This window comes from Prorops nasuta, unplaced genomic scaffold (assembly GCF_024137725.1).
Source record: "Prorops nasuta isolate Cenicafe-Biocafe unplaced genomic scaffold, Cenicafe_Pnas_1.2 PNAS00013, whole genome shotgun sequence".
Classification (NCBI taxonomy): Eukaryota; Metazoa; Arthropoda; class Insecta; order Hymenoptera; family Bethylidae; genus Prorops; species Prorops nasuta.
Window position 1 is genome coordinate 5,968,546 of NW_027116810.1, and position 239,772 is coordinate 6,208,317.

At 39.5% G+C, this 239,772-nt stretch overlaps 10 protein-coding genes and 2 long non-coding RNA genes across 21 annotated transcripts; 5 read left to right on the forward strand and 7 right to left on the reverse strand.

Annotated features, from left to right (window-relative positions):
* Positions 1-7,518: 7,518 nt before the first annotated feature.
* Positions 7,519-8,901, reverse strand: LOC136778150 (putative nuclease HARBI1). The gene is made up of 4 exons (XM_066734763.1): positions 8,746-8,901; positions 8,511-8,656; positions 8,248-8,425; positions 7,519-8,172 (listed from the first exon to the last, which is right to left on the reverse strand). The coding sequence occupies exons 1-4, from the start codon at positions 8,899-8,901 to the stop codon at positions 7,519-7,521; spliced, it is 1,134 nt and encodes a 377-aa protein (XP_066590860.1).
* A 274-nt stretch (positions 8,902-9,175) lies between these two features.
* On the reverse strand, positions 9,176-11,588 carry LOC136778151 (uncharacterized). The gene is made up of 4 exons (XM_066734764.1): positions 11,219-11,588; positions 10,923-11,130; positions 10,409-10,550; positions 9,176-10,210 (listed from the first exon to the last, which is right to left on the reverse strand). Exons 1-4 carry the CDS (start codon positions 11,586-11,588, stop codon positions 9,176-9,178), a joined length of 1,755 nt encoding a protein of 584 aa, XP_066590861.1.
* Positions 11,589-21,593: 10,005 nt separating this feature from the next.
* On the forward strand, positions 21,594-22,924 carry LOC136778022 (uncharacterized). Of its 4 annotated transcripts, none has more exons than XR_010823351.1 (4): positions 21,594-21,714; positions 21,818-21,975; positions 22,042-22,471; positions 22,541-22,924. It is a non-coding gene; the product is annotated as an uncharacterized lncRNA (long non-coding RNA). The 4 variants fall into 4 exon arrangements; XR_010823352.1 differs by having other exon boundaries at positions 21,632-21,714; positions 21,805-21,975; XR_010823353.1 differs by having other exon boundaries at positions 21,634-21,741.
* A 3,972-nt stretch (positions 22,925-26,896) lies between these two features.
* LOC136778021 (uncharacterized) lies at positions 26,897-28,265 on the reverse strand. Of its 4 annotated transcripts, none has more exons than XR_010823347.1 (4): positions 28,107-28,265; positions 27,846-28,003; positions 27,350-27,779; positions 26,897-27,280 (listed from the first exon to the last, which is right to left on the reverse strand). It is a non-coding gene; the product is annotated as an uncharacterized lncRNA (long non-coding RNA). The 4 variants fall into 4 exon arrangements; XR_010823350.1 differs by having other exon boundaries at positions 28,144-28,251; XR_010823349.1 differs by having other exon boundaries at positions 28,080-28,205.
* Positions 28,266-31,544: 3,279 nt separating this feature from the next.
* Positions 31,545-33,105, reverse strand: TORIP (Torsin interacting protein). Its single transcript, XM_066734623.1, has 2 exons — positions 32,337-33,105; positions 31,545-31,926 (listed from the first exon to the last, which is right to left on the reverse strand). Exons 1-2 carry the CDS (start codon positions 33,042-33,044, stop codon positions 31,624-31,626), a joined length of 1,011 nt encoding a protein of 336 aa, XP_066590720.1. The 5' UTR covers positions 33,045-33,105; the 3' UTR covers positions 31,545-31,623.
* An 8,332-nt stretch (positions 33,106-41,437) lies between these two features.
* On the forward strand, positions 41,438-44,276 carry LOC136777998 (E3 SUMO-protein ligase ZBED1-like). Of its 2 annotated transcripts, XM_066734591.1 has the most exons (6): positions 41,438-41,674; positions 41,766-41,855; positions 42,007-42,209; positions 42,290-42,443; positions 42,553-44,037; positions 44,174-44,276. In XM_066734591.1, coding segments are annotated over exons 2-6 (1,881 nt in total). In that variant the 5' UTR covers positions 41,438-41,674; positions 41,766-41,854; the 3' UTR covers positions 44,212-44,276. The 2 variants fall into 2 exon arrangements, with proteins under 2 accessions (XP_066590688.1, XP_066590689.1); XM_066734592.1 differs by lacking the exon at positions 41,766-41,855.
* Positions 44,277-45,151: 875 nt separating this feature from the next.
* LOC136777980 (eukaryotic initiation factor 4A-III) lies at positions 45,152-47,303 on the forward strand. Its single transcript, XM_066734563.1, has 5 exons — positions 45,152-45,434; positions 45,552-45,887; positions 45,963-46,185; positions 46,277-46,531; positions 46,606-47,303. The coding sequence occupies exons 1-5, from the start codon at positions 45,290-45,292 to the stop codon at positions 46,856-46,858; spliced, it is 1,212 nt and encodes a 403-aa protein (XP_066590660.1). The 5' UTR covers positions 45,152-45,289; the 3' UTR covers positions 46,859-47,303.
* A 197-nt stretch (positions 47,304-47,500) lies between these two features.
* On the forward strand, positions 47,501-49,825 carry Bili (FERM domain-containing protein 8 Bili). Of its 3 annotated transcripts, none has more exons than XM_066734595.1 (6): positions 47,501-47,844; positions 47,930-48,360; positions 48,487-48,941; positions 49,151-49,309; positions 49,383-49,557; positions 49,651-49,825. In XM_066734595.1, exons 1-6 carry the CDS (start codon positions 47,720-47,722, stop codon positions 49,689-49,691), a joined length of 1,386 nt encoding a protein of 461 aa, XP_066590692.1. In that variant the 5' UTR covers positions 47,501-47,719; the 3' UTR covers positions 49,692-49,825. The 3 variants fall into 3 exon arrangements, with proteins under 3 accessions (XP_066590692.1, XP_066590693.1, XP_066590694.1); XM_066734596.1 differs by having other exon boundaries at positions 47,917-48,360; positions 49,651-49,824; XM_066734597.1 differs by having other exon boundaries at positions 47,710-47,844; positions 47,934-48,360; positions 49,651-49,823.
* Positions 49,826-49,863: 38 nt separating this feature from the next.
* lobo (lost boys) lies at positions 49,864-234,797 on the reverse strand. Its single transcript, XM_066734593.1, has 10 exons — positions 234,446-234,797; positions 232,842-232,967; positions 57,529-57,885; positions 51,902-52,316; positions 51,385-51,796; positions 51,239-51,305; positions 50,953-51,165; positions 50,470-50,685; positions 50,149-50,376; positions 49,864-50,062 (listed from the first exon to the last, which is right to left on the reverse strand). Exons 1-10 carry the CDS (start codon positions 234,761-234,763, stop codon positions 49,883-49,885), a joined length of 2,532 nt encoding a protein of 843 aa, XP_066590690.1. The 5' UTR covers positions 234,764-234,797; the 3' UTR covers positions 49,864-49,882.
* Positions 60,513-61,518, reverse strand: LOC136777933 (uncharacterized). Its single transcript, XM_066734504.1, has 4 exons — positions 61,494-61,518; positions 61,288-61,446; positions 60,793-61,217; positions 60,513-60,621 (listed from the first exon to the last, which is right to left on the reverse strand). Exons 1-4 carry the CDS (start codon positions 61,516-61,518, stop codon positions 60,556-60,558), a joined length of 675 nt encoding a protein of 224 aa, XP_066590601.1. The 3' UTR covers positions 60,513-60,555.
* LOC136777935 (uncharacterized) lies at positions 123,169-123,822 on the reverse strand. The gene has a single exon (XM_066734505.1). The coding sequence runs from the start codon at positions 123,820-123,822 to the stop codon at positions 123,169-123,171; it is 654 nt and encodes a 217-aa protein (XP_066590602.1).
* LOC136778001 (protein distal antenna-like) lies at positions 227,643-232,756 on the forward strand. Its single transcript, XM_066734594.1, has one exon. The coding sequence runs from the start codon at positions 230,038-230,040 to the stop codon at positions 231,463-231,465; it is 1,428 nt and encodes a 475-aa protein (XP_066590691.1). The 5' UTR covers positions 227,643-230,037; the 3' UTR covers positions 231,466-232,756.
* Positions 234,798-239,772: the final 4,975 nt, after the last annotated feature.

Sequence of the window (239,772 nt, forward strand, 5' to 3'; positions counted from 1 at the left end):
AGAATCTTAGCATTTTTGGCCTTATAATGTGACCAAAACAATCATCCTCTTTAAGTAAGGCTACTGCATCGATAATCTTTAATTGCAAATAACTTTTTAACCAAAGGTGCTAGCAAAAAAGTTTTTACAACTTTTTTACTTAGATTTTTGTCCCCTATCCGATTGTATTGACCTAACCATCGTTCATGGGACACCTTATATTGTGAAAGGTTTTCACTATACGCAGTGGTAGAAAGAATTACGGAACATATTAATTGTACTAAAGAATTGATCAATTTTATATACAGTGATCAGTAATAATGTTTTACTTTACTTCATACTTAAAACTCTATTTCATTTTATTCCATTAGATTGAGAAATAAAGACTTGAAAAATCTTGCAAAAAAAATTATCGAAGTTTTCCCTTCCGAAGATTTAAACATTTACTACGTACCTCTTGTAAAGAAAGCATGCTCAAGGATAAATAAGTCCATTTTAGCGAAGGGCAAAATAATTAACAAATATAAAAACTATCTCCATAACTTAAAATACTTTAATGTAACTACTAAAGTGGATGAGGTATCTGAATTGGAGACAGAAATCAGTTTTATAGAAGGTAAATATTATTTTGCCTGCATAATACTTAAATTTTTGTTAAAAACTATTTAAACATCCTTTAAAATTAAAATTTTCATAGAAGCATTTTTGACAAAAACTGTCAGAATTTATAATATTGCTGTAATTTAAGTCTTAATGATTTTTAATGCAAACAGAAAATTATTATAATACATATTGGAAATTAATATTGAATAATTATAATTTATTTCAGATGATAATTATGATGAAAGCAAACGTTGGATAGAGAGACATATTATGCCTTGGGATTTGGTAGTTAAACATTGGAAAGATACTTTTGGCAAAAGGCAAAAAGAAATTAAATCCAAGAAACATTTAACTGTTTGCGAAATTATTGAAAGCTGGCCTATTTTGAGGCAACCAGACAGCTATAAATTAATTTCAATGGAATTTGAGAAGTTAAATTTAACAAATTTCTGCAGTATGACATTTGAAAAGTGTATCCACTTCTTTTCTGATATAAAATCTGTACGACAATGTTCCAAAAGAGATCACAATTATGAGTGTTTGGCGGTCCTTCTAAAACTACCAGATATAAATGAAGGTATGCATTCATATTGCAATAACTGAACAATAATTTCGGACTAAAAATATGTAGGTTTAATTTGAGCATTTACTTACACTTAATTTAAAGTTAAATATCTATTTACGCAGATGATGAAATTTTTGTTAATTTACTACAATTACCGCACTTATTATCACCTAGAGGAAGAAAAGTTATTGAGAGAAGAAACAGTGGAAACCAACGATTAGTGAGTGCAAGGACAGTATAATTATGCACGTAACTGTAAGTTTATTATAACTGCAATATAGAAAGCTAAATATTAAAAAACTCTTAACGATTACAAGGAATAATAAAATTTTTTAAAATAATATGCCTCCGATCGTCTAATCTGCCATTTAGAAAAAAAGAAATTTATTGCTAAACTGTTTTATTGCAATATATTTAAAAGTATTAGAGCATCAACGATTTTCGGCGAGTTAAAGTAAATATAATATATAAATAGATCTAATAACCGCCGAATTAATTAAAACTGTTTATAAAGAATATACAATAAAAACGCTGCACCTATAGAGGTCCAAGACAGCAATTATTTAATGAAATTGAAGACAGAATCAAAAATTGACAGCATTATTTTGAAATATTCAATTATTAACGCAGATTAATTCAATAGTAGAAATACCCACACACACACACTGATTCTCCCTTATAATTTAGCAAATGAACTTCAACTTTTAGTTCCTAATTAAATCGTATTTATTCTACCAATTTCTATCATTACACAAACTTTTCAGATACCGGGAAAAATAGAAAAGACTAAGGAGGAACGACGAGAGTCAATGAAGAGATTAGGATTAACATTGCAGCCCTTCATGATTGCAGTAGGACCTACAATAACTGAAATACAATCTACATTTATTTGTCTTGATGATATTTTGTACAAGACCAAGAATATGCTAGAAGCATTCGATACATGTTTTAAAATATTTCATGTTTTTAACATTCAATATCTGTTTGAAAGTAATCATATATGGGAACTAATTCAAAATGCATTATATGGCATTAAAACTGCAATTTGATAGACATACCACATTTACTACAGAAATTATAAATGATATTAAACATGCTAGTATCCGTTAATTTCTGATGTTTCCATTAAGAAAAAATACATAATTACTTCTGCGTCTGAAATGTTGTCATTAGTACGATTTTTAGGACTTCTTATTGGCGATGTAGTTCCTGTTAATAACAAAAAGTGGAAATTATATTTGTTATTATCAGAAATTATTTCTATAATTGTTTCCCCAACAATTAATATTGAAACTTGTAATTTCTTGCAGACTCTTATAACTGAGCATCATGAACTATATATAATTCTTTTTAATGAGAATTTAAAACCGAAGCATCATTTTATGCTTCACTATCCTCGAATAATACGATTGTACGGTCTTTTAAAATTTATATCATGTTTTCGATTTGAGGGTAAACATAAACAATTAAAAGAGATATGTGCTTCAGTCACATCACCAGTAAACCCACCACACACCATGGCCATAAAACATCAATTGTACATGAATGCCAGATTCTTTTGTAATGAATGGTTTTCTTACCGTCTTGAATTTGGATCTGTAACAAAAATATGTTTAAACCCATTGTCTTACTATGACACCTTTATTCATGAAACTACTCTAAATGTAGAAGATGGAATTTGTAATTCAGTAAATTGGACATCGTGTTTTAGTACGAAATATAAACTCGAAATGCTTATAGTAATCGACGAAACAGATATTTATTTAACATATGGAAAAATTAAGTATATCATTATAGACGAAAACAAGGAAATTTATTTTATAGTATTAAGAATGAATACCGTTTCTTTTAATTACCATATATGTGGTTATGAAGTTGAGAACTCGGCAGCTTAGAAATTCATCAATCAAAAAGATTTACTTGATTATTCTCCTTATAATAATTATACTACTGTAAATGGTAAAACATATGTTAGTTGTTTTTAAAGTTTATTTTTATGCTAAGTGCTGTATAATCATTAATTACTTGCTTATATCTATTAATTAAATGTAAAATGTATGTACACCCCTGTCTAGTCAAAAAGATGTTGAAATAAGAATAAAATTACTTAAGGACGTTCACCGAAAAATCGATTTTCTATAGATTTTGTTAATACTTTACACAGGAGTTAATAATAGTATTATCTATCTATAGTTAAAATTTTAGAGTTCTCAGTGGTTTAGTAATTAAGATATTTAGCTTCAAAGTTAAGTTATTTAACATATAAAGGATAGGCGAGGCATAAATTTCAAAGATTCTTCAAACGATTGCAAAGCAGCTTTTCTATATATCTTGCTGAAAAACTAATATTTGACGCGTGACTATACTAGAAATGACATATTGAAAGATTAGGTTGACTAGCAGTACAGTTATTTTATAAAATTAATCCAAATATGGCATGTAGTATTACGGCAAAACGTATCGCAGGGTGGAAGGTACAGACGTGGCAACGCTGTAAGTTATAAAACAAGAAATCAGCGAAGTGCCCTGTTTATATCACGTTTGAATATTTAGCGTATATAATTGATGACTTTTAGCATATAATGTTTGGTGTTTTAGATCACTATATTAAGAGCTATAAACATGATTATTTATTTATTGTTATAAATTAATATTACATCAAGATTTCTTGAAAAAAAGTTTTATTTCCAACAGCAATAATTTGAAAATATGTGCATTTTAAATAACGGGCATCATCTACACAGCAAATACATACTAATAGAAAATACAAAATTAAATAAACAATAATAAGATTTGTTTAATTTATTATTGATACAAAAATATCTTTATAAGATAATCGAATAAATATTCTCGCAGAACAAATCAACATTTTCACAACAAAAAAGTAATACCACAATCTTAGATTCTTAATGATTTTTATAAAACAAATATAATTTTAAAGCAGACTAATTTTTCAGTGATATTTGTAAATTATCAGCAAGGCATTTATTTATTTTATTTAAAACACTGCGGTTGTTACTGACACGAGGTTTTCCATTGATAATCTCAGAAAATAATTTAACTATTTGCGCCTCGCCTTCAGTTTCATATATTTCTATGAGTTTCTCACTTGTCATATCAGCTTTAGCCATTTTCGCAATGATGCCCGAAGAAACTATGGTTTTGAAGAGTCTTAATTTTTGCGAAGAAGCTTTAATTTTACACGATTCGTTTATTTTTATTACGCATTCTTGTAGCGTTTTCGATGTAGAAATAAGATCATTTTCAATATCAAAATGAAGTACAATCTCCTGTAAAACGGTCACGTCGAATTCCGCATCGTGAAAATGGCTATCGTCATCTTCGTATATGTCACATTTTATGAATTCTTCGTACAATGACGAAAGTCTAAATTTACCTGGTCCTTTGCGATGAGGTAATATTTTTCTCAAAATAAGTAAAGAGTCAGCAAATCCTGCGATAAATTTGTATTCATTGTACATTTTACAACTAGAAATAAGTCTAAGAAGACGAGGTATATCAAAAGAAGCGTTATGGGCCACTAACAAGCAATCTTTCTTCCAATAACTTAAAAATTGATGAATTGACACTATTGCTTCTTTTTGAGAACATGTTTGTAATAATTTATCATGCAAATATAAATTATAATTCATAACGTGCAATCCATTAATTTTAGTTGCTTCTAATAGTGAATTCGGCGAGAAAGCATTCGCGCTGTATGAGAGCTGCACTGCTTTACATCCGTTCCATCTAGAATAGCGTGAGTGCAAACAAATCTCAGTGCAGCACTGGACAAATTTGTTCTGAGTTGGTGCTTGTGCTACAGCTTTGTTTCACTGTTCGTTCAGGTCTCAGGATAGTTCAAGAAGTATGTACATATTACACATGCGCAGATGGTATATACAGTACATACACTGCAGGCCAAAAGTTTAGGACCACTTGGTAAAATTGTGAAAACGACAGGCTCTCCTTTAAGTGCGAGTAGTTTGGCAACCCTAAGAGGTAGAAAAAATTTAAGGATATCGTCGTGAAGCTTATTAAATTCCGCATCCTACTGCATTAATTTGACCTAAGAAAATCTAATGGGTGTCTGTATTCAAGGAGAGGAACATGACAACATTTTCGACGTCTCTTTAATTATTGATATCAATTTTCAATTCTTTGCACCGCTCATAATAATTGTCTGAGGCATTTGAAATTCAAGTAGGTGAAAGCTTGAATCTTTAGCTTTCATGCAAGTCCAAAAACGTTTATAAATTATTATGAGGTCCGCAATTATTACATCATTAATGAAGCAGTGTTCGGCCAGCATTTTTCCCGTAAAACATCTGCTCGCTGAGCTCTTGAAGTAAATTCAGGTCTGTATAAATTATGGGTGCAAAAAGGGGGAACCACGTTTAACTTTTCTTTCATTTGATTAACAACTATTCTACGGTTTCAAATAAATCAATGAAAGTTTAAATACAATTAACATATTTATACTTTTATTGATTGAATTGGAACACGTAGTATTGTTAATAATAAAAATAAAAAAATTAAAAGTGGTACCCATTTGGCACCCATAACTTATACCGACCTGCATTTGTTCTTAGAGCTTAGCGAGCAGATGTTTTCCGGACAAAATGCTGGTCGCACACTGCTCGACTAATTGTCAAATAACTGCGGACCAAATAACAATTTATATATGTTTTTGGTCTTAAATGAAAGCTTAAGTTTCAAGCTTTCACATACTTAAGTTTCAACTTCGTAAGACTATTACTATACCTGGTGCAAGTCATTGAAATTGAGTATCCATATATAAAGAGACATCAAAAATTGTATGATATCTCTATTCTATAATATGGGCATCTACTGGATTTTTTTAGATCAAATCGTTATGGTTGGATGCGGAATTTTATAAGCTTTCCAACGGTATTCTTAAATTTCTTTTAACTCCTAGGGCTGCTAAATCACTCGCACATAAAGAAGAGCATGTCATTCTGACAATTTTGTCAGGTGGTCCTAAACTTTTGGCCTGCAGTGTATATGTAGGTTAGATAAAATGGCATTTGCAGTCTGCAGAGTACAAAGCTTGCTCAATTCATCAATTATAACTGAAACAAACGAAAGAGTGTGCAGAACTTCACAAAATATGGATTTAAGCGAATTAACTAAAGATTCAGTTATTATTAATAAGTTCATATTTGATGAAAATAATCATTTAATAGAAGATGGTGACAGCATTTTATGTGAGGTTACAAAAGAAACAGGTATATTATTATTTATAATGCTATACATTCAATGTTTAGAATAACCATGCATCATTTTACAATATAAATTTGAAAAAATTAATTCAAATATTAAGATTATGCTTACATTAATATTAATGTATAATGTAATATTTTTACAGGTTCTATTAGTACCACTATGGTAGAAAAAACATCAATACTAGAAGCTGGTTATGAGATTCCTGTCCGAAGTACACCGAGAATATGTGTAAATGAAGATAAAGAATGGTCTGAAGATGCTACGAGGCTCCTATTAAACAAATATACAATATATTTAGAGGACGTTGGACCTATGAAGAAATTTAGAAACAAAAAGGCTATGTGGCTACAAATAGCAAATGACCTGGAAGAATCGCTAGGTATAAAGAAGACATTCATACAGTGTGAGAATCGATATAAGACTGTTTTGAAAAGGAAACGTACATATGACAAAAACAATTCTTCCTCGGGTTCAAAGAGAATAAAAGTTTGTTTTGAAAATGAACTTAGAAACATAGCAGCAATTGATGATAGTTTACAACCTGAAGTTTTGCAGTCATCAAATAAAATTATTATAAACAATAAAGAACAGGAATCTTCCATAAAAGACTCAACTGATCCAAAACGTAATAAGTCTGGTATAGCAAAAACTTTATTGTTGATTCATCAAGAAAAAGAAAAAAACAAACAGAAAAGACACGAGGAGAAGATGAATTTACTACAAAAGTACTTGGAAAATGGAAATATTGTTTAAAACTAAAATGCCAAATATATTTTCATATACTATTTTTTCAATACATAATTTCCTAAGTTTATAAAAGTGATACAAATTTTTTTTTTGTTATTATAAAAAAAGCTTATATAGTATTTAATATACTTAGAAAACAGTGAAGTACACGTTTATTTGAGAGTGTAATAAGACTTGGTTTTTAAAGTATCTATGAATCTGTTGTTACAACCAAAATATATATTTTTATGTGAAGAAACATATTTATGTTTTATAATAAAATTGTTTTAATATTGAAATGTCTAATAAATAAATATTTTCAAAAATATGTTATTTTTATGCAAACTTATCAGTTATACAATTTACATATATTTATATTACGATAAATGTTTGTAAGTTTAGACCAACAAGTGACACAAAATATCCCTTTTTTCTTCGCCTGCAATTCTTTCGCTATTATTATTTCTTGCTTCTTCATTATTAATAATCCTGTTATCTTCAACAAAATTTTCTATATTTACTTCATCAATGTAATCTAATAGATCATTATTATATATACAAAGATTATGCAAACAACAACAAGCTACTATGAATTTAGAAGCACGTTGAACTGTGCTAAAATCTAACCTTATCAACTGCCTAAATCTTCCCTTTAACAAGCCAAAGGCATTTTCTATTTTCACTCTGCAAGCTGAAAACTTGTAGTTAAATTGTTTCTGTTCTATTGTTAGATTACCATAATCTCTGTATGGCGTAATAAGATATTTTCGTAATGGGTATGCTGCATCTCCCAGTAAATGGAATTGGTCCTCACAAACATTTGGTAATATTTTACTTATAAAAGATAATTTAAATATGCGTGCATCATGTACTTTGCTAGGCGGCCCTGTAAATACATCTAAAAATATTTTATTGGCATCACATATTCCTTGTAACGTTAATGATGTCATATCATGTCTATTAATATATGTTGATTTTATTTTATGAGCAGGTGTTCTTATTGGAATGTAGGTACCATCCACACATCCTATTATTCCTGGAAAGCCATTTATCTGCAAAAGAAATAAGATTATGACTACGATTCCTACATATTTTTCAGATTACAATTTTTTTATTTTAGTACTAACACTTTGAAATTCTCTTGCAACATTTGTTTTTTCAGTTAAAGTTTGTGGAAATGTTATAACAGAACGTGCTATACTATTGAGAAAATCCATAATATTATTACTATAGAAATGAAATGTAGATTCTGCCATATCAAATCTAGCAGCCACATCTCTGATGCAAACTTTGTTACCTGCAAACCTAATAAAAAATAAAGAAGCTAAAATTTCTATAAAAAGCATATTAATACAATTAAATCAGTGTACTCTATATAACAATGAAGGACCATAAAAATGATAACAATTTCTGGTCGCATGATATTGATGTACTACTATCATTGTCCTTCACAATATAAGAACAAAATGATGATCTTTCATAACGTTCTTTCAGTTGTAAATAAGTAGAACGAAGAATCCGAAAGTTTCTCTGGAACTATCATATAATAATACAATAATTTATTAATATATCCAAATGTTATGCTATTATATAGGAAAAATACTAGAAAGAAGAATAAACATTACCTCCTTGTTTGAATACTGATTTATTATACTGATATAATTTTTAATTTTTGGTCTTTCAATTTTATCGCTTACATTATACAAATCAAACTCATCATCATCACTACTAGACGATTCTAATAATTCATTTAAAATGATTGATTTTCTCTGATTTGCCATTTTTTAAATTACTATAAATCTCTTCGAGTGATCGCGAAACTGCCAGAATTTTTGTGATATGCACTGACCTGCACTGTCATAAAAATCAGTGCAAATTGTTTGCCCTATTTTAACTCCATTTTTCAACGCCGAATACTAATTTAGCATTTTCGCTATGCTAAAATTTTGTCACCGAATGCGGAAACTTCGCGAACTGACACATTATTGCTTCTCCGAATGCGCGACACTGTAAAATCTCGCACCCAGTGCGCAATAGTGCGAGTTCTCGAATTCACTATAAGTCAATTTCTTGCTGAGGCAGAATGTATACGTTAAAAGTTCTTTCCCCTGAAATAGCAGATATTTGTAAAATGTCACAATCGATCCGCAGACTAGATGTTTCTAAATCGAAATATACTATTATACTATTATCTGCTGAAATTTTATTTACTACTTTCTCCTTCTCGAGAGTATGATTGATACCACAATTTGAAAGATATTGAACTCCTTCTAACTTTTCAGCACTTTTTCGCAGCGCTTCTCTTTTAACTTTTAATTCAATTCTTCGCAGTTTCTTTAATCTAGTGGAATCAAGAAATGCCCTTAGCTTTCTCTTTCTATCAATTCCATTCATATAGGTGGCTGTATGTGGCCCGCCTAATAAATTCATTTTTTCTCTAATATTAATAATACTTTTATCTCCATCATTTTTGGTACAAACCGCGCTTACTACTCGATAATCGCACGCAGCACTTCTGCTTAAACAAATATTTTTAGGGGCCTTATGGGCAATCATATTATTAATACTTTCATTGCCTTGACTCGACGCTGCCACAGAAAATTTTTGCGCATTATTCGCATACATATCGAATAAAACTTTCAAATCATTATACAATGCTTCATCGGTGAGTTTTACCATCTGCTTCGATAAATTATTTCGACGATTACACCACTCTGTACAGTTTTCATGTTGACCGTATAAATGACCTGGTATCATTCTTAAAACGCTAGCCAATTGAGAACTGTTCCCTTTATTTTGTGCAATAGCGTAATTAAAACACTTCTTTATATGAGGTATAACACCTTTTCGCATAATCTCTTTACGGGTTTTATCAATAATGTACAATTCATTTGAAAAGTTTTTTGATAGATGATTCTTGTCCGCTAATTTATGAAAAGTTGCATCTTTGTTTGTTTTTCGAACGGATGCTATCATAGAGCTGTCCTCATCTCCTATAATGACTTTAACATTTAAATGATTTTCTTTTAAAATAAGACTGTTTGTTATAAGAGCGACGCCAGCATCGGCTTTCATTGATTTTGCGCTTCCCTTAAAATTTAAGCGACAATCGTGATCTTTTTTTTCAATACCAGCGTCGCATTTAGAACATTTACGATTTCGCGTGGTAAAGTCTAGGATCTTCTTAGACAAAAATCCGATAATCGTCGCGTAGCCATTCAAGCTGTCGTAGCTCTATCCATTACCACGCTTACTTCAACCCATGTCATACGACACTATAATATTTACGATATTTCCCAATGCAGTATCAAAACCTTCATTTGGAGCATTTTCATCGATTGGTTGATGAGCGTTCAAGGGACTTTGAGGAATATGAAGGGTTCGGAGTCTATCAAGGTAAGGATATATATCGACTACAACATCAGGTGGCCTAGAATAAAAGAATAAGAATGCTGTCAAACCATATTACAGTAAAAAACTTTTGTCTTTTCATTTATAAAAATCAAATTTCTAAAATATATTTCATTATCTTAATATAACTTAAAATTACTATCATTATATCGTCGGATACATTTCGAATCTGAAAATACACAAGTGCTGAAATATTATTCTTAAATTTTAACTGATTTCTGTGTTAAAATATAGTCATATGTAAAACAATATATCGTATAGATAATTACAAACTTATGATCATGTTAAAAAAAATAATCACATATTTTACATATTCTGTAGTAACCTGATATTTATGCTATACGGTAATCCATTTATGAATGCATAAAGAATGTTAAAAACAAATATTTACATTTCCTTGCATATTTTCTCTACGTTGTTCAAAACTAAATGTCTCTCTTCTGCAGCAGCTCGTCTACAACTATCTTTTGCTTCTTCATCAATAAATTTTCCAATAACCTTTTCATATCGTTTATACAAATCTGATGACATAATTGGAGTATTTGCACACGCAAGTATTTTTTGCAATCCTGTGCTACCAGTGCCACTATGGATAGAACCTGTAATAAAAGTATCAACATGTATACACTCGACAAAATGGATATAGTTTTTCTATCATTTATGTTACTTATTAACAACAATTCTTACCCATAATAAAACCTAGGTTATGTTCTGCGTAGCTTCTTCCGTCAATCTTAACAGTTTTACCTGTAGGTACTTTTACTTCTATTTGACAATCTTTACAAACAATAGTTAACACCGAATAAAGTCCAGCTCTTTCTTCAGAGATTATATTGTTCAAATCAAGGATATTTTTACATTTGCTACACTTCAAGTTCTTGGCAAGCTCTGTAATTGTGACGACACGTTGTCCTTGGCAAACTGCTGGACGAACCGAAGAATCGGGCTCAATTATATTTTTCGCTTCATTCATTAAATTAACACATTTAGTCTCCTTATCCACCACCTTTCTTTTCGCAAATCTCCCATTTCGTCGACGAAATTGTTGATCTGACATTCTTACCGTTGTTTTGCATAAGCTCATATCAGGAGGTTATGCTCACACACGTCGCAATGCAATGCAACTCACTTCAACTCGCCTGACTCAACCGTTCGAAGAGCAGCGATGCCAAATCACATATGTTTTGAATCGGAACGTGTAATTGGTCAAACGAGGTAAAGTAACTGTAAAAATTTTTTAGCAGGTAGGGGGGTACTATGTACAAAAATACTATGACGTGCGAGAAAAACTTTTGACTACGACCTTACCCGGTGAACGCCCTTAATTTATAAAGTTTGTTCCTTACATACCTTGTTATACAGGGTGGAACGTTAACGCTGCACTTCCTTTAAACGGGTTATTCCTGAGACTTTTCTAAGGAAAACACCGTTGGCCGTTTTAAAATCTAGCCACGGGTTAAGGAGATATTAAAGATTAAATTTTGTATGCAACTATTGATTATACATATGATTGCAGTAGTATTGGTATGTACGTGTGTCAAGTGCAAGTATAAGAGAGAAGTTACTGCTATGACGTTTCACTCTCTTCTTTTATTGATTTTTTCGGAATCGTTGAGAAGTTGCTGCCGGTTAGCTGTTTTGCTTTTTTATTGATTAGCTAAAAATTTTGAGATTTAATTCGCGTTCTCGCGCAGAAACTAACGCGTACGCACAATTTACCTACGGAGAATCTTGGTTAACTCTTATTGTGTGCGTCCCCATACCATTTAATTTCCGATGGCAAATAATTAATGGGCAAATCGAGATAATGTAAATTAAATTCTATGAGGATTGAACACTTTAAACCAAGACTATGCTCCAGTGAATGAGCGCTCAGTTGTGCATATCTGTCGATCATTGACTGTAAGCGAGAGAAAGAAGCTATAGCCGAATTGTCGCGTCGTTGACGGTTAGCTTAATAAATGAAAAGATTGCGTAATCAAATGTTTTTTACCTGATTTTATGGAGCAACTTCAAGGATGGACAGCATTGTAAATGTGCTCCATATGGCCACCTTCAGCATCGATGCACAACCTTGCTCGTCGGAGAAGATTTGCTTGGACAGTGGCTACCATCTCAGGTGTGATCTCCATGATAGCCACATCCAATCGCGCTGCTAGATCTTCCTGATCCCGCATTAAATATCTTCCCGCGTAGACCTTTTCATTCAAGGCCCCCTAAAAGAAGAAATCTAATGGATTCAGATCAGGAGAGATCTAGCAGGCCAAGGGATGGGACCACCACGGCTGATCCATTTGCCGGGAAACTTGCGGTGCAGCACGCCTTTCGCAGTGGCCACGTTATGCGGAGCTGCTCCGTCATACTGGAACCACATTTTTTGCCGAATAACTGTCCAAGCAAATCTTCTCCGACGAGCAAGGGCGTGCATCGATGCTGAAGGTGGCCATATGGAGCACATTTACAATGCTGCCCATCCTTGAAGTTGCTCCATAAAATCAGGTAAATAAACATTTGATTACGCAATCTTTTCATTTATTAGGCTAACCGTCAACGACGCGACAATTCGGCTATAGCTTCTTTCTCTCGCTTACAGTCAATGATCGACAGATATGCACAACTGAGCGCTCATTCACTGGAGCATAGTCTTGGTTTAAAGTGTTCAATCCTCATAGAATTTAATTTACATTATCTCGATTTGCCCATTAATTATTTGCCATCGGAAATTAAATGGTATGGGGACGCACACAATAAGAGTTAACCAAGATTCTCCGTAGGTAAATTGCGCTTACGCGTTAGTTTCTGCGCGAGAACGCGAATTAAATCTCAAAATTTCCAGCTAATCAATAAAAAAGCAAAACTGCTAACCAGCAGCAACTTCTCAACGATTCCGAAAAAATCAATAAAAGGGGAGAGTGAAACGTCATAGCAGCAACTTCTCTCTTATACTTGCACTTGCCACACGTACACTGTTCAAAACTGAATCATGTACAGGTATAGTTTCTGCTTCCCTATACTATCTTGTAGCAAAAATGCTTCTCGCAAAATTGATTCATGTCCATCTCAACTCCTCTATACTATCTTATAGCAAAAATTTAAAGACAACAGCAGACGAAACGCGACATCGACAAATATGGAGATAACGTTTTGGACTTAGTAAAAACATTATCCAAAAAGCATATTATTTATGTTGGAAATGTAGGGATGCCGAAAAATGGAATGGAAAATAATGCAAATATGGTGCATATATATAATATTATTTATCAAGTATAAAAGGGAAGAGATTGGATGAAATTATCAGCCTATAAAGAGGAAAAAACATCAGATAAGTATTGGGAGCAGTAAGTCAGAAGAAAGATGAATTTAACAAAGCAAAATATTCTTTAATCTTTCTTTTGATTTACTGCTCCCGATACTTATCTGATGCTTTTCCTTCTTTATAGGCTGAAAATTACATCCGATCTCTTCCCTTTTATACTTGATAAATAATATTATATATATGCACCATATTTGCAATATTTTCCATTCCATTTTTCGACAACCCTACTTTTCTAACATAAATAATATGCTTTTTGGATAATGCTTTTACTAAGTCCAAAACGTCATCTTCATATTTGTCGATGTCGCGTTTCGCTGCTGTTGTCTTTAAATTTTTGCTATAAGATAGTATAGAGGAGTTGAAATGGACATGAATCAATTTTGCGAGAAGCATTTTTGCTACAAGATAGTATAGGGAAGCAGAAACTATACCTGTACATGATTCAGTTTTGAACAGTGTACATACCAATACTACTGCAATCATATGTAAAATCAATAATTGCATACAAAATTTAATCTTTAATATCTCCTTAACCAGTGGCTAGATTTTAAAACGGCTAACGGCGTTCTCCTTAGAAAAGTCTCAGGAATCACCCGTTTAAAGGAAGTCCGGCGTTAACGTTCCACCCTGTATATAGCGTACTCCTGGTAAATGTCGATTTTCTCAAATAAACCACATTGACTTTATAAAGTAGGTCCTTTCGCTTGTCTCGTATAGGATTTATTAAATCTATATGTATATATTAAATCGATATCTATTATGAAAGCTTAAATTTAATGTAAATGTAGAGTAAAAAAAAATTGTATTCGAACATTATTTCTGATAGTTTCAGAGTCCCTTCAGTTTTAAAAGAAATATTTCTAATTCATCGGTCAAAAAATAAAATAATAAGGATAACTCTGATATATCTAAACAGGTTCTGTAGCTAAGTCCATTTCTAAGTTTCGAAATTAATTGTTTTCATGAGGAAAATATATATTGTTTTGAAGCCTACATTTGTTTGATTTAAATTTATATTTATTCGGAAACACAAAATTGATTTTGCAGCCGATAGGTGGACCATAACTTCTCGTATTTCTTGCTAGTTACATACGACAGCATATTTTCTATATAAAGAAAATTATTTTGTATCCACTAGGTGTCATGGTAGATAAGTGAACTGCGTAGGTATCAAATTATACTATTTCTTAACTGTGTAAAAAGTTCTATATGGTATCGCGTAACATATATATCGTTTCATGCAAATAACTGTAAGCTTCATTCCAGCTGATAAAATTAAGAGTAAAAATGGTCGAAAGGACTTAAATACTAGCATCGAATTTACACGTAAATAGTTAAATCGAGTTGAAATCTAATTGCGAAATTTCAAAATATATTTAAACTAAATATTTTATAAAATAACCGTAAGGCGTATTATTTTGAAATGTTTGAATTCTTTGAAGTAAGGATGTTATAAGCTTGAAAATCATTAAATTTCAACTAATATTCGTTTGCTTCATACAAACATTTTATCAAATTTTAAATTTCGTATGACGTGTAGTATTTCTATACGTATATAATCATACGTCATTAATGTATATTATTTTCTTTTACTTTAAACGAAGAGATAACGTATGGAAGAAAATATTCATTTCATTGGAATGAATATTACATTCAAATAAAATATATATATTTCTTTAATTTTACGAACAAGTAACATAACCGTGACATAATGGTCAATATGTCAAACATAGTCACGCATAGGGGCTTAATTAATAATCCTTTAATATCCGCTAAATATTGATTTAAAGGAGACACATATCTAATCTACACAAGTACAAATTCGTTAAATTGTAATGAATATACGTATGCCTCTAAAAAATATGCACTTGATTCGAGGCTTACGTTGCTATTTCACAGCAAATGTACCTTTTAAAGAAATGTACGTTTAATAGAGACAATTGTATATTCATTAAATTGCAACGAATATACGTATGCCCCTACAAAATATGCACTTGATTCAAGGCTTACGGTGTTATTACACAGCAAATGTACCTTTAAAATAAATGCACGTCTAATAGAGTCAATTGTATATTCGTTAAATTGTAATGAATGCACGTATGCCTCGAAAAAATATACACTTGATACCAGGCTTACGGTGTTATTACACAGCAAATGTACCTTTAAAAGAAATGTAGGTCTAATAGAGACAATTGTATATTCGTTAAATTGTAATGAATATACGCATGTCTCTAATGAATATACAATTTCGGCAAAGAAGACGAAGCTAAGGTATATCGGCTATAATTTTCAATGGAAAAATATTTGTTTGATCTATATTAAAATAACCTAAAATTAAATGAATATTCATTTCGTTCAAAAAAATATGTTTTTAATTCAATTGAAATACATTAGATTTTATTAAATATTTGTTTCGGCTAATTCGTTAGATTCGAACATATTCATTAATATCAAATGTATCAGTCCGTTGACCACAATTCAATAGCTATTGTAATGCGTTTTATTGGCGAGGTTAGTCGCCGTAAAACCGTCCGGTTCTATTGACCGAAAGAGATTAAAATAATATTGACAAGCTCAATGTTCGGTTATATATACAGTTTATTATATACTAATAACTATGTACACGGTATATTACAAAGCTTATACAATTACTTAACCTAATTGTGTGTGTGTAGTCTGCCGCTGCAGGTGTGTATGTACTTATATACTATGGTCCGGGTCTTATATATTCGCCCGCGGGTGGCGCGTCGGTCGGTAGCCTCGCGAAAGGGCTACGGTAGGCGGCGCAGCGGTCGGTGGCCACACGGAGGGGCCAAGGAATACGGCGGTAGGCGTCGCAGCGGTCTATGGCCACACGGAAGGGCCCTCGGTAGACGGCAAGATGGCAATTTATGCCACAACCTGAAAATAAATGCCGGCGGTCCGGACAACTCCTGGACACGGCGTTAGTACGGTGGGGCGGTGTTCGGATGGTGCGGAGAACTCCTGCACCAGTAGTGGGATTCTGTAACTCTTAGCGACAACTTTCGGTATCGTTAAGTCCAGTTACCGACAGAAATCGCTAAGTGCGATTCTGTAACTCAGAGTCAGCGATGATTGTCGCTTGTAATGTCGGTACTGTCGGTAACCTACCGAATCCTACCGAATAAACGTACCTTTCCTTTTTAAGAAAACTCTCAGTTCAATCTTAGTTAAGCGACGGAGTTACGAACAATTGAAGTTAATATAAATTGTACTAAACCGAATCATTTAGCTGAGAATTGATATTTCATTGAGTTTTTTATTGAAAGGAAAACTAATAATATCGTTGTAACTTAACAACGACCGAGATAGATATCGCTAGAGGTTCAGCGGTACTAATATAAAATTTATCCGACGAATAACTTTAATAAACCTTTGCTTTTCCTTGCACGCATTCCACCAAAAACTCACAATGCTCGTAATAAATAATATATACCACATCAACTATTATATTGTGAGTGTTTTTGGCCTCAAGTGAGTCAAACCCCTTAACGACAGCTGTCGGTATCGCTAACTACCGACAGTTCTCGCTTGCGTTAACGAATGAGCGATTCTGTAACTTTAGCTTTACGACAATAGTCGGTGCAACTCATATTTGTACGATAACGATAAAATTCGTTAAGGTTCTAGGGAAGCTGGTAATATTGGTGTATTAATACCAACCGAAATAGGAATTTTTGTGTTACTTGACTATATCATTTTTGACTATAGCAATTCTTACTATAGCAAAATTATCATATTTTATTTAAAAGAAGTATTAAAACGTAAGTATATTTTAATTAAAATAAGTATTAAAAATTAATGTTTTAACATTTTTTTGAGTTAGACAATGTACAGTTAGTGCCTGTGTGCTATAGTTAAATAATACAATTAATTCTATATTTTAGAGAAAACCTCTGCATATATATATATATTTATTTTTAAATATAAAAATTGGAAAAATATTAAATTTTATTTCCTACGATTTTTACTGTAAGCCTTAATTTATAAAGAAAATTTATTGTAAGTACTTTTTTGTGATTTCTAAATATTAATTTAAGAAATATTTGTGACATTTATTATATTTACTTTCTCGGTAAACATCTACCGACGCCTATCACGGTCGTCGTTAAGTTAACGATAGAATTCGGTAGCGACCGCCATTTTTAACACCAATTATCGAAAACTTTGTGTTACAGAATCGCTCTTAGCGAAATCTCTCGGTAACTCGATTCAATTACCGAAAGTTGTCGATAACTAGTTACTGAATCCATATAGACGGAAGTTACAGAATCGCTCTTTTCGTTACTGCAAGCGACAACTATCGGCAGTTAGCGATACCGACAATCATCGCTAGGAAGTTACAGAAATCCCAGCACATTTGCCAAGTATGTATATTATAGTTGCTTTCCTTTTACTCCTAAAATGAGTCTGATCGACTCATTTGTATACAATTTAAGTAACATAAACTGTACTCAACTGAGTCACATAACTGAGATTTAACTGAATTTTGGTGTAAAAGGAAAGCACCTTATGTTACATATGTACAATGACCGGCAGAAATGGCGTCCCTTGATGCGTTTAGGAACCGCATTTTAGGATCCTTCACTGTTTACTCTATTCTGCTAGGCGGAGATAGGGGAATGGAACGCGATAACTATAGTAGTTAATTTATCTCGCTCTAAATGCGTGAGTGCGAGAGAGAGAGCTTTATACGGCATAGCAGGGCAAGCCAGGCGTCCCGAGGCTTATTTCTATCTGTGCCATTGCCTATGGCTATCTCTCTCGCTCGGTAAGAATCATTCGTCCGTCCTTGTTTAGGTCAGTTCTACGCCAATGGATACTCTCTAAAAAAGATTTTCTCAGGCGACACCATTGAAGACTGCGATTACAGCGGGGATTTTAAAATACTGTGCACCTGTCACTGTCAAACGTCAGTATGAAAGATTATTGTCGCTTACAGCGTTTGGTGCAATTAACATTATAAGTCTGGATTATTATGTGATATTCTGTAATGCACATATATATATACATATGTTAATTTACTTTTAATTTTTTAAACCAATAAGTTATTGGCATTATAGAAGAAACTCATTTAAATATAAGAATATACTGGTTTCCACTTATGTAACTTTTCTTGTAAATATAACATAATTTTAATTAATAAAATTCACTCGTTTATTAATCAGACTAAGAAGAGTTATTTCTTTTAAATTTTAACATGTCTAGAATAATATCCTAAACGCGCACACTTAACTAATTATTATTAGAGAAATATTTTTATAATCGTTACACATTGATAATAATATATCTCAATATCCTTCAGTTTAAAATATCATTTACATTGAAGAAATCTTGATCAATGGTCATGAAGAGTTCGTGGCTCAATGGCTAGGTCGCTTGCCTCGAAGATTAGTTAAAGCGCTTTTGTCGGTGGTTCGAGTCCCGCGGGAGATATTTTTTTTTTCGTTTTAAAAGCATTATTATCTTTTCTTTTTGTTAATTATTTGGAAGCATTGCTACTGCCTCCAAAAATATTTTTGCAAACCTTAAAATATACAATGTTATATTTATGCTTTTTTTATAATCTAATCCATATGAGCAGGAGCTCGCTTCTTCGGCATTTGTTTTTGTGCATTACAGAATATCACATAATAATCCAGACTTATAATGTTAATTGCACCAAACGCTGTAAGCGACAATAATCTTTCATACTGACGTTTGACAGTGACAGGTGCACAGTATTTTAAAATCCCCGCTGTAATCGCAGTCTTCAATGATGTCGCCTGAGAAAATCTTCTTTAGAGAGTATCCATTGGCGTAGAACTGACCTAAACAAGGACGGACGAATGATTCTTACCGAGCGAGAGAGATAGCCATAGGCAATGGCACAGATAGAAATAAGCCTCGGGACGCCTGGCTTGCCCTGCTATGCCGTATAAAGCTCTCTCTCTCGCACTCACGCATTTAGAGCGAGATAAATTAACTACTATAGTTATCGCGTTCCATTCCCCTATCTCCGCCTAGCAGAATAGAGTATACAGTGAAGGATCCTAAAATGCGGTTCCTAAACGCATCAAGGGACGCCATTTCTGCCGGGTCATTGTACATACATACATACATAGGGTGCGTTCGTTTTTGTGCTGGCAGTACTGGCAGTACTACGTCATCACAGTGTATTGCAATCAACGTTCGTTTTTTAATAAGCGTACTGCATTGCGTACTGCATACTGTATTTTCGAACGGTTGACAGCAGTTTAGTGCCAGTTACCGTGGGGTGGGAAATAGCAGCTTATCACATCGAGTATTTACGTGAGCTATCAGAAAGGAAGAAGGGGAGAGGTCTATAGTAATTCGGATTGATCATTAGAATAGATCTTTTTTTTTACTTTGCTTGAAAAAAAAACTGATAACATTTTTTGTATTCAGTGTGGTTAAAGTAATACTGAAAAAATCTGAAAAATTTGGGAAATTAATAAGTTAACGGGATTCCTCACGCCTACTTTATCGACAGTTCAAGTCAATAAACAATTAGTTTAATAAAATTCAAATGCAAAGCGTATTGAACAATCGTGGGTTTGTAGGACAATGTGCCAGTCCTAACGAGTCAAACGAACTTAAAAACACTCAAATTAGTTGAAAAATAACCCTGTACCATTGTGCCACGTTCTTGAAGAGAGGTTACTTTTGGTTATTTCCACTTCAAGAACGCGGGACAGTGGTACAGCGTTATTCTTCATCCGATTTGAGTTTTTTTAAGCTCGATTGACTCGTTATAATTGGCACCTTGTCATAAAGAAGCCCGTTTTTGCAATTTGCATCGCATTTGACTTTTATTAAACGAATTGTTTATTGACTTGTACTGTCGGTAAAGCACGCGTGAGGGATCCCGTTAACTGAATATCTTGAATACTGATATTCTGATCGATTGGAAAAGACTTTACATTTGTTTAATGAAAATAGTTTGAAATAAACTGTATTCCACACCATCTTGCGAATAAATTTGTAAGCACAGTTTTTTTAAAATGCATGGTATTCTTGCCTAGATGGTATATAAGTAATCCATGGTAACCCATATCATTTAGCTTTTGGACAATTATCATACGTATTTTATTTATAACTTCGTATATTAATTGGTTATTTGAAGAGGTGTCAGTAGTACTACACAGTGAGAAATTGAATCGTGTGTGGTTCGGCTAGTTTCACTCTGTAATTTAAAATGGAAAATGATATACTACACTATAGTTAAAAGCACTGTATGTGTATACGTGATCGAACAAAATCAACTTAAGCGCCCTATGTCCATGCTCTATTTGCGTAAAATTATAGAATTTAATTAATCAAACTGTTCTAGTAAATTATGAGATGTATAAAAACCATATGAATATTTGTCCAATCAAAACCATTTTAGCTTAAGAGATTGTAAATTAAATAAGTTAACTTATACCAATTTTTCGCATTTTGATTTATAACTTTTTAAATAAAATTTTTAGATATTTTTTTGAGTAATATAAAAAATAAAAAACATATTTTTCAGTCAACAGAAGTCGAGATATAATTATTTACCCTTCTTTCATCCCACCGTCGTTCATATTAATGAAAAAAAGTAGTCAAAAGCAAATTTTACTTATACAGGGTTTTATCCTAACAGAGAAGCATAGGAGATTCGTGTTAGTTGACTATAGAGCCGTGGAGCATGGAATCCGAGAGCCCTCATTGGTCAATTTCGTGTAGTGCCAACATAAAATAGGTCGTTGCCAACAGATTTTGTCTCTAATGCTTCTCGTAAGTGGAAATAGCAGAAATGTCAAAAAAGTGAGGTTACTAAAGGTAAAAGTAAATATTAATGAAGGGATAATAATAAAGGGTATGTGACAGTAAAAATAAATATGATGTAAAGTCAACTTTAATGTTCAATGTATTAAATAATATTGATTAAGTGTTTTTTAATGTTCAGTTATCTGTTGTAGTGAAATTAAGAGGCTTCGCTTTAGATATGAATGGAGCGAGGAACCTGAAGAAGATGATTAAAGTAAAGTTTCAAGCGATGGAACTAAGAATTTTGAAGGATATGATATTGTTACGAGACCTCAATTCCTGAACAATTTTTCATTGGTGGTAGAAAACAGTAAGTTGAACCACATAATTTAATTTGTTATATTTTGTAAGTCATAATATAATAAAATGATTGCAGGTAGACTGTAGATTATAATTCCAAGTTTTGCTAATTGCGGCAAAGGTTTTTTGATAAATGTGCAGAAGGAAGAGTGATTTCGATTGCAGCTGCAACGATGCATTACAATAGTTGCAGGGATGTATACAATTTCTATTATCACAATTAATAGTATTTATTATGTAGTTTGTTTCAACCATTAAAGAGAGGCATATTGTATTTAAAGCTACGTAAACTAATTAAGATTATAATTTTGTACATTTACTAAAACACATATTCTTTTACAGAGCCATAGCTGGAAGGTACATGAGCTTTTTATCAAGATTCTATGGATTCAGCGGCTTATGATGATTCAGTATAAGAGGTTTATACTCTGGATGTGGGATGCAACAATTTTCATGTTTGGAATACATCAATTCCTGGCTGCAGTAAACTTTGTATTGGCAATTGTGTAAGTATAATAAATATTTTGAAAAATAATTAAATATAATATTACAAAATCTCTCACTTCTCTTTACAGTTATTTTTGAGTTTTCCCTGACTTGATGAAGCACACAGGATGAAGCTAAAGAAGCTATGGTACAAGCTAGGACAGAGCAATAACATTTGTACATACAATTTCTCAATAGACGTTCCATGAAGAAGCTCTGATTTTTAGATCTGTAGGATTATTTGCCAGTATAAACTTCTACCATAATTGATTATAATTTTCATATTACATTGTACACAAGCTTACAAGATGAAATTAATTAATGTAGTTGCTCACTATCTAACTAAGATAAATGTACTTAAGAATTATAATACTATTACTGAATCAATGATTTGTCATCTGTAATTTTGATTCATCAATTTAATTTGTAAAAGATATGTTTGTAACTATATAAATAAATAATAATTTCATGAATTTAATTAAAACATTCTTTATATTATAATAGCTGTAAAACAACCGATTCATTCATAGAGGGGGGGGGGGGGGGGGGGGGAGTTCTCTCAAACAAAAATCCTACAATTAATTATAATAATGGGTTTTTATTTTTAAATCTTACAAAATACACACGGATATTCACTCAGAATACAATAATTACTCTATGTTTTAATTACTCATATTCATACAAGTAAATTAAGCGCATATTCTTCGTCCACGCAAAATCTCATTCCTCTCATGATTTCCATTTGCGATTTATTTCCATTTGCTCTTTTCCAAAAGTTACAGACACTCTATTGACTCACATTCAAATCAAATGATACATTTTTTTTTTTTTTTTTTTTTTACGCTGGAGGGAATCCGTTGAGGACTGAGTGCAGGAGTCTTCTCTTTCCTGCTGTGCCGTCTTCGCTAGCATGTTTTCAGTCTATAAAACGAAGACTTGATCTAAGCAGAAAGAGACATACCTGCTAAACCACTCCAGCGGCATGCAAGCTCTACACAGCCATGTCGTATCACGATATTACCATGTAGGGCCGCGCCGGTCGCTATGAATCGCGCCTTCCTTTCTCAATTCTTATTCTAATCTCGATCAAAAATTTGCAATTAAAGATATTGCTCGAAGAGGCCTCCAGCAACTGCATAACAAAGCTCTATTCGCTTTTCAAAACAGTGTAATACATTCTGCAGTTCTGTGGGTGTAATACTCTCGCACAACGCAATGATGTTCTCCTTTAGCTGCTCTACGGTCTCCATCTCCATATTGTACAGCTGGTTTTTTATGATTCCCCATATTCCAAAATCTAGAGGTGCTAGATCAGGGGATCTAGGAGGCCATTCAATTGGACCATTTTTCCCAATCCATCTCCCAGGATATTTCTGGTTCAAATATTGGGTAACAACTCTAGCTGTGTGGGGTGGAGCTCCGTCTTGCTGGAATGTTATCAATTCCGCCTAAAATGTAAAATGAAGTAGCAGAATATTATTAGAAGCTTCATTCCTTAAAATAATGCGTATTTTAAGAATTTATAAAGAAAATTACATTGGTGGCCACGCTTTGGACTCTTACGTTAACTTCATCTGTTAGCATCTGCAAATACTTATTGGCGTTTAAGTTACCCTCGATGAATATCGGGCCGATTATTTTATCCCCTAAAATGCCCAGCCAAACATTAAGTTTCTGCTGGTATTGCGTATGGGATTCGATATATTCATGAGGGTTTTCTTTTGACCAGACTCTCGTATTTTGAATGTTTGGGGCGTGGACCAACACAAACGTGGATTCGTCCGAGAATAAGATATTCTTCGTAAAATTGCAGTCAAAGTCCGTTTTCTCCATTATAATTTTACAGAAAGTATGTCTCCTTTCGTAATCGGCCTCTTTCAATTCCTGGCATCGAAAAATTTTGTACGCACGAAACTTTTCTTTTTTAAGAGTCTTATGAACCGAAAAAATAGAGACTCCGGTTTCCCTACTGATGCTAGAGAGTGATTGACGGGGATTATTGGTGACCGAATCTTCTATACGGTTTTTAACACTATCAGACAATGCTCTTGCTGGTCGTTTATGCTTTACGTGGGTACGATCCAAGCAACCGGTCTCCTCAAATTTCTTAATCAATTTTATAACCATACTGCTGTTTGGTGCCGGACGGTTTGGAAATTCCCTCTGGAATAAATCTTTAATATCCCTTGAGGATCTACCACCGTAATACCACTTGACTATTTGTATTTTTTCATTTACATTCATTTTACACAACTGAAAGTTCCAATAATTTATTAATTTTATACAGAGATATAAAGAAATTCATTCATTTTTAGCTTGAACATATTGTAATCTTAATAGTGTAATACTTACATAGCAATTTTCCTAATTTTATTAATAACTATTTGACAACAATTCGGTATAACCACGAAAATGATCGAAGATAAACAAATGAAAAAACGAATCCTGCACCAAGCACACAAACACACAGAACACACACGTTTTTTCATTTGTTTATCTTCGATCATTTTCGTGGTTATACCGAATTGTTGTCAAATAGTTATTAATAAAATTAGGAAAATTGCTATGTAAGTATTACACTATTAAGATTACAATATGTTCAAGCTAAAAATGAATGAATTTCTTTATATCTCTGTATAAAATTAATAAATTATTGGAACTTTCAGTTGTGTAAAATGAATGTAAATGAAAAAATACAAATAGTCAAGTGGTATTACGGTGGTAGATCCTCAAGGGATATTAAAGATTTATTCCAGAGGGAATTTCCAAACCGTCCGGCACCAAACAGCAGTATGGTTATAAAATTGATTAAGAAATTTGAGGAGACCGGTTGCTTGGATCGTACCCACGTAAAGCATAAACGACCAGCAAGAGCATTGTCTGATAGTGTTAAAAACCGTATAGAAGATTCGGTCACCAATAATCCCCGTCAATCACTCTCTAGCATCAGTAGGGAAACCGGAGTCTCTATTTTTTCGGTTCATAAGACTCTTAAAAAAGAAAAGTTTCGTGCGTACAAAATTTTTCGATGCCAGGAATTGAAAGAGGCCGATTACGAAAGGAGACATACTTTCTGTAAAATTATAATGGAGAAAACGGACTTTGACTGCAATTTTACGAAGAATATCTTATTCTCGGACGAATCCACGTTTGTGTTGGTCCACGCCCCAAACATTCAAAATACGAGAGTCTGGTCAAAAGAAAACCCTCATGAATATATCGAATCCCATACGCAATACCAGCAGAAACTTAATGTTTGGCTGGGCATTTTAGGGGATAAAATAATCGGCCCGATATTCATCGAGGGTAACTTAAACGCCAATAAGTATTTGCAGATGCTAACAGATGAAGTTAACGTAAGAGTCCAAAGCGTGGCCACCAATGTAATTTTCTTTATAAATTCTTAAAATACGCATTATTTTAAGGAATGAAGCTTCTAATAATATTCTGCTACTTCATTTTACATTTTAGGCGGAATTGATAACATTCCAGCAAGACGGAGCTCCACCCCACACAGCTAGAGTTGTTACCCAATATTTGAACCAGAAATATCCTGGGAGATGGATTGGGAAAAATGGTCCAATTGAATGGCCTCCTAGATCCCCTGATCTAGCACCTCTAGATTTTGGAATATGGGGAATCATAAAAAACCAGCTGAACAATATGGAGATGGAGACCGTAGAGCAGCTAAAGGAGAACATCATTGCGTTGTGCGAGAGTATTACACCCACAGAACTGCAGAATGTATTACACTGTTTTGAAAAGCGAATAGAGCTTTGTTATGCAGTTGCTGGAGGCCTCTTCGAGCAATATCTTTAATTGCAAATTTTTGATCGAGATTAGAATAAGAATTGAGAAAGGAAGGCGCGATTCATAGCGACCGGCGCGGCCCTACATGGTAATATCGTGATACGACATGGCTGTGTAGAGCTTGCATGCCGCTGGAGTGGTTTAGCAGGTATGTCTCTTTCTGCTTAGATCAAGTCTTCGTTTTATAGACTGAAAACATGCTAGCGAAGACGGCACAGCAGGAAAGAGAAGACTCCTGCACTCAGTCCTCAACGGATTCCCTCCAGCGTAAAAAAAAAAAAAAAAAAAAAAAATGTATCATTTGATTTGAATGTGAGTCAATAGAGTGTCTGTAACTTTTGGAAAAGAGCAAATGGAAATAAATCGCAAATGGAAATCATGAGAGGAATGAGATTTTGCGTGGACGAAGAATATGCGCTTAATTTACTTGTATGAATATGAGTAATTAAAACATAGAGTAATTATTGTATTCTGAGTGAATATCCGTGTGTATTTTGTAAGATTTAAAAATAAAAACCCATTATTATAATTAATTGTAGGATTTTTGTTTGAGAGAACTCCCCCCCCCCCCCCCCCCTCTATGAATGAATCGGTTGTTTTACAGCTATTATAATATAAAGAATGTTTTAATTAAATTCATGAAATTATTATTTATTTATATAGTTACAAACATATCTTTTACAAATTAAATTGATGAATCAAAATTACAGATGACAAATCATTGATTCAGTAATAGTATTATAATTCTTAAGTACATTTATCTTAGTTAGATAGTGAGCAACTACATTAATTAATTTCATCTTGTAAGCTTGTGTACAATGTAATATGAAAATTATAATCAATTATGGTAGAAGTTTATACTGGCAAATAATCCTACAGATCTAAAAATCAGAGCTTCTTCATGGAACGTCTATTGAGAAATTGTATGTACAAATGTTATTGCTCTGTCCTAGCTTGTACCATAGCTTCTTTAGCTTCATCCTGTGTGCTTCATCAAGTCAGGGAAAACTCAAAAATAACTGTAAAGAGAAGTGAGAGATTTTGTAATATTATATTTAATTATTTTTCAAAATATTTATTATACTTACACAATTGCCAATACAAAGTTTACTGCAGCCAGGAATTGATGTATTCCAAACATGAAAATTGTTGCATCCCACATCCAGAGTATAAACCTCTTATACTGAATCATCATAAGCCGCTGAATCCATAGAATCTTGATAAAAAGCTCATGTACCTTCCAGCTATGGCTCTGTAAAAGAATATGTGTTTTAGTAAATGTACAAAATTATAATCTTAATTAGTTTACGTAGCTTTAAATACAATATGCCTCTCTTTAATGGTTGAAACAAACTACATAATAAATACTATTAATTGTGATAATAGAAATTGTATACATCCCTGCAACTATTGTAATGCATCGTTGCAGCTGCAATCGAAATCACTCTTCCTTCTGCACATTTATCAAAAAACCTTTGCCGCAATTAGCAAAACTTGGAATTATAATCTACAGTCTACCTGCAATCATTTTATTATATTATGACTTACAAAATATAACAAATTAAATTATGTGGTTCAACTTACTGTTTTCTACCACCAATGAAAAATTGTTCAGGAATTGAGGTCTCGTAACAATATCATATCCTTCAAAATTCTTAGTTCCATCGCTTGAAACTTTACTTTAATCATCTTCTTCAGGTTCCTCGCTCCATTCATATCTAAAGCGAAGCCTCTTAATTTCACTACAACAGATAACTGAACATTAAAAAACACTTAATCAATATTATTTAATACATTGAACATTAAAGTTGACTTTACATCATATTTATTTTTACTGTCACATACCCTTTATTATTATCCCTTCATTAATATTTACTTTTACCTTTAGTAACCTCACTTTTTTGACATTTCTGCTATTTCCACTTACGAGAAGCATTAGAGACAAAATCTGTTGGCAACGACCTATTTTATGTTGGCACTACACGGAATTGACCAATGAGGGCTCTCGGATTCCATGCTCCACGGCTCTATAGTCAACTAACACGAATCTCCTATGCTTCTCTGTTAGGATAAAACCCTGTATATCCCCCCTAAGCTCATACCCTAAGACTTCAAATTTTGCGAAATTTATTTTCTTAAGTAGACCGTCGTTAAACAAAAAATAAAGAAACGTAAACTTAAGTATTTTTATACATATATATTTGAGCATTTTAACCTTAATTTGACTGGAGTAGCCTACAACTAGAAATCAAAATGAGCGGTAACATACACATTAATAAGAAGGGCTGCGTCCCCTACCGATCACTGAACGTAAGCATCCTGTGAGACACTTGTACTAGTATATAATCTATAGTTTGCGCGACATTAAATACTACGTTTTGGCCATTAATCTTTCGTCTGGGCGAGGGGATTTCTAGGGAGTTTGTCCGTAGCTGTCAAATGGAGCGATTAACCCTCAATTTTATATCATCAACAAAAATAATATTTTCGGAAAACGATTGTGGAAAAGAAGGAAGGATTTTAATAAATAACAGAGAAGACAAAATATATCAGATGAGTATAAATTAATAAAGAAAATGAAAATTATTGTGAATTTTTAAGAAAATATACTTTGTGGTTATTTTTTTTTTGTTACAGTTGAAATCCGGTTATGATGACTTTCAATTAAGGAAAAAAGTAATTATAGACTAATAAATGAAAAAGTATTAAAACATGAAGCACTTCTCTGTATGGCCCAGTCATTTCAATAATTGTGACTTAATGTTATAATAGTGAATGTGTAAGCGATTAGTGCATATACAACAAACTCTTATTGTAAATTTAATAATCTTGTATGACAATGTTTTAATTGCTATTATTTTAAATTAAAGCTAGTTTAATTAACATATTTTTATTTCATCCCTTTCTCAAAATTCTAAACATATGGTAATTACCTATTCTTGTAGTAGTCATATATTCGTTAAATTACATACAAAATTACAACTGTTTTGTATTTGTAAAGCATAGCTGTTTGTTGCAATTATTTTTATTATTCAATGTGAGACAAATCGCATTTTGTTTAGGTAAATGTCTTATTTATCCGCCACATCCTTCCATATCTTATGCGACATTTATTTGGCTCTGTTGCACTATTTTCTTCTAGTCTATAACATATAACATTAATTTTTTAATCATTAATACATACACACAGATCTGATAATACTGCTGATCTGCAATTATTTTTGTAATAGTTGAAATGATTGTTAAACCATTATCTTGTTTAATTTGTAAAATGGACATTTGAACGATGCTTTTAAAAGATGGCATCTTTTCTGCGAGATATGTTCTCATAATACTTGGGAAGAAAAAAGTTCTTTAAAAGGTATATTTATACTGCTGAGTTCATCTTGTTTTCAGCTTCAAATAGTTTTCCAACTACACGCATGGATATCCATTTTGTATATAGAATACTTATTTCATTACATCTATTATGATGCTGTTAGGATTGATAGAAAGATATATCAATTCTTTGAAAATGATATAATATATATCTAGTAAAAGGATAAATTAAGATTTTAGAACAAATGAATTTAACAAACAAATAGGAGTAACAAAAATATATATCATATATTGAAAATGGATATCCAAATGTGAAGTTGGAAAATTATTTGAAGCTAAAAATAAGATGCATTCAGCAGTACATTTAAATGTATTGGAGAACAACATCCTCTCAAATGTAAAGAGAAGATATCCTATGGAAGAGGTGCCAAACATTGTAAGCACAATATAGTTCAAGTGTCCATTTTTCAAATTTAACAGGACAATGGTTTACCAATCATCTTAATATTTATAAAATCAGTTAGTCAATAGAATAGCCATATCTGAGTGTATTTAAAAATAATACAAAAATATTGGTATATGTTGAAAACTAGAAAAAGGAACTAACGAGGCAAATAAATGTCATACAAGATGTGGAAGGATGTGGTGGATCAATAAGATATTTGCAGAAACCCTATGCAATTTGTCTTACATTGAATAATAACAATCGTTGCAACAAACAGCTATACTTTACAAGAATAAAATAGTTGTAATTTTGTTAATAATTTAAAGAATATATGAATACTACAAGAATATGTAATTACACACTATGTGTGTATAGAATTTAAAGAAAGGGAAGAAATAAAGATAATATATTAATTGAACTAGCTTTAATTTATAAAAATAGCAATCAAAACATTATCGTACGGCATTACTAATTTACAATAAAACTTGGTTGTATATACACCGATCACTTACACATTCACTATTATAACATTAAGTCACAATTACTGAAATGACTGGGCCACACAGAAATGCTTCATATATTAAAGCTTTTTCATTTATTAATCTATAAGTACTTTTTTCCTTAATTGAAACTCATCAGAAACAGGATTTCACCTGTAACAAAAATAAAATAACCACAAAGTATATTTCCTTAAAAATTTATAATAATTTTCATGTTTTGTTATTAATTAATACTCATCTGATGTTTTTTTTCTGGTATTTACTAAAATCCTTCCTTCTTTTCCGCAATTGTTGTCCGAAAATATTATTCTTGTTTACGATTCAAAAATGAAGGTTAACCGCGCCATTTGACAGCTACGGACAAATTCCATTTTGCTAAAATTAAAATTCCCTAGAAAAGAAGTCCTTAATTAAAAGGTGCTCCTTAAGGACCGACTATGAATACAGCCGTTAAATCTTTCTTTTTTCTATGAATGCCAAGGCGTTTTATTTTTTTTTCTCTATAGAGGACCTTCCTCTCTGGTATGAGTGATATGTTTTTATAAATGTCAGAATATAACAAAACATTTGTTAACTCAAATGTTTATTTTAAATGGTAATAGTGTTAAGCATTTATAACAAAACATTATTTTTTATATTTTTCTAATAAAATCTGAATCTTCCTGAGTATATTATTTCTAGCTGGAGTCTTCTATCTTTATTCATATAAGAGATATGAATTTTCAAAGATTACGTGTTTTTACCAAGAACAGCAAAAGTGCAAACTTTGCCAGCTCCCATTTCACGAACAAAAAATGATTTCTCACTTTAACTGACGCCAAGTCTTGTATGTTCTTATATATATATTAACATCTATTTAAAGAAAATCGGTGTTGTACTCCAAAATCTGTCCGTTCTGACGTGGAAAATGGCCCCCCTATGATTAATATTAGCTCCCTCAGAGTTTATAGTTTTATATAACAGAACTTTTTTGCATACAATAATTTTTGAATATGCTAGTGAAAAATCATCCATATTAAGTAATTTTTAAAAACTTTATTAAAAATATTATTTTTGTATTACATTAACATAGAAGTTAATTTGATAAAACAATGCTTTGTTATCTTTTAATTTTAATACAAGGACATTTTTTCAAAGACATTTCTGATTCAATAAATATCACAGGTCCATCAGTTATCCGTGTTATAAGAGGAAGTAAAATATCTTCATTTATAACAGGAACAAATTTTTCAAATACCAATTTTTCTATATATGGTAATTCTTTTTCATAATTATTAAATCCATCTCTCGTTGACAATGTTATTATATAAAACGCTTGTTTTACTAATGGACTTTCCCTATCACACAAATTATGTAAAATTTGAAGTATTGTTGGATTGATTTCTAGCAGGTCCTGGATTACCTATAAAGAACAATACAATATAAGATATATTGGATTATGAATTTGTTGCCTACTTATTATACAAGTAGCTCCTCCTAATATAATTCCCAACAGAGAATTTGATTACCTATAATAAAATATCCTACCAGCTTCCTTTGAATTTAAACTAATTACAAAAAATATTAATCTAATACAAGCTGTGGCAAATTATTATCAAATTTTACTTAAGAAAATCCTAGTAAATTAAAAGTAAAAATGTGTAATTAAATATTGCTATATTGCATATCAGTTTAAAATGTTTTATTTTAATCAACAATGGTATAAATGTGGAAATAATTTACACAAATGATTTATTTAACTTATCTTTAAGCAAATTAAAAAATAAATGGAAAGCAAAAAATAATCTGTTTATTACACTATTAAATATTTACCACAGTTTTTAATTCTGCTATCTTCGGGTGGAGCTCATGAAAAAAGTTACCTAAATCTTGATTGATATCTTCTGCTGCCAATGTTAAAAAATCATTACTATTTAAAGCTTCACTAGCCAGTTTACCAAGACAACTAGCAAAACAATTTACTGTTTTCCTTTCATTTGCAAATAACATTAAAACTGCAGGTTTTCTAGCCCTTACAATAACATCTTCAATACTACAAATGATTTGATCCCAAATTTTATCATTTTGGTTATGAAAGTATATTTGCATCTGTTGCAGTGACCTGCTTAACATTTGTTGTAAACTGTATTGATTTACTTCTAATTTTTTATTTTCAGAATTTGAAGATATAATAAAATAACTGACAGTAGAAGAAATGCAAAAGATAAAAATTAGTAATATCACTATAATAATAATTAATAACCATATATTGTTAACAGTTTTTTTTTCAGTTTTGTAATTACTGTTGGGCTTATTTGATTGCTGTAATGTGCTGGTATTACATTTTGTACATGTATTCCCAAAAGGAAAGTTTTTATTGTGAGAGCTTTCATCTTTGGAATCTGATAAACTTTTACGTTTCGTATTTATACTTTTCGGCTGTATTTTTTCCCATCTATTATAAAATCCACTGTTTTCATTTTCAAAATATGTATCTTCATGTATAGGTTTTCTGCATTTAGGTGACGTAGAACTTGGCATTTTGAGATAGTACAATTACAGTTGCCAAGACCGACATTTTGAACTGGGAATTTATCATACCGTGTTTCTTTTCTGCGGATTGAATTGGCATCTAGTTACAGTCACGCAACTTACAACAAAAAATAACTAGAATCCCTATAATCCGGTGTGTCTATTTTTCTGGTCGGATAGAATCGGATCGGATTAACGGGATCCCTCAAGCCCTCTGTAGCCAACATTACGGAACGAAAAACGAGGGAGAATTGTCCAGCGCTATTTTTCAACCGATTTCAATGTTTTTGGGCTTGTTGGAATCGTTAGGTCTGGCACCTCGTCATAAAGAAGCTCGATTTTTCGATTTGTTTTGCGTTTAAATAATATTAATGCGAATTTTTAAATAATTTAATTTTTTCACGTTTTTTGGAAAATACGGCTTTATTTATGACAAAGTGCGAGTCCTAACGATTCCAACAAGCCCAAAAACATTGAAATCGGTTGAGAAATAGAGCCGTACCATTGTCCCGCGTTTTTCTTTCCGTAATATTGGCTACAGAGGGCTTGAGGGATCCCGTTAAGATGGCGGAGTCCATGGTCTGCTAAAGTGATGTGTCAAAATGACATTTAATATCAGTAGATGGAAGAACCGGAATATTAGCAATCAATCAATAATGAAGAGGTGCTTTCCAAGCGACAGAACTTATTTATGCTGTTATAATACACTTTGATGCAGTTATTAATTCAGATGAGTATAAATTTAACTATTATATATGTAAAATTTATTGGAGTACGAGATTCTTTGTGGTTTCTATGATTTTTACAGATAGTTTTCTTTATCACAATGTTTGAGATGTCTATCAAATCATGAAAATGTATTACCAAGGATATTTAGGATGGATAAGAAATTAGACGAAAAGACTGCAATTTGAAGAAAAATGCAGGAATTGTCCAACGTTTATTATTTGAAGTTTAAGTGCAGCCTATATTACATGAACTATATAATTATAGCTAATGGTTAATTTAAACTTGTTTAAATTAAACGATCCTAAAGACAAGAATCACTTTATTATTAAATTAGTTCATATGTCTTAACCGATTGAAGGAAAGCTAATACAATGGCAGTAAAAGAACGGGAAATATATGTATAGTGGGAAATATGGTGGAATTAAGTGGTGAGTAATATGTAGCTATATATTAAAAATTGGCAAATAGTTACTATAATAATATTCAATTTAAAGTTTTATCAAAGAAATAGATTTACCAAGAGGCTCACCGATAGGTGGAATAATTAGTTCTTAATCAATTACCTATATACTTCTTGGTTGCCAAATATCCATAGAGCAATTGCAATTGGTTTTGTAACTGATATGTGGAAACTTCCTTTTTCAACTAAGATTGGGCCAATGGTTGCAATTAATATTTCAAATGTTTCTCTATTGACACGAAAATGAGATTTAAAATCTAAAAAAAAGCATAGAATTTCAAAATAATTTATAATATTAAATAGCTGATAACATATATTTTTTTACCTCTTAAGGAGTAACGTAAAGCAACATTTGTAAAAAAACTTAGAATACGGAAATGGTTTTGCCTTGCTGTTCTAATGATAACTCATCTTCTTCATCGAATGTACCAAAAATGAAACTAATAACAGCAGATGGATCCATAATCCTCAGAATCTACAAATATTAAGACAAAATTTATTATATTTAGTTTATTAAGCACAAAAGAAAAATAGAATAAATACTTTATTATTTAATTTAAAAGATTTCTTGTATTTTAACTGCTACTGTATTAGCTTTCCTTCAATCGGTTAAGACATATGAACTAATTTAATAAGATAAAGTGATTCTTATCTTTAGGATCGTTTAATTTAAACAAGTTTAAATTAACCATCAGCTATAATTATATAGTTCATGTAATGGAGGCTGCACTTAAATTTCAAATAAACAAATGTTGGAAAATTCCTGCATTTTTCTTCAAATTGCAGTCTTTTCGTCTAATTTCTTATCCATCCTAAATATCCTTGGTAATCCATTTTCCTCATTTGATAAGCATCTCAAACATTGTGATAAAGAAAACTACCTGTAAAAATCATAGAAACCACAAAGAATCTTGTACTCCAATAAATTTTAAATATATAATAGTTAATTTATACTCATCTGAATTAATAACTGCATCAATGTGTATTACAACAGCATAAATAAATTCTGTTGCTTGGAGAGCACCTCTTCATTATTGATTGATTGCTAATATTCCGGTTCTTCCAGTTACTGATATTAAATGTCATTTTGACACATCACTTTAGCAGACCATGGGCGCCGCCATCTTAATCCGATCCGATCCAATCCGACCAGGAATAGACACGGAATAGACACACCGGATTATAGGGAATCTAGTTATTTTTTGTTGTAAGTTGCGTGACTGTGACTAGATGCCAATCCAATCCGCAGAAAAGAAACACTCTCAGGCTGCCTTCACATGCGGTGTAAAGCCTACGGCACACTATGCTGGATTTCGTGCTAGAATGCTTGCTAGAATTGTGAAGACCAATGATGATTCAGTTGTGAATTAAATATAATAATCTCATTGGTCCTCACAATTCTAGCAAGCATTCTAGCACAAAATCCAGCAGTGTGCCGTAGGCTTAAGATATGTACGGCGTATGTACTAGTATGTATGTACTACGCCAGCACCCAGCAGCGTGCTTGCGTATTATCGCGAAAATGATTTGATTGGTTAATACGTTTTAGCGTAAGTTATGTACACCCGCATGTGAAAGCAGCCTCATAAACGAATGTAGGCCCCGTTCCGCTATTGACTGCGAATTAGTATCCCGCAAGGACAGAAACTGTAGCGTAGGATCCAGGGGGAACAATCTCTTATGGGAAAAATTTAGCCACCGTTAGTGGCGCCCTCACTGTAAGCCCGTCAAGCGGAACTAAGTTATGAACGTGTACGCATGCGCGGGCAGCGTAGCTAAGTGACGCCGACGCTATATTTCCCGCCATGTATGTCTGTGCTCTTATTTCGGACTGAAAGCAGTTACTCCAATTGTTACAGATTTTTTTCACTGTTAAACAAAGTTTTTATTGTGACTATCAATTGTATATTTTAAATATATATATATATAATTATATATATATAATATACATACTTATATATTAAGATTTTTTGAATAATAATATATGTAAGTATTGTGCAGCTAAATTTAACCTAACTTTTTAGTGTGTTACTTAAAATATTTTCTGTGTTTATTTATACTTAAATGTATTTTTAGAAGAAAAGACTGAATTGAAGATGGTCAGGTCGTGCTGTGTGCCGCAATGTTTGTCATCACATGTGGCTCCTAGTCATGCATTTCCTAAGGACATAAATAGAAGAATGAAGTGGTTTGCCAGTTTAGGGATAGCTTCAATTCTGGATGACAATGAAGTAAAGAAGTTACGAGTTTGTCATAAGCACTTCACAGAAAGTGACTATAACTGCAGTGGTACAAGAAGAGTTTTGATACATGCAGCGATTCCCACTTCTTCTTTTCAAAATGTTAATGAAATGCCAGTGCCAGAAATGTCAGACCAAACAGAAATGTTACATCAATATGAAATAGAACAACAAGATCATAGCCCCATATTACAAGTTCATCAAAATGAAATAGATAATTTGAAGATCATTGTTGAACAGGAACAACATAACAAATTGCAGCAACATAGTGACATATTAGCAATCCATCAACAAGAAATAGAAAGATTGTAAACCATTGTTCAGCAACAATCAGCATATAGACCAGATTTGAAGGATATAACAAGAAAACAATTATTAAGTCCAACTGCTAAAGGATTGTACGACAAGGTGAAAAAGATGAAGAAAGAGAGAACAAGACTTAAGAGGCTTTTAAAAGACCAACGGTGTAATAAGAGAATCACTCTATTACCCAGAGCTGATAAGCATGGCAAGGTTGACAAAGCAAACCTTATAAGGCAGCAGTTTGTGGACATGATTGTGAGAAATAATGACCTGAAGCCTCAGGTAAAATATAAAACATTAGAAACAATTGTTCGAAAAGATAGGATGGAAAGTACAGCTTTTAACGAATACTATATTTTCATTTAGAATTTATGAACTTAAACTTTCAACGGAAACTAATATTCATTTAATATTTACTAAAATTATCATTATAATTTCTGGAATAAATGAAATTATAGTAATGTTATGTATATATACTTATGTTAAGCTGTCAATTGAAAATAAAACTTATTTTCTTACGTGCTGTATTTTTCTTATATATTGCTTGGAAAGTTAGCATTTCAACATTTCTTGATAATATTTGTTTTAATAATTCTGTGATTTAATTGAAAAATGATCAGAATTTGAAATAATGAGATACTAACTCAACATATAACCGGTTGTTATGTTTTCAAATTTCCTTTAAACTCAAAATTTAAATGGAAGAAAAATATTTTTTGATATTATTTTTTAAAGATTAGCTTTTCAATTTTAACAATTATATCAAGAATAATCGTAATGATAGATCCTTTTTGCTTTGTTTAAAATCGAAATTCATGGAAAGCGTTAGCTTATTGTAGAGTTAGGTATTGGAGTTCTTGTGGAAATTTCAATATATCATTTTTTAAGTCCCTCGTTTTATTAGTTAAATTAACACAATTATTAATACAAATTATCATAAACTAGTAAATTCGGTTACACAATTGAAGTATCTAATTGGTACATAGATTTTTTATTTTTTTTTTGTAGGCAAGACGTTTTACCTTAGAAGAGAAAATGTTTTGTATGGGTATTTATAAAAGATCTCGCTCATCTTATCAATACCTAGCGAAATATCTACTATGTCCTTCCATCAACACACTAAATATACAACTGCAATCTATACCATTTGAAACAGGATGCAATCAAGTTATTTATAATTACCTCAAATTAACAGCGAAAGAAATAGATAAAAAAGATTTAAATGTAGTGTTATTATGGGACGAAATGTCACTGCAACCTACATTAACATATGATGGAAAGAGAGACAAAATTATGGGATTTGAAGACTGGGGTCTAAGAAGAACTAGAAAAATAGCTGACCATGCAATCATGTTCTATCTAAAGTGCCTTTCTTCAGGAAACCATATGCCTCTTGGTTATGGCTTTTGTAGTGCTGCTACACACAGCTTTCATCTATGTAGATGCATAAAAGAATGGATAACTTTATTGTTGAAATGCGAATTTAAGCCAGTAGCAACTGTTTGCGATCAGGGAGGGCCAAACATCGCTGCTATCAATGCTTTAATACGAGATAGCAATGCTATACGTTATAAGAAGCATGGAAGTGCAAGTAAGAATACACAAATCAATTTTTTCTTCCTGTTTAATTTCCTTCGAAGGATGTAAGTATTTTTTTTTTCAGAAAATACATTTGTTATTGGAAACCAGGAAATCATACCACTTTATGATTATGTTCATCTACAAAAAGGAGTCCGAAATAACTTACTAACAAAGGACCTTAATTTGAACAAAAATGAAATAAAATGTAGAAAAAAAGTTGCTACTTGGAATGACATACAAATTGCCTATGACATGGACAAATATACTTTGTTGCGCCAAAGACAAATGCCAAAACTAACAGACAGACATATCATTATTGATTTAATCCCGAAAATGAAAGTTAAATATGCAACCCAGATAATAAGTCATACAGTAGCAAATTTCATTGATTTAGCTATAACTTGGAAAAATGGTAAATTTAAAATTGCATACTTGTTTTATATGAGATATAATATTGTCAATTTAAATTCCAGGTATTGTAAAAACAACAAAAGGGGATATTCAGTTACCTTTAAGTGCTGCAGCGACTTCAGAAGCTCTTTTGTTTTTCGATGAATTATTTGATTCTTTTAATGGAGAGAAACATAAAAAATTATCCAGCATCATTTCTTCCAGAACAAGTCATACAACTTTTTGGACTGGAGCAATTAAGAAATTAAAAGCTATGGAGTTTGTCGAAAAAGACACTCATGAAGCTGTTAAAAATAAAACCAAATGTTTGCATAATTGGATATGGACTATTACCGGTACACAACAACTATGGAAACTATTGCAAAAAGAAGGGTTTGCTTCATTAAACTTAAAGTTCTTAAATCAAGATCCAGTAGAGAACTGCTTCAGTCAAATTCGAGACCATGGGCATAGGAATAATAATCCATCCCCATATCAATTTTCAACAATATTTAAAACATTAATAGCAACAAACCTGACTTCAAAGCATTCAATTTCATCCAATTGTACAGAAGAAAACCAAGGCACTTCTTTATCATTGACAAAAATGTTTAAAACTGCAGAAAGTTGTGCAAACACTCAGAATAGAGAAGAAGATATAGATTGTACACAAGCATCATTACCAACAGCTACATCGCCTAAAAACTTCATTGATTCAGAAGCAGTTACAAATAATGTGATACATAAAATAAAGCATGAATGTATAGAATGTGCACAAAATTTAAGTGATGGTGAAACAAAAAAACTGATACAAAAGGCCTTAGATACAGCAGAAATAAAAATGCAGAATTTTTGTCACGAGATAAAAGTTAAAGATAAGGTGAAAAGCATTATATATTTGGAAAGTTTTTCAAAAATTGAAATCCATTGTGTTAATAAAACTGATGATATTATTGACCTTACTGCCAAATACTTCATACTTGAATGGTGCAAATATATCAATAAAATTTTAACTGGAAAACTGCAAACGGAAGATGATGAAATTTCAAGTGGAAAACTACAGAAGAACAACAATAAAAATTCAACCGAAAAACTACAGAAGAAGGACAATAAAAGATTATCTGGAAAGATGCAGAATAATAATCATTATAACTATATATATCACGAAGCACAAAAAATATCCTCGCGTTATAAAAAAAGAAAATAGAAAGGCTTACATAATACTGATTCTGATATGCATAATGTATGTACATTTTTTCTACATTTTTAATATTTCCTGTGCGTTTTTCTTACAGTTTTATATATTTTCAGATAAATGACGAAAGAGATAATATCATCCGGAGGAAATTTAACAAATCTAGTCGTAGAAGCTGATAACTTTGTTAATGTTTAAATATTTGTTTAATTTTATTCTTTTTATTGTGCAATAATTTAACCAATTTGATCTATAAGACTGCTGGCTTTAACCTAAATTTATAATTTAATACTTATGAATTATCAATAAGAGAGAATGTATTTTTATATTTGTATAATTAATAAAACATTTGTTTATTATATTGAAATTATTATCACTATTATTTCCTTCTTTAAAAACATACATATTTAATATAATTCATTTATTAGCTTACTATTACTTTCATTCATTAAATAAAATTTATAATTTTAATATCACATGTATAAGTCCACTTTTAATTTATCAAGAGGTATTGTAAAAAAAAGGAATTATTTCTGTTCAATATGATGATACGTTATTATATATATAAGTACTAAACCGACCAATCCTATATAATTACAGTCAATTTGAAACTATAGCTCCTATATATATTTGTTACGGGAATTATATTTGAAACCATGGTTAACTTCTATCAGATTTTATTGTCCTTAAAATTAATTTGATTGTAAAAAGTTTAACATACTTATTTTTGTTATAAAATTAAAATTATCTAATAAAGTTGAACTAAAATTCTATTCGTAATCATGAAATAGAAGATTTTATAAGCTGAGAAACAATTATAGGTTTAGCCGAGTGGATCAAAGCAATGAACTATTTAGGAGGGATACCCATCATCGCAGGTTCGAGCCCCGTCAAGGATAGGAAATTTTAATGATTTTAATTTGAATTTCACCTTAAATGTTACATTAATAATTAATTGTTATCACATCTATATAAGTAAAACCACTCGGAAAATTGTTTTTATTTTTGTTGAAATTTATTTCATTTATGCTAGGAATTAGCGGACAAATGTCTATGTCAGGAACATTGAGATTTTATTTTTCTGCTCTGGCTTACATTTAGATTGTAATACTTTCAAATAAGGTATATACATTTTAATGAATATCAGGGAAAGCTTTGATGAAAGATAAAATAATTGCATGTCTGTATTTTATTGAAAATCAAGCAATACACAGCAACTGTTTTAGTGGCTATAAGCACTATATATGTATAAATATATGTATATATTGTACAAGTTAGTTCCTTTCTAAGGCCTGTCTTAGAGCGAGGGCGCCACTAACGCTGGCGCAATTTAATACATGGGAGATTGTTCCCCCTGGTAGGATCCCGCAGTGAACAGAAACTATAGCGTAGGATCCCGCAGGGTAGTGATGCTGATACAATATCGATATTTATAAAATCGATATTTTTATGTTAATATATCGATATTTTGTATCGATTCTTTACTTGGTTGTATCAGTGAATATCAATATTATAATTTGAATATATCAAATTTTTAACGCTTAATCTTATAATTAGGAATCTTAGGTTATTTGTTCTCACACCAACTTTGGATGAATTCTTACTCTGTCGAACACTGAGTAAATTGGAAAATATAAAAAAATCTTAATTTATTAGCCTTATTGCCACTCGTGAATATATTACTACTAGATAAAGAATTAAGCAATTACATTCTAATAAAGGTCAAAGGTATACTGAAATGGTAAATATGGATAGAGGATTAATTATCTGTAATTACATTAATTAACTTAATATTTTTCATCTTGTAACATAAATTATTTTACATTTTTCAGCAGGATTAATAATATATTCCTAACACCAGCTTAATATTCCTTTCTTTAATCCTTAGCTGTCCTTAGCACAGCTGTTTAACTTATTAAGTAGTATGATTTAATCCATTTTATCTATTATACCCATTTTATATTTTATTATTATTTATACTGCTTATAATTACCTATAATTAGAAAAGTAAATTGGCAATGCTGTAATAAAATTATAATAAGTAACTCTTTGAATTTGAATATATTATTTTAGTGCCGCCAAGAAGTTCAATTTGGAAATTTTTCATTAAAAGTAGTACAGGGGGCAAGTGCAAAATATGTCAACAAAATGTAAAAGGGAACAACACTACTAATCTGAAAATTCATATTCAACGATATCATCAAAATATTAATATGGAGGAAATACAAACCTCATCTGCAAATAATAACCATACAAGTTTTAAGAGGAACATAATGGTAACATTCATGTTTCTTTTCCACTTATGGGACAAATATTAATATAGAAGTATCTAATTTCTATTTTTAACATATAATAGATGCTTGAGGATAATACATTGGAACTAGATGATCCAGATTGGGATAAAGCAAACATTACTAATACTACTAATATACAATCTTCATCGGGCTCAAATTTAGAAAGGAAACAGCCAAGGATCGATAATCAAATAATAAAGCAGAAATCATTTGAAGGTAATATAAAGTTTATAAAAAATGTCCCCCCCCCCCCCCCCCATTAGAATTAAAATGTGCTTTATTCAAATATTTATATAGTAATGGTATTACTGTTATTTGATTGTAGAAGGTGGTAAAAAAGCAATAGAAATAAATAATAACATTTTATTTATGATAACTAAAGACAACATGCCACTACAAACGGTGGAAAAAGAAGGATTTAAAGTTTTTGTAAATTCATTGGTTCCGTTATATAAAATTCCAAGTCGATGTACAATGACAAGGCTCATGGAAGAAAAATACAACATTTTATCAAATTTAATAAAAGTGCAACTCTCTAATGTTGATAACATATCTTTAACTACGGATATATGGACTGAACCTTTGAATACAAAATCTTTTCTTGGACTGACTGCTCATTTTATAAAAAAAGATAGACACAAATCAATAACAATTGGAGTAACAGAGTTAACCGAAAGACATAGCTCTGAATATATAGAAATGTGGTTGCTAAACGTTGTAAAAGAGTGGAAAATTAATATTACTAATATAGTAGTTATAGTATGTGATAATGGTGCAAATATAAAGAAAGCAGTTAAAGATGCTTTTGGCGTAGAAACGCAGTTATCTTGTTTCGCGCATACCTTAAATTTGATTCCTTCTAAAGTTATAGAAAGCGATAATATTAACTACATTTGTAGAAAAGTTAAAATTATCGTAGCATATTTTAAGAAGTCGGTGATTGCAATGGATAACCTGCGAGCTGTTTCAGACTTAAAATTGATACAATCTATAGATACTAGATGGAATTCAACACATGACATGTTAGTCAGATTTATTGAATTATCTGAGAAAATTGGTTCTGTGATTTTACGATTACCTGCAGCTCCATCAATGATAACAGCTACAGAGCTACAAACTTCAAAGGAGTTCGTAGAACTCCTGAAGCCGTTTAAGGATGCAACAATGATTATATGTGGAGAGTACTATATGACTGCCAGTAAAGCAATACCTATAGTGAACACATTAAAAGCAGCTATAAGCCAATCTGAGCCTAAAACAGTGGAAGGTAATAATATGAAGCAACTCTTGCTACAACAAATTGAATTAAGATTTCAAAACATAGAAGAAGACACTATTTTGGCTACTGCAACGATTTTAGATCCACGTTTTAAATCCATTCACTTCCATGACAAAACAGCTTGCTCTAAAGTGACAATGAATATAGCAGCGCTAATTAACAATAGTCCAATTTCAGATATAAAAGATGAAAATTATTCTGTCAGTGTGAATATAAATAATAATGTTAACAATTTTTGGTTACATCACCTAAATTTGGTACATAAATCAAAAGAGAAAGTTAGTGCACATTTGAATAAAATTCCTGATGACTTACAATTTTATTTAAGTCAACCTCCTATTGAGATGGATGCATGCCCTATAAAATTTTGGCAATCTAATAATTCTCCATTGAATAAATTGGGACAAAGGTACTTAGCAGCAATTGCATCATCAGTACCATGTGAAAGACTGTTTTCGAGAGCTGGAAGGATTATTACAGAAAGCAGGAATCGTTTAAGTAGCGAACACCTGCAACAATTATTATTTTTAGGTTCGTTACCAGTAGAAGATTGGATTTCATAAAAACATGTTAACTTCATTTATATATATATATAATATTTTATGTATTCTCTTTAAATTAACTGCTGCCTCTGTTGTATGAAAAGTAAAATATTCTATGATTGCAGATGGCTATCAGTGTCTCTTCTTCGGTATGCTTCTTTAAATGTAGATCAGAATCTCTAGGGTTTTAGAAAATGACATCTGTAATAAAATATAAACAACAAAGAATCTTGTTCTCTTTTATTTGATTTATATATAATAAATAAATAATACTTATCTATAAATGGTAGAAGTTTTATTCCAATAACCTCAATATGTTTACAGCTTTCACAGAAAAACGATTGTCGCGCTCTGCCGTGGACAAAATATTAATTATTGATGCACTAATATATCGAAGATCAATACATTGACTTCGATACATAACATATATCGATAGGTCTGTTCGTAATACGTAATGATATGAAATATCGATATAATTGGATGACTTGAGCATCACTACCGCAGGGAACAGAAACTATAGCGTAGGATCCCGCAGGGAACAGAAACTATAGCGTAGTATCCTGAGGAATAGGCGAGTTCGGAAATTGGCTCTACTCACTTGGTCGAAGCTTTCCCTAGAATTCCCTATTAGCTCGGTCTAGTAATTCTGTGTTCGGACCAACTAGGACCAAGCGAATAGAGGTGAGTGAGCTAAGAATCCTAATGCAAATTGCCTAACAGGGCAAATGTGCAGGCTATAATCCATTTCCTTGACTGATACCACTGATATTTTACCAATCTTTAGAGAATCGTAATAGGATGATTAACTTATAAATAAATTAGAAACGTTATTAATATTCAAAATTTTAAATGGTCCCTGTGCTTGTATTTCAAAATCCCACTTTGTCAAAATTCAGTAAAGGGGACAGGCTTTTGGAAGGGGTATGATAAAAAAGAGTAAGCTCACTCACCTCTATTCGCCTACGTAGTGTAATTACACTACACTTGGCAACGCTGCCCAGAATGATCACTGCTTTTTTGGCTTCGATTTCTTAGGTTTCCAGCATTGCATTTGCGAACGTTTCATCGACCCATAGTGTGCATCTGCGCGACAGTGCGCGTCGTATTTTTGGGCGCCCTCTTCGCAGTCTTGGCGTTCTTGTTGTTCAGTCATTTCACTTGAGTTAATTTGCTTTGGTTTGCTTACGGCGCTCACTGGCGCTCACTCTGCACTCATTCTGTTCAGTTGTAGTTGTAGTAAAATGGCCGAGGGAAAGTCACGCCGCGTCGCACAAACAGAAGATTTATCAAATGTTGAGTTTGAAACAAGCGAAGATGTTGAAGTTATACCAACATTTGATAATATGGGTCTACGAGATGAACTATTGCGAGGAATTTACGCATACGGTATGGTTTCTACGTTTCTTTTACATTAGATACAAACTTAACCTTACTCTGTCAATGCTGTAGAAGTTTTGTTTAATTAAGAGTAGTTAAGAGCCATAATATTCTCTTCATTTACAGGTTTCGAAAAACCTTCGGCTATTCAGCAGCGATCGATCAAACCTATCATGAAAGGAAGAGATGTGATAGCTCAAGCTCAATCCGGTACAGGAAAGACCGCTACATTCTCTATAGCGATATTGCAGTCATTAGATACTACCGTTCGTGAAACACAAGTCCTGGTCCTGTCTCCCACAAGAGAATTGGCCACACAAATTCAAAAAGTTGTTCTTGCATTGGGAGATTTTATGAATGTTCAATGTCACGCCTGTATCGGAGGTACAAATCTGGGCGAAGATATCAGGAAGTTAGATTATGGTCAACATGTTGTATCTGGTACTCCAGGAAGGGTGTTTGGTAATTATACAACAATCATTATATCAATTTGATTATAATTATACCTTTTATACATTCAACAAATCGATCTTTTAGATATGATTAAAAGGAGAGTGTTGCGTACCAGAGCTATTAAAATGTTGGTTCTTGATGAATCGGATGAGATGCTCAACAAGGGTTTCAAAGAGCAAATTTATGATGTATATCGATATTTACCACCTGCGACTCAAGTTGTGTTAGTTTCAGCTACTCTACCGCACGAAATTTTAGAAATGACCAGCAAATTCATGACTGACCCAATTCGTATTCTTGTTAAACGGTAATTGAAACAAACTTTTAATTTTTCGTTGTTAGCTTTATCTTTAATGAATTATTATTGAAATTAATATGACTCTTATTAATCTTTACAGTGATGAGTTGACACTGGAAGGTATTAAACAATTCTTTGTTGCTGTGGAAAGAGAGGAATGGAAGTTTGATACACTTTGCGATTTGTATGATACTCTTACCATAACGCAAGCAGTAATCTTCTGCAACACAAAACGTAAAGTAGACTGGTTAACAGAAAAGATGAGGGAGGCCAACTTCACGGTATGTTCGATGCACGGGGACATGCCGCAAAAGGAAAGAGATAATATAATGAGAGAATTTCGCTCTGGTGAAAGGTGATTTTATTGATTTAACTTTAAGGAGACATTTGAGAAGTTGTAACCATTAATCTATAAATAATCTATTTCAGTCGAGTTTTAATCACGACAGATGTATGGGCCCGTGGTATCGACGTTCAGCAAGTATCTCTCGTTATCAACTATGATTTACCAAACAATCGAGAATTATACATTCATAGAATAGGTCGTTCGGGTAGATTTGGTCGTAAAGGTGTCTCCATAAATTTCGTAAAAACAGACGATATTCGAATTCTTCGAGACATTGAACAATATTATTCGACGCAAATTGACGAAATGCCAATGAATGTAGCCGACTTGATATAACTGTTAGTGTTAAGCGATCTCTATTATTCTAACTATTTAATTTACTAAACAGATTATGACATTTCAAAAGGTACAAAAGGCATACTTAAATATCAGACAGCTACAATAACTAAAGGAAGCTACTTTCTTACCTGCGTTCAGTGATTGAACTCTCAGTATATATCTTTTACTTTTAATTGTCATAAAGATGGTTTAAAGAATCTTGTACAGTAAAAGAGTAAGTAGATACCTTGCGAAGTCGCACGATTAACATTTTCGTTTCAGGAAGAAATGTATTGCGTTTAAGACTTGGCTTTTTTTTTATTATTATTTAGAGATTATGTTATTACAACAATAATGATTGTACAGTAATTATTAATATTAGGGAATATCAGTGTAAAAACCTTGCAGCTTTGTTGTATTAAATAATTTAATAAACAAGGCAATAAAGTATTTACAAACTTTACTTACTTGGCGTTTATTGAATTAAATGTGTTATTAATTTTTTTTCTCCGTTAGTTTTTTAATTTGGATAAATTTCCTATGGTTTTTACTTTTCTATACATTAAATTTATTCAGACCTATCTAGAGAATAGCTATACCTAGGTTAAAATAATCAATAACTGGCTCCAGAATTCAGAGGGCAGTGCAGCAGTAATTTAACCAAAGAAACATCTTTGATATATTATCCAATTTTGTTTGTATTATTTACTATACTGTTGTCAATGTTAAATAATTGGCAATGCTGTTATGAATGTACGTAATTCGACCAAGCATGACAGCTCAGGAAATGGCAAAAACCAAAACGAAATTTTGGTCGGGACAGTGTTATTTGCCTGTGCTTTTGCACAATGTATTTAAGAACAACAATCAAAATGTGTAATGGTATATATTGAAAATAGTTTTTGGCATATAAATGGAGCAAGAAGACTGTGCATCTCATGGAGCACAATCAGGACGTCGTTATCAGAAGGACTTGAGAATAGAAGATTCTACAGGACTCAGTGGTATGTAATAATAAATAATAATAATAAGATGAACAATAATATTAATACGACACTCTGCTGTTGCTAATTAAGCTACAATGTCAAGCCAGCTACAATATCCGAATCCAGGAAGATCCACGATACGCATAGCCGTCTATTTGATGACCGGAGTGATTTTAACATTGGATATCGAGCAGAACTATACGTCCGAAGAAATATTGGCAATACTCGAGTCTGAAGCGGAATTGGGACTAGCCAGGTCTCCATCTGCCGTTGGTCAGCCAGTTTTTGCACTGTGGCTTTGCTCTTCTCAATTGGAGGTGCAACTTCGGCCTTCCCAGAGACCCGTGGAGCTTGCTCCGAAATGGAAACATTTGATAAAAAAGTACGGATGGTACCAGTACGGAGAATTGGACGAAGAGCCCATACTTTGTTTCCGAAGGAACGTCTTCCTCAGTAGGACAGAGGAGGAACAGATCAAAGAGGCTAAAATATTAGAGTTGCTGTATGCCGAGGCGAAGCACAACGTTTTGCAAGGTTATGTTGAATAAAAAGATGTTTTACGGGGGATCACCCCTATCCTAGCTTGTTTTATTCCTTTTATTTTCTATATACAATAGGGACTCGAGGGAGATTTATAAAAACGATAATATCTGTTGGCAGGAAGATACCCGTGCGAGAGTCAAGCACGTTACGCCAGTTTGGGAGCTCTGCAAGCACGTATCGAGTTGGGAGCTTACAATTCACAAACGCACACTTTGGTGTTCTTCAGAAAGCATCGTGGACGATTCTTACCGCGTCATTACACTTCACCGAGCTTTCTATTCAATTTAGGATTTGGTCTTGGTTTGGTAGGCGGCAAGGGAGCACCGGAAGCGCGTCTCTTAGAACAGTACAAAAGAATACCAAATCACAACGGTGCCAATACCAACGCTAGAAAACTCGTTAGAAAATATCTGGAATTTTGTTGGGGCTTGCCATGTTACGGTGCCGCATTTTTTTATGCCCAGATAGAACGCCCCGTGAGAGGTCTCGCATCATGGATTACAAACGGAGACAAGCAAGTCCTCGTTGCGATTAATGCTTCAGGGGTGTATATAATCGATGATTCACATTGCGCAAGTATCAAGCCTGAAATAATGGAATATGAGTGAGACGGATCAGTGTTACAAGAAATCGATATAATTTGGGATTTCCGGAGTCCTCCCACAAGTTTGTTCCTAGAGAGTGGGGGTCCCGATCTCCCCACAGCTTTCCTGCAACACTGACTCTAATAATTAAATATATATAATGGAAACACGAGTTGAATAATTCTCTTTATATTTAGAATTTATTGCTTGGATTAAAATACTCGGAGTTATGTTGGGAAATGGCAAAGCCTTCAGACGAAGAAAACCCCGATTGTTTACCTTGCCTCTTCCTTCAATTTCCTGTTCGAGAAAACGGTGCACGCGTCTACAAAATTCTACAAGTATTCTCGCGACAAGTGAGAGAGATTTTTCAAGCATGCCTTACTTTTTATAACGAACGATACTTTAAACTCTCCTAATAATTTCCAGGCAATAATGATGGATACTTTGATAAGCGCTTTCGTGGAGAAGAGTCGCCGTGACGAACTTACAGATAAAAATACAGTTGGCGTTCAGTGCGATGCTGCTTCGATGAATTGCAGCAGTATTGGTAGCTTTACGAATAAGCTCAGCAAATTAACGCTTGCTACTTTCGACGAGCAAGGTACGCGATTCAATAAATAGTCAAGATTCTACCTTTCGAGTAATTTCATTGAAACACTTTGCTTTATTGACACTCATGGTAACTAAATTTTAGGTCAGTGCATTGGTCAAATGGGATCATGGTCCTTTCAATAAAAATTTACCATGGTTGCTGCAAGTGATGATATTTCAGAGACATGGATGGGATAATGTGTGTACATAAAAGTTTTGATATCTCCTAGAAAGTATACTTGACCAATCGAAGCGTGTCAATGTGATTTGTATATAATATATATATATATATATATATTGCCAAATAAACCTTCTTTACTCTATAGGAAAATCCATTATTTGTCAAGTACCGACATAGCTGGGCTTCGAGGCAACAGTTCTTCCAATGCTCTGTAACGCAGTGGCATCGTTTCCTGATGTCGATTCAGTCGCACCTCCAACGTCTGCAGCTTCAAGTGCAACTCGTTTATCCTTTCACCAAGTTTTTCCCTTTCCTCCCTACTTAGATTTTGGTTCTACAAACAAGAAAGATAATACGTTTCTTATCCCTGAAGAGTTTCTCCTACTCTACGGTTAATTGTACTGATATCGATTTAGAAACCTCGATTAATTGCGTTTGAGTGTCTTCCAGTTCACGCTTGCACTCTTCAAATTTCCGTAGAATATTGTTGGCTCGATCAACGAACAATTTTTGAATGTCTCTTAAACATTCCTCTTGCAAATCTAATGCTTCTGCTCTACCGATGTAGCCCGGATTTCCAATACGTGCTAAATATGGTCTCAAGACATCAATCTCGTTGCTTATCAGTGAGCTTCTCTCGCGTTCTCTCTAAAGCAACAAAGGTATAATTTAGTTTACCTCCTGCAGGACATTCCAATGAAAAAATTGATTGCAAATTAATGAGAGAAAAGAAGAAATTACCCTCAGTTGTAGGGTCTCGATGGAGCTACGATATTTATCAAATACGGAAAACCTGAGCATTGGCGAAGCCTGATCGAAAGCTCTGGTCTTTAGTATCGTGGAAATTTCGGCCTCGGTTAGTCGAATAAAGGACATTGATCTCTCCTCTTCGTTTAGATGCGTCTTCAACTGCTCGTACAGCTCGGATTCTGTTTTTGGAGCAGCCATTGGATCCGGCTGGCATATAGAAACAGTATAACAGTGCTATATCAACTTGACTATTGACCCGAGTCGAAAAATTTGGTCTGTCTTTAACCTAAAATTTAGTTCAAAACCAGCTCTCTCTCTCTCTCTCTCTCTCAAACACTAAGATCTTAGATCTGGTTTTGCACCGATTAGAGGGAAATCAGCTCAAAAGCAGGTCTTATTTTTCGACTCGGGGCGCGCAATTTAACAAATGTACACATGATTGGCTCGAAGGGAAAGAAGGCAATCGAGTCTTACGTCATAGATCGTTGTCATCGAAGCATTGTAGACCAAACGATCACCTCTGTTCGCCATTAGAGGCCTCACAAAGGTATGGACAGCTCTGGATATGGCACCTTCCTCGTAATGAAACTTTAAACGTATTTCGTTTTCCCCAATAGCAAATTCTTGTATAGCAATATCTTTCGAAGCTGGCACTGCTTTGTTTCTATCATACTTCTGAGAAATCATCTGAAAATTAAAAATACAAACTCCTATAAGTGTGCAAACTTTGTACTTTTGAAAAAAAGGAGTAAAACTCTACCCAGATCTGTCGAGACCCCAGCTTTCCCGGAGACGATTTCCTGTTCTCAAATGAATACTGAACTTCCCTAAAAAACAACATTGTTAATTATCGTCCATAAGGAAATTATATTGAATTTTTAAGAAGATGCATAACTTGTAGTTTACCGATAATAGAGACGATCTGGTCTTCCTACAAAATGTTGTATTATACGCAAGGGTCCCGTTTGAATAGTTAGCAGTCCATCGGATCGTACGTTATAATATTGCAGGTGTCTTTTAGCTTGAAGAGTATCGCCATCATTTTCGTAATATTGGTGCTCCTTCAACTTGTCTGGTCTACCTCTGGCGTAACGTTCCTTAGCCAGTTTGGTACCGAGATCTCTCTCTACCTCCATTAAATTATCGCTTCTATTGCTATATTTCTCTCGAATCTCCAAAGGAATCAGATAGTCCAAATCTTCATAGATCGTTATCCTCTGCACCAGTCCATCTTCTTGCACATAAGGCGCGTACAGTTCGACTTTGGTTCGTTTGTAAAATATCGTTTTATTTCCATTGGGATAACGCTTTTGGTAATCTATATATATATATATATATGATTGTAAAGCATGAGAAGGAACAAATGTTATGCTACAATGTATTGTATATACATATATATAACTGTGTATATAGTAAAAAGTACCTAGTTCAGAAATACGTAGCCGTTGGACGTAGGAGAACTCCATATCAAAATTTTTCTCGGCTCTTATTGTAATATCCGGTTCCGTATAGAGATCGTCGCGGGTCTCCCAGGGTTCTCCAGGAAGCAGATGTTCCCAGAGGTGAATATTGGTCAGATCCCAAATAGTGGAGGCGCAAGCGTTGGCGCATTGTTGCATGTTGACCCAATAATTTCGGTCGTTCCAAATACTCTCGACGCCCAAATACAAAAGCTTCGCTTCCTCGCTGCTTGGATCGTAGGATAAACCGGAAGATGGCTCTATAAAAATTGGTCCCTTTATCTCCTCTGAGCGCGGACTGCGTTCTCCTGGCAAAATTAACACCCAGAAATGGATTCTGCGTCCGAACAGTGGGTCCAATGGAAGCCTCTCTTCTCTCTAAAATTTTAATCGATCGTTAAACACGAGATGAGTGTTCCTCGACATTTCCATAGATTATTCGGAACTCAAGGTCAATGTATACATGCACATGCAGGGCAAGTGCAGTGTAACAGTGACGTGACTATAGTTCAAATTTCAAGACGTAGTATGGTGCATGTAGAGCATCGCTCTCAATATTTTTTCCACAAATTTTTCTCCTCCTCCTTGGTCCCAACTTTCTCCAATTTAATTGTTTTATAACGTTAACAAAATTATTCTACGCTTTCTAAATTAAGTGAAAGTGACTGACGAAATTGATTCATTTTTTAAATAATTCCAGGAGAGGAAATACTTTTTCATTTTTTCATTCTTTCTTCGCTAAGTACTATAAAAGCCACATTGGAATAATTTTAAGAACTCGAGTATCTTTTGCAAATTTTCGTCAAGATTTTTCTTCACTCTCCTCGAAAAATTAATCTCAAAATACTTTGGCTGGCATAATTGCTATGTGGTTGTTGAAAGAAGGAAAAGAAACTAAAGTGTACTTGCTCCTATAGGGAACGTGCACATCAACACAATGATAGTGAGATAAGAATATGTATTGGTGTATATGCATACTATCGGCGCAAACTATCGGTCAATTTTCGCAGTTTTAGGGTGTAATTTATTTATACGTACACGGAGAGAATATTACAGTACAATTTAGTGAAAAACACAATCAATTTTACTGTATTTTAAAGTATGGTTGACATAAGTCTGCATTACAGTACATTTTAAAGTGTATACAGTAAAAACTCGAAACCAAGAATATCTATTGTGTATATCACTGATTTTTGCAAGAAAGCATGGGAAATTTTATTGTGGTCCCAACAGTAAAAGTTTTGCAAGAAAACATGGGAAATTTTACTCTGGTCCCAACAGTAAAAGCTGTAGTAAGAATTAATACTTGAATTTTTACTGTGTTAGCACTGCAAATCTTAAAAACGAAAGATATGCCCCCCACCATTAACACATTTTTCACTGACATGAAAGGCCCTATTATATCACAGTAGCATATATATATACGTATATTTTTTTTATCTGATTTATAAGTGTATATGTATGTATAGTCACAACTTACCTTCTGACCGAACTATACAATTTTTCCTTGTAAAAAAACCATATACCTTGACGGGACTCGAACCACGGATCCTGTGATTACTAGTCCAGCGTTTAACCCACTCGGCTATCTGCTCCTTAATAACGTATAGGCTTAGAATTGGACTTTCATTAAGCTCCACGTAAAAGCGGGCAGATTACCGATTTTGTTCAAAATAAAATATGTTAAAATATAAGAAAATACAAGAGTTTTGGCACAAGTTAAAGCGAAAATTCCTTTTTTATTCCGGGCATACAGGCGGTCAAATTTTATATTTTTACTGTTTTTAGTAAAACACATAATATTTGAAAATTCATATTTCCTAAACAAATTAAGATAGAAGGCTCTCGCTTAAACTAAAATACTTAGAAATATTAATATTTTAATAGAAAAATATAAAAAAAAATAATTTGTTATAAATTTTTAACACCGTTAATAAATGTAATAAACATTTAAATTAACAAATGTGTTGTCCTAGTCTGAAAATTATAAAAAAAAACAGATATGTTCCTTGAGATGTCCTCTACAGATAAAAAAATTATAATGTATATAATGTCTTATAGTGTTTATAATAAAATAGAAAACGGTTTTTTCACGATGCGATCTGCCGAAGCTTCTGACCGTGCGCGTCCTGACAAAATAATTTTTTTTTCACTATAAACACCAAGAGAGTATATACAATATCATTTTTTTATCTTTAAATAGCATCCTAAGGAAAATTCCTGATTTTTTTTATAATTGTCAGAGTATGACAACACATTTGTTAATTTAAATTTTTATTAAAATTGCTAATGGTGTTACAAATTTATAGCAACCTATTTTACTTATATTTTTCTAATAAAATATGAATCTTCCTAATTATTTTGGTTTCAGCCAGAATCTTTAATCTTAATTTGTTTAGAAGACATGGTTTTTAAATATTGTACTTTTGCCAAAAACATCAAAAATGCCAACTTTAACAGCTCGCATCCCGGAAAAGCAACATTTTCTTCACTCTAACTTGCGCCAAAACTCTTATATTTTCTTATATTTTAACATTTTATTTTGAAAAAAAAAGAAAGGATCGGTGCTGTAATCCGAAATCTGGTCGCTTTGACGTGAAATGGCCCAAAAGCAGCACGCTTATCCGTGTTAAAAATTTTAGGTCTGTAAAAAATATTTTGGGTTCGATACCAAATTTATTGAAAGATATACATTAAAAGTTTCACCCTATAAAGAAACATAAACTTTAATATTTTCAAAAATGACACACTTATGTAATAAAAAGTGTGTAATTTCTTCAAATGGTGTAAACCTATAATATGTGTGTCGTTCAATACATTTCATCTCGGAACTAAAATATTTTTACACACTTAAGATTTTCAACACGGATAAGCGTGTTACTTTCGTTATATTTAGTGTGCAAACTAACACCAACACATCTAATATAAAATACACATTAATGTGTATAGAATAACGGATTACATTCTGTCACATAACACACTTAGAGTTCACAGTGTAATGATTGTAACGTAGAATTTTGAAATTATGTCACAGGGCGATTTTAGTCATATCCTATTGGGGTCAAGATATACATATTAAGAATAGTACATTTATTATTTAATTTGACGAATTTTTACTTTAATACACAGTAAAAATTACTTTTAACTTTTTACTGTGTTAAAAAGGACTATTTTTACTGTACACTTCAGTAAACATTGAAATGTAAACATTAATTATCGATTGGGTTTACTGCAAAGTTTATGAACTTGATTTTTTCGAAGAAATTATACTAGAAATTACTGTGCGACATTGTAAGTGCTACTGAAATTAAAGCATTTTACATCGGAATGCAGGGTTATGTCAACAGTACTGTGGCTCCACCGTAAAATGTACTGTAATATTCTCTCCGTGTATATAGTTACACATTGACACTTCTCTATCATTGCGTTGATGTGCACGCTCTAAATAGAACCTAATTTTTGACTCGGGCGTTCACTATATGCGTTAACGGGATCCCTCAAGCCCTCTGTAGCCAACATTACGGAACAAAAAACGAAGGAGAAGTGTCCAGCGCTATTTTTCAACCGATTTCAATGTTTTTGGACTTGTTGGAGTCGTTAGGACTCGCACCGTGTCATAAATAAAGCCGTATTTTCCAAAAAACGTAAAAAAATAAAATTGATTAAAAAATCGCATTAATAATATTTAAACGCAAAACAAATCGAAAAATCGGGCTTCTTTATGACGAGGTGCCAGACCAAACGATTCCAACAAGCCCAAAAACATTGAAATCGGTTGAGAAATAGAGTCGTACCATTGTCCCGCGTTTTTGAGGTGGACGAAAACCAAAAATTTTTAGAAAGAAAGCTAGGCTTCCTCCCCTCTCGCGGCTCACGCTAACGTGTTCCCCCACTCCAGCATCGAAACTTACTGCAAAGCTTTCCTCATATTTACGCTATTCCCCTATCTGTAGCTATACACATATAAATACCGCTAAAATAATGTTGAGAACATTTCATTTCGCCGATATAATGAAATTGCTAAAAATGCAATTATCATTTTGAAATAAAATTGTAGAAAAGGAGATTTCGTAATGCTTGAAATATAAGGCATACGGCGAAACGCGGGACAATGGTACATGCGTATTTCTCAATAGAATTTCATGAGACTAGTCATAACTAAAGCCATTCTTCATGTAGATTGTCCTAAAGAGCTCGCATTTTCGATAAAGCTTATAGTTTTCCAGTTATGAGCGATTGAGGATGGACGTGCGCAACAGCTGATCTAAGCGGGAGAGGAAATATGTATTTGTGCGCCGTGCAACTTCAATCGTTCATAGCTGAAAAACTATAAGCTTTACCGAAAATGCGAGCTCTTTAGGACAATCTACATGAAGAATGGATTTAATTATTACTAGTTTCATCAAATTATGTTGAAAAATACGACTTTACCATTGTCCCGCGTTTCGCCGTATGCCCTATATTTCAAGCATTACGAAATCTCCTTTTCTACAATTTTATTTCAAATTGATAATTGCATTTTTAGCAATTTCATTATATCGGAAAGATGAAATGTTCTCAACATTATTTTAGCAGTATTTATATATGTATAGCTACAGATAGGAGAATAGCGTAAATATGAGGAAAGCTTTGCAGTAAGTTTCGATGCTGGAGTGGGGGAACACGTTAGCGTGAGCCGCGAGAGGGGAGGAAGCCTAGCTTCCTTCCTAAAAATTTTTGCTTTTCGTCCACCTCAGAAACGCGGGACAATGGTACGGCTCTATTTCTCAACCGATTTCAATGTTTTTGGGCTCGTTGGAATCGTTAGGTTTGGCACCTCGTCATAAAGAAGCTCGATTTTTCAATTTGTTTTGCGTTTAAATATTATTAATGCAAATTTTTAAACAATTTTATTTTTTTTACGTTTTTTGGAAAATACGGCTTTATTTATGACACGGTGCGAGTCCTAACAATTCCAACAAGCCAAAAAACATTGAAATCGGTCGAAAAATAGCGCTGGACAATTCTCTCTCGTTTTTCGTTCCGTAATGTTGGCTACAGAGGGCTTGAGGGATCCCGTTAATTTAAAATTTTAACAAACTTGCTCGCGCACCGGTCTTTTACATCTAGGTTAAGGCTTTTGCCGCCAATAGCGCCTTCAAGCGGCACAGGCGCTCGACTCTATATAATATATAAATTTAATTTTTTCTCTGATTGAACAATGCGGTGCCTTTAGGGTTTGGGCGCCGTCCGTTTCTTAACAACGACTCTACAATAATGGCCATTAAAACTCGTTTGTTTTCGACGAGCTAGCGTAGCAGCATATTCATCCTTTTTTCTACAGTTTTTTTCTTATAATTCAATTTATAAGTATCCTTAAGTTAGGGGAGGGGGATGATTTCATTTCTGAACTCCACGCAGCGAAAGAATTAACATCGTCGTTTTACTATTCTCAAAGTGGTCTTCCAGGAAGCTGGGATCAAAGAAGAGACGAAAACTTTATAAAGAGAAATGGTTCGCAGTGATGTGGCGAACAAAGTCCTAAAATTTATTGAATTTTGTTCATATGTACATGACTGTTACACCCTGTGAACATACTTGGTATACTTACGAGGATCGCCTCTTCTCGCTGTTTGTCTTTTTGTCGTTGCTCCGCCTCTTCTCTTTCTCTCTCCATTTGTTCCAATGATAATAAAAATTGACTCCTAAAATCTGGTGGAGGCTCCGGTAGGTACTTGACTACATCCTGTTGAGTCTCCACCGACTGGACAGACTGCTCGGATTTTTCGGTAAAAGGACAGGGGGTACGTGTAAAATTGCATTCGACTTGTTCGCGAGATGCATAACCATTCACAATGTACGCGTTGTACCCCTCGCCCAGCAGAAGACTCGTTAATAAAGTTGCAAGCTCGACGTTATTGCCTCGTTGAAAGTGCAGGACCCACGTTGGGGAACGTAAAAAACGTGGCTGAAAACATTATTAATCTGTTATAATGATACAATAATCCACTGAAAAACATGTGAAAGAATAACACGAGGAGAAACAAATGTGGTATTGATTGAAATAATTCATAGACTGAATATTCCCACTGTGAAACCCATTCATTTCATATTAATAAACTGCACTTTAACCCCTAATTGTTGCACATTTTGTGAAATAATTCAATCTTGGTCAGACGAAGTTGGGTGAACGGGGTGAACTCTGTACAAAATAAGCTTAAACATTGTTGTTCTTATGGAACTTAGATGTATCATTATTATTATTATGCAAAATTAGCGCCACGCGTGTTACGATTTAGGGTGATGACAGACGAGTCGGCGGAAGCAACGTAGTGGCCGTAAACGTAAACGTGACTCAAAGCAGACGAAAACGTAATGTAAGCGGATTGGTTTCAAACGGAAAATTTTTGTCCAACGCAGCAGTCGGAACTAGGGGCTGTGAAAATTTAATAATATTTGTTTGTTAAAAAGAAAACGAAAACTGTAAGTATATTTTTAATAAAATTAATTTAATAAAATAGTTAAGTTTTTATACTATTGTATATAATAAATTAAGTATACATTGTGGACAAATATTCGTTTTATTAGGTTAGAATTTTTCTACACCACATGATTTCAAAAGTAGAAAAGATAATGATTTAAATTTTCAAATTTTATTTTACTTTTCTAAAATTTTAGGCAATATGGATCACGTAGATTATTGTAGTGAATATTCTATAAACAGCTTTCCTGACGAAGAAATTGTGGATGATCCTACAAGTTTTAATTCAGACAAAATTAATACAAAAAATGGTGATGAACTTTTAATAGAATTATATAAAGAGAGACCATTTTTATACGATAAACAGGACAACAATTTTAAAGATATAATAATGAAAAACAATGCTTGGAGCGAAATCTCAAAAATTATGAATGATATATATAAATAAAGGTTTGGTGTAATCCAATTATTGTTATTATAATTTACACAAAAAGCTATTTAATTTTTATTGATATCTCCTTATACATTCAAATAATATTTATACCCAACTTTATTGCCAAAAGCGATGCAGTGTGTTAAGGAACAGGTACAATAAAGAGAAAAGAAGACTTCGAGAAGAATGTAAAAGCGGCAGTGGAGCAACAAAACTTTCTACATTTCCGTTTCTTTCTCAATTATCATTTTTAGATAAAGTAATAAAGAGAAGAAGGTAAGATTGTATAGTAAGTTTCTTTTCTTAATTTTATATATTTCATGATATATTATTCATTTTAGAAGCTATACTAACAGTCAGTATTGTGTTAGCAATGAAAGTGACTTCATCAGTGCAGAAGCTTCATTGCATTCTAAGAATACTGATGATAAGGATAATGAAACTTCCAACGAACCGAATAGGAGCTCCATCTTATTTAGCAAAGAAAATATTACAACAAATACAAAAAAGCGTAAAACTAATGAGACAAAATCATTAGAAACAGCAATATTAAGTATGAGCAGTTTTATATCTGCTTACATGGAGAAAAAAAAGGAAGAAACATATAATGCAGATGATGCTTTTCTAGATTATTTAAAAGTGCAATTCAATGCTTTCTCTGAAAATGAAAAGCTCATAAGGAAAAAGATGATTCTGGATGCAATTGTATTACCAATTGAGTAATTGTGATATCTTTATATTTTATAACATATTATGTTCACTTAAATTATAATTTCAGTCACTGTTTTTCTAAAAATACTTTATTTCTGTTGAAAATTTTGCTGCATGTCAGTACAAATGTTAAGAATTTTTATTTGTTTAATTGACTGAGAGAAAAGAATTTTTTATAGTATTTTATACTTAATATTTGCAAGAAAACATGTTATTTAAAACGTATGCAATTATTGCATGAGTATTGTATACATTTTCTTACTATTATAGCTCTTTGTAAGTAACTTAGATGTTTATATGAGTGGTTATATAACACTGAATCGAAAACAGATAATATATTGCTAAATAGTGTGTACAAGAAATGTATGCAATATATATGTTGCAGAAAAACTATTTATTTTGTTTATGGGCAATATTTGCTCTGTAATATTAGTAACTGATATTATTTGAAGATATAAGTTAAAAAGTATAATGGCTTATAATTTATTTTGTATGCAAATAGGTGTATAGAATTTTTTTATCCAAATATACAGTATGAACATATTTTAATCAGTTTCTACAAAATTTAGAACATTGCCATGTATATGCATGTTCGCCTTAAAACCTTTACTAATACAAAAATCTGAAAAACATTGTGATGAAATCTTTTATAAGAATATCCATGTCTTGTTGATAAGTTTAGATAATCCTTTCAATATCATGTGCTATTAGATATAGAACCTGCTTATGAATTAAAAAATTAGTCAATTTTAATTTCATAGATTTCTATTGCATTAGATGGGACGTATCTATAAACAGTTAAATAATTCAGAAGCTTTTACTACGCAAAAGAAAATGTTTAATATATATGTTTAATGGCTTTCATGGATACATATTTTTTTAATATTTAAGATGAGGTTCATGAAGAAAAAATACCTTAGTAAAATATAATTTTATTTACTTACAATATAAAAAACATTTGTCAATAAACATTATTAGTATGGTCTCAACGTTGATTCTTGTAACAATATTTTTTATTTATTATTGGTTTCCATAAGTACCCCTTTGCACATATTCATGTTGCCATTGCACACGACCTTCTGTTGATTTAAAAAAATTAGTTAAGGTGGTTCTCAATTTTTCACCTGCTATTACATTGTTAGTATGTTCACTATGAGTATTTTCATTGAGAAGTGTTAACCAAAGTGTTTTCTAAAATGAGTGAAAAAGATATAATTTGAATTTTTATATAATTGGTTTTTCTTATTTACCTGATTAGGAGGACAACTTGATTCTTTATTGTACATTTTAAATCCAATTTCCTGCTCCTCCTTTAAAACATAATTATGTAAGCAGACAGAAGCACTTGTTATCAGATCTGCTGTTTCTGGAAGTACAGTAAAGGTTGTATGAAAAATTCTCCATTTATTAGAGAAAATGCCGAAAGTGCTTTCCACTGTTCGTCGGGCTCTCGAAATTCTATAATTGAAAACTTTCTCGTCATAGGTTAGATTTCGTTTAGAGCAAGGCTTTACAATCCTATGTGATAATTGAAAAGCATCATCCGCTACAAAATAAGCGGAAGTTTTCAAATTGCTATTAGGAAAAGTCATTTCTTCTTTCGGCAAATGCAATTTTTCATTTTTTAGATTAATTCCTATGTTTGAATCTTTAAAAATACCTGCGTCATTCATTCCTATAAATAAAATACAACTTAAAACAAGTTTGAAATATGTCTAACACTAATTTTATTTACTATTGCTTACCACCGAATGCTCCAATATCCACTAAAGTGAACCTATATAGGTGATCGGAAATTGCCATTAAAACAATGCTATGATATTTTTTGTAGTTGAAAAATAAGCTGCCAGAATTTGGAGGTGCACGTATTCTAATATGTTTGCCATCAATGGCAGTAATGGCACCTACACAGTTTAGTAAGTTCCATTTATTTCAAAATCCAACAGCACACTTTTTCCATTGCTCTTCAGTAGCATCAGGAAAGTATTTTGCTTGTAAAACTTTTATTATTACATGACAAACTTCTTTCACCACATTTCTAATTGTAGATTCATGGCGCTGAAGCTGGCAGAAAGTTTGCCAGCAGAAAGCTTCGCATCGTGTAACATGGACTCGGGCGCCAACTTCAGAGGGAAGAAACATCAGATGCGTTTAATTATTTTGGCTGAAATTTATTGACAGACAAAAATAATTAGAGGCATTTTCAACTGCATATTCTTATGCAGAATTAAGTAACGAAAAGAATGATACTATTTTCATTAGGGAGCTCGACTCGTTTACTAGATTTTTTGGACTCAATATACCAAAATGAACAAGTAAAATTGATATTTCCGAACTTTCTGTCAAGACTTGCGCATAGCAGGAAATTTTTTAAATTTTTTCCAACTGCATATTCTTGTGCAGAATTAAATAACGAAGAAAATGGGACTACTTTCATCGGGGAGCTCGACTCGCGTAATAGTTTTTATTGACGAAGAATGTTGAAATGAAATAACCAAATCGTATTTTCATACTCTTTAGACTTTTCGCTATTGCTTTCCGTCATTTTTTGTTAAGAAAAACTATTATGCGAGTCGAGTTCCCCGATGAAAGTAGTACCATTCGCTTCGTTATTTAATTCTGCACAAGAATATGCAGTTGGAAAAAATTTAAAAAAATTCCTGCTATGTGCAACTTATGACCGAAAGTTGGAAAACGTCAATTTTCCGTGTTCATGTTGGCATAATTTGTCCAAAAAATCTATTAAAGGAATCGAGCTCCCCGATGAAATTAGTACCATTCTCTTCGTTATTTAATTCTGAATAATAATATGCAGTTGAAAAAAATTAAAAAAATTTCCTGCTATGTGCAACTCTTGACCGAAAGTTCGAAAATGTCAATTTTCCTTGTTCATTTTGGTATAATTTGTCCAAAAAATCTAGTAAACGAGTCGAGCTCCCTGATAAAAATAGTATCATTCTTTTCATTATTTAATTCTGCATAAGAATATGCAGTTGAAAAAAATTAAAAAAATGTCCTGCTATGTACAAGTCCTGACAGAAAATTGGAAAACGTCAATTTTCCATGTTCATGTTGACATAATTTGTGCAAAAAATCTATTACAGGAATCTACCTCCCCGATGAAATTAGTACCATTCTCTTCATGATTTAATTCTGCATAAGAATATGAAGTTGAAAAAAATTTCCTGCTACTTGCAAGTCTTGACAGAAAGTTGGAAAACGTCAATTTTCCATGGTTATGTTGACATACTTTGTCCAAAAAATCTATTACAGGAATCGAGCTCCCCGGTGAAATTAGTACCATTCTCTTCGTGATTTAATTCTGCATAAGAATATGCAGCTGAAAATGCCTATAATTATTTTTGTCTGTCAATAAATTTCAGCCAAAATAATTAAACGCACCTGATGTTTCTTCCCTCTGAAGTTGGCGCTCGAGTCCATGTTACACGATGCGAAGCTTTCTGCTGGCAAACTTTCTGCCAGCTTCAGCGCCATTGTAGATTCGCCAACTCTGAAAGACAAAGCTAAGGTATTTGGTGAGTTTCCATTAGCAAGGTACCTATAAAAATATATATTACTTTTTAAAACATACTATAATTTATACATTCATTTCATGAAATATGAAAGCAAATATATATACCGTATAGCAATTAATCATTTTAATTCTGGTTTAAGTGCTCGCCAATTTTTTTTATGCAAATATGGTTCACTCAATTTGAACAATTTTTGAAAATGTTCTATAGACATTCTTGTATACCGATAAAATTGTTCTGGATCATTTTTTATCTCAGGAAATAAATTATTGTAATCTCCTTTTGATTCTCTTAATTGATTTATAGGGCTGACAAGCCATCGTCAATTAACCCATCGTTTTTTTTTCAATAAGTAAAGAATACTTAATGCTAACACACAACTCACTCCAATTAAGACATCATCCTCCAAGTGGTTTTTATTATATTTAAAACTATAATCATCGCGATTCATATTGGCTAAAAATCACATTTAAAATATATGTAGAAAATGCGTATATAATAATGGAATCGAAGAGTAATATTACATAATTACTATATATCATTTACAATATTTTTTTAGCACTATAGCGTAGCCCTATCTTTTGAGCATAAAGTGTAGAAAAATTCTAACCTAATAAAACGAATATTTGTCCACAATGTATACTTCATTTAGTATATAAAATAGTATAAAAACTTAACTATTTTATTAAATTAATTTTATTAAAAATATACTTACAGTTTTCGTTTTCTTTTTAACAAACAAATATTATTAAATTTTCACAGCCCCTAGTTCCGACTGCTGCGTTGGACAAAAATTTTCCGTTTGAAACTAATCCGCTTACATTACGTTTTCGTCTGCTTTGAGTCACGTTTACGTTTACGGCCACTACGTTGCTTCCGCCGCGACTCGCCCGTCATCACCCTTAGGATACGCAAAAGTAGCGAAGGATCTTCTTGGTAGCTCATCGTGTGATCGGTAGTATCCCAAATGGCTGAAAAGTATTATAACCGAAAGGTATTATGGCCGAAAAGTATTTTGGCCGAAAAAGTACTATGTTCAGATGAATGAAAATCTGTCGTAAGCTTTTTACCAACAGTACGTAGTGATAGAATGATGCTTACGACAAATTTTCATTGATCTGAATATAGTGTTTTTTCAGCTTTTTCGGCCATATGAGATACTACCGATCGCTACGTGTTAAGGGCTTTCCACAACCAAGACGTATGACGCTGTCGGATGACGGGCGCATGCGCGTTTCGTATTTCTGATGTTTCAGACCAATCTGACCAGTCCAAAAATGGGTATTTCACCCGACCGGCATCCGACAGCGTCATACGACTTGGTTGTGAAAAGCCCTTTAACGGGATTCCTCACGCGTGCGTTACCAACAGTACAAGTCAATAAACAATTAGTATAATAAAATTCAAATGCGAAGCAAATTGAACAATCGGGCGTTTGTAGGACAATGTGCCAGTCCTAACGAGTCAAACGAACTTAAAAACACTCAAATTAGTTGAAAAATAACGCTGTACCATTGTGCTGCGTTTTTGAAGAGAGGTTACTTTAGGTTATTTCCACTTGAAGAATGCGGGACAGTGGTACAGCGTTATTCTTCATTCGATTTGAATTTTTTTAAGCTCGATTGACTCGTTAAAATTGGCACCTTGTCATAAAGAAGCCCATTTTTGCAATTTGCCTCGCATTTGACTTTTATTAAACGAATGGTTTATTCACTTGTACTGTCGGTAAAGCACGCGTGAGGTGAGGGATCCCGTGAAGGGTGGAATAAAAGTATAAGGTAAACGCTGGAACTACCCGTTGATTATAGGTGCTTTCCTTTTTCACGAAATCTCAGTTAAATCTCAGTTATGTGACTCAGTTGAGTACAGTTTATGTAACTTAAACTGTATGCAAATGAGTCGATCAGACTCACTTTCGGTGTAAAAGGAAAGCAATATATATACACGACGCATTTATTCTCAGATGGTAAGAAGATGGCGCTTTAAAGTAGGACGCAGCAGGTAAGGAAGAAACCAGGTTTACCGACCGAAGATTCTCTCTCAGAGTAGAGAGAGCAGCTGAGACTTTGAAAAGAGGTCGCTCCGTAAGAATTGCATTGGTTTCCGTGATAACGCAAAAGTAATAATAATAACAATGATAAAGAGGAAACATAACGCGAGAGTGAATGTAGCGCCGGTGCATGGATACACTGGCGTATAGTACACACACACATACACAGACAGTCTCGCATAGAGGCGCACACGAAGCAAGCGAGCACGTGGCTTTCCGTTTGTTTGTGTATCTTTCTCCGCTCCTGACCTACGCTATACTCCGTATTATGATCATCTACGCATAGAGTGTACATGTATTATACGTCTGTATAGATGGCAGAGAGGGCGCAGGTGCAGGCGCACACGCACACCTACTTACACACGGATATTTTATACCAGTGTACTGTGAAAAGTACGGAAAGTGAATTTATCACTCGGAAGGCCTCGACAACTACTTTCTCCGGAAACTTTTTATCCGCTAAATTCCGACTGGTGGTAAAACTATTAAACGTCGTTCGCACCTACAATTAAGAGGATTCAGGCGTGGCACTTGTCAAAATAGGCACACGGAAGCAATATAATCGAATAGTGGGAATCGAGTCGCTGCCGAACACACACACGATGCTCTTGAAAATGTCAGCTGGCGTCAGGAAGATAAATGGCCGACCTAATCTAGTTTGCTTTCGGCTTACTGCGATTTTCGTCCTTTACTTTTTTCTCTTTATTTTTCCATTCGGAGCGAGAGTGAGAGAGAAATGGAGGAAAGCGAGAAGAAAGGGATTTGTTAGAAAGGTTGAAAAGGTCGAAAAGAAGAGGAGGCTACGCCGGGGGATCGTGAATTGGATTTGGAGGCATCTTTGAAACGTCGTAGCGTGGAATAGCGTGGAATAGGGTAGGGTACGAAGACTACGAGGAGATGGTCAGTGGGTGGCGTGGCATGGCGTGGCGTGACGTGGTATGGTATGGCGCGGCTTGGTGCGATATCCTCCCGACCCCTTCGCCTACTTCCGTTCCCCTCGCGCCCAAAAACCCCCGGCGCAGAGATCCCCCCCTCCCTGCCCCTCGCCTTCCAGCCGTCTCCCCACCCCCCCCCCGTGGACCCCCCCGGCACGTTTCACCATTCTCGCCCCGCCCCACCCCGCACCTCCGCGCGTCACCCTCGTTCCGCGCGACCCCTTCGACCGGCACCCACGTGGGACGACGACGCAAGACGAGGGTGTGAGGCAACAGACAACGCGGAGATACCAACCGCCCGCCTCCCCCCACCACTCCTCTCCATGCCGCGCCGCGCCGCGGCAGCTGCGCTCAGTGTTTCTCAACCACCGCCTTCCTCCTCTATCCCTCATCCACTTCCACCCACCCTCCTCCACACTCGATAATTAACGCGATAAACTCGCATTCCTTCCTCCAATTTTCTCAACGCTCTCGAGATTTTCCTCAAAGCGAATGAAAAATACTCGCGAGTCTCCGGTAATTTTAACGAGTCGCCGTTTCACGGAGAAGGTTAGGTTAGCACAGAGAGTGTACTATATATTTATGTACGTACTGTGCATAGTATATATATATATATAATAATAGAAGAGAGGAAGCGCATTAATTTAGCATCGGAGGGAGGCTAGAGCATCGAGGAACGAAGAAGGTAGGAATGAAGGATCGCGAATGTGGTTGCGAGGCGAATGGTCGTGACGATCGAAGCGCGACGCTCGAGAACGCGGATCGAAGTGTACAGCACGAATGGTGGAGGGAGGGAGGGGGGGGGGGCACGGGCAGGGAGAGAGAGAGAGACTCGCAGCGACTAGCTTATAGCGACGAAGGTGAAGCCCGGATGACGGGGGGAAACGGGATGGGTCGTGGGGCTGGTGGCGGAGGGGAGGGGCGGGAGGGGGGGGGGGGCTTAGCAGGGTTCCGTTCCGCGAGATAGCGCTTTCCGGAACGCCTCGTCGATGCTGTGCAACTGTTCCTCGTATCGAGAACGTCGAAAGTATATCTTTCGAGCTAAGGTTACGTCGCGAGAATATTCCCGCGAGCCGCTCACGAATTTCGTAATCTATCCGGAACGCGTGATCCTCTACACATGTACGTACACAAACACACGTACGGGCAGCGCGCGCGCACGCGTTAAAGCTGATACACGCTGGAACAAAATTGGAGAGAACCTACGCCGTTCTCCGCGAAGCACGTCCAATTAGCGGACCGAGTCAAACTACCCGGCACTATAACTCTTAGCGTATTAAATACATATTTCATGAAACGAAGATTAAAAGGGAAACTTTGGCTCGATACTATTGATCGACGAGTCTCCATCGTAAGTGTGGGTGGAGGAACAAAGGGAACGCGATGCTTAGAAAATGATCCAGAGAAGACCCCCCCCCTCCCTTGCCCTTTTTTTCTTCTCTCCAGTCATGCCAAGGCGAGCGATAATAGCGGCACGTTATTCGAGTAACGTCGATGAGTTATGTGTGCTATTGGGGCAGTGCTAATGAGGGGGAGGAAGGGGGCGTGAGGTGGAGCGTGGAGGGGCGGGGGAAAGTACAGAATCTTTCGAAAGAATATAATATTGATATAGTGGCTTAGGAGAGTCGGCGGTGTTTGAGGGAGGAGGGAGGGGTGGGGGGGTAGAGGCGGCGGGATTTGGAACGACCGTGTTGCAAGGGTCGTCGGTAAGTTTTTACAGTGGAAAATGGACGTGACTGGCCATGAGTAGGAAGGGGGGAATGGAAGAAATTGGCGCGCGTTTTGGAGGTTAGGCGCGAGTATAGGCCGAAGGGAATTGAGAGGCGATCGGGGAAAGGGGTTAACGCGCGCGTGAGCGTTGTACACACTCGTGCATAGACGTGTGTGTACACTAGTCGGAAGGATGGGGAAGGGGTGGTGCGCGGTGCTTGGAGATAGCGCTTTTCGGAACGCTCGGATGTCGTGCTCGCAGCTCTCTCAACGGCGGCGTATCGAGGACGTTATCCGTGGACGCGACCAAGGGGGTTTGCGAGAGTGTGCGAGTGCGTTCGTGTTGGTCTGTGTCGTACGTACGGGGAGGTGGGAGGGGGGGGGGGGGGGGTTAGCGGGAAGATGGAGCGTCAGGGACAGCTGGGGCGGGGGGGGGGGAGGCGCAGTGTCGGGCGAGCGAAGCAACGAATGGTGTAGACGCGCGTGCTTGTGTGTGTGTGTGTGGTGCGATGGAACGTAGGAGAGGAGGTGGGGAGGGGGGGGGGGGCAAGGCCTAAATCAGGGGCGATCGCGGCATAGCAGCCGAGAGCAGCAACGTCGCTGGTCGCGCCGAGCTGCTATCTCTGAATATGCGAGGCGCTATTTGGCGTGGCCGCGCGCGTACCTAGTACCCGGTATTACTAGATACTAGATAGCGCGCGCGCCTAGTCCCTCCCGCCTATGTATATATATATATATATATATATATATATGTACCATCGACTCTACCTCCATATAGACTGACACGCGCGCACAAGTAAACAGATCCGCTCTATGTACACAAGGATCTAGCCTCGACGAGCCTCCACGTCCATGTGGCCGAGCGCGCGCTATCTCCCTTGTATATATGTGTGTGTGTGTACGTGTTGACGCGGCTTGGGCTTGTGTGCCAAAGGTGGCCAAGGGGAAAGCTCGGTCTGGCTGGGCATCCTCCTACACGCGCACACGTCCATGCAGAGTCGCGCGTTAATGCTACCATATTGGCATGCTATATATATATGTGTATGTGTGTGTATTGGTGCGCAGAATCGCGCGAGCGTCTTTACACCTACGCGCTTGGCACAACATTCACGCGCGCGTCCAAGGCCCTCTCCCCTCTCCTCTCTCCTCGCGCCATCGGAAACCGCGACGCTCTTCAGAAAACTAGCAGCATTGCTGGTGTGTGTGCTTTGAAGAGAGAGAGAGAGAGAGTTGGCTAAAGGGAAAAGGAGAAAAGCTCAAAGTCCAGCAGCGTGTTGTTGGCTTATCGCGGTGGACACGAGCAGAGGGCCGCGCGCACCAACGTATAAGCTCTATTTCGCGCTCTCCTAGCCAAAGGTCAGAGGTCACTCGCCAACGGACTTCCCCCTCCCCCCCTCCATCCTCTTTACTCTCCAGCGTTGCCATCCACCTTCCTCCACCCCCCACCACCACCACCCTTCATCCACAACCACCTTTGCTCGCTTAATTCGACGCCCTTTGAAATTCCGCGAAAAGCCCGTTTGATATCTGGCTTGCTCGTGCCCCCCCCCCCCCCCCCATCGGTCTACGCTCACAAGGCTGGCACTCGCGCCGCTTCACCGCGGAGCGCGCGACCTTGTTTTTATTTTGGATTTAGCCGCAGAGACGACACGAATGCTGTCGAAAGGTCGGAAGTACGTCGAAATTTCTTGCCTGCTGGAATGTTGAATCTAAATTTGTCCCTCGCGCCTTCGTGCTTGTATCAACGCGTAGACACGCGCGCACCAATGGTGCTCCAGTGTCAATTTTTCACTTGTACTTTTATTCGTCGCTCGAGATTCCAGCTCTCGCGGATCTTTCTTCTCCGTCTTTCCGTGAATTCCCGAGTTCTTGAATTTTTCCGCCAGAGTCGAGAGTCTCGTACCTAAACTGTTTACGTTTCTTAACTCGCGTGGTATTATCAAAATTGGCTGATAATTTGGCACTAGGGGGGAGCGTCATCTCTCATTCTCTCCCTCCCTCTCTCTCTCTCTGGTGTGGTATACCATAGGAGCACAAAATTCCACGCGGCTGCCCGTCGACTCGTGTCAAGGCAAAGCGTTTATGGAACAACAAAGTGCTTCGGAATCGTCGAGGAAAAACCAAAAATGGCGATAGGCGAGGGGGGAGGGGGGGTGATGAACGTTATCATAAATCTTTATGGCTATCACGGTAGTTGTTGGTTTATTAGGAAATAATGGCTGCGTAGACTCGTTATTCGTAAAACAGCGGAGCAACAAGAGCGAAACTTTGTCGAGCGACTGAATGGATTATAGCGTTGATTGTGGAGAATGAGAGGGGAAAGACCGGCACGAGACTAGGTTTAAACTTTATAGGGTCGGTATCTATTCACTTTCGTGGCATAGGCAGGAAACACGGTAGAAAGGGGAGATTGTTGATCTTTAGCTGGAAAATTTATGAAACTTTGCATTTCCAGCTGAGAGGGGGGGGGGGGGGGGGAGAGGGGAGCTGCGCCAATAACGAAGGATCGCTCGAGAAACTCGCGATTATTCGTCGATTATAAAACGTGGGATAAAAATCGAAAGGAAAATTGGTTCGAGGAATTTAGGAGGAATCGTGGAAAATCTGTCGCGAAATTAAATGTGTGCGGATAGAGAAGGATATATGTATATGTAAATAAGAATGGCGGTATAAGGGAATTTGTCAATGCACTGGTTACCTACGTGGTTAATGAAGATCGATGTAAACAGCTGAGTTTCATAACGAGGAGACACATCGCGAAGTAAGCACCTCGTTTAAAAAGGCAATAAATCAAAGTTCACTACCAACCATTCATATCTCATGAATACACCGTAGTCCTATCATTATCGTATCAACATACATTTTACGGTCAATCTCCTCCATTTACTCGCACCTTCAACGCTGCCATTAACAGCGTATTTTCTAGTGACAGGAATACCGTATAATAAAGAGAAACCCTTGTAATTACGCAATTACTCGAAATTTAGGGTGGAAAAAAGTTGCTTGGTGGGGGAAATGGAGAGTCTCTTGTGTCTACATGTTTAATGTGCATGGGAAGAAGCTGCGTTTATATGTGCGCTATTCCAAGGGAGAGAGAGAGAGAGAGAGATATGAAAGGCGAAAGTAAAAAATGGGTTCCGCAGGGAGGGTAGCGGTTTCTCGGAAGGGGGACAGGGGGTCCATCCTCCTATCGACCTTACAAGGTTCACGGCAACGGTATATCAACACACGCGCATACTCTGTAATATCTATATATATATATATATATTTACTACGCGTATGAACGCTCGGGTCTTTAGAGATACACGTGTTTCTGACATCGCGTCGACGTTACACAGAACACACGCGTGCGATTGTGCTACACACACACACACACACACATATATATCTCGAGGATAGTTGCACGCAGCACGGTGGATGGAAGGCTCGGAGCCGGTTTTCAATGAGCTAGAGAGACACTGCTGGATCTGGATGAGGACGGAGAGGAGAGGAGAGAGAGAGAGAGAGGAGGGGCCACACGAAAGGACCGAGGAGAAAGATGGAAGTAGGAACGAAGCGGACCGATAGAGAGAACGACCTTTGGTTGGGGTGGGACGGGGAGGAGGGGGGGGGGGGGGAGATGTATTGCGAAGATGTGCGCGGGCGCACTCCTCTCCGGCTGCGAGCGAGGCGATAGAGACGAGGAAAAGAGAGGAGCAAAACTGGCCGAACGGAGAAAGCTGTGTAAAGGGGCAGGGAGGGGGGGGGGAGGAATATAAACCCTTATCGAAATCGTGATTCACCCTACATTCTCCGGAGACCCCCTAACCTATTAACATCCATATCACAATAACAGATACACGTGTATTCGGTGTGCAGAGAGTTGCCGTATTCTCGCACGGTCTATATATATATATATATATGTGTGTGTACTCGTTCTCGCTTACCTTCCTAATTGCCACCAACTTGTTCGCTACGGCTACGCTGAAAAATTGCCTTCATTTCCCTCGGACTCTCCATCTCCCTCTCATTCTCTTCCAACCGCCCCCCCCCCCCCCCTGCGTCCCCCTTCACCCCATTCCTTCACTCTCTCTCTCTTTCGGTACGACGAGAGACTAATTGTTTCGTAGCAACGAACCGTCATGAATGAACAGGAATTCTACGTGCGATATTCTGTCGCGCGCGTTTATGACCACCGCACATATAGCGTATAGACCGGTGTGATCCAGTGTACATACACCCCTGTAACCACATTCGTGTAATATAAAGTTTGCGACTCTTTGATAATTAGATCTCTCTTATTGTGCGATTTGGACTATTTGTAGGAGAGTAATATATATATATATATATATATATACGTGTGTGGATTAAATGGATTCATGGTTAAAAGTTAATTGGTAAACAAAGACACTTGGCGTGTACGAAGAGATTGGATCTCGTCGAATCATTTACTCGCTACTTGGGATTGTCCTCTTAAAAACCAAGTTTTTTCGTTAGAGGAAACTTTTTAAGAGTTTTGGGGAACTGGTGTTAAACAAGCATGGCGTGAAACAATGAAGATATATATATATATATATATAGAGAGAGAGAGAGAGAGAGAGAGAGGAGTATATAAAGTAGGAATTTTGGTGGATGCTGATGTGGAAACGATTCGAAACGGTCGACTCAAATCTGGACCGATAATTACAGAATGAATAATCGATGGGTTGACAAAAGTAGATTTGGGTAGCCTGGAAAAGGATGGACGCAGAGGATCGCGCGCGCGCGAGAAAGAAAATATTCAGTGAAATCTTTTTAGCGAGCGCGATACAGTGGCATTTATCCGATTAGCAGTAGTATTCTCTTTCGCCATTATTTCGATATAGGTACGTGTCAAAATGGTTTTCCGTTTAAAAAGTGCATTAGCTATATTAAGGGGAATAAATTCGATCGGTGGGTCGATGCGCGCGAGTCTGACGTTTTTAGAACGCAAGTGCATATATAAGAGGAGCGACGGTTGGTAAAAAGTGGAAAAACTGAAAATATCCGGCGAGCACAGTGGAACGACGACGAGGTGCTCGTTGCAGACTGATAATTAATAAACATTAACCTATCTTTAGTAGCGGCTGCAGCCTTTCATCAGGCAACTAATTAATTTTCATGTTAGCGTCCAGTACCAGTACGAGCATCGATCCTGTACGGGAAAAATGAGTTTATTAAAAGCAGCGATAACAGGATCGCCGTATACAAAGATAATAATATATCCCAGAGCTCTTCTCTGCTCCGGGTATATAGTATACATGTACAAATATATGTGTGTGTGTGTGTGTGCATTCAAAGAACAAAGAAAGGAATGAGAAAGACGAGTGAAAAATCTCTCACCATGCACAAGGACGTGTGATATAGAGGTGAATCAATCTCTCCTATAATTAATACGTATATATATATATATATATATATATACTCTTCCTCTTGTATACACACATATATATATATATATATAGTAGGAGAAGGAGGAACGATCAGGAGGAGGGAAATTAGAAGAGAGCGATGAAGGTTTGGTAATTTAAGAGGGCAGGATATTAGAGGGTTTGGCGAGTCGTGGAAAATTTGGGGATTCGCGCGTAATTCGAGATTGTTCGCTTAGGAAAGGTGCATAGCACGGTATAGAGTGGAGTAAGAGAGAGAGAGCGAGGTTCTAGATGGGTTGGGATGGGATGGGATGGGATAGGGTGGAGGAGGGGAAGAAGCAGGGTCGTTAGGAGGTTCGGTGATGCGGTGTACGGCAACGGGGGTGCTTTGGGAGGAATGGAAGAGGGTTTTCGGACGGACACCCAGTGCATCGAGATAGATAGGTAGATAGACGTCCGGATAGATGCATGCCGCACGGTGCTGGTGGTGCTGGCGTAAGGGATGCCAAAAGGGTTGGATGGGGGGACGAGGGGGGGGGGGCAGGGATGGCTCGTCGGTGAAGCCGATGCCAACGAGCTGGGTTCTCCGAGAGAGAGCAAGGGGGGTAGTGGGCGGAGGGAGTTGGGTGGCGGGCGGTGGGCGGTGGTTCTCTCGCTGATTACGTCGCAGGATGGCCAGGAGAGAACGCCGAGAGGATGCTGCTCCGCCGTGGTGCGCGGAGGAGGCCGCTTTGCTAGATAGAGGCGAATATATCCGCAATGTCCTACCACCAACCCTATGCTAGTGCTCTACAGTCTCCCTCGTACCACCACCCGATCCAACCCAACTCAACCCAGGCCACCCCCACGTCCACCACCGCCCCCCGCCCCCACCTCCCTCGCGCGCGTTACCTTACCTCGGTGCTTCGCCTCACCCCAACCCCCACGTTCGTACACTGCTCTATAATACTGTATATAGTCCCTCTCTCTCCCTCGCGTACATTCCTCTTATACCTACACACACACACAAACACAGATGAGGAGACATAGGTGTGTTGCTGCTTTCCTTCCATCCTGGCTCATCGAGCCCCTCGACCCGCTCTGTCCCACTTTATCTCCGCGCCATCGAACGTCGTTCCTCCTTCTCGCACGCTAGTTTCCTACCCCCCTTTGCGCCGGATCTCACCCCACGATCCGCGCTCCACGCTCCCCGCTCGTCCGCCGTCCTACGTCCTCCTAGGTGGCAAGGCCCTAAGCTAAACTAAGCTACGCCTGGATAGGATAGCGTGGCAAGATAGGATGGCTCTGAAGGTGGCCGTTTCTACGAGCCTGTGTGTGTGTGTGTGTATGTTGGTTGCTGCCACTCTATATATATATATATATATATATATAGAGAGAGAGAGAGAGTGTCGAAGAGAAAGGGGTGGAGAGGATTCCAACGACGACGGCGATGTCTGTGGCGATCGCTACTATAGCGCAGGCAGGCAGGCAGCAGACCCTCGCCCTTCGTCCCTCCGAATGCCTCACCACTACTACAGACGCGACCCTCTTCCAACGCCAACACCCACGGACCCTCCGGGGGGTTAGTTAGGGGTGGTATATTGACGGCCGGCGTCGCGAGGACGCCTATACTTAGTGTGCCGGCGAACCGACGCTAGGCATCTCCCTCGAACAACCCCCCCCCCCCCTCCCCTCCTCCTCATCTCTCACTACCCACCATCCTCCTCCTTCAACCACCCGCCGCCACCATCACCACCACCCCCACCCAACCCAGCGGTCCATCCGAGTCCACCGAGCCAATCCCCCCGAACCCCGCGACACACCGTCAACGCCACTCCCCCCTCCCACTCCCCCTCCGAGGCCTCGGGGTCTTCCTAGTTATACGAGGGCTATGCTACCACCAGGACTAGATAACTGCCTGCCTGCCTGCCTGCCTAGCTTGGCCTGGCATGGACTATCCAGACCTCTCTCGGCTCTCTCTCTCTCTCTCTCTCCGCTAATCGACGAACACGCAAGCAGTAACACGCGACTTTTGCGACGTTGTCGATTTTACCTCCTTAAGCTAGCAGCTTTAATCCCTCTCCAAACGAAAAACTACAGACTCTTCTCCTATATCCAGCTTCTTTATATATTTCATAACGTTTGTTCTCTCGACACTCGCTCCTTCTAAAAATAGCAATAGCTATAAGCGTAATACACCGAAAAGCAATCTTCGTTACACTCAATTACATATACTGCTTTACATATATATATATATATATATATATAGAGAGAGAGAGAGAGGGAGTGACGTGTAATGTCCGAGTGACGCGATATAAAGTTTGATTTTTAGTCGTTTCCTCGAAGGAGCAGAAAGCGAGCGTGTATATAATCATTATCATTTCATTGTAGGTATATAGTTTGTTATGGTGTAGGAAAAAGGAAATGGGCACGATTTAGTCGTGGAAAAAAAGTCGAGGCCTTCCTAGAATAGAGGATATGGTAGGTGGGGGGAGCTAGGTAGCATAGTGTTGGTGCGAGATGAGATAAAAAAAATGAGAAAGCAGGATCCAAGGTGGGCCTGATTACGGCCCTGACACAGCCGCGCGGTTCGGAGAGGGGGGGGGGGGATACGACTGGTCGGTCGGACGATCGTAATTCGTAGCTCGCGATTCTCGAAAGGCCGAGCGAAGGAACGATGAGACTGCTGCGAGAGTCGTTGGTTCCATCAGGGGACGACGAGACTGGTCCACCCGAAATTATGTACACGTCGAACATGATAACGAGGATACACGCGATGGCTCCACGCTGCGAACAGGAACGCGTCTCCCCCTCTCTCTCTCTCTCTCACTCAGATCCCCAAGAAAACGCCATTTCCTCCGTTAAAGCACAACTCTCTCAACGTTCACCGTGATTATTTTTCGTATCCGATTACAACTTTTAGCCAACGGTCTTTATCTGGTCCAGCGAGGAAGTCGTTGGTTATGGAAGAGTGGTTGTAGAATATTGCGAGAACGAATATCCTTGTTACTCCTTGTGCTACGAGTTAGCTATTGTTAAATAGTCTATATTGTATGTGAGTGTGTGTGTGTGCACAGTATATAATTGATGGTTTAAATCTGTCGGAAAGAACGAGTGAAGAACTTGTTACCGAAACGTTTTATTTACCATTTCCTATGTTCATAATGTTTTTCTTATTCCACTATTCATATACCAATTTCACATTTTTCCCCATGTACGATACTGTTGAGGAAGATACGAATGCACGGAATATCGTCAAATTTGTTGGCCCGGACGTATTCTCTTTCAGAATCGTTGCTAGAAAAATGATCAATTTCCAATACTACGCAATTTCGGAAATAACCTCTTGAAATTCAATGGGTGGATTTATAAGGGAGACTGGAATCAATTGTAACACTCAAACTTGAAGCTGCGTCTGTTAATGAAGTTTAAAATCGTTTTCAGTAGCTTTATTCGATACTACAAGATGCTGTAGTTGCAATAGTTTAAAGCTGCCAATGCTAAGTAAGCCACTGTTTGTAGAAATGAGAAAATAAGTTTTCTGAGTTCTTTTCTATATATAAGTGTTTCATCTCTTCCTTAAGGAGATCCATTGCGCGTCGAGAAAGTACTTCCAAATTATCTTTTAGAATTTAAAAAATTTGAATATATTCATAGGGACCAAATTGGCTCGTATTGATCTGCTTAATTAACGTAAAGGCTTATTTTTTGGATTAAAAAAAAAAAATTTTTTTAAATTGGATATTAATAATAATATTTTACTTCCCATCAATAATTTTGAAAAAGGGAGCCTTTACGACGCTGCGCCAAACTTCAACGAGTAATTTAAGATCAAGAAGAAGCAAATATTCCCATAAATGTAGAAGATTTTTTGGAAATACTATTGTAGCGCAACAATGGCAAATTAGCAAATTTTTCCTTGTTGCGCTACAATAGTATTTCCAAAAAATCGTCTACATATATGGGAATATTTGCTTCTTGTTGGTCTTAAATTACTCGTTGAAGTTTGTCGCAACGTCGTAAAGGCTCCCTTTTTCGAAATTATTGATGGGAAATAAAATATTATTATTAATATCCAATTTAAAAAAATTTTTTTTTTTAATCCAAAAAATAAGCCTTTACGTTAATTAAGCAGATCAATACGAGCCAATTTGGTCCCTATGAATATATTCAAATTTTCAAAATTCTAAAAGATAATTTGGAAGTACTTTCTCGACGCGCAATGGATCCCCTTAACCTTGAATTACTCAGTTACTATTGCGTAAATGTTAAAATTTGAAGAATGACTGAAATTGTCATTTATTTGAGCAAATTGTTCAATGTTAAGTAATTTTTATTTAATTTAAAATCAGCCAGAATTTATATAGCATAAACTTTTTTTTTATCCAATGTAGTTCAAAAGTGGACCAAATTTGTAGTAAATGAATTTGTCGTGGCCTGTTTTTGATCTACAAAATATTGCGAATAGGTCAATATCAGGTCTCGTTAGATAAATTTAAAATCTTCGCTTTGTCGGCATTGCGAAAGATCAAAGAAATTAAACTATAAGCAAGACAATATTTTCGACTCCGTCTATGTTGACCAAGTTTTACTCCGCATTATTTTCGAACAATTATTTTCAATGGCATGAAGTAATCTGTTGTCGTTTGTAACGTGCTAATTGAATAGGAAAATGTTAGATGCTTCTATAAAATTCTGTCAACAATAACTCTTTGCATATTGCAATAATTATCCCTCTGATGGTGAATTAAATTTTCAAAAGTTTACAAGAAATACAATTATTTTTATACAAAAGTAAATAGTTGTTATTTTGTTAGTTTACCAAATAAATTTTATTTCTCGATGCACGTTAACCTTTAAATAACATACTTGGTATACCGAATAATCTTCACAATTACTTTTATATCCACGCACTATAGGAATTAGGTACAGGTATGTCACAATCGAAGCCCAGGTGTCCATTGCAACAAATTGCAGGTGATGTACCATATTGATCGTTGCGGCATATATGAATGAATTAAAATATCAATTCGATAAAAACTAAATTTGCATTCTAGACATATGTAGTAAGTATCATCATTTTTATATAGGATTCTTAACACTTGTAGTATCCTTGGACAAAAATTAGACTCGTTTTGTTAAAAAATACATACACATATACACGTGTATAAGGAAAGTTTGGAGAAAAGCGAGATTTTCGGATGTCGAGCTAATACTGGTCCCACCGAACCAATGCAAGAAAAAAGGTAACGGAGCACTCGTGCCCAAAAATTGATGGTTGCCCGGAGAGACTTCTCGGGTGGTCACGTCGGAGTCGAAATAACGCGCGGCGAAGGGACGCAACGTAACGCAACGCATCGAGTTTCTTCGTCGAATCGACCGATTGTTTTTCCGCGGGTCACATCGGGTTCTTTCCTTATCGGTCATTAGGAATGCGTGACTGCGAACGTTCGGCCGTCAGAAGGATTAAAGTCTGGTGAAGAAAGATTACGGGGATAAAGTCGGAAGGGCGAGCGAGAAACTCGATCAGAGCGGTAGTTCAGTGTCACGTTTTATGAGAATAACGTCACTGATGCCTCGTTAAAAGGCCGTAGTGACGTCATCCTCGATATATAGCCGCGTTCTCTCTCGGGTGCCCTAGCCAGCCAGCCCTAACAATGCGCGTGCATCTGTGCTTCCAACTCTTCGCCTCCAATTACACCGCGTACTATACTATATATATATATATATATATATGGACGGAGCAAAATTTCTGAGGAATTTGCGTACGTGTTTCCGGATTGCAAGAGAGACCGTGCTATCTATCTCCCATATTTATTCCTCGCGTATTTTTCCGTAGGCCGCGCACGCACCGACGAAAATTATCACTCTTAGATTATGGAGAGAGAGAGAGAGAGAGAGAGAGAGGGCTTACGGGACAGATAAGGCTGTATACTCTACTGGCTGCCACGTCAAAAGGACTCAGTTCGAGATAAGGTTGTACCGTGGCGAGTCTCGCGTCGTTCCAAAGTAATGAGAAGATTTTGCGACAGCGTATACTATATATATATATATATTATGCATCTTCTGTTATTATATGTATATATATATATCGCTTCAGAGGGCTCTCTCTCTCTCTCTCTCTCTCTCTCTCTCGCTCCGGTGCAAAAACTCGACGGATTAGCCCGAAATACCACGTCCGCGACTCTGGCACGCACTAGAACCATCATTTCGATGACTCAGCCTCCTCGTTATTATCATCTCGATGAGCTAGATCACGTTAAACAGTTGGGATATACTATTACGGAATACACAATCCTATCGAAATTCAATAGGATCGATTTGTGTGAAAATTGATTTCAATTACTTCTCTTTGGCCCGGTTGCCTTTTATAAATATATATATATAACGATCGTTGGTTTTTGCCAATGGACCAGCTACGAAACTTTCGAAAAATTTGCTAAATAATTCCAACGAGGCAAATAAATCCGAGTCGTTTGTATCGATTGCTCGCTCAACCGCGCTAATTAATGAGAGAAAAGGCTGTGCTTATATATATATACGTCTAGCTTCTCTCCTATATAGTATATAAGAGGGAGTTTTGTTTAGATATAGGAAGATGAGAGGGAACGGGCCAAAGTCATTAAACTCGTCTATATATATAGATATACAGTCTGCTGGTATGTACGTGCATGAGATAATGCTCCCAGCAGGAATTTGTCATAGCTGCGAGTTTAACGGTTTTACTTTCTCGTCGTCCGCGCGACCGAAGGAATAAACAAGGAGAGGAGGGGGGTGGATAAAGTCACTCGTGATGTGGGACTGCAGGTCTTTCCCCAGCCTCTCTCGCGTCGTGGTGCTTGCACGGAGGATTCACCTGCTTCTCAATACAAATATATATCTCGTGGATGGACAATTTTTTCGTCATTATCGTACGAAACATGACAAAGGATCCGTTTGAATATCGATGAGACAACTCGGCATCCCCGGAACGCGAATCAATCCTTCCGACGAATTTCCACTCTGGCAGAAGAAGTCGCTGCGTACTTTCACTCCTGCCATTCTCATTTTCGTCGCGAGACCGCGATATTTCACTCGGTCGTTCAAGCGGCGCACCGCCAACTGCCATAACTCCCGTGGAACGATGGAATTCTTCTGGAAGAAGTCTTCATCGTTGCATCGTATACGAGAGCTGCGAAAGAACGACCAGCAATGGCCCTCTTCTGACTTTCGATATTCGTTGAACAGATTTATGCTAATTCCTCTTAAATATTGATTCTGCCCCCCCCCCCCCTATCCTGATGTGTGATCCTTACATAATAACGGAAAGGTTCGGCTCGCTAACGCCCGTTCCTGAGAATCCAGTGAATCTCGACGGTTCTCCACGCGGTTTTCTCTCATTCCCACTAAAACCTTGCGATAATCGATGTAATATATATATATATATATGGTACGCGAGGGATAGCTGTTCCATCTCGATCGAGCGTAAATGTAAATAAAGTTCGACAAACACGCTCTTCCTCGACGCTCGTCCAAGAAATATCGGATCGTCCTAGCGAAGCCTGAAAAATTCCGCTTCATCTCTTCTTTTTTCGTTTCTCTCATGAGGCTAGTAATCGAGGCTGCAAGAAGAGGAAGAAAAAGTGGAGGATGATGAGGAATTTCAGGACGAAGGATGGTGCAGGGGCCGTCTGGACGGGACACGCGAGCACGCGTGCCTCGTTCCGGACGGGAACGATATTTTATGTACGATTTATCCCAGATACTGGCTGATCGGTCGGAGGAAAGGCGCAAACTTGTCGAGCGAGTGGAGTTGGTATGGAGGAGAGGAGCGCGAGAGGGAGGGGGGGGGGGGGGGGTCGAAAAGGAGTTTCGGTAGGTCGAACCCGTTGAACGCGAAGGAATTGGGGGGAGAGGGGGGGGGGGGGTGATCGCGAAGAGACGTCGTCAAGTTACCGCGGCTGAAATTATCGGTTGGCTGGCGACAGCAGCAGCGCCTCGTCGCTGAGTTTGCCGAAACCAGGAGCGTATGTATATATATATATATATGTCACGATCGAACGAGACTCTGCTCCACTCTACGTATATATATATATATATATATATATACGCGACTACACTGACCACTCTCTCTACATATATTGTATATACTCTGTTAATTAATCCTACTGGTCTCAAAGTGTCACACAACCCTCGAAACTTCAAATACCGAGAAAAAGCCTTGAATCTGGCACCCGTAATCCTATATAGGCTAAACTCGTGCATATTCTTAGCGGAACACGTGTATCTACGCATTGCGGCAGTGCACTTTCGACGCGAGCGTTGAGCACCGCCACTGCGCGCCTATCGCGCTATCCCCTTTAAAACTCAAACAACACTGGTAGGATTTCCACCGGCCTCTCTCTCCTCCGCGACAATTTTATTCATAATTTTATGCCTCCTATAGGTAATAAAACTCTAATCATTTTACAATTGCTCCGAGTATCGCTGGATCAACGCTTTAAACTTTTATCGTTTATTTAAATATATACACACACGTAGGAAGGATATTATTAGCCGCTATTAGTTCTGAATGAAGAAATTGTGGGCAGATGACTCGATCTATATATATATATGGTGAGGTGCAATGAAATGATATATACATATATATGAAAGACGTTGATGAGTAATAAAAGGAAGAAGAAGAGACGCACGCGTGTGTAGAGGATCGCGTTATGGATGAAGAGGTTTCGTCTATTTGGGGAAGTTAAAGGGGGGGGGGGGGATGTTGTCTCGAGTTAAAAATGTAATTGATAGGAAAGGTGTACGCGCGTCTTATATATATATAGTTGCAGGCGCGAGAGGGCGGAGTAAAAGCGTGGAGAAAGCCATTGGAGGTGCAGGGGAGTGCAGTTTCCTCAGTCTTTTCTCCATTAGTCCGTGACCTCGTTGGTCGCCCGGCGTAAATTCGTCAGCGAACGAGCGAGCCGCGATGTCCGCGCGCGCGTTCCTGGACACCTTTCCTCGTCCCGCCCCACCCCCCCCCGGCGCGACCCCCTCTCCCCCCTCCTTTCCCTCGCCTCTCCATCGAACCCCGACGACCGCACACACATACACGCGCGTTTACGAAACACGAACGCGGAGCCGAAACACGCACACACACACGTAGATCCGCGCGAGGAGGGTATTACACGCACACATTCGCGAGAGCGCTCTCTTGTCTCGCGTACACACACACACACACACAGAGGACGCGGAGAGCGAGCTGGCCATTCCGTCGTTGCTTGGTTCCCTCTCGCGAGAGTGCGTTCGATCGACCTGAATTTTTTTCCTCGCTCGAATCGGGAGCCCTGTGAGAGCAATTTCTCGACTCTTCGCGGGGTGCTCCCCCCCCCCCCCAGCCCTCCTCCTTCTCTTCGTCCTCCTCCTCGTCGTCGTCGTCGTCGTCGTCGTCGTCGTCGAGGAAAACCCCGAGGAAAATTGTCCGATCGATCTGCCTTCGGTCTTCGGATCCGAGAGCGCAACGACGGAGACAGTTGCTCTATATATATATATATATATATAGCGTTTGCCAGTGAGCGAGCCAGCGAGAGAGAGAGAGAGAGAGAGAGAGAGGGAGGGATGACGAGGGTCGAGAGGAAAGCTACGGAGAGTGGGGAGAAGGCGCGTGTAGGTGTATGTAGGTGTGCGTGGACACTGGGCAGCACCGTAGTACGTGTTGGTGCGAATTGGCGTGCGCGGGTGGGCGACGAGCACCGCTTTAAGCCACGTCCACAACGCGTGCGAGAGACGAGAAATCGATTCCGCGAAGAAAAGATTTTCAGAGAGAATCCCTGGTCCGTATATATATATATATATATATAGAGAAAGAGAGAGAGAGAGAGAGAGAGAGAGAGAGAGAGGGAGAGAGGAGGGTACAATTGCAAGGAGCGCAGGCAGAAGAATGATGCAGGTGATGGGCCAGGTGCAAACTGGCAGACTTATCGCGCATGCTTTCGTCAAAGATTGCACGCTTTCCTCGCTCTATTCAATATTTCCATGCAAATACCGCAAATACACACGCATGTAGCTCGGGTTTGATCGTAGGTACGGATAGGCGATGATCATGAACACGAGCCTCTCAACTTTGTCATTCGAATCTTGATAGCGATCTAATTAAATAGTTCTGGATGGAGAGCGTGTGGCGATTACCGCCAGAGATTAATCCTCCTATAATTCATTTCACTGCTTAACCAACTCTAACGAGTGTTAATTTATTGAATTATAAAAGCTGCGAAGCGAGAAATAATCGTGCAGTTTTCTGTGTATAGAGATATGTATATATAGTCGTGAGAATAGAGGGATTATCGCTACGATGGAGTTGGAGTGAAATAAATAATTTCATTCGCGGGGCACACACACACACAGAGGCTGCTTCTGCCTCGATCCTTTCAATGATTGCTACGACACGGTTGTGATCGAGATTCTAGTGACGGTTATATATATATATATATATATATAGTTTGTACTGTGCGAAGAATGAAAAAATAGGGATAGAAGATTGATTTTCTAGAGAGAGAGAGAGAGAGAGAGATTAGGGATTCTCCTCTCTCTCTCTCTCTCTCTTCTCCTCGATTAGTATCCAAACGATTGTGAGGTCCGCTTTAAGCTGGTAGGGTACTGATCAGGATGTGGTACACGTACCACCACAGCGAAATCTTAGGAGGATGGGGATCCGCTAACTACCTCCTATCTGCTCTCTGCCCGAGGCCCTGAAAATGTTCTACGTTACGCCTCGCGGAGACCCATTTCGCGCGAGCCTCCACTCCGCAGGGACATGATGAGATTCTTCTCTCTGCCTCTCTCTCTCTCTCTCTCTCTCTCTCTCTCGACCTCCTGCAACCATCCACCACTTGCGAAACTTTTTATACCACCCATTAGTGCAATCCCGGCGAGCCTATATATACACACATATATAGCAAAGTAATTTATCGTAATTAATTATTATTTGTCCAACGAAATTTTTCTCGCGATATACGAGGATCGGGCATAAAAAAACTTTTCTATTTCATTTCTTACTTAGCTCACACATCCCCCTTTAACACGCAAAATTATTTAAAAACCTAATAGGCTACTATACTCGTGATATACCATAATTTATTCAGATTACAATTTCTACTCAGTTTATTTTCTAGTTGTCTCGTTCGATTGTTTCTAGTGGAAAATTAGACCACTAGGGGGAAACGAGAAAACGGCCAATGAGAAGACTCGGCCGAAAACGTAAATGCACAAATAACCATATATATATATACTTTTTAAGGCGGTTGGAGAATTTCAAAGATCAATAGTATAAGAGAAGAGATTATATCGAGGGATAGAGAGAGAGCGAGGAATTTTGAGTTGAGAGAATTGTCAGGCGACTCGCGTTTCTTCTTTTATCTGGGATGGCGTGAGCGGTCGAAAAATGCGCGAGGGATTCCTGGAAGCGAGCAGTGGTCTCTTGTATACGTACGGAGAGAGTGATGGCTGAGTGAGGCGCGGGAAGAGGTGAGGGGGGGGGGGGGAGGGATCGGTCTCTAGGGTTTTCGGTGCGAGGGGCGGGCGAGAGGGGGAGGGGGGAGGCCTTAAAGTCCCGTCCTTCGAATCCTGAAGGAGGAATCCGAGGACGAAGGGTCGTGGAGCTGCCGCGAGGTATTTTCGTTCGCTCGTCTTGGGAAGCGCGGCGCGGAGCATGCTGGGGCCAGGAGAGGAGGAGGAGGGGGGGGGGCGTATGAAAAAAAGGGAAAGACCCCCGTCGGCAGGAAGACGGTCACGTACGCGCGAGGAGAAAAAACACTGCGCGCGCGAGCGAGCGAGCCTTAATCCCGGTCGAAGCGAGTCGTGCCCTACCCACGCCGTACCGTGCCGTGCCGTGCCAAGCTCTGTCCCTGAACCCCCCTCCTCTTACTCTAAGAAATCAAACTTTGCAAGCCGAGAGAAAAAAGTCCCGACGCCTCGGCCTGTGCCCAAAATCCAAAACAAACTGCTTTTTTTATTCGGATGCATCGTGCCTCTCGCGCGGTCTTTCCAATAAACTTCCAAACGACCTGTATATATATATGTATATACAGAGTGGCGCGCTGTGTCGATTTATCCCGCTCCACATATATATATACCACCTGTCATGCGCGGGAGAAACAAGAGTTTGAAATTAATTTTTCAACGCCCCCCCCCCCCTCCCCTAATATTTGTTTCACTCGGTCGAAACGATCGACCGTAAAGTGATTCAACGAGTTTTAACGATTCGCGCGGATGGCACGAAGAATTCGTGAAGGAGGAGGTAATAAAGAGAGAGAGAGAGAGAGAAATCTGAAGATTTTTACGGCGCAGCTGCTTATTTTTGTAGGAGAGAAATTGAGCGGGTTCGACCGGGCGAGGACAGCGAGCGCTAGAATTTATTGTGTTTCGAAGGCGAGGCGCGGGCAGCGAGCTGCGGGGCTCTGCCAGGACGCTGCCGGGACTCGAGGTGGAATTAGACGCGTACGCGTTGCTTCGCTCGGCCCCCGCGTCGCGTCGACGAAAAGTGCGAGAGGAGGCGTCTCAGGAATAGCGCGCGGGGTTCAGAGTGCGGCAGGCAAGAAGCGTTGCATGCAGATTGTCCCCCCCCCCCCCTCCCCCACCCTCTACCACTCCCAACGAACCTGACCAATGGGGTCGTTAACGTATTCGTGCTTATTATTCAAATTAAACCGTGGCGCTTAAGTCAGGGCGACCGCGAGCCACGTTTAAGTGCACGATACCCCCCCCCTTCCCCCTCTTCCCACTCCCCTCCCTTTCCCCACCTCTCCACACCATTTTCTTCCCGTCCATAATACGTGCCGCAACGCACCATTACGATAACCGGATGCACCATCATCCTCGTCGAGTCCAAACTCTCAACTTCCTCCTCGTTCGATCTTCAAATATATGTATATATATATATATATATAGTACCACTACTAACAGCCGTATCGCAAATTCTCTCATATACCTTATAGACGCACGGTTTCTAATTTCCTCTACTATATAATTGCGTTTGGATTTTTTTCTACTTTGAGAAATTTCGGTCAGTCGAGAAAAAAGGAATGACTGCGCTACTTTGGCGGTAGGGTCGACAGCATCAACATCAGCATCAGCAGCGTCCAGAGGAAGGAATGATCTTATTTCGGTTTGACAGCTCGTCCGAAAAGATAGGAATCTTGGGATTTTCCAGAGGATTTCGAGTCGCTGCTCGTTAGATGGTAGTATACATGTATATATATATATATATATAGAAGGGGGAGAAGGTTGGAAGGGACGCCGCGACGCCATCGCAGATTCTAGCTAGGACCCAAAGCCGAAACTTTGACTTCCGTTTATCGATCTTAACCCGCGGCTAGGAACAACCACCGCACCGCACCGCACCCTCTATACTCTCCAAGCCTAACCTCTGTCTTCCTTCTCCCCCTCTCTCTCTCTATCTGTTACACACTATATATATATATATTGTTTTCTGGATTACACCATACGGTCCTGTAAAACCATACTCTATAAAATATACATATAATGGAAAAATCGTTCGACGAGGAGAAAGAAAAGCTAAAATCAGAATCTCACCGCGATAAAATCGAGTGATTAGGACACGAATGGCAGTGCAGTTTAGCGAAGGAAATTAGGTAACTGAGTGGAGTAAATTGGAGAATGCGGAATGTGTGGATGGGTCCTTTCACTCGGTATATTCTGTACAGGATCTGCATAAATTCCTCCTTTATTTCTCCAAATTATGTTTTTCACTCGTTCGAGGATAAGGATTGTACTTTTCGATTCAGGGTGACCATTTTTTGGTAAATGTACAAATAGTGGTGGACGATCCATCACCGACACAACACTTATATACACTAAAAAGGGACACGTATACATACGTGTGACGTAATCCGGTAATATATGGGATAACTGGATGGATGGAGGGGGGGGGGGGGAGTTAAATGATATTAGAAAATAGTTTGCAAATTGGCGTAAACGCTTAGGAATAATGCGCAGTATGCGAAAACGTTTTGTTGCTCCCCATACATATGTATAATCGTGTTTCGAATTCGGGTTTCACAGGCGGTCCCGCTATTACCATTATTATAAGTTGATGTGACGTGACGTAATGGGAGTTAGAGCCGTATGAATGGGCATAGAGCAACAAGTTGCCACTAAAAACTGGGAGTGAGTTCGTGAGTTGAGTTCTGCTCGTTACACCTCTATATGTAGTTCTTCCTTCCCTATACTATACGCCGTACTATATACCCCAGCCCGTTATAAACCCTCCGGCTTTTAAAGTATTCTTTTTAAAGCGGAGCTGTCCTAACAAACGTCACCGAGTCGTATAATATTCTGCACGAGTGCTTCCCACGACAAATCTCCGATTCTCTTTTCTCTCTCTCTCTCTCTCTCTCGACCTTTTACCTATATATCTCCATCTACATGTATATCTATATACTGCACTGCTATATATATATATAGCAACTTACTCCTGTATCGGCTACTTTAACCCCCCCCCCCCCCTCCCATACCTCCCCCTATCTCACTCAAACGGACGCGCGCACCCTCCTCCCTTCCTCCCATACTTAAGATCATCTTAAGCCAAGCTTTAAGCGAAAAATAAATACTACCGACCCCTGAACCAAGATAGACAGCAATAACAACGCGCTACTTCGGAACTCTTCGGTGGAAATTTCAAACGGCTCCTCGGCGATAAAACCCGATACGAACCTGATAAGGATATACAAATTTTATCTTGTACACTGTACTCGAGGATGACTAAGTAAAGTGTTTGTCGGGACAATAATATAATAGTACGATACAAGGAGAAAAGCTATCGATTTTTGTCAATGTTCCTAGGACCAATCGCGAAATTTCTCTGTGCTAAAATATAAGTGATTATCTGAATTGCTCCTTGGGCGAGGGAACCAATGAGAAAAATGGGCTGTACACTGCACAGGGGGAACATCGGGGTCCGGTTAGGATGATGAAGTACACGGAGGGCCTAGCACGAGGATCCAGGGAATTCGAGTTTGGTCCGTCTGGTTGGGGAGGCAAATGCGTAGGAAAAACGAAGGAATCGCTCAATCGAATTCCTCGGCACCTTCTTACAAGGATTCCTTTATCACTGGCTGCTTCCTCGTTTCGGTGGAATAGCGCCAGTCTTGATGCTGCTATAGCTATATAGTCTTAGTATGCGGTATAGCATGCGAGAATAGTGCCTTTGCTCACACACACACACACACACACTGCTTTACGATTACGTCGAGTCGGACTTCTCCTCGCACCGTACGTATACGTGCGAGGGAGAGTGCAACGAAAGCTATATATATATAGTGAAAAAGGAAGAAAGAAGAGAGCTCCTCCCGCACACCGTAGATTCTCTATTCCGATGCGATTCATCGATGAAACCTTAAATCCGATCTCAAACTGGAATTCCCCCCCCCGCCCCACACTTTTATTTTATTTCACGATTATGTAGCTGATCATCATCAGCGTCGCTGCTCCGTCGAAAGAGACCCTGTGTGCTATATATGTATACTGAATTCATTCCGAGCACCTAAATAACGACAACCAGGAAGGAGGTTGGACGGTGAAAAATAATGAATAAAGCTCGTCTCGCTAATCAAAGAGATTTTTTCTCCTCGACAACGGTTAACGGCATATTTCGTATATATATATATATATATATATATATATTAGGGTGGCCAAAAAAAAAGAAAATTTTTTCCAATGCTTTTATTTGGTTAAGAATGATGAAAAAATAGGAATCAAATTTTTTTAGATTTTTTTGAAGCCGTTAAATGGTGCCGATATCGTTTTTAAAATTAAAAATTTAGATTTATTGAAAAGGATTTAACAAAATTATAAATTAATATTGTGCCTAATGTTTTTTTTATTACATTTTCTTGTAATTTAACTAAAGGACTTTTCAAAGCACAATATTAATTTATAATTTCGTTCAATCGTTTTCAATAAATCTAAATTTTTAATTTTAAAATCGATATTAGCACAATTTAACGACTTCAAAAAATTCTACAAATTCAAGGATCTCTTTTTTTCATAATTTTTGACAAAATTAAAAGCTTATTGGAATTTTGATTTACATCTAACCTCGAAAAAGTGGAAGAACATCGGATTTTTAACTTTAAAAACGATATTGGCACCATTTAACCCATTAACGTCCAAAATGTCAAAATTTCTTGCACGTTTTCAAAGTGATTTTTTCCTATGTAATTGGCGTTGAAAAAATTCTTGAACCACATATTCTGATGTAAAATTGCATGCTCTTTCAGAATCCGTTGCCAGAATCATGATAAAACTCACAGGAAAAGAGATATGCTCGATTGAAACATAAAAAACACTTAAATTTTCGAAAAAAAAAATTTTTAGGATTTTTTTTCGAAGTGTTACGGTGAAGATATCACCTTGCGACCGTGATCAAAGGTGATCATGGGAGTTGAAGTTTAACAGGGAATTTTTTTGTTGACCTTGAACCATCGCTTCTTTACAAAATGGCGGAAAAAACGAATTTTTTTTTTCAATCTTCATCAACTTTTTTCTCGAAATCTATGGTCTTTAGAAAAAAATTCATAAAAACAAAAATGCCTTAGAATCGCTCGAGGAACATTCTCAAATTTTTTCAGAATTTTTTGAGACAATTACATAGGAAAAAATCACTTTGAAAACGTGCAAGAAATTTTGACATTTTGGACGTTAATGGGTTAACGGCTTTAAAAAAATCGAAAAAAATTCGATTCCTATTTTTTCATCATTCTTAACAAAATAAAAGCACCGGAAAAAATTTTCTTTTTTTATGGCCACCCTAATATATACTATATTATATAACGGCTGCACCCAGCGTTAAGATGGAACGCGCGTGGTGGAAAAATGCCGAATACATGCAGATTATAAACTCGTCGATTTACCCATGTGGCTACTACTACACGTGCTACATATATACGTGTTTCGGATGCATTATCCAATAAACCCTTATACGTATATGTATATAAAGGGGGGAGAGTGAGACTGATTGGACGCAGTCAAATTTTTTGTTCATCTTTCATCCTTCCATTTGTTTATTTTTCCGTTAGGGGTCGAATGGAGTCGAGTCGAGTCGAGTCGCGAAGCGCTTATCGTCGAGCGTTAAACGAGGTTCGCCAAGATGGCGCCGGCCTCCATAACCACTATAACCGTCCAGGCAATAAAACGCTCACGAGGATGCCACCTCGGGAAACATTGCCGGGGCAATTGAATTAATGCAGGCCTACAAATTGAACTCCACCGCGATGATCTTTCTCGATATAATTGTCGAAGAGGAGCGAACCCCGAATATCAGCCATTTCATGCATTCCCGCCATTTTGCATCTGTATACAAAAACCGTCGCTCTCGAGGAACTCTTGTATCGGTTTACGCGAAGCGATAAGCGAGTCCAGAGAGCGCAAGCTGTAATTCCAACACCGCGCAGCAACACACAGCCAGACGGATACGAGTTTTCACAGCGATACGCCCCTGAGCGTTGCACACAGAGACACGTGGACCCTCGTAGGGAGGTCAAAGTTGCCGAAAGGTTGAGATTTGATTGGAGTTTGAAAGTCGAGTTGCGCGCGCGGGAGGCCGGGCGTGTGCAGTTCTGCTCCTGCGGCGGCCAGGAATCGAGTTCTTGAACTTGAGGAAGGTGATTCTTGGTGGAAGCGGAACGAGCGCGGCGCACCGCACCGGAAAGACTTTTCAGCTGCGGGCCCCCCGAGTCACCCGAATAATCCTCGCTTCCGTTCCTTGCCCGGATCCATCAGCTCGCTCGGAGAAAATCACTCGTGTCATAATCCCGCCGAACCACGACCGATCTTTGCCAACTTGTTTGCTCGCTATCGTGGATGATCTTACGCAATTAACTCGAAGAGTAGAAAAAAACTATGCCCTTGTTTCTACCATGCTCCGTGGCGCGCTTTAAAAATAGCCTGCAGTTGTACGTTGAAAGAGCCTCTTCTATATATATATATATATATATATATATATATACCTACATTGGACAAGTAAATTGATATCGTCACGAGAGAGTGCAGAAAATCACTTAATCCTCGGTAAATAGCACGGCAAGGTATTAATTGGAGAGGCGAGGAGGCGAGTATGTGTGACACGTGAATTCTATTGGCCCGCTAAGATGGAAGAGAAGAGAGCTCCGCGAACGCTACGGGCAGTCGCGCCTGCTGTTGCCCTATATTTTTCTTCCTCGTATAGTCTCGCCTCGATAGATTATATACTCCGTCGTACCATTTCGTATATCTATATATACATATATGTATATAGGAGATTCCATGTCAAGTGTTATCGCCGTTGATCGTCTCCTCGTCATTATTGTACTCGAAAAAATATGAGAGACTTGAAAAATTAGCGAAAATATTTTCAACTGGTTATTACATATATATATGTTTCATTATAGCGGCAGCCAGTCCGATATCTTGGTTGTTTGGTATGCAGAATTACACAGAGTTAGGAGGACGCGCGCGCGCGCGTGAGCGGGCGAGCTTACTTGGGAGACGCGTAGAATGCAGCAATTTAACCGGTAAGCCCGTGCCAATGCGCGCTCAGCTATGCGCCAGCTTAAACGGCCCTCGGTGCAACTTATTTCCGCCGGCTATTTCTCACAGCGTATAACGCTCATCGGTCGATCGATCCGTCGATCAATCCAAATTTTTATCAAACTCCTTATTGCTTTAGCTTCGATCCTATCTCTTCGCACTCTTCACTCTTCTTCGAGCTTTTGTACAGTTAACCTGAGGATTCGCTATTTTTTCACATTCTTCGTGAATTCTATATATATATATATATTATGGAGTTGGATCAATCGTTTCCTTTTCCGTTTCCACTTTGTTCATCGCGTGTTCCTCTGCCAATGTCTATATCGTTGCACGTATATATATATATATATATATATATATGTGTGTGTGTGGAAGAAAAGGTTAATTTTCTGGCAGAAAAATTGCAAATGAGATTGTTATTGCAGGAGGGTGGTAGCCACGGTTGCATGAACTATATATATATATATATATGTATAGTGTATGGGGCAAGGGGAAAACGCGGTAACTGTGCACGATGACGTAGGCGGCAACATTGCTGGCAACTAGTTTATTAGGCATGACCGTACCGCAGCACGATCGTGTCTTATACATATACAGCGGCCATAATGGCCGTTCTGTTTGTGGGCGTTACGCATGTACGCTCGTGGACAAAGTTTCGCCGAGGAAACCCAATCGATTGTCCCCAAAAGGATCCAGCTAGCCGAGTACACTGCTATATATATATGCTTTGGATAGCAGCACCAGCAGCACCAGCAGCAGACCAGATGGTTCTACTCTCTCTCTCTCTCTCTCTCTCTCTCTCTCTCTCTCTCTCTCTGTACGGCAGTCTCAGTGGCGTTCCGAAAGAAAAGCCAAAAATTGCTGGTTCACGCGCCGTGGCCGTACACAGCCGGGCGGTCGCCGGTCTACCGGACCAACCGACCGAGCGTGCGTGCGAGCGGCCTCCGCTAAACTTTTTGCCCCTCCTCGAGCCAACCTCTACTCATAAATTATCGGCGTTAAGCGAGATTTATGTCCTCTCGACTTCTTCGTTCCGACTTTCATCGATTAACTCATTCGACCTTGTCATTCTTATGCTATAAACGACACACTACCACCACGTTCTTCGATTCCAAACATTTCACCCATATAACTGTCGCAGATCTCCTGCGAGTAATTCCCCCATCGATTATATTTTAACGTCCTCCCCGTTTTTCTCGACCGAATCGCTCCCGAGTTATAAGAATAATTATTTTTGTATAGACAATTTTTGTTTTCTTGCAGATAAGTCGCGTGACTCTTCTTCCTCTTTTGGTATGGGGTGGCTGTGTGCAAGTTACAGGTCTATTCGGAGTTTTTCCAGGGAAACTCTCGTTCGGGCTTGCGCGCAGCGGCATCCTCTCGGAAATTCCATCGGTTCCGGCTACGTCGTCCGACACTGTCGGACCGGAGAGCTCTACCGGCGTAACGGTTCGCGCCAACCGACTCGGCTCGGTTCGGCTGGGCTCGGCTCCACTTGGCTCCGCCAGGGTTCAGCGAGTTTTACGCGACTCCCTGATATATCGCGCGTCATCCCGTTCCGTCAGCGCGCTGCATCGTTCGCGTGACACTTCTCGAGGCCAGATGTTTTTGAGAAACACGTCCGTCCGTCCGACTGTCCGTCCGCGGCTTCGATAGAGAAAGCAGTCAATTCGAGGAAAAATGGTGGACGCTCGACCAACGGGGAAATCGTCGACCCAAACTTGGGCCGAGCATTACAAATCAATCTTGCGATAATATTGAGTCAAGATAATCGACTATCATTGGCTAGACAAATTTTGCGTACCACCTTTAGGGTATCTTTGGTCGTACAGGCATATACAGAGCCAAATGGATATTGCTCTGCAGATATTTATACATGCCACTAACTGGCCAAATAATTTTTTTCTGGAGTAGAACTAGTTTGGTTCGAGCTTCTTTGCTGTGAGGGAGAGCCAAGGTTCCATCTTTCGATAAAGTATGTAACAATCACCAAATGTGTAATTCAGATGGAGTCAGTAAGGTACAATCCTTGAAGGGGATGAGTAGGTCTATAAACGTGGTTTCGATCAAGGAAAAAACAAGTGTATCGATACCAAGCGTAAATGATTTGTTGTGCTTCTATTCTCGAATCATTAAGAATATAAAAATAAAAAGAATCATCGCCTCCCCAGTGGGGACTGTGTAATACTTTTCCCCAAAAATATTCAAAGAGAAGAGTATTACACTGCTAAACGTAATATATAGAATCTATTGCTTATAATAATTGCAAGTTCTCTCGCTAGGTGGCGTTTCATATGAGTTTTCTCGCTAGTGCTCGCATATTTCCAAGTTTTTACCAAATTAAAGACACTATATAAGTAGACTAAACGTGCAGTTTCTAAAGCTGTGGGTTCTCGTGATGCGTCGCAATAAGCCTGTAGCTTTAAAAGCTACGAGTTCAGATTATCTTCACGTGTGTACTATAATATTTTTATAAAATATTAAAATAACTAAATTTGAAAGCGACAACGGAACAATTCTAGTTTATCTATGTGGATTCAAACAAAGCCAAAACACAAATCATCGAGTAATTAAAATTGTTAAAGATATATATCCATGAATTTTAACTTAAATAAACTAAATGCAACGTTATTTATAGATAATGAAAAATCTTTCGATAAAAAACAATAACTGAATGAATTCATATATTCATTAATTTAAACTGTCCAAAGTGTATAATACTTTTATACATTTCTATACAAATAGAAAATTTAAAGTATTTGTAGATAACGTATTGTCTAATAAAATAGGAATAAAAAGAAGGATCCCACACAAAACATCGATTGGGAGCTTAATATTTTACTATTCTTATAAATTGTAAAATCAAATTTTTCAAGATCTAAGCTTGCGCTATTTGCCGGTGACATGCACAATTATTTCAATTAACTTACGTAATACAATAATTGCACACTGAGAGAAAAAATAGTACTTTTTACTATAAAATTATGTCAAATACGGCCTCGACCATTTTGATAATTGATAAAAATACAATTCCATAAATTGTTAACATAACTGGAAAATGTAATTGAAATCACGAGAAGTAGTAACCTGTAGTATAGAATAAGTAGTTGTAATAAGAACGTACTCAGTAGTATTAAGTACTAAGAAAATTAGGTAGCACGTAGGAACCTTACATTTAGTATTTCGTTACACTATTGAACAAGGGTATAATAAATTAATTATTTATAGTGAAGAACAAGTTATCTTGTAGTAATGAATATAGTTTATTTGTAGTTGTTGTTACTAACATTGCTGATGTTGTCTTGATAATAAAAAGATTATTATAGTTTATTATATTAAATTGGTTAGTATTACTATTTAAAAATAGTAATTTTTACTAAAGTAGATTTAATTATTCGAATATTACTATCACCTATGATTACATATTTGAGACAATCTTATACAATCTAGAATGACAAAAATTATTATATATTTATTCAATAACCCACACAATTCAATACACTCTTTTGTAGAGTTAACAACTATATGGTATTAGTTTCAAATAACCTGAAATTCTTAAGAAACACATTAATTGGATTTATAGAATACTTACTTTACGAAGGTGTGCCTGTGTGATGTATATATTTAACACTATATATCCTTTTCGTGGGTTCCGTCGTGACGAACTACTTATGTATATATGAGCTATACTTACGAAAGCGTATGCAGGACCGTTCAATATATACAAATCGTAAGTTCCTCGAGCACTTGCGAGAAACTGTTTAGCGCTCCTGAAAAGGTTCGACATCTATCTAGCTTCGAAATTAGTAACTTCAAATTAAACTTTTTGGATATAGTATGCAGGAACAGTTGATTCTACTTTACTTATACTATTTTCTTAGATGTTCCTTGCATACATCTACAGGATGTTTCTCTAACGGCGGAACATAGGATTGTGTTATTTGACTATAGCATTGAAGCACTTACTATACATTAACATAATTAATAAAAGCGTAGATAGTTAAGTTTTAATGGTTACTTTAGTTGTATTGCTTCTATTATTCATTATAAATATCATTTTACTTCAATAATCTCGGTGACTACGTTTAATACTTAAATTAAACGGAAAACAGTAATTTTACTAGAGTAAAAAGTACTATAGTCAGTACTATAGTTAAATAACACGAAATCTCCTATGATCCGCTGTGTTATAGAGAAACACCCTGTATTAACTATACTTTTTTAATGATATCAACTAATTTGTTCCTAATTAAATCTAATTATCATATTACGTTAAAAATAACTAACTAACATAATATTTATTTCCAAAAGTTAATTCATCAACTTGTTGCCTAACTAACTTAGCTATAAGGTCTTATGTGGGTCTCAACAAAGAGAATTCTGTAAGCAAAATAAAATAATTGAAACTATAATATGCAATGTGCAGTTGAAGATGAAGGTCACACTCTAAGATAAAACATTTTAGAAAATTACCAAAAATCTGGTTTCTCAAACACAACAGTGTCCTGTGCACAATTATATTATATAAGAATGATATTATATAACACTAAACTTTTAATTAATAAGTTTCGAGCACACAAAAATGTACGGGAGATTAGGGTTAGTTAACTTACCAGATTAGATGACTAATTGCTTATAATTGTACTATAAGGTATCACGATTGCGTATTCATATATTTTTTGACTGGAGCCAATGTTAAAGTTGGTTTCTATGGTAATTGCTAACTATCTGTGAGATTGAATGTAATATTTATGCAAAAACACTTATGGTAATTAACTATGTTTATTCAGATCGATTGTAAATTAATAGTTTTATGATTCTGTTTTATGTAGTCTGGACAAGTCCTAGTTGTGTTCAATGTATTAGTTGTTTATGTATGGAAGTGTGTTAAATATTATAATAAATGTTATTATGCGCTACAATTAAGATTGGGTACCCAATGCGTTCAAAACAACATTTAAAATGTTCGTGTTCTAGTCGACGAACGAATAGCCAATCACGGTGCATGTGAACGACAGGTTCTACTTGGCTAGCATAGAGGGCGTTCTTATAAGAAAGAAGTGTGGAACGCCAGTTGAGTAAGAGACTCAGAGAGTGCCACAAGCATCCACGATACAAGCTGAAATAAAAATAAATACACAAATTAAAACGTGTGCGTTAATTCATTTTCGTTCATGGTGCCTCCTGTGAGGTCTTGAATAGATCAGTGAGAATTTAATCAAACAGCTAAACAGAGACAACAAGAATTAGAGGTAAGTCGTTAGGTCAGAATACAATATGACGGACAAAAAAAAATTACTAATACAAAAGCGAACATCGCTTAAAGCACAAATAACGGGATTGAGCAACCTATTGGAAAAGGATTCAATAGATAATACAATAGTTAAATTACGTATGAAACGAATATCCGAATTGTACTTTTCTTTTGAGGAAAATCAAGATGAACTAATAATTCTAGACCCAGTTGATTCCCATAAAAACGAATTCGAAAACATACAAGAGCGATATTACACATTAGCTAGCAGAGTTGAAAACTTGTTATATACAAACGACAGTGCGAGTGTAGCTACGAACGAGTCGAGACACGATTCTTAATCAGGCTTGTCCACAACACAAAACAATAAAAGAATGGCGAAACTACCAAAAATAACATTACCCGAATTTGATGGTCAATATGAGAATTGGCTTACATTTAAAGGTGCTTTCAAAGATTTGATTGACAGTAGATCTGATCTTTCAGATTTAGAAAAATTTCATTACTTACAATCAGCGTTAACTAATGAAGCGGCTAAAAAGGTTAATATTTTTACAGTTGGAAATACAAGTTATGTGAAAGCATGGGATATATTAGAAAAAGCATACGAAGTGAAAAGAATTTTAATCACGAAACATATAGCAGCCATTCTAAATTTACCCATTATAGATAAAGAAACGTCCAAGGGTTTTACGAAACTAGCAGATGATGCACAACAACACATAGCAGCACTACAAGCATTTGGTGTGAATTTTACACCACAAGTAGTTATATATTTGTTAGAGAGTAGATTACCAAAAACAGTCATGGCGCAATGGGAAGCGAGCCTAGATCGAAAGGAATATCCTGAGCTAGACAAAATGTACGAATTTATTTACCGATGCGCAGTTAGTGCGTCGAGATGTGAAAGAATAAGAACTGCAGAAACAGAAAGTAACAAAACAGATCATTCCACAGAAAAGAAATTCAAAACAAGTGGTAATTGCGAATTCAATATAGACGTTAATAACAAAACAGGGTGTATAGCATGTAAGGATGGGGGGCATCCTTTATTTAGATGCTAAAGTTTTAAAAAATTGAAACCAAAGGAACGAGTAGAATTAGTACGAAAAGAGCTCACTTATGTTATAATTGCATGCGGTCACACAGAGGATCACAATGCAAATTATCAGGGTGTACAATATGTCACAAAAAGCACAACACGCGTTGCTGCACATACCCAATGACAACAATAACACCGATCATAAGAAGCCGACAAAGGTCGATACAGAAAAGGCGGAATGACTAAACGAGATTGAAAATACTGCGAAGGTATTTTCATCAACATCAGTACCAACATCGCAAATTCTTACTACCGCTAAGGTGAATATACGCGATTACAGAAATAAGATGGTTAATTGTCGAGCATTATTAGATACGGGTTCAACTGCTAATTTTATTGTAGAGTCTTTAGCAAAACGGTTAGGATTAAAGGCAGAACCGGACAATAGACAAATTACTACCATAGACAATTTAAAAACCATATCAAAGGGCACGACTCAAATAAAAATTGCTGCGGTCAAACGACAATTTGAGAAGGAAATAAATTGTTTAATAATACCAAAGATTGCCGATTTAATTCCGTCTGAGATATTCCCTAGAGATAAATTAAAAATTCCACATAATATTCAGTTAGCTGATCCAGAATTTTATTTGCCGCGACCTATTGATATTTTGTTAGGAGCCGGGACCACGTTGGCATTGTTAGACATAAGGCAAATTAAGATGACCAATAATGGAAAGGATTTAGTACTACAAAAAACCCATTTGGGATGGATCGTAGCAGGCAGTTTAGGAATGGATAGCGAATGCATTTGTCACGTGATCAAAATTGATTCGCTAATAACGAAATTTTGGGAAAACGAAAAGAAATAGTTCAAGTTAAAATACAATCGAAGGAAGACTTAGTGTGTGAAAGATACTTCCAAGAAACCACAACGCGCGACGAACAAGGTCGTTATACAGTACGAGTGCCCTTGCGGCAATATCCTGGGAAATTCATCGGTACAAAAACTATAGCTATGAAACGATTGGCGACATTAGAGCGCAAATTTGCTAATAACAAGGACTTTAAAACAGAATACGCACGAGTATTTCAAGAATATGTCAAATTAGGTCATATGTCACGCGTACACAATATATCAGATGACCATTACTATATGCCATATCACGCGGTCTTAAAACAAGCGAGTGAAACAACTAGATTGAGGATAGTATTTGACGCGTCCGCGAAAGACATGCAAGGCAGGTCTTTAAATGAGTTATTACTAACAGGACCGACAATTCAAGATCATTTAATTACACATTTATTACGCTTTAGGATTTACAATTATGTGATAATAGCAGACATAGAAAAGATGTACCGACAAATAAGGGTTCATAATGACGATCGAAAATATCAATATATATATATTATGGCGACAAGAGAACGAACTGTTAGCGTATCAATTGAACACATTAACTTTCGGTATAGCGTAATCACCTTTTTGAGCCATAAGAACAATTAAAAAATTAGCGGAAGACGAAAGATCGCGATTTCCTAAAGCTGCTACGGTTTTAGAAAAACATTTATATGTAGACGACCTTATTTCTGGTGCAGATGCTATAAACGAAACAAGGGAATTACGGAATGAAGTAATAAAATTATTGAAGACAGGAGGTTTTACCATTAGACAATGGGTATCGAATGAAGCTCGAGTAATTTACGATTTACCTGCAGAAAGTATTCGCTCGAGTTACACTTTAGGTATAGACAAAACATGCAAAACTTTAGGTATCAATTGGAACCCTATTGACGATGAATTATGTTATATACCGAATCGGATTCATGCAAAGGGTAGTCCAACAAAACGACACATTCTTTCCGAGATATCCAAAATCTTTGATCCCCTAGGTCTATTAGGACCAATAATATTTTTTTTAAAACGATTAATGCAAGATATTTGGAAGGCGAATGTAGAGTCGGATGAAACGGTACCTCAATCAATTTATACGAAATGGGACATGTTTGTTAATCAATGGCATGCCATGAAAGAGATCAAATTCCAACGACATATAATTTTTAAACAGTACAAAACCATCCAATTACATGGATTCTGCGATGCAAGCAGTGGGGGTTACGGCGCGTGCATATATATTAGAACGATTGATGCCAGTGGAAATATCATGACTCAAATATTAGTCGCAAAATCTAGAGTAGCTCCACTGAAGACGAATACAATACCGAGATTAGAACTGTGTGATGCTTTGCTATTATCCCAATTATGTAAAAAAGTACAAGATTCACTTGTCACAATTCATTTTGATCGTTGCATGTTATGGACTGACTCGACTATAGTGTTACGCTGGGGATCAGAACCGCGCCGCATTTATTCAAATTATACGTTGCAAATCGAGTCGCTATTATACAACAATTAACAGAAGTAGAAAATTGGCATCATGTTAGAACCAAAAGCAATCCAGCAGATGCGATATCAAGAGGAAAATTGCCACTAGAATATTGTGAGGACAATATGTGGATTTCAGGTCCAACATGGCTGATCCAAGATGAAGGGTTATGGCCTACTGAAGTTATCGAGCCAATAGATATACCGGAATTAAAATATGAAACTTGCATGAACACATTACAAGGGGTTTCAGCAGTTCTATCTAAATTTTCGACTTTCGAGAAAACTATCAGAGTAATAGCATATTGCTTCCGATGGAAAAATCTGAAATTCGAATCAGAAGTATTAACAAGCAATGAATTGAAAAGGGGCAGAAAGAACAATAATAAAAATTTTACAACAATTATATTTCGCGGAAATTTCAACTGTATTGAAAAGGCCAATTCAAAATTTATCAAAGAAATTTGCAATATTGAGCCCATTTTTGGATGACGATGGAATTATTAGAGTAGGAGGACGGTTGCATAAATCGAATCTGTCATTTATGAAAAGAAAACACCCAATATTATTGCCGAAAGAACATCATTTAACTGAGTGTATTATTAGAGAAACTCATCTAAGATTAAAACATGCAGGTATACAAACAACGTTGTATAATATTAGAGACAAATTTTGGATACCTGACGGCAAGGGAAGGGTAAAAAGGGTTGTACATGCGTGTATTCGTTGTTTTCATCATAAGGCAAAATTCACAACATACAAAATGGGTTCATTACCAAAACCTCGAGTAACGTCTTCTCTCCCTTTCATTTACACTGGTATTGATTTATGCGGCCCATTTTTAGCTAAAGAAAAGAAATATAGGAATCGTAACAAAATAAAAATTTACGTATGCATATTCATTTGTATGAGTATAAAGGCTGTACACCTAGAAATAATTTCAGATCTATCATCAGATGGGTTTCTAGCGGCATTACGTAGATTTTCATCTAGAAGAGGTGTACCATCGCACATTTATTCAGACAACGGTACAAACTTTGTCGGTGCAAATAATCAATTAAAAGGGTTAGAACAATTTAATAGTCAACGAGAGTATGAATGTGCAATGAACAAGTTCGCTCTAGAAAATAGGATACAATGGCACTTCATACCTCCAGCCCCGCCGCATTTCGACGGATTATGGGAATCCACGGTTCGAGGAATCAAACACCATTTTTATCGAATATTAAATAATTCTTTATTCACCGTGGAAGAATTGAATACCTTTACCATCGAGATCGAAGGTGTCCTCAATTCCAGACCTATAATGTCCGTATCGTCTGATCCTAACGACTTCTTTGCCTTATCGCCCGCTCACTTTTTAACGGGAAGAAATATAACAATTATACCCGAAGAAGAATTTTCGTCCATTCCCGAAAACAGACTGTCCATATGGCAACACTTGGTTAAAACAAGACAAGATTTTTGGAAAAGATGGAGCGTTGAATATTTAAATGAACTACAAACAAGAAATAAATGGTCTAAGGACGGTCAAAATTTAAAGATTGGACAACTTTTGCTCATTAAGGACAAGAACTTACCGTGTTCTCAATGGTTACTTGCACGAATCATTGAGGTTCATCCTGGAGAAGACGGGGTAATAAGGACCGCTACGGTAAAAACCAATCACGGAATACTGAAGAGAGGCACTAGATATGTATGCCCTTTACCAGAAGGAAATCATAAATGATAGGAATAAGCGTAAAGGACAAATTATTTAATGTATAATTTCTAATGTAATTTAATTAAGTAAGAATGATTTAAAAGGAAATGTAATAATGTTACGTGACTATTGCATTTATATTCTACAGTAAGAGCATGTATGCGTCCTATTATGATTTAATACCATGTTATTTTATTATGTATGAATTATTTATGATATTATGCAATATTTGTTTGGTATACACCAACCAATGCGGGGAGTATGGACAAGTCCTAGTTGTGTTCAATGTATTAGTTGTGCATGTATGGAAGTGTGTTAAATATTATAATAAATGTTATTATGCGCTACAATTAAGATTGGGTACCCAATGCGTTCAAAACAACATTTAAAACGATCGTGTTCTAGTCGGCGATCGAATAGCCAATCACGGTGCATGTGAACGACAGGTTCTACTTGGCTAGCACAGAGGGCGTTCTTATAAGAAAGAAGTGTGGAACGCCAGTTGAGTAAGAGACTCAGAGTGTGCCACAAGCATCCACGATACAAGCTGAAATAAAAATAAATACACAAATTAAAACGTGTGTGTTAATTCATTTGCGTTCATAGTCTCATGTATATGTTTTTAAAAATATGTTTAATAATTAACAATTTTACTCATTAACATCTTATTAATGATTGGTATTGTAATGTTGTTTCTGTACATATTGTGCTATGTCGTAGGGGAGAACGGGGCTAAAAGTAACAGGTGCAAGTTGTAAAAAAGTTTATGTCTCAAGGGAAAAACAAATATATAAGAAAGATGCTAGAAGTATTAACTTGCACATTGAGACATATATATCAAAAAGGAGTGTGTTCAATTGTCTCGGCTTCAGTACTGCCTGAATAGGGTAAGGTTGCTTAAGTCGTACCCTTTAAGGAAGAAAGTGCCTAACAACGAGAATTTAGTAATTAAATAGACAATCGATTTATTATCCAATGCAAGTATAAGAATTGTTTTTATTTAGTAGATAAAACTTTAAAAATATATACGTTATCTCACAAATTATGCAGAATTTTAATATAGTCGAAACGGTACGACTTACGAAACCAGTGTCTTAAGTGGTACAATCTATAGCTTAAGTCGTACTACCTAGTATACTGCAATTGGACAACATGGATAATTATCAGATATTTATTATGAATATGTATATATACATGTCTGTTATTCAATTAGCACATGCATCACACACATATTTTTTTGTTTTTTTGTCAACACCAGCACAATCATCATGCACCCAGACTTTACATTCCAAGCATTGGATCATATTTTCCTCCCGATTTTCTGTACAAATTGAACAAAACCATTCACCTTCAGTTGTTTAAATCGGTGTGGTAGATTATATTTTTCCGCCTATTGATAAGCAAGTTTTCTGAGTTCAGTTGCAGTAAGTCCAAAAAAATTTGCTTCTAGCTGAAGGGCGTGTGCAACCAACTCTCGTTCCATATTTTGAGTCAGATCCTTAGGCCTTCCAAATTTAACGTTCTTATTTAATCCTTTAAAATGCCGCCGTAAAGTTGGTTTTGGAATTCCATTATTCTATGAGCTTCATTAAAACCAATAACACCTTCCGACAATTTGCTTAACGCCTCTTTCATGTCATCATTTTTCAACGATTATATATTCGCTTTGTCATATTAATGGCCTAACAAATAACAGAAAATAAAATTAAAACATGAAAGTTTGTACAAAAATCGGTCAAAGCAGGAATATCCTACGTCGTACCAGGTACGAATTAGGCGTCTCCTAAAGGTACAACTTAAGGCACAGTGTAAATCAAATGTAAAATCAAGATAACCTCAAACTAATTCAACGTATCAGGTTTTAGTTTCGTACAAAGGATTCTTAACTTCTACAGAATTTATGTTAAAAAGGGCAATCATTTCAGTAAGTATATACTTGAAAAAATTAATTTCCAAACATATGTAAAAAATTATAAGAAACAATGATAAACTTACTTAATAAGAAAATCTCACACAGGACAGCTTAACTAAACAAAAAAAAAAACGTGCAGTCATACGCGCAGTGCAAACAGATACTAACTAGCCCCGACAGCAACGCCACCAATGTATTACCGGGAAAATCGAATGGGAGTACGACTTAGGCACCGGTACGACTTAAGCAACCTTACCCTACATGTACAGAATGATTTTTCAATTAAAAAAGTAAAAGTATCACGTCAATAAAATTACATTTATTATTTTTTGGTACATTTCATAATATCTAGTGAACTTTTTGATTAGTTTCAAAATATATTTCATCTATACATGGTAAATTGATATATGCGGAAAGTTGGTAGTTTTTTTTTAATAATAAAAAATATTTGTAAGTCGTATGGGGGAAAAAGTAACGCTTTGAAAAGGCAAGTGGTAACACACTGTTACAGCTTACTTTAAAAATGAAATTAAATGAGTATAAGTAATTAAAATTTTTTTCAATCAGTATGAATGTGTGTAATTGAATTTGCTCGTCCGACAATTAAATAAATACCTCTTTTCTAGAGTGAACTAAGGTTATGTTCTGAATTACATATGGAGTTCATAAAATGTACAGTTTTAAGTAACGTTTAATATAGAATTTAAGCGCTCTTCGTGCGCGCATAAGCATTACTCGAATGGAGCCTAATTATTTTATGGATGTTCATGAAACTATTATTATAAAAGAAGAATAATTGAAAATGATGATAATGATTAAGTAGAATATTATTGTCGTGTAGCGTGGTACATGCCCTTTTCCAAATATAAGCTCGGCGAAGAATGGACACAATGCTTAAGCTGCAATGAAAGGGCGCATAAAGGTTGTGGTAAAAGCGATCACGCTAAATATATTATATCAAAACTGTTATGCGGAATCATCGATCGATTAGTTAAATCTTATTTGTACCTAATATTTAATAACAAAATATATTTTATTTATTGTTATATATATATATATATATATATATATATATATATATATATATAAATTCAAAAGAATAGTTTATAATGATATGTTTATTCCTGTAACATTCCATTAAAAAATGTTTACAATTTGAGCATTTTCACTTATGAAACAACTTGTGTCCCAGTCCTATTATTACATTTTACCTGCACGGACACGGGGTAAAAAGTAACAAGTGCTCATTATTTGAGAAACGTCTGTAATTTATTTGACTAAAAGTGTTTCTCAATGTGTTCATTCGTTCTTCATAATTCAGTAGTTGCTTCTGTAAATTGAATTAAAAATTTATATAGATATTTTTATTATTTATTGGACATATTTCACATTAGTCATTAACATGTTACAAATACCCCTGGTCTCCCCTATGCTACTCCGACAAAAAAGTGTATTACATTATAGTTATTATAAATTAATTCAAGAGCTTCATTTAGGGCAAATGATGGAAAAGCAGAAGATTTGGAGTAAGTGCAGTATACATGCAGTGAAACAATATTGTTTATAATCCTACAAATAAAAATTCATAATTATCAAATTATTTATCTTGTTATCTCAGCATAAGATGCGAAAATTAACTCAAAGGTCAACAACGTTGGTCCAAGGTCTCGATGATAAAATCGTTGCTAGGGATGAACTGGAGAGGTTTCAATTCGATCGACCAGTTAGTTTGCAGCGTCGAACGCGCGAGAAGTAGGAAGGATTTTTCCAGTTTTCAAGCGAACCTTTTTGTTTTTTCCCATATACATTGTATCGCCGAGTCAAAGTAGACTTTTAATTGCAGCCTCTCGCATACTTCAGAATGCACTTTAGATTTTCACGGAAGCAAGAGATTTCCACCCCTAATCACCAATGGCACTTTGCCGTACAGCGAGTAATTTGCATAAATCGCAACCGCTCGCGCATACGCATATATATGTAGTATAAGGAGCGCTCCGCCTAGGAGGTTTTTCGCGAAATGCGAGTTAAGGAGCGCGAGCCAAGTGGAATTAGACTAATAATCTGGGACTCTGTACAGGATCTTTCCCTTAAATCGTCCCGCGCAGCCTCAACGTAATAATATTTCATTTATCCTCGTAAAAATAACACACGAATCTTTTTCACAACTCATTTTACATCCAAAAGAATTATACGAGGCTAATTGATGTTTTTTCTGTATACAGTTACGAGAATAAAGGAACGAACACTGGTCCGAATTAAGCTAAACACTGCAGCTTAGCTACGTCGAACGGATGAATAAAATCGAATAGATGGAAATTTAGATAAAATATGAAGTTTATTCAGTAAAATCGGTTAATACGGAGAGTAAGATAAAGGAAAGAAGTTAATATAATTGAAGGATTGCCAGCTGCCACATATCACTCACATTTAGTATACAAAATAGCCATACGGAAATGTAAAAAGTAAAGAATGTAGGAAAGAAATTATGGAAAGGAGTTGAGAATCTTGTCAATAAGGGGAGAAGGAAAGACACGATGAATAGAGATGATAATAAGCGGGAAGGAGAACTAGGATTTTACTATTAAATCCCGTAAGCACGAATACTCTAGTTCGACTTTGGTTACTCCTCGTCTCGCCGAAATTAGGAAAGAGCCGTGACTCGATGAATCGCAGGTCGGGTAGGGAGTGTACGTCACTTTAAAATTCTCCTCCTTTTTCGTATCCTGCCCCTCTTTTCCCTCATAATTCAAGCAATCCTAATCAATCCTTGTCCCGTGTTGTTCATCGAAGTTGGCACCAAGTATAGTGGCAGTTGACATCCCTTTGTTACTCAAACTTGTGTTTCTGTCTATGAATTGTTGCGGAGTACGAGTTTCCTGCTGTTCCTCGGAGGTTTTTGCAAGGTTTGCATCAGAGGTGGAATTATAAAGGAGTATGAAAAGAGGACACCTTACGGGGGGATAGTATCACGCACAATCATGGGGTTTGTACCAAATGACGAGAAAAATTAAAGAAATGTCTATGGGGGAAAGGCATAAGGTGAGAGTACGCGGTCGCTATGAGTACGTACCTGCAATTTTTTTTTCTCTTTGGTGGATTGGTCCACTAGTGTTAATTATAGCGACATACTGACCTAATTATGGCATATGTTAAAATTGTATCTGTGATATACATGCATCATGACAGTAAGGTAAGAAATTTGAATTCTAAGTATATTGATGTTATTTTCAAGCGAACAAAGTTAAGCTATAATCAAAACATATGAAGTATTTAACAGTTACCGTTGTATAACAGTAATCACACGTATTTCCTGCGTATTGTACGGGAATAAGTTCGATAGATCATTGTGCCGCTGATACTTAGTGAGAGAATACCTTTTTAAGAAGTCCACTGATAAAGAGTACGTAGACAGAGAGTACACATCAATGAAGTTCTAATCGACTCTCTTTTTCAAAACGAATTAGAACTAGCAACAGCAAAAAAAACTGCAAGTGCAGATAGAAACTGGAAATTACCAGGTTTAACTGGGAAAGCTATTAAAATAAACATTTTCAAATCATCGACATCTAGTATAAAGATTAGTGTCCTGAGTACCATGAATTATATGTGGAGCCTCCAAATACTGATTAGATCCAACACAATTTTTGTCGCAGTTGGTATCGTGAAGATTGCACTATATATGCAGAACGTGGAGCATTTCACCGTGATAATTGTGAAGTGCGAACATTTAAATTAATCCGTGCGTGGTCTTAGAAAATATTGTGCGTACTCTTAGCAGTTGCTGCGGTCAACAGTACGCACAGGTCATACTTTTTTATTATTATTATATTTTTTTTTCTATGCACAAATTGATGTTTTTGTTATGGTTATAGTTAGCTAATGTTTTAATGTTTCCACAGTAGAAATATTTAAATTTAAAATATATTTTGTTACATTGTTTCGTTATATATCATATTAAGTGCGTACTCTTACCCTCCTTTCCCCTATATAACACGTTGGACGCGATCTCGCTAACGTCATGACTTGAAAACTCGAAAACTCTATGGGACATTGAATGGCACTAAGTGGGAGGAACAAAAGTGAGCTTCGTAACGGATCACCAGGTTACAATATTTATACATATATATATATATATATATATAATAACAAGTCTGATAAGCTTTGAAAAACACCACTGTTCGCTTTACGAAATAAAAATTGCCGTGCAAATTTAGGGACCTAAAATCAAGCATATTAAACAAAGAGTGGTGGAAGAGAAACAAGAGAAGCCGCCGATAGAGCCGAAGATGAAGAAGCTGCGGAGGTACAGAGTTTGCCGCACGGGGAGGACTGGCGCTGTTACTTCGCTTGGGAATTTTTCTTTGTGAGAAGTTTTTAAACGTGCGAGTCTCGTCGAGTGACTGGTGGAATAAGGGGGGGGGGGGGTGGTTAGGAAGAGGAGGAGGAGAATTGAAGAAGAAGAGATTCGATACGCGCGCGGTTCGACGTTCCGCGGCAGGAAGTCCGCAAGAAGAGAGGATGAAGAAGAAGGTTGCGCGCAAGACAGGCGGCGCGGCTGCGGCTGCGGCGCGTGAGAGTCGACGAGAGTGTGAGAGGGGGGGGGGGGGGGGCCCGTTGATGGAGCGAGGTTGGGCCGGACGGGCCAGGCCGGTGTGTCTCATCATGGCTGAACGACTCGGCGACCGCACCGCAGCAGCAACAGCGGCGGCAAAGGCCCAGAGAAATAACCTGTGCAGTCAAGCCGCAGATCCTCCCGATGCTTCGCCCCGTGCAAAGTGCCAAGGATATATATATATATATAAGCGCGGACGAGTCCGACCAGAAAGTTCTCTCTCTCTCTCTCTCTCTCTATTACTCTCTTCATTGTAGCCCATATATTTTTCGTCAAAGAACTCTCTCAGCCACACCTCCAAGTTCCTATATATATAGTATACCTAGCAGTCTCCGTTCCTCAGACCCAAGAAACGCCAATTCCCCCCCTCTGAAAATCGCTCTCGGTCATTGTATAGCGGGGACCGTTGGCACGCAACAGCATCCTCCAAAAATCTCCAATTTTCCTCAAATTATCGAGTCGACTCTGCGGCACCGATAATTACCGTTTGACGCAAGGTGTTCTATATGTCGCCTGATTGCGTCACTGTGTGTATATATAAAGAAGGGAGAATGCGAGATGAACGAATGTGCATGTGTGTGTGTGTGTGTGTGTGTGTGTATGAGTAAAACGAGCGAGTATAGGGAAAATGGATAAAGCATATATATTTATATAGGGAATGCATGGATGTAGCGTTAAGGAAGGGGAGGAGGAGGAGGGGGGGGGGGGGGGGGAGTGGAGAAAAGAAGCTCGAGGAGAGTCGGTGCTTTGGCACGGTCGTGCCATGGATAATCAGGCGAGGCGGGTAGCACCATCGTAGCTTATCGGTTCGAAGAGCACGTCAAAGAAGAAGCGAGGGCTGTACTACTTGGAGGAAGGCGATACCGGCTGCTACCTCTCGCTCTCCTCTCGGTTCCACATACACACAGAGCCGGCTAAACGGAAAATCCGTTTATGGAACTAGATGGCTCCGATGTTCTCGTTAAGCCTCGCTGCCTTCGTGATAACGGCTAACATCGGCCAACTCTCGATAATTTTCAACGATCCTGCCTCTATGTACCTACTGCACAAGCCCACGAGCTATACACACCACACACGAAAGAAGGAATCGAGCTCGGTGCACAGGGCTTTGCGAGTCTAAACTTTTCCTCTGCAACGCTCTTCGCGTGCATTATGTATCAAAGATCCTTTTCGTTTCATTAATTTTTCAACATTCATATATATATATATATATATAAATCATTGATATAATTTGTAGCAGTATTTTCCGCCTGTTTATATATATACACACACAAGGTATGGTGTGATTCTGCGAGGGTTTTTCTTGGCAATATAAGGTGGGAAAAATGGATCGTTATTACACTGCTCGATTCAGGTATATATATATATATATGCAGCTGTACAGGAAAGAACGAAGGAACGAAGGAAGGAAGGAAGGAAGGAGGTCTGGAGCTGTCGAGGCTGTTTTAGCAAGCAATTATGGGTCAAAGCGAGGGTCCTTGGACGTGGGTTCGCGTCCCTAGTTGGAGTCCGTAACGAAGCTGGATCGGGGCGGCAAACTAGACCGACTTCGCGTTAGCTTCGGTGCTTCGCTCTCCTAGAGCCTCGGCTGTCCTGCAGGACTTGGCTCCGTCGGTCTGGAAGATCGCGCTGCCACTCGTCTATGTATACGCCAGCTTCCACACACACCGATATATCCTTAACCACCCTGCAACAGCTATCGTATCTCGCATAGCGCATCCTCTTAATTGCGTTCCTAGGTCATCTTCTCTGTTTCAAATTACCCTTCTCTCTCTCTCTCTCTCCCTACTTGGATCTCCTCTCCATAAACCACCGTACTCGGGCAATATATTATATAAGACTGTCTATTGAGACGTAATGGAGCAAAATTTCAAAATTAAGATTTTAGTGCGGTTATTTTTTCAGAACGCTCGATCTTGGTTCTCTCTACATATATATATATATATATATATAGATATAATTGATTGGCTCTCGCGTTAGAGGGATCCCATATCCTTTGAGGTCTTTTCAGGACGAATACAACATTATGCGGGTAGGTAGTTTTGAACGTGTAGAAACGCAAAGGGCTCTTTGCTGTTTCCAGGGCTACACTATTTCCCATGTACACATATATGTATATATATAGAAGATGGAAGCCATTAACGATCATCACGTGGCCATAACCCTTCTTTGGCAAGAAATGCGACGAAACGTAATATCGTTGGTGCGATAGGTATCTGTGCTACAATTAAAACTTAAAGTATAAGATCCAAGCTTTGACTTTTGGAGCTCGGTGCAAGTACCTTTAAGCAGAGAGGGGTGGGGGATGGTATAGTTGGGTTAGAGCCTTCGTTTTTGGAACGACGAGCGGTACAGGGCTGGGTAACGTGGCTATATATATATATATATATAGAGGGAGAGCGAGAGAGAGAGAGAGAGAGAGAAGGAACGAAACTCTACTCTCCCGCTGGGCTCGCGGGGGTATTAGAAGAGCGAGGTAGCTAGAGAGAGAGAGAGAGAGAGAGAGAGAGAGAGAGAGAGAGAGAGAGGGTGGAGTAGAACACGAAGCTCTCCTTGCTCGAGGAAGTCGGTCCTTCTCGAATGCAGCGATGCAGGTAGAGCGTCTCTCTCAGCGTGACCGGAAGTGACGGGTCGAGCCCGGAACATGGCGATCTCGCGATTCCCTCTTAACGGGATATATCGCTGGATCGATCGTGGGGATCGACCCTATGCTGTGCTGTACCGTGCTTTGCTCTCTCCTCTCTACCACACGTCCCTCTCCCCTCTCTCTCTCTCCTTGTCCCTCACTGTCCCCAGATCTCACCTACCCAGTCGCCCGTCTCCCTTCGACACACATACACACACACACCTGCCCCAATACCCTCTCGCGTACCCCCCCCCCCCCCCCCCAACCCCAGCATATATATACGCGAGCGATCACTGACGCACTTGCATGCAAACCCCAGCTGTCTCTTATATTCCATGGAGCGTTGCAGTAGTACCCTCTACCGATCTTAATCACTCGTAGATTCCTCCTTTGGCTTTCATCGATTACATAGGCTTTTAGGACTCTCCACAGCCTCTCGCTACACTCGCATCGTTCCTCTCCTAAATACAGTCTTCCCAAAACCTTCGTTCTCTTCTCACGAATTAATCTAACGAGATTCGAAGAGAGAGAGAGAGAGAAGAAAAATCAGATATTTTGCAAGTTTACATTAGTAGATTTGCAGTTATGTCAAAAGGCTGGACTGTATCTTGAGAGAAGCTTCCGTATGCATATATACCAGTGGTTAACTGTAATTACGTAGGAAAGCCACAGGATGGAATAGCCCATATTAACACGTTTGCAACCGACGTGGAATCCAAGAGACACGGGTCCGACAGAATTTAGCCTTTACCGCAAGATTTGGCAGTATCATCAGCCAGTAACTACGCCATTATTCCAATCCTAAATAGCTCCGGAGAAGGTACTGACGGTGTCTGATCCTTGACATTCCAAAGGACGCCTATCCATTAAAATCAGGGTAGGAATTCATTCACCTTCGAGCGGCAGGATCGTTCCAATTTCAGTCGTGCGATTCAGAGCCCGATGCTTGCCAATGGGGCTGCACCCTCCGTGCATGTCCTCCTTTCCACCCCCTAAATCTCCCGGAAGAGGCCTCTCACCTTCAAAACATAATATCATCATCCTCACCGCTCGACTGCGAGAACCAGTCTTCCAAAACTCGACATCGTCCGAGCCAGAGAGGAGATGAGACGATTTTTCCAATTAATCGCTTTGAAAACTTTTCGACTCTCCCTAATTTTTCTCCCGCGGTTCGTTCGTGCACAGCTGCGTCGCTACCCACGCCTCCGTAGGAACCCTTCTGCGTCGCGAGACTGAGTATATATATATATATATATTATATAGTACGCGGTACGGGAACTAGTTGAGAGAGAGAGAGAGAGTAGACGTTAGGGGGGGTCGTCTATCGGAGTGTTTCGTGGATAGGGCGAGGGAGAGAGAGAGAGGAGGAAGGATTTGGAGGCTCTGCGACTAGGCTCGCACGTGCGCTCGCGTGCACGCAGACACCGATAGGGATTTACGAGCGGTTTCAGGCAATCGCGAATAGAGATTAGGCCGGTAATTAACTATGGATCTGGTCTGTAGGCGAGCTCGCGAGGCTAGCGGTAGTGCAGCAGCGTGGTGTAGTCTCGATGTTGGTAGTGGTGATGGTCCTATATACACAAGTGACCCCAGTTCGCGGAGCTCCCGCACAGTCCTCCTCCCTTTACATGGGCCAAATGTTATGTGCAGCCGTCGTCCTTCCCGCTGCTTTACATGTATAGCTGTAGCGAGCGGTATATATATATATATATATATATATAGAGAGAGAGAGAGAGAGAGAGAGAGAGAAGTATATAGCGCGAGGAGAGGCAAGCCAAGTCGTGGCAAGGCACATGCTTGTGTGTGCCCTAGCTATATACATATATATAGCTATGGGCATGGGCATGCCAACCTCGCATACAGACGCTTCGCTATGCTTGGCTGGAAGCACGTTAGGTTCCACGGTGGCACGGCTCAGGCTTTAGATTAGGTAGCGCAGACCTCTACTACGCTCCTGCCTGCCACCCACACACACCACCAATCTCGCCCATCTACGTCAGCTACTGCATGCTAGCCCCAGAGAGCACTCCCCCCTCCTATACACGTTTACGCTCCTCTGCACTGGCAAGTTCTTTAGCCTGCCATGCCATTGCTTAAAATCTTGCGAGCCAGCGGGACGCTATAGAACGCTTATTATCAGTCGGTCCCTGCTAAAAGCACTGCTTACACTGAAATATTGGTTTCAAGCTGCTTCCAAATTCTCCATTAGCTTTCAACATCTCTACTCTTCTCTCTTTACTCAAATCGATCAGTTTCTTTTTTTGCAATTTTCCAGTTTCGCGAACGAGACGAGGCTCGTGATAAGAAAATGATAAGATTGGCACTGGGAGGATACTCGAGGTGTCTATACCAAATACACACTGTGATTATGGAATTGTAAGGAAAAGGGGGGATTCATCGATTTCTCCGAATATCTTATCTCGAATAATTATAATTAGTCGACGTCTCGTTTGGAACGTCAAATCGCAGTGCAAACTCAAATACACTTATTAACATACGATATCTAAGGCAAACATATATATATATATATATATATATACAAATGCGTGGAGGTTCTCCAATACTCGAATGTTCGCCAACGCGTTAATAAGACTCGCTCAATCGAAAGGAAAGAGTAGCGTACACTTAAATATATAAATATATACCTGGCACTAATTCGCCTACGACAGGGCTAAAATTTCTCAGCAAGTGCACCATTGCCATTATACACACACACACACACACATATATATATATATATATATATAGTAACACTAATATGTTTATTGTTATAGGAAAGGCAATCCGGTTGAAACGTTAATGCGCTACTATATTATATACGCACGTGTCTTACGTAAGCCAAATGCCACTGTATCTGCCAGTGCGCTACCCGTTATACGCGCTGGGCTCAACCGCTCTACCAGAGCAGATTCTGCCGCCACACACACACACACACACAACCCCTCGTAGGTTCCGTGCAACATAGTGATTCGAGCGTGCATGGGTTCTGTGCGAGAGAACGTCCACCGGGTTGCTGGATCACACACACCGGTTTACTAATGTAACGTATATATATATATATATAACTGGTAGAGCTATGTACTCTGTATATATATAACCTCGTACACATATATATATATATAGGATAGATGTGTAATGGTAGCGGAGGCTGTATAGGTTGGGTTACATAGGGTGCACCAAAAGGCGGACGTGCCTGGCATCGGCGAGGCCGGGGCACCTCGATCTCCGTATCTCGCCGGATCGACGGCTAATGCCGCGGACACCGGAGATGCGATCCTCTCTCTCCAACACACACAGACTGAGCGCAAACACCCTTCTCGGTCTGCCCCCCCCCTCCCCCCGCTTCACGACTATCCCGCCGGTTCTCCGCAGAGCAAGCTAGCGCGCACGTAAGCACATCCTTCCTAGCCGTTCCGCGAATTAATCGTGCTCCCTCCCTCCTCCCCTCGCCCTCCCTCGACCTTCCGTCACCCTTCTCGGCCCCTTTTGTGCCGCGAACATCGCGCCAAAGGGACGGGCGCGGTATCCTCCCCTCCCCCTCCTCGCTATTATCTCCGTCTCACTCTACCCCCCTCCCCCCATTTAATTCTGTCCTCCGCTTCTTCCTTCGCCTCTCTCTCCACCTTATATAATACCTCCCTTGTTCTCACCTCTCTCTCTCCACTCCCCTATATATATATATATATATGTATAAGTGCTTTTCTCTGCTGATTCCTATATATATATATATATATATATACTTTCTGCAACGACGTCCAAAAACGCGAGGAAAATTCGGCAAGCTCGAACCAAATATCCATCCCTGATGACTGGGTATATCCTGACTACGTTGCTCCCTGGAATATTTTACCTTGGCCGGATCTACCTGATAGTCTTGGAAACTTCTGTTTTACCGAGTATTTCTTGATGAGATCGCTGCCAGCACTCGAGCAACTTAGTTGTTCGATTGTGTGAAAACTATTGCTTGTAGAGTACCGTGTAGGTGATTTCCTTACATCCACTATATATATATGTTAGGAATATACTGCTTAGAGATAATATCGCGTTGACAACCTCGCGCGCGTGTTTCGTATTGCAGAGGAGACTTTTCGAATTTTATAAATATCATTTCTAGATAGTTTCGCAAGAGTGTATTTTGGTGTTGTTAAAACGTCATTGCTCGTTTATGCTAAGGTGAAAATTTATCGAGACAAATTCCTTTTTCTTCTTCTTTTTTTTGTTGTAGGTCTTTGTCACAAGTACAAGTACGTTCCCCCCAATTGCAAGGCCAGCCGAGGTTTTCGGGTTTCAAGTAAAAATCGCTCGGCGGAAGAGACTCATTTAACGCGAGGCAAGGAAGGGGAAAAAGTTGGTTCGAGCCCGTGTACATAAGTGGCTTTTAAAGCAGCTCCTTTCAGCGCAGTGACGTTAGTTCATTCATGAGATCTCGACTGTGAATCAGTCGAAATCGGGAGAGAACTCGCTCAAAGCTCCCAGCGCGACGGATTCTACGGCCGATCGGTCTCCCTTTAATATAAATCCTCTCGGCGTAAGATACTGCTATCGCTACAAACTTAATGACCAATTTTGCACACAATTTGCATCTCGCAAGATGTTACCCTCCACTATTTAAACTGCGTGTACAACTTTTCGCAACTCATTTATCTCCCAACCTGAATTCCACGGCTCGTTCGACAATGTATCACACACACACACACACATGTACTATGTACGTAACCTCAATGAACGATTTCAACAAGATTTTCCCCAGCTACGACGCTGCACACGTGTGGACTTGGGTAAAAATTTCAGCGAAACTTTTCTTTTCCCTAAAAAAAGCAAGCGAATAGATGGAAATGCTGGAAATGCCAGATAGAGCACAGCTTTTGCACGATGACGTCTGTATATACATACATATATATATATATATATATATATATATATATATATAGTGGCGTTGCATCGTGTTATACACGCGACAAACCCTTTCCGCCTCAATACACATCAGCCCCAGAGCCGATATACGTACTATACGTATACGTACATCCACCTTCGACAAGAAAGCATCGCAACAATAACATTACGCAGCTAACACTTTGACCCAACTTTCGAATAACTTTACTCGTATTCGCCCATTGCAATCAATTCAAAGATGATTTTTTAAATTTTCTATGCTTCTGTCCTTTCGCCTTATTATTTATATGTAGGTTTATGAGATTCATTAGCGGGACGAGGAACAATGAGAAATTCGTCCAAGAAACTCGTGCGATACTCGTACGAATCATCATAATTATTCCTATCGCTAATCAATCTGATAACAATTTTAACCAGTTAACTGAGTCACTAAAAAAAAAAGACAGCCCATGACTAATATATTCGTCTTAACACAATCTTTTTGTTTTTTCTTATGTCTAGTATACTCGTCAAATTCAGTTAACTGGTTAAGAATTCCTTTTTTCACAGATAATGTCAAGTATCATTTTTTGACATTTCTTTCAGTCATCTCAAGCTTTTGAGATTAGATTTTGTAAGAAATCTGTATCACTTATAAATAAATATATATATATATAATAAAGGTTTAAGACTATTTTTCCTAAAATAAAGAATATTTGCCTAAAACTTTGATTTCACTTTCTCCAAGTAGAATAACTTTAGTATATTCTGGAAAAGGATTTAAATGTTTTAGTAGGACACCGGTGCACTGCTAAATTTTCTGTTTCCTTATCAGTGGAAGACGACGATAATTATTAGTATCGCTAATTAATCCGACGAGCAATTAACCGCAAGGATTCCTCCTCCTTCGGGTATCGTTCATTCCACTCGATTTGATTAGCACGGATTTACTTTTGTTCCAGTTGGCGAGCGGAATCGTGGAAAGCGTTTTAATCAAGGCTGGAAATCGCGAAAGTTTCCAAGGATTTCCACGTTTCGATCTTCGCGTGATCTCGAATGGTCTTGGCGGAGCGGAGGAAAAAGATTGACGTGCGAGACGTTCGCAGATGGAGAGATAAGGGAGAATCGTTGGGAGAATTAGCATCGGTGGTGGTCGTACGTGTATCGTCCTATCCTTCGACGCAGATCGACTATATATATATATATATATATATATATAGGCCTCTTTTTCGTTCACTCCGGGAAGGTAGGCATCGAGCGGGAGATTGTTTCTTCGGTAGCAAAACTGCGAAGAACTTTGAACGAGTCCGCTCGAGTTTCTAATGAGCATCCACGAGGTCCCCACAACACCACGTGCACACACGATCCTTCCTTCCTCGCTATATATATATATATATACTACCACCTCCATTCACCCAACCTGTCAAACTTTCCTTCTCTATTTCTTCTTTTTCCTCTTCTTTTCCTGCTACTGCTCCACCGCGCCTTCGTCTTTTTACTCTACGTGCAGAACCCCTCCTCCTAAGTAAGTCCTCGACCAGGATTTACTTGTATCAAAGTCAAGTCTCGACATTGAAACACTTTAAGAGCCAGCTGCTTCCATCCTATTGTGATTTCAGGATTACCTCGGTCGTTCGAAATAATAACGTATATACTTTCGTATTAGCAAGGCTGTACCCTCCAAAGCGATTCGACGACCTTTCGATCGGATATCGCTGTAATCCCTTGAAAATTGAAACATTCCATTTGTATACGCGACAAATATGTATACATCTCGTTAAATGACCCCGTATAATAATTTCTATTAGGAAGATTCAACGATGGACCAATTTACCTGCTAATTTAACATACCACAGTTTCCAGTGGGGGTCTCGCCCTCAGGAACGGTCGGAGATTATCATACATTCAAAAGTTCGCCCACCCCGATCAACTCGTATCGCTCTCTGTGCATGCACACTGCTAGGGACCTCTCTTATGCGTACATCCTCTTCAATTGTTTCGCTCCAACCTAATACCCACAGTATAGACCACACCGTACTTTTTCTCCGGGATAAATAGACAACGCGACCACGGTAACTAAATAAAACTGTGGCATATATATATATATATATATATATATAGAGAGAGAGAGAGAGAGAATTCGGTGGGTTTTGAAAAACGAAAAGAGTTTGAGATGGAAAAAGTAATTATGTCCAATGATAAAGGGTAGAACGATGATAAGTGCGTTATTCGGAGGAAATGTGATTTTCTGATATTTTCGGTAGAGAATCGAAGGAAGAAAAGGGTATCGAGAGAGTATGCTCGGTGATAGCGGTGTCCGGGTGGTCCAAAGATTTTCCCATTTTCCGAGAGCTCCTCGACGAGCTTTGGCGCCAAAACCACACCCAGTGGACTGTGTCGACGACGTGTACTACCGAGGACCTGGCGAGTTCCTGAAAAATTCCCCATGCACGTATATATAAACCCTGTCTTTCGCCTCTACGAAGACCTTGAGGTACACGCAATACAACAACAACAATAACAATGGTACCAAGAACAACAACAACGACAAAGACAGCCTCGCAATTTCCATACTGTTCTCTTCGTGAAATCGTCGAGTTCCTACATTTACCTTCCGCTACATATATATATATATATATATATACTACACACACATACATTATACACCGGATGTATCGTAGTCCTGAAAGCTGATCCCGAACCGCGTTGATGCCTTCGCCACCGAGACTTTTGGGACACGCTGTACATGGGTCGTCGCATCGTAGGTTCGCGATGGTTTGGATATATATATATGTGTGTGTGTGTGTGTGTATGTACATAGCACAGTACATAAGGGAGCTCTTTATGTGGCACATAGACGTTGGTTGGTCGGTTGGCGTTGGTTCGCTCGCTCGCTCGCCGTGTGACGCTCAAATTACCTCCGTCCTTTTCCCCCCACCCCCCCCCCCCCCACCCCCCGCCTCTCGCTCCACGCCACTCTCGGCCACCCTTACCCACGCTCTCACCCTCCCCATCAGCCACTACCGCGCAACGCACGGTCGCTCGTTGCTGTCCCTTATACCTCTTCTCTCTCTCCACGTACACACACACACACACACACACACTCACACCAGCCTCAGTGAGCCAAACTCTCCACAGCACGAATCTCCTCTATCCCTCCTTCTTCGAAACTCTCCAACTCTCTCCGTCCTCGTCCGACCAACTGCAGTGGCTCTCCGTGGGGCAATTCTCTTCCTCCCCCCCCCCCCCCTCCATCCCCTTTGCTCTTGCGTAGCTCGCTCGCCACCGCTGTGCACTATAGCTATGTAGAGGCTGTCGCTGCTACGCTGGCTGGCTATATAACGAACACCGCGCTAGATAGAGAGCTGCTTGCGGCTCTGAAACGCGGCCAGGCAGCGGCACAGGCAGACAGGCACCGCGGGTCACCGCCTTCCCTCGTCGTCCGCGCTCTCTCTCTCTCACACACACACACACACAAAGCCACATTTCCTTCCTTCTCTCTTCCCCGATCGCTCCATCTCCCTGTGCCGTGGATCCCCCTCCCCCCCCCCCTCCCTCTCCCTTGCACCCTCCTTTAACCCATCCACCAATCTCTCCCTCTCTCTCCGACCTTCGGGTCGAATCCCCCCCCCCCCCACCCCCTATAACCCCACGGCCCTCTGTCCAAATTCTCCACGGCGTAAAGGAGAGGCCAGGGAGGGAAGGGTGGTACGCTCCCTCTCTCTCTCTCTCTATATATATATATATATATATATGGTAGCAGTATACTCTCCAACCCATTTCCTCATTCCCCTCAACCCCCCTCGCGCTCTTCCACTCTCTCTCTCTCTCTCTCTCTCCTCAGTCGTTCGTCCTCACGACAGCCCCTTTGTTATTAGTCCACCGTGTACCACCCCTAAATTCACTCGCGCTGCAAACGGACAAATTTCGCGAGCGCTTCAAGGTCCAACCATAAAGAGTTTCCTTCTCTCTTCCGAAAGGCTGAACCCCCTCCCCCCTTCAGCACGGTCGAACGAACCCCCTTTAATCCCACTCATTCCCCCTTTTCTCATTTTCTCGTTTCCTCATTTTCCCGTGTCAGCCACTCGCACCTCCTTCCTTCTTCCCCGACTCCCGCGCGCGAGATAACTTTGTCCTTGGACGCATTAGCATTTTCAAGCTGTTCGAAACGGGGTCAATTATAAGCTTTAAAAGCTCTGAAGAAGAATCCATCGGTTTTTATGCTAGACGAGTGAGCGCGCGCACAGTCCGCTTAAAACGAGGCTTTATTTTCAATATAGGCCAATTGACTGTTTGCACTCTCCAAGTTGCGCGCGCGCGCGCGCTCACACTAAGCGTGTGTATGTACGTACGAGCGATTATACCGCGACGGCGCTGGTGCATTGTGCGCGGTGGGAGCTTTTTTTAGCCCATCGGCTTTAAAGAGGCTAATTTATTTTGAAAGTGAAACTCTCCGCTGGTCCGTGCGTGTGTTTCACGTAAATGTGGAGCGCGCAATCGGACGAAGGACGGGCGATATTGTTTTAAAAGTCACGGCTGACTTTAAAGAGAAGCAATGTTTCGAAATGAAAGAGTTTCTCGCTTGGCTCTCATATGCGTCTCGCAACGTTACGTTCCTCCTCTCGTCCTTTCGCCCCTTTCCTCCCTCGCAACGTCAGCTCGCCGCAACCCCTTTGTTATTACTTCACCGTTCTACCGTTCTAAATTCACTTGCGCTATAAACGGACAAATTCCGCTAGGAAGGAACTGTCGCCTCTAAAGAACCTAAACTGCACGACACTCTTACGTCTCTTCTCGGACGTATACGTACATTCTCAACCTCCTGTCCGCGAGAGAAACATTTTTTATTCTCCAAATGTGTGCCTGTGACATAGATACAGAAATACTGTGTATACGTATATATGTGTATATAGGGCTCGCTAGAAAAGTGGCAAAGTACATGTATATACTGACTCGTGCGTCTTAGAGTATGTGCTCGGTTATTATAACGCAAAGTATATGCTGCTTATATGGGGATATGTAAGGTGAAGGTACCTATATACATACCTATTAGTGTTAGACGTTTCGTCCATTCGGTCCTTGTTAAGAAATATTTTCTTTAATAATATTCTATAAAATATGTGTGTGTTCTGATATATATATATATATATATATATATCGAAAAGCAGCGTGTGCAATTGTCGGTTTCAGTAGTGCCCGAATACATATACAGAATGATTTTTCAATTAAAAAAGTAAAAGTATTACCTCAGTAAAATTACATTTATTATTTTTTGATACATTTCATAATATAGCGGACTTTTTTACTAGTTTCAAAATATATTTCATCTGAGTAATTATTTCTTAAATACATGGTAAATTGATATATGCGGAAAGTTGGTAATAGTTTTTTTAATAATAAAAGATATTAGTAAGTTATATGGGAGGCAAAAAGTAACGCTTTGAAAGGACAAGTGATAACACACTGTTACAGCTTACTTTAAAAATTGAATTTTTCATAAATTAAATGATTATAAGTAATTAAATTTTTTTCAATCAGTATGAATGTGTGTAATTGAATTTGCTCGTCCGACAATTAAATAAATACCTCTTTTCTAGAGTGAACTAAGGTTATGTTCTGAATTACATATGGAGTTCATAAAATGTACAGTTTTAAGTAACGTTTAATATAGAATTTAAGCGCTCTTCGCGCGCGCATATGCATTATTCAAATGGACCCTAAATCTTTTATGGATGTCCATGAAACTATTATTATAGAAGAAGAATAATTGAAAATGATGATAATGATTAAGTAGAATATTATTGTCGTGTAGCGTGGTACATGCCCTTTTCCAAATATAAGCTCGGTGAAGAATGGACACAATGCCTAAGCTGCAATGAAAGGGCGCATGAAAGTTGTGGTAAAAGCGATTACGTTAAACACATGATGTTAAAGCTATTATGCGGAATCATCGATCGATTAGTTCAATCTATTTGTATACCTATAATATTTAATTGCAAAATATATTTTAGTTATTGTTATATAAAGAGAATTATAGTTTGAACGAATGCTTTTTATTATTATATTTCTTTTACTCCTCTAACTTTTCATTAAACAAATATTTACAATTCAAGCATTTTTCACTTATGAAACAAGTTGCACCCCAGTCCTCTTAAATTTACCTTTGTATAAGGTAAAAAGTAACCACTGTCCATTATTTCAAAAACCTCTCCAATCTATTTAACTAAAAAATGTTTCACAATTTTTTTACTCGTTCTTCATAGTTAAATAGTTGCCGCTGTAAACTCAATTAATAGTTTATATAGAGATTTTTATTATTTACTATGTATTTTTGAGAATAAAGGTGAACATAAAGTGATACAAATACTCCCGATCTCCCCTACATTTTTTTTATTGTCATAGTGTTTATATTTGTTAAGCAGATAGTACAAAGGAAACACCAGTGTGCAGATACTGATCTATATATAGTTCAATAATAATTATTTAAATTAAGTAAACGAAATTTATTAAAGTTTTCAACTAACAAAAATATAGAAATGACCTGTCGCCATACATTGACGAGTTAGACTCATCTTCAGTTCATATGCCATTGTAGACTTTGACGCGTCTAAAATTATCATTATATATCATCTTTATTAAATGATCTATAGCAATGTAAACTTAAAAATAAAACTTTTTGTATTTAAATTTTTATGCGAGTGACCACAGGGAAATCAATTGAATAGTATTCTTCGGTCGAGTCAACGCGCATTTTATTTGTATATGTTAATTATTAACATAAGAGGTTAAAGATTGCACAGTTATAGAGAGATTTATTCACCAAAAATACAAGAGACAGTCGTACAGTACAGAGAAAAGTAAGTAGAACACCGGACGTAAGGTCACGCAATATAAACAAAATACATCGATTTAATTAGACCAGAAATTCACGTAGTGAATTTCTGTACCCTCCAAAATACAAAACTAAATAGTAACCTTATTAGGATGCAGAGGGAACATATGGAATAAATATATGGTCTTAACACTCCCACTTTCCATAGATTTCCTCTCAACAAAAAACAAAATTAATATTTTGAGAAATAAGTAATGATGAAAATGCTTGTCTCAAAAAATAAATTCCTTTTTTGATTTAACATTTAATTTTTTTCGTAAAACATTAAATTGTTCCCTTGCTAGTGGCTTTGTTAAAATGTCAGCTATTTGTTCTTTTGTTGGAGTATAAATTAGTTCAAAGAAACCTTCTTCATATTTATCCCGAGCAAAACAGTATTTGATATCAATGTGTTTAGATTTATTATGAAATTCAGGATTTTTAAGGAGCCTAATAGCACTTTGATTGTCCATAAAAACTTTTATTTCCCCTTTTCTGTGCTTCAAAATCTCAATAAATAATCGATCCAGCCAAATTAGATGTTTAATAGTTTGTGCTGCTGCTACGAATTCAGACTCTGTAGTAGATAACGCCACCGCTCTCTGTCTTTGTAAGCACCATGAAATTGTACACTCTCCCAACTTAACAACAAAACCGCTTGTTGATTTTCTAGTCCCTGTATCCCCCGCAAAATCTGCATCACTAAATGCTACCAAACTTAACTCTGTATTCGCCTTAAAATATAAACCATAATCGAAGGTTCCTTTTAAATATTTAAATATTCTTTTTACCGCATTCCAGTGAATCTTATCTGGATTTTCCAGAAAACGGCTAACTACACCTAAACTAAAAGCAATGTCCGGTCGGGTTCCAACGGTAAGGTACATCAAAGATCCTACTGCCTCTCTATAGGGTGCTTAGGTCTTCTGTATTTCTTCTCTCTTATGCACAAGTACATTTAGTTCTTGATGTTTGTCAATTGGTACAGTAACAGGATTGGCGGAAGTCATGTTAAAACGCTCTAGTATTTTGGCGGTGTATCCTGTTTGATGTAGAAAAATGGATCCGTCTTTACATCGTTCAATTTCGAAACCTAAAAATAAACTTAAGTTTCCACTAATAGTTTCGAATTTATTGTTTAGGTAATGTATTCAATCATTTGCTCGATCTTCTTTAGATGAAGCAATCAGTTCATCGTCTATGTATATAGCTAAAATTAGTATGTTAACCTTTTGATAATTTGTGAAGACGCAAGAATCGGATTTGGTTGGCTTTAATTCAAATCTTTTTAACATCTCCGTGAAACCTTCGTGCCAACATCTCGAGGCTTGCTTAAGTCCATACAAGCTCCTTTGCAATTTACAGACATTATTTGTTCCATCTTCGTATCCTTCAGGCTGTTTAATGTAAATTGTTTCTTCAAGTTTTCCATTTAAAAATGCAGTTTTGACATTGAATTGACGTAGCGATAGGTTTTTTGACGCTGCCAATGCTAAAATCATGCTAATAAAATCGTATTTGACTACTGGACTAAAAGTTTCATGGTAGTCAACACCCTTTCGTTGAGAATATCCTTTCGCAACGAGTCTTGCTTTAAAATTTTCAATTTCACCATTAGCTTTCCTCTTAACTTTATAGATCCAACGATTGTCAATCAAATATTCAATGTTGACTGAGTTGGTCATTACCCATGCAAGTATTATTTTGTTTTCAGGATTGCATCTCTCGATCCATCGCTTGTCTCTATTTTTTCATATGAGCCAGAGATTGCTTGTTGATAATTTTGTGGTTCTTCACATTTCATAAAGAAAAGAAAATCAGGATCAATTCCATCGCCATATCTATCGGGTCTTTTTATTTCAGCCCTATTACGCAAACTTCTTACTTCAGAGGAGCCCTCCGTGGGCAGATTTCCTTGAAGTTCTATACAGAGTCTCCTGTTGTATCCCAATAATAATCGTTTAGAGACTCTTCGCTGACTGAAGATTCGTGTTGTAAATCAAGATTGTCAACTTGTAAATTTTCAGATAAATTCTCTTCTGTCTTTTTGCAAGACAATACCAAGTCTGTGTGTTGTTTCCTTTTTAGATATTGGTTGAGAACTTTTATAAAATTCATGTTCATTAAAAATGACGTCTCTTTTGATAGAAATTTTATCATTTTCCGGATTCCAGATTCTATAACCTTTCACATTTTCGTCGTATCCTACAAAATAGCTTTTTTGTGATTTTGCATCTAGCTTTCTCCTTTTTTTTTTTAGGTATGTGAGTGAAAACAGTAGTTCCGAAGACAATTAACTTAATTAAATTTGCACTGCGTTTAAACCATAATTCATATGGTGTCTTATCTGGACATGAGCTTGTACCTGTGCGATTTAAAATATATACTGCCATATTAATTGCTTCTGCCCAAAGCTTTAACGGTAAGTTTTTACAATATATTAAGGCTCTCATTGCTTCCACAAGAGTTCGATTCTCTCTCTCTCTCTCTCTCTCTCTCTCTACTGATCCATTCTGTTCTGGTGTGAAGGCAACTGTTTTCTGGTGTTTAATACCACCCTTTTTTAGTACATTATCCGCTTCTTGATTTACAAATTCCAAACCATTGTCCGTTCGTAAGGTTTTAATATGTCTTCCTAACTGATTTTTGGCAGCTGCAATAAATTCGTTAATTTTGTATATAGTTTCTGCTTTCGATTTGAGAAAGTATACGAATTTATAGTGAGAGAAGTCATCCTTTAAAAGTAAATAATATCGCGATCCGTTTAGTGAGGGAATTTGAAAAGGACCACATATGTCTGCATGTATTATTTCACCACATTCTTGAGATACTTTTATTTGTTCATTTTCCTTCGGAAAAGGTGCTCTTTGTGCTTTACCTAAAGCACATCCTTCACAGAAAAAATTCCCTGTTTCTTTCGCATCAATCATTTGTTTCTGTAAGTATAATTTAATTTGTTTTATATTTTGGTGAGCCAACTTCTCATGCCAAACTTGTATGTCATCCTTAGTTGCAATATTTGCTTCAATTCTATTATTTTTGGGCTGAATAACCTTGAATTGCATTTGACACATTTTGGACTTACGTACTCCCACTGCAACAGTATTTCCTTTTCGTTTGAAAAAACATCCTTTAGCATTTGAAATTTGAATTAATCCTTTGTCGAGAGCTGAACCAGCAGAGAATAAATTGCATCTTAATTTTGGAATAAATAAAACATTAGATAAATATTTTTTGTCTAAATTACTCCATTGTATGCAAGAATATTTATATCGCCCTTGCCTGTTGCTTCAATTGCTTCATCCTTTTTTCCAATATTAGCACGTTGAGGTATATTAAAGTATTTAAAATTAACAAACCAATGTCTTTGATTAGGCATATGATCAGTCGCTCCAGAATCAAGTAACCATACTTCTGTATTTTCCAAATTAACACCAAGTTTTGCCTTGTGACATTAATGCTTCACCTTGTGTTTTATCATTGTTAGAGCTATTATTCATGCAATGTTCCATCTTAGTACGACAATTACGAGCCCAATGACCAGGTTTGTTACATCTAAAACAAACATTGTTCTTCTTGCTTCCATCAGGTTCTGGATAATTTTTTTTTTTTAGAAAAATGATTTTTCTTTTTAGCTTTCTCTTTCCTTTTTGTAAACTTTACTGCTGCTAGTGCTTCATTCAGTTCTCCTTCTTGATTCGTACATCTGGTTTCTTCATTTAAAAGTCTTTCCGTTTAATTTGTAAGCGAACGCTGCTCTAATGGTGTGGACTCCCAGGCCGTAATGAAATGATTAAAGGCGACTGGTAAGGTCATTAATATTTTGGTTACTATCATGGATTCCGCTACGGGTTCTCCCAATGACTGTAATCTAAGTGCAATATCCTTGAGTTTTGCTATGTGAACAGCCTGGTTATCTTTTGGATCTTTGCTAAATTTATACCATTTTTATTGAAGCATGCATGTGAATCCCAGTTTCTGACTTTTGTTCGTACAAATTAGTTAACGCATTCCACATACCTTGAGCAGATTCACAATTCATAATATGTATTAGCTGTGAGTCAGCTACACTAGTGGCAATGAATTTTTGAGCTAAGATGTCACCTTTTGTCCAAAAGTTGTGAGAAGATCGCTGCTCTGCTGTGGCTTTACTTGAAATCTCAGGCTTTGTACAACTGCCATCTACGATTTTGAAGACATCCTTTTCTTGTAAAATTACTTTTAATTGAAATTTCCATTGAGCCCCGTTCTCAATTCCATGCAATTTGGTGATTTTCGTGGTATCCGTCTCCATTTTTATTGACAACAATTTCACTATTTGCACGTGGCTAGATAGTCGTAAAAAGGGACAAGACACTTCAAAGGAAAATACTTCCTTTATTATTATTACCACTAATAAAAATACACTCACTTCTATATTTAGTTTCGTCCTGGGCCCATAACCTGTTAATTATTAATATAAGAGGTTAAAGATTGCACAGTTGTAGAGAGATTTATTCACAAAAAATACGAGACAGTCGTACAGTACAGAGAAAAGTAAGTAGAACACCGGATGTAAGGTCACGCAATATAAACAAAATACATCGATTTAATTAGACCAGAAATTCACGTAGTGAATTTCTGTACCCGCCAAAATACAAAACTAAATAGTAACCTTATTAGGATGCAGAGGAAACATATGGAATAAATATATGGTCTTAACAGTATATCAGGAGGTTACAATAAATAAATATCACACTTGTAAGACTTATTAACAATAATTTGCTACATTTGCAGATAAGTTGAGTAGAAAAAACCATTGTATATTAAAATTTATTAAAAGGTCATAAGATTAATATTTTCTAATACAAACCTATTCTTATTTTACATAAAACTAAACAGTAATTGAAACATTTCAATTATTTACAATTTCTAATTGGTTTTTATTCTCAAACCTACTTTCCCACTATCAAATTTTATCTATTTAATACTTAAAACGACGTGATTATTTAATTTAAAAAAAAAAAAATATTCCTATAAGAAGAGAGAGAAACAGAAAATCTTTATTAACACAGTAATACTTTTATTACGCTGTACAAAATTGATTCGCCAAGATTTCAGTTATAACCTCTCACTCCATACATACATTTTCTATTAAATTTCTATGCTCTGCCATAGGTGAAAGACGAGCGATTCAATCCTGCAAAGTACGTTATAAAAATATTGTCAGCGAATAAAATTTGTTATTTCGCAAATAACCCAAATATACATTAATAACACACATGTATATATATAGCAGGATATACGACGTAACAGTGGGAAAGCACAGAGGTTCGGGGGGTCGTCTCAGGACGCGTTCGGTGTATAATTGCGCGTCGGCTGGTCGTTTGTTCGTTCGCGGTGCAAATGGTGCAAGCTCGCGCATGGACGAGTCGCTCTCTTTTTGCAGCTCCTTTGTGTGGCGCTCGGAAGACGAGAAAGGGGATATATAAGTGAGGCCCCTGACGCGAGTAGAGAAGAGAGAGAGACAGGAAGACAGTAGGGAGCCGAGAAAAGTAAATCGAGCGGATATGTCGCGCGCGGACCGAGCGAGAGAGCCTTTCTCGCAGCCAGTCACTGAGGGTAGCTGCAGGCTGCTGAGGCTTCGGAGAGAGAGAGAGAGAGAGAGAGAGAGAGAGAGAGAGAGAGAGAGAGTCGAGGATGGACAGGAAACTCTTTCAAGCGCCATAGCCTCGAGAATCGATCGTCGGGGCCTCCATGGCTTTGCGGCGAACAACCGCCATTCGATCGATCCAAGCACCTCGATTATAAATCGAAACGATCGATCCTATGCTTTACCCCCCCCCCCCTTGCCCCTCCTCATTCTCTTCTCGACACCGTCCTTCCTTAGCTTTTATCAAGAGACGTTAATAAACTTCCAGAAGCTGAGAAAGAGAGAGAGACAGTTAAGCATCTTCTCGAGCAAAACCACCACTACACGTGCCAATCAAATATTTACCCCCCCCCCCCCCCCTCTACCCTATTTTTATATTAAAACATAAATGTACTGGTTTCTTCCTCTGGTTCGTTTCACTCTTATTCCTGTCAATTATAATTACGAACCTTTTAATTGGTTCTATATACGTAATATATAACTCGATGCTATGCATAATAATGTATAGGGTAAAGCTAGGAGAGTTGGTCCGGTAGGTGAGATGGACTAATAGCTAATAACTTCTAAAGGATGTCAATACTAGGGTTAATCGGTTAATCGCAGATATATTCAAGTGTGATTGTGTTAGGTTGCAAAATAGTTTATTGGTTTGAATCATTTTTAATAAGTAACTTGGATTTTTCATTTTATTGCATCTTGAAAATTTTCCCGAGGTTATTTGCTATCAAGTTTTTTGAATAGTTTAGTAAGTAATGAAAAAAGATTTATGTGTTATTAAGCTAATAAAATATTGGTCTTTATACCGGTGATTTCAATTGTTGTAGTTCGGACACGTTTTTAAGCGATGTGTACTGATCTGTCTATTCTTGCTTTAGAGGATAGACAGATCAGTGGTGTAGAGAAGAGACAAACTTACGTTTTTATATTTCAGAAAATGACTAATACCTATTTGTCGTAAGGCTAATGCAAAACCAATAGGTACTTGGACAGCGAATAACTTCCTGTTAGCAATTACAGTTGTTACATTGTTACATCAGGTGATATAGATGTAAATAAAGCACCTATAAGTTTCAGTATACCTAAAACCACTTTGAAAAGAAGAATGAAACGAAAAAATAAAAACAAAAATATTAGAATAACTCGGTTCACACACACACATATTCCATGCTTGGCGCCAAAGCCAAAGAAACACTTGCAAATCATAAAAAGAAACTCGAAAAAAACTAAGGTGCTCCAACTATACTCCATTAGTGAGAACAATTGGACCATTGCAATGTTTACGTTATTTTTCAGCTATCAAGTTAAATTTCATCATAAACGTTACCTGTAGGTTATAGTGAATATATTTCACTACGTTCTTGCTATGTTTTATATTTTTAAAAAACCAAAGTAGAAATTCATCCAGTTTTGTCGATGGCCTATCTAGTATCTACCCAGAGAAACTGATTAAAGGAAAACTGATCAAATCCTGATTTGGCGCTGACCACCTTATAGTCAGATAAACTGGTAAAGGAAAACTGACATGGTACTGATTTGGCACTGACCATTTACATGAATATTATTTTCATAGGTAAGTCAAGAGATACATCTAAAGGAAAACTGATTTGGCGCTGCTTAGGGCTTAATCAGTTTCACTTAGTTTTTAATAACTGATGCCATCTCCGTAGTGATCATCAATGCATATGCATGGTGATGATCGGATGTGTTATATTAAAGCTTATTGTATTATTGCAGTGAGTTCAATTGTGATAAAATTTAAACATATTGTAATATGTGTATGTGTGTGTGTTTTTTCATTTAAAATCCTTCACATTTAAGCGTATTCAAAAATTCTCTTAATAAATTGATTATTTTTTAAGCTATAGGGTTGACTGATGTAAAACAATACAAAGGATAAGAGAAGTACGGTGCTTAGTAAAAAGTGATCTAGTTTATAATTCACTTAAAACAATAATTTTATTAATATTTTGAACTGTTATTGACAGAGTGACAGTCACAGTTTAAAATATGAATGAAATTGTTTTAATTGAATAAGCTGACTTTTTGCCAAATGCAGTATTTGGTTTTATCATTTGCATTATATTACACTAGTCTACTCTATAGCTTTAAAAAAAATGAATTTATTAAGAAAATTGTTGAATACTCAGTGTACATAACCTCAATAAAATAGTTAGGGGATTAGCGGGGAATACTGATCACCGCCTCAATAGTTTCACTAAACAGTTTCTGGTCAACCTGAGCGTTACAAACCCGACAATGCCCTGGCTACTTTTCCTTATCAGTGCCCCCACAAATCTAAGGTGAACTGGTCAGGATCTGTTCAGGGCCATGTTTTATTTTCTACCAGGGGAATGTATAGTCAGTTTCCCAAAAGGTGGTCCGACCCTCCTCGCTTTACCCCAAATATTAGATTGAAATAATTATTTCCGCAGCTTTATTATTTTGTAATAACACGTGCTTTCGCTCGCTGATGGTGCTCGGGCAAAGCATTCATTTTTGCTTTCGTCATAATTTTCTCTTCTAATCGGATCTACCATCTGTAAAACCTTGAAATACCAGGTAACCCCCCCCCCCCCCCCCCTGAAGAATCTTCGGAGCTCTGGCGTAATCCGTTGGAGATTTGACGGCGAACTTGAATAATGTAACGAATCATCCTAATGGAGTAAGGGTAGCAGGGGAGGGGGGTTGTTAAATGTGCAGAAAGGGACTTTACTGCAGCCATGCCGACAGAACCGTATAGTAGCGCACCTTCCTATATATATATATATATATATATATATATATATATATATATATACGTTATATGTAAGAGCGCGGGAATCTGAAATCTGTGTGCATTTCGTATTTACGTAGATGCCTTATGTCGGAGCCAAAGATGAAGGGAGATGCACAATCTGCCATTTTTAGCATCCGCGCATTTCGCAGATGAAAAAATGTTTTACAAGATTAACACTGGTCCGTGTGCAAAATGGCCGGCGCTGGACCCATTAAGAAGTTCGCTTTGTTCGTTTGCTCGCGGAAATTCAACAGTCAACTTCCATACACTTTATCAATCTCGCGTACGACAAATACTTTTCCAAAAAAATATTCTTCGCGCGACCGTAGAATCGTTAAAAAATCCGAGAAACATGAGAGATTCGCAGGTTTCGCGAGTCGGGAGAAATATTGGAATTCGAGCGATGATTGCGTAACAATGCTGCTGCATTATTTATCCATGTAAAGCAGAGCGAAACGCAGAGTAAAGCAGCAGATATGAATGGGTAAATCAATTGCGGAAACCCGTAGGGATGGTTCATTGAGAAAAGGTGGAATAACTGGGTCATGGCTCTGTCTCGCATATGGCGCCCGGAATGAGAACCCTTTAATCCAATTATGCCTAACAGCTGTAATTGATGTGTGCAAGATATTGTTTATCTCGTTACAAATACGCGGGACGATGTACGCGTACCTGTTTATGTGTATCGTTGATTGCCTCCCCCCCCCCTCCCCCCACTCTAGCTCCACATCGTGCTCTCGCAACTCTACCTATATATAACACACACACACACACACACACACACAAAACCCCGGTCAAACTCCCTTTTTAGTTACATTCCTAGTTATCCCAGAGTTATTCCACGACTATCAACCGACTCTCAACGCTAAACTCAATTACAAAGCAACGTATATTCATTCACGTGACTCCTCGCTGATGAAATACTCGCGTCGATTGCTCTGACATTCGAGAACACGGATCCTCCTCTATATATATATATATATATATATGTGTAATATTGATCACGTTCTAAATGTCTAATGATTTGCGATAATCCACCAACTAATGGCTCTGTTTACCGGCTATAATATTAAATTATATTCTCCATCTGACATTTCTCCACGCGATTCTCTATCGCAGTGTTATTAAAGCGGCGGCATCGCCGATATTCGATTCTCGCATTTAGCGAAATCGCCTACTTATATATGTATACGTATAAGGCTATTAACGGTGAGGGAATCAATTTATACATATATATATATATATATATATATACAGTTGAAGTGGTCGGAAGGAGTTTAACGAAGGATGTGTATGTGTAGAAGGAAAATGAGTGCGATGAGCCAAAACGTATATATATATATCCAGCGATCTCTTATTTGACGCAGCACGATCGCTAATCTCAATCGGTGGAGGAGCAGCAGCGAATCTCGTCGTATTTTCTTCTTCTAGGTAAACTGTTTTTACGCGCGACCGTTTCCGACGTGTGCAATAAATCCTAAAGCCGCGGAACGAATTCAGTCCGCGCTCGCGCCAAAGAACATCTCTCCTCTATTCCGCCTGTGTATGTGTGTGTGCGCGCGCGCTCGCGAGTGCCTGCGGGATATGGTTAGGGCGAAAAAGAGAGGGCGGAAAGAGATGTGGTGGGTGGGGGGGAGGGGGGGGTGGCTGGCTTGAAAACAGCCCTCCATCGTGGCAAGGGACGAGGGACGGCAGAGAGGGGGTGTGAAGGGTTCTGGAAAGGTCGAGGAAGAAGAAGAGGGTTTCGTCCGTCGGTGAGCTGGATTTTTCCAACAGGGTCACGCTGGAATGGATGTGGGTATAATGGAGCCGAGCCCAGCTTCGATGTCCGATAAAAACTACCGATCGAAGGAAGCATAGGAGGGAAGCGCGAAGAGTGAGAGTGAGAGAGAGAGAGAGAGAGAGAGGAGAGGACAGGGGGGAGTAAAAGGGGAAGCCAGGGCGATTGGGGAGAACGGTGGTGGAAAGCCTCGACACGGCACGAGGAGTTTCGATACGCGTTATCGAACACGGTCACTCTCTCCCCTCCCCCTTACCCCTCTCCCCCCTGCCATTTTCCCTCCCACACTCTCCATTCTTTCGCTCGCAAGAATTAACATTTTTTGCTATCCGACCATGGCCTCAAATACGCATCCCGATTAATCGTTCCTGCACACATTTTTATAAATTTATATTATATATATATATAGTTATATTGGTGTACAATAGTAAAAAGAGTCTCGATCCGACGAACGAGCAACGCTGCAGCGGCTTCGCACGGATTTCTAACGAGAAGGTTTATTATTGCAATGAGATAGGAGGAATGGAATATTAGTTGTTGGTCGGCGCGCACTCGTGGGTTGAAAATGAGAAATGTTAAGAGCGTACGGTGGAAAGGTTCGGTGGTGCTTTGCGATCGATCGATGGAGGGGGGAGGGAGGTTGGCGAAGCTCGGGAGGGAGGTGAAAATTAATTAACACGTGGCGTTGTAAGCGAAATATCCGGACGGCTCTCTCTCTCTCTCTCTCTCTCTTTCTCTCTCCGCCTCACGAGTTTGGTTCTATTTTAAGAAAAGCGGGCTTCGCGCGCGATCAATTCGTCGTCGTCGTCGTCGACCCAGTGTGTGTCAGTGGTGGTGGTGGTAGTATATCCCCATGGCAGAGCAGGAATGGTAAAGCTTGCGAGGCACGTCGAAGCACGGCAGCAGAAGGAGACGTTTCATCCTCTCTTCTCCTTCTCCTATCCATTTTCGTTTTTCCTCCGGTGATCGCTATAGTCCTTACATCTGCGCCAAAAGTCACGAAACGACACGACCGGGAGGAGAAACTCTCGTTGGCAGGCGCGCGGGCGACGAGTCGAGTCGAGTCGAGTCGGGGGAAACTAGACCGTGACGAATCACGTCCGACGATGAGCTTGACGTCACCGCTAAGGGTGAACCATCTTCCGGTACGGCATAACTCCGCTTTTACTCGCACTACTACTTTTACGGAGAGAACATTATCCACCACAACCCCTCCCACTCTCCCTCTGGCACATAGACCAAGCAAACTGCGCACGATTTCACCAACCTTTTATCTCCCCTGTACGACGATCGTACCACGCTCATCGCGCCGTTCTCCAAATGAAAATCCTCCGACTGTGTTCCCGCTCGGCTCACCATACCACGCCACGCCACGCAACGCCACGCCGCTTCGAATCAAGTCCGCTTGGAAGTAGACAAAAATTGCAGGCTCGATCGAAAATTCAAATTTGCCTCTCTCCCTTTATATATGTATATATCTGTAGGATATTGAAATACGCGCGAACCAAGCGCTGGACGAACCTTTCGGCTCGATTAAATTCGCCTAAAGTGTCATTTTAATCCTCTGTATATATATATATATATATAGCACGCGACTGCACAGTTCTTACACGAGTCTCTGCGAATCGAAAAATTTGTCCTGCTTGTAGTCTAATTCCTTTGATATTTCGTACAAAGCAAAGATCTTATTTTGATCCAATTAGACCTGATATTCATGTATTCGAAATATTTTGTAAATCAAAAACTGGTCATGACAAATTCATTTATTGCAAATTTGGTCTACTTTTGAACTACGTTAGATCAAAAGAAGGGTATGCTAAATTTGGTCTGGTTTTAAACTATATTAGATCAAAAAACGGTTATGCTATAAATTTAGTTTGATTTTAAAACAAATTTTCCCAGCTTCTACTCGTCACCACCACGTGGCTGCCGCGCGGAGCGTTCTCGCTCCCAATTTGTAATCCGCGAATATACTTAAGTACGTGCTCAGCAGCACCAGATCAGGGATACCGGGTCAATTCTCTGATAAGTGTTAAACTTACCGGGTTAGGTTTACCGTAAGCAATCTCGATATATAAATGTGTGTTACATGACCTATCTTAACTTTCAATAATTATTTTGTAATTTAACTTTTATTCTCAACACAACCGAAGGATTTTTAGTAACCATGTCCTGATTTAAGCCTACTCAGATAGGTCAAAACCAGGTTGTAAGACCTGGTTTTGACCTATCTGAGACCTGCTTTTGATCTGTTTTGGCCCTAAGCAGTCCAAATGCATGTCACTATTATAGTATCTAAAGGCCTGTTTTGAACAAAATTTTAGGTTAAAGTCAGACCAAATTTTTCGACTCGAATCTGTGACCTATTATACCTGCATAGGTATATCAAGAGACACGGTAGTGTCTCGACGGCAAGTACATATAAAAGTAGATAATGACATGTCTATACCACCGAGTACTACTGTGTAACTTATACAACAAGTTTGACCGTCTCAATTTTTAAACTAATTTATTTCAATGAATGATCAATTATCATGATTTAAATAAAGCTTTCCTTAAAATGGTTTTGGACAAGCTTTCATTTGAGCCCACGAACATCAAAATCGGTTCACGCAATCCAGAGATCTCATACTCTGTTAGCTATATATATAAAGAAAAATTTCATTTCTTTCCGTCATCTTCTTCTTCTTTTTCTCCAGCCAGAGTGTATGTCTCGGGCTGAAGTTGATCGCTAAGAGGTAAATGACGTCATTCTTTCTCAGCGTTGCCAACTAGTTAAACTCAACTACAAAATCACATGGTTGTGAACTATCAAATAAGAACAATGTAATCGATATAACTAATCCGGCGACTTGTTAACTGTCAATTGTAATATAAGGTTATGTATATTTAATACAGTGAGGTTGTTCATTGTTATGTTAGTGAATGTGTTTAATTTTTAAAATGCTAAATAAATTCGAATAATAATGACATAAGGAGTCGATAATTATTAGAGAAGTAAAACAATATTTTAGAATACAAGAGGTTATATGCTTTGTGGTACTTTGTGAAATTTCTTTTTCAGATAAAATAAATAGAACATTTCTATTTTCATTATTGAGGATAGAGCTGACTGGATAAAGTAAGATTAATAGTTACATATTTTCAACACTGTGCCAAGGAGAAATATATACTTTCAACATTTATGTGCATTGGTGATTATCAGGATCATATTAATTGCAAGAAATTGTTAAGGTATTTGAAAATCATATGCTAAACTTCCAGGTATTGAAATCATTAACAAAATGCATGTTTAACTTTTTTTTTCTTCAACTGATGTGGAACATACTCTCCGATAGGTTATATCATATATACAAACAATTTTCTAGGAGACAATATAAAACTTTCTTATTACTACGATTAAAGAAAAGTAGATGAATATTTTCTAATCGTTATTTAATATTCAATTATAGTATAAAAAAGTATTAACACCAAATATTTATTTACGCTTCCTTAATAAGAATAGAAAGAAATTATTATTATCTCCAAAAAATTTATTCAAATCTAATTTTTTATAAAAATAACATTGAATTTTTTAATTATAGTATGTAATATATTTTTTGGTACTTAGTGAGATTTTTTTGCAGATTGAATTACAATAAGTTGTTTATTGTGTCATTGTGCAGGCTTGAGCTGTAATATTTAATAGAAGAAGTCAGAAATGATTCCAGTTTACCATAGAAAGAGCCATAATGCAAAGTTAATGTTGAGAGTTAAACCTAAGGAAAAGGTGGAGAAATTAAAAAATTTGGAAGCCAATTTTTAATAGTGTAAGGCTTGCAGGGGGTTTTGGGCATAAATTCTTTGAAATATATAAGTCAATTAAATCATAATTACAATGATAACATCATCTAGAAATGAAACAATGAAAAGAAGTCATTATTTTAATATTTTCCATGCGATAGAATTTACAGTGAATAATTTTGCGAAACTGAAAGCAGTATATCCACAAAACAGAGGCTTCCATTGTATAAATTGGTGTATTTCCTAGTTATATTAATGAAAGGAAAATATAAATGGCACTAGTGTGCTGGAGAAAGTGCCATAATTCAAAGTTGATGTTGAGGGTAACAGCTAAGAAAATGATGGATAAATATGAGTTAATTTAGAAGAAAATCCTTGAGAGTGAAGTGCCTGCAGGTGATTTTGGGCATACAACTTTGGAATTAGAAATAACATAGTTGATAAAAATTATAACAAAATCATGTAAATGTGTAAATATGAAAGGAATTCATAATTTCAATATTTCACATGTAATAGAACATACGGTGTGTAATTTCAGAGAAAATGAAAGCATCGTACCTAAAAAATATAGGCTTCTATTGCATTAACTGGTATATATTTTACAGTTTATATTAATGAAAAGAATATATAAATGTCACTAGTTTAGCCGGAAAGAGCTATAATGCAAAGGTGATAGTGAGAGTAACACCTAAGAAAAAGATGGATTTAAAGGTAAATTTAGAAACAAATTTTTGAAAGCTAAAGGTTTTAAAGTGATTTTGGGTATAAGATGTTGAAAATATAATTCAAACAGTCATTGAATCCTATGTTAAATGCCTCTAAAAGTGTAATTATGATAAGAACTCATCATTGTAATATATTGTATTTTATTTAATAGATTAATAAATAAATATCTCGAATTGGAGCTTTACATTATGGAACGATGAGAACATTGGAAAATGTTTTGTTAGATTGAATTAGTTAAAACAATTTTTAGTTTTAATTCCTATATTCTTACAAAACGTTCTAAGATCCCATAAAAAACAAGCTTCGCTTGTAAAAAAAGGACGGCCAGTACATAAGTCGTATCTAGTATGATTAATATATTGTAATATAAAATATTGGAATTAAAAAAAATAGTGAAATCCAAATGTTAGGCAAGTATAAATTTGTACCATGGCGAAAATTGGAATTTGGAAAAAAGTAAATAGTAATACAAAAATTACTTGCCGGGCCCGTTGTATGCAATCGTATTAAATAGCCACATTTTTAACTTACGAGAAGCAACGTTTATATTGCAAGATAGCAACTTACACATGAATTTTACGGGCCCGGCAAGTAATTTTTCTATTACTATTTACTTTTTTCCAAATTTCAATTTTCGCCATGGAAAAAATGTATACTTGCCTAACATTTGGATTTCACTATTTTTTTAATTAAAATATTTTATATTACTATATATTAATTATGCTAGATACGACTTGTGTACTTGCCGTCCTTTTTTTACAAGTAAAGCTTGTTTTTTGTGGGTCTATATATATATATATATATATACAGGTATAAAGGAGAAACATTGCGGAGAGTCGCGCCTTATCAAATAGAAAATAACGACGAGAACCACGAGGATATATCGATATACATATACATATATATAGTTGTAGAGAGCCGCGAGAGAAGCGTCGCGCGAGTTTGCTCGAGCGAGAAGCGAGAAGAGCGAGCGAGGCGGTATTCAGCAGCGTTTTATCGATTGCACGAAAATCGACAAAACTTTAAGCAGGACGATGGAAGTTTTGCCCGAGTTAGGAGCATTGGAGTTACACGCGCGCCGCTTCAGAGTTCCTTATGGAATTTCAGAGATCGTAATTCGATAAGACCCAGTTATCGAATTGTGTTACAAACAAACTGGCGTGTCGTGGAACAATCAGCTATATCCCGTGTCAAGTTTAAGCATTACCGAGTAATCACCTTCGTAAATCTTGAAAACAGCATTAGCTTTTATTTTTCCACATGCGATTCCGCGCGTCCGAGGGAACCCAGCGAGAATTCGTTCCAGCTGTTTACAGGTGTGCGTCTCTCATATACATATAGATATACGTAAGAAGCCGAGGCAGAGAGGACGATGATACTCGCTGCAACCAAGTGTGCATGACCACTCGGTTGCTATAGTACCTATATTTAATTCAACGAGCAGCCGCGTAGACCGTCGCGCTATAAAATGGCGCGCAGTAGCGGTAGCGACAAAGTAGGTAGGTCTAAATTAAGATTAGAGCTGTGCCGCCGCTCGTAGTCGCCGACTACGTGGCAATTTCGACGCACCTATACATAGGCCGCGTAAAATTAAACGGCGCCGACCGAGAAGTCGCGCGCGAGAATCCAAAGGTGTGAGAATTATCGTTTCAACCGCGCCTTCGATGGTTCCCGCGCTCTTCCTCCGCAGCGGCAGCCTCCGCACGGTTCTCCAACGTTCCCTGGAGAACCGAGATTGCTCCTCCGATCGAGCTACGAGCAACCGATGACGCTACATACATATATACATATGTTTGTGTAGGGACGCGTTGCTGCGCCGAGAGATAAGCGCACACACACACACACGCGCGCGCGCGCGCGCGTATTGTAATGGTGCGCGGGGAGAAATTCTCCGAAGGCGATGGTCGTTCCGCTGAAAGTTTGGCTTCGCGCTGGTCCCCCCGTCCCCCGATGACGTCATAGGCGTGGCGCGTAAACGAGATGCCGTTGCCGGAATATACGATTCGACAGGGTCGAATCTCCGCGCGGTGTGTGCACATGCGTGCCCCGGCCGTGCCATAGTGGCGTATGTGTATATATGTGTGTGTGTTGCTGATGGTGCTGCTGGTCGAAGGACATCGCGCGCGCGTCCACCTATCGTTGCGATAGCGACGATTAGATAACGGCCAAGAAAAAAACTTAATTAAACCACGTCGGGGCTCCTCCCCCCCCCCCCTCCCTCCAACTCTCCTTCTTCGACTCTCTATAAACGCTTGATCGATCGGCTTCTCTCTCGCGCGCTAATATATATATATGTGTGTGTGTGTGTGTGTGTATAGAGAGAGATGATTTTCAACTGGTTTTTGGCCTTTGGAGTTTCGAGCGCGATCGATCCACACTGTATATATATATATATATATACGCGAGTGACGCAAGAGAAGGCAGGCGCGCGCTTTTGTGCCGCCGCAGCGCGGACTAAACGGGATTCCGCGCTGGAATAAATAATAATTTCGCAAGAGGGGGGCTGCGTGGCGTCCTCAGCCTCGTGAACCTCGCGTCGCGAGCGCTGCAAAGCCTTACGTGCTCCAAGCGATTGCGAGCCGCTTTTCCTTTGGAAGGACGTGCCCCGCGACGCCGCACGCTCCGTTCCTCTCTGCTCTCTACGCTTTGTCGATACCACGACAACGTCGACGACGACGACGACGAAGCCTCATGTATACGCCGGTCACATCGCATCTACTGACGCAAGTCGCCACTGACCGCCGCCGGATGTACGCGTATTGGTGCGATAAAAATAATTAATCAAAACCCTCGCTCGCTCGCGCGACAAAGCCACTCTCTCCACTTCCGAACGCCTCTATATAGTTCTTGTATATATATATATATATAAATAGAGAGAGAGAGAGAGAGTATAACAATTCGCGTGCACCCGACCACTGTCCTTCCAGCAACTCGTTCCTTCGCCAAATACAACGTAGTTCCTTGACTTATTTGCACCAGCTCCATTCTTGTTCTACATTGCGTAACTCTTGGAACACGTGGATTTGTTATATTTATAAAGAGAGATACGCAACGAGAAAGATATCTCTTAACTTCACCTCGATACGTCGATGGATTATACGGAACGAGTAAATATAGCAATAAACTTTAATTCCCCGTTAATATTGTAAGCTTAACGCCCTGCTGACCAGAATAATCCACATAGCTGCTGCTGCTCTCTTCGGCTACCTGCTGGACTGCTCACGGTTAAGCAGCTTACTGTTAGCTCCGAGTTTTCGGACTAGTATCGAACCAGCCCTTAACACGTGTATATATGTATATATGCTTGGGATACTTGGCTGGAAAATTTCAATCGAGCTTTCCTCTACAAATCCAACGAGTTAATTATGGTAATAAACTTTCGTAGCGAGCACCATCCGCCAACGCCGCGCTCCCATTGGACCGACGCAATCGTCTTTCGCGCTTTGACTAAATACGTGGGAGGAACGTTCGGGGGGTGGAAAGAAATTGTCGAGAGATTCGAGTGCGCTGGCTCCGATAAAAATTACGAGGGAACGGGTCGAGGTCGAAATATAGGAGGGAGGGAAAAAAGAAGGTACAGAGTCGTCTAGGAGTTTTTGGGTCGATGACCTTGTCTAGGAGGAGAGGAAGGAGTATATAGCGCGGAGAGTCGATACTAGGTCGCAGAGCATAAAAACCGGATGTTTCATTGCCAAACAGAAAAGCCACAGAGAGCGGCAGTACGGTCGATTTTGAGCCACAGGTAGTTGTATTAAAGTTACTTCTCAAACTTCTATAACGACCGAGTCGTTTGTCTCTCAGTTTCACGCTATTACCGCATTTTATTAAATTACCTCCCGCTTTTACCACGGTAAGAGCAAAACAACTATACTTCCAATCCAGATATTCAAACTATTATCTCTCTCTCTCTCTCTCTCTCTCTTTAATACTTCAAGACTTTTCGAATAACTTTCAAATCTATCAATTCTACCGGCGATAATCCTTTTTCCAAGGATATCTATATCGACGGAATAAAACGAAATCCATGATAAAGGTACACCGTTGATTATTCCCGCTGTACTTGTTGTAGTAAGAATAATGTAAAAGAAAGTGCACTCGATACGTGTATACTATATATATATATATATACAAGTAAATTGAAGGAACGTTCCACTTTAGAGGACCTCTTTTGCCTGCCTGCTTACCGCTCCGATATAACGCCAGAGATCATCGTTGGGACTGAGTAGCACAGCTAGCTCTCGTTTGGATAGAGGATAAAAATTCACGGATGTGGAATCTGTATTGGACAGTGTGTGGGGGGCGACGCGTTATCAATGCTGACGGACGATCCAATAGATTTTATGCAGCCGGGCGTGGCGCGCGGTGTGTTGCTCTTCTATATATATATATATATATATAGGTTCCATGTAGCTGGCGCGTACACCAAAGTCAAGGGAAACTCCAATCGAAGGAACGTTGGCTTAAACGAGATGGCCAATGCGGCACGCAGACGCGATATTTACAAGCAGCCGCGCACCACTATACGAGCCCTGCATTTACCCAACTCGTGTGCATCCTTCCTCTTCTCCCACTCGCTATATATTATTATTGCCATTATTAATATCCCCGCCATGCAGTAAATTGGCTCTTACGCGCCGCTTGCAATTTGTCTTATTCGGTGCAGCTACATCCTATCACACACCTTGCTTCCTATATATATATATATGTATGCATAAGTGTCTAATTGTGGGAAAGAAAGGAAAGAGTGGAGAGATTTGTCCAATCGATTTTCGTATAGAATATATAGTAAACTTGGCTCCAAGAAGATACGTTATAGATATAGGTTGGTGCTTGATTTTTCCTATGGAGAAACGAATTAATCCTTTCGATCATGAATTTTGGTAAATTAACAAAAAAATTGCTCGACTTTCATATTTGCGAATTATAAAAATATTTAAAAATACAACGAAAAAAATTTACGCTACGTAAACGTATGAAAAATGGATTAATTTGATAGATTGCGCGAGGAAAAATTTAATTTTTCCATTGTACTGTAAGATATCACGATTTTAACACGTGTCCTCCACGGAGGACATACGACTGAAAGGGTTAAGGACGTGGCGTTAAGGAAGTTCTCTCGCTCGTGTCGTATATATATATATATATATGGTTGCTGGCGTGGCATTGCCGTTAAGTGCGAGAACGAGGCGCGAGCGAATCTCGCGGTTTCGAACTGTATATGCTATGCATGTACAGGGTATCTATATATATAATCCCTCTCTCTCTCTCTCGAGATATCGGTCCTTGGTCATCGGCGAATCGCGACATCGACATCGGCAGAGTTTCAGGGTGAGGATAGGGGGGAGGTAAGGGAGTTTGGGCGAGGCTTGGCGAGGCTTGGCGAGCGAAGAGGGCGCATTAACCTCGGCAACAACGATCGAGGTGCCCAGTTGCCTGCTGCTGCGGGCTGCTTCCCACCGCCGCCGCCGCCGCCGCCGCCGCCGCCTGGACGTGTAACGAGCCACGAGACGACGGAGGACGCTACGCGATGCTCCGGACTCGCTAATTCCTTCTGGCTGTTGTTGACTCGCCGCCAATCGTCAATGGCCGATGGCCAATGGCCAATCGGCATTCTCGCTTCGATACCCCGCGTGAACGCGAACCAGATGTATGTACTGCGCGCCACGGCGTGCCACGTTTTATTATACTTGTGCAGTCCGTGCACTCGCACACAGACGCGCGTACGCACCGGAACGCGACTATATATATATTCTCGCGCGCGCGAACCGTTAATTTTTTGTTGCCTCGCTTGGCGCGGCGACTCGCGGACCCATCGGCCCTCGTCGGCCCCCATCGGCTGTTCCCGCCTATTTCGCCAGGTCGCGCGCGCGGTGCCCAACTGCCAGCCCTCCCCCCCCCCCCCCCACGCTCCCCCTCTTAACCAACACACCATCCTACTACCAAATTAAAACTCTCATCCCGGATCTCTCGAAATTCCTCGATATCTGATTATGGAAAATTAGCATTGATAATTAGCGCTGACCGTCATTACGCCTCTATACAGCTATTTTATATTTACGCGCTGCGCATTTTTTACCAAGCCCGTGCACCACTCTATAGCTTCGCGTACACTTTGCACTTAATTAAGCATCGAGCGAGGAGCTTCTCGATGGAGGAAAACTTGAATTTTTTTGTTCCTTATTGAGAAGAGAGTGCGGCGAGAGTGGCGAGGAGAGCGCAGCGCGCGAGCCGTTCCCCGTTAAACGGATACTCGCGCTACGCTTCTGCCATCCTAACGTTCGATCGTCAAGACGAGGGCTAAAGTTATGGCTCTGCCATAATCGCGGAAGGGCTTAGGAATGCTACTCTACCGTATAATTACCTTATTAAGCGCCGTTCACCGTCGATGCTTGCGCAATGTGCTCCGATGACGTATCCTATATGTAGAAACGGCGCCAATCGGAAAAACCTATTTCTTCTGCAAACCTTTTTCCACGCGAATTCGCCCATACACATTCATATAGGGACCAACAGTGATGGATTGCAAAAATTTAGGGGCGCAACAACGTCACTGATGGTGAACATTTCTTCTGAACAAAGAGACTCCCAAAAGGAGATGTTTTTTTTGCCCTTTTTTAAACCTCCGTTTTAAAATCGATTGATATGCTAAATAATAGTGTATTATGTAAAATATCATTAGGACTAAAGTTCCCGATAATCGTACGTCTGATGGTTTCTGAAATACAAAACGTAACAATTGGAATCTTCAAGTAAGAACAACTTATATCTTCTTGCAGTATTAATTAGTAATAAGTTACTTATGATTTCTGAAACTACTGAAATATGTACTGTACCTTTTAGATGACCAACCGTTTTCACATTTGAATGTTAACGTGACAATTGATCTTTTAAGAAACGGTCGTTGCAGGTTCATTTTAATCAAAATATGCGAACATTTCTTACGCTAATGAACTTGTGACAAAATGTTTCAAATAAAAGTTGCTTGAATCTGATGGGAGCATACAATTTTTGAATATTCTTGACCTTGAGGAGTCATTTAAAGGTCACACTGATTCCTTTAGATGGAACCACATATTTTTTACTCCATATTTTTTATTCAATCGAGAATATTTAAAAAAAATGCTTTGTATTTTAAAAATCAGACGTATGCTGATCAAAAAATTTATTTCTTAATAACGTCTAATCATATACTCTCATACACAGTACACTTGACGGAAAGTTATCTTATAGACATTTTTTAGTCATCCAATGAACTAAAAGACTCTTAAAAGGTGTCCTAAGACATTTGGTACTTTATGGACTATCATTTAGCATATCAATCGATTTTAAAATAGAGGTCCGAAAAAGGGTGCGTTCTTGGGGGGAAGGGACCCTCTTTCTCTCGTCTCTTCCTTCATTCCAACTCCTTGAAAGCTGGTTCTTCGAATAATTAGACAAACAATTGCACACTCTGTACATAACTATAACCAACAGTGACACTCTCACAGAGTCCCTCTATACATTTTAAATGAGCCGAGCAAGTAAGTTTGTTATTTTTTCAAAATGTCGCATCGAAATTATACGAGTATAAGTATTTTTATTAATTTTCTACATCATTTTCTATACTTTCCTCGAAAAACCAACAAAAATTCCATTCGCCTTTTAAAAGAAGTGGAATAAAATAACCAAAACACTCGTTTCGCATTATCTACAAAATTAAAAAAAAAAAATTATCGTAGTATTTAGAAATATCAACGGCTATCTTTTGGATTATCAGAAAAAATGTTTACACACCAGCAATGCTGTGCTCAGACCCTTAAATGTTTGCCATACATGGCTGTTGCGTCCTATATACAAAAAACTAATATATATAAATATATGTATATATATGTTAATTATTAACCCGTGTCCCGCCCAGTCGATGTTTTTTGATCAACACTATGGATAATCATTTTCAGTACGAAGGTCGCAGTGCCCAAAACGTTGTATAGATACACGTGATTCGCGGAGTCAATTGAATCTCGAATCTCTTTTCGTTCACGCTTTTATTCGCTGCGAAGAAAATTTGTAAACTGCGAAAAAAACGCAGAGTCATTGTTATACCGCCATTTCGAGAGGTTCGTGCCCCTAAGCACAACTGCGAATAATTCTGCGGCGTCCGAGCGACAGCTAGCTAGGCCCCTATATATCGCGCCCGCGTTTTGCCTAAGCCGAAGGAGGAGGAAAGCTATATATATATATATATATAGTTATATAGGTGGCCTCTAATAAAGCAACTAAGGCGTCGTGTCGTGCGCGATCGTCGTACACGTTAGACGGCCTCCCTCCTCCCTCCTCCTCCTCCTCCTCCTCCTCCTCCTCTCACATCCGTTTAATAACGGACAGAAAAACTGAAAATTAAAATCGAGCGGAATATAACGTAAAACTCGTGAAAGTTGGTCTTTTCATTGAGAAAGCAAGGGCGCGCGTCAAGGGCCTGAAATATTTATAACCATCGTCGTGACCCGTGAATCCACTAAATTTTTTATACTATCCTTCAAGAGTGCGGATGAAGGAAATCAATAATAGTATATAGTCCAGGTCCGTTAACTGTATGCGTATATATATATCTATATATATACAGGAGAATTACAAGGAGGATGAAGGACGGAGGAGCGAGCGAGCGAACGGTCAGCTCGGCGTTTCGCGATACTACGCGGAGTAAAAAAGCAAAGAAGAAGAAGAAAGAGTCTCGCGGTGAATTTTTTCTTGCAGAAAAGTTGCACGCGAGCGCTTGGCGTACATATAGTACGCAGGAACTTTGGAGTGGTGCGCGAGAGAGTGTGAAATAACGCGAGGTGATGGCAGAGGACAAAGGCTTCGCGACGCGAGTACACACTATAGTATATAGGGGCCAGGCAGGAACCGGGGCTACGTGGTGAGATCGTGGTGGTGTAGTGGAGGTGGATGGGTAGGGGAGGGGGAGGTGGAGATCCGGGGAGAGTGACTCCGTCGGGATCGACAAAGGGGCTAGCGGAGGAGGAGGGAGGGGGGGGGGGGGGGGGGGGGGTTGGCAGACAGGCAGGCAAGCAAGCTAGCGAGCGAGCAGGAAGGAAAACGAAGGGTGATGTAGGGAGAGGAGGGGGAGGGGGGGGGGGCTGAGAGCGCGAACGCGAACCGCGGGTTCCATACCATTCGGTCGGTTCGGTGAGTCACGCATCGCGAGCTTCCTGCACTGCCTGCCTGCCTGCCAGGCCTCTCTACTGCTTTCCCCCTTTTCTACCCCCCCCCCCCCTCCACCGCCGACCATTCTACGTCCCGGTTTCCTCCTGCCGCTCGACCCCCTCGGACTCCCATCCGATCCCTTTTGTCTGACGTTAGCTCGTCCGACCTAACGACCGACGGACCGAGCAACCGACCGATCGTTCGACCGTCACCCGCAGGGTTAAGGGTCCTCTCCAAAGAGGATACCTACCTATATCTTTCATCTTCTCTCTCTCTCTCTCTCTCTCTCTTTCTTTCTCCAATTCCGTCCACATCATCCGCTTCAATTTTTTCAGCCTCCTGCGCGCGAACCACCAGCAACGAAATAATAACCAAACTATCGGAGCGCGCTACATAAATCACAGAACGATATATGAGGCATATATATATATATATATATATTTCTGGGCGATCATTAGCCAGCGAGAGATTATATGACTCGTTACCGAGGAGATTTTCATGATTTTAATGGGTATTCGATGAGCGGAAAATTAGGGAAATAGTGCAATTTTCCCGAGTTTCCGTAAATATGAGATTTTATCGGTGGAGGCATAGTCCATATTATTAGCATAGTGCATAACGCTCCCTGGGTCCCCTTTCTGATATATCGTTGGAAAACTCCGGACACGACACGCCCCTGTTTAGCACCGCGCCGTGGGAAACTCCGAGGTTTTTTTTCTTGCCTTTTTTTCCACCTTTTTTTTCGCGCTAAAACCGTTAAATCAAAGCGACTCGCGCGTAAGCTTTTATTCCTCTTAAACGCTAATCGGCCGTTATAAAACCAATTGAGAAAATAAAGGGTGGAGGCCCGACAAAACGGCCCTTTTCATATACAGCCTGCCTTCGGAGCTGCTCGTACGCGCGATGAAAATCTATCCGTACGACAAACCTCAACGCCAAAGTATTATTACAATAAACCCTTTATAAGCCGTACAATGCATGGTGATAGTTGATTAATAAACGAGTCTGTATCCATTTCTCATCGAACCGTGCCGGAGCGGCGCGCCTCGTTTCCATAAACGCGTTATCGTTGTAGCAAACGTATCGTTGCTAATATACGTGCTATGGCATCCTATATATATATATACGGGAAGAGCCGAGAATAGACATGTATGCGAGAAGCTAATTAGGAGAGGAAATCCTAAGTACATTGGGAAATTGAAGGGTTCGCAGAGGATATAGGTAATATGGAGCGTACAGCGAGATGATGAGAGGGGGAGGGGGGGGGGGGGGGTACCAGGAAAGAGAAGAACAAGAAAAGAGAAAAGTAGAGGGAAGGAGGAAGATATGAAAATGATGGTTGAAAAAGTTGGCGGGCCAGCTATTTATCATAGGCCGAGTGAGAGACAGCTCTCGGTAGGTATGCGTCTGCCTCTCTCTCTCTCTCTCTCTCTCTCCGTCCGTATATCGCGCTGCTGGATATATGCATGTATGCGTTTGGCCGGGCTCGAATGTATAATGAGGACTGGGTGGCTCGAATTCGATAAGAGTCGGTTAGGCGGTGCTTCAGGATGACGTATCGCCGCCGAGATTAATAGTAGGCATGTACGCCGCGGCCGGCCGCAGTCTCGCTGACCGTTGCAGCTTATTGCATTTGCAGTGTGTGGCAGCAATAACCATGCAACGTGGGGCTGACTGGCTTTCGCCGCTCGCGCGCCCGTTCTTTCACCATGCAACCGCCTCTCACCGCAGCTTTCTTCTCTCTCTTTCTCTCGCAACCCTCTTCACCCCTTCATTCGTTCCCGACTAATTTTAGTTTTACACTGAACTATGAGGGAAAGTCATCCCTCTGCTACGACACCGTAGACTCGGTTAAGCAACTCGCGAAATACCAACCAATCGCTATACTTCCTCTCTCTCTCTCTCTCTTTATATATATATATATATATATTTAAGGGTCAAGCACTGTGCATTGAAATACTACTTGAAAATATCCTAAACGTTTGTTAATTTAACGTCTTTGTGTGTTCGAACGAAGAGCGTTTATCGAGAAGCCTCGAGTATAAACAACGCGCGCGAGAGAGAGAGAGAGAGTTTGGTTTAGTTTTTAGTGTTGAGGGGACATTTCCGACCAATTGTAATTTTCCACCAGACTATGAGGGAAAGTCATCCTTCCGCAAAGACATCATAGAATCTGTTAAGCAACTCGCTAATTACCAGCCAATCGCTACTCTTCCTTTATATATATATATATTTAACGGTCAAGCACTGTGCATTGAAATACTACTCGAAAGTATGCTCAACGTTCGTTAATTTAACATCTTTCTGTATTTGAACGAAGAACGTTTATCGAGAGGTCTCGAGTATAAACAACGAGTTTGGTTTAGTTTTTAGTGTCGAGGAAAAACTTGCTCTTTTGATAATAGCTTGGTAACTATGTCCTTGAGGTAGAGAGCTTGATAATAAGCACGTAGAGTGGAGAGAGCCATTGGTTGGCTACTGCACGTATATAGCAGCAGGCAAAACGTCACTTTCGTCACTGACGGATTCCTCCTCGAAAGGCGCTATATACGCAACGCGTGCAGTGCGGAGTCCCTCGATCGATACCATGCATCGCTACCTTGGATCGGGAGACGCAGTATCCAATGGCTCTTCCCAGCTCTTTCCTCCGTTGGATTATATATATAGCATAATAAAGGAGGAAAAATTCGATGACGCTGAGAATAGCTGACAGTTGAGAACCACTGCGAGTAAATTAATTTTTGTAAAAGGCTTGGTTCTAGACGCGTTTCCTGCGATAAAAAATATTACAAAGATGCGCGGATGCCTTTTTTGATATTTACAATCGACTTTGATAACGATTTTCAAAATGTCTTATATAGAAATTGCTACCAATCTTTAAGTGGCTGTTATCTCACTGCAGGAAAATTGATTGATTCTTCTCTGCTGTACGGCTTTATAGCCAATTAAATCCTGAAAACAACGGAAGGCATTTCATCAGGGATCAGCGATCGCCTTAATGTTTTCTCTTTTCAGCAAGTGAAAATGATACCATTGCCTTTGTTTTTTAATTCCACGCAAGGATATACGATTGGAAAAAGAAATTGTTCAAATTTTCTCTTACAACACAATAGTCACGCAACGATTGATGACAATTTCTAGGAAATATTTGGAAAATCGTTATGAATGTTGATGCAAATAGCAAAAACATATCGGCTCCTCTGCGTACAATTTTGGGAGCGCGCGAAAGCATGTTTTTTGCAAAAATTATAATTAATCGCAGTGGTTCTCAACCGTATTGACTATATCTCTAGCTTCGTAAAGATCAAACGACTAGGTAATGTATCGATTATCGAGGAAGAGAGTGCGTTGGAATAAACAAAGATCGAGTGGAAGGCGCAGGAGCGATTAATCGACAAATCGATTGAAAATACGAAAGACGGCACGACTCGAAATTGAAAGATCGTCGTTGGTACGTGGATTAACGAAATCGATCGTTTCGATCATTGCGGTCTATAATAGAGGCTGATTAATCTTTCTTATCCAAGGGAGACTCTTATAGTGAATTAACCGTGGAAGCACATATATATTATGTAGTTCTATTACAGAGCTCACAGGAGGAGATTGTAGCAATTGGTGCTCGCGGTACGCACGGCTCTGCGTTGAAATTTTTTCGAGCGATTAGTCGGTGGGAGCGCGACGAATAGGAAGGAGCCTAGGAGGACGGACGGACGGTTGACGTAGTAGCGCGCGCTCGCCGCATGTTTAAAATTTCATTGCTGTATTGGCTGGTATATGGATGGTAGACTAGGAGAAGGTAGCCGGTTTCTACGTGTGAGTGGAGAAGGAGGATGAGGTGGGGGGGGGGGGGGGGGAGATGGTATTTGTGGAGGATGGCACGGCAGTCCGTGTGCCAAGGTCCATCAATTGTTAATCTAAGGCCCACGTGGTACATACGACGCGTTCTTCTGCCGCGCGCGCGGCCCCATCCATTCGCCGCTCGATTCTCGTGTATATACGGTCATATATATATATATATATATATATATATACGTGAGATGGAGAGAGAGAGAGAGAACTCTAGCAGAGTGGCGAGGCTCTCTCTTAAAATCGATACGGGCAACGCGCACACTGGCCGAAATACGAGCGTGTAAAAATAAGTCGCGCTCTGACCATCTGCGGATGCTCCCCTCACCCCCCTCCTCCTCCACCTCCCCCCCCCCCCCACCCCTCCATCCTCCCACCAACGTAACACATTGGCAAATGGATTATACCCGATTGAATCGCAGGGCCGGCTCTTCTCTCCAAATTAAATCGTTACCGAATCCCCCCACCCCCAACCCCACTTCCGCTTCTTCTCTTTCCTTTCTTTCTTCCATTTGCCCGCCATTCCGGAAACGCTTATTTATCACGTTCCGCGCAGTGATAAATAGCACGCGGCCGGAGCTCACCCCGTAATAGCTCGGATATACGTGAAACAATACTCCGATTGCTCTTTAATAATAAATATCCACCTTTAAACTCCTTATCCAAGGATCATTGCCTCGGCTATTAGCGATTTTCGTTTCGAAGCGTAAATCAGCCGGTTGCTCTGCTATACTATATATATGTATATATATATTGTAGTGTAGAATATATATATATGTATATACATATTAGGAACAGGAGAGCATGGAGGGTAGAAATTTTGCGGAAATCTCTAGCAACCCTATATATATATATATATTTGTATATATAGTTATATAGCTGGAGCTCGTAGAAAGTATAGTGTGTACGAGGAAGAAAGGGCGAACGCCACGCCGCGCCACACCGCGCGCGATTTGGCTCGTCGTGAGAGCAGCAGACGGCAACCACCAGACTCCCAAGCTCCGTCTCGACGCATAAATCAAACTCCTAATGTAATTAACAGCCTCCGACGATGATACAGACGTGTTCGAGGCTTATCTCCCTTGCGTGCGTTAATTCAGTGCATGCCGATTAAAAATTCTTACCGCGCATGCGCCCCCTAACCAATCGGCAAACAACAATTCCAACTGCTAGCCGTTATGTACCATCATTTATTTGCGAATTCTTGAATGAACGATCGCATTTCAAGCAGGAACATGTGCATAGGTTCGTGCAATATTCTCATATATAAGACAATTTTATTTTATTCAGGATTTTCTAAAATAAACTAGAAATTGTTTCTTCGCAAATAAAGTTAAAGGGTTTTTATATATACATAATTAAGTACAATGTCATCTGTAAACAAATAAACGACATTATTCTTCTCTGTATCACTTCATTATTCACACTTCGTATCACTTTTCCTTTCAAGCTTCTCTGCATCCAGTTCCTCACCCTTTATTCTTATTTAGCGTGTGTTTCGTGATATAATCGTCCATCTACCGTGGTCTTCCCAAGTGACACTAGCGTTTCCCTCGTTGAGCCACGCGAAGCGCGGCAAAATATAAATTAAAGAAATACCATTTCTCTATATATATATACACACACATATAAATTTTGATTTCGCGAAAGTAGAACGAGGATGCAACGACGTGGAAGAAGGAGGTTTTCGTTTCTGGCTGCAAACTAAGAGTGGGGGGGGGGGGGGGGGGGGGGAAGAGCACGTTCAATTCCCGATGTTTTCGGAAGTGAGAATCGTAGGAACGAATGGTGGACGTGGGGCTTGGCGGAAACGTTTCTCAACGGAGCGACGCGTGTCCTGTTGATCGGTAGAAAAACACCCCGCTTGCGCGATGTGTGCATCGGTCTATGGGGTCAGGGAGTAACACATACCGAGGAGGAAGAGGGGGAGGGGAGGGTCGCTCGAGTTGTCTCGCGCGCACGATGCACACGAGTGCGTGCGTGCGTGCGTGCGTGAGAGCTCGCAGCGCGGCTTAGAGGAAGAGCGGTGAAGGGAAGGAGGGGGGGGGGGGGACGAAGGAGAGCGAGAGGAGAAAGGAACGATCGGCGCGATCGTCAATCGCCGACGTCGTTTTCGCAGTCGTCGCGATATGCGGGCCCCCGCGAAACGAATCCGACCGAACCAGCTCAGGACTCGAGAGAGAGAGAGAGGGAGAGAGAGAGAGGCGAGTGTCGCCTGCCGCCTGGCCAGCTGCTCCCCCCCCCCCCTCCCCCCCCCCCCCCCCCCAACTCACGCACACACCAACACGCGCTCGCTACGCGCGTATACACTCGCTCTCTTTGCCTTATTCGCTGGCGCATCGAGCACAAAGCACCGGGGACACGGTCCGTCGATTCCCCCCCCCCCCTCCCTCCCCCCCGAATTTCCTGTGTGTGCTTTCGGATCCCCACGTCACCTACGTCATTGCCGAAACTCTAGCCAAACAACTATTCCACCAATTTTCTCGGTACTCCTTACCTCTCTCTCTCTCTCTCTCTCTCTCTCTCTAGTTTCATGAAAAGTTGCAGCGTGCCGAGGAAGAATAACGCCAGGGTTATGGAAGGTGAAGGAGTAGGAGGACAGTGAGCGACGCGTCTGAGGAGGAGGAGGAGGCGAGGTGTCTCGAGATTATTTTACTCGGGCAGAGAGTTGGACTAATCAGGGTACGTATATAGGAGCGGTCGATGTCGATGTCGATGGCGTCGTTGGACTTTGCACAAAGGGAATATGCTATATCGGTGTGCGTTATAGGTGTGCGACTATACTATATATATATATATATTACGTATCTGTGTTTAGCCGCGGTTCTCGGAACGGTGGTAACGGCGTCAGTGGCAAACCGGCACATTGTCGCTCTGCATTGCCTCCCTGCAGAACGCGCGCTATAGCACACACAGCCCTACCCTGCTTGCCCTGCCTGCCTGCCTGCCTGCGCCTTCTCTCTCCTCTCTGTATACTCTCTGCCGTCCATCCGTCCATATACACGCCTGATGCTACTCGCTCGCCGCTTGTCACGCTATCGGGGCACCACCACCACCACCAACACCATCACCAACACCATGCACTACCGTCTCGCACAAAGGACTGCGCGCGAACGAGAAAAGAACTTTGAAGACTCGGTCCACGCCAGAACGATCACGGACCACTCGATAGATTTTCGCTTGCACCGCTCTCTCTCTCTCTCTATGTCTGCCCTCCCATCCTCCTCTACCTCGCTTCATAAATTTGTATCTCTCCTCGACCCTTCTATCGCCCATATTTACCCTTCTCATCGACTTAATTACCGATACTCGTCGATTAATCGTCTCGATCAAACCTATCACCTACTTTTACGACCCTCCAATCTTCCACTACAATTTCATTTGAATTTTGACGAGTTCATCAATTATATATGCGGGGGAAAAAGTCATTTAATTAATTTGAAAGCTGGTCTGCGTTATCTCTCTTGCTTTGGGGAAGCGAGCAGTCGCATGATTTTAGCACGTGGCGCAGCCTGCTACTTGTTGTCATGACGTTGTCAGGCAGCTATACACCAGTAACATTGGCAGTCGCTGCTCTGCGTCCATCTCTCTCTCTCTATATATATATATATATATATAGGCCAGGGGAGAGATGGGACGATGATGGTACTGGCTGCACTCGCGTTTGGCTCCTATCCCTTGAATGGAAAACGCGATGTACACGAACCAGCGCCAACACCCCTAATACCAACTACCCCTCCCCCCCCCCCCCCCAATCGATTCGATCATTCCCTCTCCGTGCGCTTAACCGAATCTCACCGTGGTGCTCCACGACCAATTTTCGTCCGATATTAATAGAAACCGGCAGTTCCACCATCGCATTAATCCTCCCGTGCGCAAGCACACTCGAAGAATCTCAATGTTTATCGAACCCTCGCAGGAGATGGTTCGACGAGGCGAAAAAGAAGAGGAGGAACGGTCCGAATTATCGCACGGGCAAGCGCAGCAAGGCGAGTGCCAAAAATTCGAGCCACCGCTCTCGCACGCGTGACACGCTATTTCTCACGTGTTCTCGGACCCGATGAAACGACTCCCTCCAATTTATCACGCGCGCTATTTATGCGTTTAATGGGAGTAGGTATCGACGAGATCTCCCAATCTGAGGTATTATGTACATCGTAACGCGAATAAGCTATTAATAAAACTCGATTATGAGTGGGAGGAGGTTCGATCCAGTGGTTTCGAGTAAAACGGAACAAGCGCTATATATATATATATATATATATACAGGGTCTTTTCCTAACAGCGGAGCATAGGAGATTCGTGTTAGTTGACTATAGCACTCGGAATGATGGAATATGAGAGCGCTGATTGGTCAATATTGCGTAGTACCAACATATAATAGGTCGTTGCCAATAGTTGGATACGAAAAATGAGATTCATCCGCCATTTTGGTGTGGAGAAATGTTTACATTGCTGATCGTAGCAGAAAGAGGTGTTAAATGGAAAAAATGTCAAATGTTGTCGTTACTAAAGCAAAAATTGAATACTTTGAATGAAAATGAAGAATATTCGTACTTTCCATTCATTATTTTCAATTTTTACTTTATATAGTAACCTTACCATTTGACATTTCTCCATTTTACACCTCTTTTTGCTAGGATTAGCATGTAAACATTTCTCCACACCAATATGGCTGATGAATCTCATTTTTTGTATCCAACTATTGGTAACGGCTTATTATCTGTTGATACTACGTAATATTGATCAATCAGCGCTCTCAGATTCGATCATTCCGAGTGCTATAGTCAACTAACACGAATCTCCTATGCTCCGGTGTTAGGAAAAGACCTGTATATATACATAAGGCTTGCCATTATCTTCCGGCTCGTTCGTCTCGATAAGAAAAGCAGAGAGTCGAACAACGCGCTACTGGAAGCTCCAATTAGAAAAAGCACGCAAGTTTGGCACTGGTCTCTTCGTGCACACACACATCGGGGGTAACCGAAAGAGGGTTGCGCGTTGTACGCGTGTACGTGTGCGTTACTCTATATACACACACATACATATAGTATAGGTGCATGAATACCTGGGTTGGTTCGATCCCTCGGGGTTCGCTTCTCCTCGCACGAAGCCAACCAGGCGGGCGAGCAAGCAAGCATGCAACGAGCGAGTGAGCGAACGAACGAGCCAGCAGCCAGCCAACAGCCAACCAACCAACCAGCCAGCCAGCCGCGGCAAGGCACGGATGTGCCCTGCTTACGTACACATCATTCTCTCTCTCTCTCTCTCTCTCTCTCTCTCTCTCTCTTCCTTCTCCCTCACCCCATCTCCCTCGATAAAGCCCTCTCTGTCACAGCAGGCTCCACTCTATATAGCACCGTCTCGCTCGCTCCCTCTAGCCAAGCCAGCAATATAAGCCGAGTAATATTACCGCGGAAAGCGGTAAGGTAACAGAGAGCGGCGCTCCGGACCGTTCCTTTCGAGAATTTACGAGCACCACGGTCCGGGTGCCTCGACCCAACCAAACGGGGGCTCCCCCCTCATCTGTCCCCTCTCTTCCATGGAGCCTCGGAGCAACTACTTGCGCGCCAGTTGCCACGGTGTGTATATGTAGCGCGAAACGTGTCTGCTCAATTTCGCGACCCACCCCCCCCCCCCCCCCCCACCCCTCCCTCCTCTTCCCATCAACCCATCCTACGTTAGCCTCCTGTTACGTGAATTTCACCACCCTCCCCCTCCCTCTTCTAACACACTACGCTGCGTACCACGGCCACTCCTCTCACCACCACCACTGTACCATCTCTTTTCTTTACCATATGACATTTCCCCTCCTTCCCATCTTTTTTCACCAACCGCTATTTCTTCTTACTTTCATTAACTTTACGAACCGAAAGAGCTTCGAAAGCAGCAGCAGCAGCATTATTGCGCGTCTCACTCGTGCAAAAATGTTTCCATCTTTTTTTTTCCACACTCATGCTCAGATATATATATATATATATATATATATGTATACGTATTGACCCAATTGCGTTTGGATTATGGTCTCTCGAGCAACGATAGAGAGGGTATTGTTTAAATTTTCGCTGAATATATCGAGTTTATCTGCAGTGTACGGTCGCGCGGTGTTAACGGGAGAGCGGCGGATATGGCTGAGCGATACGGGCACCGGCAGCTTCTTGTCACGCTCCGCGTGCCAAGTGGCCGACTTTTAAAATGGCCACGGAACGCCGCGTAATTTTCGATTATGGCTGCACGGATAAAGTTTCCGTTCTGCCGGCGACAAAGTCCTGCCGCGTGAAATGCTTTTAAACTCAGTCTCATTCCAAATTATTCCTGCTCTCCAACTTTCCTCCGAGTTTCAGCTAAATAGAGGGTATTATAGTGGAATGCCTCCGCTATATATATATATATATATATATATATATATATATGCTAGGAGGGAAAGGCTATATATATATATATAATAAGAGAGCAACGCGCAAGTATATCGGTCAATTAAAATGTAGATTTTTAAATATATTCAATTGCAGAATGAAAGGGTGGGAATTTCATCTTCGATATCTCCTATGGAAAGAAGCACATATATATATGTGTGCGCCTGTGCAGAAGGTTGAAGCATTCCGGGGGCGAACGATGTTAACGGTCCGCGACGCGTTCAAGATCGCTTTCATTGGGATCCCTGGCGCGGCACTCGCCTCCGGGCTTTTTAAATTCTCCGAGCACCGAGTAGCGGCAGCGGAGGTGGTTAGCGCTGGGTCGCGCCAGTTCTCGTGCTTCTGCGTGTACGCACGCACGCACGCACGCACACACACGCAGGGGCCTTTGGACGCGACGACGTTGAGAATGCGAGAGAGTTTGCTGCGCGGCGAGGAGCGAGTTGTTACACACGCACGTGTACGAACGCGACGGGACGAGTGGTGGGGAAGGGGACTGAGCGGAAGGAGGGGGGGGGGGGCCCCCCCTTCGAGCACCTAGCTCCATACATAACGCGACAAGAACACAGCGGGCGGGCGGTGCGGTTTCCGACGACGACGACGACGACGAAACGCGCATCGCGGACCCTCGCACATCCTGCCTATGACAGGATGCCTGATGGTTACAGCTCGGCCAGGGCCCTACCCACATCCCCCCCCCCCCTCCCCCCACCCCATCCCACTGCCTCGCTATACTCACTCTCATTTTCGCCAACCTTCCACCTTCCCTCCTTTTCCTTCACTTTCCACCTATACCTAATTATATATATATATATATATATGTATGTATACACTGTGAGTATTTGAACAATACAAACTTGACGCAAAAAAAAATGGCGGAAAACCCAAAAAAAATCGACACTTCGGAGCGCTGATATAAATGTGTCCCCTTGAAAATGAGAAGAGTCGATTTACGAGCAGCGAGCTTTGACGAATAATTGCAACGATTAACTTAATTGGAGTGATACAAATATATTGCGTGGGATTAATTAATATCGGAATTAATGAATGGCGGGTAGTAGATTCGTTCCGTATTCGCGCTCCGCGAAATTAATTGAGTATCGGGAAGGCGTACAAGCACCAATGTGTGTGTGTGTGTGTGTGTGTGGCGGAATTTGAAATCGCGTTTTATCAATTGAAAAACAATAGCTCGAGTTTCTTATCGTCTCGGACGGTGGCAAAGAGCACTCGGGCGTCGGGGTTGTCCAATACTCTGGACAATTTCGTCGTGCGGTGTTTAGAAGTCTGCGGCAATCGAAAGGAGGAAAGAAGAAAGGACGCGCGAGCAATACTATACACACACACATATATATATGCATATCTAATCTCTCCTCTATTGGAGCAGCGAGAGATGAGTTCTCGCGTTCCCTTTTTGCCTATCTCCGGGGGCAGCCTTTTAATTTCCTCTCCCCCCCCCCCTCCTCCTCCCTCCTCCGCAGCAACAGCAGCACGAAGAAGCGCGCGCGTCGTCGTCCCACGGTGGCCCAGTTTACTCCGCAGCGAGCGACGCTCTCGGCCCCAGCTAAGGAGGCATTTTTTTCTCTCCCAGCCGGCCACCGCGCCCCCGATATCCAATGCTGCTGCTGCTGCTCTCTCGCTGCCTGCGAGCCATGCACACCAGAAGAGACCTCAACCTGTAACCTGTATATCCACCGGCCAAGAAAGAACTTTGCTTCGTTCAGCCGGAGGTATACCGGCGCATATATATATATATATGTATATAACGAAGACGGACACGGTTACCGAGTGAGAGAGACAGAGTAGAAATAAGGAGGGGGAGACGGTGTTGGAACGATCGGTGCGAGAAAGGCAGCAGCAGGGGAAACGATTACGCGAGCGAGAACTTGAAAGAAAGATCGATGGGACGGGTGGAGGGGTGGATGCGGAGGGGGCAGAAGGGTGGGGCGCCGCGCCGCTTTCCAATCGCGGATATACTCGCGCGCGGCGTTCCAACGACGGCGACGACGACGACGACGATCGAAAAAGGGTGAGACGTGCCGAAGGGGATATAAGCGCGGACAATGAAGCGGATGAAGGAGGTGCGCGCGGAGTGGGGGGGGGGGGGCTAGGGTAAGGTGGGGGGGTGCGCGGACAGGGGGGGAGCGGGGGGGAAAGTCAGCAGTCTAGGGCAGCTGTGGGAAGCTCGGATGGGCAAACCGGCGGCGAATGGGAAGGGGGGGGGGGGGGGGGAAGACGCGACGGCACAGCGATTTGGCAACGGCTTTTATGGCTCTCGCGCCGCTACGCGAGATCCGCTCTCTCTCTCTCTCTCTCTCTCGCCTCCCCCTGCCTGACTGCAACGTAACGCGCGCGAGCGAACCCCGGAGAGAACCCGCTCCTCTTTTCCAAAACACACTTCGAGCTGTCCCCCTTATTCCTCTTTACCTACGAACGATACTCTGGCGAAATATTCCGAGAGAATCGTCAGTTTTGTAGATTTATATATATATATATACATACGTATGTATGGATGCAGGGGTGAGAGGAAAGTTTACAAGTGAATTACGTCGATCTCGAGTGCGACGGAGGCCGCCAACGAGAAGAGAGTTTTTTTTACGAGCCGCCAAGTTGGCAGGGCTGTTAAAAGTCTGAAAATTACTCGAGCAGCACGCGTATGGCTACGTCAAAGAGAAATATGTGGATGCAGGCGGGACGGGGAGAGATTCGTCAAGGGAGCCAACTCATTTCGACAAATTCTCCCTCGGCCCAACTGTTTTTCTCTCCTCTCCTTCGCGAGCAACACGATCCGCCGGTTTTTTTTTTTCGCGCAGCCCCGCAATTTCAGACTTTCTTTGGCTTCGAGTGGTCGAGGTGGTCGCTCAGCGCGTCTCACGGACCTTCGAGGCTGCGCGTCGCGCCGCGCGGAAACCCGTCAAAACCGAGAGAGATCGCGTCTTCTCTTTCCTTTTTGCCACAACTCTCATCCTACGTGCGTTGTTATTGCTAGGTGCATCGACACTCTCGATGAATGAAGCATCGATGCTTAATTCCGTTTGCCGCGGTATACGTACGTATACAATGCACAGTGGAGCACCAGAAGAGGGGGGGGGGGGGACAGTTGGTTCGAAGCCGATGTGTACCTAGGAGAACTGTAACTATAACCCCTGCTTGCTGGAAGTATTAGAAGAGCAAACTGGGTCAGTGTCGCAGAACTTGAAAACTTTGCTACCGTAATTCGAGCCGGACCAAAGTCGCTTAAACTGCATTACGACTCGGCGGTAGGTAAAACAGAAACAGCTAACTCTCTCTCTCTCTCTCTCGAAGGAGAGAGAGAGAGAGAGAGAGGAGGGATAGTGGGAGTTGTGTTGATTCTCTAGGCTACGAATATCTCCCCCCCCCCCTAACCCCCCTCGGAAAACCTCTGTATTGTCAACTGCTTGCTGTACTCTACAACACGGATGTATATTCAATCCTATATATATATATATATATATATATATACACACACACACATATAAATGGAACTGTCGCGATTCGAAGGAGCTCATTATCAATCTATTGAAAGCACCGCGGACAATTGCTTTATAGTAATTTCAATCAATTAGCTCCGCTTAATAAACGGATTTCGGAGGAATCCTGTTTTGCTCGTATCACTCGAGGGGGGGGGGGGGGGATTATTCCTGTAACGAGCAATGAGCTAACTCTTTGAAGCGTGATATCCCACGTAGTTACGTATCTATTTTCATATTACCGTACGTACGAGTAACGCTATACACATATACATATAGAGAGACGAGGCTCGTTGTGCAGAAAGTTTCTGCACGCTTAGGTAAAATCAAAGCGTTCTCGGGATTCAATGTCAAGTGACGCGGCGCGGCGCGAACGAAGCGAGCCGAGTCGAGTTTGCAAGGTCGAACTGGGGAGTGGGGGAGGGGGAGGGGGGGGGGTATAAGCGCGTGTGCTACGCTCGGCGTTAGTTTGCCTGGCGCGAGAGAAAGTTAGGCGGGCGAAGGAGCGCGCGGCTTCGATTGGCAAAACGGGCAGGAAAAAATCCGGCAGACCGGCGACGCACAGATGGAATGCTCGTTTCTCTCGAAGAAATCCTTACTACCGTACATACCCCGTCGAGTTTTCTTTGAATAATTTCGTCGCGTTGGAAAGTTTGGTTTTCGGCGAATGCAGCTGTGGGTGGTGGTGGTGGTTGGGTCGTCCGCAGGTCAGGTTGACTCGTTAATCGAGCGAGTGGGGGCGTTGCGTGGGTGCGGCTTATTTCCGAGGGAGCCTGCAGCAGCAGGACTTTGAGGCCAAATGCCAGATGGCAGAGGGTACCTATACGGTCTTTCGGCTCTAACTATATATATATATATATAACTCGTGTACGTACGCGTGTGCGTGCGTGCCTGCGCTTCAGCGCTCCACTGGGGAATCGTGATCGCTCGTGCACGCGCGTTTACGTTGCGTATACGAGGCTGATTGATATACGCGAACTATATATATAGTAAGCATTACAGACTATACCGAACGTTCACCAATCTTCGATTAGCGGGATTGCGCAACTGCGCGAACCGTCCGAATTTATTAGGTCGGAGCCACGTGCGTAAGGAGAGTCATCGTCGTCGTTGTCGTCCTCGTGCATCATTGGCTTCGTACCCCCCCCCCCCCCCCCCCCCCACTACTACTGTCGCCCACTCTGCTCGACACTCACTTCGATAGCCACCGCGCGCTTTTCCGCTTTCAGAATATCCTTTCTCCTCCCCGTAATCAATAACAACTAGTAGATATATAACGCGTTATATATATATATATATATATATAATGTATATGTATATATTCTTATAGTCCAAGTTTCATCCAACCGTGCATAAAACTATTGTTCCGTCGAAATAAATATTGCCGCGAATGAGCGCGTTTTCTTTCGTGAAACGACGTTCTGGGGACATTCTCGGCATATACGCTGGACGCGTGGATACTCTCGAAGCGTTCCAAGTATGTCCCGAGGATATATGCACTATCGGGGTTGAGATATGTATTTATAGTTTTAATATAGAATTAATTAATAAAAAATTAATTAGTCGAATGCAATTGAACGTAATCGATTAAATTAGATTTACTATAATATTGACTATGAAGATGAATTGTATACCTATCGAAATAAATGTTTTTTTTAATAAAATATTTATCTTTTTCTTCCTCGGTCTCTGTACCTATATATACTTTCCCTTTTCCTCTCACGTGTACTCTCCATCATCCACGTTCTATATATATATATATATATATATATATATAATACTTTATTATTCATTTATAAAATGTTCCTGCTAAATTAATTTAGTAGTAAGACTAATTAGTTGATGAAAAAGGGGATGAGAATGGATGGAGGGGAGAGGAGAGGAGAGAATGAAATTTCTTTGGGGATTTTAGCGCGACGAGGCACACCGTGCAGGGTTTTTAGCGATCAACGGGCGCCTCGTTAGAGAAGCGGAGCGTACACGTGCGCACACGTGTGTGCGTCGAAGGTTCCTTGGCGCGAGGGGAGCGACGAGACGTGGGAAGGAGAGGATAGGAGAAGGGGACTAAAATACACGAGTCGCGCGCTCACACGCGACGCGACGCAACAGAGAACGATGCGCGTCGCTGCATCGTCGCGTTCGTTCGCGCGTGTGAAATTGAAAAAAAAAAATAGAGGCCACACGAGGGATGAGCAGCATTCGTCGAGGAGGAGCGAGGGGGAACGAGCGCAGCCTAAAAAGCTTTTGTACAGCTCGGCGAGGAGTACCTCCGCTCCGCAAAGCCCCCCCACCCCCTCCCTTCGGATGATGCACGGATCGAAAACTGTGTCAGAGAAGTGGCCACTTTCGCGGAATGGTTCGAAGCGAGCCCCATGACGACCGCGACGCTATTCTCGCCATTAGCATTCCCCAAGACAGCCATCGGAAAGGCACGCTTTTTTATTATACAATTTTTAGCGATTCTCTCGTTCGGTTTAGCGAGCTATTAGTGCACAGCTTTAACGAGCAACGATAAATGTATATCTCTCGGAGGGAATTTTGCTTCATAGTTGATACATCGCTTTAATCGACCAAGTCGTAGCAAAGTCGTTTGCTTTGTTATGGCTCGTAAAGACTAATTGTAACTGTTTACACAATCCGATTGCTAATCGCTGCAGCTTCGTCCATCGCTAGATAGGATCGAGCCACACGTACTCGATGCATGGCGACTCCTCGACCAAACTTTGTATTTAATTATCGTCCGAATGCCATCGCTTAAACCTGAGAAATCAAAGTGTTGGGCTCCTTTCTTCCTCTGGAAGAGTATCCTTCCTCGTTGCGCGTGTCTATATATATATATATATATACCTACAGTAGACACACACACACACATATATAAATAATTGCGTCGTGTGCGTTTTGCAAGAGTCTCGCTGGCGGCTACCGCGAATTACACCGATGGCATCGTCATTTTATAGCCCTGGTCTAAATAATCGTGTGTGCCGGTATCGAACTTGTTGCCAGGGAATCCGCGGTCTTTTCTAGCACAGACGCGCGCGCGCGCGCACGTACACGTGCGAGGGAGAGAGAGAGAGAGAGAGAGAGAGAGAGAGAGAGAGAGAGAGAGAGAAGGATGAAGGTAAGATTGGAAAAAGGAGCGGCTTGGCTGTCAGCGCGAGGTTCTCGTGTGCATGGCTGTGTGTGTATATGTGTTACTGCCCTCCCTTACTATATATATATATATATATATAGAGAGAGAGAGAGGCGGTCGTCGATGTTCGGTGGCGTAGCTGTCGCGCGCGGAGAGTTGGCCGCTTCAAGGGAGCCAGAGGGTGAGTAGTCGACCGAGTAGCGGGAATGGCAAGGGTGTTAGGGGGAGGGGGGGAGTAGTGGAGGTGGTGTAGTGGCGTGGGAGGCAAAGAGAACGTGCTAGTCGAACAGAGAGAGAGAGAGAGAGAGAGAGAGAGAGATAGAGAGTGGAGGGTTGGGGCGTTGAGCTGGTAGTAGTGTGATGGGTAGCGTGAAACAGCGGAAGCAGTAGTGCTGTGGTGGTAGTATATATATATATATATATATATATAGGTTAGAGTATAGCGAAGGAGGAGTTGGTGGTAGTGGATAGTGGTGGTGGTGGTGGTGGATAGGGCAGACCGTTATTTAGCTGGCCGTGCTCGCGCGTCCCTTCGCGTCCCTTTCGCGACCCAACTCGTCGTCCCCGTTCTATATAACCCTCCTTCTCTCTCTCTCTCTCTCTCTCTCTCTCTCTCTCTCTCTCTCTCTCTCTCGCTCTCTCTATCCCCTGACGATCCTTGCCTCGTCTCTTCCCATGCTCGTTTCAGCTCACAGCGTTTCTACTCGCCCTCTCTCTCTCTCTCTCTCCGTTCTCCGCAGCAGCAGCCTCCGGTCACCCTCGAACCACCCCCTCATCGCTCACGCCCCTACTCGCCCACCTATCCACCCCCCCCCCCTCTCTCTCTCTCTCTCTCTTACGTTGAGCTCGTTCAGCTTTCCCTCCCTTGCACATCAACTACCTATCTCTCGTCTTTCCCGACCAACTCTCTCTCGCAGCTTTCCCTCTTTTTCTCGCCTCCCCTTTTGCTTTTACGCCTCCGTTTTTCTATGACGGTCCGCAGGAAGGTAGCCGTCTCTCTCTCTCTCTCGACTAGCTAGATAGCTATACGTATACGCGCGCGTTCGACTAGCCCTCGAGGACACAGGGCCGGTCGAAACGAGGACTCTGGCAATTCGGTCGCGTCATAGCGGAGCAGTGTGTGGAAAATCTTGGACGATCCTCTCTCTGCTCCGTCCACTGGCACCAGATATACTATATAGCTCGTCGTTCGCCGTTCGCCGAAATCCCGTGCTAATTAAAGCTCGCCTCGATGCTCTCTCTCTCTCTCTCTCTCTCTCTCTCATCCGCGTCGTCGACCGGGACAAAAACGAGACGAGATTCTCCTCTACCCCCCCCCCCCTCCTACTCGCCTCATCTTACAACCGCCGTACGTTTCCGTCCAACCAACGCCGCAGCCACCAATACACTCTCTTGTACCACGCGAAATCCCACTCACACCGTTCCAGCCTCCACCTCACATACAAATATATACACTCGACTCTTTCCTCCTTCGCGTTTCATTCCTCCCCTTGACCGTACACCTAAACGGCTAGAACCTAATCTACTAAACGCAAGTACCGGCTCATCCTCCTCAAACACCACGGATAACTTTTCGTCAAAAAACCAGGCGGAAGCGGATCGATTCTATTTACTATATATATATATAGCGAGCTTGTACTACGTTAATTATGGTACTCTCGCAATGGAACCAAGTAAACCGGATAGATCGAAAGGATGGTGTCGATTGGGGAGGAGGGGGGGGGGGTTAATCCATAAGACCGAGGAATTTCACAGATTTCCATACGGACCTCCGCGGTACAGCTGCTGCAATAATCTATTGGAGCCTGGCTCTCCTTCCTTTCCAACTTGCTTGCGCGCATGTTAAAAACAGGCGCTGCCTCGCTCCGCTTCGTGCGTGTGTGCGCGCGCGAGGTTGGATATCGCGAGACGGTGAAATTCCAAGAAAGAATTTGACGCTGGCCCCCGAGGTTCGCGGTTTATGTTAATCGCGCGCGGCCAAGGTTATAAAAAAAAGCATTAATTCATTCAAACGCTTGTAACCGTTAACTAACGATCTCCTTGCTTTCGCATCTACTTCTTTTATCTCTTCTTCTTCTTTCGTCGCGGTGGCTGGCATTCCCAGTCTCGCACGGACTACCCGAGAGAGAGAGGACACACGTAGAATATCTTCCGTTTCTCTCGTCCTCTTTCTCTTTGTCCATTCTGGGTGGGTCTCGCGGCTGGCGCGCGGCGAGGAGAAAATTAAGAAGGTTCGGGAGAGAGAGAGAAAGAGAGGGTTCTCTCGTGAGAGTCGACTCTCTTGCCTCCTCCCATCCCTCTCTTTCTCTTTCTCTGCTGGTCCATTGTGGCGTGCGAGCCCGTCCGCGTAACGGTACTTACGACCGGACTGCTGCGCACGCACACACACACACATTCACCTTTAGAGAGAAAGAAAGAGAGGAACACGCAGACACGCACTCACGCGCGAACAAGCTCAGCGCCCCGGCGAGATAACCCTCGTTCGCTTCTCTCTTCTCTCGGTTCCCTCTCCGCGTACCCCCCCCCCCCCCTCCCCATTCCTCCCCGTTACTCCCCGTGCGTGATTATCTAGATACATTCCACGGCTCTCCTACTGACCGTCGCCGCCACTGCCGGACTCCCGGGGGAGTTTTCGACCGAGACGCCATAGTTGCTCGTTTGCCAATAGAGCCGCCCAAAAACGTGACTCAAAACAAAAATCCTATCCGCATTCTTCGACGACAACTCATTTATAGCGATCTAATTGCCGATGCGTTTCGCGCTGTGTAATCTCTCGCCCAATGCCAACAATCATCTCTCCGAGACTCTTCGAGTGTACATGAAAAAGAAAGAAAATTCCCCGCACACCGATTCTCTCCTACGATAAGTCAATTGACTATAAGGCACGCTAAAAGAACGATAAATTATTTTTTTCTCCCTCGCTCCGCAACATTTGTTGCACGCCCTTTGAAGATTTTACATAACTCCCAGTCGTAAATAGAGTGTCGAACATCCAATCCCAAGTATAAACCAGCGCGACGCAGCAACTTTTCTTCGTACTTGCATACCGCACTTTTAGCACCCACTGTGTTTAATGCTTCAATTCTATATATATATATATAATAGTACTTTACCGCTTTATTTTCGGTGGACAATGAGGAACGGCCAAGACAATATCGTAGGTAAGAATCCAAAATCCGTTGCTCGGTATAATGGAAGATTATCCCGAGAATTTTATTACGAATAAAAAGAAACGCGGTACTATATATATATATGCGCAGAAGAAATATAGTCGCGTCGCGATTAGCTCTCCTTTCGGTGGCCTTCAACAATGACCGAATAACTGGGATAAAAGTGAGTACGACTGTAAACTGTAGATTTATTGCCGCAATAAATTAACGAATTATGTATAATACACGCATAAAAGTGCTTAGAATGCAAATTATTCTACCAGCTTTTCCTTTCGTTAACGTCCAAAGACCTTTCTTTTGATTTCCCTATCGAGGTATAGTTGCAAGTTTTATAATTGGCTTTGAATAGGCCCATTCTGCCGCAACCCGTGAAAAGAAGGAAAGGAGGCACACTCTTTTGATTCTCGCCCATGCCGCATCACTTGGATAGATGCGAGTGTGTTTACCTCGATCGTTCGATCCGCTATACTATATATATATATATATATATATGTGTGTGTACAGGGATGACCGAAGTCAATTGTAACACGTGTCTCAATTGTAACATTCAAATTTTTGACTCCGTTCGTTAATGAAATTTAAAATCTTTTAGTAACTTTTTTAAATACTATATAAGACGCTGTAATTGCAATAGTTTAAGACCGTCAATATTAAGCTACTGTTTGTAGAAATGAGAAAATCAGTTTTTCTAAACATTTCACTTGGTACTTAACTTTGAATTGCTCAGTTACTATTGTATAGATATTATAATTCAATACACGATTGAAATCGTCATTTATTTTTGAGTACATTTTTCAATCTTGAATGATTTTTAAATATGAAATTATCTTGGCAAAATTTTACTACGCAGTATTGTAAAACATGTGGGGTCAATTGTAACAAGTAAACTGGTGTCGATTGTACCATGCTAATTGAATAGGAAAATCATAGATGTTTCTATCGCGCCAACAATAACTCATTACATATTGCAATAATCATCGTTCTGATAAAGTAAATGTTCAAATGTTTCAAGAAATACAAATATTTGTTATAAAAAGAATTTTATATTTATAAAACAGTCAATAGCTGTTATTTTGATTATTTACTAGTAAATTTAATTTTTTCATGCATGTTAACCTTTAGATATACTCCGTTTATCGAAGTGTTTTCAACCATTCTTTTATCCATGCACTATGGGAATTACGCAAATTTTACAATTAAAACCTTTGTGGTGTCGAATGTAACAAAATTCACGTGATACTATATTGATAGTTTGCGTAAGGATTAACCCGTCAATAGGAGCGCGGGATGTCCAAATCACTCCAAAAATAGAAATCTATCGATAACTTAGCGAAAAATTTGTGCAGTCACTTACAAGTATTAGCGTTTAATTAATAGAAATAACTTAAAGACATGCAACGGCTATCGTACACCAAGGGAACGTCACATAGATGATATTTATTGAAAAATAAATCTGAATTCTTAAATATTTTACGTAAAATAACAAAAAACAAATAGGGTGTCCGTGGCACCCCAGGCGTCTGTCTACGTAAAAAAAAAGCAGGCGCTTATTGGCGGATTAACAAAATATCACTTCATTAAAAATATATTTGCATTGTAGACACGTGTAGCAAGCATCATCATTTTTATTAGAATTTTAGCACTAGTAAGATCCTTGGAAAAAAAAATTCAAATTTTGTTACAATTGACTCCGGTCTCTCCTATATATACGGGTAGCTAGAGCCGAGTAAACTCGACGTTCGCGGCGGTGAGATATCGAGAAAAATCTCACGTTGGGGTGGAACGAAGAAGAAATGTTGGTGGGAGAGGGAAAATTCTTTGGGGTGGATTGAACGGTGAGTCTAATTGTGCCTTTAGTTATAGAATTGTGCGGGGGGTAAGGAGACAATATAAAGGGTGGGGAGAACCGCGGTCCCCTTAGCCATAGGCTAAGCAATTGTCTCCATGCTCCTTTACGACAGAGTGTATATAGATACCCGTGCACGCACACACACACATACTTAGAGAAGGTGTATACCTGGGTTCGTCGGAGGGTTCTGCTCTGGAGCACGTTAATTACTTCAGGTCATTTTTCGGTAGGATTATTTACGCTGTTTATCGAAGCGTCACGGAAAGGTGCGGCGTTTACCTGCGCGCCAGCCAGCCAACCGTCAACCAGGGACACAAGCGCATATTCACGATTCCGTTACGTTCTCCAGCTCCGACTAGCGGCGCGCGAGCTCGCCTCGCCTCGCAACCAAACTTTTGCCTGCATAGCCCCCTTGCGATCTCTCTCTCTCTCTCTCTCCCTCTATATCCTAACCTATACCTCTTCTCCTAATTCTCCATAAACACCGAACCGATACGACCCAACCGCACAAGATATATATATATATATAGTATATATACTCCATTCTCCTGACTCATAAACCAGTACCGTTAGAAACCACCTATTTATCTTCCACCAAAAATCCTCTGATTACCCATTCAAACATCTCCCTAATACTTCCCTATAGCTATATCATAATCCACATTTCGCTTCTTCCTCCAACAACACTTTTTATACATCAGGCACAAACGAAAAATACTTTTTTTCGCCAAATTATCTAACCCGCGTGTATTGGTAGAAAAATTGCGCTCCCAACTAGTATGTGTGTGTATATATACACATAGGCGGCAAGGAAAGCAAACCAAGTTTGTCCGCGGCTAAAAACTTGCTTGAAATCCCCTTTACGCTTTCACGGTACATTATGTGCAAAGAGAAAGAAGGAAGAGAGGAGCAAGGAAGAGATGTGCATATATACAATATGTATATATATATATATATATATATATACACAGGAATTGTAGTTTATACATATGTGTAGGCGTTGAAATCGGCATTATAGCGACTATAGTCGAAACACGTTTAACATACGTGCCAACAATAATTTATCTTACTGAAAAGTGCGACCTTAAAGACTGGCCAGTTTGAAATTGCTTCTTTTTCGATACTCCAGTCGTAACACGCCGTGCTGCGCCGCACGCGCATAATCTCTATATACACATGCTTCGTCTACCTATGTATGTATATATATAGGCACTCGTTTAAAGACTCATTTGTGCACGCGTTCCCGGAGAGTTCATAGCTTATTCAAGCGTGCGCGCGCGTTCATATGTACCCACGTCTGTATATAAACACGACCTTGCGACTTTACGAGCGTTTACAAACTCTCTTCCACAGACATGCAGGCTTTTCGACTGCTCAGCTACTCCAATTAATCTTCGCCCCGTTATAATACATCTCTCGCCATACACTGTTATGCTACATATACTATATATATTTGTTGTGGAGGAATCATCGGTCTCTTTTCTATATCGTACCCACTAGTATCGTTACATTAGGGCAAATTCCATAAGACAAGATTTTCTATTATGGGAAAAGGCAAAAGTATCACCCGCGAGTCAAAGTCTTCGTGTCAGAATTTAATTAGGCGAATCAAGCATGTACAGCCTGCTGCTTGATAAAGGCAGAGTGACGCGAGTATTGACTGTGCATGGGGTGGCTGTATATATAGAGTGGGATTAGCCTCCTCTGAAAACTACCGCTTTACCTGACTATTGTCGAAGCTCCCCGGTAAGCAGGGCTTGCAGGGGGTTGAGACTCACTCCAATCTCAAAATTAGTTTCCTGCTCCCACCTGTAAGAAACTTTTCAGTGTTAAAGACCAACCGCTCTATATATATAGTTGGAAAACTTTCAAGGTGAATCAAGTATACAATTGTGCTAGTTTTAGGTAGTTTTTATGTGTGCTGCTGTCTCACTGCCACGTTCATCATGTCACGTATATAACATGTGTGTATATATACGCTTACGGTCAGTGGGGTAACGACACTGAAGATTCGAAGGATATATGCGAGTGTGTGTAATATGGAAAAGGGATGCAAAGAGAGAGAGAGAGAGAGGAGGAAGGTTGGAATTTATATTCGTTGGGTGGCGTCGCCGGAGAGGAAATCTATAAGGGGTTTTAAGGAGGAGGAGGACTGGCCTAAAGGACGCGTGGTAGCGTGTTTCTCGCGTAAAATTTCAAAGCGTCTCTCGCTCTCGCGTGAGGAAATGGACGAAGGAGAAGGTACGTGTGTATAGATAGATGCTTGCTTCTCTCTCTCTCTCTCTCTCTCTCTTCCCCCCCCCCTCTCTCTGGCTAGCTGGCTGACTGCCTGCGTGCCTGTTTCCACCCTGCTTCCACGCCCCTCTTGCCCTTTTCATCCTAAGGGGCTAAGGGGGGAACCTCGATCGATCCGCGCCCGCATAGTCGCGAGCGTGTTAGGAACGCTTGTTCGTTCGTCGGCTAGCCGTACCTCAGACACCCGCAATCAGGATAAACTTTTTATGCCATAATCTCCAGTAATTAACGGCAGCCCTCCGGCCAACGGGCAAAATGGTCCACCGCGCGGGGTTAAACGCGAACCGAATCCCTCCCCAACTCCCCTTCCACATCCTCTCTCTCTCTCTCTCTCCCTCGTCTCGCTTTGCTATATACCATTTTCCTCGAGAATCCAACGTTGAGAGCAAGGACGGAGAGAGAGGGAGAGAGAGAGAGAGAGAGAGAGAGGGAAAAGAGAGGGTTCTCTCCGCGTGCGTGATCTAATGGTCGCACCTGCTGTTACGGAACGTGAATTTCTTGCCAAAATTTCGTTCGCCACTTTGGCACTCTGGCCTCCCAATTTCTCCAACTAAACCTATACACCACGTGATTAAACGTTCCTCTATTTAGCCTTATATATATATATATATAAAAGGATTCTCGTCGGATTTTGCAGTTAATTAAATCTTCCGCTTCGACCCTTCTTTTTTTCAACCCCCATTTCCCGGTTTAGTACGTTTGTAAATAGAATTAACGTGCGAAGTGTGCTGCACTGAGAGAAAGAGAGGGTGTTTTAAATTTATTGATAAGAATGTTTGAATTTTAGTCAACCGGCAGGGAGCGCTGCGAATGCTTTTGGAAAATGTGGAAGATGAACGGTGGAGGGGGTGGGGGGGGGGGGGGGAGTGTCGGAGCGCGGCGTTAATTTAGCGGAACGGATGGAGGATTCTTTTTAGATCGGATAGTTTCGCTGTGAAGGATTGCGAGTGTGCTTCGAGTGGCATATCGTGTGCTCGCTGTGTTTCCTCCAAGGAAGTACGCTCCCCGATACAAATCGAGGAAGGACAATCGTCGTCGTCGTCAGGGTTACGCAACTCTACAACTATATAGCGTCGAGAGAGCCAGTTCTCTCTCTCTCTCTCTCTCTCTCTTGCAGTACAGAGTGCATCCGCACGCCGTGCGAACTGCAATCCGCGACGCGCATTCTGCATTTCAGTTACGGCCGAGGCGACGCGACGCGAGGCTAGCGTCTTTGCTGTCTACTCGCCCACACCTGCCATTGTTCTTTTTCAAAGAACAGAGCCACACTTTCCAGCATGCTCTCGACTTTTACGAGTTGGTCGCTCGCGTCAACCTTAACCGAATGCAACGCGTCGCTGGGACATTAGGAAAAGCGAAAGTTTTCTTTACGACGCTTAAACTCCCCCCGTTTCGATCTTCCTCCACTTTTTTTTGTCCTTCCCCCCTTTACCTTGTCTTGCCTGCGCTTTTGTTATTTTGCACGCTTTCAGATCTATATCCTCCTTTATTGTAAACGAAAACATTTATATATATGTATGATTACGATAATTCGCTTAGTGTAAATAAACAACGTTCATTATGTAAACGCACATTGATTCCTACTACTTTTCCCTCTCGAAACAATGTAATATATGTATTTGTGGTATTTCGTATCATATTAATTGTATACATTCGTTTTAATAATAACTCTATATGTTGACTTTAATAATCAAGTTCGCTATGTATATGTATATATATATATACCTCGATAAATATGGTTTCCAGGATATTCTCTGCTTTTTTCCTCCTTCAGTGCAATAAGGGAGAATACGCGTATAAGAATAATTTAAATTGAAACCAGAGAGAGAGAGAGAGAGAGAGAGAGACGTGATAGGTCATTAAACATTCTGCTTATAAAGCCAGAGAATTAACAAATTGATAGTAAGAAACAAATGGTACAAAGCGTTTATTGAAAACAAACAAAAAATAGATTTCGGTGCGATTGAGAAAAACAGTCATCCTATAATTTAAATGGATAACAACCTAAAGCGAACCATCCCTTGTAAGTATATACTATATTGATGCTTTTCGTGCAGTGACTTTTTGTGTGTCACAGACAATATACCATATTAAAGTACAGAATCATTTTTCCTCGCTCCGTTTTTCTTCGCCTATTGAGCAAACCCGAGTAAGATTCGATTCTATTTTATAATTTTTCTCTTATCGCTATTCGTTCTACTGATTTCTTATCAAAAGAGCACGCAACGATAGTTGCTTTCCGAGGCATCCATTTATCATTTCGAGAGCTCTCGAAGATCCAGACTTTTAGACTCGACGCTGCGGTTACTGTTCGCGCAAAATAGGACATTGTCGATGCAAAATTTAAGAAACCACAGGGTGGTCCGACTAAAGAAGAAACTTATTTAAAAATTTCGAAACAATATAATAAACCTATCATAACTATATATATTCTTGCTTGAATAAATGTCCGCTGTTCTCCAAAGTTATACAAGAAGCAGAATCTTATTACTTGCTTAAAAGTATAGTAGAGAGTTGCACATCTACTCTTTACCAAAACTAATATCAATGATCCACGAAAAAAGAGTAATTGGCGGATGCTCGACGAAACAATCGAAAGGGTGAGATGCGCGCGTGCGCCCTAAACATTTGAACTCTGTTTAAATTTATGCAATGTACAAGTACCCCGTAAAACACCAAATGTCTTAAAGCCATCTTTTAGATATCTTTTAGACAATTGGATGACTAAAAGATGTCTATAAGACAACTTTTAGTGAAGTGTACCGTATGGGATCGACCACGGATGAGTGGAACAATTAAAGGAACGGTCGAAAATAGACTCTAACCCCTCTCCCCTTCTCTATTATAACCCCGGTTAAACTTGGAAGTTTCCTCGAAAGGGAAATCCTCTACAGGATGTTATTTTCCGATTGTATATTTGGTGACTTTACGATCGGAGTAAGAAGAATGGTTTCTGGCAAACACAGAGCAGTGAAGCTTTCGGAGATAATCGGATTTTGGTAGCTAATGACTCATGATGCCGGCCTCTCTATCTCTTGAGTCATTCCGCCACTCGGTCCTAACGGTCAGCGCGCATTGAAAATTCGGGGGGTGGTTCGGTGTAAACCCCTCTCTATCTCTCTATATATATATATATATATATATATATATAAACCCGTTATACAGTATAAGCAGGTAAACAGAGAAGATTACACGCTGTATATATATACATGTTATTAATGCCTATATATGTATACATATGCATATTCTCTGCTGCAGCGCTTTAAGATACATACGCTAATAATCGGCAGCGTGTGTGTATATATATAGATGGATATGGAGGGGAGGGGAAACCGAAGGAGAGGCTGTCCCTTGGTGAGAATCCAGAGAGGCCTCTCTCGCGAGGCTTTTTCCATCGATTTTCCGTCGAAAGTTGCGACTACCTGCGCGCCGAAGAAACTCGGAGGACGCAGCCGGCGGCGCGGAGCGTCGCTTCGCGTCGCGTCGGCCCTTCCACCTGGGAGTCAGTCTCGGCCCTTTTAAATATTCACCGGCTTTGCGTGTAATTCTTTCCTCTGAAAATTACTCGTCTCAGCTACGACGCGCACGCTTTTCAGTTTCATCGAGAGAGAATTACGACTGAAGGAGAAAATCCTCGGCGACTTATGTATACATGTATATATATATATATATATATATATATATTACCGTCAGTCGGGACAATTTTTCGCTAAATAAAATTAAACCTCTGGAGAGATCCCGTTTATATATATATATATATATATATGAAAACACGTTGTGCTTGCGTGCCATCGACATCTCTCAATCTTATCTTACTGCACGTTTTCCATCTTTTTTCTTTTTCGCGTCAATTTAATCGCCGAGTATATATTTTTGATCGGGTTGAGAGAGACAGAGGGAGAGAGAGAGAGAGAGAGAAATAAGAAATGGACGGAAAGGGATATTACGGTCCATGAAGAAACAGGTTAATTTATTGTGTAGAGTACCATATATATAGTATATGTATATATATATGTGTGTGGGAGAGAAGCGCAGCTTCTTAGCCGGGTGAATTTGGGAATTGGCGAGAATTCGCGGGAGATCAGGCTGGCAACGTTGCTTCGCTAGCGGCACTATCGATTATAGATAATCGATCGGTCGTTCCAGGAATCTGCGATTCGGAGGCGGTGGTGGCGGTGGCGTGGCGTAGCGTGGCATGGCGTGGCGTGGCGACGCGAATAAGGGGTAAGGGTGGGTTGGGGTTGGTTTCGAGGGACGGCTAGCGTTGGGGGAGATCCCCCTTAGCCTCTGCCAGCAACCTCCTCCCCCCCTCTTCCTTCTACTACGTTGCGCGAGAGAACCGGGGCAACGCTGGAGAGAGAGAGAGAGAGAGAGAGAGAGAGAGAGGAGGGTTGGAACGAAAACGCGCGCGGTGTTAGTCGCGAGAAGCCGAGGCACCCAGGCAAGACTTAACGAACGAACCGAGGAATGAAACGAGGGAGAGAGAGAGAGAGAGAGAGAGAGGGAGAAAGAGAGAGCCAAAGGCCGAGCTAGCGAGCCAGCCAGAGTCGGGAGTTAACGTTCGAGGGGTCGTTAATTTTCCGATCGTGCCTTTCCCGACAGCCCCCGCGGCTCTCACGCTTCTCTCTCGCCTCTCCTCTCCTCTCCTCTCCACGCTAGTGGCGAGTGGCAAGAGGCATGCGCGCCGGAAATCGAAAGGGGCTAGCTCACCGAGTCCGTCCCAGGTAGCCCAAAATCCGAAAGCAGCTTCTCTCCTCCACAACCGATATTACAGCCTCTCTCTCTCTCTCTCTCTCTCCTCAAACTTACCTCTCCTCCACACAACTCTTGTTTCTTCTTCTTCTTCTTCTTCTTCCTCCTCTTCCACTTCCACTTGTTCCTCGTCTCATTCGTCTCCTGCTCGCGCGCGAGAGAGAATCCTCCACCAATTTGTTCGCCAGTTCCCCAACCATTCATTATTCATGAGCCGAATGGATTCGCGCGAGTCATTCGGCAAACGCTACTAATTAAGGGAATACGTCATTTTTGACGGTTATTACTTCACAAGGCTTTCCCTTTGTTCTCTCTTTTCCCACCTACCCCCCCCCCTCCTCCTCCTTATTTTTACTCTCTTCATTCCTTCACTTTCTCCCGCTCTATCCACTTTTGCACCCTTTCCTCCTCACTTTTACGACTCGAACCAGCTCGACCTCCTTTTTTTCGTGGATCGTAAATACGTACACACATATATATTTATATATATTCTTTCGAAGGATGACCGAAGGACTCGCGTCGTTCTCGTTCTCGTTGTAGTTACTCGCAAGAGGAATATCGGATTGGACACCAATAATCGCTCGCGATAGCTATAACCAAACACAGATTCTCCCACTATATATATATATATATATATATATATAGCGTATGCACGCATGTGTACGCCGAGTAACCAAAGAAACGAGCGATCGACTAGAAAGTGACAAAGGTCCATGCATCGTTCAGATAAAAAGGAAGAATAAACAAAATAATCGTGGAAGAAAATGTAGGAATCGGAGGAAATTTGCATGTGGGAATTGCGAGAGATCTTGGTTGGTAATAAGCATGTTGGCATATCGGGCCAACAACAGCTGGTTCGCTCGCAGCTATAGGGTGTACACACATATATATATATATACATGCATGCATGTGTAGTAGGAAGAACGGGTGGTTGGGGCTGCTGCTGCCGTTGCTAATATATATATATATATATATATATATGCATGCAGGGAGGAATAAAAGCGCGCGCGACCATCGAATAATGGCGCGAATGCCGCGGGTCCTGCTCCTTCTACGAAAATTACGCTATTTCCAAAATTCGATGCTATCTCGCGCCCGCTGCCCTCAATTATGTCGGTGCGCGCCAGCACGCCAACGCGCACTCTCCCAAGCAACTTCCCCGATATATCGAATTCTCCATCCTTGCCCTTCGCCTCGCTCCTCCCCCACTTCCTTTGAAATTCTCGCATGCAGCAAATTGCGTCCCTCTCGTGCGCGCCTCCAACCACCACCATCCACCTAATTGACATTGTGCCACAAATCCACCGCTAAAAACTATATTATGTACCAAATATCTCTCGTTACAACGCTGCACACTCACACACAAGACTACAGTTGTATATATAGGCGTAAAGAAAATCTCTCAAAGAGAATTTTCCTGCGATAATAAACTCACTCGAACCGTTTCCTTCTTTTTCATAAGACGCGCGACACTCGCGTGACGTTTTTCGAACTGCGAGAAAGCGCTCCGGTAGATAAAAAGCATATATATATATATATATATATATATATATACAATTGTGGGTTTGGTCCACTTGGCGAACGTCGATACTGCGATCGAAAAGCGAGGTTAAGGCAGGTTATATGCTTAATTACGAGCAGTATATCTTTAAAATCCTGTAAATTCTCGCAATGAGGTAATAACAATGTTAAAAGAAAACCGATGATTAAGCATTCTATTATCGTAATACTATAATCGCGGCGCTTAAGTAGCGTAATATTGTAGCCTTGCAAAAAGTAGCGCAGTAGAGTATCATTAAAGGCGAGATTGCTAATTCGAGCAAAGCTTCGAGTCGTGCAGGATGCGTTATACCATCTGAAGAGGCCAGTTGGAGGAATCTCGACTGTAAATTCAATGAGATTTATCGGTCGATGTGTTAATTATAATATATCGACGCATAGCGCACGCGACGATTATAAAAAGGTTCGTTGCGAGTGAGCGAGCGAGAGAGAGTATCGCTTTTAAAGCATCGTTAAAGCGTCTGGACTACATTGCAGTGGTGGCGGTGGTGCTGTAGGGAGGAGAGAATACTCGGAGCGTCATCGTAAAAAGGGATTGCCGTTGGATGGCTCGGTTGCTTCTTCTTATCGAAAAGAATAAAGGCTTTTTCACTTTGGACGATCCGCATTTATCGTTGCATATTCTCTTCGCTCTGCTTGCATGGCATTAATTAATCAAAAGAGTGGGGGGGGGGGGGGGGGGGTGGAGGCTCTCTCATTCCTTCTCGGAGTATCGCGGTGCGCGTGGCGCGGGCCGAAACTCCAATAAACCCAGCACCGAGCGGCACACGAGCGCCAGATAAAGTAATAATAATAACGTTAAAGCACCTTGTCATTATCCATTCTACCATATAGCGGCATTCACCGCTGACGCGCAAGCGCCGCACACGCACGCGCTCCCTCTACATACGAATCTTCCCCACGTAGCTCGCCCTCTGTAGATATACGCGCGCATACCTGGCTCCGGAGTAGAGCGTGAACAGCTGACTGCGGAGGGGCGCGCGGGGCGGCGAGGCGCCCACCCCCCCCCCCCCCCCCCACCCCTCCTCCTAGCGACCATTCCAATAAATAAACTACCCACCTCTCGCTGCATCCTTTTCATTCATAATTCTTCCAAGTGTAATGCGAGACTCTCTCTCCGCGCGCGGCGAAACTCACCGGCAGCCCCGGCACGGAGAATGCCTTTTAAAAGATTCCAAGCTACGCGGCCAACGGTAGCACGCTCGAGCTTGCGCACGCCACCTATTATTCTATATATATATATATATATATATATATATATGCATGCATACTTCCTACATGTAGAATATATAGTCTACGCAGACGTCAATTAAATCGACTGGCAAATGTCGCGCGAGTGGCATAAATGAAAATCTTTCTGGCCTTTTGGAGATTGCTTTCCACACAAGAGAAAGGAAGGAGGGGAAAAAGGGGGAAAAAAGTCGTGCGATCCGCTGACTCGATTATATCGCTCATCCATTCGACGAGGAAACCTCGACCACGGCACCAGGAGCGCAGCCAGTCGGAGGAGCCTTTCGATCCGAGCGACCCACATTATCAAGCTTTTCCGTATATGTGTACGGTACGCGGAGACGCGTATAGATGCGCGCACAGCCTATAGGCGCCTTCCCCCCCCCCTCTCCCTTCTCTCGTTTCATAGCAGCCTCGATGCATTCCCAACACGCACGCACCCCCCCCCCCCCCTCTCTCTCTGCGCCTCTTCTCACCCACTGTCAATGCGCTGGCAAAAAATAATTCTTCAAAAACTTTTCCACTTTCCACTCTTCGATCGAATCATCCGCCAAATCCATCCCCCCTCCCGAGTTTTCAGCTTTAAACCTACTATTTACGCACGCTGCTATTATATCACTGATCATAACCACTGGAAAAGATAAAGGCGTGCAACCATGCACGCCTCGCACAAGTACAACCTCCCGTTTCCTGTCTTTTTGGCACGCAATCTCAATCTTGCCAATTGTGGCGAAGCGCGCTCCTTCTTAGCCTAATTCTTTCAATTTTTCCACTTTCTTCCTTCCAATTGAATTAGCCGCGGAATCAACATCCCTTTGATCCATACATATAGTTTGAAAACAGCTTTGAACCTACTATACCACACACGATGCTATTAAATCAGTGATAATAATTGTTATAAAAAATCCTCTCTGCTAGTCCATCACAGCATTAGACCTATATATATATATATTTTGGAAAAAGCTTGTAAAGCGCACGAATCCATGCGTGCATCCGTGTGTTGCAGGACTCTGCCATGGAGCCAGTGTACACAAGTGTAGTTACGATTAAAGGAACGGGGCCCCCCGGACGAAAATCTAATGCACTTATCGCCCCGGGAGAGCGAGTTTAATTGATTCTGAAGCTTTTTCCCGTCGTTTACTTTTTCTCAGGCTCCGCTTTCGAACTGGCCTCGCTGTTATTTCACGCGAGGCGAGTTCCCCGTGTGCGTGTGTGCGCGAACGCGAGTGGAGGACGTACACACGTGCGTTGCATGTGCGAGGAAGGCGCGTGTGCCGCGTGTATAAATCGTGCGACGAGGTGTACGCGCGCACACACGAAAAATGGGGCGGCCAAGGGGAGCTCGGGGGGAGGGGGCGTTCGACCCTCCTCTCGCTTTCCATGGCTGCCGTCGCGTTAGGAAATCTGCGAGGAGCGACGTGTGACCTGCCCACACGCGCGCTCACACACACACGCTCGCACATACGCGCGCGCCTTACCAGCGAGGCACGGTGAATCCTCTCGAAAGGCCAGAGGTGAGCGTCTATCGAGCCGACCGCGCACCACGTTTCACTGCGGAGGCGTCCCCCCTCCCCCCTCTACCCCAACCCCCACGACCCAACCACGTCTCTTTGCAAACCAGCCGCGTCACGCCATTCTTTATTTCAGTGCCCCTTCGAAACACCCTCGTCTCTTCTTCCGCATGAAAATTCAGCTTGTCATCTTTTACCATTCACGATTCGTGCGTGAAAATCATTTGAAATTGTTTTGATAGTCCATACATGGTATACAGCTGTATATCGTACGTTTAATACGCGTTGTGTGTTGGGGACGCGAGAGACCGAAAGCGTAGATATCCGCCATGTGTGTGTGTGTGTACGCGTAATATAATATATATATAGTGGCGTGTCGGGGGCCAGCGAAAACGATGCTGAGGAAGCGCAGCGCGCACTGCGTGATCGCGAAGACGACGGCGTTGATGCGGATTGCGGCTTTGGGCGTCTCCAGTCTCTACCTCCCCCCCCCCCCTCCCCTCACCTTCCTCTTCTTCCAGTTGGCCACGGCCCGTGGCTGGCCCCTGGGGCTCCGGCACAGCCAGGCAGCAATTTTTTTCTTCTTTATGCAAGCGCGCGACCTTCGAGAGATTCTCGCAGCTCGACTACTCTCCTCTCTTTGCCAGCGAGGGGCCAAAAGAGAGGGAGAGAGAGAGAGAGAGGGATCGCGAACGCGACAAAGACGAGCGAACGGACGGACGAAACGAGCGTTAAGAGGGTGAAGGAGGAGTGAGGTTGGGGGGAGGGACGTCTGCCTGAAGCTTCTGGCCTGAACGGTGAGTATGGTAAAAATCGCGAGAGCCGTCAATTAGGAACGGAGCGCCCTCTCCTTCGTCCCTCTTCGACCCTCTCTCTCCTTCTCAGCTTCTAACTTCTCATCCCATTTTCCGTTTCCCTTCTCAACATCCTCGTCCCACAACTGTTATTTGCTATCGTCTCATCCCTTTCCGAACAACAAAGAAAGACACGCTCCCACTCCACCCCCCCCCCCCCCCCCTCATGAGAATATCGATGAGATATCACTGCCACACGAGAAACTCAACCAACACGAACAATCCGCTCCAATTTTCAATAACTATATATATATATATATACTTGCTTGCTTCTGGATGACCGAGTCTTTCTACTCACTCCCCCCCCCCCCTCTCCTCCACCCGTAGATAAAAATGTACATCAATATTAGTGGAGGGTTATTTAACGCATCGATTCGTTGTACCGTATTGATAATCGTGGCGAAAGATTGGTCGATGGTAAACAGGAAAGTTTTTCGGATAAAATAATTGAAAAGTGCTCGCACACGCACATATACGTATATATATTCCTGAGTCGTCGCCGGTTATGCGTGGCAATATTATATTGTAGAACGGGGGCTATTAGTTTCTTTGCAATCGAGATAACCGCATCATTTATGCGCTCGTCTCAACAATTTGACAAATATTACGTAATTAAGCTGGCAAATTGCTATACGATGGCTGGCGGACAATACAAACATTAAGAATCAAAGTGTTTAGAAATATCGAGCGTATTGTGCGCGATAAATGACAGCGATATTCGCGAGACCGTACAGAGTGTGGCACAATCAGGAATATTTGTCAAACTGTTATCCTGCAGGAATGTAAAATCCGAGCGGAAATCTTAAAATACTATACGAACGGAGAAATGCTCTCCAGAGGTCTCTCGCGTCCGGGATAACAGGAAGTCCTTTAACGGGCACGAGGAGCAAAAGGAAAAGCTCGATGATAAGGAATAGCTGAGCCTGCACCTAGAGATTATTATTTTTCATCGGAACTTTCAAGACATCCGATGGAGATGATTTTACGTTACGATGCATTCGCCTTTCCTACGATCCAATCAAAAATCTTCTTTCGAATCTCCTGCAAAACGCCGGAGAGGTAAATTACGCGCTGGCACTCTCTGTCTAACCTCCAGTGATCCCAAAGTATAGCACGCGCCCCTGCATACATATATATGTGTGCACCATCCGTCACGTAAATCGTCCAGCCAAACGAACCCCACATTTCTATATACATATATTTACAGGGTCTTTTCCTAACGGCGGGACATAGGATTGTGTTATTTGACTATGGCATTGAAGCACTTACTATACATTAATATAATTAATAAAAGCGTAGATAGTTAAGTTTTAATGGTTACTTTAGTTCAATTGCTTCTATTATTTATTATAAATATCATTTTACTTAATTAATCTTGGTGACTTCGATTAATACTTAAATTAAACGGAAAATAGTAATTTGACTATAGTAAAAAGTACTATAGTCAAATAACACGAAATCTCCCATGTCCCGCCGTTAGGAAAAGACCCTGTATACATACGGGGATCAGCCATTATATTTCGGCAAGGACAGACGGATTGCTTTGAAAGCATCAACGGCAGTACCGAGACGATTCGCATCGACAGGGAGTACCTATGTGGCTATACTTATATATATATATACATTTGAAGGGAATCGTTGCAAGCGATCTTGGCGAAAGTCGACGGTATATACATATATGTACAGAGGAGAGGGAAAGGTGCGTCAATCCGTAACTCAATCGCATTCCCGTATAAAGTTGCAGCTTGCAAAAGAGCGCTATGAGAGGCGAGCGCAGCTCTTTTTTTCCTTCGTTTTTCTTTCGTATTATAGTATACGCACGCTAGCTGCTACCCATATGCTAGTAATAACGAGCGAGCGTCGAGATGGAAGGATGCTCAAATTTCCCGCTCGCGCGAGCGTTTGGAGGAACGTCGCAAAGGAGGAGTCTCGTGTGCGTGGTTTACTTCTTCTCCCCCCCCCCCCCCCCCCCATGATCCAGCAACAACAGACACCGCACACGTTCGAAAAGAGTTTCGAGCCCATCGGGTTCGAAACCACCCGCTGAGTCGACCAGCAGGGACCCGATGCCCATCCGAGGATTCTGGCGTTACGACGACGAAGACGAAGACGACGAGTGCGCGACACGGCAGCAGCAGGTAAATGACAGAAGCGAGTCCGGCAGAACGGCGATTCACGGGTGGAATGTTTCCCTCGATATCGCGCACTGGAAGAATGCGCCAGAACGAAGGGGAAGGCTCCAAAGGTGGTCGCGCCACCTCGGCGATTATACCAAATATTGTTATTAACGCTTTGCTTAATGAACTCCGCTTAATTAGTTTGCCGACGTTTAAGAAAGCGCCGGCCGCACGAGCTGGCTGCAATGGAGAAGAGAGACGCCGATAACGAGCGTGATTTATGTACCGCCAACTGCAATCGTGCAGCCCTCGCGCCTCCTCGCGGTTCTTGCATGCATATATACAGGGTGATTCTCTAACGGCGGACATAGGAGATTGGTGTTAATTGATTATAGCACCCGGAATGATGAAATCCAAGAACCCTGATTGGTCAATATCGTATAGTACCAGCTTAAAATAGGCCATTACCAATAGTTTGATACAAAAAATGAGACCCATCCGCCATTTTGGTGTAAAAGTGTTTACACGCTTTTCGTAAATAGAAGCAGAAGGAAATGAATGAGCTCTCTAAAGTAGTGATGATTCGGATTAATTTGTGATAAGTGTAACTTTGGCAAATAAAAGTGATGATTGTAATAAAAAGAGGAGATAGGGAAGAACTTGGTTTTCATAAAATTTGTTATTTAATGTATTAACCTGCATGACTGACTCAATGAGAACTTAAATATGTTTTTCTTTCATGGAAATGGATAACATCTGATAGGTCATTGTGTCCACTGGTATACAAAGAACTTTGAGTTTGTTGTTACCAAAATACACTTGATTATTAAAGAAGATGGAAACGCTGTAATGTAAGGCTTTGACTGAACTCATTAAGTCAGTCATGGTTAATACATTATATAACAAATTTTATGAAAACCAAGTTCTTCCCTGTCTCCTCTTTTTATTACAATCATCACTTTTATTTGCCAAAGTTACACTTATCACAAATTAATCCGAATCATCACTACTTTTGAGAGCTCATTCATTTCCTTCTGCTCCTATTTACGAAAAGTGTGTAAACACTTTTACACCAAAATGGCGGATAGGTCTCATTTTTCGTATCCAACTATTGGTAATGGCCTATTTTAAGTTGGTACTACGCAATATTGACCAATCAGCGCTCTCAGATTCGATCATTCCGAGTGCTACAGTCAACCAACACGAATCTCCTATGCTCCGCTGTTATAGGAAAAGACCCTGTATATGTATATAGAATGCGCGAGCTGTAGCCGCGACCTTTAGCCGCATAAGCGGATGCACTTTCGATCGCAACAAAATATTGTACTATATGCCGTTGGTCAATCAGAGTCCTGAAAAGATCGGATGGACAGACGGACGGACGCTTCGACTCGACTCGACCCTCGCGCGATATTTTCTTAACCGAGCGTGCTGTGCCACGGATCGTTTGATTATTTCAACAACTAATTAGCCTTATGCCTTATTTATGAGTACCGGGGTAGGAAGAGAGGCTTCTCCTAATTATACAGAACATTATGGTTTATTTCGCAAGTGTGTGTGAGTGCGTTTATGTATATACGAGAGAATCCAAGCGGTTTGCACGAAGCAAGAAGCAATCGAGAGAAAGCGAAAGGAAATTGGAAGAATATGAGCTAGGACAAATTTGCAGGGTTATTTATCATCGCAGGGATCGACGCTACTCTCGACTAATTATCCCTGAGCGTAATACGCCGCCTTAACGGGCAGCGATTCGCTTAATGCGTAGCCGACGGCATCAGCCGTCGATAAATGGTACTCCCATTGCATCCTCCCCCTCCCCCCTCTCTCTTCTTTAGCCTCATCGCCATGTAATAATGGCCATTGCCCGCGTAATCCAGCAGAATTTTCTCTGCAGCAGCATTATACAGCAACTATATTAATTCATACGCGGTGAGTTACGTGTCGCGCCCTTCCGTCCTTTGGTTCGATTAAAAATTCGAACCCGCTTACCCCATATCTACTAGGGGAGACCGAGATCAATTGTAACACGAGTCAATTGTAACATTCTAATTTCTGGCTCTGTCCTACAATTAAATCTTACATCGTTCAGTAGCTTTCTTCAATACTATGCAACAAGACGCTGTAGTTTCCATAACTATGATTGTTTAGAGCTGCAAATGCTAAGCCACTGTTTGTAAAAATGAGAAAATAAGTTTCCTCCACTCTTTTCTATGTATTTCGCTTATTCTTTAACCTCGAACTGCTTAGTTGCTATTGTGTAAATGTTAAAACTCAAAACATTATTAAAATTGTCATTTATTTGAGTATGCTTTTCAATGCTAAGCGATTTTTAAATATGAATTTATGTTGACGAGAAAGTTTACTTCATAGCGTTTTCAAACGGGTAATTTTAATTGTAAGAAGTAAACTGATGTCGTTTGTAACGTGCTAATATAATAAGAAAATGATAGATGCTTCTATTACGCTAACAATGATTCATTGCGTATTGCAATAAGTATCGCTCTGATGAATTAAATATTCAAATGTTAAAATATATAGAATTATTTTGTCAAAAAAGAGTATTATTTTGATAAAACAGTCAATCAATGTTATTTTCTAGTTTGCCAAGTAAATTTCATATCCCCATGTATATATGTTAAAACTTCCATTCTTCCTATATTTATTATACTGCAATTTAATAAATATTTATTTATTCACATTATTATTTATTCTTTATAAATTCGATATTTATTGGTGATAGCTATATATTTAGTATATTGAAATATAAATTTTACAGGTTCATTCCGAAACTTACCATTTTAAGCAATCAAAATTTTATTTTGATTGCAATAATAGTTTTACAGTATCTACCCATACAGACAGCACACTTGACTAAAAGTTGTCTTATAGAAATATTCTAGTCATCCAATTGACTAAAAGTCACCTAAAAGATGTCTTTCAGTTATTTAATACTATATGAGTACATAGTATATTAACCCTTTGCGATCGGCAGATTTTGCTTTCGGGAGTATCAGTAGGTCGGAGCAAATCTATCATTTCGCAGTTACTTTCGCGTATGGGATTTAAAGTCAATATATGGATATTAAAACACAGAGAATTTGTTGAAACTAATTTGTTATATTTAATACTACTTATCATACGTAAGAATACAAAATTTTTAATCTCTGTAATTTTCTAAAGAATGGTATTTGGCGAAACAATCACCGATATGAAGCCCTGGCTTTCGAGTACAAGTATCACAGTACATGTGTGTTTGTCGCCTTTTTCCTGGAGCTTTCCTGTCAGAACATACTGCACAGTCTTTCTTGCCTCCTGAACAAATTATATGTAGCTGATTATTTAATCTATTATCTACGAATGACGTTAAAGGTAAGGATGTAGATGGTGTTTGGTGCTGGAAATTTCCTACTAACTGATCGACTAAATACTTAACAAAATTTAAGTGTGTTAGTGGGTTTTCCTTTTTTTGTTGTTTTGTTATTTTGTACATTATGTATAAGTTGATGACGCATATCTCCATACCCCAAAAAAATAATTTTTCTCCACCATTTGAGAGATTTGCGAAGGAAACAATACGTCGCCGCATATTGGTCCGCGCGATCAACTGCTCTCATTTTCTTGGTATAATTTATAGCCACGATTGGTTTCTGTACATTTATTATGCCATTACCACCGTGTTTCCTCGATGTAACCGATCGGAGGGATGCTGTGTCGCCGGTGCTCAGAAAGGTCACGATTCGCTTGCTTTTCCATGCGAGGACCAATGTATTGCCCCTCTTATACGCCACAGTCGATTTTGATGAAAATTTCGGTTTTTTTATTGCAGCTGGCAAGTATTTTCGATTTGACATTACAGTACCCGTTAAATGGAACTTTAGTTTAAGGAGTTCATTAGCAAGTGGGATACTTGTAAAGTATCGATCAGTGTACAAATGAAAACCCTCGGCACTCGGAATGTTTTCCAAAAGCTTTTTAATTAATGTTAATGGAATTCGAGAGCTAACCAGAAGTTCTGGTTTTTCCAAATTTGTTGTTGTCAAGCTTCCATAATAGGGCAAAATAGAGTATACATAACCGGTTTCCCCATCCGCTAATACGTAAATTCTTATACCCCATTTAATCGGTTTCTTCGGGTTATATGTTATAAATTCAATTTTTCCCTTGAACTTGACAACTGATTCGTCGATCAAATATCCTTACCAAGTATAAAATGTTCCGCAAACTTTGTATCAATATACTGCAAAAAGTTGTTTGCCTTTCCAACTCGGGTTCTCAAAGATGTACTGAAAGATGCATTGCCTTGTAAATGTAACATCCAGAAAATTTGGCGGAATCGTTCTCTCCTAAATACCTTCGAATAGAAAGGAATTTTACTGTTACTTCTCGTTGTCCAATATTCCGATATGCTTGCAAGTGGCATTGTTCCCATGTTAAGAATTATTCCGATGAAGGCTATAAATTCTTCAAGTGTAACGTCCACCCATGAATGCCAAATAGACTTATTGGCCAACTGTTTCTCACGTATTTTCATTTGTGCATATTCATTAGTCGTTTTTACAATTTGGTCTATCAATAAATCAGTGAAATATAATTTGAAGAAGTCCAATGGTTTTGTTACATTCTGAGGTATTTGTGGTCCTACCGTTCGCGGAGTTTTGAAATTGAAAGTAAAAGGCAAATCGTCTTTTTCTGTGACGTCCTCCCATTCGTCATTTTTACCGGAGTCCCTTATTTGTTCTAAATGTTCTTCATCATCACCTTCGCTATTCTCCACGTCACTTTCAATTCTTAGTACATTCCGTCTCTTAGGAGGAACTATGTACTCGTCACTATCATCACTGTCATTATCAGTTACTGAATCGTACGTTAAATTTCTTATATTTTCTTTATATGCTTCAAGTTCCAGCCCATCATCACTACTTCCATTATCTTGCGAATTATTTCTTTTTACGAACCCTTTCATTTTTGCGAATTACACTGAATTTTTAAAATTTTGAACACAAGTTTTATTATTGATGAAATTGATACTTTTATAAAATAAGGTGTGTGATGTATACAATAACTACCTTTTTAGCGATCTCAATGTTTCTCAAGAGCTCATTCGAAACTGACCGCCGGTAAATTTTTCTAAACAATTATACATTGTTATCTCGTAAACAGACCGAAACATTTGAATCACGAGGCATAGAGGACGATAGTGTTTTGTCATTTTTGCGATTTTCGAAGGTTCCCGCTGCGGGATCATTGATTTCTACGACTATTGAAAAATGTCCCCGCTACAGGGACACCGACCTCAAAGGGTTAATATTACAGATACCTATTACGTTTTTAGTTAGAATAACTATTTATTTGAGGAAAAACCATAGCTTAAAGCATGAAACTTCATATTTAATAGTTCCAAAAAAACCTATGAATTAAATATTAATTGTACACTTAGCCGACTACGTGCACCACACAGCGAACTGTATACGATTTCCACTGCATTCGGGCAAGCAAAACTGTGCTGTCTACCGCTCGTTTTTCTTAAATAAGTAATTTTATAACTTTTTAAGTAATTTTCACCAATAAATTATTGAGTATTATTCTATAATGTGCTTTATAGAAACGGCTGGTCAATAATTGTGAGCACCCCTGGATCAGGGGAAACCGATAATAACACAAACAAAAAAAAAACGTTTTACTAAGTTTAAAGTGGGAAATCTCCCCGATCGGTTAGCTAAATGTTAAAAGGATCCAATATTTAGTATGTAATATATAAATTAATTATTTATAGTTGCACTAAATAAGGTTTATTTACCTAAACCAATTTTTTTTCTACTGTACTTATCACCGTTTCATATTATCATGCACACACAACAGACAAACGTGCACCTATACCGATTATTAATATTAACTCTTGACTTGTTACATTCCTAATCCAGGAACTATGCAAGATTCATTTTATGCATATTTTTAATGGAATCTGTCATGTACCTATTAACCTCTTCACGTCCTTGACGAGATATGTGGACGTTTATTTTTTGTATAATTATATATAATTACTATTAATAATAAATATACTAAAATTTTCTCTACAAATTATTTATTACAGAATCCCTTAATAAAGGAAGTAACATTTTTTTGGTTTGGCTAAATTTCCTGCAGGTTTGTTATTTTATAAGAAATTACCAAACGTTCACATATGTTGTCAAGGGTGTGAAGTGATTAAACAACAAATTCTGGAGAACAATACGGTTTTATTTCAAGACGGGTTTTTAAGTCATTTTACCTTTTCGGTAGCCTGCTGTGTGAGCTACTTTATCTAAATAAACAACCAGAAAACAAAATATAATAGAAAGCAATTTTTACCCTTACGTGGCACACTATCTCAGAAAATCGTATATGTGATATACCAGGGGTCAGCAAAGACCCCGATCGAAAATGAGTAATTGCCGAAAAAAAGATGCTAACTTGAACTGGATGAAAAATTTCTCGAATGTTTTTCAAATTTCAAAATTTTTAGTGGAATGATTTTTTTATTAAAACTTATCAAGAGACACGGTAGTGTCTCGACGGCAAATGCATATAAAAGTAGATAATGACATATCTATACCGCCGAGCACTACCGTGTAATTTATATAGTAAGATTGGTCGTCTCAATTTTTAAACCAATTTATTTCAATGAATGATCAATTGTCATGATTTAAGTAAAGCTCTCCTTAAAATGGTTTTGAACAAGCTTTCATTTGAGCCCACGAACATCAAAATCGGTTTACGCAATCCAGAGATCCTATACTCTGTTAGCTATATATATATATATTGAAAATTGAGATTCTTCTCCGTCTTCTCCTTCCTTTCCAGCTAGAGTGTATGTCTCGGACTGAAGTTAGCCGCTAAGAGGAAAATGACGTAATTTTTTCTCAGTGCTGCAACAAATTAAAGTCAACGACAAAATCATGGTTGTGAACTATCAAATAAAATCGATGTAATCGATATAACTAATCCGGCGACTTTTTAACTGTCAATAGTAGTGTAAGGTTATGTATATTTAATGTGGTGAGATTGTTCATTATTATGTTAGTGAATGTGTTTAATTTTTAAAATAACAAATATATTCGAATAATAATGAAATAAGGAGTCAACAATTATTAGATAAGTATAACATTATATTTTACAATACAAAATATTAGTTTACTTTGTGGTACTTTGTGAAATTTCTTTTTCAGATAAATTAAGTTAGAACATTTCTATTTTCATTGTTGAGGATAGAGATGGCTGGATGAAGTAAGATTAATATTTACATATTTTCAACACTGTGCCAAGGAGAAGTATACTTTTAACATTTATGTGCATCGGTGATTATCAGGAGCATATTAATTGCAAGAAATTGTTAAGGTATTTGAAAATCATATGCTAAACTTCCAGGTATTGAAATCATTAACAAAATGCATGTTTAACTTTTTTTTTCTTCAACTGATGTGGAACATACTCTCCGATAGGTTATATCATATATACAAACAATTTTCTAGGAGACAATATAAAACTTTCTTATTACTACGATTAAAGAAAAGTAGATGAATATTTTCTAATCGTTATTTAATATTCAATTATAGTATAAAAAAGTATTAACACCAAATATTTATTTACGCTTCCTTAATAAGAATAGAAAGAAATTATTATTATCTCCAAAAAATTTATTCAAATCTAATTTTTTATAAAAATAACATTGAATTTTATAATATAATATGTAATATATTTTTTGTTACTTAGTGAGATTTTGTTTCAGATTGAATTATAATAACGTGTTTATTATGTCATTGTGCAGGGTTGAGTTGTAATATTAAATAGAAGAAGTCAGACATGATATCAGTTTGCCATAGTAAGAGCCATAATGCAAAGTTAATCTTGAGAGTTAAATTTAAGGAAAAGATGGAGAAATTAACAAATTTGGAGGCCAATTCTTAATAGTGAAAGGCTTGCAGGTGATTTTGGTCATGAACTTTTTGAAATATATAAGTCAATTAAATAATAAATATAATATAACATCATCTAGAAGTGAAACAATGAAAGAAAGTCATCATTTTAATATTTTCCATGCGATAGAACATACAGTGAATAAATTTGGGAAAATGAAAACAGTATATCTAAAAGAGAGGCTTGCATTGCATTAAATTGTGTATTTTCTAGTTTATATTGATGAAAAGAAAATAAAAATGGCACTAGTTTGCTTGAAAAAGAGCCCTGATTCATAGTTGATATTGGGAGTAACAGTTAAGAAAAAGGGATGAATTTCTAAGTAAAGCCTTGAAAGTGAAGGGCTTGTAGATGATTTTGGGTATAAAATTTTAGACATATAAATCATATAGTTAATGAAAATTATAATAAAATAATGTAGATGTGTAAATATGAAAATATTTCATGATTTCAATCATTTACACGTGATAGGGCATACAGTGAATAAATTTAGGAAATTGAAAGCTGTACATCTAAGAAAAGAAGCTTCCACTGCATTAATTGGCGTATTTTCCAGGTTATATTAATGAAAGGAAAATATAAATGGTACTAATGTGCTGGAGAAAGTGCCATAATGCAAGGTTGATAGTGAGAGTAACACCTAAGAAAAAGGTGGATTTAGAGGTAAATTTAGAAGCATATTCTTGAAAGCGAAAGGTTTTAAGGTGATTTTGGGTATAAGATGTTGAAAATATAATTCAAACAGTCATTGAATCCTATGTTAAATGCCTCTAAAAGTGTAATTATGATAAGAACTCTTCATTGTAATATTTTGTATTTTATTTAATAGATTAATAAATTAATATCTCGAATTGAAGCTTTACATTATGGAACGATTAGAAGATTGGAAAATGTTTTGTTATATTGAATTAGTTAAAACAATTTTTTAGTTTTAATTCCTATATTCTTACAAAACGTTATAAGATCCCACAAAAAACAAGCTTTACTTGTAAAAAAAAGGACGGCAAGTACATAAGTCGTATCTAGTATAATTAATATATAGTAATATAAAATATTTTAATTAACAAAAATAGTGAAATCCAAATGTTAAGCAAGTATAAATTTTTTCCATGGCAAAAATTGGATTTTGGAAAAAAGTAAATAATAATACAAAAATTACTTGCCGGGCCCGTTGTATGCAATCGTATTAAATAACCACATTTTTAACTTACGAGAAGCAACGCTTATATTGCAAGATAGCGACTTACACATGAATATTACGGGCCCGGCAAGTAATATTTGTGTTACTATTTTCCTTTTTCCAAATTTTAACATTCATCATGGTAACAATAATTTATACTTGCCAAACATTTAGATTTTACTATTTTTTTTAATTGAAATATTTTATATTACTATATTATTTATGCTAAATACGACATATGTACTTGCCGTCCTTTTATTACAAGCGAAGCTTCTTTTTTGTTTTTAAATAATTGCAAAAAAATGGAAAGAAAATATATTATTGACGATATTAGTAAAAACCAAATTAAGGGAATATAGTCTAATGTGAACACCTCTAAAAACAATCATTTTCAATAATATTTTTTGCAAAAACTGTTGCATATATTAAACCAAGTTTTTTTTTCCTGAAAAAATATAGATTACGAGAATAAGAAACAATTGTTTTTATAATGAATTAACATTTAGCAATTTATTTATTTACATCCGCATGAACCAATAGCAATAAAAATTTGTTCCACTGGCGCAGGTGATTTCATCCCTTCTAAATATCTGGAAAAAATTGATTAATTTTCTTAATTAATGATAACGTTTCTATCGTCGGGACCTTAGTTTTTAAATTTCATTGTAAACAAAAAATAAATTGAGACGATTTTTATACAAGTGAAGGAAAAGACGCGTTTTTTTTTTGCATTGATTACTACAAAATTATATAGGGGGGTCAAAATTTTAATATATACGATTGAGGTTTCGACGATAGACACGAATGTGCTAAATAATGTATCAAAATTTTAGGTCGATATCTTTAACCTTTTTTTCAAACTCACCTGCGTCAAGTTAAACAATGTCATTTAGAGAAAAACGCGTTTAAAGTTTTGCCTAATGAAAACTCATATAAAACATACCTTCACGGCTAATCAGTAATGCCAAGTACATATATCATTCCTTCGGCACCTTCAATATGCATATATGTATATTTTCAAATGTGTATGTATATTTGTGAACTCAGGTATAATTATAAAACAGATGCTCTTTTTAAATACTTATCCGTATACCTGCTGGAAAACTTGAGCACGCGCCAAAGGAGGTGCAATTACAGAGTCAGTTTTGAAGCATTGTAGACAGGGTACCTTTAAAAGGAAGAAGAAATCGACTAAACCCGCAATAGGATATCGATTCTATGATCATAAACTATCGAAAGGTGCAGGAACAAAAATATCGATTTTTTTGATCCGCCACTATTAGACTACCCCCTTAATATTGGGGTCATTCTAACCCTTATGTTCCATGCAAGACTTAAGAACTTTTCTTTTTCAATTTTTGAAAATCTTCCTGCTCTACTAGATAGAGCAGTTCATACGGCACGTCACCGAAAAGATAAAACGACTTTGAAATTAATCTACAAATCATGCTGTATTCTTGTCCGCAGAATTTTCAATTTATTAGGTGCTTTTTGAGACCCCCTTAAATATATGCAAAAAATAGATTTAATACAGCGCCAGGACCACGTCAGTAAGTAATATATATAATCGGTACATTTTCAAACGTGTGCTTGTGGCGACATAAAACGACGAGAAGTATACAAGCTTCATTAGTAATGGAAACAGAACTTGTCAATGAAAGTGAAAGTAAAGCAATTATTCCGTTGAATCGAAGCCCTGCATTCTCGATTTAAAAATGAATTATCTCGGTAACGAGGCTTGCGGAAAAAAATTGTACTGGTCTTTTCGGCTTGGTTTATCCTCAAAAATATGTGGTTAAAATTATAAGCATCATTGCTGTTACACCCTGCAAATGTACACATATAGCTATAAGAATGAATTATCGAAGGAAGGCGTACTCCAGCTTCTATAGCACCGTCCAAAACACCACTAGGTAATAATTAATAATATTGCACCGCTCGATTTGTTTGTTCCTTGCCACTCTCCCATCATAACGTATAAAGTTCGAAGAACGATTCTTGTCGAAGGATTTTGCGCGCGCTCATGTACAGAGTCGCGCAGCTGCAGATCCCAGTTGAAAATGTTTCGTTGGCCGACGAACGAAAAGGGCATTTTTCCCAATTGTGGCAGCTATTGCTGCGCCATTATACCGTGGCTGGGCAATGACGCGTGTAAAACTGCCCGACAGATTTCCAGCATAATGCGATCCGTCACGTGGCAGTGCACATGATGGTCGTTAAACGCGCTTCGCACGTTCAACAATCAGCAACATTTGCTAGAAAAAAGGTTAAAAAAAAAGAAGAGTTTATCGACTGTCGAGTATAACATCGATTAACGCTCGTCCCGCTTGAAATCTGCTTTTTATATTTAGTCGTTATATATATAAACAGCATCTATGGTAACCTTCCTTAGGATCCCATGCAAGAGGGTCGCGTATAACCACGGGTCACCTTGAATATTAGCTACAGATAATACAAATATATATATATATATAAGAACTTTTGCACGCATCGACCAATTACGAATTTAACGAACACTTTGTCCAAAGAGCGTATAGAATAAAATTGGACTGTCCAAGGTGTAAACACGAAAAGAGCAGGGGGATGAAAATCCGGTTGCGCGTCGTGGGGGCGCCTCTATGGAAGTTTCTATTTAAGGCGTTGAATGATTTGCAGAAAAAATATTCGAGCAAATGGAGCGAAGCCTGTGGGAATGGTATAAAAGTGCGAGAATCGCGAGCGAGTTAACAAAGAGGTTTGGCTCGGTCGGACGAGACTGTAATAATCGGTGCAGAGATCGCTCGTGCAAATATAGGGAGAGAAAATGTAGGAGAGTTAGAGGAGGAGGGTTGAAAGTCGGATTGGTCCGTTAGCCTTTCTGCGTATGCAGGAGCGCGCGATGCTCTTAGCGGACCTATATATATATATACGTATGTGTGTGTGTAGGTACCAGGGGTCGAGATGGCCGAGGGTTTTCAAGGTATGGGGGGAGGGATGAAGTTCTCTCTCTCTCTCTCTCTCTCTCTCTCACAAGGACTGGACGGGGGAGGAGGTGGAGGAGGAGGAGAAAGGGAGAGGTCCGTTGAGAGAGTGAGAGAGTGAAAGCAGCTCTCTCTCTCTCTCTCCCTCTCTCGGTTTTCCCGTTATATACGCCTCGCCGCTAAGACGGACCTAACTTATCCTCCGAGTGCGGGCTTACAGGCTAGAGGCTCAAGCCGCCCCTTTTAGCCGCTCGTCCCTTCACGACCGCCTGCTGCGAGCACGAAAATGACGTCGTTGCCGCGCGAGACGCGAGGCGCGCCGCGATGCTTTCAGCGGCGACAACGCCCGGATTAATGACACACGCACCCCCCCCCCCTCCCTCCCCCTCCTGTCGTCCAAAAGCAACCATTTCCTTCCACAATCTTCCCTTCTGCGTCGTCCAGCCAATACCCCCCAACCAACGCTCTTGTCACGCTACACGATCGACCATTGCCCCAAAATCCACTCGCAATTGCTTCCTGCCTCCAAACTACGCCCCTCTCTCTCTCTCTCTCTCTCTCTCTTTCTCTCTCGCATTCGCGTATATCCGGCACCTAACACACAACAATTTTTTTTCTATAAAATCGTCATCTTATATATATAATATGCTTCTGGCTAAATTCTTCGCGGTAAAATTCCGGATTTTCTTCTTAATTATACTATATATATATATATATATATATGAGGCTTGTGCGTGAAAAGTGGAAAATTTCTTCTTTCCTTCCCAAGCCGAACCCTCGTCGTTTTGGTGGTTATTATTGCAGGTGTGTGAGAGCGTGTGTGTTTGAGTGTCGGATTACACGCGAGGCATGCAGTTTTACCCGAAAGCTTCCGTCTCATATCGGTGCTGCTGGCAAAGTTCCGTGAGGAGCAGAGGTGCCGATAACACGTAGCGTCGTTTCCCGTGCGCAGGTATCCAGATAATTTAGAATAAGAGAGCGAGAGACCGGTCGCAGCAATGCTGGCTGGCCAGCCAGGCTGGCAGGCAAGCAGCCAGGCCCTCTCCCACATTTGGCCTTCTCTCCTCTCTCATCCTTATCTCCCACGACCACCTCACTCTGATCATCCTCTACGCTTACTCACTTTCTCTTTATTGCATTCTCCAACTTTTCTCCCTCTCTCTCTCTCTCTCTCTCTTTCTTGGTCAAAACATCGTCATCATCATCATCATCGTCATCGTCTATAACTTTATCGTCGTCGCCGTCGTCGCAACCGCCACGGTCTCGTCGAGGCGTGTCTTTATAATAATGATGAAAAAAAGAAGAAAAGACGCGTAGCTTGCAATAAGACAGAGAGAAAGAGAGAGAGAGAGAGAGAGAGAGAGAGAGAGAGATAGGCCGCGGGTGTATCCTTCGGCACAGCTGCCTTGCAGATTAAGCCAACGAGAGAAGCGCCAATGGAGAAAGGCCACTGCGACTATACAGGAAAAAGAACCAGAGAGGAATATCACCGTACGTCGCGTCGGACCAACGGAGAAACGGAGGAAGAAAACTTGCGAAAGAGGAGAATCCCGTCGAAATATACCTGATATGAAACGTGGATTCTTATGGCAAGTCCGAGCAGAAGCTTGTAATCCATTGAAACAGTATGGTGGATGTAGTGGAGTGGGGGGGGGGGGGGGGGGAGGGTGAGTCGAAAAATCGGGTATACGGCGAAAATGGATGCTATATAACAAGGGAGATGGGTGCAGTTTGGTGCGAAAAGGAGAGGAAAGAATCGAGGGAGAGAACGACGAGGGTGCAGCGAATGGAACTAGGGGGAGGGGGTTGCAAGGTCAATTGTAACTAGGCAGAAACTGGCTATACGCCTCCACGACGTACGGCTCACGGAAGATATATAACCGTCGTATACCAACGCGAATCGGTCTCGGCTTCTTCAGGTACGGAAACCAGCGCGATGGTCCGCAGCCTTTTCTCTCTCTCCTCTTCTTGCCTCTCATTCCTATAATATAATACCATCGTCGCCACCGTCGTCGCTTCACCACTGAAATCAACTTACGCATTGGCTACAGATGCAACTCGTGTATATCTGCGAGAACATCGACAAAGTTGAGGGAACCAATGAAGAATCGGTGCAGGCGAGAGGGGGGTCCAGGCACTGTGCATAAACTACACGGAGGAAATTAATAAAATAATGATCAAAACAATTTTTTCTTAACTAAAAATAATGAATATTGGTATAAATCGATGGATCCAAAGAACAATTACCATTTTCAGTACAGAGACGTAGTTGATCGGTGCGAAAGGGTTGATTGATTCGAATGATCCGTTTGATTAACGCAAGTTAAGATTTGTGTCTGTGTATGTATATATATAGATATATCGCGGGTGTGAAGAGGTCTGATCGAATCGGAGTTTGGCGTAGGAAGCATTTGCTTTGGTTTTGCCCGGGAGTCTCCGTCGTCGTCGCGATGGCCTCCGCTGCGTGGCTGCGTGACTACCAATATATATGAGGCCATGAGACACTGTGTAAATGTGTGCATGTGCGTGTGCGAGAGAAGGCGGACGCGGGACGACCGCCCGCTGCGCGAGCCCAGGGAAAGTCGTTGTTGGTGCCGCGCGCGGCTTCGCCGTTCGCGGCCGGTATACCGCGCCCTATTTCGTCCCTGAGGACCCGTCGCCGCTCGCTCTCCTGCCGGACGCGCCGAATTTCCAGCCGGAGCTGCCTCGATTATGCGCAGCTTCTCCTGTACACGTATATATATACAGTGTGAGGCACTCGAGCCACCTCAGAATAAGGATACAAAAAGACGCGTATCTCTTTAACTATGAAAGATATTCAATTTTTGTATATGACATTTTCGAAGCCTCTTGTTATTTGCTTTCAGAAAGGCTCTATGCAATAATTGAATATCTTTTATAGTTTAAGAGATACGCGCCTTTTTGCATTCTCCATATTCTGGGGCGGCTCGAGTGACTCACCCTGTATATGTATGTATATACGATATACACGCCACACGTGCTTCATAAGCTGCCTGCCTGCTCACCATAACAATCTTTCCTGCGCATACGCCTCCTTATTTGCAGCAACTGTATAACGACCCCCTCACCCAAATTTATACCCATACTTTCCAAAATCCTCCTAAATAATTCATCATCGCACTCGTTGAAATCCCCAATGTTCAAACTCTTCGCATGCTTAATTGCTTCTCGAGAGATTCGATTTCAACAATTTATTCCGAGGACCTTTCAAGAATTAATAATTTTCACATTTCTCACACTTGGAATATTAAATCACGATGGCCCAAACATGTATACTATATAGATATAGGCAGTATTTTATCTATGATATTTATATCGAACCTATATATATTTATCCTATATAGAATAGCTTCGACTCGAGTTTTTACGAGGCTCGTCACTCACGTGCTGCATTCATTATTCCAACAAGGAATTTAGCCATCACCCCCCCCCCCCCCTCTCCGTTCCTCTAAGCCTGCATCAAAGATGCCGTCAGGTCATTTTAACTTGAGTGATTTTAGGAAGTCAACCGGCAAAAACAATCCCTTGCTAAGTTGTGTGTGTGTGTGTGTGTGTCTCTCTCTCTCTCTCTCTCTCTTCATCCCCTCTCTCCCACTCATTTACCACATTGACCATTCATCACCAATTTGCGGCTACTCGTCTATACTGCTCAAACAAATTAATTATAAAACACTCGGCTGGGTCAATCGTATAATTTATATATGATATACAATCAATTATAAAGTATAGATTCTGATGCCTGATGGAGTGGAGGCAAAAAAGCCTCGAGAATTATTATTCTCCTATGCTATATTCACTGTTTGTAGGAGTTTGCTTGAATCTGGCAGTATGGTTGAAAATTGGATCGAAGCAAACTATTCGCGTGCTACACTCCAAGATGCTTTTTTTTAGGTATAACAAAAGATTCTGTGCGATGCAATATACTATATCTATCGTTAGAGAGAGAGAGAGTGCGGAGGAATACCCGCACCGGATCCGGGAAACGGAAGTCGGACACCTGATCCGAGGTGCCTAACTACCATGGGGAAGGTTAAGGGTACACAGGATAGGGGGAGAGGGGGGATACGCTTGAATTGAAACGGTAAAGCGTAATGCAGTGGCACTTTATTCGTTTATTCATCGAGCCACTCATCAAGCGGCTTAAACGACGAGGGTTGGACCTTTTTAAACACCCCCCACCCCACTCCCTCCCTCCTTTACATTAAAGCTCCGTTAACGCTCGCTTAGAAAATAGACGATTGCTTCGATCATACATCCATTTCACGCATCAACGCAGAAATATAATTATATTCCATACAGAATTCATTCGATTAAACGGATCGTAGGTACCCTGAGCACCTCCAAACGTATCATATATATATATATATATATATTTTGATTTGTATATGTATAGAATAGGGGAGGGGGTCGACATCCCCCTACCCTTTCGCCATTCTCACTGGATCAACAAAACGAGATAAACCATTAGAAATTTGTAAAGAAGCATGAAGAACGATCGGGTAGTTTGCTTCGGCAAACTCTAAACTGAGAGATTTCTCGTGTAAAGCAACGTAGGTACATACCTACATACCTACTCTGCATAGTGTGTGAGAGAGAGAGAGAGAGAGAGAGAGAGAGAGAGAGAGAGAGAAAGTTAGGAAGGCGAGGAAAGAGCGCTGAAGCAGCGTTTATCGCAGTAGACAATGCTACCGAGAGCTACTCGTCTGTGTTTATGTACTTATGTGTGGCTGTATGTATCACAGACGAGGAACTTTGTGCTACCATGCGTGTGTGTGTGTGTGTGTGTGTGATCTAATGTAACGATGTAATAAAAGCAACAGGCAGGCAGCACGAGTGTCTCTATATGGCTGTAGATACAATTCGATTTGTTCTGCTTGGCTACGTCGTAGATAGATAGCAGCAGATATGACGACACTTATTGAGCATTCGAAGAAGCAAAACCATTGAAAAAGATCTCCAATTATCGCAAGGTGCGATAAAGCATCGGTATATAGTGCTCAAAGCTCGGGAACCGGGATGGGGGGACGAGTCAACCTGCAAATCGTTTTTAACATACTCCTTGAGACTTTTGCCAAGCCAACGTCGTCGCTCGGGAGTATGGCGTATCGATAAATTTCGAAAGAGGATCCTTATATACATATTGTATATACAGGGTGTAACAGCAATGATGTTTTTAATTTTAACCACATATTCTTGGGGCCAAACTAAGTAGAAAAGTCCTATACTATAAGGTCCGGAAATGCATCATTGCTGAGATAAATCAATTTTAAACCGATGAATCAGGGCTTTGATTCAACGGAAAAATTACTTTACTCTCATTTTCATTGACAGTTACCCTTCAAAAAACAAAAGAAGTTTGTACTTCTCTGTCAATCCGTATTGTCGTACACGCATATACACACATTCACGCAACTACGCCCATTAATAATATTACCTCCTAATGTCTTACATTCATGATCCTGGTGCTAATGAAATTTATTTTCTGGCCATTTTTAAAAGGATCTTCGATAGCACCCATTTAGTTGAAAAGTCTGGAAAATAATACGGCGTTATTGTTAGATTAATTTCTAAGTCGTTTTATCTTTTCGATAATGCGACTTCTGAACTGCTCTAAGGTAGTCAAGAAATAAGTATTATATTCAAAAAGCTATTATAAGAAATTGTATTTTTTTCCTGATTTTGAATCCCACTGTTTTATCAGATAGAGGAGTTTGCTGCGTCATTGGAAGAGCAAAATTATTTGAAATTTGGTTTTCAAGTAAAGCCACAGTTTTATTTCGAAATTTCGGCCTAATAAGTGGAGAGCCTGAAGGATCCCTTTAAGAATAAATGAGCTTTTTTTCATTTTATGAAAGGATAAGCTACAAAATTAAGAATAATTTTTTGTTAATGCTGTAGATTATTATTCATATTCTTTGCACGTTCTTAGGTACGAGAACATTTCAGATAACTTAGTAAATACTTATGCTTTTCTCTTTTAAAGTTTATTACGATTTGCTTGGTGAATTGTAAAATATTTCATTTGGTAACCTTATCAACTTCTAGTCACTATAAACTTGAATCTGATCTAGCAATTGACTAGTTTTACTGGCACGTCCATTTAGGCAGACACTGTGTAAAAATGCAAAAACTATAGAAAATCTATGGTATAAAGACAAAATTATTCATAATTTTGTGTATTGTCCTTTCAAAAAATTAAAATAGGCTTATTTATTCGTAAAGGGATCCTTCAAACTCTCCACTTAGATTGAAATTTCTAGACAAGAGTATGGACTTACTTGAGAATCTATTTTCTAGTCACTTTTTTTTTGCTCTTCCAATGATACACACAGCAAACTGCTCTATCTGATAAAACAGTGAGATTTATAAAAACAGAAAAAAAATACAATTTCTTATAATAGCTTTTTTAATATAATACTTATTTTTTGACTACCTTAGAGCAGTTCATATGTCGCGTTACCGAAAAGATAAAACGACTTGAAAATTAATCTACGAATAACGCTGTATTATTCTCCAGACTTTTCAATTAAATGGATGCTATTGAGGATCTGTTTAAAAATAGACACAAAATAGATTTCATTAACATCAGGATCAGCAATGTAAAACATTAGGAGGTAATATTATTAACTGACGTAGTTGCGTGAGTGTGTGTATATACGTGTACGACAATACGGATGGACAGAGAAGTACAAACTACTTTTGTTTTTTGAAAGGGAACTGTCAACGAAAGTGAGAGTGAAGTAATTTTTCCGTTGAATCAAAGCCCTGATTTATCGGTTTAAAATTGATTTATCTCAGCAATGATGCATTTACGGATGTAATAGTATAAGACTTTTCGACTTAGTTTGGTCCCAAGAATATGTGGTTAAAATTAAAAACATTATTGCTGTTACACCCTGTATAAATAGGAAGACTTTTCTGGGAAAAATCCAATGGAGCAGCGATGTAGTATATATATATATATATATATATAGCATTGTGTAGAGAGCGAGAGAGGGAATTAGAGTGTTGGAGAGAAGAACTCGAGTTATATTTATTATTTGCTCTGGAAAGGAAGAGGTCATCTAGAAAGAAGGGGGGGGGGGGGTAGAGGAAAGCTAGAAAGTAGTTATTAGTCGTTGGAAGTCTCGTGGAAAGCATCGCGGCGGGACCTTTCCGCGAAGAGGATTAGTTTCAGCAGCCAGGAACTTTCCGACTTTCGAAACAAAAGCCAAAGCAAGCTGGGGTTTGGCCCATCTAGAGGGAGGCGGGGAGGGGAGGGGAGCGTTGGCGTAACGATCGTGCAGCGGAGGAACCTAGCTGGCTGGAAGGAGTCAGTCAATTTCGAGGGAATTAGCGGTCCTCCTCCTATATATATATATATATATATATATAGTATATAGTTGGAGAAACGGTTAGACCAGGTGATCCTTCTCGTTACACCGCGCTGCACCGTTCCAACTCTCGCAGCAGCCATCCTGCAGTCCATGGGACACCTCCAAAGGGTTTTATTTTTAACGAGAACGCTCGTGGCTGTCCGTCATTGTACGCGCGAATCCTCCTCCGCGCCGCTACGTCGGCCCTCTCCCCCCCCCCCCCCCTTCACCTCCGCCCTCGCCACACGCTACCTCAGCCTCTGACCCCCGAGAGTGCCCATGGTTTCTCTGTGAACACACCGACCGACCCCCCCCCCCTCTCTTACCTACCTCTCTTCTTCCTCGCTTTTCTTCCTCCCTAGCTTATTATTATGGGTCTTCTCGCCGGAATAGGAACCCGCTGCGCGACAGTGCAGAAAAACGCGGAACCTTCGGCTGACGCACAGTGTTGTTCCAGTGCCGCACTGTAAAAACCACCACCGGCCATAATTTCATCAAACTCCCTGGCCATACACTTTCCAAATCGTGTCGCTCTTTCTTTCTCCCATTCATTCTCCTGTATTCGACTTATATATATATCCCACACAAACAAGCCTCGCTTGTAAAAAAAGGCGGCAAGTACATTAATCGTCTAGCATGAATAATATAATAAAATAAAATATTCGAATTAAAAAAATGAGTGAAATCCAAATGTTAGGCAAGTATATATTTTTACTGTAGCAAAAGTTAAAATTTCTAAAAAATAATAGTAATACAACAAAGTTACTTGCCAGGCCCGTTGTATGCAATGGCATTAAATAGCCACATTTTGAAATTATGAGAAGCAATGCTTGTGTTGTAAGATAGCCACTTAGGTATGAACTTTATGGGCCCGGCAAGTAACTTTGTTGTATTACTATTATTTTTTATAAATTTTAACTATTGCTACAGTAAAAATATATATTTACCTAACATTTGGATTTCACTCATTTTTTTAATTCGAATATTATATTTTATTATATTATTCATGCTAGACGATTAATGTACTTGCCGTCTTTTTTTACAAGCGAAGCTTGTTTTTGTGGGATCTTATAACGTTTTGTAAGAATGTAGAAAATAAAAGTAAATAATTGTTTTAATTAATACAAGCTATAGAAACATTTTCCAATGTCCATATTGTTGCAAAATGTAAAATTTTAATTCAGACATTAACTTAATAATCTATTAAATAAAATACAAAATAATGCAATGATAAATTTGTATCATAATTACACTTTTGGAGAGTTCCCTCATAATATTCACTGACTATATTTGAATTATATTTCCAAGATTTTATGCCCAAAATAACCTGCAAGTTTTTCTTATAAAATGCTAATTAATACAAATTTAATGCATTTTGAAAAGAAATTAAAATACAAGGCCCTAAATTCACATCATGATGTGAATTTAGTAATTTTTTTATATATTTTGAAGTGAAAATGGACCTTAAGGCTTTAAATGTTCATAACATTGATGAAAATTTAGTTACTTTTTGACATTTTTGCAGAATCTGGTCTTACGCCTAAAATTTGCATTCTACCAGATTTCATACAGAAATTAGAGTATTTTATTGTCGTTTTAAATTTGGTATACTTCAATAGAGAATTTAATAATTGCACAAGCTAGATAAGAAACGAAAGAAATACACTACGTATTATGTCCATAGAAATTTATAGCCTAATATCTAGTAGATTTTTGCTAGATATTAAATATTTTATTTAATATATTTTCTGAAATCTGTTGAACTTATTACATATTATTCGTTAAAATTTTTTAAAGTCAACTCAAAGATGCTTTTATTGTTACCTTATACACCATACATAATACAAAAGCCATTTTTATTACTTTTTATCCAACTTGATGGTTAGATGTCTTTAAGATGGTGTACAATATGTGATATTTGCAAATATCCTATTAATTTCGCAACCATTTAATTTAATTTTGGTAATAGATGAACAGCTATTTCTACAGTTTATATTTATTAATCTTAAATATTTTACTAGCTGTACTATTTAATTTTCTTGGCTTATGCGATATTACTGACACTATTATATATATTTATCATCTTTTGAAAATTATACGTAGATTTAACTGTGCTTATTAATAGACTACAGTTCTTTTGCAAAAGACTTCATTTCATGAAAATACAGACTCTACTATTTATTTTATAAAATCAGGAATGCTAGATTATTATTTATTAATAACATATTCATACTATTTTTCTGAAAGAACATATACCAAATTTATACAATATTTTGGCGACGATAATAATTTCTTTTTACTTTAATTAGAGAGGCGTAGAGGTAAATATTTGGTTTAAATATTCTTTTATATTATTATTGAATATTAAATAAAACGTTAAGCAAATATTCATCTACTTTTCTCTAATAGTATATAGTAATAAGAAAGTTTTATTGTCTCCAGGAAAATTGTTCAAATGTAGGATATAATCTTTTGGACATTTGGTATTCATATCAATTTAAAAAAAAAAATTGAAACATGCATTTTGTTATTGATCTTAATGCCTTAAAGTATAGCATATATGATTTTCAAATACCTTAACAATTTCTACCTATTAATATAATCCTGATACTGATTGATGCACTTTAATATTTAACGTAAACTTTTCATTAGCAAAGTTATGAATATAAATCTCAGGTTATCCAGTCAGTTCTATCCTCTGCAATGAAAAAGGGGCTGTTTTATTTTCATTTAATCTGAAAAAGAAACTTCACAAAGTACCACAAAGCTTATTGCATTCTATATTGTAAAATAGAATGTTATACTTATCTAATTATTGGTTCCTCTTATTATAATTAATTGGAAGTTTTTGTGGATTTGCTAAATTGACACTTTTAACCACAAACTAGGCTCACTGTGTCAGGTTAATTAGATACACACACAGTTGACAATACGTCAGATCAAAATTCGAGCGAGGCAATACTAAATACAACCTCATTATCATTAAAGAGGGCAAAACTGTCAAAGTCAAAAATTGGTTGGCAGCGCAGTAGTAGAAAAACGACGTCAAAGCGACTAACTTCAGGGCGAAGACATCCGCCGAGAATTGAAGGAGAAAAAGAAGAATCGTAATATTTCGGTATATATATAGACAATAGAGTACGAGATCTCTGGATTGCGTGAAACGTTTTTAATGTCCGAGGTCTCATTCGAAAGCTCTTTGAAAACCTTATTCAGATATGCTATGGTTAAATCGTGACAATACATAATTCACAGAGATACATCGATTTAAAAATTGGGACGGCTAAACTTACTGTATAAGTTACACGGTAGCGCTCGATTATATATATGTGTAATTGCCGTCGAGACACTACCGTGTCTCTTGATACATGTATACATAGAAGAAGTAACGAAAAACAAGGTTGGTAAGCTTTTCGCGAGTTCTATCTTCGTTACGTCTGCAGAAATTCAGAGCAATTTCGTATAGGATGAATTTTCTAGCCTTGCTCGTATATATTGATATATATATATATATATATATATATATAGAGGGAGAGAGAGAGGCAAGAGTTTAGCCGAGAATACTGCAGGATGATAAATGATAAATAAGTCGAGTCGTGTTCTCGAATCTTAATAAAGCGCTCCACCGGAAGCAAAAATATCCTTTGAATAGCTCGCAGCTCGTCGTATAAAAAGGAAACTTGTTGCATTTACCGCCTCTGTATTTTTGCCCTCTGTGCATGTCTACGTAGATCCATACGTAGCACCAACCCGCCTCTATACAGAGATCTTCCGTATAGCAGTATGCATACGCGGTTCTGCGTTAACCATGCGGAATAATAAAAAGAATAACTAGGGAGAAGAACGAGTGTGTGTGTGCGTGCGTGCATCTCTGTTAATAGGTCGAAAGAACGTCACTCCAGGGTAAACAATTATAAGCGGCGAAACATTATTCCGTTCTAAAGAATTAGGTTAAAATGTAAAATGTGTAGGAAAGAGTTGCCAAATTTGAACCAGCTAAGCAATCTTTAAAATATGTAAAAATAATAATAGTTTCACAGAAACTGCATAGGTATAGGTTGTTATTGAGTTCACTCATAGCCAGAAAATAAAAATATTTATTGATTCATTTTTTCATAAATTAAAGCTTCGATAACTGTAACTAAAAATATATAATGTTCGGTTCAATCAAAGAAACCGGTTTCCTAATTTGGATCAATAGTGTCCTAAAATGGACCATTAATTTTAAATTGTACAATTTAAACAGTAATAGATTTTTTTGGGGGGCTCACTCGAGCACTTTTCGTGTGTACCCATTTTGAGGCTTTGAATCATATCTTCCTGCTTTTCTTCTTCGCAAAGGAAACAATACCATTTAGCTTCAGTCGTAATTTTGGATTTCTTTTTAAGAATTGGAGGATCAATAGTTTTATCTTTTTTTTTCTTCCAACGATTTTGTATAAGGAGAGCTTGTAAGAAACACTGAATTTTTTGAGCTGCTTGTTTGCATCGGTGGCCTAATTAGCTAGGCCCTGAAAAAAACGTTTAAGTGGACGTGACATGGAACGTAATATTCTTTTTAATGCATTTATACGCGGTAAAATATCAGAATCTTTGTCATTGATTTCAGTTTTGTTTTCTGATATATTAAACCTATTTGTTGAATGAGACTGCGTTTTAAAACTTCACAAATTGTCAGATGGTGCAAAATGTGCATCTTGCAAGACAAACTCGTCGATAAGGCAAATACCAGAGGCGTGGAAGCCATTTTAAGTTTTAGCTACTGTGGCTGCTTTTTCTCATATGCGATATTAAGCAATTGGGACATTTATGTTTGGCCAATTCTTCCTCCTTTGTATTGCCGCGGGAATGCTTCTTGAGCCTGTGTAAAATAAATTTGCAAGGGACCAAAAAACGTAACATCGGGAGGTTGTAAACGATGGGCAGTGGCCAGGTAATCGGAATAGCACAATTCCGTTTTCTCTATAAAAATGGCAAGCTTCTGAGTTTTAGCTATGTGTCGTATATGGCCATCAAGAAGCAGAAGAATTTTACTAATCATTATTGAAATTGACATAATTTTTAAAGCGTTGAAGCCATTTAACGAATAGCTCTGTATTAATGTATCCTGTATCATACACAGAGAGATAGTTACTATACTTCTTAGAGGCGCGCCAAAGTTAAGATCATTATTCATCCTCTTTCACTTAAAAATGATCATAGAGGGAATGTAAACTCCAGCAGCATTAACTGCACAAACCATGGATGTATTGACGCCACGCGTTCTCTTCTCTTGTTACTGTCCCTACCTGACGTTTTCCTTTACGGGCAATTACTTTTTGGGGAGCTTTTTGGACCGTGGGTAAACCCCGACTCATCTACGTTAACTAACTAGTCTGTCATAGTGATATTAAATTTATGTACCACTGTCTTTAAGTTTTTGAAAAAATCATTCACATTTGCTCTGTTAAATCCTTGGGCTCTTGCCATCGAAGTGTTTTCGACTTCCAAAGTGACAACTATGAAATGCGTCGCATCAAAGCATAAAACCATTTTTCCCCGCCATTAGCTTTGTTTTATTAAAATTATGACGAAGCTTAATTTTTCGGCAATATTAAACGCCAGTCTTCTAACATTTGTCGTTGTTAAACCGAAGAAACATTCTTCGAGATGAAGAATATGTTCTGCGAGAGATTTTTCCATGTCTTTTGAAAATATCGATTGCCTGCCTATTTTATCTCCGTTTATTATTAAATTTTTGCCGTCCGCATGTCTCTTATGCGTTTAACTGCTAAGCAATTCTTGCAAAAACGCACGAAAACTGCGTTGCGGGACATATTTTGACTTGATGTTGTCAAATAAAACACTCTCATACAGACAAGTATCAATCAATTTTAATAATCCTTTTCGTATTATAAAAAAACAATATTAAACTCGCAGCGCAAAAGCGCTGCGTCACGGTTTTCGAGACAAATGAACGCAGCGCTTTTGCGCCGCGTAGTAGTCAAACGATTAATTGTCGCTTTAGATACATTATGGTAACGACTACATTCGTTTAGGCCTCTAATGCCATCCTTGTAGTCCTCAATCGCTCGCACACAACAAACTGTTCTTGAACCAGAATCCGTAAGTACCTATTTTGGACATAACCTAAAAAATCGAAATTTTGTTTAATATTAACGTTCCTTTAGTTGAACGGGTCGAATTTTAGCAAACAGTTTAAATTTTTTTAAATATATCCTAACCTCAAAATAGAATTTTATTAACAAATTAATTATACAGAGTCTTGTTTCAAATGGTTTGCTTTTTAAAGCTCTGACATTAAAATTTTGTTTACTTACTTTCAAATGTAAAGTATACTTATTAAATCGCTATTAAAAATTATAACAACAATTTGGAAAGAATTAAAAGCCGTTGATACTTCATAACTAGGTGTTTATGAGTAACAGATAAGAAAACAAATGAAGCGGTAGGCCATACAGCATACTTGACTAAAAGTTGTCTTATGGACATCTTTTAGTCATCCAATTGACTAAAAGACGCCTAAAAGATGTCTTTAAGTGATTTGGTGTTCTATGGGTTACTATATATTTGACCCACGTAGTCCAACTGTTTAAAACTACAAATATTTTATCCCGATGATTTTGCATCACTGGTCCAATTAAGGCGCCGGTCCATCTTAGGATACTCTCCCTTATATTGTGCAAGACTATTCGAATATCGAACATTAACAGTTTATATATATCCCATTACGGTTGTCATCCTTCTTTTCTCTTTACATTTTTCTAGATAAAGAAGTGGTGGTGGTCACAAAGATTGCAACGCGTACGTTGAAAGTAATTATGAGGTGCACGACGCATCATTCTCTTCTCAAATGAACCAAACTCGGTATCATATATTGAAATTATTCCCTCTGGCCTCGAATTTGGGTGCGTGCATGCATTCTCTATTTCTCTATTTTCTTTGTTTCATCCTCACGCTGTAAAACTAAACCGTTCTGTTAAAATTAAAAGTCGTATTCTTATATTTTCATCTTTAACCAAATACCGACGTTGCATCTGGACTTACGCACTGATTTATATCACCTTAAACTTCTTTTGAATCATTCATGGACGCGTCATTTAATTTACAAGCGTTCAATTGTTTCGAAACATCATAAATATCATTTACGAGCTCCTTTCTCAACACGCAGTTGAGGTTTTCCAAGAAAACAAAACAGAAATTAGGAATAAGTTATTGTGGTTGTAGATACATTATTGTACTATCTGGTTTATATATATATATATATATATATATAGTTGAGCAATAAAATCGTTTTACGACCCTCTGCCTAACGAACGCGCTACGACGTATACGTATATACGGCTAACTCGATAATTTCTAATTGCAGGCGTGCAAGTAATACGGTTCGTTAAAACATTTGTTCGAAAGTGTTTCTGGGATGAATGGAGTCCCGTGCGGACACTGGACAGAGAGACTGATTCTCAATGTACGTAGCAACGATCGTTTCGCACTTGTTGCAACGCATCGCACCCCAAGCAGAAAGATAGAATCGACCCGCTTTTATAACTCGGCTTTGTGATCTACGCTCTCTCTCACTCTCATTTATCATCCGCCTATAAACAAGATAACCAAAGCTATTTCGTTATTCCACGCTCCTTTTATATAAAATAATAATATAAAAAAAAGAATGCAATGAATATCTCAATCTTCATTCATGGATGAATAATTTTCCTCTGTATTAACTCAGCTTGAAGATGAATCAGAGGGAGCTCGAGTTGAAAACCTGTGTATAATATGTCTACTTGGGATTTAATTCTACAAAAACCTGATAAAGATGCCCCGATTAGAATACTCATATATATATATATATATATATACACACATGGAAACTGGTGTATGTGGCCCATCGATAGGAAACGATAGGTCCGATTTTGTACAAGTTTCTTCTCAAATTGATGCCACATCGTAAACCAAAACAATTATGATTTTGTTGATTAAACCTTTCGCTGCGAATGTCACGGATCCGTGAGGTTCCAATCTTTCGAGGGATGCGAACTGCACGGTGTGACGCAACACAAAAAACGTATATATACATGCTTGTACGTATAAAAAAATTCTAAAATTATATAGATTAGGTTCAAAAATATTGAAAATCCGACCCACTACTCGGTTACACCTATACATTTTTGTTCGCAGCGCAAGGGTTAACCCCATAAACGATACTGAGAGGCGTAATTACAAACGCGCTAAAATAGTTAACATTTCGAATATTATTAAACAAGGGAACAGTAAAGATTAATTTATAACACCGAAAACGGACCCGTAGTTTTGCTTCGAAGAGTCACAAGAAGCAAAAATAAGGCCCCTGTTTCACCTAGAGCGCAATATTAGGGCATATTTCTTACAAGATTGCAAGTATCACTGTGGAAGATCTCAGGTTGAACGTTGATCGACCGAGATGGACATTTATTAGCCGTAACGAAGACTCGCTGGAGCATACAGGTGAAACAATAACAACATTTGGCGTTTTTCATGGTTATCACATACATATATAGTTACTTTTCTACGAGATCCCTGCATTTACAGAGCGATCGAGCATGTTTCGTGCGTTTTGCACGGGTGAGGTTCGTCGACAGTCGAGCGATGGAAGCAAGGTCGAGGATTAGCGAGGGAGAGTAAAACTTGTTGCGAGCGAGAGCGCACGCAGTCTTTATTTTTGCCGATGTTTGCAGCAGTGCAACAACCTCGGAAGTTCGATACGTTTCGTGACCCACTATCCAGATCTCTCTCGCTCTCTTATCGCCGGTACGTATCGTCTCGGAGTTTTCTCGCGCGCGGACACATAAATTGCTGTTTGCACGAGGAGGAGAGCGAGCGAGGTGTTTGCGTTCTAGTGTGTATGTGTGTGAGGGGTGGAGGGGGAGGGGGAAGCCTAACCCTAACCCTACACGTCCTACAAGCGTAGCAGAATCGATTCTGGCCGTTGAGCAAATGGCGCTGTCAGTCGCGCGCGCGGACACGGTTCCTTGCCTCCACGAGCCTCCTAGCTCGCTGCTGCTTTACCGCCAATCGTATGCAATTAAAACTTGCACTCTTCGCTCGCCACCGTTCTCCCCCCTCCTCCCACATTCAACCAGCGTCTTATACGTTTTCCACATTTTGCATCGCGTGCTCTCTTCCCTCTGCCTCGCTGAGATAACGCCCCTCCCTTCCCCCTCTACCACTATACCAGTTCAGACACACACCTTTAATCATTCATCAACGATGCATACTTGGACAAAGAATATAACGGACGAGCCATGTGCGCGCACCAATATTTCATGGACGCGTGTCGAGCTCTCTGCGTTTACTCCCCCCCCCCCCCCCCCCCCCATTCCCATTCCCATACACAATTCAACAATTCGCTTACCGAGAATTCAGTAGAAAAAGTAGCGAGGAAAATGGGTGGAAATAAAAAGGAGCGAATTAAAGTCTCGCCAATTAACGGACGCAATTATTTTCTCCACCCCCTGCAGCATCCCCTTTAATCAGCAGCGCACGCGTTTCTCGAAATCTCGACAGATTTAAGCGCATTATATACATATACAAAAATATTTATATGTAAGCGCTGCTCTATATACATTGCACACCTGTTGTTCCGTATAATCACGAATCCTCCTCCCCCTCCCACTCGCCCCACTCACGGAGCACCGCTATACTTACTTTTCCAAACTTTAAGCAAAGCATAACAACAGGTTTGAACTCTTTCCAACTTTTATTACTCCTTCCCCTCCACCGAAGAGGTTAATTCGATTTTACTTCTCGAAGAAAGCATCGGCGTACGATATACGTATATATACATAAGAGAGCGTGCTAGGTTAGGTTTGACTGCTGCCAGCTCGCCCGACGACGCATCGCTCGAGCACACACACGGGCGCGCGCGCGAAGCGTCGACTCTAACAGAGTGCCAATCGATTCAATCAATTTTGCAAATCTCTTCAATTATTTTTATGAGAATTCTCAAAGTTGCTACCTTCACGCCAGTAGCCCTTTTCTCCAATCCCGTCTAACGCGATATCCACGCCCTTCTTAAAGCTCACCTTCAGCTTTCTCCTCTAATCGAAATCTTCCCCTCTTGCCCCCCCTTCTTCCACACTTTTTTCCTTTTCTCCTCCTCCTCTTCCAACGGACCGCGTATTTCTGCCGCGAGGGCGAGTCGAGGGACCAGCCGTTCTGCCCCCCCCCCCCCCTCCACTTCTCTCTCGTTCCTCCGTTCTTCTTCCCTCGGACGGTTTTTATTCCAACTCCCGCTAGAATAGGCCCTGAAGGCGGTGACGCGGCAACTGGAGGGGAGGAGGGAAAAGAGAGGAGAGAGAGAGAGAGAGTTTATCCCGCTCGCTCGGTGCGCGCTAGTCGTCATCGTCGAACCCTCCCCCCCCCCCCCCCCTTTCCTTCAGCGTTACGTATTTACAACGGGGGGTAAGTTTCCTCCGGCTCTACCGACACCGCGTCGCCGTTGCCTTCTCTCTCCGCCTACGTCGTCTCCGCCACACCTTCCTTCTCGCTTCCCTTCAGCATCGTCTTTGACGCGCACACGCACACGCACACGTACACGCGAACGGTTCTCCCTTGGCTCGGTCGGCCCTGCGCCACCTAACGCGCGTAGGACCATCGTCCACCACCACCACCACCACCCCCCCCCCCCCTCCCAGTCACTCACTCCCAAAGCCGCGCAAGTCCGCGCGACCTAGCTGCACTCCCTCCTACTACTCCCCCCTCCTCCCCCCTCCTCACCAACAGCCGTTCACATTGGCTGGCGCAGCACTACACGTAGGGTGGCAAACAAACTCTCTCTAGGGCGAGCGAGCGAGCGGACGAGCCGAGGACGCCGTGGTAGAGCGCGCGGACACGGCCAGAGGCGGTAAAGAGAGAGAGAGAGAGAGAGAGAGAGATAGACGCGAAGGGGAGGTTAGGAGAGACAGCTGCAGGCCATGCGAGGGTCCGCCAACCAGGCTTCTGCCCGTTTACCGCGGAACGTCGTCGTGACGGAGATAGTTGTCCGGCCCACTGAGAGAGAGAGAGAGAGAGAGAGATCGAACATACCTATCCACCAGCTAGTGCAGGATGGGGCTAAAGGGTAAGGTAACCGGATAAAGGACGCGGAGGAGAGAAAACAGCCCCCTCCCCCTCCTTTTAGCCATCTCCACTCGTAGTCGCGTCGCTCGATTCCACCCCCCCCCCCCCTCCACCCTCCTCTCCCTACTCGCTCCACCGAGAAGGAAAGCCGCGTCGTCTCATTCTTCCCGCGCTATACCTCTATAATGCTTCTTTCCATCCTCCCCCACCCCCCCCCCCCCCCCTCCTAACTGTGGTCCTTCCTCCGAAGACCTTCTCGCGACATCCCCTCCCGGCGAGCAGCGAATCTTAGCCGAAATTACGGCAGCTCGCGCTCCGCTAAATTTCCACTTTCTCACCAGATCCCGAGCCACCGTTTCGCACCCCTCCACCCCCATCACATCATCGCGCCGTAAACCCTTTCTCTCTGCTTTCGCCATCCTATGTGTATACCTATACCATATAAATATATGTTCTATACGGTGTAGTACATCTACGCTCGGACCAACATCAATACACTACTACAGTCTCACGCACAAGCAAATCTACTCCACTATATACGTATAATTAGCACGAACAACATTACAGTCCTCGGTGTGTGCTTCGTAATTCTGATCTCAGATTGATCATATTCCAAGAAGATTCAATGAAACTTTTAATAACATTAGTGTCAGTATTAATAGGCTTTGAATACAAGAGCAAAACTATGTATTTAAAGTGAAAGTGTGAATGTATACTCGTCAATATAGGTATGCTTCCTTCATTCACACTTTTTCTACATGGCAAATTTCTGCGTTACGCTGTACGGCCGAACAGCGACGATTTAACTCCCCGCAGTGTATCCCGAATCGAAAAATAAGCTCCGTTTTAAACCTTTAGAACCTCTATTTCTTTGATATTTCAATTTACCGACAAAATTGAACACCAATTTAGACCTACAAGATTTCAGAGTAGTCCTAGGAGGATGAAAATAATATTTAAATGAAACTTTTAACCCTAAATAAGATCTTCAAATTCTCCCTATGAACTCTTTTGAACCTCTGAGTACTCCTAGTTTTTGATTTAGTCCTGTAAAACCTAAAAGTAGTAGTAAGAGGTTTAATTTAGTGTAGAAAATTCGTCAGCACTTGTTAGAATCTCAAAGTTCTACCAATATTCTTTTTACAGATTTGTTGCGATATGATTTAGATACAAGACATTAAAATTATTTCTTGATCTAATAAATTACAGTGTAACGAAATTAATAGGAAACAAATTTTTAACTTTTAACCCTGTTTTATGCCCGTTTATGTTTCTATATATATTAGAAGAAAAATAATAAATAAACAATTGTAATTATTATTCTGACTCATTTTTATTAATTGGCGAAGCTATATTATCAATTTTCATTGCTACGCAAACAGTAAGAATTTGTGATATTGGAATCGCTTCATAGTCTTTGGATCTCTTGAAACGAAATATAACATATTCTGTAAAATTTTATATTATTTAATATTTTCCATTTATGATAAATGGATGTTAGGTATTCTGTATTATGATTAGCCTGATCAGTTCGGGATGATAATACGGCAAGTTGTTATAAACTTCTTCGAGAAAGCTTGATTATAAATTAAAATTAATCTCAATTAATTTTAATTTGTAACATAATAATTCTTAAGGAAATATAATTGAGGGAAACAATATTGATGTTAAATACAAGATCAAAAAAGATAATTCTTGTATATTCTAGAATAGCGGAATGGACTAAGTCGCAGGCTGCAGATGTGCATTAGGTTCAACAATCCAGGTTCGAGTCCCGGTCAGGAAAATATTTTTCTAACAATATTATTTGTGATTATTAATTAATGTAAAGGTAGAAACTATTTAGAACAAGAAATAAATAAGTATAAATTGATATGTAATAGTGATAATTTGAGAAAAGTATTTTTTGTTTAATTTTCCAATCCAATTAGCCGGATCCGGCCGGATATCATTCCTGATCAGGCCCAAATCTGTTTGCCTGATCAGTCTATCATCAGCATAAGCGTTACATTTTTCTTCCGTGCCGGATGGGGCTTCCTTATACGGGCCGTATCAGAGTTACGGCATGTCAGACGCGAACCTTATCCGAAACGTAAAGAAATTTCTGATCGGGAGTGCTTATAAACTCCGTTGTAAGCCTACACCTTTCTTTTTTGGACATAAGTAAAAAGTTGAGGACCAAAACGGAATTAAAATTGTATATAGGAATTAATGATAATTTATACCCAATTTAAACCTTCATATCCTACATTGCTAGAACTAAAAGGTTAAAACTAGAGCTTATTTTTTGACTCGGGTACTTGTACATAATGTAGTAATATTTTCATTATCGCCAAATGGTATATATTATATAGAAGACTATTGAGTTGTAGGAGCTTCGGGAGCGTTTTATGTTTCATTAAACCAACTGCTTCCCCAAGTTAACCTATCATTTTGTTAATTCTCAGTAATTTTCACTCCTGTTGTGCGTAATCACGCCAACTAATTGACATAGTAATTGGGTCTGCAGTGTAACAGTCGAGAGAAGAAAATTTAGTAAATTTTTCGAGTCTCGCAGACACAATTTTTTTTCCTCTCGGTGTACGTCAGCCAGCAGTATCGTTCCCCCTCGAACGAGCTTTCTTCGTGGTCTCGCTAAACACGACGACACCAGAGAGAGAGAGAGAGAGAGAGAGAGAGAGAGAGACAGCATGATGCCGATAGCGTGGGTGGTCTCGTTGCTGATTGATTAGTAAATGCACCTTCGTCAGGAATTTTCTCCCTCTTTTTTTTTTCACTAATAAATTGCTTTCGCGCATTACAGCGTGTCTCGCATTTCACGGTTCTACGACGAAAACGGTATATTGATACCGATTATCAAACCATTTACGCTGAATTTGCCAGAAAAGAAAAACTAGTATATATATATATATATATATTAGGGTGGGCATAAAAAAATAAAAATTTTTCCGGTGCTTTTATTTAGTTAAGAATGATGAAAAAATAGGAACCAAATTTTTTTTAATTTTATTGAAGCCGTTAAATGGTGCCGATATCGTTTTTAAAGTTAAAAACCCGATATTCTTCCACTTTTTCGAGGTTAGATGAAAACCAAAATTCCAATAGGTTTTTAATTTGTCAAAAATGATGAAAAAAAGAGATCTTCGAATTTGTAGAATTTTTTGAAGACGTTAGATTATGCCTATATCGGTTTTAAAATTAAAAACTTAGATTTATTGAAAACGATTTAACGAAATTATAAATTAATATTGTGTTTTGAAAAGTTCTTCAGTTACGTTACAAGAAAATATAATAAAAAATACATTAATCCATTTCACAAACCTTTAAGATAACTTTGATCTCTGATCTTAATGGTACATACTACTTAAGGCTAAATAAACAATAACAGATAATAAACCTGTTTGTGCCCTTTAATTATTGTCTGAACAATATTTTTTAAAAATCCTTAGTTTTCTATGTTCGTTGACTTTTGCGTGCGACATCCAATATATATAGAAAACTAAGAATTTTTGAAAAATATTGTTTAGAAAATAATTGAAAGACAGAAATACAGATTTATTACCTGTTATTGTTTATTTAGCCTTAAGTAGTATGTACCATGAAGATCAGACCAAGGTTGTCTTAAAGGTTTGAAATGGGTTAATATATTTTTTATTATATTTTCTTGTAACTTAACTGAAGAACTTTTCAAAACACAATATTAATTTATAATTTCGTTAAATCGTTTTCAATAAATCTAAGTTTTTAATTTTAAAACCGATATAGGCATAATTTAACATCTTCAAAAAATTCTACAAATTCGAAGATCTCTTTTTTTCATCATTTTTGACAAATTAAAAACCTATTGGAATTTTGGTTTTCATCTAACCTCGAAAAAGTGGAAGAACATCAGGGTTTTAACTTTAAAAACGATATCGGCACCATTTAATGGCTTCAATAAAATTAAAAAAAATTTGGTTCCTATTTTTTCATCATTTTTAACTAAATAAAAGCACCGAAAAAATTTTTATTTTTTTATGGCCACCCTAATATATATATATATATATATATATAGAATTTTTAATAGGTTATCTCATCGTCGATATAGAATTTTGCTATCGACCGTGAAAAGTTTTATATATATACGACTCTCGTGATGAGGTACAGCGTAGTAATGTTTTACTAATTGATGAGTCAACGGCCAAGAGGAAGGGGGAGAGGGGGTGCATGGAGAGTTATTGAAATATTTTCCAACGCTGAGCTATTTTCGCTTATATACATATAGGAACGTCGAGGAGGGAGAGATTTTTTCACACGCAGTGATTTGCTGAACGCTCCTGGCGTGGATTACGCCAACGTGTGTGCCAGGGGCACATATATATGCGAGCGAGCATGTAGCAGACACGCGCGTGTGTTTTCCCTCACACACACACAAGCGGTATATAGAAAGGTGTAGCTTGGATGGTAAGCACTATCGATCTCCTTTTTTATCGGCTTGAAATTTCGAAATCTCGCGCCCGCCAGGCAAATCGTGGGGTTGCTGCTCGCGTGAAAGACACCGAGGGATTCGTGTGAGAGAGAGAGAGAGAGAGAAAGGGTGGAGATCTGCTCGGTCGATGCTGAGGGGTATGAAGGAGGGGAGGCTGCTCAAGGGGTTATTCGCGAAGCTTCTTCAAGAGGGACTGCAGAGGGAAAAGGGCATCTCTCTCTCCCTCTCTCTCTCTCTCTCTCTCTCTCGCTCGCTGATTCTCGAGTGGCAGCCGACTGGTTTTTGTAAAAGCACCGAACGTTCGTTCCTAGCCCTCGAGCGCAGTTGGGTAGCGCGGCGGCGAGAGAATTATGCGCTGCTCCTTAAAGAGATTTAAGCGTTTCAGTCGAGGGAGAGAGAGAGAAAGAGAGAAATCGCAGGGAAATCCCACATGCATTTTTCAATTAAATTATTCGTGTGTTTTTCAATCTTACCTGCTGATATTGTATTTTACACTTTGAAATTCCAGCCGAAGAACCTGTTATCTTTCCGGTCACTATACCGAACGATTAGGCGAGACACGTTAAAGTAGAGGAAGGTTATGATCGCACATTCAAGTTGATTTATGCGGGCTCTTCTGTCGCATACAACCATTACAACTGACCCATTCATACTTTCGCTGTCCACTTTTAAAAAACGATACTTTGCTACTGCATATACATATAGTATATATGTATACACATGAATGAATATTGATGGATAAGATTTTTACTTTTCTTCGGAGACATTATTTTGATACATATTAATACTAGTTTATTGAAATTGTTGAAAGTATTTAAAGAGAGAGAGAGAGAGAGAGAGAAATGATTCGTTTTGCAAAATAAGAAGAAAAGTTTTCCCACTGGAAGAGATGTAAAGCACATTTACGTGGTACATACTTTGTTTGGGAATTTCAAGTAGTTTGAACGTAAAGTTTCCGAGTCAACAGGTCGCACTGTTGTTGGGCTACGTCACAATGGATTTACTGCCTTGATACGATTATTATATGGCATGGCAAGAATGCCTACTATTCTTTTTACGTAACAACTTGAAATTCACTACTGGATAGATATTTTCAGCTATATATATATATACCTCTCACAGACGACTCGTGATTCTGCAATGTGGAGGATTATTGTATCGATAATCGTATTATATATCGACTAATAAAAACTTTTTTTCACGCGCCGTACATGTCGAACCGCTTGCTTCGGTGAAAGTTGAGAAGTGTGGAGCCTTCAAAGTTTTGGAGCATCTTCCCTGTGCCAGCATATATATATATATATATATATATATAAACTGTCAGTTGCGAGGAAGGCGTAGAGCAGAGGTGGTGGGAATGGAGGGGCTCGCCTGCTGCTGGTTTATCGAAAAAGATCTTTCAGGTTTGTAGGAGGAGAAAAGATAGAAAAGCAGATGGGCCGGAGGGGTAATCGCCGTTTCACGAGTTGCACAAGTGGAAAAAGTTCCAAGGGGTATTATTCACTTTGCTCTGGAGTCTTTACTCGCCGCTGTAATAATTTTCATTTTTATGAATGAACCTTTAACCTTTATTCCCAGATTACACTTTTGCCCCTTTTCACGCGACAATCTGCAGGTTTGTTTCAACCGTCCTGCCATTCGGAGCGAGCGAGAGATACGGGCATTCATCAATGTGACGATGACGCTGAAGTTGGCAGCGACTTTCCTGCAGCAAGTTTCGCTAGCGAGACGCTCTGAACTTGCGCGACATCCGGTATACGCTGCACTTATTAAAATAAATAATAAATATGTTTTTATCACTCGTGCATGGAAAGTACCTGATTTCAGTCTAGTTTTTGGGCTCGAAAATGAATCTTTTTATGCCAGTATAGCCGCGCATGCGCAGTAGAGGTTAACTTCAATTTCGGCCCGATACTTTCCTCTCTAGGGTGAAAAATGACTACTTTCCTCCCAAGGGACAAAAGTATAGTACTTCCCACACGGACTGAATATAGTTACTATTGACCATATGAGAAATTAAATAAAAGGGTTATATTTAATTGTCATAAGGAAACTAATAAACTCCGAATAAGATTATCCAAAATATAAAGAATTTTCCGTTTATCTCTAACTTCAATTTTAGATATTCTTTTATAACCTGAAACTTAAAATTATTGTTAAAATTCTCCCTCTCTCTCTCTCTCTCTCTTTCTTAATACTATTAAGTTTAGTAATATGAAACAAACAACATAAATCATAATGCAGAATTAGAGTGACTATATTTATTTTTATTCATTTGTAATAACATTTTTTTACGCATGATAATTTTGTTCTATTTTTATTTTAGGGGGCTCTGCCACCTGCCCCCCGGCGGGGGCTTCGCCCCCGAATCCCCCGCTCTCCTCCCTGCCCTTCTTAGAATCACTGCCTTCAAAAACCTGCATCTACCCTTTTACGTACTCATTCATTAATCATTTCATTCACTCTTTAGTTACAATTAATTCATACTGAACAATTTATTAATACATTACAAATCTGTAATGCACTCGTGAAAAAAAATATCGTTTGTTACTCGGGACTACTTGACAATTGTACTCGTGTGATGGCAGCCCTCGCTTTAATCGTGCTGCCAACTTCACACTCGTCCACAATCGTCAACTTTCGTCTCTTGTAACAAAATCTACTATTACATGCACTGCCAAATAGCTATCATGCGCAATTGTTCTTAAGGAAACATAATTTATCCTTAAAACATTAATTGTGTAAATTAATCATTAAAATTAATTTATACAGGAAATTCATTTTCCGAATCTTTTAAATCATAATTAACTAAGAATGAAATTTTTTTAATTTTTTTAAATGACACCGCCTTATAGAAAATTTCATGCTGAATCCAATGGTATGCCATTTTTTAGGGAACGCGGTCTCCTTAATAATTTTTTTTACATAGAAAGATCGTCAAACGCTTAAAGTAGGCTATAGTGCAGTACATCAATTCCAGGCTAATATTTGATAGCAGGAAATTTTTTGAATTTTTTAAAATGACTCCTCCTTATAGAAATTTTTATGCTGAATCCAATGGTATGCCGTAACATTCAAAACATTTCCTGCTATCAATTATATGCCTGGAAACGATGTACTGCATTGTCGCCTATCTTAAGCGTTTGACGATCTCTCTATGCAAAAAAACGATTGAGGAGACCAAGTTTTCTAAAAAATGATGTACCACTGGATTCGTCATGAAATTTTCTATCAAGGTAAGATGTTTAAATTAATTAGAAAAATTTCTTGCTATCAGATATTAGCCTGGAAACGATGTACTGCACTGTAGCCTATTTTAAACGTTTGACGATCTTTCTATGTAAAAAAAATTATGAAGGAGACCGCGTTCCCTAAAAAATGGCATACCATTGGATTCAGCATGAAATTTTCTATAAGAAGGTGTCATTTAAAAAAATTAAAAAAATTTCATTCTTAGTTAATTATGATTTAAAAGATTCGGAAAATGAATTTCCTGTATAAACTATTTTTAATGATTAATTTACACAATTAATGTTTTAAGAATAAATTATGTTGCCTTAAGAACAATTGCGCATGATAGCTATTTGGCAGTGCATGTAAAAACATTTAAAAAGTCGCAGCCAACTTCAGCGTCATAATGTGACGCAGGCTACACATAGGAACGAGAACCTGAAGAATGTGTGACGAGAGATCGCGTCTCGTCGTCTCGTTTCGTTCGAGCCCCTGTCCCTGCGAGCAAACCTAACCTTACCCTGCATATATTCTTACCTGCAATTTTTCTCGCGCTGAAATTTTCCCACTTGTAGGAGAAATTAAGAGTCCAATGCAAGTTGGACCACTTGACTGATCAGAGTCAACGTTCTGTTAAACGAATCTGTTTGGTGGTCGCGGTTTATAACATGGAAGGTCGTTCGCTGCTTCTGCAGGACACCGAACACATGTCGCATTACCGAGGAATTACGGACGGCGACCCTTGGTTCGTCTTTAGGCGCAAAGCCATACTTGTTATGACAAAGCCTGTGGAAAGTATAGTTGCTATGTATATATAAAGAGGGGGGGGGGAGTGTGGGTCCTTTAAAACCGCGCGCGCGCTACTCTGTTTCCAACGTCGTATAAGCACTCGACGCAGGTCAAAAATTCCTATTGTTCTCTTGACTAATTCTCACCCCCCCCCCCCCCCATCCACCCTCCTCCTCAGCCTTTCACAGTCGTATTTCGTCAAACCTTTCGACGGTGCTAATCCAAACCTTTCAATTGAAAAGGCAAGCTGATGGATACGAGCTTCTCCAAGAGTCATAATTCAAAATTAGCAGCGCGCAGCTTAGTTCCTTCGGCTGGCCTCCTTGGAAAACCCAAGACAATTCGGCTCGAATATCTCTATGCGTCACCATTGCATTTTTATATATATATATATAGAGTCTGCGACAATTACCTGGTGGTAAAACGGTTGTTTTAACATAGAGGTGCGCGCTGGTGGTGATTAGTGGTGTCTCATCGTTGCTCTCGGACTTTTGTTTCGCTGATTACAGTTTTTGATCGAGTCGAGTCGAGGCGAGGAGACCCCCTTAACGGTATCTTCCGAAAGTTAATTCCTCTAATACCGTCGAGCTCTTTGCACAGACGCGTCCGTCCACTTTTGTCCTTTCTCTCTCTCTCTCTCTCTCTCTCTCGTCAAATGAATTCGCTCGAAAACATGGAAAGGTAAATCGCTGGTGAGTGCATGCATGGTGCCAGTTGCGAAAAGCTTCGCCGACCATTCCAATGAAATTTTATCCTACTGTAAGATTTTTCATCGCTATTTCCTGCACATTTGCCAAACCCACTAATTAATCTTTTTCATTTCCTCCCTCGATGCTGGAACCGCCGGATGAAGCGCATGGATCGAGATATTGAAAATGCTAAAATAACAATGGCGGACGATCCTTATGATTGGTCAATGATAGACAACGAAGAGACGAACGAGCACCGGCCACGTGATTCTGTTACTCATCCATCCATAATAAGCTGAATTAACTCATTCGTCGATCGAAGAAATGCTGCGAAATGGGGAATAAGTGATAAACAACACGTTTAATCGAGTTTACTCGAACCGAGTAAAGAAAGAATAAAAAATCCACGTACACATAACACATTAGATAAATAACGATAAAAATGATTTGTTAAAACTGGAATTTTGGATAAAGAAGAGGAAGATGGCGAGTAGGACGATGAGACAAGAGAGGAAATAGAGGTCACCCTGACCACTGACATTCCTCCCCTGCTTTTGTCGTCCCTTTTAAACAACTTTCATCGTCGGATGTTACGACCTCGCGTCGCTCTCCCCCTCCCCCCTCCCCCAAACCAAAGCTCCGAGCGAACCTATTGTATCCCGCATCGAGCAACGTCAGATCTCGCACGAGACCCAGCCACTGGTACGGGGATAATCCAGCGCACGAGCATCCGTTGATTCGACGAATAACAACGTCGAGATAAAAATCCGGAACTAGACTTTAAAGGTCCTTGAAAACGGTATACGAAAGCAAGGAGAGGGGGGAGGGGTTATACAGCAGACCTTTCAAGTGTGGATTTTCTGCAGAGAGGACGAATTCTCGGAGCAGCAGCATTTGCAGGCTATACGTCGGGTCGTTTCCTCGAAAGACGGTCGCGACCGTTAATTGCGCGCCAGCGAGACGCGTACAAGGCAGGTAGGTAGAAGTAGGTAGGTAGAGGTAGGCAGGCAGAGTGGTCGAGGAGTTAGGGAAGGGGAGGGAACGCGCAGAGGCAAGCAGACAGGCAAATGGACAAGCGGCCAGGCAGCCAGGTATAAGCCAGCCAAGCACGCAAACAAACAACGGAGAGGAGGCTGCGTGCTCGCTGCATATATATGTATATTATACACATATACAAGAGAGAGGGAGAGAACCTTCCGCGAAAAAGAGGCGACTCGCGAAGGAAGCAGGTGAAAATTAATCGTACGGGTTCCCGCTCGGTGGTGGTTGCTTCGGTCTCGCGGGACGACGGCGGCCCCGCTCCAACGTCCACAGTCATCGTGTTTCTTCGCAAAGGCCTGCCAAGCCGAGTCCCTCCTGCAACACGGAGAACGCGGCTCTTCGATCGATTTTGCCCCTTCCCCTCCCCCACCTCTTCCTCCAACACTACGCTGCCCCTATACGGCTCCCCATCCTCTTTCTCTACTATATATATATATATATACTTCGTTCCTGCCACGTCACGTTCGATTCCTCCCCCTCCCAAACCCCCCCTCTCTCTCTCTCTCTCGTCGATCCACCATCATCGGGCCACCGTTTCCCAACGACGACGACGAGGACCAACTCGCGATTCGTTAATCGTCCTATACCCCAAGCGAGTATCCCTTTCTAACCAGCAATACCTGTCGATATAGCCAGTATCCTCGTATCTGCAATATATTCGCTACCACCACCGCTCATTCAAGATATTCTTCAGAAATTATTGTACTCCCCCCCCCCCCCCCGCCTTGATCAATGATAAACACTGAAACACGTATATGCGTGGTCAAAAGGAGAAACTCTAATTGCAGGCAGGAAAGTTTCGTTGACCGTGGTTCGCCATTAAGCACCGCGCGAGCGGGCTGCAGCAGCGGTGGGTCATGGAGTGTAGCGTGGAAAGTCGCAGAAACGCGTGGAGAAAAGCCTAAATATCGCACGAGCGTTCGGTAATTATCGAAGAGTGGAGCGACTCGGAGGACGTTTACGCGCGCCGAGTCGAGCGTGCTTCGTGTATACGAGCGTGTGTGTGTGTGTGTGTTTACGATGGTAAATACCGCGCTCGGTCCGGTAAATTTACCTGCGAATTATCGAGCGTTCCTTACCGCTCTGCGTAACTTGGCCGAACGAACGAGCTACGGATTTTAGGCCGCGCTCGTAAATTGGATCCCCTCACCGTCCTCAACGACGAGAAACTCAGCCGTGAGCCAGCCGACGACGACGATCCCCTTTTCGTAGCTCCTCTCTCTCTCTCTCTCTCCGCGCCGCGGTCATTGGCGGAAGCACCGACGGACCAGTGGCGTCGCCAAAATGCTATTCTCTATTCTACGTATATATTTATATGGCTATTTAGAAAGGCTTTCCCCAAACGCTCCAACTCGAGCTGCACACGCATTAATTCACCTTCGTATATACAAACAGCGGCGAGCCCTGTTCGACTGGAATTCCCACCAATTATCATTCAGTATAATGGGAATTTTTCAACATCAACCAAAGTCCGTACCCTTACCTATATATTCAACCCTCTCGTGCACGATCGAAGCTCATAGAGTTGTAACGTTATTTATGGCTGACGCGATTAGCTCGAATTTCTGCTAATAGCGGATGTTACGGTTCTCTCTCTCTCTCTCTTGCATACTATATATATATATATATATATATATCCATTATTCCGAACGCTGCCATCCTATAAGCAGCGAAACATTAGACAGACCGACGAGCACAATGCGACCATAGAGATGAAGATCGCGATAACGCTTGAAATTACTTATTAACTTTCGTCGGTCGCGTCGCGTCTCTCTACCTGTGTATTGCTCATAATTGCCAATCGCTACAGCAAAATACTCCCTATTATCCTTGAGAGTTTAATTGCTCGTAACTGTTTGTTCGTTATTTTCTCGCAAGTTCGACGAATACGATTATTCGTCCAAAGACGCATATATCTATAGCGTTCTATCGATTTTTTCAAGATCGATATATATATATATATATATATGCCCACGTGTGTGTGTGTACTCTTTCTCTGGAGAAGCTCGTCTATGTAGAAGCTCATTAATCGTCGAGTTTCCCATATTGGCCCTGCGACACTCCTATACTATATATATATATGCATACGAATTTCGCAAATAGTACACATTATATATATATATATATATATATATATATATATATATATATACAACACATAGGTATACGCTATATCGGCGTTACCTAATATCGGGGAGAGCCTCGCGGGCGAATCGAGCGAGCCGAAAGAGTCCTATTAAAAAATATCTCGTAACGCGTAGCGTATATATATACAAAGAGGTATACGCATTCGCGCATGCACACACACACACATATATAGAGGTAAGTACTGGTCCGCGAGCGAGGCGACAGCGAGCGTATGTATCAGCGGCGAATATCTCGCGTGTACGCCGTGCCGTTCCCCCTCCCGCGATCTCTTCTTCTCCTATCCTTCTCTCTCTCTCTCTCTCTCTCTCTCTCGCCCCCCCTCCCATCTTTCTCCTTTCCCTGCTCCGCCGACCGAGAGGGATACGAACGCGCGAGCGCGAGGATAGCCGGCCGGCTCACGAAGCCAATTACACGTCCATCCCGAATCGACGCTATCCTCTGGCTACGGCCACCACCTCTCTTTTACGCGCTCCAGTAATCAACGTCACCGTTTCTCTCTCTCTCGCTCTCTCGCTCTCCCTGCTCCGAAACCGCCGTCCGCCGCTCTTCCACCCCTCCCCCCCCCCTTCGCCGCCTTATCCCGAAAGCCGAGCAGCATTCTTTTTTCCCTCTTATTTTTGTCTCTCCTCTGGTCTACGCATCATCGAGCCAACTCTCGAGCCGCTTGCCAATAATCTCGCCGAGGAATAAGAGGACGATCTGCCCCGAGCGACAGAATTAAATACTCGCCTGACCCACGCGCCCGCGAAGACCTTGAAACCTTATTAATTCGGCCCGAAGTTCAAACACCGACGCCACTATAACCGTGAGAGATGGTTATAATGTGGTATATATATATATGTATACGCAGCCTTCGCGCGCAGAGCGAGAATATTGCGATGGAATCAGCTTTCTCTCTCTCTCTCTCTCTTTCTTTCTTTACTCTGTCGAGAGAGAGAGAGAGAGAGGAGGAACTAGGGGTGCAATTGGCTATGGGCAGAAGGGTAGTCGAAATTCGAAGGGATTATTTTCTAAGAAATATTAGTAGCGTCCAATGGGACCGGGGTTCCGTTAGTTTGCCGGGTCGTCGGGGGCGCGCGAAAAACCGAGGATCGGCGCGGAGGTGAGCGAGGGAAAGAGGGGTGAAAGGGGTTAGAGGGGTAAGGAGTGGGGGAAGGGGATCGCGCTCGTAGCGTTGACGCTGACACGAACGACAACGCGAACGACGAGAGACGGCGCGGTGGACGGACGGACGAAGGGTCGAGGAGGACTGAGAAAGGAGAGCTTCGGTGGGTGGGGGTTGTAGAGGAACAGCCAAGCTCGGTAGAGTGTGTGCAGTAGAGCAGAGGGTAGAGAGTGGAGTAGAGCACGGAGCAGAATAGAGGCGAAGTAGACTAGAGTACCTCGGGGTAGCAGGAATTGAGAGAGGGGGGGGGGGGGGGAGTAGAGGAGAAGGTTTTGGTGAGAGAGCGCGAAACGCGCGCGCGAGAGAGGTGGGGAGGGGGGAGAGGCTAGGGGCATTAGGGGACGAGCTTCTGGCACAGCCTGGCTATACGTATAGGCTTGCTGGCGCAGGGAGGAAGGGGAGAGGGGAGAGGGAGGGAGACGTGGCGGCGTCGCGGAAAGCAGTGGTGGTGGTGGTGGCAGCAGCAGCAACGGTGACGACCACCGACGCAGTTGAGCGTCGCGGTTCGTCGCGAGAGGATCGTAGCTAGTCGCGCCTCGCGTGCCATAGTCCATCCAGTGAGATATTTGCGCGGCTTGCCAAGCCAGGCCAAGCCAAGGGAGCACCGAGACTCTGCCACTTTCCACCGAGGAACGACCGGCTTTCGAGGCACCAACAGTGCGTTGTGTGCCAAGCGCGATTCGCAGCCTCCACAGCCGCGTACCACGGCCCTATCTGTCCCGACTCAACGCAGCGAGCCATTCGGTCGAGCTCGGTCCACCGGAAACATCAGATCGACATTTACCAAGCGTGTCCGAGCCAGTTTAACGCGTCTCGCACGCACACGCTCTCTCTCTCTGTCGAGCTGTGCGCATCGGTCGAATAATTGTGCCAATTATCAACAGTGCTTTATTTTACGCTCCTCGAAAGATAAGGATTGGCGAGATTATCTTGCTCCGAGAGATCAGCCCTATCAGTGCTCTTGAGGGAAAGTGTGCTCGCGCGTTCGTGGGTGTGTGTATCTCAGAATCGTGGATAGAGAGCCGAAAACTTACCGAGGCTCGCGAGAGAGGAGTTCGGGCGACACTGAGTTGGAGGAAGCAAGGAAAAAGGGCTACGCGGTGATCGCGCAGAAGGAATTTGTGGAAGCCGAGAGAGACTTTTAACGAGTGTACGAGATATCGCGGAATTTGCGCAAACTAACAGCGCGATCTTAGCGTTGATAAATCAGGTCGAGTGTGGCAAGTTGGGAGTGTTCTCTCGATACAATAGTGCTCTCGACTGCGGAAACTAGTGTGAGACGGAAGAATTACAAGGAAAGATAGACGAAATCTTTGGAAAGTCTCGATATACGATACACAAATTTCACCGGACTTTTCTGCGGACCCGTGACTCTTTGTGTTTTGATCGTCGCTCCGTGTCCTTCGCACGGTTATGATCGACTCGGCTGTTCCAGCGAAAAACAGATAAACAAACAAATAAAAAGAAGAAACGGAGAGACTCGGTAGAGTTCTGTGTGGAAAGTTTCCGAGAATCAAAGAGTAACGTTTTTGGTAGACCAGAAGAGAAAGAGAATCGGACTGCGCCCAAATTGCGAAGGGATACGGTAGAAAAGGAAGGAAGGAGAGAAAGAGAGAGAGAGAGAGAGTGCACGTTTTTGTGAAAGAGAGAAATAGAGAGGGGAGAAGGTACCAAGTGTGTCGCGTTTGTGCAGATACACGGATGTATGGACATCTCGGGCAGTCGGAGCAGCGATCCTGATTCGACTCGAGTGTGGCAAGTAGCGACTGCACCGGGTTTCCTCGTGGTACAGCAATAATATCGTTTCCCGCGCGCACTGCGGATTGGCTGTACAAGAGCACTGTGTCGGAGTGCCGTTTTACTCGCGCTAGCGCCGCCGAGTTTGCTGCCGGCTGGAGGGGGGGAGTACGGCCGACCGAGTTGTTTCATTCATAAAAAAGTTCTTTATTACTCTCTGTGAGCGCATGTGCTATTCCGTGGAGGAGGACCTCCCCCGAGCGGCGTAAGCACGTTTACACACGGCATTATTTACCAGTGCGATACGAATCGTGGGCACACGCCGTACCCGACCTAGCGGCGTACCTGCTTCCCCGTTCCCCCTCCTCTCTCCCGCACCCCCTCCCCTATCCCTTCCCCCCCCCCTCTACCCTTGGTCATAAACCTCGGCTACATCTACCGAGTACACGCCGGTCTATCGTTCAGTCAGTGTGCGTTGGTCGTCGTGATCGCGCCGAACGTCGAGTGCTCGACCGAGACACCGCCCGCCGATACGCGCATTGGAATTCCTCGCGTGTTTACGCACACAAGCCCGATATAGCCGAACGCTCGTGTGGACAATCTGGAACGCGGCGGACGATCGATTCGGTACGCGATTCTCTTGCAACGGTCGAGGAGCGAAACTTTGCGATCGCAGCTGGCTATCCTGGCACACCACCGGACCATCGGATTACCACGCGCTATCGAGGCAGCGGTGCGTGTCACGGAGGAGGAGGAGGAGGAGGAGGAGGAAGAGACATCGGCTCCTCGCGAGACTCGATGAACTCGAGACGAGTCAAGTGCCAATTTCGTTACTGCAGTGCCGCAGGTCCGTACCATCGCGAGTCTCCCTGAACGTGTGTGTGTGTGTGTGTGTGTTGTGTGTGTGTGCGCGCGCGCGCGGGCGTGCACCGAACACTCGGCACCGGCCCTCTCTTCCTGGCAGGATAGTAACGGTAAAATCAGTGCACGCTGGATCTAAGAACGAATTTGGAGGTTAGGAGGGATCAGCTGCAGCAGCAGACGCAAAGACGCTCGTCCGGCAGGTTGGAGCCAAAGTTTGCCGACGAGGGCGCTACGACGGACGACAGCGGCTACGAGGATCGGCTGCGCGAGAGTACCAGGGATCATCGAAGATCTTCGCTGTTGAGCATGAGGGGCGAATCGGCCAGGCCCGGCAAGAGGCCGTTGAGGGCCCTCTCCGCATCGGAGAAGATGGATGCCATACAGAGGGTGCACGAGGGCCAGAGCAAAGCCGCCGTTGCGAGGGACATCGGGGTGCCCGAGTCGACCTTGAGGGGATGGTGCAAGTCCGAGCACAAGATTCGCGGAATGGCCAGGAACTCGTCGACGCCCGACAGCGAGGCTCACTCGCCGGCCTCCTCCTCCGGTGCCAATAACCTCGTGACAAACGTGGCCAGCGGCTCCGCCAATCTATCCAGCGAGGACGAGGGACCCTGCTCGAAGAAGGTCAAGCTGGACACGTCCATCGGAGCGAGCAGCTCGCCCTATGTCACCGCCGACAGCGACGCCGATCTCAAGGACAAGCTAAAGATCGATTACGTCGGTCTGATGAACAGCATGGCCAGCATGAGACCGGAGAATAGTTCGCTGCTGTTGCAACAGTTGGGCCTCCTCTCGGGAGCCACGGCTGCCAACGCTCTGGCCAAGAATCTGCTGAGCATGTCACCGGTCCTCACCACGCATGCCAGCACCGTCGGTCTCGTGGAGAACGGGCTGCAGTACACCAAGAGCTCGGCCAGTGGCAACTCCACCAACAGTCTTCAGCACCATCATCATCATCACCATCATCAGCAGCAGCAGCAGCAACAGAACAACAGCTCGTCGAGCAAGAGGCACGGTATCTCGGTGATAGCTCCTGCACAGATGGACTCGGTGGTGGCAAAGTCCTGCGGGAGCCGGAAGAGTCTGCCGCCCGCGGCGGAGGCGCCCTCGACGCCGGTCCCGGCCTCACCCCGGAAGACTAACGAGAACTGCGGCAGCGGCGGTGGTAGCGGCAGTCTTCAGAGGTCGTCGTCGTCGTCGGCCAAGTCCAAGAAGGACGGGAGCGGCGGCAGTGCTGGCGGCGGTGGTGGCAGCGCCACCACCAACAAGAAGGCCGACGAAGCCCTTTGGCTGTGGCTGACGCAGCAGCAACAGCTTCTCGGTCAACACTCGGCCACTTTTAATCCCAGTATTAACCAACAGGACGGCTCGTGGTTTTGGCAGTGGTACAAGCAGTGTAGCTTCCCGTTGTTGGCCTCGGCGCCGCTCACCTCGACACCCGTGGCCAAGAAATCCCCCAGCAAGGCCAGGGCGCTCCTCGACAACGTATTGTGCAATAACAACAACGAGAACGTCAAGCGGATCCTGCACGACGAGGAGGAGGAGGAGGAGACCCTCGAGGCACCCATCACTACCGAGGAAGCCATCGAGCACGGTGAAAAATTCTTCAAGTGGTTGGACAAATGCTCCGAGCCAGCCGTCACGAGGCTTCAAATCATACAATTCAAATATCTTCTGGACAATTTGAAAACGTGTAGGAAAAAGTCGTCTAGCTTGAAGCAGAGCAGAAAGTAGGCGAACCGCGCTGCTGTGATGCTATAACTATATGTTGTACTTGGGTGACGAGATATAGATATGTTGGGGGGGGGGGGGGGGGGGAGGGGATGCACGAAAAAGGAACGATCTCGATAAAGATCCGTTTTTATCATAATCGGTGCTTCGATTCAAAGCGGATTTTATTTCACCTTTATTTCCCCGTTTAATGGAGAACCACTATTACACTACTATTGTCGTTACGCGCGATCGTTGATACTAATACGTCATTATGCTTATTAATACGGCTATATATATTGATTTAATCGTCGATTGACGCAGTGTGCGTGCTCGTGTGCGTGTGTGCGTGTATGCATCCGGCGTTTGGTTAAACATTTAAACGCGTCTTGTGCCTCGGAGATTGAAATTCTTTATATATCGCGATATGCTTGAACGCCTTATCGAATGCTGTCGTTGCACTCTAGAGCCAACGTTTTCTCAGTTATAAAATCGTGCTCTTGAAATCTCCATTGCGAAAGCGGAGCAGCGACTTTCAGTTACCTTCGGAATTTCGAACGAATCGAAATAATGCAGAGTAGTGTGCATACAGCTTTTTATTTTATCCTCTGTAAATAAGAGATTATACCAAATTCGTAAATGACAAATTGTATAATTAATATTAGGAGTATTGTAGAAAGGTATTACACGCTGAATTACTATATCATTCTGTAGGTGATAAGATGCGGTGGTACGCGCATATACCGTGTAAAAGTGAGAGAGCCCGGAAGAATTATTTTTTCTGTCCTTTCGCTCTTGAACATTCTTTTCGAAGTACGATTGTGATCAACAAATTGATATTTATGAGTCAGACATATTTCTACTTTAACACGTTCTTATAAGTTCAGGCGTAGAATTTTATAGTTTTGATTCTACCTCTCTGAATCGTTTCGTTTCACGGGTTTTGCGTAAAGTTTTACATAATAATAATAATAGTAATAATAATGATGATGGAAAAGAAGAAAAAAACAGCTATTCATTCTTATATCGCTGAAAACTCAATTGGTCGGCTGTCGTTAATCGTATGTATATAGAGTCCGTCCGATAAATCGACCCAGCCCATGGACATGGAGTTTTTTCACTCTTGGTAACTATAGAGAGTGCATATATTTTTTTCTGGCGCAAGACTTTCCAAGCGGCCGCCCCTGGATTCGTCGCGAAAAACGTCTTCTCGTCTCTCTCGTAGAGAAAATATTGATATTTCTTCCAGTTAGAAATAAGCGAGATAAACGGAGTTTTTCGTTCATGGTCTGGGTCGCTTTATCGGTCGTCGGGCCCTATATATGTATATATATATATATATATATATATATACATATATATGTGTGTGTGTGTGTGTGTAATACGCGTTGACTACTTACCATAACGAGTGCTTCTTCCGGTGGCTCGTACCGAACGTAGTCACTAACGAATTTTGCGCATCCCTGCCACGTGTACAGCTCCGGATATGGCAGAGTACTTCTTCTGATAGTCGTAGACACGAATCTCTGCACAGAAATATCTCTGTTCAAATGCTTTTGCAGTCTCTAACGAAACATTTCCCAAACTCGCGAAGCTTTGCTACTGTACGTACAAGACTCATCCCGCTTGATTTTAATACTATATATATATATATATATATATATTCAATCCGCGACACAACTCCGCGTATACAGCGTATATATCGCTAATTCTATTAGTTAACGCGAGGCAAGTTGACTGAGATTCCAAATACCTATACTTTGCGCGCGCGCGTGAACGCATGCTATTTATCGTTTTATTCGTTCTTTACAACGATACGTGCCGCCTGCCACTCTTTCTCTATCACTTTCCTTCCTTCCTCCATTCCCTCTTTTCCGAATAGTGTACATTTGTCATTTAGTTACCTTAACCTCACTATAGTATAGCACGCGGCTCTCTTATAAATCAACGAGGGTGAAGAACCTTGCACGTGGCAAAGCGTATTTATAAAAAAAAAACCAAAGTGAAGAAAGTACTGTCGTCTGACCGTACAGATATGTAAATAAGACTGTGACTGTGCACTTGCGCAAAAAGTGCATACACCATGTATTCTAGTACATTTAAAAGCATGTATGAATAAATGTATAGCGAAGTTTATTTTTATTATTTAGAACATAGAAGAAAAGAATCGAATGTATTAGCAAGATTCCTACTATGCTATTATTTCCATTAGTTAAAAATTCAAACTTACAACTATTCAAGATGACATTCCTAATTACCTTTAATAAGCATCCTTAACGGCCCACAGGTAAATTTGTAACCTTATACCATTGGTTAATTATTAACTTATTATGCCATCTTTTAATTTTTATATGGAAAATCTGTCTCTTTGTACGACGAGTCGAAAGTATATGTCAAGAGAATATAGCGAAAAATAAAATCCAATGTTGCGCATTTCTTAACCGATACCGATCCTCCATTCATACTAAACGTATTAATAGTATTCCTTGCTAAAAGATGTGACTATTCAATTAATTACTACGACCGTCCCTATTATACACTTAAACTACGCGTTGGAGTCAAGTTTGTACATAGAAATTACAACGGAGTTGGTGATATTACTAAATTAAATTCTATAACTAGATGATATATATATATATATATATATATATATATATATATATAATGTACGAGATCCAAAATTCACATCTACAATGCTGCTTCATTTGCCTGTATTACTTTTTTCCTTCCATTCAATTTAATTGTTGTTCCGATTATCTCGTGTAATTTAAGCGGTAATATCCAATTCCCTCGTTTCTTTCATAAAACAGTGTGTGTTAACGCATGGAAATATTCGCATATAAATTAAATAAATTAATACTGTGTCAAAACAAAACATAATAATAATTACTCCGTTAAAATTAAACGAACATAATGTAAGTATTGTATTACATACTTAATTGTTATTTTATTAAACAAAAATCAAATAAAATATTTATCATTCTTCCGAATTGAGTTTACTTACTTGTGCACCGCATTCATTTTCACAAGCCAGCAACAAGGGTTTTCGATCTTTGTAAATCATGTGATACTGCATTCGAAAATTTTCAGCCTCCCACAATAATAGCCTCTCTTTATCACTGACGTTGAAATAAGTTTTTGGCAGCATAGAGAGATAACTGTCGTTCGCAAAATCATTCTTTTCTGGCCAACACAAACGTATCAAGCACAAATCTCGCTCAATGTCCTTCAATGTTCCTTCGGTAATCCTCCAACTTTCAGCGATCTTTTTTCCTCCAATTTCACCGTACTCTTCCCCGTCGTCCTTGAAAGCTTCCATCATCTCATAATACAGCACAGTAAATAATTATTTATCTCCATGGGTTACCGGCTCTTTCATTCGTTCGAAGCATTAATTTTAGTTTCATCAACGACCTAACGGGGGCAGCACGTTATGGATGGCCAATTGGTCGGCATCACCCGATGTGATGGTGAGCGGTGACATGTGAAAAAGACTGAATAATTCAATAATAATATATATGTAGAGCGTGCATTGGTTCGCAGGTATGTGTAATTGTATAGTTCTAATACTAAAATAGTAGACAAGAAGTATAAAAGATGCAATTAAATGTACATTTTTCCTTTACTTGACTGTTTCATACGTACATACATGTATATTCAATGGGAGCAGGGGAAATTAAGGATGAGGGGGTCTGAGGAGAGACGAGAAAGTAGTAGGTAGACTTGGAACACAAACGCCGCTCATGGCTAGAATGTTAAGCTTTTCCCGTGACAAACTCTGGCGGTAGTGTACACGGGGTAGTGTGGACGGTCGGTACGCAGATCGCAGGGGGGGAACACACACGACACCAACAACCAGCGGACAATATCGGTAGTTAACGATACCGACAATCATCGCTGGGAAGTTACAGAATCCCACTACAGATGGATCTCGATTCTCGATGCTGACAACACAAATTTGCGTTCTTAATTTTTTGCTTGCCATGTTATAGTACACTATTGCTCAATAATCTTGCGTCAGGCGAGGGGCAGTGGGGATAAGAGGGTCAAGGGGTTATCTAGGGAATTCTAGTGGACACCGTCAAATTTTAGATCGGCTATCCCTTTGACGTCAAAAGAGCTGTCAAAACCTAAATTAACCTGTATTTTGAAGAAATACAGAAAGATAAATATTTTTAAAAAACGAATAAAAGGAAAGAAAGAAAGGATTTTAATAAATATATAAAGAAAAAATATCAGATGAGTATTAGTTAATAGGAAATGTTAAAGTAATTATAAATTATTAAGAAAATATACTTTGTGGTTTTTTTATATATGTTACAGGTTAAATGCTGTTTCTGATGAGTTTAAATTACAGCAAAGAAATATATATAGACCAATGAATAAAAAAGGACTAATTTATGAAGCATTTCTGTGTGGACCAGTTATTTCAATAATTATGGTTTAATTATGTTATAATAGTGATTGTGAAAGCGTTTGGTGTATATACACAAAGAAATTCTATTATAAATTAATAATTATATATAATAATGTGTTGATTCCTATTACTATAAATTAAAGCTAGTTCAATTAAAATACTCGTTCTCTTTCTTCCTTATCCAAATTCTATACATACATAGTAATTAGATATTCTCATAGAATCTATCCTTTAAACTAATTAAATTGCAACTATTTGAAATGTGCAAGTCATAACTATTTGCTTCAATTATTTGTATTATTCAATGCGAGACAAATTGCATAAAGACTCTTCAAATTTCTTATTGATCTGTCACATTCTTTCACATCTTGTGTGACATTTATTTGCCTTGTTTGTTCCTTCTTCTTTTAGTTTTCAACATATACCAATATTTCTCTAGATATTTTCAAATACGCTGAAGTATGCTTATTCTGCTGTCTAATTGATTCTATCAATGTGAGGATGATAGGTAAGCTATTGCTCTATTAAATTTGAAGAATCTAGACACTTCACTTAATTTATTGTACTTAAATGTAATGTTTGGTACTTCATCTACATGATATCTTTTCTTTACATTTGACAGGATATTGTCCTCCAATACATTCATGTATACTGCTGAGTTAATCTTGTTTTCAGCTTCAAATAATTTTCCAACTACATATTTGGATATCCATTCCTAATATACAATACTTATTTTGTTACTCCTATTTGTTGTTGAGAATTATCTGTCTTAAATCCTTAATTTATCTAGTCGCCATATATATATTCTATTATTTTCAGATGATTGATATATCTTACTACCAATTCTGTCAACATTATAATAGGAGTAACAAAATAAATATATTCTATATTCAAAATGTATATCCAAACACGTAGTTGAAAAACTATTCGAAGCTGAAAGCAAAATGAACTCATTAGTATACACATACCTTCTAAAGAACTTTATCTTCCCAAGTACTATGAGAACATATCTCACAAAAGAGATACCAAATTTAAATAACATCATTCAAATGCCTATTTTTCAAATTTAACTAGACAATGGTTTATCAATGATTTCAATATTTATAAAATTAATTAGAGATCAGCAGAATCATCAGATCTGCGTGTAATAATTAATGATTGTAAAATTATTTTTATATGTTATAGACTAGAAGAAAATAGTGCAAAGGAGGCATATAAATGTCATAAAAGATAATATGTAGAAGGATGTGACATATTAATAAGAAATTTGCAGAGGCTCTATGCAATTTCTCTTACAATGAATAATAAATATCATTGAAGCAAATAGTTATGACTTGCACATTCCAAATAGTTACAATTTAATTAGTTTAAAGAATAGATTCTACGAGAATATGTAATTACTATGTATGTATAGAATTCAGATAAGGAGGAAAGAAAAAGAATATTTTAATTGAACTAGCTTTAATTTATAGTAATAAGAATCAACACATTATTATATATAATTATTAATTTATAATAAAATTTCTTTGTGTATATACACCAAACGCTTACACATTCACTATTAGAACATTACATCATAATTATTGAAATGACTGGTCCACACAGAAATGCTTCATAAATTAGTCCTTTTTTATTTATTGGTCTATATATATTTCTTTTCTGTAATTTAAGCTCATCAGAAAACGCATTTAACCTGTAACAGAAATAAAAAAACCACAAAGTATATTTTCTTAATAATTAACAATTACTTTAACATTTCCTATTAACTAATACTCATCTGATATTTTTTCTTTATATATTTATTAAAATCCTTTCTTTCTTTCTTCTTATTTGTTTTTTAAAAATATTTATGTTTCTGTATTTCTTCAAAATACAGATTAATTTAGCTTTTGACAGCTCTTTTGACGTCAAAGGGATAGCCGATCAAAAATTTGACGGTGTCCACTAGAATTCCCTAGATAACCCCTTGCCTCTCTTATCCCCACTGCCCCTCGCCTGACGCAAGATTATTGAGCAATAGTGTACAGTACACTATAGGCGCGTTCACGGAGCACGCTTTTAGCACTGCCCAACAGTGCCAACGCTACTGCGCATAGAAAAATGATTGAAATGTGTGTGCGCAGAGAGAGTAGCGTTGATAGCGTCTCCGTGAACGCGCCCTATTGCTCTCAATAATCTTGCGTTAGGCGAGGGGCAGTGGGAATAAGAGGGGCAAGGGGTTATCTAGGCCATCTAGGGAATTCTAGTGGACACCGTCAAATTTTAGATCGGCTAATCGGCTATCCCTTTGACATCAAAAGAGCTGTCAAAACCTAAATTAACCTGTATTTAGAAGAAATACAGAAGAATAAATATTTTTAAAAAACAAATAAGAGGAAAGAAAGAAAGGATTTTAATAAATATATGAAGGAAAAATATCAGATGAGTATTAGTTAATAGGAAATGTTGAAGTAATTGTAAATTATTAAGAAAACATACTTTGTGTTTTTTTATTTCTGTTACAGGTTAAATGCTGTTTCTGATGAGCTTAGATTACAGAAAAGAAATATATATAGACCAATAAATAAAAAAGGATTAATTTATAAAGCATTTTTGTGTGGACCAGTCATTTCAATAATTGTGATGTAATATTTAAATAGTGAATTGTGTAAGCGTTTGGTGTATATACACAAGGAAATTTTATTATAAATTAATAATTATATATAATAATGTTTTGATTCCTATCACACAATAAATTAAAGCTATATAGTTCAATTAAAATATTCTTTTTCTTTACTCCTTATCCAAATTCTTTACATACATAGTAATTATTTATTCTTGTAGAATCTATCCTTTAAACTAATTAAATTGCAACTATTTGAAATGTGCAAGTCATAACTATTTGCTTCAATAATATTTATTATTCAATGTAAGACAAATTGCATAGAGCCTCTGCAAATTTCTTATTGATCCATCACATCCTTCCACATCTTGTGTGACATTTATTTGCCTTGTTTGTTACTTCTTCTTCTAGTTTTCAACATATACCAATACTTCTTTAGATATTTTCAAATACGCTCAAATATGTTTATTCTGCTGTCTAATTGATTCTATAATAATTAGGATGATTGATAAACTATTGCTGTATTAAATTTGAAGAATGGACACTGGACTTATTGTACTTAAATATGTTTGGCACCTCATCCACATGATATATTTTCGTTCCATTTGAGAGAATATTGTCGACAAATATGTTTATGTATACTGCTGAGTTCATCTTGTTTTTAGCTTCAAATTATATTTTCCAACTACGTATTTGAATATCCATTCCCAATATGTAATACTTATTTTATTATTCCTATTTGTTCATGAGACTTATCTGTCCTAAAACCTTAATTTATCCAGTCGTCATATGTATATCGTATCATTTTCAGATGATTGAAATATCTTTCTATCAATCCTGACAATATTATAATAAGGGTAAGGAAATAAGAGCATTCTATATTCAAAATGTATATTCAAACACGTTGCTGGAAAACTACTTGAAGATAAAAAATAAGATGAACTCAGTAATAAACACATAACATTCATGGAACTTTATCTATCCAAGTATTATGAGAACATATCTCACAGAAGAGAGACCCAATTTAAATAGCATCATTCAAACGCCCATTTTCCAAACTTAATAAGACAATGGTTTAACAATCATTCCAATATTTTTAAATTAATTACAAATCAACATAATCATCTTATCTGCGTGTATTTAAAAATGATAATAAAAATATTGTTATATGTTATAGACTAGAAGAAAATAGTGCAAAGGAGGCATATAAATATCATAAAAGGTATTATGTGGAAGGATGTGACGGATGAATAAGAAATTTACAGAGGCTCTATGCAATTTGTCTTACATTGAATAATAAATATTATTGAAG

Bases quoted from the DNA above. Each gene is read 5' to 3' on its own strand.
- LOC136778150 (XM_066734763.1), bottom strand. From the start codon at position 8,901: ATGGCAAATCAGAGAAAATCAATCATTTTAAATGAATTATTAGAATCG. The intron at 8,657-8,745 runs GTAATGTTTATT...ATTATATGATAG, and splicing joins ATCAGTATTCAAACAAGGAG to TTCCAGAGAAACTTTCGGAT. The intron at 8,173-8,247 runs GTTAGTACTAAA...TTTCTTTTGCAG, and splicing joins TTGCAAGAGAATTTCAAAGT to ATAAATGGCTTTCCAGGAAT.
- LOC136778151 (XM_066734764.1), bottom strand. From the start codon at position 11,588: ATGTCAGATCAACAATTTCGTCGACGAAATGGGAGATTTGCGAAAAGA. The intron at 11,131-11,218 runs GTAAGAATTGTT...CTTTTATTACAG, and splicing joins TAACCTAGGTTTTATTATGG to GTTCTATCCATAGTGGCACT. The intron at 10,551-10,922 runs GTAAATATTTGT...CTTTTATTCTAG, and splicing joins GAGAAAATATGCAAGGAAAT to GCCACCTGATGTTGTAGTCG.
- TORIP (XM_066734623.1), bottom strand. From the start codon at position 33,044: ATGCCAAGTTCTACGTCACCTAAATGCAGAAAACCTATACATGAAGAT. The intron at 31,927-32,336 runs GTAAATATTTAA...TGTTCTTTATAG, and splicing joins TAGCAGAATTAAAAACTGTG to GTAATCCAGGACCTGCTAGA.
- LOC136777998 (XM_066734591.1), top strand. The intron at 42,210-42,289 runs GTAACATTCATG...AACATATAATAG, and splicing joins GTTTTAAGAGGAACATAATG to ATGCTTGAGGATAATACATT. The intron at 42,444-42,552 runs GTAATATAAAGT...ATTTGATTGTAG, and splicing joins AAAGCAGAAATCATTTGAAG to AAGGTGGTAAAAAAGCAATA.
- LOC136777980 (XM_066734563.1), top strand. From the start codon at position 45,290: ATGGCCGAGGGAAAGTCACGCCGCGTCGCACAAACAGAAGATTTATCA. The intron at 45,435-45,551 runs GTATGGTTTCTA...CTTCATTTACAG, and splicing joins GCGAGGAATTTACGCATACG to GTTTCGAAAAACCTTCGGCT. The intron at 46,532-46,605 runs GTGATTTTATTG...AATCTATTTCAG, and splicing joins GAATTTCGCTCTGGTGAAAG to TCGAGTTTTAATCACGACAG.
- Bili (XM_066734595.1), top strand. From the start codon at position 47,720: ATGGTATATATTGAAAATAGTTTTTGGCATATAAATGGAGCAAGAAGA. The intron at 47,845-47,929 runs GTATGTAATAAT...TACAATGTCAAG, and splicing joins AGATTCTACAGGACTCAGTG to CCAGCTACAATATCCGAATC. The intron at 49,310-49,382 runs GTGAGAGAGATT...AATAATTTCCAG, and splicing joins TACAAGTATTCTCGCGACAA to GCAATAATGATGGATACTTT.
- LOC136777933 (XM_066734504.1), bottom strand. From the start codon at position 61,518: ATGCTACTGAAGAGCAATGGAAAAA. The intron at 61,218-61,287 runs GTAAGCAATAGT...TTTTATTTATAG, and splicing joins GGATATTGGAGCATTCGGTG to GAATGAATGACGCAGGTATT. The intron at 60,622-60,792 runs GTAAATAAGAAA...TTAAATCAACAG, and splicing joins CAAGTTGTCCTCCTAATCAG to AAGGTCGTGTGCAATGGCAA.
- LOC136777935 (XM_066734505.1), bottom strand. From the start codon at position 123,822: ATGTACCTTACCGTTGGAACCCGACCGGACATTGCTTTTAGTTTAGGT.
- LOC136778001 (XM_066734594.1), top strand. From the start codon at position 230,038: ATGAGGGGCGAATCGGCCAGGCCCGGCAAGAGGCCGTTGAGGGCCCTC.
- lobo (XM_066734593.1), bottom strand. From the start codon at position 234,763: ATGATGGAAGCTTTCAAGGACGACGGGGAAGAGTACGGTGAAATTGGA. The intron at 57,886-232,841 runs GTAAGTAGTCAA...TAATGTTTTCAG, and splicing joins CGGAAGAAGCACTCGTTATG to CCACGTTTTTTACGTTCCCC. The intron at 52,317-57,528 runs GTAAGTATACCA...TTAAAATTTTAG, and splicing joins AGCGAGAAGAGGCGATCCTC to AGAGAAGAGAGGCTTCCATT.